This window comes from Telmatherina bonti, assembly GCF_933228915.1.
Source record: "Telmatherina bonti genome assembly, chromosome: 15".
NCBI classification, from domain to species: domain Eukaryota; kingdom Metazoa; phylum Chordata; class Actinopteri; order Atheriniformes; family Telmatherinidae; genus Telmatherina; species Telmatherina bonti.
The window spans coordinates 23,975,643-24,251,027 of NC_136613.1; the positions used below are offsets into that span (position 1 = coordinate 23,975,643).

The following is a 275,385-nucleotide window of genomic DNA, read 5'->3' on the forward strand; positions in this document are numbered from 1 at the left end:
GTCATTCAGATCTACAACATGTTACTTTAGTGTTCCCTTTATTTTTTTTTAGCGGTGTATATAACTTGTTAATCGGTGATTTTGCAAAAAATTGTTAAACCATGGAGAAGTGAAGCTTTTCTTCAGCAGGAGTTTGAAAAAAAGTAGAATTCACATCTTAACTTTCTTCCTCCTGTGAAAACTTTGGAAAGAAAACATAGCTACTTCACAAAAACAGCCTGCAGCTGTAATAAGCATCACATACTTGCAGACAAACACACACAAGCATACACACTTGCACAAACACACAAACATGCACACTCACTCTCAGGCATAAACCGAGCGTGTTCCCTGTAATGCCCTGAAGTTGTAATCTTAAAGTGGCACCCTGGAGCTGGAGGGTAGGAGGCAACTCGACTTGTGGAGCAGATTTACAGAAATGACAGAGTGTTTTACATAGCACACAGATAAACACACCCATCCACACACACAAACACAGGTGAATATAAAAAACTTTCCATGAGACACTGCATACTCATGCAGACACATGCACTTATAGTTCAGTATTAGAAATTGAAATTTCAAGATGCTCCTTAAATCTCTCATTTAACACACCTCTCTCTTAGGAAACAGCTTAAAGCATGGTTAATCTGCAATTAGTATGTGAACACTGAATAAGTTCAATCGTAGATATTAAGAAAACAGAGAGAAAATAAGTATTCCCGTCTTATACTGTACTACACATACTCACACATCTAGGTATGTGTGAGTACGTGCCTGTGTGGGTGTAGGACAGGAGTAAGTGCTGTGTTATCGTTGAGAGTATGGGTCTATATAATTAATTTATGATTATGACTAAATATATTCACATACATTTATGAACTTATGTGTGTGTCTGTGTGTGTATACATGTATATATTTGCAGTCATGTCACTAAGCTCTTTACTCACCCTGATAAGCACATTGGGGGAGGCGACGCAAGGTTCAAGGACACTTAGGCATGTACTCAGGTAAAGCCTGGAATCAATCCTTTAGCTTTCTGGTTGAAAGACAACGGTTATTTCTGCTGAGCTACATATAAATATATATATATCTCATATATATATATATATATATATATATATATATATATATATATATATATATATATATATATATATATATATATATATATATATGTGTATATATATGTGTATATATATATATATATATATATATATATATATATATATATATATATATATATATATATATATATATATAGAGAGAGAGAGAGAGAGAGAGAGAGAGAGAGAGAGAGAGAGATCAATATATCATTTGACTTCATCATACAGTAATTGCATATATATATATATATATATATATATACATATAAATGCTACTTTTACATAATGTTGATTATACAGTTAAATTATTTATTGTATTGTGCATGTTTATATTTAACTGCTAACATTAATAGGACGAGGAGATCCCACACAGATCTTCACCTGAAATCAAACTTGTATTACTGTGATGCAAGGACCTGCACCATAAACCACTTTCTGCTTTTTTTTTTAGGATAATGCATTTTTCTTGACTCAGACGTCTGTGAGGTCAGAGGCCAAGACAAAAGCAGAGAAAAAGCCTGGGCATCTTTAGCTCACTGTCCTCTTTATAGCTCTGTAACTGAAGCATCCATAAAATCTACTCAGGTAAAACCTGAGGCTGGCACAACAATAGCCTCATGAGACGAAGCAGTAAATGGAATTGAAAAGCAGAGAGGAGAAATGTATGCACCTTTCTCTGCTGAAGTGGAAACACTGACCTGGGTCTAAATCATTGACGAAAAGCGAGGGCACAGAATTTAAAGAGATACTCCCACCTGAATTCCAACTTATTTACATAATAATTACAGTATTTATGCCTTTTACTTAAACATGCAATCCAGTTATTCTTTCATGAAGAAAGAAAAATACAGAAACATGTTCTTATGTAATTTTTGTGTCGAAGCAATTAGTTTAAGAGGATTAGATTATTAAATAAAGATAATATTTTTTAAATATGTTGAAATTCAAATCAATACCTTAATTAAATTAAAGTCTGTTTTCCATCTTTTCCTCTTGCAGCTGTCTGGACTCACTCTTGCTAGCTTGTATCTATTATTAAAAAGGCAGAATAGAGTAGAAACACCTCACTGCAACACCACCAAAATGTATTAAAACTCTGAAATGCTTCATTGCTGTCCTTAAATGTAACTTTAAGAGATTGCAAATTGCTAAACTAAGCAGTCATTTTAATGGAGGTTTCATCAGGATGCACGCAACAGAATTTTTGTCAAAACAACACTAAAAACTTAGTGGAAAATTATGATGGTTAAAATAAACATCAGTTATAGTCATAGCACATCCCTGGATTTAGACTTCCAGTTCATAGCAAAATATATAAGGATTTTACATGTACTGATGACGTATTGTGACTTTAGAGAGTTTCTGTTACGATTTGAGGAAGGACTGAAGCTGCAGTGGGGTTCAATGGAACGAAGAGGAGTTCATGCACAAAGAGGTGTGGGTCAAAGGCAGCGACTCCTTTTGACTGGTAACCAGTTGGGGAGAGAGATCTGGCTTTTACTTGTACAGGTGATGAGCGACAGGTGTGTTTCATTTCCATCAGGCACAGCTGCAGGTGAAGAGGAAGAAGAAGCCAAGCGAAAACAGGAAGAGTGTGTGAAGCCAGGATGGTATAGGCTGTAGATTATCGGGCAGGGCTGTCAGTAACTTCTGAAAAATAATGTGAAATTTGATGATGAGAAAAACTAAACATGAAGATCTTTTGGGTTGGCGTTTCTGTGTTGCACCACTTCTGCTCCCTCCCTCCCTTCTTATACTGGCGCTTTATTAATAGTAGAAACTAAACATCTCTGTAAGTAATTCTTGTTCATGTCCATGGGCAAGTTTAAGAAAAAGAGAAAGATTGTCCAAGACAATAAGTCAATTATAAACTACTCTGAGACTGTCTTGATAATTCTTTTAAGCATCAACTGCAAAGAACCAAGTGGTAAAACTTACCAGCGATGCAATACTGCCGACTTTATGGTATTCCCATAGACATTCATTCCCCTTAATTAGGCCGACTCTCTGTGTGTCCACAAGGATTTGACATCAATTCTAATTTGTTGCACTGTGAAGTCTGATTAATTCACAATTACTGTGGGAAAGAAGAAGAAGAAGAAGAAGGCACGGGGGGCAGTGAGAATGAAGGGCTGTATAGAAAAGTTAAACAAAAGTGAACAGTGATAGAGTATTTCCCTGAATGCAGAGAAAGCTTCAAACGATTTTGGTTTCAGACGGCTGATAATGATCTTTTTCAAGGGCAGAAGCCAGCCAATGATATGGTATAACACCATCTGCAGAACGGTTGCTTCAATGCCAAAATAACATCTAGTTTGGTATTAATGCAACTCCAAACAAATCTTATTAATAAGAAATCCAATTTATGTTTCAGATTTGGAGGCTGTCTATTGACAACTAGTGCAGCTCAATAAAATTTTCAAGCACAGGGCGTTGGATCATGACTAGAGCACAATGACAGATAGAATATTGAAAAAAAAAATGAGAGAAACATTTTCAATACAGCTGTTGAAAAGGAGAAAATGACAGTGAAATTACAGATGGACCATGCTATTGTGCAGAAGATTTATTAAGTGACTTAGAAAGAAACACAGCACAAAGACATCTCTGCAAGGCAGTGAGGAACAGGAAAAAACTAGACGTTCAGACCGGGAGCTTAGAACTGAATGATGGGAATAGATAATATGTAAGAAAGTTCATCCTCTTAGCAATGACACTGGCAGCTCTGCATTCTCTCTGATAGAGGCTGACCTTTGCAGTGCACATCTTATCTCTTACATTAGAATCTGGCTTAGCTCTACTTGTCTGTCTGGGTTTGGAATGGGGTAAGGTACAAAATTATTGCTAATATATGTATATTTTAGGGCTTTATTATTAGCAGCAAGGGTCGTGTAGAAGTTGGCACATCATTTTACAACAAGAGGGTCTTTGATTTGAACCTGCTGGTTGGCTGTGTCCTTTCTGTCTGACGTTTGCATGTTCTCCCTGTGCCTGCGTGTCAAAAGACATGGGTGGTAGGTTATTATAAGCTGGCCGTAGGTGTGAGTGTGCAAGGCTGTCTGTCTCTTTGTGTTAACCCTGTTTGCCTTGCCTCTCACCCAGTGTCAACTGGGACAGGCTCCAGGCCTCAGGGATAGTCAGAAATAACCTGATACTGCTAATGGGGAATGACAGAATAATGGGCATGCAGAAGAAGTAATCCAGGTGAAAATTTGACACAAACAACTGTTTTGAACAATGGGACAGCCGAGTGCATTGTTGTACTACTGCTACTCGATATGTTTCATTGCATTCCTTGTACGCAGGGACAAATGTTTTTTTTTGTATTATCTTGGATGGACGGTGTGGGTTAACCTTGATATTTCTTAGATACTTTGAAGTCCCGGTTCTAACTCGTAGATTTCTGCAATATAAAATTTTAAAAAAGAACTATGAGAAAATTTCTTGGATTTTATTCTAATTGTATAAACTCCTGTGGTTTGCAGCTATATATTGAATTTAATAAACATCAGTAATAGCATATTGACTGGTTTAATTTCAAGGCCAGTGTCCCCATCGAGATCCATCCCCCCTTTAGCTTCCCATGGCCATCGTGATCGCCTTATCAATTATGACTAAGAAGTCTGACAATTTCAGGATTTACTTATCAAAAGGTAACAACAGAGCAATGTGAATTTTATTGCTGTGTGAATGTGGCTTCCTTCTAAACACATGGAAACAACATCCACTGGTAAATTTCCGTCCAAAAAGTTGGAGCATTATTATAATATTTTATTTAAATATGACGTGATTTATCAATCAGTCGTTTACACATAAATTTGCTTTCGATTCTTTAACCATTATAATGTTTTGGGGGGTTTTTTGTATGTGACAGTATTTGTTACTATTACTAATGTTTGTTGAGAATATAAATATGCAGAAAATATTTTTACAACGGCACATTTTTTCCTGTGTGGACAGCATTAAGATTCAGTGCTTCATCTTCATCAAACGTAAACAATTTCAAAAATAGTTTCTACAAATGAACTGTAAAACCTTTAAACTCAGTACTAAGGTTGAACATTGACAATATACAACTTTACTCTGCTCTACTGTGTGGGAATATTTTTACATTTCACTACTGCCACAGCTTAACTTGTCTAAGTATTTATCTAGTCTCCACCAAGGATTTGTCTTTTTTTTTTGTGATTTTATTTTTTAGCGAAGAAGTCTCGGTCTAATTTAGATTACTTTAAATTCTTGGAGTGATTTGAAAGGAACTGTGGACACAAGTGTTTCAACAGGATTCTTTACACTCTAGAATACATATATTTCATAATGTTATTATTACACAACCTTTATAATTATATATCCAATAAAAAACATTGAACTTAAAACATTTGAGAGTTATATTATACTTCTTGCATAAAATATAATAATATAAAGATAAATTCAGATATATTTTGGGTGACATAGAGAATAAATAACTAAACGATTGTTCTGAGGTACATCAAAATATGGGGCAAATTAAGCGGCTGGTAATATTTTAATTTAATTTAACTAAACTAAATAAATATCATGCTATTTTACAAATGTTGAAAAAAAGAGCTAGGCCTTGTGTAGCTGGTCTTTGTTTTAAATCTGCTATGCATAAGTTTTTAATATATTGATATTGTTTCTTATACAATTGAAATGAAAAAAGAAAGAGAACTGTGACAAGACTGATATGTTTTAAATATTATTTCAATATTTGCCTATATTTCAAATGCTAAAGGTATGTTTTGATAAGCAAAGAGACTAACGGTGTATATAAAATTAATATAAGACTATAACACAGGGAGGAAATTATGATATGGAAATGAGCTCTCCAATTGCTTTTCTAGTTCGAAAATTAAAATAAATTAAAATTAAAATAGATTTAAAATAAATTAATACTTCTGTACACAATCGAAGCAACCATATTTTTTAATTACATATACTGACATCACCATCATGCTCATCATTTTCCAGCTTGCCACACACACACGTAAACACAAGATGTTTATATGTGTAATTTCTTGATTGAATTCAGTCTTAACCACATTTTGTAAAGTGTTAAGCTAACAAACAACATTAGAACTGAAAAATGTTACATTGCAACCACAATCGCTATTAATGCTAATTTACCATTTATAATGCAAATACTCTCAACACAGTCGGTAGTAAAAACAGGAATCCAGCCCAATTAAGAAATACATTTCTATTATAATAATTTCTATTATTAGTTTGACATTGTCAAAAATTTGTTATTGCTAGTTTATGTTTATCATTAGGGTCACAGCCGATGGTGATGAGGTGTAGGGTAGTGTAATAGTTCATCATGCTTGCACTATTTTTAGCGTCTTTTCACTGAGACCGCTTGAAGGAGATGAAACATAAGAAAAACTTAGGAGATTTTCTCGCAACAAGTAACTGTGGAAAACAGTAACCTAGAAAGACAGTCAGAACACCAAAAGAAAAGTCCAAAGTAAAAGCCCACCTTCATACTCTCAACCATAACACTGCACTTACTTCTGTCCTCTCACTTGCCAAGTCTGAATTAGATCTTATAAATTGTTGTATAATAAACCACATAGACAGAACAGATTCTTATAGTTTCTGGTATTTTCTCTCAATCTAGTCCCTTTCTTATTTTCAGAAGGAAATTGAACATTCTTGTGATTTTTCATCAATATGAAATAAGATCAATACTGCAGGGTGAAGTTATGACATTTAAAAACAGTTAAATATAAAACAAAATTAAAATTGCAGTGTACAACCTGAGAAAATCCCAGGTTGTTGGATCTGAGTGGTAAAATCTCAAACCTCAAAGCACTCAAAGGAAAACGTATCTCCTCAAGTAACCTGCAGATCTCAAGGCTGGTATTACTCAGCTTTTTGTTGAGACTGTTCAGATAAAAACATTGTTCATGCAGTTAAATAAAACCTCAAAGTTTGCCTGCTTCAGATGCCACAAGATTTAATTTGTTGACCCAACACTGAGCAGTTGCACTAAAAGAATATGCCACACAGGGGAGCGTGTGAGCAAGGAAGTTGCCAATAAAATAATATAATCTATGTTCCTGCAATAATTTGTTATTTTACTATGGTTCACAGCATCTGTCACTTATAGCCTTAAAGTGTTCTGTATTGACAACTGTGTTTTGTGTATCAAATAATGTTCTCTAAGTTCTCCAAACAGGGGACACAACATGACTGGTTATGGGTATTGACATGTTGTAATTTGATAGTGAGGAATTAAGGTATTTTGGCTCTGAGCACTGTTTCAAGTGGTCAGTACTTTAAGCAATTAATTTACTTTTTTTGTAAGTTATTTTACTCCAGATTGTTCTTCTTCCATGTTTCATGTCATCACTGGCACTTTACCAGGTGATTTTTCTCTCTGTGGCTGGAATTCAGCATATTAGATAAGTTAAAGCAAGGTAAGTTTGGTTGTATACCACATTTCATGTATGAGACAAGTACTTTGCATAAAACAACATATGGTGTGAAGAAAACACAAAAGCCAGCAAGAAATAGCAAAATCACAGTAAAATCATACGTTAACATGATTAAAGCAAAATAAGTTAAAAGGTACAGTGCAGATTTTATGCATAGGTGCATGAGAAAAGAAATGATTTTAACCTGGAATTAAAACTGTTTACATTTAGTGAAAGTTTAGTCTCCACTGGCAGTTTGTTCTACATGTTTGCTGGATAACAGCTAAATGTTGCGTCTCCGTGTTTAGTCTGGACTCTGGTCTGGACTAGTTGACCTGAGACTTTGGATTTAAGAGCTCTGCTTGGTTTATATTCTCTGAACATATCACAAGTATATTCTGGGCCCAGTCTGCTGGGATTTGTAAACCACCATTAGGGTTTTAAAATGTATCCTGTGATTGACAAGAAACCAGTGGAAAGATTTTAAAACTGATGTGATCTGTTCACATCTCTTCGTCCTAATTAAAAGCTCTAGCTGTAGCATCTGGATGAGTTGTAGACGTTTAATCCTTTTTTATAGAAAGCCCTGATAAAATACCATTACAGTAATCCAGTCTACTGGAGATGAACGCATGGATGGGTTTCTGCTGGTCTTTCTGGGAGACTAAACTTTTAATTCTGTTGATGTTTCTGACCTGATTAAAAGCTTCTTAGTGAGAGTTTTGATATGGTTTTTGAAAGTCAGATCTTAGAATATCAATGACCCAGGGTTACAAATTTCAGTAACAGCCTGAGTCTCCAGGTGTTTACCAATGCTGATCTTCTTGTCAAAACAGAATAGTCTCAGTTTTATCTTGAGTTAATTATGATTTTTTTTCAACATGTGTTTACTTGCTCCAAACACTGACACAGTAAGTCTATTAGACTACTGTCAGCTGGTGACAAAGACACAAAGTTGTATATCGTCTGCATAACTGTGACAATTGATTTTAAGTTTTGTAGTATTTTAACCAAAGGGAGCACGAGTTGAACAGAAGAGGTCCAAGGACGGACCCCAGAGGGATTATGGTCACTCATTCAGATTTATAGCTGCCAATCGTAACAAAATAACAGCCTGTGCAACAGATTCTGTGATTTCTAGTATTACATGCAGTGCTGAGATCCAGCAGAACCAGAACTGATACTTGACCTGTCAGTATTTAACCTAATGCCATATAAGACTTTAACCAGAGCTGTTTCAGTGCTTTGATGAGTTTAGAAGCCTGACTTTCCACTTTCATTTAAAACGTCATTGAGCTGGTTGAAGCTCAATGACGTTTTAAACAATCATACAAGCATTGAGCTTGTATGATTTTTAAGTCAACTATATTAAAATGCGAGATATTTTAGGTTTTGGACAGATTACTTTCATTTTTATGTGGCATCACTATTTAGTCAAGTTGTTTCAGTTTTTTAACTTCAAAAGCTGGAAAATTCTTTGCATTTCTCAGTAGAAAGGATCTCTATGCTGAGCTGTTTAGGAGGATTTGTACATTTTTCAATCATACCAAACAGAGAGCAAAAACTGTTGACACTTTTGTTAATCATCTGAGATAATAAAAAAAAAAACAAAAAAAAACTCCTCTCTAGCTTTGCACAGCTCATTGTTATGTTTTCTCAGGTTTTGCTTGTACAGCTCATTATGAATTTCAAGTTTTACTCTCCTCCACTTCTATTCAGCTTTCTTGCTTTTCGCTTTTTAGATTTGTGATCATACTTGTATTTCGCCATGATGTCTCCTATTATCTTAAGGTGCTCTTGAGTTTTATCACTGGAACAGTATCCACTACATTTAAGATTTTCAGACTGAAATGTTTCAGGAGTCTGTCAACTGACTCTGCAGTCACTGTTGTTAACATATAGTTATGGTCCTGATAAACTCTACATGTTCTTTCTTTAATGTACTTCTTCCTAACCAAGAAGCAATAAATGCAAATATGTCATCTCCAGTTTTTATCCTGAGGGTGCTTTGTTTGCTTTGGGTTTTTTTTTGTACCTCAATCAATGTAATAGTATATGCACTTTTATGCAGCAGTACTTTTTATATGATCATTTTAAATAACTTCAGCGGAAACGCAATAAAATCAAAGAGAGGGAAAAAATGTGGTGAAAGTAAATTATGTCATTTTATTAAAGATCTCCAGCTTGGCATGAGTGGAAAAGTAATTAAACAGTTGAAGCAAACATTACAAAATACAGGTATAGAACAGACATGGAGGAAAAAATAAACACTACATGAATATAAGGACCAAAGCATCCAACTCAGTCTTGAGCCTGCATCATCACTTCCCACCATCAATGACGGTCACAGGAATTTCCACATCACAGCAACAGTAAGTCATGTCAAACTACCCATCAGAACTTTTTTCTCTTCTACTTCCATTTAACAGAAACAGAGAGTGATTACACACTTTAAAGAATTAAGTTTTACATCAAAGGAACTATAAAGGAAGTCAGACATTTGTACAGTTCAATGACTTGTGAAGGTGGCAGGAAAAAGGATGAGTCAGACATAACACCCTGCAACATCCTCATAACAGATCTAAACCTCGTTTTTCTTTTTACATGTGTATTTGATCATTTCATTCATTTCCAGTCATCCTCTGTTGTTAAATGTTTTTACATGTGTGTATTAATATGGTTTTACCAATTTAAACTGTATTTTTTTCACACATATGTGACATAAAGATTACTTTTTTGACCCAAGTTATCTAATTTGACTTAGTTGTCTAATTTACCACCAGTTCTAAATTTGATGGCACATTGTGCTCCACATTCCACAGACTACAATCAATTTTTTTAAATGATTTTATTTAAATTTCAATAGGAAAACATCAAGACGGCTGATGAAAAAGTTAGCAAAGTAAAACCATTTTTCAGTTGCGCATCATCAGCCTTGGTACACGATATTTATTTCTTTTTATCTCTCATGTCTCCTTGTGACCCAGAACAGCATCATAGATCTTGCCAGTTAGGCAGTGCTGGATGTTGGAGAAGCCAGCCGCAGCCAGCAGGGCAGCGTACTGAGCATCTGTCCTCTCTCTGCCCTCCGTCTGGACTAGCATGTTCAAGGAGTAGAGCTGCACTGTCAGAGGACCAGATCCGTCCTCATTGAGCAGTGCCTCCACCAGCAACACAGCGCCTCCTGCAGCAAGAACAGAAAGATCTTGTCTATTTCTTTATTCACATTTTAGGTAAATCTTATCTACCTTAACCCATTAGACCCACTAAACCCATGAAAAAATGTTAAGATGAGTCCTTTTTTTTTTTTTTTAATATGAGGTAATATTTATCCCTTTAACAAAATGTGAAAAACAAAAGTACTACTTTTGGGGGGGATAGCATTTATTACCATGTGATATTTCCAAAACTCCATATTGTAGTTTTCTGCTTTCTGGTGCCCATTAGGAAGACAAAAATCAGATTGTGTTTCACAGGATTTGGAACAAAATTTACACCATAAAGTGATGCCAAATGTCTCAGAATCTGTACGTATCATATTTATTTATTGAATTACCCTTGGGGAATTAATAAAGTATTTTTCATTCATTCATTTCATTAATCTAATAATAATATTAATTAGTTTATTAGGTATTACACTACTGCATATCAAAGTAGCCTGATATGTTCTACCCTCAATGGTCATTAACTAAAATTAGACAAGCTTAATAATTCACATTTTCGGATCTGTTATTTTCTACTGTCAGTTTAAATAACAGGATGTATTTGTAGCAAAGTTAGGAAACAGTGCATATGTGAACACCAGTTTTGTAAACCAACATGTGCAAAACTTGTAAGAAGTTGATGTAACAATTTTAACATTCATATAAAATGTTGTTGTGAAGAACAGCAGCTGTGACTTTACACCAGAGGTGTCCAGCTAAGGTCCTCTACGGCCATAATCCTGCAGGTTTTCCATGTATTTCTGCTCAAATACACTTGACTCCATTTAACCAGCTAATGTGCTGATGATAGGCTGTTGGATCCATTTAATTTGAGTAAGGTGTGTTGAAGCAGGAACACATCGTAAACCTGCAGGACAGCCACAGAATGTAGCCATGAAACCCACTGATGACTGAAGCATTGCAGTGACAAATGACAACTGGGCCAATTTTAATATTTTTACTTCCACTTGTGATTGTATACAAAAAGGCCCGTGGATTTTTTTCTTCTTCCCTTCTCCTATCTTTACCCTGCTGCGCCAGCTGAGTTAGTGTCTGTGTGTCTGACTTTGATCAAAGCCAGAAGGACAGATTTTTTCTGGGATCAGCTGCATTGTGGGATACAATCTGCCATCTCATTTCAAGCAGCAGGGGAAAAAAAAGTATTCCTTTCTCACTCAAAGACACGCTCTCACACACACACACGCACGCACACAGACCTGGTTTGCAGGCTTTATAGATTCTACAGAGTAGTTCTATGCAGCGTTCGTCTGTCCAGTCATGGAGGATTCTGGCAAGAATATAGAGGTCAGCTTCTGGCAGACAGTCTGTGAAGAAATCTCCTGGAAAAACATACAAAAATGCATCCAGTTCCTAGAATACTGAAAGAATATGCAATACTTATATTTCAATTCTGGTATATAGACTATTAGCAAGAAACAAGGTGTAATGATAACAACATAGATATAATATAATCTATTGATATATTATAACAATACAATGATATTGTCAGGCAAACTTAAGACAAACCTTTAGAAACTGATGCTGAAGGTGATGCACCTGAAGTGTTTTTGTGTTACAACACAAATGAAAAAGAAAACTAGGATTTGCCAGGTAGACAGCATCATTGTAAATGGGGAGACCCGTGCGTTGTTGTTTTGTTATTTTTCCTGTTCAGCATATATGGTTATTAAATGAAGTATTTTGGCTATTCTTACAATCCCAGTTCCAAATAAGTTAGAATGCTGTAAAGTACATAAAAAAGATAATGTGATAATTTTCAATCTCATGAACCAATATTTTATCATCAACACAATATAGAAAGTATATTGAATGATGAAAATTATATATTTTATAATTTCACAAAAAAAATAGATGATCCCAAAACATTTTTTATTTTGAAACAAAACAATTAAAAACAAGGTACATGGCTGTATTTACCACTGTGTCGCCATTCAGAAAATGGATGGATGGAATATGTCTGTCCAAAGAACAATTGTCTACTTCGCCTCAGCCCATTTTAAATGAGCTTTGACATGGAGAAGTTGGTACCACTTCTGCATCTTGTGTGCAAATGACAGAGGTTTAAACTGCATTTGTGGTTAATACATAGCACTATGTTCACAATCATGTTTTCACATACATTTTTTCTACAATGTTCCTAAGTCCACGCAGGGATTTCCATAAGTAGGCACTTAAATCTCCAGCTTTTGATGCTCCTTTCCCAACATTTTTAAGAAGTGTTACAGCCATAAAAAATCTAAACAAACTAAGAAGTTTCATGAAGCAGTAACGTGTTTTCCTTTCAGTATGTTCTTTATTCACTTTTATAATGTATTTTACCTTGTCTCAGTTGATTTAAAAAAAAAAAAAAAAAAAGTTTATTTTCTATGCAACAGTGGCTGGAAACAGTCCATTAGTCCATAAGTTAGCTATGTGTAAATGAGGAGGCCCATGAGCTGCCTCCTTGTTGGTTGTTAAAGGTGGCCAGATCCATCCCTGGTCCTCCCTTAACGTCATCAGTATTGTAAAAGCCTGAGCAAATATTAATTAGACTAATAATGATTTTGATGCATCACAGTGATTTAAGTGTGTTGCACAATTGTGTGAAGACTATGCAATATTAGTGTTTCTGAGGACTCTAGTTAGCCTGCCTAAACTGGTTTACAGGCGTCTCTTCATTTATGTGTTATTTCATATAATCATTAATTCTGCTGACAAGCCTTCAAGTAATAAGACATAACTCAATTGGAGGTTTACGCTCTTAAACATAATTAATAAAACATGGATGATGTTTGTTGAAAATGAATTACTCCAACCTACATTGATTACAGCAGTCTTTAAGCTGATGCTCAACACTTGCTCAACAGTGTGGTTACTGGGAGAAAGTCATGTTTTAGGGCTTGTTTAGCCAGCCAGTGCATTTTTAAATAAATAAAATCTAAGCTGAAATGAAATAATGCAATTTAAGGCTACAAAATGCCACGTGACAACACTTTTCATGTTCAGCAACACGTCTGTGAGAACAGCAGGAGAGGCAGGAACTGACTTTGGCCGCAGGATCTCAAGATTACCAGCTGCTGTGAAGCTTTTTTTCCCCACATTAGCTGCTGTAGTGTAGAAGCAACACAATAAAGGAAGTGTTGGGTACACACTGACAGATTTGTATACAATGATTTCAGTCCAACAGAAGCAGCTTAGTTTAACAGTAAGAGCTATGGCAGGCAGCACCTTGTGTCCTACTGTGTTTGTTCTTTAATAACAATGCAGGTATTTTAATTTGACTATACTAGAAATCCAGGTTAACAGTGACACGTTTTGTAGCCAAAGTCATTGTATTTATAACTGATATCTAAAACTTTTTGTTTCTTTAATCATGAGTCCTTTCCCCTTTGGATTTGATGAAAAACTCGGTTATATTGAGCAAAGAGGAGACTATTGCTGCAGGAAGATGTTCTCTAAATGCATACAGAAGAACCTGAAATCACTTCAGTGTGCGATGGAGGTTCACTCTAAATTCACCATAACTTTCCGTCACCTGTTGGTGTAGAGTTTCAGTCATACTGATCCTAATGGCTTTAATAAAAGAAAATATTGGACTGATTTATCTTGGCTCTTGAAGACATTTCACTTCTCATCTGAAAGTCTTGTTCAGTTCTGGCTTTTCATCTATGAGTTTCACAACAATTCCTAGGCTGGACCCGTGTGACCACAACGGTTGTGGTCACACAGGTAAACAACTCACAGTTGACAAAGACTTGTAGGAGCTATACAATGTACAGGTAAGTCAGTAGTGCCTATAACCTCAAAGACCCCTCACGTCTGAAGAGTTACACTTACCAGCCAGGTTAAACATCTTTCACAACCAATAAAAAGAAAAAGTTCAGTTGCTTTTATCCTCATTTCCCTCTCCAGGTAATTTGACTCCAAGCTGCCAGTTTAATTTCACTGGGAAATTAAACACTTTTCACGAGATTCAATCCATCTCTGTTTGTGTGTATTGATTGTGCTTTATTCTCTCATAGATCATGGCTCCCTGGAGAGATTTCAGTTTTTTCAACAATGTCTGTGCATCCAGAAAGCACTGCACTTGAACTGCCCTTAATCTGCAATAAATGTCAAATGATTTCACCCAGTTGTAATGATCTTACCCTCATGGAAGCTTATCCTGTGGTCAGCCTCGTTGACAAAGTGTTCCCGTGACATACGCACCACCTTGGGGAGGTCAAAGATCGTCACAGTGCATTCTGGGTAGACTGACGTGCATTGCTTGGCTAATGCCCCACTGCAGCCTGCAGAGAAGGAGAGAATTACTTTTAGTCATGGCACGGTGAACACATAACCTTCATTAACAAGGTAGCGCTTCTCTTACACACTTTGCACACAAATACTCACACAACACACAGCTACATGGGTGGAATAGATGCTTTCAGGTGTAACGCAATTATTTATTAGCTCGATTAGTATTCAGTTAAATATGGCAGCACTGGGAATATGGTTCATCTAACAATCCTAATAGAGAAGAGGGAATTAAACTGAATGTAGAGCAACAGAGAGACAGACGCTTTATGTGAAATTAGCAGCTAACTTCCAGTTTGATTAAAGCATCTCAATTTCAAAACATGAATATTTTATTGTAATTTTCCTGGTTTTTATCCATGTTAACTTTAAAGCTTTTAGGGTGGCAGTATTTTTCCATCATCATTTGAGACTGACATTAGTTGCAAAACTGATCAAATTCCAGGCAGCCTTAGATGTGCATAAGCTTTTAAATCGAACGTTAGGACCAGTTTCAAACTGCAGGCACAATGCATGAAATTTTAAATTAAGAGGTAAATTCACTGCTGCCTTACCTGTCTGTCAGTTCTCACCTAGTAGCGATATTACACCAAGAAACAACTGATTGATTCCATATGAACTGGATGCTGTCCAATCAGCAGATCTACTGTGTGTTAGGTGGACAAGCTGACAAAGTCAGGTAACATTTTAGTTTAGATGGTGAGACTGGGTCAAATGTGCAAATCTGTGTAATATGATAATTCATCTAGTCTTATCTTTGATTGATTGATTTTTAGTCATGGATTGACTAATTAAGTGGCATGTTTATCAGCCTTGTGAACCGACTCCAGTATCCATGTAAGGTAGTTGTTTTTCCATCACACCATTGTGTTAACATCTTGAATTCTTTGTACAGAAAACCATTTCTGGACAGTTATGGAGCTGTTTAGGATTGTCATAAATTTCAAATTATAATGCTTTCCCACTTGTTTGTATGTTTTATAATGTCAGAATACTGATCAAAAGAAGCTTCCTTCATCCTGGTCTTGCGGCCACTGTAAGCAAATTTTTACAACAACCTGCAACTTCTTTTACTACATGGAAGCTACATGGAACTGTGTGTGTGTACCTGTCAGTAATTACACAGTTATAGCCATAGACTAAACCTACTTTAATTCATGGGGACAATTCTTGTTCAACAGTATGTTACACAACTGAATGGAAACTAAAACACTGAAATACACACACATACACATGAGGGTGGAAACAGGGATTTAATATGAAAATATAAATCCTTCAAGTTGCTGCTTTGGCAGCATTATTATCATCTTTCATGCTTCATAAAGCCAACTGAATTTAATATGGAGGGAATGAAAGAGAAAGTGACACATAGTGATAGAGACAAAAGAGATGGATTGGGCAAAAGAAAGAGCTTTATGGAGATTTTTGGAAGGGGTGGAAAAAGGTTGTGATGCTGAATACAGCATCAAAGGATCTCACTTTGAGAAACGTACAAAGCCAGCAAGACTCCAGTCAGTGTATCTGTGTGCATGTGTGCTTGTATGTATATGGGTTAATGTGTACATATACAGGGCAAGCTTTCCTTCAAGCTATCTTCCAATGTGACCTGTTGCTACCATATCAGTCTGTATTTTTACAAAGCTTTGTCTGGCCCCCGCACCCACCCAACACACACACACACACACACACACACAGGGGTTACTATGTGGTTCACACATCAAACGGGGGTCAGCAGAGGGGAAAAAATCAAAGAGCAACAAGGAAGAGCAAAACCAAGAATCCACTACACTGTTCAAGACCGCAATCATACATGGCTGCCTGAATTTTTCTGAGTTTCACAGAACAAGTACTGATGCATTATTGCTATGGTTTGCTTACTTTAAAAAAAAAAAAAAAAAGTGTATGTTTTGTTTTCGCTCTTTTCACTTTTCTTTGTGTGTTAACTCTCTGTATGTGTTTATGTATTTTCCCCTGAGTGCAATCGTTTGCTGCTCACCCAAACACCTCAAAGCAGGGCATTTGCCACTGGAACTCAAGACATCAAATACTGCTGTGTGATTCCAGCAGTTAACTCAATTAAAAGAATGTGTACATATATATATATATATATATATATATATATATATATATATATATATATATATATATATATATATATATATATATATATATATATATATATGATCGAAAGTTTGGGCACCCCTGGTGAAAATTTATTTTAATGTTAAAAAAAGGAGCCAACAAAAGATTGGACATTCTTCTAACATGTCAAAAAAAGGTTTGATCTTATTTCCATCGTATAAACTTCCAAAATAATAGAAAACAAAAAATGGTGCCTGTAAAAGTTTGGGCACCCTGCAGAGTTAGTACCAGCTGAGCACTTGACAGTGTCCTGGATTGTTTACATTTAGTGTCTGGAAAGATCAGGTGATGTCAATCTCAAAGGTTGTAAATGCCCAGACTCATCTGACCTTGCCTCAACAATCGGCACCATGGGTTGCTCTAAGCAGCTGTCAAGAACACTGAAACTGAAAATAGTTGATGCTTGCAAAGCAGGAGAAGGGTGGCAGAAAATAGCAAAGTGTTTTCAGATGCTAATATCCTCTGTTCCGAATGTAATCATGAAATGGCAGTCATTGGGAACAGTGGAAGTTAAAGCAAGATCTGGAAGACCAAGAAAAATATCAGACAGAACAGCTCGCAAGAGTGTAAGAAAAGCAAGTCAAAACCCAAGTTTGACTGCACAATCCCTCCAGGAAGATCTGGCTGATACTGGAGTTACGGTACACCATTCCACTATAAAGAGGTACTCGTACAAATATGGCCTTCATGGAAGAGTCATCAGAAGGAAACTTCTTTTACGTCCTTACCACAAAAATCTGCATTTGAAGTTTGCAAAGGAACATATAAACAAGCCTGATGCATTTTGGAAACAAGTTCTGTGGACTGATGAGGTTAAAATTGAACTTTTTGGCTGGAATGAGCACAGGCACGTTTGGAGAAGAAAGGGCACAGAATTTAATGAAAAGAACCTCTATCCTACTGTTAAGCATGGGGGTGGATCAATTATGCTTTGGGGGCGTATTGCAGCCAGTGGCACAGGGAACATGTCATGAGTAGAAGGAAAAATGGTTTCAATGGGATTCCAGAAAATTTTGGATGCTAACGTAATGCCATCTGTGAAAAAGCTGCAGTTAAAGAGAGGATGGCTTCTACAAATAGATAATGATCCTAAAAACACCTCAAATCCACAGTGGATTACATCAAGAGGCATGAACTGAAGGTTTTGCCATGGCCTTCACAATCTCCTGACCTCAACATAATTGAAAGTCTATGGAGAGACCTTATAAGAGCAGTGCGTCACAGACGGTCCAGAATCTGAAAGATCTGGAAGACTTTTACAAGGAAGAATGGGTGAAGACACCTCAAACAAGATTTGAAAGACTATTGGCTGGCTATAAAAAACATTTACAAGCTGTCATAATTGCCAAAGGGGGGAGTACAAGGTACTAACTCTGCATGGTGCCCAAACTTTTGCAGATGCCATTTTTTGTGTTCTGTTTTTTTGAAAGGTTAAATGATGGAAATAAGATCTAACTTTTTTTGACATGCTAGAAGAATGTCTAATCTGTAATTTGATGCCTTTTGGGGACTTTCCATCTTTTGTTGGCTCCTTTTTTTTTTAACATTGACATATATATATATATATATATATATATATATATATATATATATATATATATATATATATATATATATATATATATATATATTTGATATTATATCAAATATATATATATATATATATATATATATATATATATATATATATATATATATATATATATATATATATATATATATATATATATATATATATATATATTTGATATTACATTTATTACAGCCAACTCTCCTTCTTGTTTTAAGTTATGTTAAGTTATGATATGTTATTATATCAACACAACCTGAAACCTTGATAAAGGAAATGTGCAAAAAAATGAGCAATAAAATAAGAATTCAAGAACAAATATCTAAGAACTCTATTTAAGTAAAGCGGCAAAATATTTTGTACTCTGTGTACAGGATGAGCGCTGAGAGCTAGTGTGAAGAAGTCACTCTTATCAGTACACACATAACACACACAAACATCCATCCGCCTTAAATGCTGCAGAGGATTTCACTTTGAGATTCTCAGGAGGTTTCGCAGTGTTGCTGTCTGGGTAATCTTCTCAAGAAGTTTGATGTCAGTGTTGAGGACTTTTGTGTCCTCACATGCAGCTTTACAGATCAACTCTCACAGAGCACCAAATGTTTGAATGATGCTCTTGGGCCCGGAGAAGATTCCAGATTAGCGAGGGGAAAGGAAAAAAATGCAAGTCGCCATCTTCATCCATTTTAAACAGAGTCTGAATCATGTTGCTGGATCCATAGGGGCTAAAAGTCATTATGTGTTTGCTAGATAGACATTGTCTCTCTAATATAGCTTTAATACTTCAGAGACCTAATCAGCTCATTGGTCTGACAGTTGGCAAGACACAGACAGGTCTTGAGCAGCAGGTGTGCAGAGCACAACAGATGTTGTGTAAGAGACAGGGTCGACATGGGACGCAACAGTCATACCCTTCAGGCTCCTGCTGTTCACATACACACACTTTTTGGTGATGCAGCTTCATGCATAAGCATGACCATACAGCTCCATGCCAAGAGAGTCACAGAACAGTGAGATAAGACACAGAGACAGACATTATGTGCTTTTAGTGGCTCCACAGCTCCCCTGTGTGGTCAGCTGAGGTGGCACACATCGCAGGTGGCCCACCTGTGGGGTGGCGGTGTGACACAGTAGTAGGGTCTGTTCAACGCCTGTCTCACTTAATCTAATCTGATTGTTGCAACATCTCATGACCATAAATGACGAGGTGTAATGGTAAATCATGTTATAAACTTGACAGTACATGAGCCGAAACAATGTTCATCTCCAAATGTAGAATGAGATAAAGTGAAAAGAAGCAATTCAGTATCTGTCAGACAAGGCTATTCTAGTTCTTGTTCCATCTTTCCTATTTAATTCTGCTCCACTGCTTGCTTGCATGTCTCACATTCATTGCAAACTGTGCCCTCCCATAGTTCATATTATGACTATTAAGTCTATTCTTCCATAACACGTTATTTTTCTCTCTATGTAAATTCCTTTTGTAAGGAATCTGCTCTTCGAAGCCGAATTTTTAATAAAAGAAATCTGAGGAAACAAAGAAGAACAAACAGAGTGATGAACAAAGCTTTCTTTTTACCCTCAGTTTGAGGGTAAAAAGGAGACTAACATCTTGTTTCAGATTCACACAGTTTTATGCAGATGCATTGTTTAATCAGTCTATTGAGTGGTAAATCTTTGTCCCCTATTTTCCCAATGAAACACACACTTCTTATTTGCCTGAAAACAAAAATATATCAAGTCATTTGGTAAAATCCCCAAACTAAACAAATCTGACACAAACTAGCTACACACTGAAGTCACATGTTTCAGGCATTATACTGAGAAAAAAAGAGCTGAATTCAACTGTCAGGCTTTATTTGTTTGGTGAGGCTCAGTCTTAGAAAAATATCCCTCTGCTCTGACTCTGTTAACTCTGAATTTTCCTTGTTGAGGAGCTTAAGTGTTCTTGACGAGAGCTTTCTGATTCAGCTTTCAAATGAACGTAAAAAAAAACACATTGATATTTTCTCTTTATTATATGTTAAATATTTAAGATTAGAAGTTAAAATCACTGAATATCAAAGAAAAAGCAGAATTTTCTGTTTTATCTAGAAAAATGGTATTCCAAATATGAAGTCAAAGTCTGTCTTGTGTCACACAGACATCTTTTAATTAAAGATGCTAACCAGCAAATGTCAGCCTTTATCGTCCTCTTGATCGATCTGATCTCGAGCTACTTTCATCAATGACGACAGAGAACCAATTGACAAGATTTTGTTCATTCATTCATTTTCTTAACCACTTAGTCCAATTAAGGGTCGCGGGAAGCTGGAGCCTATCCCAGCAAGCACTGGGTGAGAGGCAGAATACATCCTGGTTGGCAGTTCATCACTGTGACAAGATTTTAATTATCTGTTCATCTTTAAATCAAACAGGTCTTCAATTTTCTCACACAGTGATCATAATACATGGATCCTTGATCTGGATTTAAGATCTACATCCAAAGCGTATCATTTCTAATCGTATCATTATTTCTCACCTATTGTAGATTTTTTTAAAATACATATCTGTCCAGCATGCAAACTGGTAAGCAAACAAGTCATAAAACCTAAATGACCCACATATTGAATCTGTCAAAATGAGACATGAAGAAAGTTGCTTCAGTACTTCTGGATTATTTAACAGATTACGCTGCTGATTTGCTCACTGCATTGCACCTTTAACCCTGGATATTAGTTATTCAGCTTTCAAGCTTTTTGGTGTATCTGAGGAGTGGTGCAGACTAACTGTCTCTGTTATTTTAGTGTTTGCAACACTGGCCTTGAGAAATTTCTCAGACTTGTTCAGCATTTTTCATTCAAAAGCCAGATGCTAACAAAAAGAGACATCAGGAAATGTAAGTTTGATTTGCTCAATGGTTTTGCCACTAACCAGTGCTTCCTTTCACTGGTTTTATCAGGATGGAAATGCTTCTGAAACTGTGTCCCAACCACAGTGGGACAAATTAAAATCCCACTGAAACATAACAAGGCAATAATGTCAGGACTTTAAAACTTCAAGTCTTTGAGCTCCAGATAGAGGTGAATTTAAGATGTGCATGCTGTTAAGGTTAATTAATGTACTTAAAGTCATTCATTAAAAAAAAGCTGTGTGGGTGGGGCTCATAAAGGTCATCATTGATCATGTGTTATAAATATATGAGGCTGAGCCAGCTGTCGCTCGGTTAACACTCATACTGAATGTTCATTATTATGAACCCCCACCTTATGGAAATTTGATACGAGGACTCAATAAACATACAAATGAAGCACTTACCTCCAAGGTCACAGATGACCTTAAAACGTGAAAGATCAAAGGCCCTGATCACGTCTTTACCACAGATGTTCCAAATAGAGTTCATCAACTGCATGAATTTGACCATCTCCTCATCAGACCTACACAAACACACAGAGAAAATAACTTACTTTTATATGTGCCTCTTTCAGTTATGACTGAAGCTAAATCATCCATAGCTTTTTTTTTTTTTTTTTGTAAGCTGTCACCTAAGGGGGCAATGTGCTAAAAGATACACACACACACACATCCAGACTTTGCCCATGTACAAAGTTTCTCCCTGCGGCGACACCATGTATTATTGTGTGTGACAGACAGGGTGTGGCAGAACAGAAGAGCCTGTGGTGACTACTGCTGCTCTGAGGAATCTCCACCTCATCAAGCAGCATCACCATGAGGGCAACACACATCCAAACACACACATCCTCCTTCCTGTAGCACTACTTTTTTTAAATCCAAACTTTACTGTAGCAAAGTGTTCAGTCATCTGATACTCAAGCAAACTTCAGATGACACAATGACATCCAGAGGAACTTTGAAAGTGACTCATTGTTGGCTTTGGACTCTGACAGCATTGAATGTGAAAAGATAAAATGACTGTGAGGCCAAATACCAGACTGTCAGCTTGAATATTAAGCACTTTGCGCATGAGATATTAAATGCTCTTTAAGCACTATATAAAGTTTTTATATATGTATGTTTACTAGAGCTGAGCTCAGTTATTCCATCCTAACATACATCATTAAAAACTTTGATGCTCTGTCTTTCAATCTGCACAAATGCCATACATCCACAGCTTCCCTGCAGGGCCGTGTCATATTTCCACTGAGTTACAGTTGAATACTGTCATGTTACTCAGGCTTTGCCATCTTATCAGTGACAAAGATGGAAAAGGGAGACGAAACATGTTTAAATAATGATGACTGAATATTTGAAAGGCATCAACTTTCTCAGACTGACGGCTTGTTGATAATTGGATTATTCATAAATGCTAAATAACACTAAACATTCAACAAACTCCCATGTTTGTCATATATAAAGCCACGCTACACAGATGTGTCATGCAAATGTGTAATTTTTTTTAAATGCCAGCCACAGTGCAAACTTTTTATTTTTACAGATAAATCTCCACATTGCAGATGTGACTTTGTTAATAATGTATAAAATTACTATGCAAATGTACTGGTGATGGATACGAGTAAACAACAAAAAGAAGATTGGCATTTTATCACAATAGAATTCAATGTAATGAGTGGAAATGTCAGCACACATTAATAAATTTCATTACAGCTGTAATTAGCAGGGTAACAGGAGCAGATGTGTTTCAATTCTGGCATTTCCTCAGCGTGGTTGTACACGAGGGACTCAGAAAGCAAACAGAAAACAAAGTCAACTGATTTGTTTTCTGAAAGATGTCTAGTAGTGAATATGAGTAATCACAGGAAGTTACGTCATCTGTCAAACAGCACATCTTTATTAACACTGCCAGATAAAAAGCCTGCAAGAATCCAAGTCTAAAATGTTTGTGTATGTGGTGAATACAGTGGACCATATCTACTATTACCATAAACTTATATTTTCCCAGGCAGCAGGCAGCAATCTGGGGTTCTTGTGGAACAGCCATTCAGACGAGTACTTGGATAAGAAGTGACCTGCAGTCTGTAGACATTACATTTTTGCCTCGACTCAACTCAATTCAGTGGAACTCCAGCAAAGCAGGTGCTAAAAAAATAATGTACCTGGCCCCAGGTGCTACTTTCCAAGAGAAACCTCTAAATCAAGGGGGCCCAAGTTCAGTTGTCAAGATCTACATCCTGCCACGTTTAGATGCAAGCCTTGTTCAACTCTCCTGAGTCAAATGAAATGTCTTGTCACCAGGCCTCTGCAGAGGAGACTGATATGCAGAAGAGAGAATTCAGCCATTTGATTCAGGTATGTTGGAGAATAGATGCATCTAAAAGTTGCAGGATGGTAGATCTCGAGGACTGGACTTGGGAACCCCTGCTCTAAATACAGATTTGATTTGAGTTGAGTCAAGTCAGGCTCCAACTCACCTCCACCTCTGCCAAATCAGTAGAAAAAAAGTTTGTTTGTTTTTTTTATATTAAAAGATGTGCTGAATCTTGATTTGACCCCTCACCCCCCATTCCCCCAATTTCTCTCCAACTCTTTCTGTTTTCATTGGATTTAGAATTCAAGCTGAAGAAGTGACATGGCCGTAAGTCATTCAGGTGCAGCATGACTGGTTAAATGGTGATGAGCAAACAGGGGTCTGAGTCATCCAGCCGGCTTTGAATCATGCAGCTCCTGCTGCAGCGCTCCAAGAACGTGGTGAATGACTTAAGGGGTTGTTACCCTTTTTTAATTTACGTACACTATTCACAGGGGGAATCAAGAGGCACCAACAACTGCTTCTCAACATTAAATAAGCTGTGCAAAAGGTGCTGATATGAATCTTGTGGGGTATTTTAATTTTAAATAAATGCAAGTTGCAAATTCCTACCCAGAAGTATATTATAATTTGTGTTCATAGTTGAAATATTTACGTACATTTTGGAGCTATCTTTCATCATGAAGTCATTCCCATTGATACATCAGCTGTTTTTGTAAAGAATGTAAGATTAGAAAATATTTTGATACTGTATGAACTATAGTGATTTAATGAAAAGCCCAAATAACCAGTTACTGTAAAAAAAAAAAAAAAAAAAAAAAGAAAAAACATTGTTTAAAGTGGAGTAAACATAACAACTTAAGGAGTAAAATGCAACTGGTAAAAAGACGTAGGCTCAAGACTGATAAATTGAAACATGTTTATTTGTTCACATGTAAAATATAAACATAAATCGTCATGCTAGCTTCTTCTTCCTTCTCTATCAAAGAGCAGTGAGTTAGAAAATGGTGCCACAGATGTGGAAAGAAGGGAAGATGTTTTTAGCAGGTTATTCCTTCGTGTTTCGCTGTGGATGGATTTTTGTCCTTTGGGGTCTGGTAGTGTTTTAAAGCACATGGCCTGAGGCAGGCTTATCAAAATCTTTTAGCAAACAAAGTGTGAATTTTCGAGTGTGATGACCCCTGAAAACTGCTGACCAGCAGATCAGTGACGCGTGAAAACAGTGGGCACTAGATACTATAAACACAACAGACCTCAAGGACAATGGCAGATGCAATTCACTCTTTCCCATTCTCTCTCTCTCTCTCTCTCTTTAGCTCTCTCTCTGCCCCGAGCTTCCTCACATCACTGCCCATACCCTCTCTCTCTCTCTCTCTCTCTCTCTCTCTCTCTCTCTGTCTCCCTCCATCTCACTTTCCTGCCTTCTAATGAATCCCACCAGTAGGTTTTCTCTTTTCTTTCCTTTTTTTTGTAGGAGAGAAGAGTGAAATGGTGACAGACAGGCTTTAGATGGAGAGACGGGGATGGAATGTAAATGAACAAAAACAGGTTCCCTCTGTGTGTGTGTGTGTGTGTGTGTGTGTGTGTGTGTGTGTGTGTGTGTGTGTGTGTGTGTGTGTGTGTGTGTGTGTGTGTGTGTGTGTGTGTGTGTGTGTGTGACACTAAGACAGCTTCTTACCTGTAAAGAGCTTGAAACAGATCTTTTGAGCTGACTCCAAAAGCCTTTTCATACTGGTTTTTTCCTTCTCTGGAAAATATACAGACAGCCACATAATAAATGGTTGAAATAAATAAATAATAAATAAATAAACCTTTTTTTGTTTTTCTTTTTTCAAATTATTCCAGGAAGAATAAAGACATTCAGATCAAATCGCTTTTCAGCTCTTGATATCATCTGTACATGCACTGATTATTAGTTTTTGTCAATGCTTGATCACAATAAACACAGTCTAGAGCTGCCGGTGAGCTTCAACTTGATGAAAGAAAATGTTAAGACATAAATAGATCTAAATCCTCATTCACAAGGCTGGAAACCAAGCCTGTGGTTCTTAAGGCTAACCACTTATCTATGATGACATCACTCTCTCTCTCCTTTGCACTTTCACAAAACAATGTCCAAGTTTCCGAGACGCCCTTTCCCAGACTAAGCTATAAGCTGTAACTCAGTGTCCGTGCCTCAACTGCAGCCCCCTGCTCCTCATCTGTTTGGCACGGTGTCTTTGTTTTATAATCTACTCTGAATCCAGTGTAGCAAATCAGTCCAGCAGCACAGCTCTCCTCCAGCTGCAACAGCTCATTCCCACTCCCTACTTATCCCATACTGACATTTGAATGTCAAACCAACAAACTAAATATAGGCTAAGAAGTCCTTTAAGCATCACAATGTAAGGTTAAGGTGGCACCTGACATGTTATCCTGCTTGCTGAAAAATGGTATCCAAAGGGATTAGTTGCTTTTACATTTAACATTTTGCATTAGATCTCACCACTTTATGGAACTGAAGAGTGTATATAATAAACATTTAAATGAAAAAAGAAGAAAACTTAAAACAAATTTTTTAAAAAATGGGATAGCTTGGTATAGATTTAACTGACTAAACTGCAAAAATAATGGAGGATTTAGATAATGAAAAGCAACAGGCATTCAGGAAGTTACAGATCTGTTTGTAGATGACGTCACTAACTTTTGATCAACTTTGGATCAAATATTCACAATTTAAAAAACTACATTTTGTCCTAATCTGGATGGATTGTCTGTGTTCCACTATAAACAAAACTAGAGGAAGTCAGCTTTGATGTCTTCTTCTAAAGTTGTAGCGATGGATGAATCAGATGCCTGGAGAAGCGATACCCAAGAACACACATATAGATATAGATTGCTGTCAGACTTGTTGAAGGGGACAGAAACAAACCATGAACACACAGTCTAAAACACTGCAGTATACTGTAAGTGACTGTGTAATGTACCTGTGTAATACCTGCAGGTGCTGAACTCTGTATGTATAGAATTTACCGGGATTCACAAAAACACAGAAAAAGGTTATATTACTGGACTTTGGACTTCTTCAAGCCAGGAGAATAATTGCACTGTTGGAAGAGTATGCATGCTCTCTCTTTGAGACAGTGGATGAAGGAGCTTGCAGGCTGAATTAGTCTGGGAAGATGAATATATATAGCCAAAGGGAAACAAAAAGACTTTATAAATCTCCAGCAACCTGTGTATTAGCATTACAGTAAGTGCAAACATATGGCTCCTCCATGAATATGTTGGTTTTTTATCTTTTACCTGTTTTTCGCTCGTTCTGTTTTTATTTCCAAATGTTGTTTTTGCTTATTTGTAAAGTTGTGATGTTTGTGTTTATACAAAACAAAAACCAAATAACAACAGTGAATCTTTAAAAAAAAAGAAAAAGAAGTGACTAAACTTTACAGACCTGACTGCATCAGTGAGATAGTGCCAACAGAGGTAGATGGTTCTGGAGCTGTACTGGATGGACTGGTATAGGGACAAAGGACTGGAGCGAGTGAGGAAGACATTGGCCTGCTCTGTGTTGCTGTAAAACACTGAAACAGGTGGAGGAAGACCAGCGAATGAGTGCAGGTGTGAGTGCACAGCGTGACCTTTTACGTGTTAGACATCAGCAGACATAACAGATGTGAAGCAGAGTTGTGTGTGTGTGTGTGTGTGTGTGTGTGTGTGTGTGAGACATTGGCCAATAATGAATGTCGAACCTACAAAGACATGCAAGCCAATGAAGTACATCATCATCATCATCATCATCAGGACTACTGCTCTTTTTCCTTTATTTCTAGCAAACTGAATTCTTGTTGTCACATCACATTTGTGTTGTTTAATTCTAAATTAAAATAGAAAAAATTAACCGAAAAAAAAATCACTATTATTTGCAATCAGTATTACAGCACAAGAATAACCCTGAGAAGTTGGTAATTACTGTTTTATTTCTGAGAGTGTGTTCTGACCTTGTCCATTTTCATGGTGTGTGCTGAGCAGCTGCAGGCCTGTGCAGGCGGCCAGCAGCCTCTGTGTGCCATCCAGACTGGCACCCACCGCCTGACTGATCTCTTCTGCAGACAGAGGGCGCTCTGCACCCAGTAACACATCAAAAACACCCAGTTCGCAGGAGGTGAACACAGTCTGGGTCACAGGATGGAGACACAGTGGAAATAATAAATGAGAAGCAGAAGAGAGTGGAATACAATAAATCCAACATAGTTTATTGGTTGAAAAAAAAGAGGGACTAATACCAATCAAACAATTAAAAAACGCTTTTTTTCGTTCAAGTATATGACGGCATTATGATCTAAAGCAGATTTTTGTTTCTGTTTTGATATTAGATCTGTCAGAAGTTTGATCCTTACAGAGGCCAAGAGGTTCAGCAGGAGTCATGTGACTAATCAACCTGGAAGAAAAACTCCAATCATGTGTTTTGCTTGTTAAATGCAAAATACCAAAAGCAATTGAAAAAAAAACTAAACAAACAAAACAAGGTAATGAACTATTTTCTAACTGTCACGTGACCCGTATGGACTCCTGATCTCAACACAGCTAATAATAATAAAATATTAAATTACATATCACAAATTAAAGGTCAACATGATTTCAATCTCATGTCAATAACTTGCAGCATGAATATGTTACCTTGGAGATAAGGAAGCCTTCCATGTACTCCAGTATTTTTCTGGGATACAAGTCTGCAGCAGGTGCCCCTTCAGTGGAGCCCATCTCCTGACATGCAGCCATGGTGTGGACAGGACTCCTACTGGAATACTGGACGGGGAGTTTCTTCAGCCTCCTGTGCCTGTAAAGTGAACTTCCCTTTAAAGTCTCCTTTGTCTTGGAGTCACTTCAGCAGATGTTTGTATGAGTTGCGGTGAAGGTGGAACCAGGCTAAAACCAAAGTGCCCACCCAGCAGCAGCAGTGAGAGTAGCAGTGGGCTAAGCTGATTACAGCCAGATAACCCAGATTAGAGCATGGGCTCAGTCTGGCAGACAAAGAAACAACTCTGTGGAAACACTGCTGCCTTGTTCATTATCACTCAACCACTGCTGTCACATTCCAGACTGGCTTTCTGAAAAGATTCTTGGACTTGAAAATATGATCAATAAAGTGACATGATCAAACCTTTTCATAGCTCTGATACTGGAGGTAAGATTAAATCTACTGTAATGTGTCACATTGCATGATTTGATGAGACTGCACACACTATTCAGTCTAATTATTACAGTAGAAAAATGTGAAGTATTTGATTATTTTCATTCATGACCAAAAGATCAAGTATTGTCGGTTCTCTTTAGCTCAAGAAGCAGTTAAGTTATAATTTGTATTTGAACATAAAGATGCATGTTTTACATGAATTATGCAATGACGCCTTTTATTCAACACATTCTGATCTCCCTTTGACAAGCTTTTATCATTTTGAATAGTCTGCAAGAATAGTTCTTCAATAAAGTTGTGGTTTGGGTCTTAGGAGGACTCATCATTCCATAACATTTGATTTTTAAGTAATGTTTTTGTGTCATTACATCAGCCATTTCGCTCTGATCCTTTTTCTTAGTGGTTTTATAAAATGGCCCTCTGAAGAGGCTTTGGATAACAGCTGGATGAAATGTACAGCATTTTTCAGGTCTTATCACCTTTCAAGATTCCCTCCTCTCACTTAAAAGATATCACTTCAGACAATGTTCATTTGCTGCAACCCTCTTCTTTTGCTGTCTATTAGTTCAATTTCCTTAAATTATTTGAGGACACACTGCTCACCATGCTGAAATATGAGTGTTCAGCAAAAATCTCTTCAGAATCACTATGGTGGTGCACAAAGTTAATTTCATGTCTATGAAAGGGTGGTAATTTTCCATGTGTTTACAGAGACAAAGCAACAATGTTCATCAAGGAAAAACTAAGCTGTCAGCTTAGCATTTTTATTTTTACCAGTTTGTGCAACACATGCTCTAGCAGATCATGACCATACGCAGAACAGTTTTTGCCACAACAGGCACAAGTAACATTAAAGTGGAAGTGTCAACAGAACAAGGATCGACTTCCCAAAGCTGAGCTTCATGTACAACACCCCCCACCCCATCCCAAATAAAAAGAAATGTTTCTACCACAATATGTGTAAAATCAAGAAAAACACCTTTTACTTCATTCACTTTTTTTCATTATGTAAATGTTTCTTCAACTTTTATCACAGAAATAAAAAGAAAAAAGAATCCTAAAAGAAAATAAAGGCCTCAAATGCATCACTTGTGTTCTAAATTAAAATATTCACAAAGAAACTATTGGCTACATCAAGTCCAAACAAGTTTCCTTACAAAAGCATGAAGTTTGTGATTTCCTTCCTTTCTCTCTTTTTATTTTTTAAAGACTGTATCAGCAACAGAACTGATACCCTGGTACAAATAAGCGTGGCTGACACTTACTCATTTGTAATAAACCATTTAGTATTTGTTATGAACAGTTCTCATACAATTCTTTCTCAACTACAACAGATAGATTAAATTCAAGAAACTGCAGATGTTATTAACAGGCTCTGTATTTTAAGGTGTGTATCTGCCTAAATGAACTTGTAATTCTGGTGTTCCAATCAGTATTTAAGTTTCAATCTCAGAATATTCAGTCACTGAAAAGCTCGTTTTAATACCAGCTTTTGTTTACTTTCCACATTAATAAATACTGATGCAGAGTCTTTCACATATAAATTTTAGTTCAAGTCAAATCAAATAGTAAGTTGGTATTATTTGGCAGGAACCCAAAACCAGTACAGAATATTTGGACAATTAAAAACTGTCAGAAGTTTCTCATGGGCAAAAAATGGCTGAAAAACAAAAGTTGCTGAGTAAAAACTACTATAACAACTTGAATGATTCACATTCCTTACTAATTGTGTTGTTAGAAGTGAATTTGAAGTTTCGTAAGCTCCGATTTTTATTCTTTTAAAATTAGCTGGACTCCGAGTCGGAGTCCAAAAGGTTGGTTCATGCTACAATGTTCAGCGTCGTCTTGAGTGGCTTCCATCCCTACTGTTGTTATGTCTCTGGTGTCTTCGACTATGATGACTGTGACTCCTGTGCCCCCTACTTTTGTTGCTGCTTCTGGAGCAATGTCTGCTGTATCTGCGGCGACTATGCTTGTGGCTCCTCCCCCTGCTGTAGCTCCTCCCACTGCTGCTCCGGCTCCTCTCTCGACTGGAGCTTGTTCTGCTGCTGCTGCTGCAGTGGCTGCGCCGCCTGTGGCGACTGTAACTCCTTTGACGGCTTGGGCTCCTTCTTCTACTGTAACTGTGGAAGCGCCTCCTCCTTCCTTGGCTAAATGAGCTCCTGTCTCTGTGGGAGTGGCCCCTCGCTCTTTCTCTACTGTGTCTGTTCTGAATCAATTCTTCCTGACTGTCCTCCCTTCTTCTCCTCTCTTCTGATTTCTTCTTTCCTAAAACTTGGGGATGCACACCAGATAGCTGCTTTTCGTGGCGCTCAGCTGGCTTCATTCCATTCACCTGGTCCTGCGCTCCCAACATCTCACTCTCATTATCAGAGGCCTCTTCCCTTGTCAGAGGGCCGGCAGCTCCCGCAGTTTTCCTGCTGCTTTTCTTAATGAGGTTGGAAAGAAGTTTATCTCTCAGTTCCTTCTCTCGGCGCTGGAGCTCCAGCGCTCGGTGCTTCTCCACCTCTACCCTTCGCAGCTCTTCCTCCTGCTTGCGTCGAGAGGCCTCCAGTTGCTGAAGACGGGCCAGTTCTTCCTTTTGTCGAGCCTGCTCCTGCCTCTCCCGCTCCTCGCGCTCAGCCCTCTCTCTCTCCTGCTGCTCCTGCTTTAGAGTCTGAGGAGAAGGATCGCACACAGACAGGAAGAAGAAAAACAACTAGGATGAGAAATTATTTATAATAAAGCAACATGTATCTAGTGGAAGCTAGTTCAAGTTCCAAATATTCCAAATCTGGGTTAGACTAAACGGGGCACTGCTGACTCCTACCTACAGTGAAACCTCACGGTGTTATACAAATACCTCTAAAGTGTCATTTTTGCATGTATGATGAAAACAAAAGCTGTAAAACAGCCAACATTGTGATATGAATGTGTGTGAATGTGAAGAAAATCAACACTTCAGTGACTGCAGCGCTAACAAGAATCCAGCTGATGTGACTAAACTAGTGCAGTGATGTTGTGCAAATTTAGTACCTTAGCTCTTGCCAGCAGCTCCGCAATGAGCCGTATTGATTCCAGATTGCGCTGAGCCAGCAGTAGCCTCCTCTCCTCCATGGCAATCTTCATCTGCAGCTTCCTCTGCTCCTCCTCCTGCCGTCGCCTCACCTTCTTCAAATTCCTCCTCTCCTCTTTCTCCCGCAGCTTCTGCTCTCGTTTCCGTATCCTCTCCTCCTTCTTTCTCTCCCTTTCTTCCTCTTCCTGTTTTTTCTGTTTCCTGGAGAGATTATTTAATGTATCACAATACTGTACAAATTAACCAAACATGAATAGCTTCAGTTGTGACGCACTTATTAAACTAATGAAAATAGATCCCACAATACTCAATTATATAGTTTCACAAAACCAAGTCATTCACATCGAAAGATTTAAGGCAGCATGTCACAAATGTGAATGAAGTCTTTAGAAGTCAAAGGCAGAAGAAAAAGTAAAATATAGAAAATCCTTCTCTGGGCTCCAACAGGATTGAACATGGACTGAGATGAAATGGAAAACTGCACTTGAAATCATTTTTGGAAAATCTCCAGGCTAAAGAGGGACAGCTCAGCTTGTTGGTAGCACATAGTCTGTGATGACACAAGGGTGCAATACTGCTCATGGGATGGATCATTCCCATATCTGTGAAAGTACCAATAACACCAAGTTTTTGAAGTTATATGTGCTGCAATCAACAAAACGTCTGTTCTAGGGAGGGTAAAATCCCATTCTCCATATCGCAGAGCAGCATAGCTTTTCTGTAAGCGTGGAGGTGACAGACTAGTCTACATTTCTGAAATCCAACATTAAAGGGAAAAGTATATATTTTTTCTTGATATTAGATCTACAGCAACTCATGTCATAAGTTCCCACATACGTAGAAGAAGTGATGCAACACAGTTGATAACAAGCTGGTCTGACTTTTTCTTTTTTTTTCAACAGCTGTTGGTATTGAATTGAAAGATTACATGGATTATAATGACAAAACTTTTCTCTTCTAAAATAAAATATTTGTAATGCTTTTTAATTAATATGGAGTTTGTTGAGTTACATTTTATGCTCATTTCTGAGTCTAGCTTCTCCCCTCAGTAGTGTAGAGATCCTCTCCTTCGCAGCATACTTTAAACCTCCTTCCATATTCGATCCTTGTCAATCACACTTTGCTGAACATGAACTACCTCCACACACTTCCATCATACCTTTCCTCCTCCTTTCGTCGCTCCTCCTCTTCTTTCTCCCGTCGTTTCTGCTCCTCTCTCTGCTTTTCCAGCTCCTGTAGTTTCAGCCTCTCCAGGCTCCTTCTCTTAATGGCTACCTCTCCAAGGTGCTTGCTGGTGTCAAAGCTCACCTGCAAAACAAAAATATGACATGAATTATTCTAAAAGCTTTCATATTTAAATGCTGAGATAAGGAACTTTCATTTGCAGTGAAAAGCTGCTTTACTTTTTAAGCAACAAAACAACTTTGTTTCTCATAGTTTCCTATTAAGCATCACTATACACGCCATCATTTTCAGTTCTTGCCCTCATTTCGATTACACAGCTCAATTCTGTGGATTAAGAGACTTGGCTCCCCCAATGTTCATTATCTTAGGAACACTGACGATGCAGCTTCTATTCTCATTGCATTAAAAAGGTCTTAGAGCTTCTTTGTGGCTCAGACTACAATTCCATAGTTAAAATTGTACACATCTGCTGAACGACTGTGGGAGATGCATTTTTTCTGGCAACCTAAGACACATAACAGCAGCAGGCAGATCACAGATGTCCTTAATAATTCAGTCTGACTAATTCTATTCCCATCCACGGTGAACTTTTCTCTCGTATACTTGTGTTTGTTAAAGTCTGGAGAGCTTAAACCTTACACACAAATAAAATTTTGCTGTGCTGAAACTGTGTTCACACACTGCTTTGAGCAGAGCAAACCTTTGTGTTTTTAAGAGTCCTTGTGCAGTGTGTTGAAGGCTCACATACTTGTAAGCTGCAGAGTAAAAATAAAGGCTAATTCCTTTCTACATCGTCCAGACTTTAAAGGAAAAACAACAAAAAAATGTTTTACCTGTCTGTGTTACATTAAACCAATTCACACATATTAAAAAATATCTAAAGTTAATATGTTATCCACGTACATTCAACATATGTAGCACTTTTTCCAGTACAATCACACATCAATTAGAGACTGGTATCTTGCCAAAGAACAGTTTGAGAGGCAGTGGGCTGTGGATCAAACCAGAGACGTTCCAACTGGAAGGCTACCAATGTACCACCTGAACCACAGCCACCCTTAATACAGAGTATCTTTAAAAAAAAAAAAAAAAAAAAAAAAAAAAAAAAAAAAAAAAAAAAAATGTTGATGTGATGGTGTTGAATATCTACTATAATAACAGCTCGGTTTCTAGAGATGTTGAATTTTATAGGTTCCTCCACACCTCTCTGGCTCTTTTCTCCTGTCCGTCATCCTCCTCATCTCCCTTGCTGTGCCCACCAAACATTTGATGAAATATTATATGTTTGATGTCAGAAGATCATCAGTTTTTATTTTACATGAACTAATTTTACAAGTTATGTAATCATACACTGTTTTAAAATTGGTTTTGCTTTTGCTGACTACTACCCCCTGAACAACTATTGAACTACTGTCTTATTTAGTTATTTTAGCTTATTTAACTTTGCTTTATTAAACTACTTTTTGTTATTTATCGTTTAAATTTATCTGCTGGAACGCAACCATTTTCCAACCTAAAATGTTTTATTTTTATAAATAAATGTTACAATCCCCAGTTAGATCCCTGTTCATTATCAATGTCTTCATGAAGCAAGAACACTCTTATCTCATCTGTTGTAACAGACGAGACAAATAATCACCCCAATCAACACTGCAGTCAAACACCTACAAGTCTTCACGATGCACCAAAACTTTGCATAAAATGCCACATCCACTCAAGGTCTTGAAGTAAATCTGAAGGTTTAAAACAAATTGGGAGAGAAATATAATCTTAGCTATAAATAATAAGGTTTAAATGAATCTTAACAGCTAGTGCAGGCTGCAGTACCTTGATGTTGCATGCCACCGCCTTCCCATCCTCTCCTTTTAGCATCAGCTTCATGCCACGTAGCGTGTCCATGGCCTTTGTGAAGCCACAGTATTCCTGATACTGGACATAAGCCTCAAAGTTTAGGTGTCCACCGAAGCTGAAGGTACTGAAGTTCTTGTCCATCATCTCCTCTCTATACGGGTCCAGCATGGGGATATCGACATTACGCACCTAAATATCAACATATAATATGTATGTTTGAGTCTTTTTATAGTAATGCATGAATAAAAACACAGTATCAGTAAGAAACTAATATTTTTAGTGATTCAAATTTTCAATTTCTACATTCTCCATGTGAAAATATGTTAACGTCAATGTCAGGGTACTAAAATCTCAAACAACACTAAGAACTCTATAAGAACAGGCTTTCAGAAGCTTCCTGCTTACTTTATAGGCAGCACAATGTGCATTACATGAGTTGTTTCTGACAGCCTGTGTCTGAACTTATTCTTAAAGATGGTAAAAAAAACAACAAAACATTGATTTAAAAAAAAGAATAAACAACCTTGCCAAATGTCTGAAAAACAGCAGTAAGGACTTCTTCTGAGGGCCGGTCTGGGAACTGGCTATCTTTCTGGCTAAACCAGCGGCAAGGAAGTCCTTCCAGGTGGATCGTGTCAGGTCTCTCTCCTGGAAGAGTCTCATTCATGTCCTTGGCGTCACGGAAAAAAGAGTCCCAGTCATGCCGGGTGGGGAAGTCCACTTTATTTTCTACAGCGCGAACCTGAAGAAATAAAAGGCAAGTGAATCTAAACAGTGACCAGAATATTACATTGAACTAAGGAGGGATATTATAATAAATATTTATGTTTAGTCAAGACTTTTAGTTCTTGTTTAATTCTGAATTAGGCCAGTTCTCATTACAACTTAGTCAAATTACAGCACATTTTAGAATAGGTTGTCTCCCTTTAGTCTAACCTTGTCTGCAACATTAACAGCAGTTTTAAAGATCCCACACTGCATTAGTCTTACCTTCAGTACATCAGTAAATCCGCTAAGTTTGATGGTCTTTCCATCCAGACGGCCCAACAAGCTCTTGACCACTGTCTTGTTTTCTACCTCACCCTCAAAGCGAATAAAGTCCATGGTGCTCTTGGAGATCCGAAGAGCTGAAAACAGCTCGGGAGCTACCATGGCCTTTACCCTTTCCATTACCTCCCAGTTGGAGATGCTCTTGCCTGGTAACTTGAGCTGTGGCAAAGCCACACTGATGGACATCTTGGCAATGGGCTTGAGGTATAAGTTGTACTCTGTGGACAAGCTTACGGCCTCTGTAGTGTCATGGACGATGGTGGTCATGTTTGCAAACAGGCGGAGAATCTGCAAGCCGAATCAGTGTTATGATGAAAAAAAAGAGCCTCCACACCAAACACCAGCTAAACATGAATTATTATTATTGTTGTTATTACTATTATTAATACTATAATACCCACAACTGCCCGCTGGTTTTTAAGAACAAAAAACTGTGTGTAGGTAAAACCGGATGAAATTGATTCTCAAACCTTAAAGGTGCTAAGCTAACCACAATAAACCTAATATAAGCGACAAACATTAATAATGCTTTTTAGGAAAGTTGGATTTACAGCTGACAAAAAGCTATCTATCAATCGTCTTTAGCTGAAAACAAACGCTCAACTTAAGCTTACGTCAGCTTATGAAAGTAGGAGAAGTCGCGGGCCTTGAAATAAACCAAGAATTGAGTAGCTAACACGAACCATTAGTAAACAGATTCAGTTGTTAGGAACAGCTCCGTTAGCCGCTGTAGCTAAATGTCTAAAAGAGCAACATGCTAGTTAGCCTCCATTCCCATAACTCTGCCGCTGTAGCTGCATAACAACTATCTGTTTTTATACATAGGTATGCTAACGTCAGGTATTACATATATAACCGCAACTTACCAAACTTTAGTCAGCCTCCTGGTGAGCAAAACCCCTCCAGTCTTGCTGTTAAGTGCTCGCCAGAGCCAAACACAGACTAATTAACTCGTACGTCTACCCATTAAAGTCAAACCTCAACTACTGTGTGCTAATCATAGAGGAGCTAATCAATAATCAGTTTCCCATAAACTCAACTTTGACCCATAGACTGTAGCTTTGACCGCACAAAGAAACAACGTGCAACGACAGTCCACTGCCCGTAGTAAAATACAGCGACCCCGCGTGGCATTATGTGGGAATGCATAACTACGAATTACAGCATGTGCAACGATTTATTTACATTTTCATGGATGGTTGACTTAATAAGGCTCCCAACTCTGGACCCAAGGTAATAGGGTGGCCCTGGAATTGTCCCTGAAAAGTTATTCAGGGATAACACTCAGAAATTAAGGGCATCTGTGTTTATTTTTCTGTCTCCCCTATAATAATACAGGTTGATGTTTCTTTGAAGATTTCATTAAAAGCCTGATTAGTCACCTTTACAAGAAGGTATAACTTGTGAGAGGATGCTGATTCTTTTGCTCATTCAATAGAACCACCCCCAAACAAAAGACCCCTGCAATATTCTCTGGTTGGTGTTCATGAAAAACACACCATTGGCCTTTTGAAAATTTATTTTACATAGTCGGAGACCTCAGTTGCTGTAAGCAGGACTTGAAGGTCAACCTGCATGGTTGGGACTCACAGCAGACATTTCCATTCTCTCCACTCCCGAAATTCTGGAGGACTTCCTGGAGGATGAAGTTAGCAGTTTCTCGAGTTATGGGGTTACCACCAATGGTGTCAAATGTATTCACATTCATTACGCATTAGATACTCAGGTTTAAAAAGACTTCTGTAAGTTAAAGTACCAACTCAAATTTTCTACTTTAATAAAAGTGTAAAAGTAGTGATTTAAAAAAATACTTTACTTTAAAAAAATTTAAAGTATAAAAGTAAAAGTAATACAGATGTGGAAAAATACCATTAAAAAGGAATGTTTAAACTGTGGCACCAGAGCCTACTGAGCTCTCCCCAAAAAAACATTTTTGTAAAAGTTAAAATGACTAGGATGTTATATCAGAATGTTAATACTGAAAAAGCTGGGAAGCATTACACCTTTTCAGCCACGTAGATTCTGATGAAAAATTAACACGTTTGGGTGCAATGTAAATATTTTAAAGAACCATGTATGTGCATTAAGATGTGTTTAATGGCCTGGAAGATATGATGACTGTAAGCACTGTCATGTTGCAAAGAGTCCAACTTCAAAAGGCATGTCACCAACAACCTTTCTTGGAATATAAGTAAATATAAGCTTAGCTGCAGGAATCAGTGAGGGCAACACATTTGTATTAGGAGACAAACAAAAAAATGAAGCTATAGTTAATAAGAAAACAAAACTAATTAATTTTTGAAAAAAAAATTGTGTGTGTGGGTGTAATATATATATATATATATATATATATATATATATATATATATATATATATACATATATATATATATATACATATATATGCTGGAAAGATGTAGGAATACACTACTTTTATTTGTAATTTTAAATTGTAAGGAGTTGAAAGATAATCGCGCAAAAATGTAAGGAGTTGAAGTGGAAAATCATCTGAAAAATATTTACTCCAATAAAGTATATTCATTCATTCATTCATTTTCCGAACCGCTTATTCCAATTCAGGGTCGCGGGGAAGCTGGAGCCTATCCCAGCTGGCTTTGGGCGACAGGCAGGGTACACCCTGGACAGCTCGCCAGTGCATCGCAGGGCCCAATAAAGTATAGATACCCAAAATTTCTACTTGAGGTAACAAATTATTTGTACTTCGTTTCTTGACACCTCTGGTTACCACTGGCTCCAACATCTCATCCCAAATATGTCTGACTTCATGAATCACTTAATCAGATGTCATTGATACACATTCCAACACTTAAATCTTTAAATAGGAGTCAATACAGTTAGAATATTGCTTGTGATATTGACACATATTTGGGGGCACCACCCACACAGTTAGTCATGTTACTCATTTTACAGACACATCATCTTTACATGTTGTATCTCTCTGTATTGAGTGTTTCTTAATTCTGGTCCTCAGGACCCCCTGCCCTGTATGTTTTATAGGCAACCCTACTTTAACACACCTGAACGAAATAAAGGGCTCGTTAACAGGCTTCAAAGAACTTGATGAAGAAGTTCAATAATCTGACTCAGGTGCTTTGGATGAGGACCATGTCAAAAACATGCAGGGCTTGAAGACCAGAATTAAGAAACACTGCCATAAAGGGACTCATCAGATGTTGTTCACAAAGTATAATACCAACCAAACACAAACTCCCTTCTTCCCTTTTAGGTTAATGCAGGTTAATCCCTGAGAAAGACAAAACAGGCATAAAAAAATATATGGTAAGTGTAAAAACATGCGGAATGGCTTTAAAAACCTGCAAAACCACAGAAATTAAGACACAAAAAAAAGCAGAGAAGAAATACATGCATAAAATTAGATTAAAAAAAAAAAATAACCACAAGGAGATGCAAAATTATTAAAAACTGTCTAAAAAAAAAATGAAAATCTAAAAACCAACGAAAGAATTATGTAAAGGGATAAAAATGCAAAACCTGAAAAAATCTATCTATCTATCTATCTATCTATCTATCTATCTATCTATCTATCTATCTATCTATCTATCTATCTATCTATCTATCTATCTATCTATCTATCTATCTATCTATCTATCTATCTATCTATCTATCTATCTATCTATCTATCTATCTATAAATGAATGTATGTATGTATATTTGCACCTGCGGATGTTTGTAATATTCTCTTAAAGTGGGCCAACAATAAAAAAAAAGAAATAAAAATCACATAGAAAAAAGACTAGTTGATTGCATATTTGTTTCAAAAGCATGATGAGTGTTTGACACTGTTGGTGCCATTTTAAGCTTGGAATGACGGCCATCACTACCATGTTAACTCTTTTAGTTGGAAGCGAGAGAAGTGGATGGGCTGGACATGGATTTGTCCAACAGGGCCCCAGGCAAAAAAGTTGTCACAGTTTCCCTGAAAAGATGGCAGAGGAATTTACATAATAGGCATTACTCCCCTCAGTGTCTATGTAGGTCAGTGGCTGCAGTCAGACATGCTCTTCTGTCCTGATCAGCAGTCATTAAATAGATAGGCTTACCAAAAACTCTGGATTTCACAGACCCATAAAAAAAGCTCTTTGCAGCTCTTTTTTCTTTCTTGTAGATGATTTCAATATCAGGGCTCAACGAAACATCTACAGACTCTGACTTATGAGCATCCACAATAACATAAACAGCAAACTTATGATAAGCAGTGCCTGCTTAAGTGTAATCCTGCTTTTTGTGGGTGATTTGATGTGGTTAACATGGAAAACAGACCTAGACAAGCTGACAGAAGAACATGAAGAGGATTGTCAGAGCCGGAGTTATCTGTTCAGTCCCATGTATTGAGGACATTGGCTGGAAATGAATCATAATATCCTATTCCTGCTTGGGAGTGCTTTTGAATTTAAATTTATTCTCTTTTTTACATTTCATTTAATTTAATCCTCTGCAGCATACTGTGGCTAACAGGCTCAAATTTACACCAAAGAGGAGGAAAAACTCCGACATGTAGAAAAACTGGGATGGCTTATACTTTGAAACGCATATAAAACTAGATGGGTAAAGACTTTGGGTCAGTTCGCATAAAGTATATTTTTAAGGAGAACTCACTGTGAATATATCATGTGCTATATGTGTACAGGAAGTGGTGGTTTTGCTGTAAATGCTGCACCAAGCTGGGATGAGGGGTTGTCAGGTCATCAATTATTCAGCGCCACCAAACAAGGACAATCCCTGGGTGTCAGCAGGAACAGCCGATGAAGTGGTTTGCTTCATTTACTGCTGTTGTCCAATTACAAAAATGTCTCTGGAGGGTTTATTTATTTATTTTTAAATGAGGTCTTTTTTATTTTTGGCCAAACCTGGACTATGTAAGTTCATTATGTTGGCGACCACTGTTGTCACAGTAATGTAAAATAAGCGACGGCTGACAATGCAGTTTTAGTTTTATGCAAACAATTATTGCTTTATTTCACATTCACCAGTAAGACTTGATTAGAAAGACAAGAGTGGCTCATTAACAATGATTTCACACCACAGAATGACTTCACAGTATTTCACAAACAAGAATGGCACAATTATTTACAAAGAAACAAAAAGTAGTAACAAAATAACAGTGTACAGCTCTTACAATTCCCCTACACATGCACATTATTACAATTCTACATCAAAAGTGTCAAAAACACAATGACACAAACCCTATGATTTAAATACAAATGCTACAAAATACAAAGGGATCATTCATGGTATCTGTCATTGAGGATGTCTGGTTCACATGTCTGGGAAACCAGTAAGGAAGTCTGTTCAGTGCTGCTCAGCCAAACAAGATTAGATGCAACAGTTTGAGCCAATTGAGACTTTTGAATTTTGTGTCATATACTGTATGCATTTGATTACTTATTTAGTGTAAACTAATCAGTGATCTGCAGGCTTTTTAGGGCCATAACCTGAACTTTACTAATTCCCAATAGGATCTATAAACATCTGCTGATCTTTGAAAGCTCAAATTGTGAACAAATCAGTGAACCTGTGTTTCACTTAGACAAGCAAGAACCTCTGGAATGGACAAAAAGGTCAGCTGTATCGAATTGAATGAAAAGAAAACAATCTAAACTACAGACCCAAAATATACACACCAGGTGACTCACAACGAAAGGTGACGCAGTCTCATATAATATGATGTACAATATAGTTAGCAGAAAAAAAGAAATATAAACTATGTTATTCATGTACTTGACTCTGTAAATATGCTTCTTTATCACAACATGTTTCTGTACAAATAATCTGGGTCTGACTTTTTGGTACCATTTATCAATAAAGATAGATGAAAGGTTTGGAAAACAAGTACATGTCCTTATTTGTAATTTATCAGCATGGTTGATTCTACACATTTAAAATAAAGGCATGTCCAGAGACTAAAGGTTTTAGTTTATACAGTTGAATCCCAAAAATCCCCTACCATCTTCAAAGTGACAAAGTGCAAACAAGCTGACTGCACCAGCTTGATTGATAAAAGAATTCAGTTTGAATATTTAAATTTGCTACTTAGAAAATAATTGCATTTGTTCTCATTACAGACATGTACAAAAAGAAAAAAAAAACTCAACACCATCCAATTAAAGGAGGTAAAAATGTAAAAACTGAGTTCTATAAATATATTACTTTGTAAACAGATGTGGTTCTGGAGAGCAGTGTGGAAGCAATCCAAAGTTTGTTTGTTTTTTGTTTTTTTAAATTATGCTACTGTGACTCAAGTGACAGCAATCTGCAATGCTGGAAGTTGCTTTTGCATTATTCTAAGATATGTTACAAGGTTTAATATTTGTTAGCTGCTCCAAATCTTTCCTAAGAAATATGGAAAAATCCCAAACACAGATAAGTGGCTGAGTTTTCAGTCAGTGAATTCAAGTGACAAATAAAATGCTGTGTGTATTATGTCCTGCCCTGAAAAAAGTCTAACTGCTTTTAGAGCAAAAGTGAGTTAGAGTTTTAGAAAAACATCAATTTGCGGTGATTTATGTAAAATCATACTATAGAAAAACTCCATTTGTTATTTTAAGCACTATTCATTTCTGTTATAAAAATATCTGACCTGTCAGATTATAAAGGCAGGTACTCTGTGTATTAAATAATGTGATAAGCAAGTTTAAGTTCAGCCAAACAAGTTGGAAAGTGGCCTGGTTCGGATCGGACTGCTGGCTAGGTCCTCTCCTCTTCCCACCTCACCCGTGTCCCTGAAGGAAGCGCTGTGGATGATCTGAGCTCGGTGGCGCCCTCGGTGCAGCCGAGCATTTAGCCGGCTGAGGGATGACTTCCTTTGCAATCCGCCCTTGCTCTTCCCAGAACCTGGTGAGTCATCTGCTGTCTCTGCTGGTGAGTTCAGTAGCCGCAATGGGTTCAGGTTGCCCTGGAGGACTTTGGGCAACCTCCAGCCACGCCCTTTGCTGCTGCCATTTTCTGTGTCTGACTCCGCTCCTGGTGAGGTGACCACTCCCTCCTGCTGCAGGTCAGAGACCAACGGCGGGGGCAGATACTGGATGGCTCGTCTCCCGCTGTAATCTCGAGCTTCAGGGTTCGCTTCCCAGTCTGAGAGCAGCACACGAACCACCTGTAAAATCCCAGCACATCACATCCAAACTTCAGGGTCTGGAGTCTTGTTTCATAGTACTTTAGTGGATACAATATAAATGCTTAAAAATGTGAATATGATGTAAAAACACATGTCCAATTCCAGTACTCAAAGGCCACTCAGGGGTCTCTCTGCTGCTGCACATCTGATTGATATAACATCTAATGAATGATCAACTCGATAGTTTATCAAGTTCTGCGTGAGTCTGTTAATGATCCATTCATTTCAATCAAGTGTGTTGCAGCAGGGAAACATCTATAACATATAGGACAGTGGCTCTACAAGAGCCAGAATTTGGCATCCCTGATCTACAACCATAGCAACCCTGGAGAACTGGAATTGTACATCCCCAATATAATAAATCAAAACTGGAATAGTTACTTTTGCTATTGATTTTCAGTGACCTGATAAAAGACAAAACAACAATAAATAAGTAGCCTATAGCTTTTTTTTCCTATTGATTGTTTTCATGAGTTTATACTGAAAATTGGTGTTTGCTGGCTGGTATTTTACAATTCCACAGGAAACAGTAGTTATGTTCATTTCTTTTGTAAAAAGGCAGAATGAATAATTAATGAGTTTTAATATCTACAAGCTGCATCACTGAGCAGGTGCAACACATGACACCACATTCCCTGCAACCCACCTGTGTGTGTCCATGCATAGCAGCCAGGTGTAGCGGCGTGTATCCAGCACTTGATCTAACATTCACATTCACAGGTACAGTGTTCTCCTTGGCAAAGGCCAGCAGCTGGGAGAGGAGTTCGGCTTTGCCCTGTTTTGCCGCCCAGTGGAGACAGGTGAAGCCTGTCACAAAGTCTCTTTTGGTCACAAGACTCGGTTCCACTGAAAGCAGCGGCTGCAAACTCTCCCACAAGCCGTCCGAGGCGCAAAGCATCCACTCATGCTCTAATGGGTCCAGGGTTACAGAGGCACAGTCCTCATCTGTGTTGGAGGACAGCAGAGATGTTGAGTCACCCTCGCTCCTCACCGAGTCTCGGACGCGTGAGCCACGGCTGATCAAGGATCTTCGAACCTGCGAGGGGCAGAATATTTACAGAGGTTTACTCTTTTGAATGGTTTATAATGTCTATATTCAACTTACCAGTGTCTCCACAATTCCTACCTGAGGAGAACTACTCATCATCAACTCTATAAAGTTCCTGCGGCTTCCTTTGGGTGTGCTGATATCCCCTATAGACTCCAGTCCCTCCAAAGCACTGTCTTCAGATAGGCAACTGGTCAGCATGGCCCGCTGGGATCCTTTGGAAATCCTGCGTGCCCCTCTCACCTGCTGGTTGTGGGACCCAGTGGAGTGGGCTTGATCAAGATCTTGTATCCCAATAACTGGGGCAGATTCTCGCCTCCTCCTGTCCCTAAGCCTCACCTCCCCTCCTGCAGCGGTGGTAGGAGTCCCAGAGCTGGTCTTGCTCTGGAACGGGGCTGAAGGTTGTTCATTACCATTTGAGCATTTGTCATTGTCCAAGCTGGCACAGGGTGGATTTGGTGCACCTGAAGAATGGTCAAACATGTCACTGTAGTCAAGCACTGTAGTCAAGCTCGGTGGAGTTCATTGAAATGCAAAGATTGTTGCATAATGTTCACATACATGCCACTTTATCCTGGGTATATATTAACATTTTGGGTTACTATCCTGAAATACAGACTAGTTATGTTCTCTCTCTCTCTCTCTTAACATTTACTGCCAGCCTGCCTGAACAAATGAAATAATGGCCTTTAAGACCGGCAAAACCCAGACAATTCATTGTGTTACACAACTCAACAGACACAGGAACCCCATCCATTCACATAAATGGGGGGGGGGGGGAATCACGCATTGATTAAAATAATCACAATAGGCGCATTTCCCTCACCTGTTTGGTCTTCATTATCAGGATTGCCATTCAGATATTTATCGTCCAGCGCCTCTTGGATGTTACCGTTGCACTCCGCGTGATTGTGTCCATCTGTGTCCGTACGCATCGCTGATCCCACGCGATCTGCAGCTTCCAAACAAACAAATTTCACACCGTTCTCCACCTTCACGAAACCCACGCTGTCAACAATGCGCTTCAGCACGTCGTCATCCACGCCTTCGTTTGACTGGTCATTACACCCTCCGAGTGAAATGAAATGATCGATCAGCTCCATCTGTTGGACCCTCCCTCCTCTCTCCAGCAGAAACTCCTGCACGGCTTGTTCCGTGCACTGGGACGCCATCACGAACCAGAATTACTGGATTTAATAATATTATTAACTAGATTAGCGAGTAATCAGCATTTCGAAATACACTTATGGTCATGCTCATTCACTTAAGTCGGTTCATCGGCTGATGACAGCATCTTCTCCGGCCTCCTCCTCCTCCTCCTCTCCTCCATCAGGAAGACCTGTCTGTGTTGTGCTTTGGCAGATAGGGGGCGCGCGCGTCCTCTCTAAAGCCACCGCACAAAACTATTTACCCACATAGGAACCACGTTGCGTTTAGGTGCTCTAAAAAAAAACTCGGACAACCAAAACAACAAGTAATGCCCAATGTGTGTTGTGAAAAATAAACTTACGACATATTTTGATAAATATATGATAAAAAATAACTAAAGCTTCTCATATCCAACCGGAGTGACTAATTAAATGGCCAGCATGCACAATGCAAACACATTGAGAAAGTAGTCTGAGCTACAAAACTGAGTAAAAAAGGAACACAATGACATAAGCAAACTCCTCTACTTTAAGTTCTCACAAGTGATTCAGAAAATGCTGTAAACTTTCTTCCAATTTCCTTTTTTTCTTTGTTAAGATATTATGTGACAACATGTACGAACAGCTATTAGTTCCTCCACAAATAAAATTTCCCATTTTTCTGATGGTAAGCAATACAACACAAGAACAGGCAAAATTAACTCGGGCTGTACCATTATACAAAAAAGGGTGCTGAAATTGATCAAGACGGTAAACAGTCCGTTTTTGCTATTTTTTGAATAAATAAAGTATATACACTCTGAAAAAAGCTATATAGTAGTAAAGTATAGGTTGTTTTCATTGTTTATAAAAGTGTACCATCTAAGCAATTTTATGAACTAAATATTTACCCTCTTTCCCACAGTTTTTGAATGGGCTCGTCTGTCTAGTCGTCGACTGTGGAAGCAGAGGCGCTCCTGAGAGTAATTTCTAAAAGAACGCAAAGTTGTTCATTTTGTTTTTTTCTATTTAAATAATTCCGGAATTACTTGTAGTGTTTACTTCTGTCTAAAGTCATGGCTTCTTCGGATGTCGCACGGCAGCCGGTAGGCTTTTTTCTCTCTCTTGTGGTTACAAATGACAGTTGAGCAGGGAGTGTCCGCGGCTATCATTAGTTAGCCACCGCTAGCTCCATAACTCTTTTTCTCGTTTCATCAAAATCTGAAAGTAAAACCGATGCTTCGGGATGAGACTCTACAACATTGTAGCCATTCACTTGGACATATGTGCAGCTTTTTTCTTTCTTTCTTTTTTTTATTTTTATTTTTTATTTTTACTAGCTTTATATGAAGAAGAGAGTACTTACATGTTTTTAAAACCAAAGAACCCTAGCTTAACTTACATTAGCACAACATTAGCACTTTACTGTATTTGTTAATGAAAAGTATAATTTCATAAAACTAATTTGCACCAAGAAAAAGGGGGAAAAGAGATCAGCTAAGATTCAGGTTGGGCCGTCATCTGTTTTTGTTTTTTTTTTGTTTTTTTTCCCCAAAGGTCACATATATAAGATACATGTTAGCAGTTTCGTTTTCTTAAAATAAACTTGCCATTGATGCGTAATTCCACACAGTCGACTTTCCACATACATTTTTTTTTCTTTAGTTTTCCACACATCCCATCGTGTACATGATTGGAAAATTGAGCCTTGAGGAATTTCCTGAACGTCTGCAGTTTGTGTTGAAACATAGTAGGTGTATCTGATGTACTCCTGATGTTTGTATAGTTCAGGGTGGGACAGGTAAGAGGAGGATATGTGGACATTGAAGATGCACTAATCAGTTACTATTTGAAATGTTAATTTATCATTTTTACAAATAAAATCTAACAATCAATTAGGGTTTTTTCTTTTGTAGAAGCCACATATTTAAAAAAATATATTTGCACCATATATTACGTAAACAATTCCATAAGGATCACACTGATTATTTCTTAGTCAAAAAACATAACCGTATGTACAGGGCCAGATTAAAAGTGCACAGGCCCCTGGGCCCAGCGTTCCAGGGCCCCCTTTCCCAACGCAACATTGTGAAAATTGTGAGCTACACTGTAAAACAACGTTTCTTACATCTCTCAGCCAATGGTACCAATAGCAATATACTATTGGTAGTGGTGTAACTACCTGGCTTTTATGTACATTTTGTTTCATTTCCAAACTGCTGGTGTATGCCCTACGTCGGCCCCACTTGGGTGTGGGCCCCTGGGCCTGTGCCCATAATTCCCACTAGACAATCCGGCCTTGTGTATGTCTGACAAACAAACACCACCCATTTGCCTTGATTCAGTTTTGAACCCATGTTTAAGAAGGAGTCTGAAATAATATAGTTGCAACATTATAAGAGCAAACCTCAGCGTATTTAATGTATTTTACAGGATAAAGGAGTCCGGCCCTTGTCCCTGGCTGGTCACGTGGGCTTTGACAGTCTTCCAGATCAGCTTGTCAACAAGTCTATCTGCCAAGGCTTCTGCTTCAATATTCTATGCATTGGTACTTTTTTTTTTTTTTTTTTTTTTTAAATACACATATACATTACACGATTCCTTATTATTATTATTATGCTCATGTTGCCACACAACTAAATTTCATTTGTTACTTGTTTGGGTGAATGCATGCACATAGTTTTATTTTCTAACAGTATTTACCAGGCTCTACATCTGTTTTATACTGGATTGATTTAGTTTTGAGTTTTAAAGTTGTAGTCATGTTGTGACTAAAACAATAAAAAAAAATATAGTTTTAAAATGGACTAAAACGAGTTTTAATAAATTTACTGAAGAAACATTTATTGAATGTCTTATTTGTATGTAACTGGAAAAAAAGTCAATGCAAATTTTTTATTTTTGCTTCAGGTGAGACCGGTATTGGCAAGTCTACGCTAATGGACACTTTATTCAATACTAACTTTGAGAACTTTGAGTCATCCCACTTTGAGCCTCAGGTGAAGCTCCGGGCTCAAACCTATGACCTGCAGGAGAGTAATGTCAGACTACGACTTACTGTGGTAAACACTGTGGGCTTTGGAGACCAAATGAACAAACAAGAGAGGTACAGTTAATACATTTGTCAGCTGCTGTGACAGAAGTCACTAAGACCGAAGAAATATTACATTTTAAAATAAAATGATTTAATTGGTCATAAAGATCCCAAAGCACTGACCTGCACTGTCATGTCTGTTTCAGCTATCAACCAGTTGTGGACTACATCGACAAGCAGTTTGAGAGTTACCTACAGGAGGAGCTAAAGATCAAACGTTCTCTGCACAACTACCATGACTCACGAGTCCATGCCTGCCTTTACTTCATTTCCCCGTCTGGTCACTCACTAAAGTCCCTGGACCTGGTCACCATGAAGAAACTAGACAGCAAGGTACAAGATGTCTCACAGCATTGTGGCTCAGGCATTCTTAATGGTTTAAGTCATTAAAAAGTGTAGTGCAAGTTTTGTGTGGTAACTGTAATAGATTGAGTTGTTCACCCATTCAATGAGGTGTTTTTATCATTAAACATCAACATAATAGTTTAGTCCCTTGTAAGTCCTCAGTGTTACTTTTATTCTAACACATGCATCTGTGATTAATTGGTGCTACTCGGAATCATATTTGAGTTTGTGTGTAAGGGGCAGCTGCAACTCTCACGATCTCATACAAGCTGGATGGTTCACAGAAACAACAGGACCTGCTGTTGGTGAAAGACAGATACAAACTATCCAAAAATATGATTACGTTTGTTACTAAAGTGTTAACAACGCTCATGTTGAGAGACGGTACAAGTCCTCTGCATGACTCTGCATGTGCATAACTCTTGTGGAAGTGCATCTCATACTGGTGGTGAAGTACTGTTTACAGCTTCTGAAGTCATTGTTTGTCTCCTGTAGTCCTCAGTGTGTCATCACAGCAGGTTAGTGAGAATTTCAGACTTATCTAAATTATATAAACATGGACAAATGATTGAAGCAACTGTTAACTGCTGTTGTTTAGCCATGTATGCATTCAGCCTTAAATGAGCAGAGCATTATACCGGCAGTCGTTCAGAAAGGAACTGTAAGTTTCAGTATCGTCGGAGCATGAATGATGATGCATATATTGTATTTCTCAAATTTCAGCCGAACTTTGATTGAATGGTTTGTATTGAAAATGCCAGAACAAGCTCCTTCCTTCCTTCCTTCATTCTTTCCTTCCTTCCTTCCTTCATGTTTCTTAGGGCAGCACAGTTATGAACATTTATGAAAAATCTTATATTCAATATTTTCTCTAAAAGTGAAGAGCAAAGCGGTAGTGGCCGGTTGTCAGCACATTGGAGGTGGGGAAAATGGCTAAAAATAAATTTTTTAAAGGAAACATATTATGGAAAAAAATCACCTTTCTTTCCATGCTTGAGAGAAAATATGCGGGTGGTAGAGATCAATGCAAATTTAAAAAAAAATACAACTCTGAATGGCATTTTGTTTTCAGCCTCCTGTATCTGAAAATGTGACTTTCAGTGAATTTGTTAAAATTTTGCTGTATAAAGTTCCGTTAGTTCAAGAGATTATCGGGGCCCCCCTCCTTTACAGTTTCTTCCCTGGTTGAACTTTAGACACTGCTACATTTGCTATAACTTATAGGTGTAAAGTTAAAACTAATTTGTTATTTACATCAAATCTCATTATTAGTTATATAATTAGTTTAGCTTAAAAAATTGTGCAAGCTTATGAAAAAGTGAATAATATGAACTCTGTAAATTTGAACAGTACACTGTTGATTTCTGCTGCCAAATTTCTATTATTCCCCCCAAATAGAGATAAATGGTGAAAAAAAAATTCAAACACTGATGTGTTGTTAGTATAAACAACACTTAAAACCATTAAAGCGGATTTGCATACAAGGAAAAAGGTAAGACTTAGTGTATAATAAACACATGCTGGTTTTTATTTGCGACTGCTGGGACAATTTCACAGTCTGCCTTGCCCCCCACCTCCTCTTTCCCGCTTCCATAACTCTTGAAGTGGTCAGAAACTTTCCCATGCTCTCTGTGTGTAGTGACTTGTTTTTTGTGAGTTTGTGTGGTTTCACTGGCCTGGAGTAGCAGTAACCCTGGATTTGCATGTGAAAGGAGTAGAAGAAGCAGTGGAATGCTGTAATCACCTCTCACACACACACACACACTTGAGTTGTCCTTTTGTGTCACTGTACAGATACACACAGAAAGAGCCAATTGTGGTGACGGATAGTCACTCACTTACACAGCTGTTAGAACAGATCTCCTAGCATTGTTTTGTTTTCTCTGCTGGGATCAGTGTGTGTTCTGCATGTATCTACGGGTGTGTGGTCTGGCCCAGAAGCTTGCGTAGTGACATCTCATTCCAAGCCTGTATTTGGTACAACGAGATGACAGACAGGAATGTGGGACGACTTGGGCACCAGACTGAGCTGCTGGGCTAGAAATGGCATGGTTTATAAAACACTTTTTTTAAAACCAGTTTAGACATAAATATGTATAGATATATATATATATGGAAAGAAAATGTTCATTTATATTGCTTATTCCTTTGTGCATGTGTTTTTATATAGCCAAACACATTAACACATTTTTATTGCCTACATGTGCGACCAGCTACAGCATAACAACTATACTGGATATAGATTTTTTTTTTCTTTTGCACTGGTGCAACTGATGATTTCACTTTTAGTTATTTTAACAAGCTAATGCAGTAGCCACTGTCCCAGACATGTTAACTTCATATCAGGTGCTTCTTTCAGCAAGCGAGAGTGAATAGAAGTATTTATCGAGTGAATACTAGCTAATTCTCTTACATCGAGTTCTGCAACACCATCTTCTGGGATTTAGCTTAATCTTAATCCTTATCCACCATTTCCTGAAGTGGTGAAAAGTAGTCTAGGACAATGTGCTTTTCTCTCGATTGGATTTGTAACAATTTATTTTGGGTGCCGATTCAATTTAAATTGCGATTTCCTCAGTTTTGCCAATTTTTAGTTTGCTTTTTAAACACCAGACCATCTGAAAAAGTTGCACGATGACCAAGTTTACAGACTATTTCACAAGCCACATTTCCCAAATAAAAAAATCAACTGTGTGTCAGTTTTTAAAATTTATTCAGCATCAATAATTCTGAACCAGCTGTTTGAACTGATACTCCTGTTTCAAAAGCTTGGACTGCATATAAAAGTGCTGGTTTGAGAGTCTGTTAGCTTGCTGCTGCCGTTTGTTTGGCTAATAGCTCTACATTTACCTCAGGATTGTGTCTTGCTAGATACACAGTAACGTTAGTCGTGTTACAGGACTATGCGACATCTGCATGACAAAGTTTACAAAGCTTTTGACATGTCCAACTCTGCTTTTCCTTTCAAAGCAAAAAATCCAAAATATGTCCAAACTTTTGACTTAAAATGTGATGGTGGAGGATTTATCTCTGCATTTTTTTGCAGGTTGTCCATCATTCTTTGTCTTCTGTTTACGCGTTTTCCAAAACAAATATAACGTCATGTTAGACAGTCGAAGAGAAACGTTTTGCCAACTGTTGGAGAAATGTTGAAACTTTTTCACCTTCCAACCCCTAGTGACAAATGCAACATGGGAATGATGAACCATATCACTGGAACCTGTGTCGCATACAAGCATAGTGATTAGAGCCATGTGCCATTCTTCCAGAAATCAATGATATCAAATTTAGCCTCATTACACATGTTTTGCACATTTAACTATGTCTTCAAAGAATTTTTTCTGTCCTTTTTGTTTACGTTAATGCTTATTGCTTAATTTATAAACAGCACAACATTGTAATAGTGCCTTTAAGTTGATCTGAATAGGTGCAAAAATAATGTAAACATCTAGAAAAGTTTTTGCTGATCAATTGCAATAGCATATACTTTCTACTGAAAGAGAGTTGCTCTACTACTTCTGTTTGTGTGTTAAGATATTCTTTAAAATGTCACTATTAATATTTTAAGTACTAATTGTTAATAACAGATGTTCTTCACACATGGGTAATTGTGTTAATGGAGATGACTGTAAGAAGAAAGTATATGCTGAATTATAAAATTGTTATTTTCTTAAACAAGCTGCATAAGATGCAAAAAAGGTCCTGCAGATATTCAGAATGAGTAATGAAAGTAGATTAAGATGCTGTTTATTTCAAATACAAATCCCATCTCGTTGCAGGTGAACATCATCCCAGTCATTGCCAAAGCCGACACCATCAGTAAGAGCGAACTGCACAAGTTCAAGATCAAGATCATGAGTGAGCTGGTCAGTAATGGTGTCCAGATCTACCAGTTCCCTCTGGATGATGAGACTGTGGCCAAAGTCAACACTACAATGAACGTAAGGAAACACACAGGCATGCTTTCTGACAAGGGGTTTATAGTTTAGGCACACGTTTTCAGAGGTTTTGTAGTTAATTTGTTTGCCCTTTGTAGATCACTGTGACTGCAATATACAAATGTTGCAGACTGACATGTTCTTATTAGTACAAAGTTTTTATTGTTTTCCCATTAGTTGAAGTGAAGAATTAAACTGGAATTTATTTCTAGCATCAGATGAATTATACTTGCAGGCACACCTGGTGGAAGTGTTCATGCAGGTTTAATTTGTATGAGGAAGAATTGCTGAAAGTGTTTGTGTAAATGAAGCCTGTGATTTTATAAGTGTCCTGTTGTCCACATTCCAACAGCTCCAGCCTTTTATTTTAAAATGTTATATTAAACCTTTTTTAGGGTCATTTGCCATTTGCTGTAGTCGGCAGTACTGAGGAAGTTTGCGTTGGCAATAAGATGGTGAAAGCTCGCCAGTATCCATGGGGTGTTGTCCAAGGTATGATGGATCACTGTGTGTTTGTGTGTATTACAATACAACTCAGTGACACCTCAAGATTTTCATTTATTTATATATTTTCATTGAACAGCACAAAGTATAACACTGTAATTTGCTTGTTTGTCTGTCAGTGGAGAATGAGCATCACTGTGACTTCGTGAAGCTGAGAGAGATGCTCATTTGTGTCAATATGGAGGACTTGAGGGAGCAAACTCACACGCGGCATTATGAGCTTTACAGACGCTGCAAACTTGAAGAAATGGGATTCAAGGACACGGATCCAGAGTGCAAACCTGTCAGGTAGGCTGCCCACTCAGAAGTTCTGTTTTCATACAAAATGCACAGTTCACAGAGATGAAATGGAAGTGTGTGTGTGTGTGCATAGTTTGCAGCAGACTTATGAAGCCAAGCGTCAGGAGTTCCTGGTGGAGCTACAGAAGAGAGAGGATGAGATGAGACAAATTTTTGTGCAGAGGGTGAAGGAGAAGGAAGCTGAACTGAAGGAGGCTGAGAGAGAGGTATGAGAAGTGGGGCCAAAAAGCTGGTTCAACACCGTATAAATCACGATACTCTCAGAGTAAAACTCTTGTTTTGGGGTGTTTTTGTTTTAGCTGCAAGGTCGTTTTGAGCAGCTGAAGCGTCTCCACGCAGATGAGAAAGCAGCTCTGGAGGAGAAGAAGCGGCTCCTTGATGAAGACCAAAGTTCCTTCAGTAAGAGAAGAGCTGCCGCTCAGCTCCTGCAGGCCCAGAGCCTCACAGCCAATGGCAAGAAGGACAAAGACCGCAAGAAGTAAGAGGCCTTTTTGGACACTGTTTATTTGAAACACTCTGCTAATGTTCTCTGTTCTATGTATGCTGGCAGTGATGGTTACATTAGTTTGCTGAGTCATGTGTAATCTGCTGTTGTCAGTGGGTTTAGCAAACTGAGACGTGTGATACAATAAACATTACCATTCTGATCAATGAACATGTGGCAGCAACTGCTGAGATGACAGAGAAGCTTATTAAAATCAGACTTCCTAGAGACAAACTGCTGGTTTAAGTTAACATTGCTGTTCATTGACAAATGCTTACATAAAGTTTAGTCAATCACTAATTTTAAGCCATATCATTCGCTTTGTGTTTCAGCTCCGGCTTCATGTGAGGACCTTTTGGAAATATACTCCATTATGAATTGTTTAACCAGTGACAGTCTGTTCACGTCATCTTCAGCCAGTCTCAAACACTACCTGGGACATCACCACACGCCCTGCAGCATGTAAAAGTATGGTTTACCAAAGTTTAAAAACTGTTTCCAAAAGTCATTTTGTACACTTTAATTCTCGTTTTTAATCACTTTTGTAAGTTTTATGACATTTTGTGTATTGCCTTTTGTATTTATCCTTTTATTTCATATAAAAATGCCTTCATTTTCTATCCACCTCCACTTTTTAACTTCTGCCAGACGGAGTTATCCTCACCAGCTTCTGTTTACAGATGAAAGAACTTAGACAGGTACAATAATAGTGTGAGGCCTTTTCCATCATATACACTGCCATATGTTTCATAAGAGCTTCCTAATAATTTCATATAAAGCCCTTTTCTGATTACAGAAGGTGAAATAAGCCAGTTTTCCATAAATTAATTTAGTCAGATAATTGATGACACTAAACAAGGTTTCTATCATTCTTCAAGGAGTAATTGAATAAAAAGTTCATAATAAAGCAACAATATAAAGTTTTAGTATTACAAGTAAATAAAGGTCAAATTTAAAAATACTTTTTATAAAACCAGTTGAACCTTCAATAAATGTAACAATAAACTCAAATATAGATACATAACATCAGTATTTGTGGTCATATAGTGGTTAACTAGTTTTACTTCAATATGTTTGAAATCCTTGTTTAAAAAGGATTGAAATGGCATCAATTGCCATTTCTAAAAGTTAATCTGTTGCATACAGACTTGTTCAGAATCACTGTTTAAGGGCATTTTATTTCTCATTGCTTAAAACCTGCAGCAGCCACACTGGTTGTTGCAAAAGGAGGATGTTGTTTCTGAACATTTCTAATGCATTTACATTTACAGTGGGACACATTTCCAGCATGATGTGTGTTGGACTTGATTATGAATCAGAAACTTGTCTCTACATATCTGTATATTGTTGATTTTTTTTTCCTGTTGGCACAAACTGAAATAGGCCAAATCACTGAAAACAAACTATGCATCATATTATGTCAGTGTTTGTTTAGGAAGCAAATGAAGAAAAGGACAATATTTTTCTGTGTTACTCTATTTTTACATGTATGTATTCACTTCTTTGTACTGTAAAACTACACGATTTAAAGCAGACACTGTGGTGCTGGTTTTCAGAAAAGTGTGATTTAAAAGCCAAACATTAACTCACTGACAGTAGATTCTTACACTAATGTGTTGGTGCCTTAACTGTGTAAAACCTAAAGATACACTATCCACATACTGATCTACAGGAGAAAATCTCACACACATTTTTGCTATGTCTTTTAAGAATAAAACTTTATTATTTGGGATTTTTTTTCCTTTCTTTTTAAATAAACCTTTTGTATTTTTGCCATGACATGCTGTACTTGTCTGCTTCTTCAGACCTGAAAAATTTTGTTTCAATTTTGTCAAGATGAATTCCTCTCTTGCTTTGGAAAGGATGGATGGAAAGGGCAGTGGATGATTACATGTATCGCATTTGCTTTTAAATGCAGCAGCAGCAGCTTAACATCTTCCCCACCTACCACTTGCTTTATTTGGGCACACACTCACAAAGAGACCGTCTTGTTCCATCTGGTGGAGCTTTGTTACCCTGCAGTGTCTCACCCTCCAGCTCCATTGCCCTTCAAGTGACTCAAAAGCAGGTATGCAGACAGGTGGACAGACAGGTCTGGCGTAAAGCAGAGAAACGCTGATCGATTCCCTGCAGGAGTCTGTGGTACCTTGCTGGTAAAAAGCAGGAAAAAGGACACCCAGAGGAGACCCATTTCACCCAAGTAAAACACGGAGAGGGTGTGTTTATGGAGTGAGCAGACATGTTTAACCACTCTGGCTGATTTCACCCATATTCTGAAACATTATCTCACTACAGCAGATTCAAATATAGAAATAAATAAATTAGCTGCCTGCTCACCTCAAATATAGCAAAGTCAAGTTTTTCTGAATGGGTGTAAATCCAAGCTGTCAGACCTGTGCTGGCAAGCGCACATATTCCCATACACACACCCTCATCACTTTTTGCTAGTCACTCTAAATGCAAATGGAGGTGATGATTATAGACAGGCCTGACTCCTAGAGAAATGAGGTTGTCATTTAAGGGGGAGTGCCAACAATGCTCTGAAATTACCTATTACACACCTCATCCATGTCAGTGTTTGGCTTGAGCGCAGGAGGAAAAAGAGTGCAATGAGAAATGGGGATAAAAGGAAGGTAGAGGGAGGGATGAAATGGACATCCTTCACCAGCATGTCTATAATGAAGACAATAATACTCTGAGACATCAATACCTACGGTGGTACTCATAAGTCTTCATAAGCTCATAATGAACACATTGTCGGAGAAAGATAATTATAATTAGAGCAATATATTATTCTCGGGATGAATCCTCCAAAGGGCAACCATTAAAATCCAAATGGGCAATTCAGGTAATGTGTTTGTTTTGTAGCAACAGCACATAAATGAATATTGTTCTCAAACATTTTCTGTTTCACTTCAATTAATAAGCTATAAGCAGAGAGAAAAAAAAAAGAAAAAAAAATCTGGGAAATGTTTTAGAACAAAGGCTTTTATTGCGAAAAATGCACTTGACATGAAAAAACAATCATATCAACCACGGGTCATCAGTACAAGACGATGTATAATGATCACATGGCAGAGAGCGCTGGACGTGGCCAGCACAGAGCATGACCTCAGTGGCACAAAAGGCCTATAAATATTCTGCACAATATAGAATTATATTTATATATATAATATTCATTTATTCAGTTTCACTCACTGTACCAACTGTCTCCAACTCAACTCAGTCCTAGCGAGGCATGAGTGTCCATAAAATTCCTTTTTTTGTGTGTGTTTGTAAAGAGCTACATACAAAGGTCTTTTTCCAATAATTCTCTCTCCCTCTCACACACAGACTCACACATGCACTCACACAAACACACACACACAAATATCCACAAGATCAAATATGGCTGACATTAAATTGAAAATGGCAGAGTGAGAGCTCAGGCTTCCTGGGAGAAGGGTTAACAGCGCACAGGTAGCAAAAGTGGCTTGGCCTCAAAACCGCTAAAAGCTATCAGATTTGAAGAGGCAATTTGTGGCAAGAACTGTAATGGCAACCTTGGTGCATGCTGGTAGAACAGGACCAAGTATGCAGATACTTGTGCCTCAAATCACTCTGAATTAGTGGGAAACCTGGGGAATTCTGTTAAAGTCCAACTGAAAATTGAGCTTTCTACTGATGCGTTGCTGTGTTCATGCCCGCCACTGCTCTGAAAAGCTTGATTACATTCGTCGAGCTGTCACCGTGTACTTTCCAACCAGGAAGCTGAGGAGAATGACTGGCTTATGTAACTTCATTTAAACAGATAGAAATCTGAAAAACTGGCGCTTCAAGTTGTTTAATCTAAAACTACCACTGTGCAGTGGTTTGATTCCTGACGTTTTGACTGTTGTAAACTCTTTTTCCTCAGAGCGTCGAACCCCTCGAAATGAAAACACAAACCACAAACTGTGCTTAGGTTTCAGAAAAAGAAGAACTTTGTTCAGATCTGTTTTCTTTGTTCAGTACTGATCTGGGATCTGCTTGTTTTAGGCATCAGGTCAAGTTCAATGACAGCATCCAGCAGGCTCCATGTACCGACGTAACACAATGCAATGTCCAAAACAAATAGTATGAGCAAGTAGGTGTATGTGTTGACATTTGTAGGCACTAAGGTTTGACAAACCAGTTTTAGAGGAAAATGGGCATTTGTTTACATTTTAAGTTGTCATTGTTTTATATCCGAAATTTGCCACTCCATTTTATTTTTAATGAAAATAGTTCAGCTTGACTGAACCACAAAGCCCACTGAAACTTATGCAACTGTTAGGCCTATATCATAAAATAAAAAATTATATAAATGTAGAAAACAAATCAAACATTCAGTTTGTTAAAATCTCATAGACTTATGACACTAAATATGATGCTAAACTGAGAAACTGTTGCTTCGGTGGGCTCCAGTGACCATTTCAATCCCACCAAGGGGCCCACCTCGACAGATCTAAACGATCATAAAAATGGATAATTTTATCTGGCTTGCTTGTTTTTTTTAATGATTATTATTATAGGCCTCCTTTTCTTTTCTCTTTTGCTGTCACTTTCAAGTTGATACATCATCTGTGCTCTTTTTTTCCATCTTGTGCTAACTTTTAATGAATCTTTGAAGCTCCTGCTGGACAGTCTCATAATTGGCGGTTAATTCTGATGTAATATTATTTAAAGTGAGGAGTTTCTGAACTTCGATCTTACAATTTGATCAATTCTGATGTGCTTTTGATGATAAAATGAAAAGAAAAAACAAAACAAATAAAAACAGAAAACTAGGGCTGGTTTTCTGCCACCTTCCTTTTGCAGTATCGGTCCAGTTAGCCAATGAGCCTCAACGCTGCTTAACCATTAGCAGACACTGTTTACAATCAGGTTGGTATCAATATAATATTTGTGTTCCTGGACTTTGCTTGTGTCTCGGTCTATAACTGTTGCTGTGCTTTTGTTTCCAGAAAGAAACAAAAAAAAGTTTGTTGTCTTAAACAATGTAAACTCAGAAATCTGAAGGCTGGCAGTTGTACGATGGAATATTTGTGTCCTGCTCTCTGACTTACAGGTATCCATTCCCGTGCACTGTCAATAGTACATTCAGTCAAAAGCATTGGATGGTTGGATTGGTACGTTTGTTGGCACAGTTAGACAAAACCATTGACAGTTTTCCATGAAAGGATGTAGGAACATAATTTCCTGTTAAAAACCATTATAAAAAAATTAATTTCATCTCCAGTAATGACTCTTGTTCTGTCGCTTTAAGAAATCTTTATGTCATTAGCTTCACAGCATAATTGCCTAAGTCATGTTTCAAGGTTTTATAGTCAATGATGCTGTCAATGAGCAAGATACAGATGTGACAATTTAGCTAAAATATCCCTTGCGCAATTATGCTATGCAGCTAACAAGGCTCCAAATGAAAAGTATAAAGATTTAAGATTTTTTTTGTCTTGCCAGTTTGTGCCTTGCAAAAAATTCATGTTAAAATAAGGATTTAACAAGCAGTAGGGAAAATCCCTTAGTAAATGCATTTTTAAAATATTGTTTATGTAAATATAGAGGCAGGTTGTAACAATATTACCAAGTGCATTTCTTTTGTTTCAAATCTCATACCAAAGTTCAAAATCTTTATAAATACAAATAAATTCAGTAAATATATTTTGGTGTGACTTTCTGTTTTCTTCTTACATTCAACAAGCCAGTTATTTCAGTTTAAGCTTTAGGGATCTATGAAAGTCAAATTCAACATAAATTAAACATTGTAGACATTTATGTAAAGACATATAAATAGAAAAATGAATGACCTAATTGAGACTTAACAATTTGCACCATTGGTTTTAAATTAAGCTCCTTGTGACAGATCATCACATCAGGACAACACAAACACCCTAATACAACATAGAAAACAGAACAAAGAGAAAGTAAAAATGCTACATGCATTGTTTAACATATGTGGTTGAAAAGAAGCATGTGCTCATTGCCACATTAGACACACAAATGTGCTTACAATAATCCTGGAGTGTAAATTTACTTACTTCCCTCATCACCTGGCTGTAAAGTTTCACTTCTCATACAAAGAAAGCACCCGGATTCAAGTTCTGAGGTCTCAGTGAAAAAGCAGAGCTAATGCTTTTTGTGCTAGTGTTTGCTGGTGGATGATGCCAAGGAGAAAAACTGGGAGGCAGAGTTTATCTTTCTGTGGAGTCTGGGCCTTTAGTAGTCAATATCAGCTGTCTGCAACATGAGTGATAGGTTAAACCTATCCTGTTTTCTGGGTGGCTGGGCTGGTTGTTAGAATAAAATTAGCTTTCCTGTTTACTTTGTGTAGGTATATAAATTCGTTGGACTAACATGGATTCCTGAAGACTTTAACCAGAAAGGATGATTTAAATTTCTTTCAATGTAAAACTCCAGTGTGGCTTCAACACCACCACAAAACATTAATTCTTCACTGGAATTCAGAGAAGTTACTTTTTCAATGTTAGCAGCTTTAAGGCAGGTTTTGACTTGTATTTCCTTTATTTGATCTTTAATCCAGCAAAAAATCTGGGAAATCAATATCAGCCCAACTCTTTTCTGCATACCACCTGTGCTCATGTATCTTGTATATGCTTGTGTGCTGTTTAAGTCAAAAACAAGGACAACTTCTTCCGTCTGCTTTTTGAAGTTCAGAAGCTTTCAACAAAGCTGCCAGGAAACAGCCCAGTCTGACCCGTCCTCTGCAGGGTGCCTTTGTACCAACCATCCTCCCTCTTCTTATGAACAAATACGACATCTCCTTCCCGCAGTTCAATCTCTGCCTCACTCTGAGGTGGGTAGGGGACCACGACACGATACCTGACAGATAAAAAGGTATAATATGCATCAGGCTGTGAATGGCTTGGGTAAAATCACAAGCAGGTTTTAGATGGTGCATTTACTTTTACTTGAGTACAATTCTAGCAGAATAAAGATACTTTCAGCCCCCCCCCACACACACACAAAACAAAACAAACAAGAGCAAAACAACCCCTTCTCCAAGTATTTTAATTGTACTTTTCTCACACCATTACTCGCAGTCTCACAGATACAATTTGTTCTCATTTCTCTGTTTTATAACATTCTAGATAGAAGCACTTTGGAGTAAAAACTTTGGTGTAAAAATGTAATAATCCCAATTTTGCTGTGATTAAATTGTAGAATCTGACATTTTTGCCTGTTGACAACATTGTAAAATCTCAGCTGTAACCTGTGCATACATTTTAAACTCTTGACCAATTTTTTGATGTTGCCAATACTAAAATTTTAACTTTATAAATGTAGAAATAACTTTTGATCTTTGACTATTTAAATTATCCAGAATGTTGACATAATCTCAACTCCAATACGCAACTACATTCTACAATTTTGGAAACATATCAGAATGTCACCAAAAGTCAACAATTTTAATTTTAGTATGCAACTAAATTCTAGGATTTAGGCAATATTTTTGAATTTTTCCAATATTCTACAATTTTAACTTTAATCTGTAATTGCATTCTAGAATCTTGACATTTTGAATCTTGGCAACATTCTAAAATGTTAGCAATATTATAAAATCTTGACTTCAATCTGTGACTACATTCTGGAAATTTGTAGAATTTAGAATTTAATATGTAGAATTTAATAACATTTTGGAATTGCACCAAGTTTATAGAATTTCAACTTTAATATTCAACATTCTTGATAACATTCTAGAATGCTGACGTTATTCAATAATCTCAACTATGGTCTGAAACTACATTCTTGAAACTTGACATTCTAGAATTTTTCCAACATTTTCGAATGCTGACACCATTCTAGAATTCCATCTATGATCTGTAACTATATTCTAGAATCTTGACAACATTCTAGAATGTTGATGACATTCTAGAATCTAAATTATGACCTCTAACCATATTCTAGAATCTTTGCAACATTTCTGAATGCTAATGAAATTCTAGAAATTCAGCTATGATCTGTCACTACATTGTAAAACCTTGACATTCTAGATTGTGATCAACATTCTAAAATCTTGACTGTCTAGAATTTTAACTTTAATTTGCATGTACATTCTAGACAAAATCCTTGAATGTTGACATCCTAGAATTTCAACTATAATCTGTAACTACATTCTAGAATCACAACATTCTAGAATATTGGCAACAGTCCAAAATGCTGACAATATTTGAAAAGTTTGACTTCAATTTTTGACTGTTTTCAAGAATTTTGACATTCTAGAATGTGGTAACATTTTGGAGTTGACCAAGTTTCTAGAATGTCAACTTTGATCTTTAAATACAATCTGGAATTGTGACAAAATTAGAGAATGTTGATGACGTTCTAAAATCTGAACTGTGATCTGTAACTACATTCGAGAACCCTGACATTCTACAATCTTGGCAACATTTAGCTATTTCTGAAAGAATGGAAAATTTCTTCCGTAATCTGCAATAACATGCTAGAATCTTGACAACATTCTAGGATGTTGATGGCATTCTAAAATCTCAACTATGAACTGTAACTACATTGTTGAATCTTGACAACATTCCAGAAAGTTGATGATGTTTTAGTATCTCAACTATTATCCGTAACGACATTCTAGAATAAAAGCAACATTTTAAAATGTTGACAATATTTTAAAATCTTTTATTCAATCTGTGACTATATTCTACAACATTATCAACGTTAACTTATATTTACAAAATATTAAACACACTGGCCAACACTTGATACAAAGGCCATTATTCAACATTTAATCTTGTCAACAAACTAGAATCTTGACCAGATTGACAAGTAAAGTTTTTTTGTAAAGTTCTCACAGATATCTAGAATAATGTCTTAGGCTACATTCCAGAGTTTTCACAACATTCCAGGTAATTTTTTTTTTTTTATTGACAGCATTGTATAATTTTGGTTTTGAGCTATGTTTACATTGTAGATCTTGAAAACTAACAATATTCTAGAATTGGGTTTCAATCTAAATTTTTGGTATATACTGCCAGATAGGAACCTCAAGCTTTGGCATGGATCTTAAGTAAGAAATAATTGCTGTTAACTATGTCAAGTAAGGGATAATGCCCAACAAGGTGTCCATTGGACGCCGCAGAGGCATGAACTGTCCTCCGCTTTGCGTCGGATGGTTGCTTCCATAATGGACTTCCTTGAAGTCCATTAATTTCTGATAATGGACACCTTGGAGGGCATTATCCCGCTTATACCATGGTCACTCACCAAAGAAATATATAAGATCAATTACTAATGTTGTTTTTACTGTTAAAATAATGTTTTTAACAAGAAGCAGCGGAGTGGACTATTTAATGTCTCTTGTTGTGGCGTTGCCAAGGTAACCACCATTGGCAGCACCTGCAGCTCATTTGGCAGCAGATACTATTGCAACAAATCACCGATGATGGTGAAATATGATAGTGTTGCAGGTTGTGTGTGACTGTGTGGTCCAGGGAGCTCAGTGTGAATGAATGTGAGTGAGTGTGTGCCGCCCCCTCCCTTTAAAAGATTCCAACGAAAATATCGTAATTTTTTGGAAATGCATATTTCTTCACAATATGAAGGAAATCGGGGAGGACATACAATGGTTGGTTTTGATAATAGCATAAGAAAAATTTGGCCGTGGAAAAATCTAAATGCGAACAGCATGGACCTTTTTAATTCTTGAAGATCACTGTGAAATTGGCGTAACCGCTGGAGCATTAATGCAGAGAACCATAAGCACGGTCCACTGCACCACTGCAGGGTGACATCAGAGCCGCTCCGTCCCTCTTTGAGAGATCTGGAGCTTCATCACAAACTAGCTGATTAAATACTATTTAATACAGTTGAAACAATATAATAAATATTTTATCTGCAGTGACTGATTTCAACTAACGATTTGGGTAGAACATGAACATAATACAATAGTGACATGGGGAGGGATCGGGAGACTTTTTTTCATTTCTCCCTTTTCTACTCTGGTTATTGGTCAACCGATAGTCTAAATTTACCTGAAAAAATAAAATAAAAAAAAACCTGGCAGTTTAGATACATTCATTAGTAACCATGGGCTGCTGTTTGACATAGTCTAACATTTCTGTTGCCATGGTTACCAACTGCCGTTTGAGCCAGCGCAATGATTTAGAATTATTCGGCTATTTGACGGAACTTTTTTAAACTGGTGTCCATTATCACTTTTTAACGGACACCCTGCAACCAATCAGAATAGAGTATTCCCCCAGACCATGATATAAAATTATATAACCTCTGCTTTGCTCATGAACAGCAAAATATAAACTTTATTAAAATAGTAAAATGTCTTACTTTTACAGTTTTCTTCTTTTGTAAAATCATAATTAAAATTAACAAATAATAAAAAACAAATACTTAAAATTTTGGTTTATGTGATTCACAAGTTATTACAATCTTTTTGTTTCTTTAAATATATAGCAGTGTTCTACTGTAATCTGAAAGAGCACCATGTCTGTAATGACATGTTACTAAGTTCAATAACAGTATTATAGTGCTGACAGTGAGGATAAATGTTTTATTCAAGTCAATTTTGTGAAACTTTCTGAACTGCGTATAATCATGCTCCTGATTATTATTGTTTTTCCATACAAGGGCGGGTTAAACCATGTTTCAGTGTGTGAGTTTGTGTATATAAGAGAAATTAGGCCTTGTAGACTAAGTATTCCTATATTTAAAAAACACAGAGAATGATATATGATAATTTACATTAGTAAGTCTTGTTCTTTGTTAGTACTTAGGAAAAATATGGTAGATGACACCTTATATTCTAAAAACTTTATGTCAGGTCCTGTTGGAGCCACTACCAGTTGTATCCAACAGAAGTGAGTTATTGCTTATAGAAGCACCTTAGGGTGGCTTTAACAATGTTTTCACTCACTTTCTGCTTATGGTTTTGTTATGACTGACTCTCTAAGGGCTACTTTAAATCCTGATGCCAAATTCCTCTAACCCAAAATTCCACAACATTTTCAGAAAAATATTTCTCATTGTTTGCATATGTGAACTCATACATTCACGTGGCAGGTTAGTGTTATATCTCATTTTAGTATAACACAAATTTTATTCCACTACAATTATGCAATGCACTTCTCTTTGAGCCAGTGTTGTCCACAGTCTCTAAGTATGTGCAAGTATGTTTATTTTTCATATGTCTGAACCCACCTCTCTCTTGACAGGGGTTTGGGTTCAGGCCGGAGAATCATCAGAGCATTTCCAGAGCGTGTTGCCGGGGGTGACATAGGGAAATTGGTATCCAGGGATCCAGACTTCCTGTGCAAAGGCTCCAACCCTATTGCTCCTGCCATGTCACTCTCAATTGGACAGGAGCCAGCTCGTCCCTGTGATGCCATTGGACAGGAACCTGAACGTGCATGGTGGTGATGGTGGTGAGGATGGTGGACAAGGTCAGTGGGGATGGCACCTTGGCCAGCCAGTGAAGGGTCATGGGTGGGTGGAGACGAAGGAGGAGAGCGAGGTTTCTTCTTGGCTGCTGCGCCTGATAGGAGCTTTAGCAAACCTGCTGCTTTCCTCTCCTTCTGAGAATGGAGCAATGAAGAACGACATGGAAAGAAAATAACACAGAGAGAGGCGTGATAAAGCAACAAATAAACGAAGAGTTAGAAATTATACAATAAAAATAAAATCTTTAGAAACTTGCAATACAAAGGGATACCATAAATCTTAAACTCTGGTCATTGACATACACTGCAGAAGGTTTTATAAGTTTCCATTTTCCCCACTACACCCAATTCATATTAAATGAATCCAACACCTTGTTGGTAAGTTTTTCACAATCAGCCATAAATTTGAGTCTGGTGAGATTAAGCAGGAAACATCTAAATCCTACAGGACAGTGGTCTTTACTGTCGTAAAAAAAAAAAAATAAAGGGCTTAAAAAAACTCTTGTGTATAATAATTATGTACTGAAGTCAAGTAAAAAAGTCAAGTCTAGTCTTGAATAGTTGTACAATATTTCTAAAATATGAGTTGATGTCTTTAGTTTTCAAATGTTGCAAAAAAGAAAAAAGCTCCATGATTGTTAGCTTTCTGAATTAAGTCCCCTGTTATTCTAAATTATTTTAAAATAGAGAAAAAAAAATGGACTAGCTGACTATGTGAAGAGGTAAAAAGGTTGTTTTGAATTGAAGTAGTTCTTAATGACTGCTGCAATAGAAAACAAGTTATTATAACAAGAATTGTACAACACTGCCCTCTTGTTCAAACTTTTGCAATTTAATGTGTTTTTTTAATGCTCTCAATCATGACATGAATTACTACGAAGCTGGCCTGAGTGTGAGATAATTTGCAGAGTGTTTTTTTTATTTTTGCTACATCACATTGGCAGCGGAAGTCAGCAGACCACATTTCAACACAGGGCCCTTTCATTCTTTTGTTACTGATCTATGCATTACCTACTGTATAAATATGTTTGATCCACTGTTTCTGCATGTTCTAAAAAAGTGTGTAATATGTGTGTGTGGTACCCAGTCTATTAAATTTCCATAAATTCAATGTAACAAAGCATTTAAAGAATATGTATTTGGGTGAATGACTAATGCACAATTGAACCTGCAAATTCTGGCGCTAAATTAATAATATGTGCAGCCTTTTAGGGATGCACCACTAATAGTTCATTTGTACTCATTTTCTTTATTTCAGTTGAAATTACTTTAGAGGAACATCAGTCTTTTCCCGTGTGAACTAAACTCAACTAACTTGATAGGGTTTTTTATTGTGTTTATGCAGCTATATTTACATTCTAAAACTGTGATCCTCTTCTTTATCTCATTATTTACAGCTACATAGGGATACTTCCTCAATGAAATTCCCATTTCTATAACGAAAGAAAAGCTGGGGCACATGTAAATATCTAAACTGTGTCTACAAATGCAAAGCAGAACGTTTTCATGCTTTCTGGTGGAAATTTATGGAAGAAAATTTGCAAAAACAGTTTACATCAGTAAAACTGACAAATTGCTAATTTCTGGCATATTAATAGGTCATTTAGTTAAATGGCAACAATAATCAGTGAAATCATCTATCATGTAAATAACTGCCAGCTGTAGCACTCATCACCAGATAAATTTGGCTGTCAAACACTGAATAAACCCAAACTCAAACACATTGGCATTTCACACCAAATTGTGTAAGCACTGCTGCGCTTTTGACAACCTACATCAACATTCTTCCAGAATCCTTGTTTAACAAAGCAGCTGAGAGACCCACAAAAGGAAGAAGACTACAAAACATTCCTATTTCTGAAAAGCAGGGCTGGTACAGAGGACGGATGGAAGAGAAAGTGCTTAGGAAAGCAGTCACAGTGGCAGTATGAGCACTTTTACTCAGCAGAATGAGTACAAACAACCATCCTTTCTATGCTGTTATGTACCAAAAAACATATGTTTTTCCCTTAACATAGGAATATAAGTTCATGCTGTTGACAGAATTTTTCATGGCATATATTTATTTATTTATGGCAATTTTCTATTAAATATTAGACTAGTACTGCTAACAGTCTCAATGCACAACTGTCTTGAATGTATTTTGGCATGGGACTGAAATACATCACATAAAATGTTCAACAGCTTGGGTAACAGAATTTTTTTTTTTTAATTGAGTTTTTTTCCCCCATTTTTAATGTGCAAATATAGAGTAAATTTTAATTTGAAAATGAAAACAAAGTTGAAAGGGAAGCTCGGAGAGAGAAGGGGTAATGGTGGGAGGTTAGGAAACAGGAGGAAGAAAGGGGGGGGAGAAGGTGGAGACGGGGAGGAGAGAGTGGATGATAGAGAGAACAGAAGGATGTAAACGGGGAGATGGAGGAGAAGGGAGGCGAATTGTAAATGGCACAAAAAATGAATAATCACTTCCTCTCTTCTTTCATCTGCAGGCTTAAAGGCTTAATCTGCCTTCTGTGAGTGTGTGCACGTGTTACAGTATGTCATGCTGCCAGGGTTGTTCATAAACAAACCACCAGAGGGCAGCACACACTCAAAATGTAAAAGGAATAAATTGCAACTTCGAACTGATTTTGCATCATGTGTTTGTGTGCTATGGCTTTCTTTCACGCCTAGTTAAAGAAACGCAAACATGCATTTATATAGATTTCTATTTCTAGATTTCTTTTGGTAATTTCTCATTAAATGTGGAAAAATATTTTCACGCCATCTTTGAAAATTGTGTGGCTGCTAGGGCTGATACAAACAGTGGCATAAAAAGAAAGAAAATTCAGGAAAGGAATGGGAGAAAGACATATGCGAGCCCATGATATTTCCATGTACATATATTCAAATAAGTAAGGTCTCAGTCTCTAAGCTAAAATGTTAACTTTTTATTTTTAAAATGACTCAGACCATTTTTGCAGTTAAAAAGTAAAGAAAATTACTGTAAAGATGCTAAATACAGCAAAAGAAGAAACAATCTGTATTAAAAAAAATTGCAAACTCCAGATTAAAATGAGTGTTTTATGACATTTTTATACTTTTTCAACAGAAATACTGCAAGCAATCCCAACAGCATTTTCCTTGGCAGTTGCTCTCTGAGTTATGACTCTTTGGAAATGGTGTGCAATGCATGCGTGTCCAGAATCATATGGTCTGTAATGTGGGCTGGGATCCAGAATGTCAAACCCAGATTACCCGACACTGTGTCAGCCAGGCAGTAAACATGGCTGCTTTGTCATTTCCTCTGAAACAAAATGTGTCCATGTGAAGTCTCATTGCTAGCCTGACCTCATTGTTGCATTTTTCTATATCAAGCTTGTTATATTTTAAAATCACTTTTACTTAGCTGAAAAATTTGTGTAATGTAATCGTAATGTCATCAGTACGAGGGATATGAACCTTTATTACGTGTGATTCTCTGCCATCTTTGAGTCTGATGAGAAAAATGATGCCTCTGCTTGCTGTTCTGCAGCCAGCGAGTTGTTTGTCAGTTAGCCATGCAGTCAGATTACACGCCCCAAAGAGAGAAACCAGCAGTGAAACAAATGGAGCTGAGACAGATGTAAGCTTTCTGCACCATCCTTCACTGTAGGTGCCCTCAACAGTAATGCCAGACCCCAGATTAATGACTCTTACTGAGATAGAGGACGTCTGCTGGCAGTTAATATGCACACGCAGGGCTGAATACACACCCACAAACCTCTGAAAGGTGAAGGAAAATAAAAAAAAAAACCAAAAGAAAAAAAACCTTTTCTCACCTGAAATGGTGTTAAAAGAAAATGAATTCATAACAGAGAGAATTCACAGGGAGACTAAAAATATCTGGTGTCACTGGAGGGATTGGAAGAAGTAAGAAAAGCTGAAAGGAGAATTCGGAAGGTGAGGGGTGTGGTCGTCTGCTTAGAGTTGCAAATGAAAAACATGACTTTAACCCTAAGTCTTGAGACATTTTGGGTTTTTGAGCCTCACCTTTTCTGCTTTGGGTGCAAGGGCGCCCTGGGTGGTAACATGGGAAGGGCCCGGCGACGGCGGCTGCATTGGGCTTCCTGGCTCGCCATTGAGGAGCACGGCTGACACGTTCGGTGGAGTGAGGCAAGACAGAGGGGAGGAAAGGGGGAGGATTGGACGCGATGCTGGGGAGGAGAGGGGGGAGGGCCCTAAGCTGGATCCTGGAGAAACCATGGAGAGAGGACGACCTGACTGGCCGGAGCAACGCGACGGGGAGGAGCTTTGAGGACGCAGGGGGGAGATTACCACAGTGGGCCGCTCTGGACTTCCAGCAGGAGGACTGTGGACTAAAACACACAAAAACACGTGTCAGTAATGGAAACTGAATCCGCCTCTATCTTATTAATACAATCAGTGTCTAAAAATAATAAGTGTATTGAAAGATTTGCAGTTAGCATCATCATAAAACATATGGTACGATTCTTTCAGTAAACAACAAAACTCAAGAGATATTTTGCCTAAACATTTTGCTGTGAGGGGGTTCTGGTGCAACAAGCTGTGCCAAGGAAGCGAACAGTTGGTTAAAACTAAAACAAATTGGGAAGGTATTTCCAAATGTGCCATTTGGCAGGTTTAACATTCCAGCTGTAAATAGAAAAATCAAGATCAATTGCTTTCCATTGGTTTCCGATTTCCAAACAAAAACATGAGAAAACAGGAGAAAAAGATGTTTGACTTTAAACTAAACTGCCGAAACAACAACAGATCTGAGAACTGATCTCGGTCTTTCGTTTATTTAAGCACTTCTGATGCATGCAAAGATTAAAGTGCACATAAATAAACACCCACATAAACATACAGATATGCATGGGAATGCTCCCACATACACAAAGAGACACATACACTTATACACACACACACACACACACACACAAACACTTGGGGTTTCCAGCCACCTGCTCTACTATACCACAGGACTGAAGCAAAGTCCTCAGAGAGGTGTGCCGGTCATATTATAAAACCACTAAATGCCAGAACTATGCTCATACTTTATTTTGTAATCGAGACCAGATGTATGTGTGTGTGTGTGTGTGTGTGTGTGTGCGTGAGAGAGAGACAGAAAGCAAGCAATGGGAGAGCAGAGAAAGAAAGGGGAAAGAAGTGGGGAGAGAAGCGAGAAGCTCTGTCATTACGCCTCCATAAAACAAAAAGCACAATGGTGTCATTCAGCTGTGTGTTTGTCAGTTTGTGTGTTCACTCGTGTGTAGGTATGTACGTGGGAGTGCACGTCTGTATGTGTGTTTTTCTTGGCAGTCCTCTCCCAGTGTGTTCTCTCCAGTCTCCCTAAAGAGACCGTCATCATTTTCACAGAGGGAGAGAGAAAAGGATACAAAGGGAAGAAGAGAAAGGAGTATTGAAGTGATGAATAGACTGAGTGGAAAGCAAGGCTGATATGATCTAGACCTTGTATAGACACAAGTGTGTGTGTGTGTGTGTGTGTGTGTGTGTGTGTGTGTGTGTGTGTGTGTGCCCTTGTAACATAAGCAGTAACGCAGGCAGGATAAGAATCCATCGCCAACTGGTTTTTTTTTTTACTGCATTTGTGCACAGCTTGTATTTTTGAAAGCAGAGTAACACTGCAGCTCTGCTAAATTACCCATCCTAACAATGTTCTTTAACAGCTACACTGAACGGATCAGAAATAGCTTTGGGAGTTAATTCTACAATGTGAAGACACACAATGAAACCTGGTTTCTGTAGTAAAATGTTGCTGTGACACATTTCTTGATACCATGGATACCAGCAATCACTGCCACAAGTCTTGACTCATTGTTTTACAACGCATCTTTGTGAGAAACATTCAGGATCTTAAAATGTTGTAACTGACACCATGTTATATTTTCCCAAACCTAACCAGAAAATCAAGACATAAACCTAACATGGGCAACAAAGCAGTCTGATCAAATTGTTTTAGGTGAAAACAGGGAGGTCAACCTAAAATGAGCCAATTTTATTGCTGACGCCTACACTAGTAGCTTTGGTGTCTATATGACTAATGGAAATCTCAAGACAACTCAAGACAAATTCATAATGTTATGAGCAAACATTTTCTTGCCTGTAAATAACACAGGAATTCATGCTTGCTACAGATGTGTGTACTGAGTAAAACTGACATAATACTGTAAGCAACTGCACAGTTTCACGAAAGCTAAATTGTCAACGTCAGAAATGTTGAGATTCTGCATATTATTGATTATTTGTAACATAAATTTAATTGTGGTTACTAAATTAAAGTGAGGAGTCCACGAAGGAGGATGACACATATTTAAAAAGTCCACATTTAGTCTTATAAAGCCTTCAAATTACTCCTTTGACCTGAGATTTTACTAAATCTAATTACAATTAATTTAGTTATTTTGAACCTCTCCCTAAAACGGCTTGAGTTGTGATATGAAATGAAAAACTAATGGATGTCCACATTTTGCTGATATATATTTTTTTCTTACTTCATTTCTTTATTTCAGACCCAGAAGGATCCATATACCAATAATAACAATACGACAATACAATAAAAAAAAAACAAACAAAACAACACTAAGCACTCCACAATGGTCAGTTAACAACATATAGAGGTTCACCAGTGGTTCCACAATCTGGAAGAGAATCTGACAGCACTGAATACACCGTTCACCAACATAGCAATTATGTTATTTTCCGACTCAGGCACCTTATGCATAAATCTATGAGTCAGGCTGTGCAGGTTGCGCAAGACAGCAGGGCAGGTTGGTACCCCAACACAGACATCACCAATTTAACCATCCTAACTGAAACACTGGAAACAGAAATGATGGGGGTAGCATCCCATACATATTTTGAAAGGAGGTCAACAAACTGCCTTCCAGCCAAAATCTATCAGTGATGTGAGATAGTTTAGTACAGAGAATCTATATTAACAAATGTAGTCGCCATGTGTGAGCAGGTTCTGTTAACAAAATCTCCCCTGACTTCAGACAAATTCCACACATCTGAGATAAACTCAAACATGTAAAAAGTCTCCATACTTTCTAACTTCTGATCTTAAAGAATAAAATGCACCGACTTTTTTTTTATTTTTTATTTTTATTATGAGTTTTTATTCATTATGAGTTTTTATTTATTTATCTATTTTTATTGCACACTCATTTTTATCCATCTGTCTGAATGTTGTAGAAAAATTTGTGCATAAGTAAAGACTTTGAGGAAACTGGAAGCTAGAGAGGCCGGCTGCAGGGCTGCACAGAGTGTAGTAGCTACTTGAATTAATGACTGTTCAATATTTCATTATTCTGTAATCAGGGACTAAAGGGGCTGAAATGCAGCAAGGTCCCAGATGATCTGGACTCTGCTCCTGGAAGCCCATAGGACAAGCAGTAACAGTGCAAAGGATGATACTGGAAAGACATCAGAGACAAACACATCTCTGGATGATCTTTTTATTTTTTTTGTCAACTTGGGAAACATTTCTTTGGAGGGAAGATTTACCCTTCTTTTGAAGGCTGTAATGCAGCGGTGCCCAGAGTCCGCTGTCCTGCAGGCATCCTGATGTATCCCTGTTCCAAAACACATAGTTTCTACAGGATCTAACAGCCAATGAAGTTCTGCACAATGACTGATTAGTTTGAGTCAGGTGGTGTTGGAAATGGGATACATGCAGAACCTGCAGGATTGTGGCCCTCGCAGACTGGAACTGGGCACCTCTGATGTAATGTGTCTGCTTCTGTTGCATAACAACATCTGTATCTGAGCTCATGAATAAACATGTTCAAATTTCACATTTTCTAATGTGTCAAGAAGATTAGGGATCCTTTACCCGACATCTGTACCATTTCGTTAAGATTATGATCATCACAAAGCATGTGACTAAGATTCATCATCAATTTGAGAAAGCAAGATAATTTTAATGCTTGATAACAAACGTAATGAGCACTTGTGTGCAAAAGTTTGGCTTACCCAGCTGCATTGAGGTACGTGCCTGGCAATGCTGGCTGGAACGCAGGCAGTTCTTCAGATGGGCGGCGGCAGTCTGTGGCGAGGAGGCGGGGCTGGTACTATTTGAGTTTGCTGAAGTCACAAGTGGGGTAGAGGGACGGGACAAAGAGGGGCCAGGTGATCCTGGGGATGAAGGGTCGGAGATTTTGCCCACAAACTGACTGCACCCGTTTCCTCCTCCACCAACGGGACTGGACAAACCCCGAGAAGCACCAACTCCAAATGGAGCCCTTCAAAAGAAGAGAAGAGTTTTTGAGGTGTTTTAATTGTATTTTTTAAAAATAAATATTATGAGACCTTTTCACTTTTGTCATGTCTTCTTGTTATCACCTTATAATTGTTATTTATTTAACAAAATGACTAGACAGCATAAAACAATAAAACAATACCGAAAGAAATGTGCATCTCCTGATAACATTTACAGTAACCCTAAATTAGCAACAGCCAGAAATAGTAAGTACAGCAGTTCCTTAATTGTGTCTCCCATCGCTTGTTATGGTGAAACACAGCCAGCACCATGTACTGTTCCTAAGATAGCTCCGCACTAATTATATCAACATACAGGCTAATCCACTGAGCTTTTGCAGCTGTATGTGGAGGCTTCCAAAGTACAGCCAGCAACTTCCTGGCAGCAGCGATGCCTGTTGAGGGAATATCTTCACTGAACAGAAAGGCACAAACTGGATGAAAAGATTGCATAACTACATCCAGATTACATTAAAATTTAGCTGAATTGACTAATTTTTCATACATGTGTATACAGCATCGCTGAGCAGCCAGCATGGCTGGAGACATTTAGGTTTGTTAAGAACAAAATGTGTATGATAACCCACTGTTTGATTCATTTACAAGCTCTATCAAAGTGAGTAAAATCGGTATTATTATCTGTCTGCTGGACAACACAGTGCATCATATATGGTGCTGCAGGCTGCTCGTGCTTCTATCTGCAGAGTGCTGAATGGCAGAATAGTGAACTGAACGTTATTGACGCAGCGGTATTCACACTCTTATGGCTGCCCATCGACTTCCCGTCAGACACATACAGAGTTATGGCTTTCTGTGTGTGTGTTCCCTCCAAAAAGACACTGCAAAGTTATTTTGCAGTTCTTTGATTTGAAGTTCTCTGTGGAGATCACTTATACATTACATTTCATTGCTTTCTGCTCATGCTGGGCTCCAAGCATGGGCTGGCAAAGCCCTCCTGTAGACATTTCTGGCTGCAGTTTGAAGCTTTAAAGACTTCATAAAGGGAGACTCATCATTTAGCTGCATTCAGCTGTTTTTTCTTTTCTTATCTTTGTTTTTTTTTGTTTTTTTAATCAGGGTAACATCTTGTAGTACAATGAGCCAAAAGCTTTATATGAATTCTTTTTTTAAATTAGCTCTTAAAATGTAAAAAAAGCCATAAGTCCTGTATCACTGTAAATAATGCCTCTGTGTGTGTTTGTCTGTGTGTGTGTGTGTGTGTGCATCTTTGGAAGCCTTTCATTATCATATAGAGAAATTTCTAAGCTGCACTGCAGACAAAGGAGGGGGAGCAGTAAGAGGGGAAGGGTGAGTGAGAAGGAGAGTATGCTTGTGTAAAAATAACAAATTGCCTCTCATTTGATTACGTGCCCATCCTGCCTTTCTCTCTTTCTCTCTGAGTGCAGAATGTAAAACAGCCATTCATATCAACTGGAGGAGGACACCTGCTGCTTTTGCGAGCGTTTCATCTCATTGTATCATTTCCTCTTGTTCAGTTGCTTTCCCTTCCTTCTTCTCTCATTCTCCTCGCTGTCCCTTTTTCTGCCGTCTATATTCCATTTAAATCTCCCCACATAATTCTCTCCATTCCTCACTTTCTCCCCTCTCAACCCCATTCCATCCTCCACCTCTTTCCTCCTCTCATATTTAATTTTCTTTCAAACTGTGTTTATCCCACGCTACCTCATCATGGCTTTGTCATCTTTGCTTTCTGTCTCATGTTTTTTTACTGTCTCTCTCTTACTTTCATCCTTTCAACTCTTTTCTGCGACACCGCTTCATGTGGCAGAATACAGATAGGATGAATAGTTGCAGCTCATTTTTCTTGGACTGGAAAAATGAAAGTAATTAAAATTGCAAAACATTTTTCCTTGTTCTGTTTCATCTGATGAGTTATTTTGAATATGCTTTTCTTGTATTTATGACCTCTCAATTTATACTTCATATGCATGCATAATGATATGTCTGGGTACCCTGAGTAAATACAATGTGCCCAATGGCAGTGTGTGCATGGTGGCATAGTTGTTTGCACTGTGGCCTCACTGGTTTGAGCCTTGGCTGGGAGGGGCTTTAAAACAGTGGCCTTTCTGTGTGGAGTTTGCACATTCTCCTCCCACCTTCTAAAGACATGTGTCTCAGGTTAATTGATTAATCCAAGGTCACCTTAGGAAAGGATGCGAGCATGAATGGTTGTTTGTCTGTTTTGGCCCTACAATGACCTGGCAACCTGTCCAGGTCTTCATTTGCTTTACAGGTGATGGCATAACCACTGGACTCTCCAACCTCACCTTTGCCAAGCTTGAGCTAACTGACCTGGAGACAGGAGTGACATAGTTTCCTGGGAAGACACCAGAGGCGGCAGTTCTGAGTGAAGTCCCTTTGAACCATCCGTCCTGACATTTTTCTGTCACCCGGTACATCTCCCCTTTCCTGAGCTCCAGCTCATCAGCCTTCTGGGGCTTGTAGGCGTACAGGGCCAAATATCTGGGGAGCAAAGAAAGAAAATGTAGAAGTGTGATAGAAACATTAAAATTATCTCCCTCCTTGGGATCTTCATAAAGAATTCATGCATGTGGTTTGACAGTAGTGACTTAATCCCTACACAACCAGAAGAGGCAGCGTTGGAAAAGGAGGGAGAAACAAATTTTCTTGACTTGCCATTACAGACTCTACACAACGTTCAGATTTATTTGTAAAAACAAACAAACAAACAAACAAAAAAAAAATCATATATTCAAACTAGTTCTGTCTTTTTGTTGACGTAAACAGAGTATTTAAAAAATTTTTTTTAAAAAACCCCAAAAAACTCACATTCAAATTACTAGGGCTGTGACGATATGTTTTTGTCCCGATTCAATTCAATTCTGATTTTTTAGGTGCTGATTCGATTTAAATTGCGATTCTCACAATTTTTCAATATTGCTGATTTTGGTAGATTAAAAACAAAAAAATGTATAAAACTTTTTTTTTGCTTGTTATTTTTCCTAATTTCAATGAGGAAAAAAGACAACACAGTAGCCTGAACATCATTCTGCTGCTATAATGCCCAAGAAGACAAGTAAAAAGATCAATAAAAACAATAAAAATGACAAAAATTTTATGATGGATTATTTATATTTTTTTTACAAAATCGATTTTAAAATTGCGAAGCAAAAAATCCTGATATTCGATTTTTCGATTTGATTTTCCCACCCCTACACCCCCAGCAATGTGTTCACAAGAGGATGAGTCTCTGTGAACAGAGACAAACCGGCTTCATCAATCCAGTATTTTGAATCCGCTTTTCAAAAGTACTTTTATGCCAGCAACTTTAAGAAAAAAATAAGAAAAATAAAAATATGACTTTAAATACTATATATATATCTTGTTAAATTTCGGTCACTGCAGCCTTGTGACATTGTAAAATCCAGATTTATAAAACAGCAGATCAGTGGCTTTCAGTGACACTACAAGTAAAAGTTCCCAAGTGTTTTTTTTTTTTGTTTTTTTTATAAATAAAATAAACATTTGTGTTGTGATTCTCTGAATAATCACTATGACCACTTGAGGCTGATAGATTTTTCCTCCTGAATGGTGCTGCATGATGTAAAGGGATGCTTAATCAATACATCTTTGTTTACCAGCTTACACACAGAATGTAGTATTTATCATTGTACTCAATGTGTGTGTGAGTGTGTGTATTTTACCTGTGTGATTAAAAATAAGCATCTGGTTCAGTCACTGGGACACATTCACAGTACGTAGCACCAGAACCCGACAGAAGACGGTATGACCACTGAGTAAACAAGCGCTATATGTGCTGCCTCCCCGTTACCATGGTAACAGATGTGGGGACTGTCTCCCTTTTCCCCATGACAACAGGAATAGTTGCCAGGTCAAGATGAAAACGTCGGACCTCATCAGTGGGACAAACCCATTCTAGGTTGGTAACTGTGTGTGTGTGTGTGGGTGGGTGTGTGTGTTTGTGCTGTCTGTCTTTGTGCCCATGAACTACTTGCAAGGAGATATTATTAAAAATGACAATGCTGTTGTATTTGTTTCACATCCTGCCAGAGGAACAGTGCTTAACAGTAAACACCTTTGAAGATGAGAATTTTTTGAGGACCTGGACAAAGTTGGAACTACACATAATGATGGACACCAGAAAGCACACACACCTTGAAGATTAAGGAAGTTTCTTCCTTGTAATTACTTGATAAAAAAAATACCGTGAAGCCCTTTAGGTCAGCGTTGGCGTGAAGCTAGCCACTTGGATGTGGATATGCATTTACATGAAATTTCATTTACTTTTTAGGAAGTGTGTGTAAGGTGTTTATTTGGTTTCCAGTTCAGCCAAACTATGCAAGTGTGATAGCTTCCAAGTCTATTGTATATTTTGTCCGAGTTGTGCCATCTTTCTTATATCTCTGTGTATTATCTGATTTTTTATTTTTCATAGTTAATTGAAATAGAAAAAAAGCTTTGTTGTTACATTTCCGGATGTTTTAATACTTTGGGGTTGTAAGACTTGTTATGAAACCCAAGCCCCACACAAGTGAGTGAATGGTGTGTAGCTGGATTTTTCTCTTCTGAGGGGGATTTCATCCTTGACTGGTGGAGGAGTAAATGTGGTTGCAAAGGTGGGGGAACATGGCCAATATCTCTGGGCACAGAAGAGCAAATATTTTTAAAGCTGTCAGGAGGTTTCCGAAATCTCGCTTGGATCTCAGGCACATATTGACTCTGCTGATAAACAGAATGGGAAGAATGAAGGAGGGACAAAAAAAGGCAAAAAAAAAATAATAACGACGAATAATGACCGCGCTTAGGGAAAACTCACATGTTGAGTGGCAGCTGCACCTTGGCATGGGCCAGCAGCTCAGAGGTTAGAGATGCCACTTTAGGGGGCAGCGGCACCCCTGCTAAAGAGGGAGAGGGACCCGGTGGGGACGCATCCTAAAGGAGACACAGAAAAGAAGTGGTTTGCATTTACATAAAGCATCATTTAAAAGATGTGCCTGCAGCCTTTTCAGCATTGTGGCAGCAAAAACACATTGAAGCAGGTATGAATGGAACCAGAGGAAAAAAAATACAAAACAGTATTCTGTCTCCAGCTGAAAGTGATCAAAAAGAGAAATGATGTTATTTGCATTGGACTAGCAAGAGAATGTGATCAAAGACGGCAAAATCTAGAGGAAACAGAGTGAATGAAGTCAACCCTGAGCAGCCCTACACAGAAGTAGAGTTTGTGAAACATTTAATCTTTCACATATTCAAAATATAGATTCAATGATTACGGTGGGATTTTGAGGATCATAGTGTGTGCCAGCACCTGGATCCGTGCAGCAGCTCTGGGGTCAGAGGAGCTGATGAGGACCGGATGGGAGATCTCCATGCTGTGTCTGTTATTGAGATGGGCAGCCCTTTGGCTGACAGATAGGGCAGAAAATGAATGCCGTTTCTTGGCGTTTTTCTTTCCCTCGCCTCTCCGATGGCCAGAGCCGTTTCCATTAGACGGGGAGGCGCTGGGGGAGGGTCCGGGGCTGCAGGGACCCAAGGGGGCTGGCTCAGAACTGGGACCTGGTGCATTAGCTGGCATTGGCTTGTCGATCTCCATCAGCTGCTTTGCTGTTTCATTTAACTGAGAGGAGAGGAGAGCAGAAGGTGGGGGAGGTGGTAAGACAAGGCAAGGCAAGGCAAGTTCATTTGTATAGCACCTTTCATGTACAAGACAATTCAAAGTGCTTTACATGAAACATTAAAAGCTCTACAGCATAAAAGAAATCACAAAAATCACAGCAAAATCACAAAAAAAAATCATAAATCATATTAAAATAATTAAGACCAGAATTAATTAAAAGGTACTGTGCATAGGAGCATGAGAAAAGAAATGGTTTTAACCTGGATTTAAAAGTTTCTACATTTGGTGAGACTTTAATCTCCACTGGCAGCTTGTTCCACATGTTTGCTGGGTGACAGCTAACGGCTGCTACTCCATGTTTACAGTGTGTTCAGTTCAAAAGCGTTTTGAGCATCAAAAACGCTACGTTCGACGCTGGTCACTAAACTGCCACTTTTGTGTCCAATGGCCAAAACGCTCCTGACGTTTGTCTGGAGCGAGCGGCAAACGCTGCAGAAAAGAGAGGAGGGAAAGGCGGAAATTTTCTTCCGGTCAGTTTGAATGATGGCGGTGCAGTAGAGAGAGCGGCATGGCTTTGTTTAATAAATAACGCTAGAGAATGTTGTCATAGTGCAGTGATAGCCACTGTTAATGTAACAAGAGCTCAGCAGAGAGCTGAGCAAGGGATGGTTATCCTAAATATTGCACGGAGTAATGGCATTCTTATGCAACAGTATATGGTGAAAATACAATAATGCCTCCAGAATGTGGGTGTTTCTTTTTCAATATATATACGGAGCTACCGACGGAGCAGCTCTTTGGTGGAGTTTGGTGCAGCTGAAATCACCCAAAACTGGCAACTCTGACAGGGTCAGTTAGGGCCGTTATGACAGCAAAGTTTCTGCAAGCAGCCTGCAGCTTGTTTGTGGAGAGAACTGCAACGTTGAGGATCATTATGAATTGTTTAGATAGCATTTTCAGAAAGCCAGTGGCTGCTTGACACGAGCCGCAAGTCAATAGTCAGTGAGCCGCATGCATAAACATTATCTAAGGACATCTCAACCTTGTGTTTGGGTTCACCACAGAAATCCTCCAGGAGCTGCGAGCTGATCGCTTTGATTGGTTGACGCTCCGCATCAAGCGGCCAAATTTCAGATTTTCCATCTCTGGCTTTTGACGCACGGAACGCTGATGCTCAAAACGCGACGTGAGAAAGCTCGACGCCCCCTTGCCGTGCCTCCACATAGACTTTATATGGAAACCTGCCGCTCAAAACGTGTTTGGTCCGAACACACCGTTAGTTTGGACTCTGGTCTGGACTAGTTGACCCAAGTCTTTGGGTTGAAGAGCTCTGCTTGGTTTATATTCCCTGAACATATTACAGATTTATTCTGGTCCAGAACCATTCTGGGATTTGTAAACAATCAGCAGGGTTTTGAAATCTATCCTGTGATTGACTGGAAGCCAGTGTAAGGATGTGAAAATGGGTGTGATGTGTTCAGACCTCTTCAAGCTAGTTAAAGCTCTAGCAGCAGCATCTGGAAGAGTTGCAGATGATCAATGTTCTTTTTATGAAGTCCTGTTAAAAGACTGTTACAGTAATCCAGTCTACTAGAGATGAATGCGTGGAGGAGTTTCTCCTGGTCTTTCTGGTAGACTAACTTTTAATCCTATTGATGTTTCTGAGTTGGTAAAAAGCTGTCTTAGTAACAGCTTTTATGTGGCTGCTGAAAGTCAGATCTGAGTCAATCAACACTCCAAGGTTACAGACTTGATTGGTAGTTTTTAGACCTAGAGTCTCCAGATGTTTACCAATACTGACCCTCTTCTTTTTGCTACCAAACTGAATAATCTCAGTTTTGTCTTCATTTAATTGAAGGAAGTTATCTCCTATCCAGTTGTTTACTTGCTCCGAACACTGGCAGAGTAAAACTATTGGACTGTGGTCATCTGGTGACAAAGACACATAAAGCTGTGTGTCATCTGCATAGCTGTGATAATTATGTTAACGTTCTGTATTATTTGACCCAAAGGGAGCATATATGAGTTGAACAGAAGAGGTCCAAGGACTGACCCCTGAGGTACTCCACAAGTCATGGCCACTTGCTCAGATTCATAGCTGTCAATTGTAACAAAATAACTCCAGCCTTCTAAATAGGACCTGAACCAGTTAAGGATCACTCCAGAAAGTCCAATCCAGTTTTCCAGGCTGTCCAACAGAATTCTGTGATCTACAGTATCAAATGCAGCACTGAGATCCACTGAAATTAATTCAGAACTGACACTTGACCAGAATCCATATTCAACCTAATATAATTTAAGACTTTGACCAGAGCTGTTTCAGTGCTGTGATGAGGTCGAAAGCCTGACTGGATTTTTATCAAGATTTCCACTTTTATTTAAGAAATCATTAAGTGGATTGAACACAATTTTCTCAGTTATCTTGGATATAAAAGAGTGGTTAGAGACAGGTCTATAGTTGTTCATTACAGAGGCATCTAGAGTCATTTTCTTTAGAAGTGGCTTAATAGCAGCTATCTTTAGAAACTTGGGAAAAATACCTGGTACCAGTGAGCTGTTGACAATAAGCAGGAGATCGCTTTCTACAGAGGTAGAAACTACTTTTAAGAAGTCGGATGGTATCATGTCCAAAGAGCATGTTGCTGATTTCAGATGCCAAACCGTTTCTTGTAAAATTTTTAAATCAATCATATCTAATTCTAACATAACATCAGTTATTTCTAAGTTTTGAAAATAGACTAGTTTTCTTGTTTGAATATGTGACATTAATATTTTGTCAAATTGTTTTAATTTTTTTTATTAAAAAAGTCGGCAAATTTATTACATTTCCCAGTGGAGAGGAGGTCTGGGCTGAACTCTTTAGGAGGATTTGTAAGATTTTCTATCATAGCAAACAGAGTATGGGAATTGTTGACATTCTTGTTAATCATATGAGATAGATACCGCTCTCTGGCCCTGCACAATTTATTGTTACAACTTTGCAGGATTTGTTTGTACAGATCATAATGGATCTGAAGTTTTGTTTTCCTCTACTTACGTTCTGCTTTTCTGCTTTCTCTTTTTATGTTTACAACCAAACTGGTATTCCGTCATGGTGCCTTCTTTTTGTTGCTTTTGGTTCTTATCAGTGCAGAACAAGAACAAGACACAAGAAAGAATTAGGTGCCAAATGTTGAACCTGTGTAGTTCACGCACATCTCCAATGTACATGGCCATTAGTCTGGTTTTTCCTGACTTGTTCAAATCAGCAGCAAAACAATGAATACTGGTCTTGTGAGACCCTTTGTAAAACACTTACTGTGCCAAAGACATAAACGTAAGCACCACAACCAGAACTCACGGCTTTTTATTCTCGATCTGTGTGATTTTGCAGTTTGATTTACAGTGGATTAGGGTAGCTAGTATACTTTTCATTATACCATAATTTATTGCCCAAAAACAGGTGAGTTTATGAATGACAGCGGTGTAATAGTTGCTGGAAGAGGAGACGCGTTAGGGACAGAGAGCAAATGGTCAAAAGGAAAGACTTCCCTTGTGTAAATTTGTCCAAAATGACAGTTTTTGTTTGTTGCAGGGTAGTTTTACAAAACAGATATAAAACATTGTTGAGGATGATCTAAACCAAAACTGCCTCCGCTGTTTTGTAAAAGATGTAGGTGGGACACCCACTTTTTACCTACATTGTGTCTTGTTCTGAAGTTCTTCATGCTAACGTGCAGCCTGAGGTTGACTTGTTCACAGACCCTTTATTTTATGGGATAAAAGGTATTTTCAGAATCTGGAGCTATGCTGATCAGATAAGTCCGAATGTTTCTTAATCTTTGACATTAAGCTTTAATGACCACAGAGTCTGTGATGTTCACAGTCTTGAAATTTAAATTACTTTAAACTAAAGACTACAGTCCGAGTGCACCATAATAACGTAATAAGGTAAACTTCCTTCTCCACCTGAGCCAACCAGCCCATCTCAAATATTTCAAACAACCTAACAAGTGGCATGAAGAGCCACTCAGACTGATGGAACACTGTCTGAGTGACAAACAAGTAGCGCCTGCTGTGTTAGCGAATTACCATTTTAGTCAACAACAGGTCTGCGTGCATGACGAGCTTATTTGTGCTCCTCTTAGTAAAAAGTGCCTGATAGAAAATAAGATGAAGCACACCTCCAAACAGGAAATACATAACCTCATGGTTTTACATATTTTTCATAAATCAAACAGTTTAACTGATCAAATGTATCACATAAACAAACACAGCTTCATGCTGTATTTATCTTTAATAATTTACTAAGAATCTAATTTTTCTGTATTTTTGTGACAGTGTGAGTGTATGTGTGTGGGGTACGGATAGTCCTTCCCCGTTCACTGACAGTGATGCTCCATTTCCATAATAATAGATATGCTAATCAAAGCCAAATCATATGCTAATGAGCACGAAGGATTAATGCTGCAGCTATAACTTAGTTATAACTCGCATGAGGCTAAGAGGACATAGGTGCACACACACACACAGACGGGTTGTAAGGGCATGCATGATCCTACTCAGTCACTCATACACACACATCCAACAAATGCATCTACAATTGCACGTGACACGCTGAAACAAGTGCACTGACTCACACTTGTCACCGTTGTGTCAGTTTTTCTATTACTACTACTAACACGCCTGGTAATGCTTCAAAGCACACCAGTGTACACAGGCATGTGTGTGTATGTGTGAAAGACAGTTCTTCACTTGGTGCTTTCTGTTGAATGAACTATCCAAGGTCATCTGTTACTCTGTATGGAGAAAAAATGCTCCTGTTTTTGGGGTTGAGCGTTATCTCAAGGTAACACAGGGACTCAAACAAGGTGATTTGTGCACGATGAGAAGGTAAGTCTGTAAATTCACACAGACACCCTCTTACTGCAACTAAAAATAAAGATAAACAAGGGGATATATGACAGGCATTTTAATCACAAATGACTCATATTCATGTCACAGGTAGCCATAACAAAGCAAATAAAAACAGTTTTGTCCCCAAATAACCTCAAATAAGCATGAATCAAACTCAGATCTGCCTCAAAGCTACACACTGAATATAAATCCACCTACACTGACCTCACATCTTCATAGTGCTGATAGACTTATGCAACACAATCCATCCCACTCGGTACACCCACCCAAATTTCAAGTCTGGCACAGCGTATCCACTCCAGGTGTATGTGAACGCAACAGATGCAGCTTTACATGAAGACTATTGACCTAAAATACTCAATGAATCCAACAACTTAATCATGCTAAATGACTGATTCCTTATGGTGTTTTCTTCTACTGTTAATGTTTACAGTTTAGGTTAAGATAGACAGCTGTTGCGATTTCTTTCAGAAGCTGAAAAAGTTTTTCATAGTTTGGTTTTATCTACAGCGTGCTGATTCACCATGAAAAGTATAGTTAAGGCAAAGTACAGTTTTAGCATTGGTCTTTAAACGCATGCATAATTTTGAGATGAAAGCAAAGTTATATTACCACCCAGATCTGCAACTAAGTGAGGCTTCATGCAGCTTAATCCCAGTAAAGATGTTCAGCAGCGACATGTCAAAAACTGCACTGTTTTATAATTCATTTCAGCGTGACAACTGTGTTTTGATGCACCAAAGCTGACGGAATTTTATCCAAAAATAGGTGCAAAAATGAACCAAATGTGCATCTTGCCGGGCTGACACATGACAGGAAAAGCCAACATCTAAAAGATCACTTTGCAAGATCAAGGCACTCGAGAAATCAAAAAACATGATTCTCACCGAGCCTTTAACCTGGATAGTGTTAAAGGCTCGGTGAGAATCATGTTTTTTGATTTCTCGAGTGCCTTTAACACTATTCAGCCTGTTTTGATGAGTGACAAGCTGCTCGGGATGGGTGTCAGCTCCTCCACTGTCTCCTGGATTGCTGACTACCTGTCTGGCAGGCCTCAGTATGTGCGGCTGGGGAACACCCTGTCTGATACTGTGGTCAGTAATGTAGGAGCTCCGCAGGGCACTGTCCTGTCTCCTTTCCTGTTCACTCTGTACACCTCTGATTTCCAGTACAGCTCCGGGTCCTGCCACCTGCAGAAGTTCTCTGATGACTCTGCGGTGGTGGGGTGTATCGGGGATGGACAGGAGATGGAGTACAGGACACTGATTGCAGACTTTGTGAAGTGGTCCCAGGCTAACCATCTGCTCCTGAATGTGGACAAGACAAAGGAGCTGGTCATCGACTTCAGGAGAAAGAGGACACCAGTGGAGCCCATCACCATCCAGGGCTCAGAGGTGGAGATAGTGGACTGCTACAAATATCTCGGAGTCCATGTGAACAGCAGACTAGACTGGAGGGACCACTGTAATGCTGTTTACAAGAAGGGCATGAGCAGACTGTACTTCCTGAGGAAGCTCAGGTCTTTCAATGTGTGCAGTAAACTGCTGGAGATCTTTTACCAGTCTGTGGTCTCCAGCGCCCTGTACTTCGCTGTGGCCTGCTGGGGCAGCAGTACATCCAAAAGGGACATCTCTCGGATTGACAAACTGATCCGCAAAGCTGGACAGGTGGTTGGCTGTCAACTGGAGACATTTGTGACAGTGAGGGACAGGGGGACTCTGGACAAACTGCTCTCTATTATGGACAATCCTGCTCATCCACTCCACCGGACTGTAGAGGGGCAAAGGAGCTCCTTCTCCAATAGACTTTTACAGCTGCGCTGTCACAGTGAGCGCTACAAGAACACATTCTTACCATTCTCTATACAGATGTACAATAACTCCCCACTTTGTGACAGATAACTAACATTCATTTCAAAGCCTCTGTGTAAACTGGCACTGCATTTAGTCACATGTTGTATATATTGTAAATTTCTAAATTTCCATATTCTATATTGCCAATTTTACTTGATAGTTTTATTTATCTTTGTAAAAGTGTACATATTCCAGATTGCTTTATGGATAGTACCTATTCTATTTTATTATTATTATTTACTTTTTTTTCTCTTACCTACTATTGCTGTTTCTATTTCTTCCTCTATTGCTGTTCTGAGCTACTGTGACAACAGAATTTCCCTTGTGGATGAATAAAGTCTGTCTAAGTCTAAGTCTAAGTCTAAGTCAACAGTATGTGGAAACTTGTAATTCTAGCTTCTCTTGTGTGTTTGTTTGATTTTTTTACCCATTACTGTGAACAGACTGACGCAGGTCAGCATAAAATCTTCAAATAGCCATGCACTGCACTAAATTAAATGCCCTTTTCTCCAAGACTCCAGATGTTACAGTGTTAACAAGGTGCTTTGTATTTAGTGAAACATGCAAACACACATATAGATCAGTAGAGGTTTCAGCTAGGCCCCCTAATTAGCATCTCACTACACACGAACACACACATCTTCAAACCCCTGCACCCCTGCTGTGTCAAAGTGATCTGATGGAGAGGCCTAAATTATTGAAGCATTTCTATCTAAGAGGAGCCCCAGTATGACTGTGTGTTTGTCCCAATGCTGCTCCGTCTACATATACACACACACACACACACACACACACACACATATACATACATATATACATGTATATATATATATATATATATATATATATATATATATATATACACATGTATATATATATATATATATATATATATATATATATATATATATATATATATATATATATATATATATATATATATATATATATATATATATATATATATATATATATATATATTTATAACACATTTGGTAAAATCTAAAAACAAAACAAAGGCTCAATGCAGATCTTCCAGCAATACAGATAAAGCAGGTGTTTGTCAGCTGAAGGACATGAGGCTCTGAGGACTAACTGAGGGCTGAAGCTCACTGATTGCTTCTCAGTTAGAAGTTGTGAAACTAATCAGTGAGCTTCAGCCTCTTTTATTCCTTGGAAGAGTGCAAAATTCACTCTGATAAATTCAAGTATCTATTACGCAGTGCTGAGTGTGAGGATGTAAGAATAAAGAGAGGCTGCTTTTTTTTTAGGTCTTCTCCAGCAAAGAGCACTAATACTGATGAAGTTACACATATTGATACCAGAGTTGTGACTTTGCAGACTTGTTTGGCATTTTGCTAAGACCTGGCACTTGTTCTTACACCACTCTCACATTACAGATGAGATAAATAAACTGGCTGAGCTAGAGGTTCATAACCAGCAGAAATGAACTCAAAGCACAACATGTGTTTCTGTGTGTGGTTCTGTGCACGAGAACAGAAACGAAGACCCAGTTTCTGTTTCCAATCTAAATAAATTCCTCTAAGCTTTAACACATTAATTCACAGACACCTCGTACACAGAAACTGACCAACCACACACTGCAATCACACGAAAATAGCTCTGAAAGCTTCATTACTTGTTTTTGACAGAGCCGAGAAAGAATGACTGTGTTTAATCATTTACATTGATGGGAAGAGAAAAGAAGAAAACACATTTTTCACCACTGACATGTTGGTATGTTCTAAAAGCCTTAAATATGATCCAACTTAAACTGTGCATGATATTTCTTCAGATGCGCAGGGATTAAAGTAAACTGCATTTCACTCTTGACAGGCCTGGCATGATGAATGAAGGTAAAATGTTTGGTGCGTTATAGGCGTTTATCCATTTACTGAGGAGACATCATTTACGAAAAGCTCCATTCCAGCACACAGCCAAACAGCTTGGATAATGCTGATTGTGTTTGGCTGTGTATTCATCAAATGTGCGATCAACTCAAGACTCCACAATGTCACATACTGAAAATGAAGCATCATGAGGAACTTCATGGCAGTTTAGTCATGAACACACAATATACCTACCGACAGTGTAGAATAACAACTTCAGCTTGAAATCATCAAAAATATGAAACATTTTACTGTTATTTGTTCAAATAAAGAATGAAGCAGATGTAATAATGTCCTTTTTACAGCAACCCATGCTGAAATCTCACATTTCTGTCACTGTTTTGATGGTACAAAAATGGGAAACACTTAAAAAAAACAAAAAAAAAAACGAGAAAGTCTTTATACCGTTTCATAGAAACAGTTTTATGTCTCTTCTCTCAAAAGTATCAGCAGGATAAGTAATGATAAAATGTACTGTAAAACAGTGTGATTTTTCACAGCTTTGTGTGTCAGTTTACCTCTACGTAGAGGATGGGAAAGATGCCAATCTTATCTCCCAGCATGCCTTCTGCCCAGTTCTCATCTACTCGCCTGATTACTGTCAGTACCTCATCCTGAGGGAGAGGAAATGAATAAAGTCACACAAATACACATGTAAAAACACTTTACTACACTGTAGGTGCAAACAAAAGATGTGCCTTTGATTTAAAAACAATGCAAGAAAATGCCTTTGTGATTTAAATTTGAGTAATTTACGAATAAATTAATTCAGGATTGACCAGGTTTGATGCAGGATCAGTTAAAAGCACTGGAAGTTCATTCATTCATTCATTTTCAGAAACCGCTTAGTCCAATGAAGGGTCGCGGGGAAGCTGGAGCCTATCCCAGCAGTCTTTGGGTGAAAGGCAGTGTACACCCTGAGCAGGTCGCCAGTCCATCGCAGAGCACTGGAAGTTAATTTTTTTTAGGTCAGTTTTCCAATTTGTTTAAGTTATTATCTGCAATGATTTAAATGAAACCTTTACAATCAGTATGTTAGAACATTTTTATGTGTATATGTTGGAACCAGCTAATGACTGCCAGATAAAACACAGGAATTCCTGGATGCCAGAAATAATTAAATTCAACTTGTGAAACATTTTAAAACACACATCTTTCAAATAAATGAAGAAGACACCCTTCTTCATTTTTTTATTTATTGCCATTCTAACAACCATTTTATCTACTTTGCGCTAAGTGGGTGTATTGCGGCACCCAGTGACTTATATTATTAACTATGTGTTGTTTAACAGTTAGCCTTATTTTAGGACCTGAAACATCATCAAAGATACCATGACCTCAGACATGATGTCACAGTTAAGGTTTGGTACCGAACTCCTATTGGACATCAGAATGATTTTACCTGCTTGGATAGCTTGCCTGTGATTGCAACTACTCATCATGTAATAGTAATGACCAAGGGAGGAAGATTGGTTTCAGATCATTTAATTATCTTATGTCAAATTCTAATGCTCTGGGAACTCTTCAATAAATGATTCAGATTTTCATCTTAAAAAACTCTTCTGCAATTAAGACATGAGAAGATGCAGTTAGCATCCTGATGTCTATTCTCGTAAAAATGTCTGCACTGTGTACTTTTCTTATAGTTTACTTTCTTTAGTTTTCAGACAATAGGTTATATTGGACATTCAAGCACTTAGAAAACTAGAAAGAAAAGTCTGCCTTAGTCTGAGCTCGTCAGTGAAATGAACACCTGGCTGAGGCAAGACTTTTTTGCAAAATATCAGCCACATGCATGGGCACTTGGGAGAGGGCACATTGGTCACATGTGTTACCCAGAGAAAGGGACACAGTCTACTGACTTATACATGGGTTTTAGATTTACCTAAATCATGGCAGATTAAAATGCTAAATGAAAAATTCTTTAATCTGTTTGGGTTTTGTGACAGTTGTGGAGAGGGTTGGTGGAAAAAAAGAAAAATAAAAGGCTTTTGGTCTGTTAAATAAAACCCTGGAAAGAAAAAATGAATGTAGGAATGTAGGGATAAAATTATGTATTCTTTTTGCCCCTTTAAAAGCAACCCAGCAAAAAACAGAACAGTTTGTGCCATTAACAAAGAGTTTGCCAGTTCCGGGCTTCAGGACCTACTGTCCTGCATGTTTTAGAGGCAGTCCTACTTTAACACACCTGAATGAAATGTATCGCTTGTTAAACATTACAAACATGGTAGTCAGGGTAATAACGCTGAAAATGTGACCAGCTGGAACAGCGGTAAGCTAAAATCACCTATGAAAAAAAAAAAAAATAAAAAAATTGAATCAAGCCATCCTTTCACAGACTATTTTTCTGTTATGACAGTGAAATTAAACTGAAATACATTTTCATGTCATCATGTAATTAAAAAACAAAATATGTTCGATATTAAAAAATTAAAGATGTTGTTAATTAGGATCAGAATATTAATTATGATTAGCAAATAAATCAACAAAGTATACCATCATGTCTGTCTGAATCACATGCGGTCTTTAAAGAAATATTAGCATCTTATTGGTCAAATTCAATCATCATACAATGTGGATTTATTTCCACGTTTTTTTTTAGCTTGAACCTAGTTGGTAGACAGGTCTCAACCAAAGCAAACCCTCTTGTCCAGAACTCAGTCTCTCAATGGCTAACAGCTGAAGAATATTTATCAATACCCAAATACATGATGCCCTCAAAGCAGCTTTGTTTGTACATTACAACCCGTAACCATGGAAACCACGCTTTAAGTGAGGGACACAATTGGCTTCATTTTCAAAGCTATATATTATCGCCATTTGCTGGAATTTACATTCCTGATATCTGATGAAGCATAAAACAGTAAACAGAATATTTGATGTGGATTTTCTACGTTATTTGGATAAAGACTTATGAGTCTACGCAATCCAGTATGAATACTGTGTAACGTCTAAACATGCAAGCTATGCGTTAGCATGTCTATGTGCTTCCTTCAGCTCTTGCACTGTGTGGATGATAAAATGTTGCAACCCATACATGGGAATTTATTGTCTTTGTTGCTCACAACTGACACGCACATACTTCTTGTTATGGAGTAGTTTTCCCTCTGCTGCTTCTCTCCTCACACTGAGGTCTTGGTTAGGCCATTACAGGATAGCAACGATAATGCTGGTAAATGGCTGTGTATTAGTCATACTGAGTAATTACCTCTCATACTGAGAAAACAATATCACACTCACTGGTTCTGCATGGTAACACACATATAGCATGCCATGTGTCTCAGTGTGAGTTTATGGCTTAATGTAATCTTCAGTCATAATCCTGTTGATTAGCTTAACCCTAATATACAAAATAATGTGAACTATTGATGTCCTATCATTATCTGTTCATCTGGATCCGGCTCTTCTTAGGACGCCTACAGTGGAGCGAACGGCGCACTGTAATTTAATAACCTCTCTCTTTTTTTTATCTCTGCAGAAAACATTCAGAGTGCAGAAACAGAGTGGAGGTGTCGAGTGTTCAGTCCGGTACAAATGAGTCTGTGTAGCAGCGGGAACAAAATGATAAGCCTGGAGGAACACAATAGTACAGAGAATACAAATTACTGTTTACAACAAACTGAGCTGGATTGACTTTTTTTTGAGAGGCTGGATGTCTTCTTTGGTTCTGTCTCTGTACTTTTATCATCTTACATGTAAAAGGTATAATTTCCCTGTATAAATGGGGACCAATTTTAAACATCACCCGCTGCTATTAAATTACAAAGTTTTCTTAGTTTTGAGGCAGAAAATAAATGCAATTTTAATAAGAGAATTAAATAAAAACAACAGCAACAACTTGAAAATCTGATAAGAATTGTTGTCTGACAGTGATCAGTCCCAATCCACATGGAGATGACGTAACATATTCCAGAAGAGAGAGATGCCATCACTAGCAGCACCTAGATGCAGCAACAACCAATGCTGCTGTGGTCAAAAGAGCATTTTAAAATTGACTTTGTTGCACTTTTTAGTGCATCTTTTTGTATTTCTATCCTGCAGCAATGATGATGATGAAAATTGTAGTTTATAAGGATAAAAATAACAAAAGAAGAAACAATATGTTTCACTTGGCCCCCGGGTTGGGGTGTGATTAACCAGAACAGGCTGTTAGTTTTACTTTTACTTTTATTTCCACCCAGAAAAGCCAAAGTGGTGTGAAGAAGGTTTTAATCTCCAGGTCTTCTAACAGTTCTCAGATAAAAAGATTGCATTTGACAAAAACTGAAACAGGAGGAAAAAAACAACAATAATAAAAAGGGAAAAAAAAAGTGTGATTATTCAGTAATTGAGACTCACTGAGGTGTGAATTATGTCTTGGCATAAAAATAGTTGAGTACTTGAATACAAGCAGAGAGAGCATCGGCTGCCAGAATTTCCTTCCAAAAATATCAGTGTCTGTCTAAAAAATCTGCCTCAGCCAAATCCTTATAGAGAGTGGTAATGAGCAGCTGCCTGCAACAGATCAAGCACTCACAACGCTGAAATATTCTCTTTTACACTGTTACACTGGTATGAAGAATCTTCAAACAAGTCAACATCATAAAACTTTACGAGTACGAGTATGGTTAATACATATCTGATCAATGCCGATCACATGATGTTTTGGTAATACCTAATTACTAATTCAGCTAAGTTGAGATATATAGTGCGTGCAGATCCGTTGTTTGCTAAGGATGGAGATTGTTTACCCTTTCTGGAGATGTCCCAGTTTACATCCAGAGAACTGATATGAAAACTGGAGCTGGTCCTAAAAAATTTCTTGTGTCCCTTTAAATAAACACCATGCATTTCATCTACGAATGTATTCGCAATGTTGAACAGCCTGTCCATGTCTTTGGATGTTTATGTTGTGTTTGATAAAATATCAGCATCATCAGATGAGTGGAAGCATGTTCACACACACACACGTGTGTGTGTGTGTTACCTTGCTGAAGGCTAGACAGTCTTTATCCTGGTCTTTGTCTTTGACCTCAAAGTCATACAGTGCTTTGCCCTGGGGTGGAGTTTGACTCAGGGGGCGCAGTAGCTGGATGTAACTAGCGGGCAAGAAACCATGGGAACCATTGAGCTCCCCATGGTACCAGTTGTCATCCACCTTCCGTCGAAGGATGATGATGTCACCCTTGGAAAACTGAAGATCACCCGGTTCCTTGCCATCATAGGAGTAGAGTGCTTTACCGCAAGGCAGTGCTGGGATGTTCTGTAAAACAAACACACACACACACACACATATGCACAACAATCAATTATTGCAATCACAACACAACTGTATGTACACATGCTCATACAATTGTTTGAACAGAGGCCAACACAAAGCAGCAGGTGTGTCTTTTTGCCCATCAGGATAGGGTCAGCATGTTACTCCATAATGTTACATCTTCTTACAAGAGAAGTTGTGAATATACCATGTTTTACTGCACAACCACAACAGGAAATACTGCATGCAGGGAAAAAAATCCAGTTTACATAGTTCTAATGAGCTTCTTGAGGACTTTCCAAAGCTTTTCTTTGGATGTTGGCTGCCTTTTGTTTTGTTCTGTGTCAAGAATAATACCATACTGCTTTGATATTGTTGAGATTTGAGTTGTGTGGAGGATTCGTCATTCTGCAAGACCTTTTGTCCCTAATTTTTGCTCCAGTTCTTGTGTCACTTGCCTTACTTTGGCCTCTTCCCCCAACTTCTTTAAGAAGTAACTCTTGACAGCTATTTTCTTGTGGAGACCTTTTTCTTTTGTTTTAGGTCTTACACCCCTTTTTCCACTATTTATCAAGTTTCCTCTTTATATAGCTCACTGTGCTGAGATATGTCAAGTTTTCTGCTAATAGCTTCTTGGGAATCACTTTATTAGTGGAAATGTTTCATATGTCAAACTTAAGTTGTTTTTAAGATTTCTGGAGATGCAACTAAAAAAATGTATCTCTGTGACAGGCTTACTGTCTAGAAAAGTTTCTTTTCTAACTTATCTATAGTATTTCATACTTGAATTACTTACAGGTTAGCGTTAAGATGACAACATACCAAAATTAGCACATTCTTCTGATAAAAGAGAATGCACAAGGACTGGACAGAATATTGTTGAAAAAAATGCGAAAGTCCAAAGAAATACTTTAAAACTATCTTCAGAAAGCCTGAGACATATTGCCCAGACACTTCTGGCTTCATTGAGGTAAAATAAAAAGAAATAATGCTGTCCCTTAATGAATAATTCTAATCTAAAGTCATTTTTACACCCCATCCTCAATCTCTCACATGTTGCTATTTTGGAACCATTTGTATTCAGCGCTTCATATTTTAGCTTAAAACATGCTCTTCATGATTATTTGCATTATTGTAATGCAGTTCCACAAAGTTATTAGCATAACCTGTTAGGGGATGTAAACGTCTCTCTAAGAGCAGCATTATGTACATTTTAAAACCTCTGCAGCTGTTCAAAAGCTTCTATGTCTATCATGAGTGCTACCTTATTGACATGATGAGATATAACTACCCCTCACAAGCTGAATGTTTATGCTCAACTGTGGTTTCATGAGATATAAAAAAAAAAAAAGTTTGCCTTCGCGCTGTGCACAGAGTAGTTAGAGATGCACATGGCTTGTTACGTACTCCAGGAGAAGCAAGAACTTTGTTCTTGCTCTCGAGGCTGCAAGAACAAGAAAAAAAAAGATTTTTCGTCAGGTTCATTCAAACTCCACAAGGAGCTTCGTCTGCAGCAGGTAGGGATCACTGCTGGTGGCGATGTCCGCTTTTATGTGCATTGAACCTGGTTGTTTCATATTTAACGAGCAACTTTGTCCGCGGTAGAGCGGGTTGTGCATGCAGCTGCATCCGCGTGTTTTAGTGCCACATGTTTTCAAAATGTTTGTACTTTTTTCACCACCTATATCAGCTGTTTTATCAAAACAATCCATTTTACCTGCAAAAAGGAAAATATGGAAGCAGCAACTGTCCGCTTCATGCATTTATGTGTTAACCACACCCACCTCAAACATCCAACCAATCACACGATACTTCTCAGAGCCCCACAAGAAAAAACTTCTGCCAGCCCGATGTGTCAAGAACTGTCTTCAAACATGTCTGCGAGCACAAAATGAAGCCATTTTCTTCTCTGGGCCTTGAGAGCAAGAACAAAGTTCTCGCTTCTCATGGAGTATGTAACAAGCTTAAGCTTTGACTTTCATTTGTTATACATTACAAGGGGTAAATGGGGTAGTGACTTCTGTTATTAGTAAATTAACAGACAAAAAGCCTGGGAGAAGACGGGTTTTAAAGCAACTCAAAACAGTAGCAAATGCAATATGTTGCAAACTGTTGGCCCTGGAGACTAATTTTTAGAGCATGGACAGTTGGATATATGCTCCAAGGTTCATTTTATTCCCCTCAGAGGTATATGAGATATGACTGGTTATTAAAATGTTTGCCAGGTAATTGCTGCTCTTACCTTGGGCCTTACATAGTAATTTTGAAAATGCCAGAGCAGTATGAAGCATGACTCCCTGGAGTTTCATCCAAATCAGGTCTGTGGTGTCTCACTTATCAAATGTCCAGGACAGACATGCACTGCTTCATTTGCCCAATTCCAACAGATATATGATGCCCCGTGTGTAAAATGACCAAATGTTGCACTTAATTCATGTTGAAGTTCTACATTCACCAAGCCACTCCCTGAAAACCAGATGCTCAATTTTAGCTGATGTTTTCTTTTAAAGGAAAACATTTTCCATCTGGATTAGTTATTCAGCATTTTCAATATATTTTCAGTCCATATGGACATGTTTGGACACACATATCACATGATACCTCATATAAAATGGGCATGTGAATGCCAACATAAAGAGGAAAAACTGAGCTAGCTGAGCTGAGATAAAAGCTGCTAAGCAACAAACCGAAAACAATAAGGTTTATGTTGCTACATCATGCATGGAAGGAATATTTGGAATAAACTAAAACAAAACTTAAGATAAGAAACCATTTTCTCTTTAGTATAAGCATAAAAGCATTTACAGAAATGTTGGAAGTTAGTAGAAAGCGTAGCAGTAGAAGTACAAGTAGTGAAGGTAGGGATAGAAATAATATTAGAAATAAAAATACAAGTAAAAGTAAAGTCAAATGAGAAGTAAAAGGACAAGACGAAGTGGGAGAAGAAAATTAAATAAGAAGTAGAAGAGGAAAGAGTAAGTGTAAGAAAGAGGAAAAAATAAGATTTATTTATGATGGACTTGGTGCTTCTTCGGTTATATCTTTGGCATATTTCCCCACTATGAAAACTGTCCTCTTGAAAAACCTCTCTTTAAAGGGACATTCATTTTTCTTGAAATGTGGTTGTTTGGAGAAACATAGTTGACAGCTGTCAGATCATCACTCTTACAGGTGAGCTAAAGCTAAAACCCAGAGGGCAGGAGGCTCAATATATATTGTAGGTTTTTAGCTGTTTTAACCAATGTATATTGTTTTTGCACTATGCTTTTTTTTTTTTTTTTAATCTAACACCTATATTACACCTAAATTCAGACCTTTTTTATTACTTTGTTTTATCTTATTCATATAATTGTTTAAGATGAAATGTTATGTTTTGGCCCTGCGATGGACTGGCGAGCTGTCCAGGATGTACCCTGCCTTTTGCCCAAAGACTGCTGGGATAGGCTCCAGCTTCCCTAAGCGGACTAAGCAGTTAGGATAATGAATGAATTAATGAATGTTATGTTTTGGTATTTTTAATATACTACAATATTTTACATTTAGCCAAGTTAAAGATTGTGTAGAAAAAGGCTTGAAGACTCTGTGCCACACTGGAGGCTAAAAAAAATCAAGTTAAATTTAAGCATCTGCGCATTTCTGTCCCATTATTTTCAGAATTTCAGTACTGACTGTATTAAACACTTACGATGACGCAGCCATGTCATAATTCTAAAATCAGGAATGCAAATGTGAAACGAGGTGCTGCACATGAAACTTAGTCACACAAGGTCACATGCATGCCTGAATCTGTAGTGGTCTTCTCAAAGGTCTGAATCTCATCATGCAGATAAAAGGCATCAGAATTTCATCAGGGATGATCACAAGCTCTACATTTGTTGACTCTTCTGCGTCTTTGAGCACAAGCAGAAGACACTCTGGGAACAAAAACGAGTGAAAATGATGATTTTTCTAAGACAGGCAGCTTTCAGATTATAAGTCAGCTTCTGTTTGCAGTTGTATGAAATCAGGGACTCATTGTTTGAAAAATGCTTTGAATTTGAGAGGTAAATCTGCTGTCACTGTTTACAGCACAACAAAAGGCCAACACTGACTAGCATAACAATTGCAAGTATGCTTAGTTTAGAGTCAGGCTGTAATGGGTTTGAATGAAGATAAATTCAGTCGATCAAGTTGGACAGTATTTAATTTTGGAAAGAAATTTCATAAATTCAAGAGGCTAATATAGTTTTCATCCTGCAGATGAAAAAAAAACCAGTTTAATATATACACCCATCAAAATACACACATATCAACATTCTCAACCACACACACAATGACATCGCTGCATTCAGCATACACTTCATACATACAGTATATTGAGCATGTTCTTGACGGTAACCAGTGCTGAAAAGGAGTTCATTAAAAAAAGAAAAAAGAACCAGGCTTTAAAACAAAATAGAAAAGCAACTTCTCTTACACACTTATACACATTCCTTTTAATATGCTCACATATAGACTGATTCTCCCCAGACGCTACATTGAAGAGAACTGCCTGAGGTTGTGCTGCCTAAATAAGATCAGTACTGACGCAACGAGGGGAAATCGACACACAGACATAACAAAAAACTGGATTAATCTCGTTTATGCATTATGACCACATTGCTAAGCTGAGACTCTTACACATTACAGAACATGTCTGCCATGTCAGACCGCACAGCCAAATACTAACACAAATACCGTTAACTCATCCATCATTGCAGCTTCCACTCCTTTGTTTTCAGGTTGGGGTCAGGCGCTCATGCAAGGCAGTAAAGGTCACTGGATAAAGATAACGGCTCCATACACCTATTCAGTTTTTTTTCCAAGCAAAATTATAAAGAATCATTTCAAGAGAGACATCTCGCTGCTCAGGAGGGCATTCATGTCATGCTGAAAGAGGACAGAGATTTTTCTTAGCTGCTGCAACAAATTGCTGGAAGTGTTGTGAGTAGGACAGCGCAAGGTGCATTCAGGTGCAGGAGCTGTGTGTTGCTCATGTCGTAGAGTGGACACAAAACCCACAAACATTAAAGGTAGAAAATAAACAAGTGAAATGCAGAAAAATCTGTTATTTGAGGGTTTGTTTGTTTTTTAACATGAGATGGTCATCTGAGAGAATCGTCTGAAATGTTTCACTTTGTCAGCACTTAGCCCTTCAAAACGCTAGTGAGAGACACATGCAGCACTCTAAAACCTCAGGTTACCAACAAAACAACTGCCAACTTTGAAGTATTCAGGGCACAGATGATTTCACAGTGCACTTTGATGCGGTTGCCTAGCAACAGGTTTCGACTTAGGCTAACCTAATCTTGACCTACAGAGCAGAAGATGACCACCAAAAATGAGGCCAGCTCTCACAGGAACAACTTCTCGTCCCCCTCAACATCTTGACTTACAGCAAGCATCCACGGTTGACTCTGAGCCGGGATCAATCTGGACAGGTAAAGGTGAAAAGCCGCGGCCATGACTTTGTTGACAGCAAAACTGATTTCTTTAGGGAAGCTGAAAGTGAAAGAAAGAGTTCATGTCTAAAGTGTCTGAATGTGGTAGTGATGATGGAGAAGATGAGGATGACAGGAAAAGAACAACCGTGTTATCCATACCTTCCTCAGCTTCCTTTTCTTTCTGCACACCTCAAGTCTTTCCTGCATCTTCTCGCCTTCTTGCTTTCACCTTACTCTCCTTTCACTCTAAGCCTCTTATCTTTTCTCATTCTCCTGCTATTTTTCACCTTGCTATTCCACCCTCACTCACTCCTTTTATTCCCCTCCATTTTTTCTTTAGTTCGTCTCCCTTGGGCTACTACTGGAGAGGAAGAGGCTCCTGGAGGGCCTCATCAGGGGACTGCTCTGTTTGCTGCTTGATTCTGGGAAGAAGAAGATCGCTGTGCTCTCTCCGCAGTGAGAATCATCTAAAACTATATACAGGCTGCTGTGTTTCTTTATACAGAGCCCGAGGCAGGAGGGTTATGCTGCATGGAAGAGTTCTATATTTTACAAAAGGAAAGATCCCACCTGAGTCTAAGCAGTGCAGCATTTCTGTGTTATTGAATTATTCCAGTTATTCTCATTGATAGCTTCCTCAATCTGTCAGTGACAGTGGAAAAAAACCTAAACTTTGAAATAAAGATATAATCCAGACTGAAACCAGTCTTCATCACAGCTATTTTTTTTCAGGGAGAAAAGGTGAAAGTAGAGGACAAAAACAACCAGACTGGAAATCTACCAGTAAAAGGGTTTACAAAAAGGGACAGAGAAGTATTCTTGAGAAAGCTAAAGGTCCATCAGTGTTTGCAGCACACAATATTACATACCTTTCATAAGTCTGATGGAGAGTGTCATCTGCTTTGCAGCCACCTGTTGTGGTAGCAGCTTCAAAGCCAGAGACTTAAACTGAACAAACTGATAAAGAGGGTTGGCTCTGTGCTGGGGACAACTCTGGAGCCCCTGAAGAAGATTATGCAAAGCGTACGGCTGCTAAACATAACGGACAGTATTGGATACCCTTTTACACACCTGACACAACTGTGACTAAATGGTGTATTGTGCTTAGACAGATGTTTCTCCAGGTTGACTGGAATAAAACATGGTACAGGATGTCATTACTGCCCACAGGAACAATGACACAAGGACTGTATTTAACTGAGTAATTGGTGCTCAATGTGTCATTAAACTGTGCTTATTGTTTAATAAAATATTTTCCAACTATCCGTGAGTTTCAAAGAACTTCAACCATACAAGTCTTAGTGATATATCTATTTTATCAATTTATTTATTTAAATTTGCCTTATATGATGATTTATTTGGATAGAAATCTGGATTTTTGTCTCCCCCACTAAATATGGCAGCTAGCAGTGTGTTCAGCCGTACACATGTGCATTCACATTTCTCCAGAAAAACTCCTCTGTGGACACACATAACGATTTAATGGGCATTTTGACAGGTTTCTTTAAGGAATAGGGATTTTCCAAAGCTTTTCTTTGGATTTTGGCTGGACCCAAACATGTACAGCACTCTTCGTGTGCTTTGGCCTGTAAGCAGTAGAAGAAGCTGGTACATAGAATAAGAAACAGGTCAATTTGTAAGCAGTTACTAGCAAACATTGGAAAAAAAAAATGTTCACCAGCAGTGGTGGACTTCTGCAATTTTCAAAGCCTGTTAAATGTACTGAATCTGTTTATTTATTCAAATAAATAAACAGGTTTAAATTTATTCAAATAAATAATATTAATTTAACTTTGCATTTTAAACACATAACCAGTTAAATAGGCCAATTTGCCACATTTTATATATTTACTTTGCTGTGAAGCGCTATTGTCAAGCGAGACCAATCTTTCCAGCCAGCAGGAATGTATGCATCTTTTAAACTCACATTACCATTTGTCATATATGACAGGCCTACATTTAGTTACACACGTTACTGTATCTATTAGCATGTCATAGTATAATTACAAAGGCCCACAAGTTTTTGTTTAACTTTTACAATTTGCCAAAAAAAGAAAAAAAATACTATAAAGCATTACAAATATCATGAAAAATACTTCCCTTTAAACAATTATATAAAAAAAAAAAATTTAATTCAGTAGTGTAATGCTGAAACTATGAGTTTTTGGCACCTTACTGCACAAAGCCAGTATTGCAGAGAATAACCGTGACCTGACTTTGCTCAGTACGCCAACTGCTGCTCATCAACATGGTGAATCTTCATGAACAGCGCACCGTTTTACTTGTATCCATCTGGGATAACATGGGGATTGTCATGAGTACAACAACGTGCTGCGAACAGGGTGTTTCAATGATCTGACATGAAAAACCCAACCTGAGCAGCTGAACTGAAAACATTTTGGAACAAACACAGAACATCTCAGTATGACAAAACATGCTGAATAAATCTGCAAACATCCCGAAGATCAGACTTCAGAGCGTGACAACAACTGCACACCAAAGCAGACAAACAGAACAGATGCCACTTTGTTAGCAGTTTGCCACCTTTTCTTTCTATTACTTAGACTGAAAGTTTATGCTTGTATGTGTGCTGGACAGGCGCTCATAAATAACAGCTCCTTGCTGCTATTGGGTCGCTGATGCCATTAAATCTTCATTTATATGCAAAGGATGCATATTTAAAAGTAATTGTACAGTAAGGTAATGCTGTAAATCTGTAGTTATTTTACAGTCGTTTAATAGTACATCTTGAGGATACATTACTATCTTGGTAAACCAATTGGTAATTCATTATCACCTCTGTGTACACACTGTTGACTTGTCATGCAGCTAATTCTTAGTGCACGGTAAGCCTGTATCGGTGTTGCTGCTGTGAAGCTTGAGGGTATCATATGTCTACATCACAGTGAGCAAAACAAAAGTGAATTAGTCTCAGACTAGAGGCTCTAAATGTTTGAAATGTTAAATCATAGCATACTTTTTGTTTTGTACTGACCTTTCTTATCTCTAACCCTGATTATATATATATATATATATATATATATATATATATATATATATATATATATATATATATATATATATATATATATATATATATATGTATATTCTAACTTATTAGCAGACAAGTGAAATGTCAAAATCTTTTTTTTTTTGTAGGGAATAAGATCCTGCCCCAACCAGAGCAGTTTAAGTATATTGGAGTCCTTTTCATGAGTGTGGAAAGAATAATGCAGTGGATTGGCAGGTGGATCAGAGTAGAGTCTGCAGTGATGAGGTTTCTGCATCTGTTTAGGCAAAAAAAGACAAAGCTTTCATTTTAATAGTTGTTTTACCCTGTTATTTACACTAGCAAGTATGTCAAGACTATGTAATATCACAATTAACCATGGTATTAAATGTGATTATTATTTAATCCTAAAGATCCTTGAATATCATCATTTTCCATAAAGGACCAGGACCAAACAATAAAGGCAGATGGAAAGAAAACAAAGTTGCACAACATCCACAAGTTACCGCTTGTGTTGTTGTTTCCATTCCATGTGCAAGTTGTAGAAGAAGCTTGTCAGAGTGAAAAATATGGCAGAACAGGAGTTATTTCTTCCATACAAATGGATTAAATCATCGATGTCAGATTTTTTGATGCTTTATAGAAAAAAATGTCGTGGTGGACAATGGATTGCAGCCTGTACAGGGTGTCATAAAAAGCTGCAGTAAAAGGAGGAAATTGTTAAATATGTTTTACCATAGCCCAGTAATGGACTGGCAATCTGTCCAGGTGTACCCTGCAACTCACTTAGATGCCATTGGGCAACATAGGCTCATCCCCCATCTGGTAGCCTTTTTCCACCCATTTTCTCTGAGATATATCAGCAGTTAAAATGTAGTGTTTATTGTGTATTCCTGTGGTACATTCATGTATTTGGCACAGCTGATTTGTTTATTAGCAATTTGAGAGAAAAGTTATGGATGAATTTTGACAACATTTTCATGAAATCTCAGAAAAGTCAATTATCAAATTTAATTATATAGCAGATTTTAAAACAGTTGATCAAAGTCCTTCACAATTGCATCAGAAGTCTTAAACTGATCAAGATATGGGATCAGAAACAAGCGACGAGATTTTTTGGGGGGATCCAGATGATCACCTGGATTAAGTAATATTTAAAAGATTCTTGGAGATAGGGATAATTTTGCCACAAGAGCTTTTAACTCAAAAATAATGCCCACAATTACTGGCATAAAAGAAATAACAATAACTTGCCAGAGGTTTGGGCTCTCTGAATTCTTCTAGTTTATTGTTTACAGAGCCGAGGGGAAGTAGCTGGAAAGGAACTTTTTGGTTACTTTACTTAGTTGGTATATTATATTGTTGTCTTGTCATGAATAAAATAAAGAAGTAAAATTAAGAGAATTTAAGGAGTGTTTATGGTATTATACACACAATTGTGATAATAGTAAAATAGAGATAATTGTTGGATATTATACAGTATAAATGTATAATATGAATATAAATATATATATAGTATATATAGTATGAATATTTAATTGTTCTAAGAATATGCATAAATTTGACATCCCAACCAATGAGCTGAGTAGTTACCAAAAGAACAAGACTGCAAACACAAGCGGCTGAATTTAGTTTTGTTTTAAAGCTGCCCTGGATTTCCTGGAGGCGGCTCAAACATCTGATTAGGATGCTCCCTGGTGAAGTGTTATAGCCTCGTCCCTCTCAGGATGAAACTAGACTATGTTGCTTTACTGGCCTCAGAAGACTTTGGGTTCATCCCAGACAAGCTGGATGAGATGGTCTGAGAGAGTCTGGGCTTAATCTACTGCACAGTCAGGATCATTTCAACTGGGGGACATGGAGAGCAGATGGTGCCAATCTGTACTAAAATGACCATTTTGGAGACCTCCTGTGAACTGTCTGAACTGAAGTTTCTAATTTTGTTCCAATTCACATCATCATCCCAAAGGCATATTCATATTCATCCTAAAAGGGCTTGTTTTTATTTGAGTGAGCCTGAAACTTTTTCCATTTGTGCCATGTGCCAACTTCATCTAGTCTTCAAAGAACACAAACACTGTTAATGATTATACATCCTAACAAAACTCTGCCTGACAACAAGCCGATTGCAGGCAGCAGGCAAGAATTAGAGCATTAACTTTGCAATGTGACGTGAACATGACAATCTTACAGAGAAAAATGCACCTCATATATATGAACACAAAGAAAAATGCTGGACTGAATGATGATTTTATTTCCAAAGTTTCCCAATTAAAAGGTTTCGGAATATCAGGGTTATGAGGACTCTGTGGCCTGCTGAAAAACAACAAAAAACACATGCTTGCTTTTGGACTGTTAGAGGAAGCTGGGGCCCCCAGAGAAACCATACATATTTAGGGATAACAAACAAACCACACAGCCCAAACTTGGAGTCTGATCTGTCAAATCTGGTGTAAAACTGACATGATCTGCATGTTATTTCACGCTGTGATGAAGGCCACCAGGTGGAAACATTAACACACTTGCTAACAAGGCTGGAAAACTGACAGGCATTGACCTTATCCTGCAGCTGTGTGTCTGCTTCTCATTTAGCAATAAGCATCTAATGTTGGAATCTAGTTTAGAACCACATTATATTGGGAATGCCTTTTAACTATTTAATGGTACAGCAGATTATTCATTTAACTTGCTGATAGATCACCATTACTAATATCACCATAATGCACACAACGAGACTCAGGACTGACTTATTCGTCAGACAGATCTCAATGTTCCTCCTGGCACAAAAGTCAAATATTATTCTTACTTTAGTACAGTAATGGTTCATGAAATAATTACTAAAATAATACACTATTAAACTTAATACATGGGTAAAATGATAATTTTAACACTCTCGACCTTCTCTGTCCGTCTGCATCCTGCAGTGCTGCTTGTGTGACTTAAACCATTACGGTGGGTTTTTCATGCCTCTGCTGTGCTGCAAAATCCATTTGATACATCAGCCGCTCTGTATCATTTGCCAGTAATAGGTAATGTTTCTGTAACTCTCCCTTTACAGTCCAAATGGGAACTAAAACACTGGTACATACTTCACTCACAAGTAATAATATCTCAGCACAGACATACAGTTCCCTGAATGTGCACATAGTACACAGATATTTGTTCAAATGTTGATGTGTCTCTTTGTAAAAAAAAAAAGCATAATAATTACAGTTTTATATGCATAAATAATAGGGCTGTGACAATATGCTTTTGTCCCGATTCGATTTGATTCTGATTTTTTGGATGCCGATTCGATTTAAATTGCGATTCTCACAATTATCCGATATTGCTGATTTTCTAGATTAAAAACAAAAACAAATGTATAAAACATTTTTTTGCCCATCTTTTTTTTTCTTTTCAATGAGGAAAAAAACAACACAGTAGTCAATTTTTTAAGAAAAAAATTTATTTTAAAATGGTGAAGAAAAAAATCCTGATTTCCGATTTTTCGATTCGATTTTCCCACCCCTAATAAATACGCACAAATACAAAACAAACAATTCCATAATAAATTTTGTTGGTGGTTATTTTAGATGGTATACTCATGAATATGTTTGTAGAAGGTCAGGGGATAAAAAAAAATCTCAGCAATCCACTTCAGAAAATTGTGTTCACCATAAAAACACAATCTCGGTTTGTGGCATTTACTTAAATTCTAACAATACGACAGTCCAGGAAAACTGCTTTACCTGCAAGAGTAGCAGCAAACAAGGACTGTGGGTATGAGATAAACCAAGAATTTCATTACTTCTGTTTCTAACTGTTCATCCTTTGCCAGTTCGCTTGGAGTTGCTTTGGTGTGTGTGTTATTTTTTATTTTTTTTGTTGATGTTTTTGTTTTTTTCATCCATCTCTTCAGTGTTCTCTGGGAGTGCCACCACTGGTGGAGTGAAGATGACTTTTCCCAGAGCATGTCATTGATTTGATGTGTGAAAAAAGTAAAAGAGTGTGATCACAAAAAAAAAAAAAGCCAGGATTGCTGGATCTCATGTCTCACACCTCAAGTGTTAGCTTTTTTTTTTTCCCAGTGTGTGTGACCAGAAAGCAGCACAATATCATTAGTCAAAGCGCACACACAGACACACTGACACTCCCTTCTGCCCATTATAAAAATCAACAAACAGTAATTACTACACCACAGGGGTAAGGGAGGATTCTGAACGTCTGTGTGTGTGTGTGTGTGTGTGTGTGTGTGTGTGTGCGTGTGTGTGTGTGATGCCCTTGGGGAAATAATATAAATGCACAAGTCCCTCCATCAACCGCTGCTGAGAGTCCCATCTGTCAAGTCTCTCAGTGTGTCTTCAGTAGCCATAAGGTTCAGGGAGGTGACTTGCCCAACACGAGACAAACTGCCTCATTCAATAAGGTCCCAGTGGGACCCAGTCAGACATCCACACAACAGGAAAAACATGCATTGTTTATGAATCAATGTGTTCTCTTTCCTCCTTTTCCAGACTTAACCCTGTAATTATGTACTTTTGGTTTTCTGCTGTAAACGTAAAAGCCTTTCTCACAAGAAATGAAACATATTTGAACATTGTTGAGATTCAGTTAACAACGGAGGAGGTAAATAGTCCCAAATGGCAGCAGCTAAATTCGGACTTAAATCACAGACTGTCCGATTAAATAGTCAACATGTTAATTCAGACTAAACTGCCTTGTCTGTCTCTGATATCAGCCTGCAGCATAAAACATAAACACAATACACTGTCTGCATGTTGAGGCTGCAATAATGTTGATTCCTTTTGTCTTTGATTTGTGAGCTTTTCATTTGAGATGGAAAAAATGACAGAAGTTTACTTTGAAACATCAGTATGTATACTGTGACTTGCAAATGAGAATGGATGTGACACACAGAAATATGAAATCATTGATTAACAGCCAACCTCAGCCATGTATAGGTGTCTGTACAAAGCGGAGCTACGTGCTTGAACATAATGATACAACATTCACTACTCGTATCCTTGTCAGTTCATTGACTTAATCTATTAATCTATAACAACAGATCAGCAAAAAGAGGAAACTTAAGAGCTCCTTTAGATACTGTTCTGGCCATTAAAAAAGATGTGTGAGTAAACGTACTGTGAGTTTCATTGTGGTTATTTATTATTACTGAAACAAAGTTAATAAAATGCAAAAAAAAAAAAAAAAAAAAGGGAAATAAGAGCAAATCAATAAACCCAAATACAAGGGGTTAAAAATGTCAATAAAAGTATAATCAGGAAATAACTCAGACTAAGGTCATTTCTTTTCTTTCAACCTCGAACACAACCACAATAAAAGTAAAAAAAATGTAACATGTTTTAAATGTTTGCTTTTGCTACTTTCTGTAGTCTGTATTTGCCTGTGTAATGACTCTGCATAAATCCAATATAAATAACATTTTATGGTAACATAATAAGTGAGCAGAAATTCTGATGTTCTGATGCATATTTTCCTGTTGACATAAGGATTTCGTGGCTCATCTTTGTTTAAATGTCAGCTGTGTAATTAAAAGAAAAAAGGAAGAGAAATCTTAATAATCAGGCTCTCATGAGGAGGCTTCCTTGCCTGAATAAATCAACCACAACAGATAAAAGCAATCATGGCGTTAGAAAAAAAAAATGTTAGGAAGTAAATTCAGCATTAGCAGACACAACTGCCAGGTTTGCAGTAACGTTTAGAAAGAGTTAATATTGTTATGGACGACAGCTACAATCTCTCTGCAGCCACTAAACATCCCATGGGACTCCTATCATACAGATAATACAGTTTGTTTACCAAATAGTCCAATTAGATTTCTTTTTTAAATATCAGTTCACATTTGGCTGTGCAAATAACAAAAACTATAAATGTTTTTTCTGTCTGTATTAGAATACATGAGTAGATTAAAGCATCTATGACACTAAAGAACATTTTATACAACACACGGACATGTAGTGCATTAAACCTCCTTGAAATACTGTTGCTGGTGATGCACTACACTTTGGGAAGAGTAAATAATGTCGCCCATGAGAGCCACAAGCTTTATGCTGCTTCCCTTAACACCCAGATTGTAAAGAAAACAGCTCTGATGCATGGATTCTGCTGAACTTTTATTACTCTGAGACATTAAGTCAAGCCCCATACTTTATAAAATGTGGCTTTAAAGGAGCAGTGACACTACAGGCTTAAAAAGCTGGATGCTTGACAACAAAACAAAAGAAGAAAAAATGGATCTAAAGATAAAAAGCAAGCGGCAGCGGTGCAACAAAACACAGCAGTTACCTTCAAAGATTGTGACAGATCAGCTTTGTCAGGCTCACATTGTGCCTTGCTGTGTGACCACGGTGAAGGAAGAAAGCAAAGGTTTTCCTGGATTAGAAGTTCCCTGACTCACACAGAGTACAGTTTTTTTTTTTTACCTCTCCTAAAACAGCAAACTGCTGCAAACCATGAATAAAAGTTTGTAATGATCGCCGGCTTAAACTAATTGATCAAACAATCAGCCACGAATTGTATTGAAACAACAATCCATGACAAAACAGCATGAAATGAAATGCACTGAAATGCATGTAAACATGTCTGGCAGTGGAAATCCATTTTCTCATTTGCGAGGACCAAAGCAGCAAAGTGTAACTTGTAAATATAAAAAGTCATCAAGTGTGGAATAGATGTACCTGATGTTGAATTTGAGACAATATTGGAAGAAATTGAATTTTTTGTTAGACCATAGCAAATGGGTGACTAGTAAGAAACTTCCTTTTTGTGAACCCCCCCTCCCCCACATCAATGAAAAAAATGTCTGAAGTCACAGCTTTTGCATTTTATTTTTATGTAATGCAGTAAATTACCTTCTAATTTAATTCTTCTTTTTTTTTGTTTAAAATTTCAGTCAATTTCTTATGATCATATTTAGGTTTGATTCTGTAGTAAATAAAACAGAGACAGCAGCAAAGCCGTTCTGATAAACCATGATGAGGTAGATTTGATATCAAAGCTGGCAACAAGAGCATGAAACAGTGCACTCCAAACTGCTGTTGTTGCCTCTGGAGGTTGTCAGCAGTTATTTGAGTGTCGTGCACTGAACTAGCATCAGACTTCTATAACTGGAAACTGCCTCGTCGTTGGGGTTGTTCCTCAGAGGAAAAGCACAACATATCTGATGACAGATGAGGCTGCTGCAGTGAACCAGGTGGATTTTACTTTGAAGTCAACACCAAATCATGTTTCACTTCATCTACAAGTAGCCAGTACAAATATTTGTTATAATGAAATAAAGTTTATTCTATTCTATTCTCATTTTGCAGATGCTTTTATCCAAAGCAACAACATCTGAGAGTGAGAGCAACACAAGCAAGAAATCAAACAAAGAGGACATCGTAGACAAGTGCTGGTCAGGACGACTGCAAGTCCAGTTGGACGCAGGTGTTGCCATGTCGTGCTGTAGCCTGCATTCTTTTTTTTCCCCCTTGCCTCCTTGCAATGGTGCATTTCTTAAAATATGAGAGGAAATAGAAAAGATGCCGTTATCCACATGCAACTTAACGCTTTTCTTATTATTTATTGTGAAATGACTAAAGGCATATGTTGTTGACACGATCAGAGGCTCTGACTAAGAGCACTGAAGCTGCTGACTTGTTTTTACTGTGTGACCAACAGTTTCAAAAGGCCTTTATCAGGGACTAAGGAACACTAAGGAACAGTAGGTGAACACCGTTACACAGGAAACTGGATAAATCTTCCACCGGCTAACACATTAACAATAGTATCAACATCCATTCTTGGCACAAGCTCACCAGTTCTGACTCATCAATGATGAAAACAGATGACACATTGTTGGATTTCGGTGCTGCTTTTCACACACATGACCGTGACATCCTTTTAGAAAAGATTGTTAGAAACTGTTATATGCAGAGAAGGATAAATACAACATCATGAGTATACATATTAGATGGTAGTGCACCATCAGGAAAAATATGATGACACACTTTGTGCGCTTTTTAGAGTCACAAGAGTAACATCCTGATCAGATGACATCATCTTTCAGGTGACAAATCAAAGAAGTTGAACCAACGTCATCTGTAGATTTGACAAGGAGGTCAAAGATGTCATACTGTATTGGTGGATGTTGCTAAGAGACAGAAGAGACCTAAGCTACAGACTAAGCCTAACCCAAAGAGCAAGGCAAAAATAACTCCTAACAAACGACTCCACTGGAAATGTAACTGGGTTTGTGTTATGTACTTGTATAACTTCCTACCCATTTTAGTAGTGAATATTCTATTAGTTGTACTTTTTTGTTTTCCCTCCACTTGTCTTACAAATTGTACTAGAAATGATCTGTAAACTTGCCATTGCCTTTAGGAACCATGGCCTTCTGTAAAACTGATTGTTCTGACAGGACAAATGTTGCTATACGGCACTGTGCGACATGCCAGCAATGAGATATCAACACACTAGCTGTTTTGGAAATATACCATTTATTGATTTGTACACTTTCAATTGCAATTTTTTTTTCCCTGGATTGGTAAAGTTTTTCTTTGTTCATAATTTTATCTTCATATCATGGCTGATTCAGCAAAGAAACTCTTAAGTAGGGGTGCCCAAGTCCAGTCCTGGAGAGTTAGTACCCTGGAACTTTTCAATACATCCCTTTTCCAACACACATTAATCAGAATAATGGCTTGTTACCAGGCCTCTGCAGAGCTGGAAGACATGTTAATGAGGGAATTCAGCCATTTGAGTCAGGTGTGTTGCAGAAGGGATACATCTAAAAGTTGCAGAATGGTAGCTCATGAGGACTGGTCTTGAGCATTCCTGCCCAGGAGAACCATAGAGAACATTATTGGAGGAAGTGAGACAAAAAAAAGAGAAAATGTGACAGTGCGAGAGATAAGAGTCCCCATTGGACTGGCTTTTATTTGCTGGAAAAAAGGGGACAGGATGAGAGACTATGTTGAATTAGGGGGTGCTAATGTGCAACATCTATCAAAAATCAGCAGTGTTACTTTAAAACCCTGCTGTACTTTCCATCCATTTCTAATGATTTTACAAAGTTACACACATGGAAGGTTTAGCAGCTGTTATTCAATGCTCACTGTACAATTCTGAATTGTGTGTGGTGGAAATAGAAAAATAGCACAACAATATGATAACAATAGCAAGAGTGCAGAAAAACATAAACATATATGCTGACTTTGATATTAAAATTGTGTGCTTCTACACACTTGCATTCGTCCATCTTATGGCCATAATTCTTCAGGGGTAGTCCTTCAGAACTGTCTTTAAATTTTATTTATCATTTCAGTACCTTGCATAAGAGTCGAACTAACAACTGAATTGCATTAAATAAAGGTAAAAAAAAACACAAGCTATAGCATTTTATAATATAGCATGACTGTTTCATGCGAACTAAGACTCCATATTTGAAGTTCCACTTTGGTCAGAAACATTTGCATACTGCATATGTGGAGAAACTTCAGGTTACATAAGCCTTTCAAAAGTAATGTGAAATTAAAAGAAGTAAATGCTCTTCTTTAGAGTCGTCGAGCACATTCTGGATTCTGTCATTTGTCTCCTCTATTGCTCAGCAACACCAACGTTTCCACAGCAAGCCGGTGTGCGAGTGATTTTGAAGGATGGTAGATAGAACAGGATGTTCCACGCTGCTCGTATCCTCATCCATTTTTTCAGCACCAAGCCATTCTGCGTCCCATCTTGTACATTTATTCACCTCCCTACACACACACCCACCTAAACACACACACACACACACACACACACACACTATTTAACTGTGATTACTTTGCTTAGTCTTCTCGTGCTTACCATTCCTTGGAGGGGCACTGGCCCATTACAAGTCAGTGTATGTGGGTAAGTGCATGTAAGAGATATTCTGTGTGTGTGCGTACGTGTGTGTGTGTGCGTGTGTGCAGCATAGCAAATCTGCAAAGGGTCTTTTTCCACTCATCTGTGAGTGCAGCTTCCGATCTTGTGGTGGTGTTTTATTGGAGGAGACATTCAAGCACAGCGCAAACACACATTCATCCACAGATGAAAAGGGATTACCAGCATGTTTAAAGGTTCATTTACAGAAACTAAAAAGGTCCACATTCTCACAAACAGCTAAAAAACAACAACAAACAAACCCAGAGATAGTGCAGGGGAATTGACAAGTAAACAATATGGTGGATTTATTCTTAAGCAGTACAACATTTTCCAAAACAACTCACACCAACATGAAGCCACGTTCATGAAAACATCAGCAAGTAAACACACGTAGACAGATATTTATATAAAAAAAATATGTCTCACTACTTCGGCGCACTATTGATTTACTTTCCATTTATAATTCATGACATAAACCACACCTCAGGTTAAGTGGAGACACACATACAAACCGGTAGTTTCTCAGCAGGAAGAAGGAGAAACAAAACACCACTTACTGTGCATGAACTTGGATGTAAACACACACACAGAAACACACAAAAACAGGAGATACACACAAGTCTAGCCACATGGAGCAACTAGAAGTTCATTCATCTCAACCTTGTCCTCACCTCCCCAACACTCCTTCATTCCTTCTCCGCTATGTCTCCTCTTTCTGTGCTCTCTCTCACGTAACTCATGGGTGCATCTTAACTTCCCTTCACTTCTCTTCCCACTCCGTTCTCTGAGAAAAAAACGCTCCAACTCATATACTGTAATACAGTAATGGATGACACAGGTTCTCAACTTTGTTTTTGTCATGCAGGCATCCAACATTAACCACAACCTCTGGTGTCTGCTTAGTTGAAGTAATATTATTCCTCCATGTAGGAAAAAGCTGATGTGGATGTGGCTGGTTGTTGCCATTTACTGTATTTGTCCATTTGTTCACAATATTGCCAAAAAAAAATAAAAAAATACCAAGCTTAGTAAAGTGTTGGAGCAAAGGTAAAGGAACAAAATCCTTTAAATCTAAGTGCCAATCAGGAATGTTTTTATTGATAAAATACAGCATTGGTTTTGGTAGAGGGTATGCTCTCTTTTTTTTTATTATTAGGTTATGTTTATCTGCTTGTTTGTGTTCAATATGACTCAAAAAGTTCTGGACAGTTGTTGGAAATGTGAAAAGGAAGAACTGATTTAACTTTTTTATAATGATCTGAATCACCGTTTGGATCCAGGAACTTTTTAAAGGCCTTGGCGGAGGTTTGCGCTCTCCGAGTGCTTTTCAAGTTAATTATTTGTTTAAAATCATGAACCGTTGTATACGATCCAGGAAGTAACACAGACAACTGCAACTGTTCAATCCTCACACAGTTAGATAACTGTTCTCACACATGCACAAACCCTTGAAACACAGCCGTCGTCAGTGTATCCTCAGGCGTTTGTACAAGGTCATATAAACGCTCATCTCCACATTGAATATTCTTTGTGAGTGTCATCTTTGACTTTCAGTCAGAGTCCTATGTGGAGGTATTTTGATTGAGTGAATGACTGAGAAAGAAGCAGTGGCAGAAAAGAGAAGCAAAGCTGAAGATGGGAAGAGGAAGAGACAGTAAGGTTTAATACAGAGCTCAGGGACTGCATGCATATTCATAAGACTCATTTCCATCTGAGCAGTAAGAGAAAAAGACGCCATCTAAGAGAACACATGCACTCACAGCAGAACCTCTTATATATGCAAGCTGTGCGGCTTCCAGTGGATTTGTAAAGTGGATGGATGTCTTACCTGATTGAGTACCCGAAGTGTAGCAGTTAGAGATATCAAGGAAGGCAGCGAGGAATTCAGAACAGAGAGAAGGGAATTACTTTATTATTTGATGAATAAATCAGTCTATTACAGTAGAAATTGAATTGAATATAACTACTCAACAGATGCTTACAGGTGCAAAACCACTCAGTGGCTTCAATGAAATGCCAAAACTACCTTCAGTTACCTTTGATGCCAATCATTTCTTAAGCTTTACACAAGTAAGTAAGTAAGTAAGCAAATGCTAATTAAAAAAAAAAAAAAAACTAGATAAAAAATCACAAAGTGCTTCACACTGAAACACAAAACATACTAAGTGGACATATACAACTTCATTTTAATGTAGTGATTCATAATATTAATCTTAAATAGGTCACCCAAACTTTGGAGGGCAAAATGTTCAATAAATTAATGTACTTAAGGTAAATCAGTGTAATCAAGGAAGGGGTTTCCCATAATGTTGTTCTCTTCTGTTCGCAGCACATTAGGGGAAGTTTAATGTACGAAACCTTGCACTTTTTCTTTGGCAGCTTAGTAATGGTAAAAAAAAACTGTAAATGAGCCACTACTGAAAGAGTGTTTTGTTTTTATAGTACTTATTTGATTGAGCAATAACCCAAAAGGCACAAAAATGTTTTGACTGATTTCAACAAAAAGATTAAAAATCAAACTATAAGTTCATTTTCCAACCAGTTCTCGGCCTAAAAGCAACAGAACATTTTTTGGGCAACATGCTAACCTCACTTGTGCAATAATCTGCCTTTCAGCAGAGTTTCAATGTACAAACAACAAGATCTAGATATAAAAACACAGACAACCTATCATATTATTGATTGAGGATCAAAATGAATGAGTTAATTTTGGTAGTGTTGTGAGACTGCTTCGGGGGGTTACTGGGCATCCCTGTTTTTAAAAACAGTTATCTTAACAGCTGCTGCACCGTGACAGAGATATTGGTGGTCTGATATTAGTTTTAGTAAAAACTAAAAAAAAAAAACACTCACACCAACTTTCTGATGCAAACAAGAAAGAATTTTAATTTCATCACTTACTTTAAGCAAGGTGAACTTGAAAGTATCTCTTTCAAGTTCTAATTTATCTGAAATGGATCACATCCAGCATGCATCAAAGCTGGCATGAACATATTGTTACATGAACCTTTTACATCAAGTAGCGAATCCTGCTGCTGACAGACTGATCTGATTTCTGTAAAGTACAACCTTTTTTATTCACTATTGATTTAACAACAGCATCATGATCAACTATATTTTATTGGATTCTATGAAGCAAAATGAATTTCTGAGTTGCTGTTTTCACGTAAAGCCCACCAGAGATGTAGACAAATTATGGAGAATATTACATTTTAAATATGTGCACAAAATAATGTGACACTGCTGTTTGATTTTACTGCTTTGATCAAAGCAGTTTTATTTTATTGTTGTTCCAAACCTCATTTTAATTGTTTCTCTGTGCACTGAACTAATTTCCACTTGTCCACCTTTGTCACTGATCACATGATACCTCAATAAAAGACAATTGTTTTAAATTTAGCATGAATTTCCAAAGCCCAGCCACCTCTAAATCTGTGGCATTTCAGTGTGTCTACAGCTTGTAAACTTACTCTGACATCTGACATTTCAACACAATAGAGTTCAGCCTGCAGGGTCACAGGTGCAGCAGGAAGATGTGGTTAACAACCTTGTTAGCATCCTCTGTCATTAGCACCTGAGGCTCCTGTTGTGCTCTGTCATAATGAAGCTGCTCTTTTCTTCAACTGCCCTCACACTTGAGAGCTGACTCACGCGTTGGGAGCAAGAAAGTTAAAAAGCGTGTGCTCGCAGATGAATTTCTGAAAGGCCAATAACATCACTGCAGCCCTACATTCAGCCCGTCTGAAAGAGCAATGGAGAAAAATTAGCTGCGGGGGAGAGATAGATATGACGGGGTTAGGTGAGGTTGCTAGGGGTGACAGGTTGTTATGGATGTCTCCGTTGTATTGGCTCCCTCCCCTCTCTATTCCCCCTGTTACTGTGGCGACAGGGGGCCGTGAGTGACAGATGGTTGCTGAGGCGTGTCTGCGGTTGTTAAGAGCACTAAATGTGTCAATCACAGGCACAGATATAGGAAGCTGAATGGATGAAGTCCAGGCCAAGAAAACTGCACCAAGTCAAAATGCAGAATGCATCTTATAAATGTTCAAGGTTCTGGTCGTCTAAAGTAAGAAATTGCAAGGAGAAATTTTGGCCCTCCTCATTAAAATGTTTGCTGTTGGGAGAAGCTAAATAAGCAGAGGGTGGACTGATACTGAAGATTTTCTTTCTGCATTTAGAGCAGATTTAGCAGGTCTTTTTGAATGAGTAAAATTTAAAAGAGACAAGAGAAAATAAAAATGTTTGAGCACAGTGACACATTATAAAGATGATGAGATATGGAGGACAAATAAAAAAGGAAACACAACAGTCACTGTTTGACCAAAGCAGGCTCTGAAGACTTGATAGATTCGGTGGTGGTGCACTGTTCTCCACCTGTGCACACATGATCTTCAACTATGACAAAATATAGCATTATAACTTATAAGCAGATAAATTTCTAAACAAGTCTGTTGCATTTTCCAAATAAAGGCTGTGAACTGATGATTGAAGAAACAAATACTGTGTTGAATGAACAAAAAAACTGCTCAGCACAAGGGCAGGCTGTTGTGGTGAACCCTGCAGCACTGGCAATAGTTAAGTGAGAGGGAAGAAGGGATTAATTTAGATTACAGCTAATTCTAGAGGTAAACATGAAACTACAAGTGGAAAAACTAAAGATGAAAAACGATGGCAGATGAATAACCTGGAGGACGCTTCAAAATCTGAGGTGAACAATCTCAAAAGATGCAAGCTGAATTTGTTTCCTATAATCTTTGAAGCAAATCCACCTTAACGTAATTTGAAAAATGTAGATAGACCTTAAAATGTTGTGCGTAGAAACTGCCCAAAACCTACTTTGATGACAAGAAGCATCTGTATGAGAGCGAGCAAATATCTAAATCAAAGAAGAAGCTCGCTACAAAAAAACCCCTATTTACAAGCTTTGATATTCACAACAGGTTTTCATTAGCAAGACCAATGGTTTGCTAGAGGACCTCTTCCTTTTTCTTTACTAAGCTCTTTTTTTAAAACAGTAAAATTTGGAAAATAAAAAAGTAAATTTTGCTTTAAATGTTAAAAAAAAACATGGGATTTCTTCAGATGTGAAATCAACTCATCTTTTATTTACACTGCTTTTCACAGTGATATGACCCTGCAACTCCAGCATAAAGAGCAGCTTGTTATTACATGGATGGATGTGAAGAAATAATGAATAATTTAGCAACAAAGGACTAATTAAACTTGTTCAACTCTTCATGTCAAGGAGCACACCCTTCATAATTAAGCAAGAAACTTAAAAAAAAAAAAAAAAAAAAGCATGCAAAGCGAGACCATCTCATAATAAAAGAAATTCTTTCATATTTTCATACTTGTATATCTTATCTTAGAGCTGCACAGATCAGTGAGATATTGTTGATGTTTCTTAAGGAAACTAGGGCAGCAGTTTGTTTCTCCAGTTATACCACTAAGAGGTACTGGCATAAAAGAATTTGGCACAACGTGTTGGTACGATTGTGTTTGGTTGATTAATTCTCCACTTTTATAATACAAAGTGATGTTGAATTTTATATTTTTGATAAGCCTGACTATTTACCTTTAATTTCAGTCTAAGTTTGATTAGTGGAAGTTTTATTTACAGCTAAACAGGATTAAGTCAGTGTGTGCAGTAATATGGGTAAATGCTGACATTTTCATGATGATCTCAATTAGGACACATTTCTACATTAACATTAATATTATGACGTTTCAAATCTAAACAACCAACCAACTAATTGCTTGGATTTCCAGAGATTACTTCAGGATACACATGCATATTAATAATGCCTCTGTCTGTTGATACTCTCAAAATTCTCAGCTAAGCCAGAGGGACAGTGAGACATACCAGATGGGAACACATCCGCCTCAGATAAAGTTAAAATAGACTTATATTTATATCAAATAAACAGTCTTGACACATGACAGATGAACAGAACAGAACAGATGAGGATGATGTGAACCAGAGGCCTGAACATTACCGTCTAATGTTTGAGTGTTATCTAGAGGTCTGCATGTCAAGAGGAACACTGAACTGGCCGGCAGATGAGAGATTAACAGAGGCTCACAATGTGGTGTGAACAGAGAGAAAGAAACAGATTGGTATATTTCTGCACTCTGTGTTCAATTTTTACCCCTTTTACATACACACACACACACACGCTCTGGGAAAGCATGTTCATACATGCAAAGAACTCAGGTCAAAGGTAACACACACTCAGACTCTTCCCTCGAGCTCTGCACTGAATACTTATTAAAGACGAGATTTCTCCACCATGATGTCAGTCCTTTAAATGCTTAAACACACATACAGCTTCACAACAAAGATAACTGGAGGGAAGCTTTCAGCATTCACCAATCAGGTTGCAGTGATCTGTGATGACTACTGTAGCCCTTATCTGTTCTTCTTTCAAACACCTCCCCTCTGTGCTGTATGTCCATATCTTTACATCAACCACCTCCTTACATCTCCACCTGGCATGTTCTTTATCACTTGTAACAGTGTTTCCTCTGCCTGCCTCCCCCTATCTTACTCCTTTTCTCCTCTACCTCATCCTGGCGCTCCAGGGTATTATGTTTACCCTCTGATTTATCCTTATCTGTTTCTCTGTTTTCCGATTAGGGTTGTTATGCATTTGAAAACTCCATATAAAACATAATTTGCACTTTCCCATCTAACAGAAATTGAAGAGCTGGTCAGTGAGGGTACATGTGCTGAAAATGTGTTATATTTTTTTGTTACTTATAGGTTTATAAAACCTATTCAATTTGATGAATCAGTTTTATTTTTTATTTTTTCTTCAGATATTGCTGATGTTCGGGGACTTTCACACATAAATGACTCTCAGATTGACAGAGACTGGTGAGAAATAGAGAAAATATCAAGTGAGCAGCAGAAGTCTGAATGAGGGCATATTCTCAAGTGCCATCGGCATAGTCCATCAGATTTGAGCAAAATCTCTAAAAAATATTTCCAACATCTTGCTATATCTATGCCATGATGAATTAAGACAGTTCTGAAAGTGAAAAGGGGTCAAACCAAGTGCTAGGTGGTCCAAATGAAGTGATTGAGTGTATACTGTACGTGGTTGCTAATTCTGCATTGATGCATTTATATACCATAAACATACATCCAAAAAAAGACTGGTTCCTCCTGGCCAGAAGGAGCCATCGACAAAGCCGGTGGCTTATAGCTGACAAAGTCTTACCCAAATAACAAAGATGCTTCAAAATCAAGATGTAAAATCTGGATGCATATTGCCAAGTAATGGTTAACACTGTTGAGCAATGGTGAAAGTAGAAGGGAAAATATAATGTCCAGAACACATTCCCAAAATGAGGTTGGTTTGTTTCATACAGACATCCGGGAAGCCTTTAGTTTAATGTGGTTGGAAAACAACAAGCACAAACAAAAGGAGAAAAAAAAGACTCTTTTTGTAATCAAAGTCAAGAAAAAACTTCAACCAATCAGTTAAACTAAGTGGAGCCAGTTGGTGAGTAGACATAAGTGTTGATTATTATTATTATTTTTATTAATAATAACTGAAACCCACCTGTAGTTACCAATGTAGGCCTCTGGCTGGTGAGAACATCACAGACAAACAACAACCAACAAACAAAAGATTATTTTGTTTCTTCAAGCTGGTTTAAAGCAGATACCTGCTATCTGGTTCTGTTGGAGGCTTTTTTTTTTTTCCCATCTGCCACCAAGAAGACTTATCTCTATATTAAAGTGCCCTAAGATGCCCTTTGTTCTAATTTGCCATAATATATTATAGATCAGATCTAACTGAATAAAAGCTTGTAACATACCAGATTAGTGGAGGTGACGGACTTTGAGGCGGCTTTGGTATTATAATAACTCAGAGGTTAAAAGGGGCGAGTAAATCCACTTTAGCAGCACAAAAGAAGACAGGTTCTGAGACTTTAGTGCAGGCCTGAGTCTTTTATCACTGAGGACGTACAGAGAGACTGAAAAGATATCTGTCCTGTTTAAATTAAACCTGAGGTACATGTTAAGATGTAACAAATTACATCACCAGTCGGCTTTGCATCATTGGCTTTTGCTGCAGTCATCTTCAGCTAGAGTGTGTGCATTGTCCTTTGTCTACTTCACGTCTTTACTGTCTTTGGTGGCTTTGAACAAACGTTGGGAAGTTTTTTCCTGCTAAATGACAAAATATTCAGTGAGTTTGAACAGAATCTGGGCATATGGAGTATTTCTCTATAAAACTGCTTTCCTCCTGTCGCTGATGAAGTCATCATCAGATACCATTATGTCTGCTCCACTAGCAGCCATAACAGACCAGACAGTTTTTCGTTATTCTTAGTGCCATCAGCGGCATCTTTTAAACAACACTTTCCAGCATTTCTGTATTTTCTCAGAGATACTGCTTGTCGTTACATCAGCCCATCATCTCCAGAACCAAGCCAGTCTCACTTGGTATGTTTCTATAAACTGCAACTGTGTAAGTGACTCCTCAGATGTTAAGCCCATCAATTCTCTGCTGACCTTCTTTGTTAATTAACTAAATAAAGGACAAATTCCCCAGAAAAAGGACATATATGCAGATCTCCAGTGAATTCTGGACTCTTTAAAAGAAAACTTTGCAGACAAAATCTGAGACAAAGAGAATCTGTCGTTTAATTCCCCAGTAAATGTGCTGTAAGAGTCTGAGGGATGAAACCTGTGCAAGATATTGTCTGCAAAGTAAAGACACACTTCTTATGCTTTGTATATTTGATAAATTAATACATTTCCTATAAAGTTTGCCTGAAATTGTTAATTTACCACTTCATTACAGCTCGTCAGGAGGACATGCTGAGAGAACTGGGTAATTAATGCAGCTAATGGAAATGTTTATTCCACAGTACTCTTTTTTGCACAGGAACAGATATGAGAAATGTTAAAGAAAGCACAGCTTTGCGAAGGGAAGCAATCTTTTTGCTGGCTGAGGCACACTGGTGTCTATAACATTCACTGGTAAACTGATTTACTGTCATGTCAAATCACAAATTAACATCTTGTTGATTTAGAACGCATCTCCTGTAAGGCTGCCTCGGATCTTTTTCAGCTGGTGAATTTCTCATACACAGATAAGAAGTCTAAACACACAAAAAATACTTTTACATTAATTGGATTTTAAAGACCATATTTCCTCTCTGTTTCCTGAAAAACATCCATTCATTTGATAATTCAGGTCTGCCTGATATTCTTCCCTACTAAGTCAATATCAACGAGATAAAGATCACAAGATAGTGCACATTGCCACGTTTCCAGCTTCATGGTTGAGGCCAACAGATAATTTGGATCAATCAGCCCATCCTCAATTGTCAGCCGGGTGGGAATCTTGTTTAGCATTGTGTGCCTGCAACTCTTAGTTTAGCTGCTAATAATGCTAGTATACCGATTAACCAATGGGGGCCTTTTTCAGATTTTTAAAAAAAACCTTTTCCTCTTAACAGCTTCACAAGCTTTTGATTCACCAACAATAGCATGATGAGAAAAATGGCAAAAGTTCTGTTCCGTGTCTTTAATATCCTTAGTCTTGGACTAAGCAGTATAAGTCATGTATTAAAGACTTTATATCATTCATATCACACTTGCAGAGGTGTATAATCCAAACGCCATAAAGTAAAAGTCCTGCCATGTTTTTGGATGTACCTGTGCATTTAGAACAGGTAGTTTTACTAACAGTGTCATTTACCTTGCAGTGGAGCTGAGCTAATTAACTTCAGCTGCTTTAGTGACTGGTTGGAACAGCTGCCGGAGAGGACTTTTACTTTATGGCTCCTGGATTATGCACCTCTCTCCACACTTGTCACTATAGTATGGAAATAGAAGCTTTGCTCATGCATGGAAATGTCAGATCAACCACCGCTGCCCACCATGAAAGCTAAGTCTGCTACACAACTCTTAGTTTGACCATTTTCACATGAAATTGCATAATATTCTTAATTATAATGATGTAATTTATTAGTATATAAACTGTACTTTCTTCGTTTTTTTAACAGAAAAATTTAATGAAAACTGATGAATAATAAGAGACGCAACATTTGAAATTCTGTGCATATACATGGCTGCAACTTGTGCATTAATTTATTTTAGCTTGTTTTGCTTTGCTCAACTGATTTCTCCGAAAACAACCAAGGTCTCAGGCCATTCCCAAAAACACATCAATTATGGCTTAAATTCCAAAGAAAATATCGAAAAACCCATTGGATAAATAAATCAAACACGATCATCAACATATGATCTGCAAAAGTCTGCAGACATTCAGATAATATGACTGCTTTTTTTAATTGTTGGTTTAACACAACTCCCAGTGAAGAATTACTGGAAATGAGTGAAGGATGCTGCTAATGACAAAAAAAACTGCAGGATAGGACTAAAAAGCTAACAAATGAAGGAGATTTTATTATATTTTTTCTTTTTATTTTCCCAGAGCTGTAAGAGGCAATTAGAACTGAAATGTCACTTATAATAAGAAATTTGGCCATAAATGATTCCTAACACAACAAATTAAAACAGAAATAGAACCAAGTCTTCTTCAGTGAGTGAGTGAGTGAATGAGTGAGTGGAAATGACAAAGACCATTTCAAATCTTCTTTTTCCCAGAAAAGTAAACAGTATTTTACAGTCTTTATGCAAATCTCCATTTCAAAGTGCACAAAATGCATAATTTTGTGCTTCCGTGCACCTTGTTACTTTGAAATGCTAATGACTGGTGTGGCTCATGCTTTCAGAGTTTGCATGTATGTGTGTGTGTGTGTGTGTGTGTGTGTGGTAGTTTCTGGTTTGTATAGCATTCCTGTAGAATGAACAGCATCTTCACTTCTCATGTCTGCCATTTGCTCCCATTTGTCACACATACATTCAATTCAAAATTTCATAGAATAAATAATGTTCACACACACACACACACACAGACATGCAAAAGGCTTTTGTCAGTGCAGTTACAGGGGAAAAGGTCATGACCCATGTAGGTTGCATTAATCATGCATGAATTGCTGAGATTAGTGTGTTCACATTTAACAAGGGGCGGAGATTGACCTTTGAAAGGTGTGTGTGTGTGTGTGTGTGTGTGTGTGTATGTGCGTGCGTGTGTGTGTATGTGGGGAGGGTTAGGGGGAGGGCCAACATTTAAGGCCTTTAACAGAAAGGGTGTGTTTTTGTGCGTTACATGTTATGTGCATATAATGATGAAGTAAGTATTTAAGGGAAAATAGACTAATTAAAAGGAACAGCATCTAAAAATGAAAACAGTTTAAGATTGTTTTAGAAATACTGCTTTAATCAGGTCATTTCCTCATAACAGATAAAGCCAAGACATCTGGTCTTTGTTGTCTCTTTAGCCTTTTACGAGGTTTGAATACACACTAACAGAAGCAAAAGCAAACAGAAAGCTAATTTCTTGTTGAATAGCTAATTGCTTTGGAATTGTGTATTGGCTATATGTTCTACATCTCCTGCATTTAACACACTGTTCATCTACATAAAGCCTGGCCAAACATGATTTACAAACCAGATAGCTTCCAGTATATAAAAGAAACATCAAATAACTTTGCTTACAGGTTCTATATATGAGTATGCAGGTGTCTGTTTTGGAGATGAAGGAGAATGTAGCATCTTTGTTTTTTTTCTGTTAAGTAAGGACTTTTTCCTCCTAGTGTAATGATCTGATGGTTATCAAGCTGCTCTTCTCATCTAATCTGTCTCATTGTAACATCTCCTTTGTCACCCTGAGTTTCTTTTTCTTTCCTCTATATGCTGTTCTTTGTGTAATCATTCATACTTTGGGTTTAAGGACTTTTTAGGGTTGTGTTTGGTTGTGGGTATGTGTGCATTGGGGAACTCTCTAGGCATGCAGATGAAGGAGAGTGCCACAGGAGATGACAGTGAATAGTAAAAGAGTGGAGGAAGGATAGATGTAGCAGTTTGGAAAACATGGCAGTTTTTCTGCAGAATATGCATCCTCAGGGGAAGAGATTTTTAAGCTGCAAAGACAAAATCTGACTGACAAGTGATCTCTAGGAAATGCAGTGGAAAAACTGAAGTAATGAGAGTAAATGTCAAACCGGGAAAAGAAAAGCAGAAGTCCCTTTTTACACACCAACATGCATAACATTCAGTCTGAGCTGAAGTTGGGTTTTAGCAGGTTTACAAAGAGCATGAGCGTGACTGGGTAAAGGGAAAACAAGGAGCTTTTCTTATTAAGCTTTCTGCCACGTTTCAATTCCATCAACATTAAATGACTAATTACATAATAATTACACTTGCCCTGGCCTAATCAGTGTTTCTATGTTTTCTTTCTGAAATCAGATAAAATGAGATGCAGCTAATGAAGTGTGTTGGTGTGTTTTACGCAAGAAAAAAACCCAGATTCTTTTGCCTTCTTATTTCTTTCTACGTGTGAAGCACAGATTAGATGTTGACACTATAAAAAAAAGTCAAGTAACCTCAGATTTTATTTCTACAAACACGCTTTCATTTTTTACAGTCATCAGATGAAGTGAATGAGTAAACACAGCTGGCAATACACACCAGACCACAGGTGGATTAGTAGACTAGTGTTGCTCGACAACCTCTATTAGCATAAAATCAACATTCTTACAAGTTCCTATAGAGAAACACATAACAATAAAAAATGTTTTTTATTTGCTACTCTTTGCTGTATTTCCTGTGATATAACTGGGAAGAGTCAGGAGATGTCATGGAGGGGGGGGGGGGGGAGATGTTGAGAAAAAGCAACTGGAGAAAGTTTTTAGAGGCGAACTGGTGGTCACACTCTGATACCTGATCATCCTCAATTGGGAGTCGTTGGGATACTTGACAGAAGAAGAACAGTTAAACTTTGTGGTTAGCTCTAATGACCCGAGGCTCGAACTGATCAGCTAAGATGTAAATCACAGAAGTTGTGCTGTCTGGAGTTCAAGCATAAAATGGTCTGTTTTACAAGTTTTCTCCTAAATGGCGATATTAATTTAAAAAGAAAAGAAAAGAGGATGAGTTGCAGATGGCTGCACATAGGGGCAATATGAAGTTCCAATTTGGAGGACGGCTTTCTTAGATGTGAAGAAGATTGTAACTCCTACAGTTGGAGAAAGCCGCTGTCCACGTTTTAACACAGTTTCATTCAGGTTTGATGAACATTGATGTAATAAACATGATGTTTGTACAGTTTCAGCTTAAATGTAGAGAAATATAAATAATGCCAACTATAAAGTGGCAAGCTTTTTGCTTGTCATAGTGCCGTTTTGTTAGCATGTCTGGTTAGTAGCTGCTAAGAGAACTATAATGTGTTGCACATGTGTGAATCTGAGCTGCAATGTATCTAATAGCCATGATTAAATGTATGAAAACAGAAATTTTGGAATGACTACCTCCATCAAATTCTTATCCTAATTTGCTGTGGGTACGTCGCATATTTGAGGTTGTCTGTGTGTGAGTGAGTGTGTGTATATGTATGGTTTGTGAGCCTGTACTGGTCTGAGACCTCAGAGAACTGAAAGGGAGACGTTGAGGGATTGGGTAACAGTGTGTAATGGCTTTGGGGTAGAGGGGTGGGCTGGATCAGGTGACACATTAGGTGGGTGGGCCACTGCTGTGCTGTGAACACATACATGCTCTCATAACAACAAGTGCTTGCAGATCAACAATATGCAGAAATGTGTCCCATCTGACAAAAAGCGAGAGCATGCTGCCCGACATGCTCTGCCTCTTCAGGTAATCATATAGTTTAAAAAAAAAAAAAAGAAAGGTTTTCTTCCACACCTCCTGACTCATCTTGACCCGATATTAACCCTAACTATTAGCACACTGTGTGAGTGTGTGTGTGTCCACACTTATCCTCAGCTGTTCTGCTCATTCACTTCTCCCCAGTGCTTTGTTGCTTGACTGAGTTGAGTGTCTTTGCAGCTTTATCACAGCCTCATTCACTAGGTCGGTCTTCTTCAGACCGCAATTTATGTAACCATTAATCACCCACTAATCACACTCATTATTGACATTTCTAAACAACTAGTACTACTTTGCTGTGAATAAATACAATACCAATTATTTGTAATGAATTCTCAGAGTACTGATTACTTCCGTCATAAGTCATAAGCAACGCTGTAACTTTGAATATGGATTGTTTACATTTATACACTCAAATGACCCATTACTACTACTTTATTTATTTTCCTCCGTGAACTCGTATACAGCGGAGGCTGTCAATCAGTTGTCGGAGATGAGAGCAGGCTATCAGTAACAAAGACAAATATCCACAAACTCCCACCAGACAATGCATAATTTATTACACGAGGATTTGAATTATATATATTGATCATCAATTATTTAGAGTATTTGCCTTTTTTTCCAAGAACGAGAACTGGATGTAGTCTTTCTCTGCCTTGGCTCAGTGTGATGGAGGAAGGAGAAAAAGAGACATGATGTCATGGGATTTTTCTTTCACAGGGATGCAGCAAAGGATAAAAGACAAAAAAAAAGTGGGATTTATATGTTTTCCTTTTCCATGTACTCATAAATAAATCTTTAAGTTGTGTTATTACATCTTGATTTACATCTTTTCTTTATGTTTTTACACTTAGCTTATCCTTTTCTCTTATTACATGGAGACCAGATTGTGCCAGTTGGTTTAGCTTCACAAAACCACTAAACAGACTGGTGGCAAATTCAAATCTGATAATATAGGATGAGGGTGTTACTGACGGGGGGTTAAAGCTTAGTAAGATGTCTCACATACATGCTCATTTGGCATTAAGCCTGCTGAAGCATCAGACAGATACAGTCAATCCTTTCAGATTTCCAACCAAAAGATGCAGGCAGGCAAAATAACATAAAACATGCTGTATAACAATATACTTCAGTCAAATCCCTCATGCCCTATATCAACAAGCTTTCAGAAGATTTACAGTGTTCCAGAAGATAAGATGTTTATTTTTACTCACCTCTGCTAAAATTGCTCAAATAAATAAAGTATTTATTCATCCAAATAAATGGATTTTGTGAGAAAACAGCGCAGATTAACTCTGTATGCAAGTGGCTGTGTTAGATTTTTTTTTTTTGTTGTTTGGAGATTAAATCTTTATTTTGGCAAAATGTCTTACTCAGAAATGATCCTTCTTACATACACACATGTTCCACAGGAGTGGGATTGGGAAGTGGGCCAGCTAAGAGGGATGTAGGAAAGTCACCTCCTGGGGAGCGAGAGAGATGGAGCAAATAAGCCAAATGTAGCGGGCCATAGTGGGTCAGATAACGCTTTACTGATGAAGAGAGACAGAAAGAAATCGGATCCTCTTTAGCTCCTTTTCCCCTGTCTCTCTTTCTGTGTCGAGGTCCCTTCCTCTCTTCGAGCAGTCACTGAGTCTCGTAGTTGACTGTGCAGCTGTCAACCGCCCTCTTGTAGCAACACACAACCCCTCCATCACAAAGGAAATCATCCTGCATATTAGGGGGCACATATTCACTTCAGCGTGTTCAAAGCCAGTCAGATCCCACTCTATTTTCACATTTTTCACAGCAAGTCACTTTAAGCCCCGGAGGTCTAACTATTATTGGTTGGAGCAACTCTCCCCGTGTAGTCGATAACGTCTACTCAAATGGAGCTTGTGCATTTTGAGACAGAGCCGGCACGAAGACGAGCAGATGCGCACATGACAGTACACCACAGCAAGGCCCGAGCCCTGAGGGCTGAAGGCTGCAGATCTGTGATATACTATATCTTTCATTTATTCCTGGAAGGGACCAACAAAACTTGATAAGAGCCATGGTTAATAATAACAAAAACAGATGATAAGAGACTGCAATACAGAAATGTGATTAGCTACAAAGAAGAAATGACATAGAATATAAAAAGGAACTAGATAAGAGGTATTAATAGATTATAATGCACCAAGATGATTAAACTGTGGATGGTGGGATGCGGGTGCAGTTGTGTCAGTTCAGTCCTCCACATAAATGTACTGAAACTGTCTCTGGAGAAGTTACTGGGTGCTGCTCTGTTTGCGTTATACACACAATCATTGCTGAAACCCATAACCTCAACTACTCAAGCTGACGAGTTATTTTGCATAAGTGCTTTACTTATACACACAATCATTGCTGAAACCCATAACCTCAACTACTCAAGCTGACGAGTTATTTTGCATAAGTGCTTCACTGTTATCCACTAATCTGTGTCAAAACAACTAGATGAAACAGAGAGAAATGTCATATTAGTGTTGCAATCTTTTAATATCACTAGTTTATTTGAACTATGTCCGCCATATACTGTCTATATGAGGGTGACAGAGGGTGACAGAGCCATCAAGGAGTCACAAACTAGATTATTACCCACTGAAAAGGGTGAAACTGGAGATTAAAACAAAACACCGGATTGGATAAAGCATAAAAGTATTCTCATTTGAAGCCTAACATAAATTAATTATGCTATGAGTTAGCATTCGCAGTTTCTTTGTTGGTTTAGAGAGTGAGTTTTTTTTTTTATTACGAGTTCAAATACTAATCAGTTGTGAGGTTTAGACCAGTGGCATAAAATGAATTTAAAAAGATAAAGAATAATTATTCCAAATTATTAGTATGACCTTTATTCATCAGTTAAAATGCCATGATAGTGTGAGCTTTATGCACATTTGCATATTCAATACACATGAACTGGTGTCACATGTCACTCAACAGGTAGATTTCATGAATATGCGAATATGATGGAAATCAAATGAAACAATGAAAATATAATATACTCCAAGTACCACTAGCATGCTAAATTAGTTGATGGGAACAGAACTGACATGAAAAAAAATTGTAATTTCAAATGAAAAAATGTCACATCATAGCAAAACCATCTTCGATGGAGGTTGACAGGGCTTACTTCATAAAATATTTCACAAAAAGAAATGTACACTGGGGCTAAGAACCTCTTTCATCCTCCATTACCTCAGTAATGCCCAAAAATGAGCTAATGAGAAAATGTTCTTCTCCATGGGAAACTAAAGTTAAATTCATCTGGTATGAAATGAAAGTGACAATGAAAACAACACCTCATGCTACATTTCATCTGCAGGGCAACGTCCAAATATTTTACAGAAAATAAAAAGAAACTACAGATCGAGTGGGAAGATTTCAAGATAAAAAGGGGGGAGTGGGAGGTACACATGGGGGAATGAAGTCTACTTAAAAAAGGAACAGGAAGGGGAGGGAGTCAGATGGAAAAGCAGATGGTTGAAGGAGACCATTCCAATCAGCCTGGTGAGGGAGGATGCTTTGAGATTAAATCCTGAGAAATCCGTACGATCAAAACATACACATAACCTCAATGGAGACCAGCCTAAAGTTAAAGCACCGCCTCCTCCTAAACTAAAAATGTTAAAAAAAATGTGCTAAGCTTATGTTTTTCTGTTACCTATTTTGGAGCCTTTATGTTGCCTTCAGAACGAGGCAATACTTAGTGAAGAGCAAGAAGGAAGAGCTGACTGGAGTGGAGGGGTGCCTTCACTGACCTAAAAAATTCTGCCGGATATGGAGGCTGCAGATTGAGCAACTACCAATGGAAATCTATCACTTTCATTTAGTGGTAGAAGCTGTTTACTCAGACGTTCAGCAGTGCTTTTAACGCTTACAGATAACTAGGACAATAAAACAATCCTTTAAAATGAGCTCATAATTAACTTTACATTGGATTCCATAATAAGGGTTTTCATTTGATACTTCGCTGCATAGAACAATCCAGTCCACTCGTCCACTAATAAACCTTTAAACTGCAAAAAAAAAACAATAAGGAAAGTAAGAAAACAAGCTATCCAATAAAGGAAAAATAAGCAATGACACACCGGTGGAGCAAATGGAGGGAAGTCGTATCATCGAACACTTTACGTGCCAGTATGAAGCCATGACGGTACAACCTTGAGCAAAAATATCATGGTTTTAGGGTCAGCTGTGATATTACGACAGGTTTAACGATGCCTTCGCCAACCAACCCCCTCAGCCATCTTTGCGACTCACACACCACGGGGGAGCAGCCATACACCTGCTCATAATACTGGGTAAATCTGACTTGCACACTTTAACTCCCTGTGATTTAAAAGACAGGAAGCAGTTCATTCCGCAAGGACGTTATCTTGAAAAATATAATGGCATTCACACCGCGACCTTTTTCATACCACGGTAAACACTGAAACCAGAAACTGGCACATTCTTAATTCTAGATTCTTAAATTCCACATTTAATTCACTAAACACAAAACAAAACGGCAACAGCTTCAACATAAAAAAAAAAAAAGGCATCAAAAGCCAAACAAAATAAGATACAAATGTCATCACTACATTAATAAACACCTTCCAGCTCTTTCTGGATGTTTCTGGTACCATCTTTCTGTTATTTTTGGAATTTTTTCCTTTATAAATAGAAAATGTAGGTTCTTGATAGATTTACAAAAACTCCCAGTTTGAACAACTACAGACATCAGTGAAAAAAGGATCTCCTGTTTTCCTTTTTTATCTTTTTTGCTACAGCAGCAAATTAGAATGAAATATATCTGGAAATCTTCCATTTGCTTGAATTGGGACAATTGTGGTTTTTCTGGTACATCAGCAGCTCCTGGACATGTCTACTCTCCAGAGACATTAACAGCTGATTGATCAGTCACATCAGTAAAACTATAATCATCCTATGTTTGTCTTATTCACAATTTCTTGGTGTACCTTTGTTTCACCTTTGTCCTTACTTTGTCCGTCTCCCCTGCTTGTATGCTTTATATATTCATCTTTCTCATTAAAATTTACTTTTTTCATCTTTTCTTCCCCCAGCTTCAAGAGATTATACTTATCCTCTAAACCTTTAAGTTCCTTTACTGACTTCTTGGCATTACCTACCTACCACAATTTTGTATTCGCTTCATGTTTGAGATTGAAGTTCAGCATAAAAAACATGCATTTAAATGTCTGTGACATCCACAGTAAGACATTGTTTTAAATTAGTTTTAACTTCCTGCCATTTTTGCATGTGGAACACCCAAATATAAGTATATTTGTAATTTTCTTTTTCATTAATAGCTCATGTAATCAATAAGTGGTCATTTTGAGAATAATTTTTCTCCACAAGGACTTTGTTTTTACTGAGTATAGTGTTTGTAACTTTGTACTGGAACTGTAAATACGTCCTCAGTGACCATCACATTTTTTTCATTTGTGTATAAATATAAACCATACATTTTTCCATAGCTGCAATTCAAAGCTGTTTTGAAGGTGATTTATTTAAATGATCTGCTATGTCTTTGTTAAGAGCCGCTGTATAACAGTCAGCTGATCAAATCTCCAAAGTGTTAATTTCTCTAAGTTGATAATACAAAGATGATTACCTGAGATATCCCCACGAACTACTGGCAAGATTATGTGTGTCGGCAGTGGTTTGTGTCTTCATGTTTAATATCTTGCCTCTTTCATCTCATCAACAAATAAAAACTAAAGTTATTGCAAAAAATGTTATTCAAAATGTCAGTAAATATTACAATTAGGAGTTCATGAATCCTGCATGGAATCCATTGGTAATGTTTTATTTTAGATTTACAAGCTAAAATATTTGTGAACAATTAGCTGTAGTTTAGCACCATGTAACAAAAGCGCCTGCCTGCATGTATTATGTAGTGAAGTAAATATGTCAGTAGTGTCCAAGAGTGAAGTGCAAGTAGAAAAATGAGAAATACTTGGGTGCAGTACTTGGGTGTATACTTACATTCCAGCCCTGATGAGCAGTGGCTTGTGTGTGGACTCCATCTGCTTTTCATGTGTATGTTAAACACCACAAAAATCTTTCCTGGTTACAGTTCTTCATACAAAAAGGGAGACATATGCTGGAACTGCATGATGTCATGGCTCTCAATGTTGATCGCCTTTGACAATGTCACTACTCTGATATATTCCAAGTTTGTTAAGGACTCATAACATTGAAATCTATTTCACAATAAGCTCCTCCAGGAGCTACAGGCTGATCATAGCAAAACGAGGAACTGTTTTATACACTTTGTGCACAAGATGGCCCCAAGGATAACATTCATTCATTCATTCATTCATTTTCTAAACCGCTTAATCCAATTCAAGGTCGCGGGGAAGCTGGAGCCTATCCCAGCTGGCTTTGGGTGACAGGCAGGGTACACCCTGGACAGCTTGCCAGTCCATCGCAGGGCCCCAAGGATAACAATAATGTTTCAAACTGACCCATAAGGCAAATTTTTCCTTTCCAACATCATGGTATCTGTGGGATAAAAAAAAAAGCCCTGTGGACCTGCTCACAGCTGACTTTACCCTGAGGGTCTCCTCCTAAAAAGAAGGGCTGGGATTCTGTGAATAATTATAATAAAATATCTGCAGATGATGATTTAGTGGTTTGTGGTGTGGTTATTGTAAGAGAAGAAAAAAAAGCCACTTCATAGTAGGTCCAAAAAGGAAGCCTGAGAAAATGATAAAGCTTCAGAGGAAAGAGGCAATAGACAGTAAGACACAGAAACCAGAGTCCATTGTGTCCTTAAAAATCTTTTTTTTATATCATAACAGGATATAAAGCCTCTGTCATTATTTGTTAGTGTGACCATGAGTGGAAGAAGTTCTTACCATCTCTTAATGATTGCGTTACATCTCTCAGAGGGAATTTATCACAGTGTAGCAGTCAGACTCCATCTGTGAAAAATACAATGTGGTGCTTGTGTGTATGACTGAAAGGAACGTTTCAAGCAACATACAGTGCAATAATGTGATTTCTAGATGAAACCCATAAGTGTTAGCTTAAACTGACCCCTCTGGTTAAAAGAAACAACAGGACTGACAAACATTAGCGCATGTGAGTGGGTGTGTGTGTTAGTGTGTTTCTTGTTGAGGGTGGGTTGTCAGTGTTGTCAGTGGACTGCAGCTGCTTGTTGACATCATGATAGCAGGACAGCTGAGAGCAGCTGCAAGGCCCCAGAGACAGAGGGAAGTTTAGGTCATTGAACCAAAACGCCAAGTCCTTCCACCTCTATTGGTTGCTTGTGTCCCTCTCTGGCTTTGTTGCCCTCCGTCCCGTCCTCCCCGTGGTGACAACAACCTTTTTCTGAACAAACACACAAAAAGCCTAAGAAGCTCAACTTTTAGGGCCTCATACTTTGACCATCATAAACAGAGAAGTAGGAGGTGAACTTAAGCAAAAGAGGTGATTTTACACTCTATCTCACCTAGACACACAAGAGCACATGACGTGCTGTATATTTACAATTCACATGCACACAGAACAATATAGTTAAGAAGAATATGTGTGTGTTTTTCATGATGTGAGCATAAAGTGATTCATGCTGTGGATTGGGTAAGGCTCCAGGAAATTAATGCTAGTGTGTTCAAAAAGATGGCAACATACATGACTGTGTGCTTGTGTGTGTGTGTGTGTGCGTGAACGAGAGATTTGTCTGGCCAAAACCACAAGGCCAGAGGAACCTACTGCTGGTACAGACGGACACATGCAGGCATACACCTTCCTCCATCTGTCTACTTGGTGGGTCAATCATAACCTCATTCATCCCCTTCAAGAAAGAAGGGGAGAAAGGATCAAGCTCCAACTGAGACTAAACACATTCACATTCACAATCTGTGTGAACTGAGCGGCTCTGAACCAGATTATACTGGTCTGAAATGGGATTATATTATACTGAACTGGATGATGAGGCTCTAAAAAACTGCTTAGACTGAATTAGTAGACTATTTGGAACTGGATTAAACTGAGCAGATGAAGATTACAGAGGAAGGAGGAGGATTGAATGCATCTAAATGAATCAGATCAGACTACAGTGAACCCAATTTCTCTGCAAAGGCATCAATTACAGGCAAGACGCTGGTAGTGTGACAGAGGGTTGAAAAGGACTAGTTCAGATTGGTAGAAGCATATAACCTTAATGTCAAGTACGTGTCAACATGCCTGTCTTTTTTGTTCACTTTTGTGTGATCATGTTTTTTCTAACTTAAACAATGCGTCATGTTGATTTTATTGTCATAAATAGAGACAAAAAATATTTTCCATTTAGAAAAACAGGCTAAAAAAGGTAACATAAGGAAAAAGAGACTAAAATTATTGACTAATAAAAAACAAACGATGGTCACGCATAGAATATGAATTCCAATCTGTCTCTTCTAGGGATGCGACGTACCCGTCACCGATAGTATGGTCTATACTTCTGTTTTTTGGGTGACAATTTTTCTACGATTTTAGTACTTCGGTTTTATTTTTGGTTTGTTTTTTATTTTAAATCCCAAATTTAGATAATTTTTTTTGTCAGCAAAACCAGATTTTTGTCGTAACACATTATGTCACTGTAATCAATAAATTAACACTTGAATATAGGATTTAGGGCTAGATGATATGACCAAAATCTCATAACCTAATATAGCTCATTGGATATCGCCATAATAATATACATAACAATATAAAATTGTAATTTTATTGTAATGTAATTTTGTGTGAGTCATCATTTATTTGTCAGACATGCTTGGCAACGACACCAGTGATCTTCTATCTGCTGGAACTATAGCCGCATGACGTTTCACGGGTAAATGCCTGTTGCAGCGTTTGCATCTGGAGTTTATTATGAGCACTTTTGCCACTACCTGATGCTGCTTTTGCAGCTATTGCTCATTGACTCTTCTTTATTCTGTTTTCTTTATCCTAATTGTTGCGCAGGTGATAAAATGAGTTAGTTGTGTTGGAGTCCATTGTTGGGACTGCAAGCTAGAATGTTGTCTGTTCCACATCGGTCTTTTTATATCCAAACCGCATCCATGCGACAGAAATTTCCCCTCTTTTAGGAACAGGCTTATCAGTTTGGGTAGGTTAATCATCTTTTAGTGAATTACCCAGCTCTGAAACGTGTCTGCAACCATCTTTCTCCATGTTTGGTTACATATTGCAGCGTGCATGCCGTAAAGCACATCTTCACATAAAATACTACAGTAAAGCACCTTGGCGTGGTGAAAAAAATAGAGCTTCATATGAAACAATAGACATTTTCTATCATCCAAACAATATAGATGGTCATATCGCCCAGCCCTAATAGGAGTATAAAATATGTATAAAATCTCATCCTCTTACTTGAAGAAGCCTGGTAGATCTGTTCAGACAGGTGTTCAGGAAGCATCATATCTGGATGCTTTTGCTGTAGATGCCCGACATATTGCATATTTCCTTTTGTACACAGGATATGTTTCAAAACACCTTTGCTGACTGTGAAATGTCTACCTAAAACTCTGGTCATTGTATTCAACAACAAAACCTAAATTATCCCACACTAAAGATTTAAATGAAGCCAGTCTGCTACAGCTAGTCATTTTCACATCTCTGTGTGTTAGCCAAAACCAAGTCCCAGTGAGAGGTATGAGTGAGGGGAGAGACAGCAGTGACTGGACATTGACTAGCAGGGGCGAGCTTTTGCCTGCATGGAAAGGTGCAAACATTCAGTAGCCTGTAAAGCAGTAAACAAAGCACCAGCGCAAAGTCTAATGCAAAACCAAAAACTCGCAAGACAGAAGGATGGATTTTCCCATGCACAACAGCCTAATTGGTTTGGTATTTTACCATGTCAAGTTGCATCCTTACTCACTTCCACCCTCTGACTTTGCATCACCTTGTACCAAACCAGTTCTAGTTGAATACATGTTGTTTCAAATGATCACCTACAGTTTATATTCTTAATACAAGTACAGAGCCTGAACTCTAACCTGTCTCTATGTTGTGAAAACACCAAAACTGGCAAAGAATCCGAATCATTCACATACTTAAAGCCTCATACATCCCTTCTGTCTGAGCTGAAAACACATATTTATCTACCTTGCAGGAGACGTGTCCAGGCGCAAGACTATAAACCAGATTTTTCTATCTCTGACCACCAGAAAACCCAGAAACCCCTCACAGGGATCAACAATGTGGATAGTTATCTTCTGATGTTAATTCCTTCATGGCGTTACATTTCACTGTGCTCTGTGTGTGTAGTTCTGTGAAAGACCTCACTCATATGATCAAACGGAGATGACCAAGGAGACACACGTCAAGCTTGTCATACACAGACATGGCTCAGATACCAAATATAGAAAGCCTCAGCTCTAAAAGCAAAGAGTAGACCGGCTCCATACGTCTCTCACTTTCACATCCATACACACATACAAACACGTGTGCACAAATGTCTGTATACTACCAGCAAGGCACCAGATTGCCCCATCTGTCCACTTATGGACCACCAGCAGCTAATGGATCAGTGTTTGTCGGTGAGCATTGCACCAAAAAAAGTGAAGACACTGGAAACTAGAGCACAATCCTCTTTCATCTCAGTGTGTGTGAATGTGTCGCTGTGCCTCGTGAGCCACAGGCCAGTCATAAGATTCAATTATGAAAAACAAGAGATCTTTATTCACGATTGACAACAGCGACATGGGGACATCTGGAGGGCTTACAGCCATCTGTTGTTACAGACTGCTCAACCAGCCCGGTGTGTGAGTGTGAATGTCACATACCTCCTAGTTAAACCATTGTCTTCTGAATGCATGTGCGAGGATTTCTGACTGTGTGCTCTTTCAGGCAGGACATTTAGCCTATTTGTCACAAATAATGTCAGTCAGCAGAAATTCAGAGGTAAACAGAACATTTGATCAAAAAGTATCAGACAACATGACCTTTCTCTATAACTAAATGTATTTTACAGTGTTTTTTTTAAAGCACTTATGACAGCACTTACAATAAAAGTCTTTAAAAGAAACAACACATGTATGAAGATTTTAACCTGACTAGTCTTAATGACTGAGTTGCTGCTCTCCATCTTTTTCTTTTTCCCCTTCAGCTGTCTCTTTAACAAAATGCCTGAATATGCTAAAATAAATCTACTCGTGTATTTCCTTGGAACATCTTACATAGCCAAAAATTAGTAGTGGATGTGTTGTGTTACATCAGTGATTAGTTGCTTTCCAGCTCAAAAGGGACATAAACATTACATATGGAAAAATTCTAATATAGGAATAAAAAAAAAAATCCAGTCAGCATACATCAGCTATTAGTAATTGCCAACAAAGAATACAGTTTGTGTGCATGACTGAATAAGCATGTCTTTGTATACATGCACAGGAAGGACATGAGTGACTTATCTGGGACAAGGACATCACAGGGAAAAAAAAAGAAGAAAAAAAACAGCGGCAGAAATTCAATTTTCTGGTGGCGATAGAAGAGGGATAGCAAGAGCGCGACTAAATAGGTGTGACTGCTGAGGGTTCCCTTTAATGCATCCAAGATCATAAGGCGCACAGAAGAACAGGCTGCCAGGAAAAACCTTCCTGCTGACATTGTTATGTCTTAAAAAGTGTGTGGGAATATGTGTACGTGTAAAGCCGCTGCAGCTGAACTCAGCAGATATAAAGGAGCACAAGAGTGTCACTCAAAACCACAAGAAAAGGAAAGAGAGAGCAACAAGAGTAGATCAAACAGGAAACATAAAAATGGAAGAGTGGGCATTGACCGGTTGGGCAGCAGCTGTATTATTTATTGTAAATATACATAAACTATGAGAGATGGAATCTAAAAAATAAATAAACAAACAATAATAAAATAAAAATAATAACAAAACAAAGCAAACAAAATAAAACCTTTTCTTTTCAGTAATCTGTATTTTATTGCATAAAATAAGAATTTTATTTAATAGAGAATAGAACACTTACTACTTAAGATTTGTTTGCACTCAAAGAGGGGCAGATCTTTTCTGTAGTTCTTGACCAGGTTGTAGCCCACTCCTCCTCACAGATCTTCTCCAGATCCTCCAGATTTAAGAAGGGCTGTTGCCAAGCAACAGGGATTACCAGCTCCCTCCAATGATTTTTCAGCGACTTCAGGTCTAAAGACTGGCTAGGCCACTACAGGACCTTGTTACAGAACCCCCCCACCCTGTTGTCATAGATGTGGGATTTAGATCACTGTTGTGCTGGAATACTCAGCCATGACCCATCTTAAATGCTCTTACTGACAAGGAAGTTATTGCTGAAAATCTTAAGAATCATGGCCCTGTCCAACCTCGCCTCAATACAGTGTACTGTCACCTTTGCAGAAAAGCACCACCCAAGCAAAATGTTTCCACTCCCATGCTTCATGATTGGAATAATGCTCTTGGGATTGTACTCGTTCTTCTTCTTCCTTCCAAAAACGGCAAGGTGAGTTTATATCAAAGAGTTTTGTTCTCATCTGACGTCATGGCCTTTCTCCCATGCCTCTTCTGGATCATCCAAACGGTTATAAATCGTGCATGGACCCACAGTCCATGGGAAATTGACAGTAATCTCTAGTTTTTTCAATTTTTCTAATAATTGCGCCAACAGTTGCTGGGCTCTCACCAAGCCGCTTGCCTTTTTCCCTGTAGTTCATCCCAGCTTTGTGAAGGTCTATGGTTTTGTCCCTGGTGTACTGGTGTATATGGTGACAGCCCTTTATCCTTGCCCATGGTGGAAAGGTTGGAGTGATGATTGATTGAGTTTGTGAAGAGGTGTCTTTTATAAAGGGTAACGAGTTCAAACAGATGCATTTAATACATGTAACGATGGGAGGATAGAAGGGCTTCCAAGAGGAACTAACAGGTTTATAGCTCTGTGATAGCCAAAATTCTAACTAGTTTATTTATTTTATGTATTTGTATAACTTAAAAATATATATATTTTTTTAGATTCTGTCTCCCACAAATGATGTGAACCTACGATGAAAATTACAGACTGCTTCATCCTTTGTAAATTTATTCCCACAGTAAAAGATATCAAAATTAATGCAAGACTGCTCATGAAAGGGTGAAATTGGCTAAAGTCCAACCACTACAATCAGCAATCACATCAGCACAAGAGCTGCTTGACACTTACATATGTTAGGAGAGCTGCGCAAGACTATAGATGGCAGACCTGCCATTCTATGGAGCCTGACTGAAAATCTGTAGAAGAATTATTGTAAGTCCATGATGACAGCTGTATGTCACTTCTCCAGCCATCCTCACCAGCAGAAGAGAAGAGTACTCAGAACTGAGCTGTTATTTATATAACTGCACATGCATAGAGATGTAACCTGAGGAAGAAAAGTGAACTGATTTTCATTCTTCTTTTGGGGAAAGTTCCCCAGTTTTTTTTTTCTTTTTTTTATTAAATGTGAGTGTGGCTTATTTACATTGCTTTTGTGAATGTTATACCAATGACTTTGATGGACTGCTCATGTTCAGTACAGCATTGGCTTTCAGGCAGTTACTAGGGGTTTACCATCATGATGCACTCTTTAACAGCTGAAACATTACCAAGCCGTGCTGCTAAATCAAACCCAGCAGCAGCACTGGGAGGACTGGGGAAAATAAACCAGCAAGGGTATAAAAGAGGGTGAGAAAAAAACAGAGCAATAATAGGAAGAGAAACAGGGTTAATGCTTGAAAGAATGTGTTTTCGATGAGGAAAAGGGAACGCCATGGCTGCAGGGTCTGACACTGCCCCAGTTTTACTACAGTACAAGCATCTCCTGTGGCTTCCCAGCACATTTCCACCCAGTTGATTAATGCTGCCATCACAACCATAGCCAGTCTCTTTGAAGACTGGAAAAAAAAGAATTAAAGAGGGGGAACAGGGATGATCCACATAAAATTTCAGTTTATCATCGCCCTCAGTTTTAGCCTAGTTTTAGACCCGATTGCCTGAGATAAAAAGTTCTGGGACATGACAATGTGTTAGGTAGAACCGGGCAGGAAGAGACACTGCCCAGTCAACCAACAGCAGGACTGAGAAGGTTTCGTAAAAGCTTGAGTCGTCACATTTTGTCTTGTCGTTTTTTTATGAGAATTATTGAAAACTGATAAAAGCAGCAAAAAAGTTAAATCATTTTACTGCTAGGCTGTTGTGCATTCTGCCTGTAGACCAAAACAAAGAGCGCAACACTTCCCTCTACTTCTTTTCCCACTGGTCTCTTTTGCAAACCAACATGCACAGTCCAAAAACACTTAGCAAAACTATATTACCACTTTGTGGCAAATGGAAGTAACTTCTAACATTTATGAAATAACTTACAGTTAGAGAGACCTAATTGTTGGCTAATAATGACATTAAAATGCAATGTCAGAAATCATCTATATTGTTTTTTACTTTTTTAAAGACATGCACAACATACACAACATGCACATATTATAGGGCTACACGATTCTGGATAAAATGAGAATCACAGTTTTTTTGCTGAGAATTGAGATCACAATTCTCTCACAATTTTTTTCCAATATAAATATTTATTGCACGTATTACCAGCACATCAACTTAGCAAAAGCTGACACTGAACATAAAAACAATAAATCTCTCTCTTGTCTTCTCTTACACACACAACCTAAGAATAATTTTAATGGTAACATTTTTTAACAATATTTTTTCTGTGCATAAGATTTATGAGAGGTATGTATGTTTCTTAAAATATAAACAACAGGAGGGTTGGACATGAAGCTAGAATTTTCCCACAACAGTCCTTTGGTTAAATTTGATATTCTGACATTTAACAATGGAGGACAAAAGTGATTTATGCAATGTGGGTCTAAAGGTATTCAAAATCTACTTTTTTTAAATTGACTGCCTATTTCAATGGCAAAATTTAAAAAAAAAAAAAACCTTTTTAAAAAAAAAAAACCCAACAGAAAAGAGTTTATTCATAGTACTAACCATATTTAGGGTGGTTTTGACACATCTTTTGTTTCTTCCACAACATTATTCCTCTCTCCTACAACGTCCATTACATTATACGCAAATGGTCACTTATGTAAATTAGGCGATGATGTCATTCAGTGACTTCTAGCAACTTTTAGAAAGGCCAATAGCTACTTTCTTTACTTTGGACCAGCAAAGTGACCCAAAAGAAACACTTTGGCAGAGTTACTTTGTTTTGTTGTTTGTTTTTTTTCCTTACTTTTGATTTGTTTTTAGTCAAAGTAAAACATGAACATATGTTAGCAAAAACATAACTTTTTAAACTACTTAGTGGACAGAGAGTTTAAACTGGACATTAACAATCTAAATGGACCACACAGAGACAATAGAAATGATGTTAGTTTACATCCCACTCTGTAAGCCAGGGTGGGATCAGCGGTGGATTTGCACATGCACTATTCATTTTGACTGTGCACGTGGACTTGTGCGGGTGTCCTCTGCTCCTCTGACCGGCTGTGAGTGCTTTATGACAGGGAGAGACTCCCGCTGCTCATTAGTGACAGTAACTGCGAAACAATACGTGCTTTCAAGTCAGTCGCCAAAACACCAGAAACGTCTCCAATAACTCCGGTAACAGTCGCTAGATTTGTCGCTAGTCGCTTTTAACAAACAAAAGTCGCCAAGGGGGTTTGGAAAGTTGTCATATTTAGCGAGAAAGTCGCAAAGTTTTTTCCTACCAGCCGGCATCTGCATTACATGGTATAAGAACCTGCCGTTGTCATTTGTTGAGGTAGAAAGAGGGAACACTCTTTTTTATGCAGGTGATGTCCCAGTTCGAAGTGCGGTACATTCGTGGTCTTCGTTTTAAATCGTCGTCATTTGAAAATGAGATTGTATACGAGTATGAATCGAGATCGCAATTTCTTAACAATTAATTGTGCAGCTCTAACACATCACATATCAAACTCTTCAGCTAAACCTCCTCTAACTCAAAATGACAAAAGATATGAGATGACATGTATAGTTTTGTCGATATTTTTTTTGGCACAACTCACTCCAAAAATATCAGTAACAGTAGATATCAGTATGGGAAATTAAGAGTTGGACAAAAATGATATATCGGACATTGGTAAAACAAACAAACAAAAAAGCCTATATTGAACATTCCTACTTACAGCAGAATAAGTGCTAGCTTCAAGTCAAACTGTAGCCCCTGTAGCCCCTCTCTCAGTGCTCTCCACTTTGGAAATACAAGGCCTCTGTCCCTTTCTTTATCCGACACTTTCTTTGCCAACTACTGTAGTTGTTTTAGAGGTAATGCTATTTCCTGGTCATAAAAAAAAACACTTTCGTTGTGTTCTTGCTGCAGCTTTTTATAGATAGGGAGGGCTGAGATCTCCGAGAGGAGGAGTAAGCAGTAATTCACGTAAACACATGAATGCACGACTGGACCATCTGGTAAACACGGAACAAAGATCAACACAGAGGAATGTGACATCATGCTATTCTCTAGATGAAATTATACCTATATTTTTTTAATCTCTTGAATCCAGAGATGATAAATCTTCTGCTCCTTGCCCCTTTAAATGGCAACAGAATATGTTTTCCTTGTAAGTGTGTACTGTTATTTCTTTTCAGCAGAGGATTTTCTTCCAAGCACAGCTTATGTAAAGCACATTTCTGTCATATGCTTTGCAACTCAGAAATGATTATGCACTTTGATAGCAACCACTCTATTGAAGCGCACATTGAATAAGTCCATTTCCTCATCGTTATGTTAAAGACAGCAATTTCTAGAAACATATTTGGTTATTTCAAACATTCACAAAAGTACTGCAAAGTAACACTCAGCATGCCTCCTTTAATAAATCTACTGTCCAACCTGCGTTCTGCTCATTGTCTGCCCTGGAGTTTTTATTTTCTTTTTACTTCTAACAAAACCATTTCAGATTTTTCCAAATTATCACATTAAACCTCAGTGCTGAGTGAAACCCCATGACAAGCTATACACAGCCATGTAGGGTGAAACTAGAAACAATCTTAGATGGGAGAGAAAAGCAGGAGAATGTAACATCAAACACAACCAAGTTTTAGTTGACAAACTGAATCATGACCTTAAATCATTGTCATCAGAAATGCTTGTAGGAAAAAAATAAGATCAGATGAAGAATAAATATAAAAAACAATTACAAGCATCATAATTGCTTTTTCAGTGCACGAACAAGGTCACAAAAATTACACATAAGAGAAACTTTGTTAAACGTCAAATCAAATTTAATTTTCTTACAATTGAAATTATACTGTGTTAAAGGCTGCTTTACAAACACAAGATTGATATTGGATATTGGCTTACTAAGTGATTCCTGATGGCAGCAATGTGCAACTTTTTGCCAGAGAGTCACATGATGACCTATTTATTGTGTTTTAATAAAGCTTGGCAGGCTTGAGCATTGGAAGCCAGAGATGAACATGGACTTTGGCCAACTCTCTTAGGAAAAATGAAGAGAATAAATAGAGAGCTGTGTGGAGAAGTGGCTGCAATCATTCTCTGGAAGTCCCTCTTTGAGTGGGTAAACATCAGTCAAAGACAAAGATTAGAGTAATGAAAGAGTGAGCGCAGAGAGAGGTGCAAAAGAGACATTGGTGAAATGACGGCGATAAACAGAGGCATGACACCGAGCCACGGCAAACTGAAAGAATGGTAACTTTCAGTGTAAATATTGTCAATATCTGTCCCAAAGTGGTACATAAACACTTTTTCTAAAAGAGAACAAAAGAATATTTAGTACAATATCATTTTTAACTGAAATTGTAAGTAATGATATAAATTCCTTAGTTATTCAAAGCAACAGAATCTTTTGACAACTGAGACTTTAAAGTAGCACAATGCAACTTTCCTACCATAGAAATAGGCATATTTGACAGTACAGTGATATTTAATACATAACACTCCTTTAGCTGTCATTGCCCCGCAGCATCCTGAGGTTGAAAAATGGCACTTTACAGAAGCATTTCACACAGCGGCAACTGGATATCTACACACTGGCTGTTTTGAACGCTTTGCTGATTCAGTAAAGTAATGCAAGCAGAACAAACTGGAGTAAATAAAACGCAAAAGATTAGGAGATAAGTGAAGACCCACCACTGGATTGACTGAGCGCTAAATCAAATTAATTGGATGTAACTGCCTGTCAAGTTCTGCAGTGGCTCTTTCATTTGAGTCAGGTGTGTTTGAGGAGGGATCTATAGAAAACTTGTTGGACTGGGACTCTCGTAGAACCTTATTTAAGGTCTATCCAGAGTGTATCAAACAAGAGTTGCACTTCCGGACTAGAGGTGTGCTGAAAAGATCAATTCAGCAATACTGACTCGATTATCATATTAATTCCTGAAGATTGATCCATAAGTCCAACATTAAATGTTTTTAAAGAAAATTTTCCCATGTGAACTTTAACCTTTTTCCACATCATTGAATTTACGCATGCGCGCAGTGTGTGACGACTTTAAAACAGTGAACATGTCATCAGGCACTAGCACTGTTAGCCAAGCCCTGCTTTGAAAACGGCTGAAACATTTAAGGCTGAGATGTGGAAAACTTTTCGGATTCAGAAAATACAAACAGAAAGACAAACTCGACGAAAGCAAAGCGATTTGCAAGACATGCCGACAAACATGTCGACAAACCTGAGAAACCACATGTTGGGACATCACCAAGATCTCGTGTCTAAGCTGTCCACCAGGCCGCAACAGATGAAACTCAAGCTAACTTTACTACTACCAGCCAATTCTGCACGTTCTCAAAACAACTGAGCCGAATGTGAGGTTCGTTTGCAAGGATATGCGCCCATATTACGTTGTTGAAAAGGAGGGCTTCAGGCAGCTAATGAAAGAAGCAGAATCGCACGATGATGTCTCACAAACATCTCTGAAGAGAAACATGTATCAGTCGGTAAAAGAAAATTCGGTCAGCAGAGAGGATGGGTATTACATGTGATACCTAGACATCCGTGGCTACAGAGTCTTACATGAGTGTGACAACACACTCCATGACTGCCCTGGATCTGTTTGATAATTCTGCTCCACATCATGTTTGTGAAGGCAATTAAATCAACATTCTGGGAAGGGGACTGCCCCTTACAGCCATCTTTAACTTCCAATACTTCATTAATTTGTTGTTGAATGTTAATATAATACTAGCATTAATATGTTGCATATAACAACACAGTCATGTAACTGTAAAAAACCTTCTAATAATACTGACCTAAAACCATATTAGATCAGAACAAATCAGATCCAATTGTGATAATCCATTCTAAATTCTCAGAATCTGAATCAAATCGATTCTTGAAATTGGAAGGACTTAGAACTATTTCAATTGATATTGTCCAAGTTGACAGTTAAATAAAAAATAAATATCAATATTTTATGAGCTCACTATGATTCTTTTTAATTAGTTTCTTCATTTGTCTGATCACGCTCACCATTTTCTGTGCATCTCCATTTTATATTGTCTCCTCTACTCGTTTTTAGATTTTTGGTCTCTGCTCATTGTCTGCCACATTTATTATCCTTCAGTCTTAGTCATCATATTTCATTTGATACAGACAGTCATGAGCAGGAGAGAAGATAAGGGTGAAGGTCCACATTCTGTGGGCAGACAGCACCAACAGAAGTTATGCAGAATTCAATCAGCAACTTCTTGTCTGCTGTGAGCGCTTCATATGCTTTGTCCTTATACACCCCAGTAGTATGAATTCAAGCATTTCTTTTCTATTCAAACACTTATGCTTTAATTATGCTACATAAAATCAGTTTTATCCCTAGTTATTATGTGCTGTGTCCATTCGCTGCCTTTAATGATTTAATCAACAAAAGCTGATGTTCATACTAATAAAAGTTTAATGGCTGATGCAGCTCTTGAGTATCTTTTATGTATCCCATCAAACATCTCAGATGGCCCTCAATTGGCTTTGCTTTAGATTTTTTCATAAATTATATTAATGTATTTTAAATACTAATTATGTTCTTTTAATACTGTTTTAGTAACATTTCAGTAAGGATCATCTTATTCAGCTTAATTATTTTTATTCATGCTTTATTCTTCCTGAAGAAAGACAGATATTAAATTTAATTCATTAATTTTGCACATGCAGTTATAGCTGCTGGACTTACACACACTATCTGAAACTGATTTTTAAGATACTACTATATTTGAGGTGTTTTACTGAAAACATTTCAATTGCCAAGTTCTCAATACCAATCGACCAGTTCAGCTTCCTCTGCAGCTGGTAATAGTTGTCCTTGTTCTGCTCTACAGACTATTCGCGGTTAAGGTCTCCATTATAGTGTGTTTGCAGGCAGCAGGTTATCTCCAAGAAAGCAGGACTAAGACTACCAGCTGATGTAGTTAATTTAATTTGTATATTCATAGGAATACCAAAAACCCCCAAGATACCATAACTAAATTTAGAAAAAAACATAAAATATCATAAACTCAGACATGCAGTTACAGGTCATTTCTGTGTTCAGTCTACATGAATTTACTATTTCAAAGTACACAGACATCATTAAGGTTTATTCCAGCTGTTTATATGGAGTGCTCTAAACAAGCATCAACAATCTTTTTGCAGATCAAAATGACTTAACTGATTTCCTGTTTAAGTAATTTGGTAAAAAAAAAAAAAAAAAAAAAAAAAAAAGTTTTATCTTAGGTTAAAAGACAAATGCCAAAACATCTATTTACTCACAATGTGGGAGCCTTTTTAAATGAATAGCTTGAGTCACATCAGGACCACTGCTGACTCATGGAGAATGATTGAATTGAGCCTCTTTGTGTTGAAATTAGTCATGTCTGTAGCTAACGAAACCATGAAAACCTAAAAATGTGTCTTCACTGTCGGTTTTCACACAAACTAATGTCACATCTGGGCTGGGGGACATGGCTGAAATCAATATCACAATAAAAATGACTGTTTAATAAATACAGCATAAAATGCAACAAGATGATTCAGCATGAAAAAAGCTGAGATGCTTGCAGCTAAATGAGATGATATAAAGGCTGTTTTTTTTTGGTTTTTTTTAGACCAGAACCAATAGAAACCTGCCACAGTACAATAAAGTGTGTTAGTTGCTCTGTTATGTCTTTATGAGGGGGTGGGACTTCAACAAGTTAATTACTATTAATTAATTGCAAATAAAATTAACGGGTTAAAAAATTTAACAGATTATATCACAGTTTGGAGTCTAAAGAATGCAGTTGTCAGCGCACGATTCTCTGGTACACCAATTACACTGATGCACACATCAGAGCTAGCTAACAACTTAGCTCAGCTCAACTCACAATTTATTTATATAGCACATTTAAAACAGCCCCTGCTGACCAAAGTGCTTCACAAAACAGAAAATACTGATAAAATTGTTACAAGTATACAATAAATAAATAGATTAAAACATTTTTTAAACTTATTATGATTAAACAATAAAACCTATGAATAAGACAACAATAAAATAAAATACAAGTAAAAATAGTAAAAATACAAAATATGAAACAGTACAAAATAGTATAAAAAAGCCATAGCAACTTACATTTCACAAATTTTTTGACCCCTCTCGTTACTATTTTTAAAAACTGACTCGTGGCAAATTTAGCTACTTTTGGTGTTATTGGAGATTTTTGGAGGGTGACGTGATAGCATGTATAGTTTACTCTTCTCCAGCAGCGGGTGCTGCCCACCTTTGTACAAAAGCCCTTACAAAAGGCTCGCTCTTCACAACATCAGTCCCAGCTGCATTCAGAGCAGGAGATGATCCTCTCTGCTCCATGACCAAATCAAACGATCAAATTTGCCACTGGCTGATCCCGTCCTGGCTTGCCATCAGATATTAATGCTTTTTTGTAAAGAGTGTGGATGAAATCATCTAAATAGTTAAAAATACAACAACTGTATTAGAGGAAAAAGACGGAGATCTTAGTTAAAGTACTTAAAATGGCAGTTTAACTTTAGGTTTGTTACGTTTTGGCGAAAAAAAAAGTTTCCATTTTTAGTTTTCTCCTGTTTTGAATTTAAATCCAATTAAATGCATATTTTTATTACACTAAAATTACTAGAGTTTGAGTTTTTACTATCCACTTAAATTAAAACATTTAGCGTTTTTGAGCAACTATTGACACATGCTTTAAAGGCAATTAATCACCATTAAATACCTCAACAGTGTCCAGCGTGATGCATTTGATACTTACAGTTTGAGACATTTCATGCTGAACACAATCTGATACTTGTCTTCTGCCCTCTAACAGATACCAGAAAGCTCAAGACTTCACCATGTTGTTGTTGTTCTCCTTTCAGCTTTTATCCACTGAAGGGGTCCCCACAGCCAACTGCCAGCTTTCAACTACCAAGCAGGTACAGAAGCCCCATTCGCGCTGTTGTACTTTGGCACATTTTCTACACTGGATGCCCTTCCTGACGCAATCCTTTGAATTTATCCAGGCTTGGGGTCAACTCACAAAGAACACTTGTGTCCCCCTCAGGTGCCACTCGAACTGCTGACCTTCGAATCATAGGGCAACTGGCTCAACCACCTCAAACCCCGAAGACTACACTATAATTCAATATATTTTGCGACATTTCGTTTAAGGGCCAAATAAAGAAAAAATTGACTTTTTTTTAAAAAATGGGTTTTACATTAAATGGGTTAATAACAAATCTTCTAATCAACTTGAAATTTTTTTAAGAGTCCCACCCCTAGTTTGTACTAATAAAACCCACAATACCTCACAACAACTCACAATAACACACTATAAAATCTTACATGCAGGTGGATTTCATTGAGTCACAGTATGAGCCATCTCCTCATTCTGAGCTACTTCTAAGCTCTTCTTGACGAAACATATTTCTATACACTCCTTTGTCCTGGTACAGTTAGGAACTTAACGACTCCCACAGAAAATAAATGCCAAGCTGAGTCTGGACAAGAAGCCCACAGCAACTGTTACATGTAATCATTTATAGTTCTATTGTTGCTGCTGTGCTTGAAATCATTGTTTAGTTGTGTGGTCTAATTTGAGGCATGTTTTAGCCATTGGACAGATGGCCTCAGATTTGACCCAAGAATGCTTTGGTAATATAAAGGAGTTTATGGTTATCTCAACCACCACTGTGTGTCATTTAATTGTAAAACACACCCAAATCATCAGACTTCCACTATCATATTTGAAAGTTGGTGTGAGTTGTATGTAATGACATGCTGTTTTGGGATTTTAACAAATGTGGCACTAGGCATTGGAGCCAAAAGTTTGGTCTTGTGGTTTATTTAGATAAAACCTAAGAAACCCAAAATGTGCTAGCATTTTCTTTTTAGTTGGAGGATAATCTTCTCTTCCTGTCAGCTTTTTTGTTTTGTCAACAAATCCAAGACGGAAGAATGGATTGCGTTAACAACCAGAAAAGACTGTTAATTTCTCAAGTCAGTATGATTCGAGCAGTGTGCCCCCCACTGGCTACATGTGGAACTGTCATAACAGGCAAATAAACAGGGAAAACGCATAAAACCCCTTTATAGAAAACATATACAGACAAAATAATAAAACAAATTGAACATTCTACTTTTGCTTTCTTGATTAAATCTGTGCATCATATGTATCATATGTTCTGACCTTGAGGTTAACTTGCTGGAATATCCACTCATGGCAAGAGTGACTTTTGAATAATCTTTTTCATTTCAGAAACGAAAAAGATGAGCATTTGTACAAGTTGCCACTCATGTTGAAAATCAGTCTAACAATTCTTTTTTCTAATTGGCCTTTTAATTCCAACTGAATTAGTAAATTGGCACTTAGTTTCCCACACACCCTCTAATCATTTTGTTAAATACCGCTAAACATGATTTGGTGTGAGAAGTCATGTTTTGTTGTTAATCTGAGGTTGCCTTGACCCATTTTTAGGCTCTGGTAAGGAAGCAACAGGGGATCTTTTTTTTTTTTTTCTTACTACTTCCTTTCCCCACAAACAAAATAGTTTAACTCATAGGCCTTTAGCAGAACAACAGCCTTTACCTTGCGTTTTTAGAGGAAAAATCATACAAATTTTTGTTTGCGAGGGGTCTTTGCACGTTGCCATGGTAACATCTCTGTTAGTATGTCTCATTTTTCAAATTCCTCATAACTGTTTCTTTGTCACTGACATTTCATAGCAAGAATATGCTAAAATATGAGATGTATGACTGTACAATAACAGCAGCAACAACGACAGCAAGAAAAATGTTTTCGTCACTGAAAAAATAAACTGTAACAAATGTTTTTTTTTTTCTTTTTAAATATTCAAGGAGCACTTCGTTCTTACCACTGCTTCCATTGTTCCCAGTCTGCGAGCACAGCCGCAGGGAAATGAAAATTTGACCTCACATGTCTCTGCAGCTTATATAATAAATCCTGAAGGGAAAAAACTGCCACATCCCTCTGACACACAAACACACACTGAACACCCAAAGCCAAAAAAGCGCTACACAAAATGCATCTGAGATGTCATGACATCCTTCCAACTTTCCCCCCACACACACACAACCCCATTGCTTCCCTTGACAAGCTACACACCTGTGCATGGGCACATAGAGTTCAGCACTAGGAAAGTCAGAGAGATTGACACACATGAATCAAAATAATTTACGCACATCTTAATAAACACATTCATTTGCTGGAATTCCCCCAAAAACCACGAAAAAGCCACACATCCACATGTATTTGCCAATTCAAACATGCACAAATAGTATTTATGTTTACACAAAACACACAAGCACAGAAGCCCACGTCATCGCGGAAAGCTGATCATAGCTGTACGGCAGCCATGAACACTGGATCAGTGTGTCCTGAAATAACCGCAGATGTTTTTATATGACCCTCATAACTGATATGCATGCAGCACACATTTGAGGAGAATCTCACCACTGATTCTCGGTGAAGAAAAGAAATTGAAATTAGAAGTTAATATAACTCTAGTCCCTACACTAATCCTGTTATATGGCTGGTATTTTAAATCATCACTGTATTACACTGTGATTAATTATATAATATGCAATTAATCTCTAATGTATAGTATCAATAATTCAGTAGCTTGCAGATAAATCTAAATTGATTTGGAATTAGTTTGGTGGCTTTTTCTTTTTTTCAATGAAAAAACTTTTTTTTTCTTTAGGAAAAAAAAGAAAAAAAGAAAGAGAGATAGTGGAGAAATTATTTCATATGATTCACTCACAGAAACTGAAGTCCAGAGCTAGGCGAGTGAACAGCAGGTCGGTGAAAAAGAAGACCTGTGTTCACTGCCATGTTTCCAAATTCCCTTCAGATGTGTCTAGGGTGTGTGTGTGTGCGTGCATACATCGATATCTACTGCAGCCAAGAGTCTCTTTCCTGCCAAATCTAAAGTGGGTGGTGGGTGCATTTCGACATCTCTCCAAAGCAGAGAAAGATGGGAAAGAGGTATTTTTGCAATCAAACGAGAAGAAAATGAAATATTACAAATAAAACATATAGGTGTGTACAAATATGCACACAGACACAAAACAACCCCCACACAAATCATTGCATTTTCTGACAAGTACCGTGGTTTTCCTTAAATCTCTTTGCCCCTGAGAAAAAAGAAACTGTTCCGCTTTTTCTAACACATCACCAGGCTCATTACACACACAATACAAGCTTCAGGAGTCAGGAGAGTGATTACGCCAATGTAAAACTGCACACAGTCAAAAACTGTGACTCATAACACTTTTCCGACATTGTAAAAGACATTTTTAAACTGCTGTCGGTAGTTTTACACATTGACAGTCGTGGATAGCAGCAGGAGGAAACTGATTTGGTTTTATCATTGCCAATTTTATGAGCCAGAAGCCATGTAATGTGATGCCAGCAGAGTCAGTATTTCTCCAACCAGGGAGAAGCACATAAAGGTCCACCAGCATCACACAGGGTTCTGGATGGGAATAGCTCATGTAACTGATGATGTTGTTGCAACACAAAGCACAAGAACAAGCTTGTTCATCCACTGCACTTACTTAGCTATACCTGAAGGAGTGGATGTTTCAGTGCACCACTTTCACTGAATTTAACACATCATTTAAGTAATGATAATTGAGTACCTTTGCTCAAGGCAAGTTAGTATGGCCCACTCCTACAGACAGAAAAATGAGTTACTGTACTGTGTTCACCATTTGGGATTGGATTGGTTGTCAGTACTCAGTTTATTTACCAGTGTGTATTTTGAGGAGTTCATGGCTGTCCCGCTGACCACAAGGCACTCTGAAATCCAAGGCTGAAATCCAAAAACATCACGTTTACACCACCGTGCTTCACAACTGGTGTGAGGCGGTAAAGTTGGTACCTATTATAGCATCTGGCCTACAGTTTGAGCTTAGTTAGAGTCCAAACAACAATGTTCTCGAGGTCTCGTGGTTAGTTCAAATGAATCTCTGTAAACCTAACCTGTGCTGCCATCTTAATTTCAGAGAGAATAAGTTTCCCATTGTCAATACGTCCAAGTAAGTCACACTTGCAAAATGCCATGTTATTATGAACGTTAACGTTTAACAATTAACTGACGGGCTACATAGTGGTGCAGTGGATAACAACGTGATCTCACAGGAGGAAAGACCCTGATCAGCAGAAGCTTTATAATGTCAAGCTTGAACATTCGACCCATGCCAATGTGGTTTCTGGTCGAGTACTCCAAATTGTGCCCACAGTGGGCTTAATTTATCATTTAAAAATGGATACAAGGTGGGGAGCTGAATGGTAGGTAGTCTTGTTCACCTCTGTATAGACCCTGGGATGGACTGGCAACCTGCCTCTTGCCTGATGGTAGCTAAAGACTGCAGAGAATGAATGCTAGCTGAGGCTGCAGACTGACATGTTGTTCTTGAATTTTTTGCAATTCCTCCTTTCATCTTGTGGTCCGACCCTGCAATGCACTGCTGTCTTGAATGTTTTGCTCTTGTAAATCATTTTTCCCACTGTAAAAAATATTATTTGGAAATGGCTTATAATCCCTTTTCGACTAATGGGTAGTAAAGATTCCTTTTCTAAGAATCATGCCCTCGCCTTCCCTTCTTTGCATGAAATACACACCTGAATGCTCAAGAGCAGCAAATAAAACTCTATTAATGATCATTTAATCACATGATTTTGATTAGCAGCCCATGGCTGCTACTTACTCTCATTGTTCCTATGGAATGAATAAAAAGGTGACATTTGTTTTTCTCACAGTTTTCTTCACTTTGGACACTTTTGTTACACACATAACAATAAAGCAACATGCAGTGTGTTATCAATCTGAGGCTGCAGTTATGTAATCTTGGAGCCTCTTAAGTATCCAGATTATTTATACTGATACGTAAAACCTCAGGGGGTTAACTTTCTTTTTTAATATGACTATAATAAATCATGTCGACAAGTTAAGCATTTAGTTAAAAAAGTACATTTTCATTTGCATATGGACATTAAAACAATGAGTTATTTATTTGTACTGGCTCATCCACTGGCTTCTCACCTCCTCTATTGCCATAGAAACCAAAAGTCCAGGAGTAAGGGGGTTAACCCTTAACCTAACGTGTACGTGTGTATTTGTGCAAGTGGGTACACCCGTGGGAATAGCAGTCAAGCTTGAAAGCTTGTTTAGGCTTTAACACCCATTATCCACCAACCCCCAAGACTGAACACACACGCACACACCAAGTCATTACACCTTCTCCAAGGCTATGAACGGCCCTTATCTACCATCCTGCCTCCATTAATCAATTCTTTATCTGATCCACCTCTGTCCAGCTTCATATCTGTTAGCTGTACGATGCATGAAAGATGAACTCACACAGATTCAGGGCAGTAAGAACACAAGTAATGAGAACAACATGGTTAAACAGACACTACAAAATGTGGAAAAAACAAAGTTCATCCCTGTATAGATTGTGATCACAGCACATCATAATAGTTAAAGCTGTTTTATGTCCTAAAATTAAGCTGTTGATCATTAAGCCAATTTGATGCTGACCTTACAAGGTTCTCATAGTTTTACAGCAAGTTTATGTCAGATATGCAGATCACTAAAAGAATCTACTTCTTGAATCAACTGAAAATCAGATTTCATTATTCTTCTTTTATAACAATCTTGTTGCTGCACAGCTTGATTCAGAACCATTAAAAATGCAACTGCACAAGACTGATAAACAAACACGTAATGTGGGAATGCATACAGCATAAACACTTCTGCAAAGTTGTGCATGCAAAGAAGAAAACAGAATAATTCATGGATGAAGAGGTTTTTAAATGGCAGTGCATGTTCAAATGAGTATATACGTGTGTGTGTGTGTGTGCGTGTGTATGTGTTTTTAGAGGGGGGGGGAGACTCATTATGTGGTAATAGTGAAATTAAAAAAAAATTCTCTTCACATGGGAAAGTGAGTGGAACTTAGGAAAAAAAATGAGTTAAGACAAACAGAAGACAAGGATATGTTTGTGCAAGTGGGTCCTCAAATAACAAATCTGTTTGTACAGACACACACAGAGAGAGAGAGACAGAAATGTGTCTTAAGAGATAAACTCTGGAAGATGAATTGTGTTTGTCAGTATAGCTGTGCATGTCCATACTGTATGTGTGTGTTCAGTACACATGAAGTGAAGGGATAATATGAAGTAATGAGTAGAAGCTTGTTGTTTCCTTTGTTTTTTCTTCTGCTTGTTGTTTTCTGCAGGGATCGGCTTGTTTGTGACACTAATGAAAGTAAAGGAATGTGCATGCATGGTCATGTATAACAATGTGTATGTATGTGCATGTGGCTGCAAAACAGGAAATGTGGTCGCTGTGCAACTGGGGGGAGGCTGTTTTGTTTTGTTATGTTTAATTTTCTTTAAATTTTTGCATTTGAGAAACTGGATTTTAAATGTTGCTGGGATTTCAGGAAGGTGCAACTTTATTTCATCAAATGGCAGACTTGGACAGACTTGGTCAGAGAATTAAGCTTGTGTTGAGGTTCGGTCTTGTGTGTGGTTATGTCATGTTTACTGTAATACAAAAGACACAGATACAAAGGATTATTACAGGGAATGGCAGCAGACTATTTCCGCTTTGGAGCCCCTGTCTAATCCTCGAGAATGACAGGGCAAAGCGATGTCTCATTCTGAAGATGAAAGCAGGTAGTGTCACCGCTGCAGCATGCTGTCATGGTAACCTTGGGCGTTGCCATATCAACTCCAGGTAAATACAGGTATGGGAGTAGATCAAGGAGATGGGAACTTTGTGACAAACTGCTTTGATGGCAACTGAACAAGCAGAAAGAAACCATTTTAAACCAAGCAGCACTATTTTTTTTAGAAGTGTTTAGTGATCAGATCTTGATAAAAATCTGCCTGTAATCCAGGAGCCAATCAATTTATGTTACACTCTGAAATGATGATTATCCTGCCATCTTTACTTGAATCCATATGAGATATTTGTGAAGTTCTACTTTCTATGTAAAGCTCTAAAAACAAACTAATCTTTTCTGTCAGACCCCAGATGGCACATGGCCCGTATCTGATGAGAATATAATTCTGGGGAATGCACCAGATCTTTGATCACATCAAATGCTGAAAACATAAAATGTTTAATACTTCACAGCACAGTCCTCCCAGGCAAAATCTATCGTTGACAGATGGGCAAATAGATGAGCTTTCTGAATACCAAACAGGGATTGAGGATAGTTGCTGAAGTGTAAAAGATGCGCTTCCTAATCTATAAGCCTCCCACACTCTTAAAAACAATACATTTCCATGAGAACATACTTGAGCCACCTGTCTTTGCTGGTGTCGGTTCAACAACGTTTAAACTCCTGAATTAAATGCAATCAGAAAGAAAATTGCCTGTTTTCTAACTTGATTCAACCTTATAAAACAGACTTTTATACCAGCATGATCGGCAGATGGAAATATACTTAGTCACATTATGGACATTCGTGACAACATATTCTACAATAAGCTCTGACGGAGCGTGCACGGTGAGAAAATTAGATCATTACTATGCAAAGCATTTCTATAAATGTATTGCTTTGTATCGGCTCCATTTGTCCAAGGCTAATGTCCTGAAATCGCACACAGCACATAGACCCCTGACATAAACAGGACGACATCTCCGTTTGAAGTGGTTTCTTGTGGCCACAGAAAAAGAAACATGAATTTGAAAACTGGTTGAATGTTACTACTTAGGTGGCATGAGCATGAAAACGTTCAATGCAAATGATTATAAGAAAAGGCATCTATTAAAATCAGATTTCAGTGACTTGGAACAAGGTCAATATGCAAAAGCTGAAAAGCAGAAAAGTCTAAATAGATCTAAATTTTATCACCAGTTTCTGTCTTTATACTCAAGCAAATGAAAAATGAATCTAGTGGCAAATTTTGGGGTTATTTGGCTAACAGGCAACCAAACAAACCCACTGGAATCCAGAACTAAGCCTTATCAGGTGCTGTTATGCTACCGAAGCCTGAGGCAATAATGCAAGTTGTAAAATAACCTGAGACAGACTGATGATTTGGAATTGGTGCTGTAATCTTTAATGCATCTGACTTGAGAGGGTTGTTCTCATTCCTGGAGATGACCAACAAATACATCTGCTACATAATTCTCACATCACCCTACATCATTCTGGTGATTTTAACCCAGAGGAAAGCCCTTTGTAGGCCGATGACACCCGTGCGAGTGCGTGTGTGTGTGTCTATCTTTAGATAGTCACTTGGCTGGCCAGACAGCATCCATCCTCTTCAGCCAGTAACTGCTCATTTCAGTTGCATTAGCAGGTGCTGTGATTGCCTTCTTCTGGGACTGCTCTCTGACTCTTATTTCAGCCAGAAGCCTCACAGGGGAACACAGCTCCTGCAACCCAACCTCAACTGGATGTGCATTTAATTTCCAGCCACACTTTCAGCTGCATGGTTTCTGTCTTTTCTGCTCAGCGGCTGACTCCCAGGTAACGGCATATGATATGTCTACGCCCTTTGCTTTCAACATTTCCCATTTACTGTCCTGTTCACATGAGAATCATCCAAATGAGGATTGCATAAAAAATTGCAATTGATAATAAAAAATATTCACTTAACCGTGTATTGAATATAATGTCAAACAGCCCAGTTTTGTTTGCAATCAAAATAAAATTGGATTTTTTTATCTAAAGAACATATTTTGCCATTCGCAGAAAACAATCGTTTGTACAAAAATGTTTTCCAGTCCCACTCAGTTCGAATCGCATTGTTACACTGTTAAAACACAACAGCATCAAGGAGAAAGAAAGCTGTTTTGTTTTGATGCCATGTGGGAGAAGAACTGTTGAGTCACTTCTACGGTAGAACAACTGAAGGACAATGAAGCTGCCAAAGATTTCAGATGCAAATGAGAAAATTATTCCCACTTTCAAGTCAGAGCAAAAACTATGCTTTAGACAAGCAAAGCAGCACTTTGATATCTGACTGAGCACATCAAATACACCAACAGACTTAGTTTAAATGCACCTTTAAGGGTGGACGCTCTTGCTTGTTTACAGACTCTTAGAAGGATTTCCTTCTCAGACTATTTGTAATTTCAGACACTTTGCATGAATGAAATGATCCGAACTGACAAAACTGTAACTGGCCAAAGGACAAAGTCCGCAACAGAGACTAAAAGAGTACAGTGTGGGATGGAGGGTGGGGGTAGCTGGGCTGGCTGCTGACTCAGCGTGCCTGCCTCTTCTTCCCTTTCCATGGCAACACATTCATTCTCATCTCCAACTTGATACAGGGTATTCTGTTTCACCTGCATGGTGTGCTTCACTCAAGTACAGATTAAACTCCATATCACCCCCCCCCCCCCCCCCCCCCCCACAACCCTCAGTCATCTATATCATGTGTGCTGAGTTAAGTACCCAATTGCATACATACATACGCATGCACAAAAAGCCCTCCAACAGTTAGAAGATTAATTCACACTTTTATCATGCAGCCTTGGTCCCACGAGTGCCTGGAGCAGGAGACTGAGATGGGGGGGTTATAGGAGGGGTCTGATAGGTTATAAGCATGTGTCTATACTTGTGTGTGAGGATGGGTAGCAATAAAAGCAAAGTACACAGTGAAGAGGTCTCCCAACAGGGCCCTAAAACAAATACAGACAGGCAGCAACTTAAACATGACAGTTTTTTCTGATGCACGTGACTGTTGCGGCTTTGCTCTTTATTTAAAACATTTTTAGAAATACTGGAATAATTGATTAGGTAAACAGTTATTTAGTTAAACTGTGGCTTTCTGACTGCATAACTTCAAATACAAGCAAGCTGAAAACATAGGAATGACGTAAATGGCTAATCTACTGTTTTAAAAATCATCACTCCTATGTCTGCCAACATGTCCTCTTCATTTGGCATTTTGTGCTTCTTTTCTTTGTTGCTGGAGTTGTCAATCGGAGTTGGGATTTCCATTCGCTACCATGAATGAATGGTTGCTCATGGTTCCCGTACCTCATCACACCAAAACACTCCACTGACTCAGTCAATGCATAACTAATAAGACAAGTACTGAGCCATCATAGGGGAGGTGTGTATTTATAAAGAAAAGCCTTCATTTGCTCAAATAATATTAGAATTCCTCTAACTGGACTCAGAAAAAAAAACAACACAATAAGCAAGCTCACTATTAAATCTATGAAACTACAATATCTTCTCTGTTATGATTGCCAGATGTTTTTAATTCCAGTTGAAGGCAAAACAGCAATCAACATTTTTGCAGCTAAGCGCTGATGATATCACATTGTGCTGTCTCACTGCCACATTACAGACACATTCTTTCACACACCACAGCCACAAGACAATTGGATGCACAGGAAGTAAACAAGACTCCATTCTACTCCCACTGAATGTGGGATATGAAACCTCACACTGCTGCAGCCTGCAGAGCAACTGGACTTAAACAAGAGGAGCCCTGCCGCTTACACTATGTCTTCACAGCACGTTACTGTTCTTATTGTGTTGCCTAAATGGTACATCTATACTATAATATCAAATTAAACCCTTATTCTTACATTCAGTGCAGCCAAGAAACATTCTAAACGAGCCAATGGGATGTCCAGATCATCTGCATGGGAGAACAACTGAAAAGCATTTCGACTTTTCCTTTCACTTCATTTTTTCTTTCACCAATGGATGTTTGTTAAAGAAAGGGCTGCATTTCTCTTCAATCCTCTTGATAAATAGATCACAATACAACTGCTGTCCGTGTAAATGTGTAGAACATTGCCTATACTGCAGCAGCTGGATGAGCAATGTAAACATCCTTGCAGAGAGGAATCTGTCTGCTGCTCCTCCAAAGCCTCTTGAGCTGCAGAGTCCAGTGGGAAGCAATCATAAAGTTATGTTTTATGAATTGCAGACTTGAGAACGATCTAAGCATCCAGAATATGTCGTATTTCAAAGAGTGTATGGGGGTTAAAAACACCACAGATACACTGAAGCATGTGGAGGAAGCGAAAGTAACCAACCTTAACCGGGGAGCTCCTGGTGGAAACGGGTAGCTCTCTGGTCGCAGTGCCCGGAAGGGAAGCGGATATCCCGGCTGCGTACCCCTGCAGAGAACCCCCAGCTAGGGACTGCCTGCCGCCGGCTCCCACACCTCCACCTCCGCTGCCTCGCTGCGGCCGCTGCTTGATACCGTCCAGGAGGCGAACCAGGAGGATGTTGGCCGGCAGGTCGTCCACCCCGCAGTCCACGAGGATGCGGCACTCTGGGCAGCGGAGCTCGTTCCGAGAGCTCACAATGTTCTCCAGGCAGCGGCGGCAGAAGGTGTGCTGGCACGGCAGCACCTTGGCCGTGGTGTCCAGGCGCTCCAGGCACACCGAGCACTCCAGTAGATCCAACAGCGACGAAGAGTCGTCCATGTCGGCAGAGAGGGTGAGCATCTGGACTTCAGTGTCCGTGGAGACGCCGCAGCGACTTTTTCTTGTACCGTGGAAACACACCGGGGACACAGAACATTCTGGGAGGCAAACCGGGCAAAAAAAAAAAAAAGGGGGGGGGGAGCCCACAGAAGCCCCCCACGACGGTGTGCCCGCTCGTGCGAAGCAATTACCTCTGTGTTGTGACTGTTTCCCGCTGGTGTGGACCGCTCAGCGTGTCTCCCTAAACGTGTTTCTGTTTCTCGCTTGGCTCTCCGTATGTCCCCCCCCCCCTCCTCCTCTCCTCTCCTCTCCAGCAGCTGTGCAGAGAGCGGTGAGGTCACGCTCTCATCATCATCTTCCGCGCGCAGATCACCATTGCAGCGCGCTCTCAAGCACGAGAGAGAGAGAGAGAGAAAGAGAGAGAACCATGCAACCACACAGGAGCGAACCAGACCTTTCATTAATTTACACCAAGCAGTTTTCACACCTGCACACTGACTTAAAAAAAAACCCGAGTCTGTTTCACACCTGTCATGCACGGCTTCTTGTCACCTCACCTGCTCGCTACAGCAAGCTGCTCCAAGTCTTTAGACTTCTCGTCTCCATTTAACATTAATCCGAAAGTGGAGAGAAGTTGATTTAACTATTGTTTGCATTCTTTTTAGTTGAGTTTCCATTCATTTTAAGCAAGCTGTGAGCATAAAAAGGTACCATGAAAAGGATTTAGTGTCAATTTATATGCTGTCTTTCATGTGCGTGACAGAGGCAGACATCCGTCTGATTATCTTAGTAACCATGTCCAGCTGATGTTTTGCGGAAAATGTGGTTTGTGGCGACACCTAGTGGGCACAATGAATAAAGTTAAACAAAACATAACACCGATTATTTTTTTTACCACAAGGCATTCTATTGGAATGTTCCGATTAAACGAAATTATGTAGAATTATAAAGTTGAATCAAGTGCATTAGAACAGGAAAATAACATTTGACTAAACCCTGAGTTTTTACTTAAACTTAATTTACTTTTTGAAATTGATGTTTTGGTCAACAGTACATACAATATCGATTTAGACCTTAAGGTTTTGTGAACTTTTTAATGATTCGAATAAGAAATCATTACATTTAAGGTGTGAGTTGGTGTCTTCCTCGTGCCCTTTAAACTTGAAACTTGAAAAGGTCATCAGACAGTCTAAGAGTTTGAACTCCATTGATTAATGATGATACAGAGTGTGTACAAATAGAGTAATTATAATTTCATCTCAATAATTACATTAACTATTGGCAGTAGATTAACAGATCAATCCAAGAGCAGAATGCACAGTGATATGAGGGTAACTTCTAAGCAACTAAAATCCTCTCCTGCTAGGGCCTATGTAAACGTTAATAAGTCAGCTATCAGGATAATACTATGTCTGGGTTGGGAGGACAAAATACCCTTATTCTGTCCATAAATAGCAGTGGTAGGTATATGGACCTGCTTTGTCTTGGCTAAGATGGCTGTCACTATAGGAACATCAAATTCAATGTTTGAGTTCAATGAGAATATGTCAGGACACGTGTCAGTGAATTGAATCTCAAGCAAAAGAAGTTTTGCAGCATGGTAGTGACCCAGAGCACACAAGGGGTACTTTTAAAGGAGGGATAAAGATGTCTTTTATTTACTTTGTGGAATGAGCAGGTGGCCTATCTCATTGAAATGGAAGAACCTGGGATGAGCAGTGAGGGGAGGAAACCCACCAGCATCCAGAGTTAAAGATGTTCTGTATGAATGAAAGGGCTAATATGCCCTCAATATATTATCCTGAACTGGTAAAAAGTTGAATATGTCATTTAATATAAAACAGCTCTGCAGATCATATGTGCATCCATTTTCAACTCAGAGGTGATTTTTTTTTTTTTTTTTTTTTTTTACGGAATATAAGAATTAAACCTGCACAGTGAAGATGTTTGCTGTTGTTTGCCATCTGTTAGACACAACATGGATAAAGGATGGAGAAATGAGCCTGTCTACATGTATGTGCTTGTATCAGCTTTGTTGTGGGGATATAAATCTTTATAAAGAGGCACACAGTAAAACCACATAAGTTAAAGTATTACATTTTACAGTAAAGGTTTGGGGCTGCTGAGTTCAGATTAGACAAGTCTTGTTGGCAAATGGTTTGAGTGACAGTGAGTTGATGTAATGTCCTCTAAAGTGTTTGGAACGTGACTGTGTGTGTGTGTGTGTGTGTGTGTGTGTGTGTGTGTGTGTGTGTGTTGTTTTTCAGCCATGACTGTAGCTTTGTTTGGCTCATCCACCTGTTAAGACCTGCTCTGCACATTCAGGAGGGGCAGGGAGGGAATCAGGCAAGTGTGTGTGTGTGTGTGACTGAAGTGACGCCTTCCTGGTTTAGGGGTGGGCCCACTGTTTACCACCCACGATGACAAGCATGGGACGGACTACAGAGGAATAGTGAGATTGAAAAAGAGTGTGTCTACGTGTTAATTATGTACTTAAACTGTAAATAATCATTTTTTTGAAGTCGATAGGTATGTTTTGTTAATTTAAGCTGACTGACTCATGCTATTATCATACATACACATATTTTGTGTACACATGTTTATGTGAGAACACTGAATGAAAGCTTCGGTGAAGATGAGGCATAATTAAAACATTCATAACACAGTAATGAGGCAGAATTGAGAAAAAAAGCACAATTTCATTAATATTTTTAAGTGGTTGTACTCAGTGGCATGTGCTGCACAAATCACAGTACAGAAAACAAAAGGCCACAATCAAAGCACGGATCTAGAGAAAACAATTGAAGCTTTTTCTTATAATTGGAGTGAAAAACAAAAGTGAAGACAAATCAGCGTGAGGTGTTTTTTATTGGTGGTGGGAGAGCTTGAATGTTCTCCTGATGGCTGCAGAACATTGCAATGCCACCACAATCCAGCTGCTAAAAAAAGCCCCACACGGGTTGTTGTTGTAGTCAAGCCCTGATTTTGAGAGCCTCACTGGTGCAGTGGCCCACAAGTACTGGCAATAAGCGCACATTCATTGTGCATGTCTCTCTGTCTTTTACTCTCTATCAGACCCACTTGAGTCTTACGCCCAACTTGTTTTATCTGCTTAACACAATTCTCCACAGCCAGTGATTTAGAATTAAAGCGGAACTATGGAGAGAAGTGAACAAAAATGATTACTGTATGAAAATCCCCTCAATCCATTTAAGCAGGATAGCCAGGACTTCCTGTGGGATGCTGCACTGTCAATACCAGACAAAGTTTTAGTGACGTTTTAGTGGCACATGGCTTCTAGGGCTCTTTCAAATATCAATAAGACTGAAATTAGATTAAGAGATTGTATTAATGCAAACACATGCTCCGTATGCTTTAGATGATGTTCAGTCTCGATTCAGTTCAGATCACATCTGTGCAGTAACGCGGCATTATTACATTTAAATCTGTGTCTGAGAACCATATGTGCTGACTTAAGCAAAAAAAAATTTGCAATATGTGTTTATTTGCCCGTTTAAGGCTAAAGCATCACTGAGTGGCAACCAGATTTCTCACAGCTTACAGTCTCATGACTTTTTAGAGTTTTGCTACAAATTTTGCTCCAATGTGTACTGGAGCGAAACCATTGTTTTTTTAGAAGTGTGGGGTAATTTCAGGAATTAATGTGATCTTTGATCAACCAGAAGTGACTTGTCCTGTCTCTGCAGCTTTATTCATTTTCAAATCCTCTCTTGTGTTTTTCTTCAATGCTTTATTCTGCTTTATCCAATTTATGCAAACTGTTCATAAAATGTTTCATCATCTTGTATCATCTTAAGCTCAGCCAGCCTGAACTAATCATGACTATGTTATATGTGTGTGTTCATATGAAGAGAGGGCTGATGTTTCATCTCCAGGTAGCTATACTATGCACCTCTCCCTCTCTTTCATCAGCCAATGTCTTTTGTTCATGCAAAAGTAGGTTAGCTGACACGACAGTTTCTATGGCAACTGGTTCTTTGCTTCCACATTGAAGGGTAGTTAGAAGCAGTGTATGCATGTGTGTGTGCGTGCGTTTCCACAGGCGTATATGTGTGGCGGAGACTTGCAGAGGTAATAACAAGGTCATGGAGTCTGTGGGAGGAAGGTTCACTTGTGTAATGTCTGTGTTCTGATCTGAAATTGTGTAAGGAAATGGCTGCTGAACTAAAAAGACTAAATACCTGCCAGTTATCTGAAATATTTGTTTGGTTTGAGGATGTTGTTGTGCATAAGATTAGGCTTGACTCAGCTCTTCTGGTGGCTCTGATAAACAGGGTTACACCATGTTCAAATGTGTTTACACTGTCAATGGAAAATTGTATGTGTGTTTATAATCTCTTCAGCATTTAGGCTACTCCCAGCAGTTCAAGCTTTCAAAGGCACAAAATTAAAATGTATTCATTTATTTATCTACTTATTTGGGGTTTTTCTTTTATTAATTAGTTGTAAATAAGTTCATAAGTCCTGCATTCATAAAAACAAGCAGATAATTAGAAAAGTAGACCTTCACTGCGTGCTGTCCAGTCTGAGCTGCAGCATTTAAATTAGACTTGATGGAGTTATAAACAGATCAGTGGCAGATGTTTTATTCATCATTATTCAAAACTTCTCATCTCTGCAGCAGTTTTTGATGATCTTAAGACTTAGCAAAAAACTTTGAATGTTGTCCATAGAATTGTAAAATGAGGTTTTGTTTTTAGGAATACATCGCCATCTGTGAGGGTAATATGTTGAGAAAGGAAGAAACCCTTAAGTTACATTTAAGACGAGGGAAGTTCCTGAGTGTTTGCCTGCAGCAAGAAAGACACATCATCCCCTTGGGTGACTACCAAGAGTTGGACACCTGTCTGGCTGCAGTGGAAATGTAATGTCTAATTTTGAGGCCAGAGCCTTTTAGTCTATGAAGTCTCAACACTTTAGAGCTTTCAGCAAAAACAAAACAGTTACCTATAAATAAAAAAATGTATGGATACCCATGCTGGAGGTGTGCAGTAATACCATAAGTGCTTTGAGTCTATAAGGTGTTAATTGATGTGAGGAGAGGATAGTGGAGGGGAAACTGTGGCAGGACACTGGTGAACTGGAGTAATGTGGAAGAGCTGGCCTGCTGGCAGCATCACAATTTGTTATGGCATGGCACAGAGTAACAACAGAAAATGGTTGATCTGGGAAGTGTGAGACAAGAGAAAACTTCTTCTGCACTCCATCACTGCCACTTCTGTCGGTTGAATAAAATTATTTAGAAAGGGCTGTTGAACAGCTACCATCGCTTGGCAGGACCACCTCGTATGGTCTGTTAGAAGAAAAGAAGACCAAGAGCTGAAAGTAGGAAAGCAACCAAAGTTCACAGGACTTGCTACCATATTAACCTAAGGCCAGATGTGGTGCTGATCACGGAAACTTCCGAGCAGATTATTGCCTAACAACTGGTTGTTCACTGGCAGGACCACATCAAGGAAACTAATGAGGAGAACTGGGCTTTGTGCATTGAGGCTGTGGAATAATGCCAAAACAAATGAGAGCAAATTAAATGTGAACTAATTAAAGTGGGATGAGAGGTCCACAAAACTGTCCCACTGCAGGGGCACTAACCAGGTGGGAATCACAGGGGCAGAAAAAATGGCCAGATAGATAGAGTAATATCGGGAACTCGACCTGCCTGGGTGAAGCTATCTGATGGCAATTACTTGAATGGATTTAGCAGAGCAATGCAACAGAAGAGCAGTTAGATTGCACAGCAGATCCATTACAACACAAACATGGGTTAATTTTTCTAAAGAACTGTGTCATTCCTTCAAAGACCCAATGCACTCTGATTCAAGATAACAAAACTCATAACGTTGGCCAGGGTATCAACTCAACTCAACTTTTATTATGCAAGACTTTTCAAGTAAAGTCGGCTGGAAGTGCTTTCTTGTGGTATCATCTATATAAACAGGTTTTTGCTTAATAGGTGTTTTTGTCCGGTGTGTGATAGAAGTGCCATCATTCTCTCAGCAGAACATATCACTCTTGTTCTTATCCTCTTTTCAGCCTCTCTTTATCTTGTCTTATCATCCGATCTCCTCTCATCCCCCCCTCTTTCTCTCAGTCAGTCAGGAAGCCCTGGATCGACATCAGTGAGGCTCTACAGGAGGAGGAAAGACTGAAAGATGGAGAGGAGAAAAAAAAACGAGAAGAGGATGGCATTAGAAGAACAAGCCAAATACGGAACAGAGAAAGTATAAAATGAGAAGGTAAGAATAACAAGAAAAGAGTTAATGATAAAAAAAAAATTGGGGTGAAGGGATAAAAAGGAAGAGAGAGAGAGAGAGAGAGAGAGAGAGAGACAGAGACAGAAAGGAGAGTAAGTAATTACAGGACTCTTAGTGTTTTCAAAGCCCCTCTTTTATCTTATTCTTCCTGTGGCTGAGAAAAGAGGAAGCAGCGGAAAGAGAGGAGGAGGAGGAGGAGAAAGACGAAAGTCCACGCTTTAGTCCAATTCAGACACAGGCACCAGTCAGCTGCATCACAGACTCACTCAAACTAATTGATGTCCTCTGTTTCAAACACACTCATCATCTGAAAGTAAGTGTTTGTGTGTACATGAGAGAGGAGTTCATGTAAAGCACTTCAATATTTCTGCAGTCTGAGAATATTTAAGGTTACCGTGTAATGTTAAAAACACGTGTCGATTCTCACAAAGGGCTTTATGTGTGTTAAGACAAGGATTACTAAAAGAAGAAGAAATAGTAATAACAGGTAATTAAAGAGTTTAAGATGAATTCTCAATCAAATGATTTGGCTTGTGAACTGTCTGGTTCAATAATGATCTAATCAGAGTGTAACTAGATGTTTAGTAACATAATGCACAAAAAATGTTCGAACCGTTCATCAGCCGACTCATTTTCTGAGAAATGATATGATTATGGTTGGCAAAGTTTAGTTGTAAGGGTAAATGTTAAATCTTCTAGAGAGAGTCAAATGTTCTAGAAACCGTGTTGCCAGAACAAACCAACACAAACACTTTTTATTTAAGTCATTCCACTTCTTGTTTGGAGGTTTTGTTTAAAGCCTGTACAATGACGTGGTGGTTAGAGGCATTGACTCACAGCAAGAAGGTTTCTGGGCCTTTAGTGTGAAGCTGGCGCGTTCTCTCCGTGCACGCATGAGTTCCCTTTGGCTACTCTGGTTTCCTCCCACAGTCCAAAAACAAGCAAGTTTTGGTTAATTGGTGTCTTAATTTTTCCAGTTGTATGAGTGTAAATGTGTGGATGAGTATTTCTTTTTGTGTTGGCCTGTTGAGAAACTGGCAACCTGTCCAAGGTATACTCTGCCTACCGCCTGATAGCCACAGGGCTTCCTCCAGCAGCCCTGTCAATGGATGGATGGATGTTTCACTAAATCTAAGTCCCTGGAACTGCAACAGTGTGGCATATTACTTTAAATTGGAACTTTTAGTCTTTTTCTTATGGTGCTGACATTGACGTTTTGCCCTGCCAGGGGATTGCAGGAGTAGCTTAGCCCGGGGCTAACTCTGGTACAATGCATCAAATGGAAGCATTTGTGAAACTGTACATGGTCCCTGATAAATAAAATAGAATCATTTTGAAAAATTGAAGCTGCCTAAAGAATAATTGATTTCAGTCTTTAATTCTTGTTTCATTGACAGGATTCGTTCTGACTTGTTTTATTAAAAAAAATCTTAAAATCAAGTCAAATAAAATTATTTGGGGGCCAGCGTCAAGAGCGAATTTAACAAAGTGGTAAGGGAAAGCTGGATGTGTGATTGGTTCCAGACAGGTTTGAGGCTGTGGTGGAGAGGAGGCCTGTGGACAACCTGCTATCTATCCTCGAGAACCAACCATTCTCTCCACCACATAATGGACAGACAGGATCTCCTCCTAGAGACTCATCCAGCTCTGCTGTCACAAATACCGTTACCTGAGATGGTTCCTCCCTCAGGCAAAAGCACTTTACAGCCTTTCTTCTGTGCCAGAAAGAGACTCCGGATTCATTACTGGTTAACCCCACTTCACCTTATGCTCACATTTTGAACCCCGTATTTTCGATATCTCCCCTTTTCCTTTGCTCACCTGCATATCTATTTTTAATTTGTAGTTATATGTACATGGCATTTTTTCCTTTTTCTTTTCTATTTTTGAACTTAATATTTGTTAAGTGCTTATTAGATGTAGAATTATTTTTATTTTATTTTCATTCTTTTTCTAAATTTGATATGCTGCTGTAGCAAAACAATTTCCCAGTCTTGTGTCAATTTCTCAAGATAGCTTTACTTCCATGATAAGTATTTAAAACCCAAAAAACATAATATCTTAAATGATTTGTAAGTATTATATGGTCTAAATATTAATTAGCTACTTTTAAAATGAGCATTTACTATTATTTATATTTATTTGTTATTGTTTTGTAGATGACAATCTCGTTCATCGTCATCTTCGCCACTACACGTCTATGAACACCAGATGGCGCAAACGAGTCGCAGTCTGCAGCTTGTTAATAGTCCTTATGACAGTCAGCCCACCTGAGATACTTTAATCGGTTCTTTTTCAGGGCGGAGAAAGCCACAAACTTACTTTTTTTCTCATTAAGGAGGAGCCTGAAAACACACCGACATGCACCAAAGTGGAGGCTGGGACACAAGTCAGGCTGAGCTCAGTAAAACCTCTTCAGACAGCCAGTCTGTTGGCGATGCCCACCTAACGCCTCGCTAAAGATTGATCACCGATCGCAAGGACTGATCGACCGTCAGCTGATCCCGCAGAGTAGCCGGAAAAACCAAACCAGTGTTTGATAAATCTCCCAGGTAAGAGCTGTGCTCTCAAGAATGCAAGGACAGATTGCTGCAAGACTTGGGGGGGGGAATTCCTGAGCAACACCTTTTTTTTTTTTTTTTTTTTTTTTTTTTTAAATGCCAGACAAACATGTGCTATCCTATATTACCTCACAGAAAAAAAAAGCATGGATTCTTATAACCTTTATTTTGAGGGGGCATGACTTATGGGAGAAATGCTGTTTAAACACAAAATCCAATTCCAGTCAAATGATTACAGTGGGTCAAAATACATTAGTATCTGAAAGTATCAAAAACATTTAAACTAGTTTTTTTTTTTGTTTTTTTTTTAACATAATTTAACATCTGGTGGTTGAATTCTGACTGGTTTCTGTGCATTTAAAAGATGGAGAAAGGAATGTTGTGAATTCCTTAAATTATTGTGTTTTAATTTACATTATCATTTATGAGAAGTGAATGTGAAGTGAGCATCCTCGAATAATTCTGAAGTATGTGAAGGGTACTTTGTGTGTTGGTGCAAAGTTTTTAGCCCAAGGTGGTACACTAATTTTCACATCGCTTGCTTTATAGTTTTGGCCTCACTAACTTTGTGACAAGGCTGAATTAGGGTCCTACACATGCAAAAGGAAGACACTGACTTTTTTGGTGGCATTTTTGTCTGGAAAAGGACAGAAAGTTTGAGTTGTTAAAATCTTAATGGTGAGTAATGATAATGCTCAAGTTATAATAAGCCACATCAGACTTATTGTATGAGTCAGTCTATGACAGTTTATTTGCCACATGTGTTTGTAAGAATGCACATTTGTGACCCTTGCATGCCTTTCTCCTCTGTCTGCGTAATTGTTTTCTTGGTGCCGCCTGACTGTCCCGGGCCCCGGGGCCCCCAGGGGAAGTCCTGCCCGCAGACAGGCAGCTGAGCCCGGCTGGGAACATGCCGGGTCCTGCAGCACCTCTGAAGTCTGTTGGCTGGCTTTGAACTGGAGCTGCTGGAGGTGGAAATCAATCCGTCTCTATCCACTGTCTCTCTGACTCCCCCTGCAGCCCCCAGCTCAGCCCATCACCGCTGCGTTAGAATCTTTCATGTTTACAGGTAGAAAGGCAGAGCAGACACAGGAGAAGAAACAGGAGGGAGTGTAACTCATCTTCAAAAGACGTTAATATGGTTTCTGAGGATTAAAGGGATGAAGACAGGAAAACTAACAAAGCCAGTGCCTGTAGTCATGATCATCCTCCACTAGACTGAAGCGAACAGATAATTTGTTTACTTACTCGCCGCTCTGTCACTTAACGCTGCTCGGTACTGAAATTCACACTCTATTCTTGAGTGAGAAAGGAAGAAGGAATTCTTGTGTTTTTCTTGTGAAAGTTAATGTGGAGATTTATGTTGGATCACAGCTGCATTTAATCCATCATGGTGTGCCCATTTACCCCTGTGGAGAAATTTATAGAGCTCAGGGGACTTTCAGCTGTTGAAAGTTTTGTAATACTTCACACATCTAAGAGGAAATTTCATCTTAACACATCATACAGAGTTTACTCATGGAAGTTGAGTTATTTAAAACCATTATGTTGTTCCACGGGATAATTTATTGCTACTGTTGCTGCTTGGTGCAAGGCTTGTGCCACACGGCCTGACTACCACAAGGAGCATAATGCAAGAGCTGCTGCAGTCGCTTCGCATTCTGTGTACTGGTTAGCATTAAATATAAACTTTGCAGATTTATAGGGAAAAGCTGGAAGATATTTTTAAGTATGCTAAAATTTAAATGTCAGCTTTATTCCCACAGTGATAATAATGCTGAAGTTTTATTACATTTTAAAAAAGAAAATGTAGACTTTCATCTTGTTCAAGTTTCAATTTTAAACTATTTGAAAAAAAAAAAGGTCAGATGCTGCAATGTGCACTATAATTTTCTGCAGAAAATAACATGAGCTGTTCTTGCTGTAGAGTAAAATGCAGCCAGAGTTCCAAATAATGTGCATGCTTCACCCAAAAAAGTTTTAATGTGATATTTGAATTGAGTTACGTTGAACTAATACAAACCGGTCTTTGTCGATTAATACTGTTTTTGTTAAAGTAAAAAAAACTATCTTATTGAATATGAACTTTGCTTAAACGTACAGTAGCTGTACCTCTTCCTCATTTATTATACATGTAGAACTGACTGTGCAAGTCAGCAACTCTTTCTCCGCTGCTCATCTGGAATCTGTTACTCATCCTTGACTTTCCTCAAAGACTCAATGCTTCAGCTTTACTAAGTTATCAATCAGTTTATAATGCATTTAAGCGTGTGTCCAGTCACGAGTTCTAAGAACCCTTATGCTGCTGTTCGATGAGATCAGCTCTTTAAATTTGTTACATATGAAACCTGGGCTTTCTGAGAAGCCTTCGTGTTGACTGTCTTCTGGCAAATGAAATGTTACAATACTGACATTAATGAGGTTAAAACCTCGCTGAGATATTTGGCTTTGGAAAAGAAGCAATCCAGCAGCCAGAGGATTTGTAGAATCTCAAGGTTTCTCAGTTTGCAATTTTATGGTTCCTGAAGGCCTTCTGGCAGTGTAGGAACGCATGAACTGTGCAAACATGCATTTAGTGATTAGTATGGCTTCAGTGGTATAATTCATTGGACCTCTTTCAGGGAGACCTTCACTTCACCTGCAGTATGAGACCACTGACCTGGGGCCACCTAGCCAATGACTGGCCACTGGGAACATCTGAGTGAATGTCTGACTTTCTTGTCTTTTCAGTGTCTGTTACAACAAATGCATGACTAGAACCCGTCACCATTTTTATTTCTTTTCACCAGCCAATTCAGTGGTGCCTCATGACCATTTCTGTCCTCCATCGACTTCTGCCAATGTCAGATAATATCTCCTCTTCTCAGTTTAGTATTTTCTTCTTTTTTTATTCACTTTCCCTTTCTATCTGTCCAATAGGTTGCCAGCGCCCTTTTTGCAACAAAATTCTCTCAAGTTAAATTCATAAAACCAAACATAAAACTTTTGTTTTCACATTGAGTAAACTACAAGAAAATAGTGTGTTCTGCACTTGTGACTCAATGTATTCAAGTCATTTTTCTTCCTTTTGCCTCAGACTCAGATAAGAGGTCTAGTCGGGTGCCCATTGTCGTTACCATCCTTAGCATTGATTTGCTATGAAAACCCAAAATCAAGGCAACAATCTGCCACGGAACACATCGAGAGCATTGGTGAACGTGTGTTTCTCCTTTATTTTGCGTGTGAGTACCCCATTAGCACCATCAGATTCTGGTGGTTTTTTGCTGTTTCAAGCCCTGTGATTGACCCCATAACCTGTCCAGGATGTACTGTACTGCTTGCCTAAGTAGCAGCTGGAAAGGATGGATGGATGGATGGATGGATGGATGGATATCTGTGATGTGAGTATACCAAGCAGGAGTCACTGGCTCCTAACATTGTTTTTGACTGAATGCTGTAGACAGCTAGTGAATAAGAAGCTCCTCAACGGATCCCTTTTACCAATCAGCAGAGTGCCAGTTGCAGTTCCCTTTCAGTTCACCTGTGTCCAGCTGTGTAAGGCTGAGACTTCAGCTGTACAGTCAGTAATAAGGACTGAATCTTTTCAGAAAGTCATTCTTGTCTGAAAATGTGGTCTACCTAATCTCTACAATCCCTTCGTATTGTGGCTTCATGGTTCTCTTGGAGGAGAAAATTATAGTTACATGTAGTTACCCAAGTTTTAAAAGTGTCCTTAGAGAACTGTGCTGCAACAAGCATCAGGAATAAAGTGATTGCATTAAATTGTGCTATATTACATAATAATAAACTGAAAAACTGAATGAGTGTTGGGAATATGTATGACAAGGAAGTTCTTGCCTGAGGACAAACAGCCATGTACTGGTTGGCATTGAGGTGAGACAGTTTGTGGGTGGGAAGTTGATGAGGGATCAAGACTCTGTAGATCTCAGCTGGGGCACCTGCAGGATTTGGGATATTAGTTTGATCCATTTTATATCTCTTCAATGAAGCTCTTGGTGGCAGGTGAAACTAGACTGGCAGGCATGGATTTCTGGATGGTTTGCAATGACCTCAGAGTTAGTATTTAAACTCTTCATGCTTTACTTTCTAAATGGGTCGACTTTGAAGATTTTCCTTCCTTTCCAGCTGCTTCATCTATCATGACTAGTTGATGCTCAGATATTTTAAATTACCCCCCTGTGACAAGAACTAAAGGGGGGGAAAACAGCCCAGATTGGTTTTAAGAAGTATGAAATGCACACCTGTGGGATTTTATTATCAACTTGGCAAGTGGAAATAAACAGATTCAAAGCTGAATCATTTTATTCAGTGTTTTTTTCTGGTCACTTACAATGAACAACCACTGATCCAAAGATACGGTAAAAGGTAAATGATAAAACCTCACAATCATATATGTTTTTCAGTTGAGAGAGCCGCTGCACCCCTACTTCACATTGTCATAGGTGTCAGCTACAGAAAAGGACTAATATATACAGATGAATTCCAGGTTGCTGATTAGCCTTCCCACATAGTCAAAGCAAAATAAACAGAGACAGACGCAGAGACAGGGAGAGAGACGTTATGCCCCAGCAGAACTAAGGAGGGGAACGAGGGATCAAGGAAAGGAGACGATGAAAGACAGATTCACTGGCAGACAGAGAATCAAAGAAGCTGCTGACTGACTGGAACCGCCATAGGTGTGTGATGCGAAAGAGCAAGAAAATGTGTGTGTGTGTGTGTGTGTGTGTGTGTGTGTTGGCATTTGCAAGTTCTTTTCATGTGCCCTAAGAGTTTGTTTTTCCTGCGCACCGTGTGGGAAGCTGACAGTAAGTCTGTAATTAAAGCAATCAAAAGATGAAGAGAAGAGAAAAAAAAAAGATCACAGACTCATGCAAAAAAAAAAAAAACAACAACTTTTCATTTAGAACACAGAAAGTATTTACACTATTTCTTTTTTGTTAAAACTTCTGCACATTATTTGAGGTAAAAGAGAAAAGTGTTTCTATTTACAGGAAGTCTCAGTGTGTGAGCCGTATTTTCTTTCTCTCTCTTTTTTCTTTGATTGTTGTTGGTGGAATTTCAAGTTGCACCAAAGCATGTTTTGACACTCCTGTAAATCTACGGTTCGCTTTGATAAATCGTGGTGATTCAGTTGGATGGATTTGGGAGGAAATCAATATTCAGCCAGGAGACGAGGGCCAGCTGTTGTCTGAGGTTTGGGTCTGTCTCCAAAGTTGGAAATCTTTTTAATTATGGGTTTATTTTCCCATCAAACTTAGACAGTAATCATGTTGCAAATCAGATGTATTTATTTCTAGCTCATTTACTTCCTCATAAGTGAGCCTTGGTGGCTACTTTGTTCAGTGAGTTGGACTTCCTGTGGGACTGATAGAGATTTTTAAAAGCAAAGGGGATCATTGCGGTAACATACACAGCCCTGTGTCTCTTCAGATCCTGTTCCAATCAGGAAGCCCCATTAGGATGTTTTGGAGGCACGCTTGTGGTCTGACTGCACTGAAGGTGAAAGTGGTTGGTCTGATGTGACTGACAGGCTTGTCGCCATCACCACCCACTTTATTTACTTTCCAGCTGCCTGCAAATTACAGAAGAGAGACAAAGTGCCAGCAGCACGTTCCTTCACATCAGAAGTGAGAAAAACCCAAATAAATAAAATCAGCCAGGCCAATTAGAGTGACAGCAGATTGACCAAATTCCTATAATTGTTGGGATGTTGTAATATTTTTTCTTTAAGATCTGTAAAGTATTCAGGAGGATGGGGGGATAATTATGGCAATTTCTCAGGTAATAGTATAGTGTTAAATTGCTTAATAGTACTGTGTCAATGCCTACATTACTCACCTGGTGACTATAGTTGCTGTATATTAAGTCTTTATCATGAATCCAGCCCTGCTTTTTTCTATTTTATCAGACAGAAAACAGAGGCCCTATTGTCTGAGTTGACAATAATGGAACAACAACAAAAAGCTTCAATATGTCATGTTAGGGTGAGTTGTTAATCAGAACTGGTGGAGGTTGCGATGACAAATCAGAGATTCTTAATTTGAGGGGAAATTTAGAAAATTTTACAATGGGAATAAGACACATTATAATGACAAAAACAGCCTTATTTATTATCATGTGACATTTCCAAACTTCATCACAGACCATTTTCCCATGAAATACCAAAAGGTGTTGATAAAAAAAAACAAACAAGAAGCACTCAGCACAGAAAGCAGTTAAAATGTTTAAATGTCCTCATGAAGACTGTTTCATTCAGTTGAATGAGTCGAAAAGTTCTTCAAGTTCTGATCTCAGATAACATGTTGACTTTGCTCAAACCTACAAAGAATAGCTATTGAACTAGCTATAAGCTAGTTATAAGTATAAGTATGATACTTATATACTTATAAGTATTTAAGTATATGGGTCCATATTGACAATAGATGCAGTGTGTTGGCATGATGGGTTCGGAGTTCTTGGCTTAAACCCAGAGCAGGAGACATACTTTGTATGCTTATTGCTAGGGTTCGACTGTTTCCAGCTTCACCTGAGGGTGATTAGAGTGATGTGATGCATCTTCTCCTCCCAGTTCACCAATGAGTGTGTTTTGTGCAAGCTGACTGGCCAAGGCCATAATGGATTTTCAATTATCCAATTGGGATATAATCATCAAATGTATGGCTTTCTAGAGGTTTCTGACCACTAAGCTGACCTTTTTATCTAGTATGAAAGTACTCTTAATAATCACCCAGAGCCTTTAATGATGGGATAGCCAGATGTTATTTGAGTGCCATCAATGCGTTTTCCTCTGATTTTAAGCTTACATAAATCTGCAATGACAAAGCCATGATATGAAATACCATGCTTTTTAAATTTCAGCCACAAGGGCAACATACAAGGAGAATAGCAGAGGGCTGAAAGTGGATCCTTGTTGGACCCCGCTACTGAGAGGAGCAGCTGCAGAGAAGGCAAATTGGTTAGATAAGACCACAAAATGTGTAAAACAGTGTCTCTTTAGCCGACACACTGCTCCAACTGGAGCAAGGATCTACAGTATCAGTATACAGTACTGGTCTAAAGTATCAAATGCTGCCATGAGCTCTAAAGGGACCAAGACTGCAGACATCCAGAATCAAGATTTAAAAGAAGGTAAAAAAAAAAAAAAAAGTAATAATGTTATATTGAAATACAGCTCAAAATAAATTTGCATGACCTTGTTGTGGGGACGGTGGCTTTCGTTGGGGACAGGGTGCCCCCCTCCCCAGTATTGTACCAAGGGAAAGACTGCTTCATATTTTATCTACATACCTGCTCCACTGAAGTTTTATCATCAATGGAAATTTAGATAATTAAATGCTGTAATATCCTACGAGTGTTGTTTGCATCTCAAGCTGTTACAGCTCGTGAGGGTTCGGTTTAAGGAAACAGGAAGAGACGAACGTGCACTGATGATAATGACATCTTTTCTTCTGTCAAGGGCTCAAAGATAATTAGTTTAATATGAATATCTATTTGGTTAAATTTGGGCACACACAAGCAGCCACACACACAGACACATATATAAACAGAGTTTCAAGGTCGTCAGACTTTATTACATGTGTTTGAGATCTTGCTCAGATTTGGCATGTTGAGTCCTGGACTGTAAAAGGATAAAGTAATTTCACTTTTAGGCTTAACAGAGCTCTGATTAACTTTGGAACTCATTTATGGCCTGGAATGGATTATGTTTGGAAGTGTGCAAGAGTGTGTTTATGGCGAGGATAGAGTCATAGCTTGGCCTGCTAAAAACTAACATTTTTCCTTTATTGGCCATCAAGTTGACAGTCCTGGTCCTTGAGTAAGCTGGATCTAGTTTGCTTAATTGATTTGCTTTCATCTTTACTGTATACTAGGAAGAAAACCTGAACTTGAATTTTATTATTTTTTTTATTATTTATGAGGACAACTCTCTTTGTTTTTAACTCTATATACAAACCATGTTTTTTATCTATAAATTTATGACATGCAATGATGAAGTATATTGATATGAACTGTATATTACATGAAGTGATCAGCTAGTTGCAGTTATTATATGCATTTTATTTAATGCCTCATATAACCAATACATTATAATTATAGGTCTTTTTTTATGGCAGATGTGAGAAAAAGAAAGTCGAACAGTTGAAAGGCAAAAGTAGGAGAAAAGCATGTTTTAAATGGAAAACATACTTTTCTTTTCAGTCATACCGAAATCCAGACTGACAAATATCTTTGAATCTGAATGTTGCTAATGTGATTGTCATCAGAAATTAAGGGTTTTTAAAGAAACCACAAACCATCCTCTAACCACAGCTTTCATTGTCTGCATTTCTTTGCTCTTTGGCTTTGTTCCCTTGCTCAAGCAGTCATTATCAGACACTGTAATAAATATCCATTACGGAGTTAAATGGTGATGGTGAAAAGCCATTTCCCACACAATTCATTTGAAACAGTATGTAATAATATGGAAGAATAAAGACAAAATACCTGTTTTCTTTTAAAAAGATGAATGGAAATAAGTTAGTGAACAGTAAAAAAGAAAAAAAAAAGGCTGAAAAAATGCATTGCTGTTCAGATTGACGGGACTCTTTAATTTGTTGGACAGAATTTTTAATACTTTTAGAATGAATGTCATTTAATCTATACAGTAAAATCCAAAAATGTGAATGAAATATCTTAAGTTGTTAAATGAACAAGCAGAAGAAGGACACACACAGTAAGATATATAAATTTGAGCATCTACATTGCCCACTTTCACTTTGGGCTCATGGGTATGCGTAGATCTGCTGGGTGTACCATCTGTTGCAGAAATTTATTTTCCTTATGATTCAGAAAATAGTTATTTATGACAAAAGTTGTATATGTTATAAGTTGTTGTCGTATCAAATTTGGAACCAGTCAGGGATCCCTGATGCTAGGACATTAGATCTGCTAATCTAATATTTTAAAAGACTGATATAGAAATATTTTACTATTTAACATTAGCCATTTCTTGGTCTGTAGTAAATGCAATTTACTGGATCCCTTGAAATAAACTTTTCACTTTTTTGTATCTAATGATGTTTAGCTTCGAGTATCACATGACAATCATTGGCAATAATGAGAGAAAGTGCTCAAGCAGGAGGAGCATAGACACATAGAGAAGACAGTCCCTGCTGATGTATGGGAATTTCCATAAACTCAACCCCACCTTTAACCTGCAGGTGAACATTGTATTTTGGTGCTTTCAACAGAAACACAGGCTCAAGTCTGTTTTGAAGCTCTGCATCAGATGCTTAACAACATTAAGATGCATTACAGCATTACAGCTGTCACGACAGGCCAAGGAGCTTTGACAAAAGATTAGCCTTTCTTGGGTCTTGTTGATTTGTGTAGTGGAAATATTCTGAGGTCAATGGGTTCGGTGTGCATTTTTCGTGATGAAAAAGAATAGATTCTCTTCCCATTGCTGTGTGGCATTTCATATCTTATTTCTTCTCTAACAGGAAGAAACAATCATATGCAACTAAATGAAAAACAGATATAAAACCAGAGTTAATGAGGAGAAGGAGACTGTTCAGTTGTCCGAATGTAGCTACATAAAAAATGTAAAGAAACAAGAAAAAATGAACTATTCCGAGCTTCTTATTGTGTTCTTCTGATACTGTTACAAACAATATATTCTGCTTGATAAAGACACAGCTAAAGACAGACGGGTTAATTATCAGCGATTATATGATCGTCAGAAGATTAATACCCCTGGGGGGGCAGGGGGTAAAGGCTCAGGCTGACTTTCATCTCAGACCTGCCTGAACAGAGAGAGTTAAGTTTGGAAAGACAGAGTTGAAAGAGGCAAAGGAGGCTTGTCAGAAGTCACCAAGAGTTTTCAAACGCAGCCGTACTAGTACATGTGTGTTTGTGTGTGTATCACTTTAACCCCATAATGAGAAGCCTTGAGGGAGTTCATAGCCATTTGGCAGCTTTTCATTTCCTCATTTAAAAAAAAACAAACAAAACAAAATAAAACACCACCTACTCTTTTTTTTTTTTATCGTTTCAGCATTGGCACAAACACTTATGTGCTCACACACATAATGCATACCGGTTGTGGCTTCACCACAAGCCTTTGTACAATTAAACTCATTTTTCTCTCAGAAGTAAATGTGCACTTTTATACACTTTAGATAAACGTATTAATTTGTGTGCCCATGCATGTGTGTTTGTGCGGATGTTGTAATTAACCAAGATCAAACCCTGGGGCTTGAAACATTAACTATCACTGAAGATCAGAAGATTTTCTCTCATTTTTTTTTTTTCTTTAACAGAAGTATGTGACATGGAAGAGTGAAATCCAAGGTTTGGAGCCAGACAGACAGATTTTAACCTCAGATTGAAGATAATTGTGGCATCTTCCTTTTTCTGTCTCAAACACACGTTCTTTAATGTTCTCAACGACTTCAGCTTGATTTAGCGTAATGAACTTATTTGACCTCATGGCAGATCAATGAAAACAATACCAGATTTTTGTACTACTTTTTTTTTTTTTTTTTTTTTTGGGCAAATTACAATATTTTGTGAAGATAAAGAGAAATTAGATTGGTGGCTGATAAGTACTGGTGCTGGTGTTATTAAGGACACTGTTGTTCATTTCCATGATGACAAGCCAGCTAAACTTGTCCACGCTTCAAAGAGTGCCGTTAAACACAGTGAGCTGATTTTGATGAGTGATTTTAATGAAATCAGTCTCTAGTTTTTGGAACTTTTGCTTTGATTAATGTTGGACATTTTCATAGGATTCAAACCAGGAATCTGAATTTTATTTACTTTCCCTAAACAGAAATATTAGATGTGAACTGTACAGAGTTAAGTATTATCAGCAAAAGTCTTTGTTAGACTGAACATTTATTTTAAAATATAATGGTACAGACTGAGAAGTTGTCTGTGGTGTATTGTTACGTAACAAGTTGGCCTGATGCTTGCAACTGTGACTGAAGTTGTTGTAAAAATCATGCAATTGGTCAGGAGTGTGATTGGTTGGTGCCTTCACTACCTCTTGAAAAAGTTAAGCTGTTCTCAACTTTCCAATGCAGATTGTGCTAGCAAATCAAAGCAATAAATTCATTTCAGCAGCATAAGATATCTACTCCACCAAAGTGAATGAAAAGTAAGCTCTGTGATGCTAAAATGCTTTTGCTAATCCAGCCTAATGCTGCATGCTTGCCTCTCACCTTTCCACCCATTTACATCCTCATTTCAAGACCCCAGTTACAATTTGTAATGTTGTGGTGATTGCTTTCATCATTAACATCCTCTATAAGCCAGAAACACAATCAATCACAGGATTCCACACTGTTTATTAGTCACATATCTAGTTGACTATCACAGTCACACTTCACTCATGGTCCTAAAATAACCTCAAAATAACTTAATAATTATTCTTTTTTTGGTCCTTTTTGCCTAAATTAGAAACTACTAATATAATAAATAAAATGTAGCCTGTACCACATCAATCTGACAGGCGTATGATTAAATATCATTAAATGATATCACCAACTATGATAAAAGCAGAGGTTAGCCAGCGGTGACATGTGTGCATAATATTGAGTAAGGAAAAACGCCATGGGCTGTTTTACAGCTATTACCTGTTTGTTGGCGATGACGTGATGCTAACAGGACACCAGACGCATTAGGGCCACACACAGACATCATTCCCACTGACAACGCTACCGTTGGCAGGAATGCTTAGCTTCCTGACTTCACTCATTTTAGTTTAGCACTTGAGGCTGCATGCTGAAAAGGTTTACATGTATTTATACAAGATGTCAGTTTTCATTGTGCATCCTTGTGCTCTCCTAGGAAAAAGAAGCCAAAATGTCAGAGGGGAAGGGCCAGAAGAAGTCCATCTTGCTGTCGTTATTGGTAAGTTTTCTTTACCAGCCTAACTTACAATTCTTTTCACTTAGCTGTTCTCCAACAACAATCAGCACCTTCCCATGTCACCACCTTTCCTTCACTACTCTACCCACATTTATCTTCAACTTGTCCTTTATTCACCTCCTCCTTATGTTCTCCCTTTCATGGCCTTTCTCAGATTAGCTGTCAGAAACCCAGATTAATCCAGCCACATGGCTCACGGCCACAGTTGACTCCATAGTTGGCACTGCATTATCCAGACTTTTTGGTGCATTGTGCCAGCAACTTGCACAACTCTCCAGCACTTGTACCAATTAGTCAGCCTCAGAATTTTGCAAAGAGTTTATATCTTTTTAATCTGAGTTTTTCCATTTGTTTTGATGTTAAACTTGCTGGCAGTGTTCCTGACAGGCCCCCACTCCTTACCTTCCCTGTCTACCTCTATTTTGTTTCTTGTTGAAGGTTAACATCGGAGATCTTGCTCAAAAAGCAAGAAATGTCTGGATTGTGGAGTAAAATGCACAAGATGTGTTGCTCATACGCAGAAATGTATGCAGCATTTTATGGTGCCTAAATGATTATCTTTCCAAAGCATTGTTACACAACTGGCTGTATACAGTTAGTGTGGTGAATTGGAATGACAGGAAGTTTGTTTTCCAGCTGTGGAAAATAGAAAGAAGACAGCTTGACAAGTAAAGTAAGCACCATGTAAACATTAATTGCCTGTAAGTACTTACTTAATTTCCAAATGGACCCATAAATGTGCTAACACATGTAGCGGAATAGCCTCTACAAATTATGAATTTATTAATTACCTCGGAGCACCACTCATCACCTTTAATTAACTTAAAATTCAGGCGGATGAGACACCTGAAATAAACTCAATTCAATAAACAGTCTCACTTCCAAGGATTAAATCCTAAGAACGAATGAACCAGAAATCGTGTATTCAGAAATTATGACAATAACGGATGAATTGATTATACATATTTATTTACAATGATGGTAAACATACAGCAGTGAAAATGAGCAATGATGGAGAGATGTTATTGGTGAGATGGTATGATGAATTTGTCAACATGGAATTTCATTTATAACATTAATAAAGAACGCTGAGATTAATTAAATGAGATGGAGCAGGAAGAAACTGGTTGGAATTAAGCAAATAAATCGGGATGATTATCTTACTTAAATCTTTGACAAGAACGTGTTCAATAATTCTAAATTTGGATAAGAATTCGAATTTAATTAGAATTTGATGTACTGGTTTGGGACATCACAAATGTCAGAGCGCTATCAGATCCTACTTTGAACGCTGAATCCGGAGTGTGGGTCGAAGCGGGTGGTTGGTCCCCTATTCGGCGCGTTTCCGGGGGAATTGGATCCCTGGAGCGTCAGAAGATGTAGGTCTACGCAGCTACTCTGGCCTTCTGGATCCGTTCAGCGGAGTTCCAGAGCGGTGTGATGATGATCCAGATTGTCCCAAAAATAGATAGTTCCAGATTTTACGTGTAAAGACGTAATGGAAAATGTTGGAGCTACGGTTCTAGTTAATTACTGATCTCGGGAAAAATACTGGTTACAAATAAACACTTGTTGTACTTTCTCCCGTTCGGTAGAACGGAGAGGTAAAAACTTATAATGAAATAACAAAAGAAAAGAAGACGAAAGGCTAAAGAACTAAACAGAGGACAAAAGAAAAGCAGAAACTTTAAGAGGAGATGAAAAAGTAAAGAAAACTCAGGAGGAGAAAAAGCTCAGGAAGTTGGTCTGCCAGTCTAATTTAAACAGACCCGCCTTTCGAACTTCCAGCCAATCATGAGTTGCTTCTGTCAGAAGCTGACCAACCTTATCCAATCAGGTCAGCTCTAGTTCCTTCCCTCTGCATCTCATTAATGTGAACAGGATACTTTCAACTCCTTGATTTGTCTGCCGCAATACACATCAAATCACATTCTTTCAGAGTTATGCAGATTCCTCGTTTGCTGGCGAAGGAAAGCATTTTATAGTATTACTTTCACACATGAAAAGATTGGCTACATGTAATTTTTATTAAAGGTGGATTAATTAATTGTCATGACTCGTCCTCATTGGGTGATCCTAAAAAAGAAAACTCACATTTTATTAATTCATATTAGTAGCTTAAGAGAAGTCTGAAGCTTGGAAAACATACTCAACAATTATTTACTGCAGTGTTCATGATTAATGTGTGTGTGTGATCAGTTCAAAGAATTACATTACATATCAAGATAAAATAATTGAAAATAAGAGATTCAACCAAAACAATTAACCACAGTCTTTTAGACTAAGTTAGATCAGTTCCTTCAATTGGGGAAAGAAGTTTGGATTCCTTCTGTCTCCTTCTCCGTCAGGGGAGGGGTTGTTCTGGTGCCCTGGAGTCTCGTCTTTTGGCTTAGAAGTGTCATTTCTGACAAGAACCAGGGTTTGGTCAGATGCGACTCTCGGCATTTCCCCCGACCTGCGACCATAAATTGTTAGATGTGCTTTAATCCTTCGTGTTGACACAGCTGCATTCTGTAGGGAGTAAAGGTGTAAATCTCGGGGTGTCACCCCTCCTCTTGGGTCAAATGGTCACTCTCTACTCGTCCTGTGTGGATCAGTCTTACTGCAGAGAAAGAAATAACAACTATTGTTTAATCCAGTTGAATGTTTTTAATCCTGGGAGGCCAAGATCGCTACACACACCAACAGTGAAGAATGGCAGATGTTGTTACTTTCCTCTTTCAGTGGGAATACAGTATTTCAATATCCAAACAAAGAAAAAAACTAAACTGGATCTTCTTTTAATTGCAAGCAGAAGGAATCCAAAGAATAAAAAATGCACGAAGTTGACCTTCTCACAGGACAAAAAGTTAGGATAGTTTTCTAGATCACTTTGTCTATTTCGTCTTTGTTTGTTAGTCAGTATCAGCTGAAACAGACAGGAAATGTAGCAAAGAAGGAGCTGCTAAGTGAACCAGTCACTGCTGATGGCGTCCACACTCTGGCAGTCTGGCAATTTGGGCAATACGACATAAGCCGAAAGGCCACCACATGGGTCACCTGTAGTGGAACAGCCAACTTGACTGAAGGATTTATTGTCCTATGTAGGTACAGAGAACACTGTTGTTGCCTCTCTCTATTCTTTAAAGTAGATCTCTGACAGAAATTAAGAGGAAATCATTAACTTCTAAGTAACCTTGAAATAGGTTAATATGTTTAAGTTTAACCAATGAAAAAGCAGCATCACCCTTGCTAATCAAAACGCTGTTCCTGTGATAACTTTAATTAGAACAGCTATCACCCTCAAAGAGGTCCAGCGAAGAGGTCAGGTAGAAGTCTATTCTTGTGCAAAGTTTCTTCTGAGATCAATAGGCATGTTCTCCTTATGCGTCCTGTGTTGTCCATCCCCTAAACATTGGAAAAAACACATTGCTGCTTTCTGAAAGGTGGAAATTTAAGTGTAATGATTGTGTTATCACACTCTCATTTTTCCTAAGACCCACCTGTGTTTCTACAACAACAGTAGCGCAATCCAACTTGACAGCCTTTAGTATTCTTCATTGCTACCGACGTTTTTAACAGTGTCTCATAGCACAGATGTTCTGGAAGTTGTAGGTAATTTGCAACCCTGGCTTCAAGCACGTGGTATGTACTCTAACCACCCAGCTATATATTTTTCCCCATTCACAATTATTATTAATGTAATTTCAGATATAATCCTGAGACCACAACTAAACTGCTTAAGGAGTTATTTACATTATCAAGTTTCTTTAAAAGAGACCAGTTTATAAAAACTAAGTTGATAGACCCAACTGTTTATGGATGTAGCTGTGCTGTAGACATACAGAAAAAATAGTTTGAACCGACATTAAAGGGAACATTGGTAGGTTGTCACCACCAAATAACAACTATAAGTCAAGATTTAGACTTCAAGGGAAGTGAGTTCAAATGTTAAGTGCAGAAATGTAATATTAAGCTCATAATTAGTTTGTGACTGATACATGACTTGAAAAAGAAAATGATTGTGATTTTTGTTAGTGAGTCTCTTTTACCCCAAAATACATTAGTTTATACTTGACTTTATTTTTGACTGCCACAGGTAGATTATTGCAATTTTTTTTACAATTTCACAGCCTGTATTTTCCTCCCATCTCTTGAAGCTGGCTGCAGTTTGCAATCTCTTCACTAGATGTCACTAAATCCCACACACTGTACATTCATTTTATTGATTGTTAGTTGGATTGCACCACACTGTAAACCAAGAGAGTGTAAACCAAGGGTCAGTCTGTTTTGGATCTAACTTATATTATTAGTTGGTTAACTGAAACAGGAAAATGGGGGTCATGTATTTAATGTATAAGTGTTCAAACAGCGTTTTGTGTTTTCTGACAGAGGAAAAGAAAAGAGAAAGAAGGAGATATTATTAAAACAACAGAGAGACGATGGAGAGACTTAGTCATGCCCCCATTTCTTTTCCCTTCATCATTTTCTGGACTGCAGATGATTGTTAAAAGTCAGTTAGTTTGTTTGGAGAAGGACAAAGTACGATGGTAAAGCTATAAATAACAGCTGCTACTTATTACATTGAGCCACAATGCCACACTACACATACACACACACGCACTCAAACAGACACATGCTCAGTCACGTTTTCATCACTTCAGGGGATATTTCATTAATTCAAGTTTCCTGAAAACATGCTCCAAGTCTAACCAAAACCCCATCTCATTTTAAGTAAATGTGACCACAGTCTTAACATACACTTTTAATCCAGTCTTCACATGAAAATTAAGGATTGTTGTTATGAGGACTTTCTGTTCCTGGATGGGATGCATACATCTACACTGTGTGTAAACACAGCGAGCTCTTTGTGATTTGAGTTAAACAAGAACACAAACTCGATATCCATCCTGTTAATCAAAGATGAGACCTTAATTTAGTGTCAATTTTGTATCTAAAAGACAGTTTTGTCCATCTTCTGACACAGACAAAGCAAACTTTATTAAAAACGTTGGCCTTCTACATTAATTTTATCGCAAGAAAAAAATTCTTTTGAGAAATTTAATTATATCAGAAGTGGATGCAAAAGAAGGTCTTGTTGATTTTTTTGGTTTTGGCTCTTCAATAAAAGTGATTATATCTTTATTAAATATTAACACATTGCCTTTACGAATGTTAAACTTATAGTATAATGCAAAAAAATACTTTTGCCACTGTGAAGCAGTCAGAATACAGAGTATAGATTATCAGTATCTTCTAATGAGCAAACCTATCTAAGTAATAATCCATTTAGCAGATGTATCTCATTTTACTGCTTTAGTCAGAATAGACAGAGGTCTTTTTTTTATTTTTAGTTGGTTAAATTACATTGTTGCAGTGACTGAAATGTGCCTGTATTGGTAGCGGCCTGTAGGGTTGCTGGTGCTTAAGGATCTGCAGTTTTCACCCAATCTCCATCAACACCATCAAGACCAGGCTGAATGTAGTCATGATTTCTTGCATGTTAACATTTTTTTGTTTAAAATGAAGCTGCTGAATTAAATGTCTGATGGAGTGAAAAATGTTGCATATTGTTTCAAAATCTAGAAATAACACTTCATAGCAGTGTATTCAATGTTACATTAGAATACTGAACATCTGTTTCAGAAAACATCCCAAACTCAAAAAGATTATATTTATGTTTTAAATGGAGTGTAGTTAGACTTGTAAAAGACCAATAAAAGAGGCTGATCTCATCAGAAGTTATTGGAATTGCTTTTCAGCATGTGTATAGACATCAATCCAGACTAAAGTTAAGCTTGTCAGTTGAAAAGAAAGGAGACTTCTTGTACTGTGAGTCTGTCAGCAGTGCACCAACAGCGTGATTGCGTTAGCATGAAAATGTCAGTTTAGTTTCCACAATTGTTGTTTGGCAGTCATACCTTTGTCTGCATCTCCAGCTCTCTGTCTCTCTGTATCCCTCCAGGTATGTTGTATGTTTGCGAGTGCAGAGGATTCCGATTGTGGAGAGTATGAGTTCTTCAACAAGACCATCAACAGCTGCCAGGCCTGCCCCCAGTGCCAGCCAGGACAAGAACCACATATGGTTGGTGCATGGTCAAACATTCATTAAAAATATTCAATTTAGGTCTTAATCTTGCTTGTTTTTGCAATCCAGTAGTTTTCTTTCAATGTGTGCACACTAGCACGCAAATGCATGTGTACATTTAGAGTATTAAAACAACATTAAGGTAAAAAGTTCTAAGATGACCATTCAAACCTAAATAATTGCATGAGAAATACACATTAAATCTTTCACAGACCACCCACACACTCGCACACACATGTAAAAACACATAGCTGCACAGTGAAGGGTGCCTTAATTCAAATGAGCAATTTCTCTATGGTTTATTGCTCTCATTGACTTCAATGTGAAGGCATGCATTACAGTGAATGACTTGCAGTAGTCACACAGTGATTTAGAGTCCGTCAGTCAGTCTGCAGACAGCCAAAGTAAACACGGTACGGGTAAATGCTTCAGTGGATACCCCTGGGGGGGGTGGGGCACACCTTCCTAAGATGAGAGAGACATGTGCAGTCAAGGTAAATATAGGGAATTACAGCTGTTTGGGTACTTCAATATTTTCACATTTTGATTTTAGTCAGTCAGGTGTTGTATGATACACCAAAGAGCAGATTCTCTAGGCTCTGTCTGCTGCATGTAAAGCTCTAGAAAAAATAGCCATGGATCAAACTATAGTGAGAAATTATTTTCAGGTCAACCACCCAAGTTTTCTGCTTTTTATTTTAAAATTTTCCGGATAAGCTCAATGCATCTTATAACAGCAGCAACATATCAGAGCTTCAGCTATAAGCCACGCCAGGAGGCCAAACTTTGCTAACTGACTACATGTACTTGATGCCTTGTCCCAAATAAATAAGCAGATTGCCCAGTTTTCACCACTCAGCCAGCTAGTTGTGTTTACTTGTTCTTCCTTTCTTGCTTTCCTTCTTCCTGATTTGGACCTGTTTTTATTTTTTTGACAAATGTGCTAAATTTGAACCTATAAATTGATGTTTTTCCTGATTAGAACCAATAGAGGCCGAGTCTGCTGATCTCTCATGAAGAATAATGTAGCAAAACTGTGAAAAAGAAAAAAAAACATCAGTAATCTCATTTGCACTTTCGTCAGCTAGCCTGACCCTTTAAGGGCCACAGCCTGTAATTCCATGTTCTTCTGTTTCCCTGAGGTTTTCTTGCATGTGGGTGAGCATGTGTTTTGACATGCTTTTAATCAAGGGATAACTATGAGGTTTTTTTTTTTTACAACACAGACTGTAGACAGCACATGCACACACACACACACACACACACTGAGACAGATATATCGTACAAACAAAGTAGCTGTTTTATCCAGATTCCCATGTTTGTTGACATGAATGTAAACTCATTTAAGTCAGACTTATGTCTCTAGTTTTCCAACTTTCATTAAAGCTCCGCTCCCATTTAACCTGTTTGTTTCAGACGCAGCTTCAGCCACAGTATGATCCAGCTCAGGACGATTTATACTAGTCATTTCACACTTTGTCTCTTTCTGCATTGCCTTTACATTACATTCCTAAAAAGTCACTTTTAAAAGAAAAGGTAACATTTTTCCAAGAGAGTTTCTGCTCATTAGACACACCTACCTTCCTACACTGGCTTTATCATAACGCTAGATTCAAAAAGGTGAGAATTCGCTTTGAAAAGGAAGAAGCTTTCAATCACTCTGGAACTGGTTTGAGGCAAGGAACAGAAGCAGAGTCGCATTAAGCCAACGTACAAAAGATCCAAGGCAGGCTTTAACCAAGACTGACATGATCCTGAGGATATCTCAGTGCACTTTTCTATCAAACGATCACACCGAGACTTGCGGCCGTCAAACAGAAGGGCGAGAAGATTAGGTTTCTTTAAGAGCCAGTCTACTGTAGCCCAAAGCGAAGAGGCACAGGCCGGTTTAATAGACAGATGAAAGCAGGAGGGAAATTAAAGATGAAAGAGGAAGCAAAAAAGGGAGAAAAAGTATGTTTTTGTATGTGTGGGCATGTGTTTTTGTGTGTGGCCTGCTCAGCCTCCCCACAAAGAGGAAGCATCATGTGGGGAAGATCGATGCTAGTAAATAGAATGATGAGTTGGTCATCTTAAACACTACCAGCCACAGAAAACAAAAATGCAAACACACTCACACACTGTACACACACAGAACCTCTGTGACCAATCAGATTTCTTTTTTTTTTTTGTCATCTCTGAATAGTAAAACCAGACTTTTGCGAAAGACATGCCTAGAAACAGATGAGTATTTTTAAATGTGCAAAGTATGTTTTGGAATTTGTGTCCACATGATGGTACCAAGTCCCCTTGATTTAGGAAGATTGTTTCGATTAATTTATCTGTACATTATTAAATGAAGTTGATCGTGTCTAAATGAATTTATATGTGTTTGTGTGTGATGTGCAGAGCTGTGGTTACGGTTCCAAGGACGAAGACTTTGCCTGCATACCATGCCCTCAGGGAAAATACTCCAAAGGAAAGTATGAGATCTGCAGACGCCATAAAGATTGTCATGCCCTCTACAAAGCTGCCGTTCTTGTGGCAGGGACCCCAGAGAGTGATGCAGAGTGTGGACCTTGTTTGCCAGGGTAAAGGCACACTAACACAAGAATGATTAGAAACTGCAAATGATTGCACCAGAATTACTTAAGCAATTCACTTCACAGTTCAAACCTGCAGGTCAGAGTCGAGATCTTGACAACATAATATTTACTTGGGACATCTCCACCAGAAAAAAGCTGTTAGTATCAGCTATAATTTTTAGTCAGAGTGACAAAATGAAGTAAAGGGCCTGAATCATATACAAGGTGGATGACTCTATCATTACTTAGTAACACTCCCTTTGGAGAGCACCCAACTTGTTAGCAGGGGTCATAGCAATATGTCCATTGGGATGCTGAGGTAGGTGTGTTCTGATCATTACTTGCCATCATTCTTCCATCTGGAGTATATTCACACACAACCTGATGCTTGATTCCCATATTTGCTTGTACTCTCTGTGCTCCCCCAAGTCTCTGTGGGCAACTCAAGCCCACAGCATGATTTATCCACCATTGTGTTTAACATTTGGGGGATTGTTACTTGCATTATGTGCTTTCTTTTTGAAAAAAACACCACTTGTTGTGGTTGAAATGTTCCATTTTAATTTCAGACCTCAGTATTTGTTTCCTAAAGTTTAGATGTTTCTTTGCAAATATTTAATGTTTTATGTTCACCGGCTAATTCAGAAAAGATTTCTCGACTCATTTGTGACCCCACATTCGGGCAGGTGTGACTCCACTCCAGATTCTTCTGAACTGTTTTTGCAGACAAACAGGATTTTTTTAATTTGTTTTTATTCATTTATTTATTTATTTATGTTTATAAATCCCTTCAGCAGTTCTCATGGAATGTTTCAATAATCGGTCATATGATATCTGCCTTAATCACCAAGGAAACAGGAGCCTTTTCATTGTCCGCTTTCTGGAAACTAATTATTTAATATTTTCAAATGTCGAGGCACTTTTTGAGGTGTTATATTATTTGTAGGGCTTTGAAACTTTTTTCATTATAATAATGTGCAAACAGTAACCTAAGAACCTCTTGAGTAAAAAACATATTTACATATAGCAAATATTTGAAAGTCTGTGATAGTTTCTTGAAGTAAAACAGTATGAGAACAGATGTGGATTTGTCAGTCACTTGTATTTCATTTCCATTTTCATTTTATTGTGTACTTACTGGACCAATTTCTTAACTTCTTAACAACATCTGCAGTGTTTTATTGTGTTGTTTTCATTTTCATGGCTCCTGTTGATCATTGGAATTCTGTAAAACTGCTGGAACAAATTTGCATAAAAACACCCATGTGATCACAAGACACTGACCAGTGTTCAGTCTCCACAGAGCTCCTTTTAAGAATTTTCCAGCTTTACATTTTCTTTCTTAAAACATACTGGAATGAGCGTGGCATAAAGTACCACATAAAGCGTTCTGATCACCTGCTTCACAAAAAGCCATCAACAGGATGGGTTCTGACCTGCACACCAGCAGCAGCGAATTCTGCAGAAGTCATGGCACCTGCCTTGATGCAGAATCTTCCATAATCTTCTCCCTTAGGCATGAAGTTAAGGGGCGCTTGATTTATGAATTCTGAAAATTAAGTAAAGACTGATATGTTTATACTGGTTATATATACATTTTTAAAATAAACTTGTGAAGATATCTAAGTAGACATTGCATTTTAAAAATGTAAGTGGAGCATCCTTCTTCAAGGATTTTGACTTTAACATTGGTAGGCATTGTGGAAATGTATAATAAAGTAGGTGTTAAAGGGTTAGCTTGATAATTAAATAGTCACATCCTGGTATATTGGTGAAATTTCCGTTTGTCCGTATTCAGGATGCTCTTCTGCTGCTTTCCCATTTTCTTGGCTGGGATACTCCTCTCACAGGATATTGTTGTTTTTTTTTCCTCCTTCTGGTTAGTGTAATCGTGACAGAAGTGAGTGTGCAGACACTGAGTTGGGTCATATCCGTATCTCTGTACTGTAAACGTTGTTCTGAGTGCCGTGCGGTGCAACAAGCAGAGTCCATGCAAGTCTTCTGCCAAACAGAACAGGCCTGAACAGCTACTTTAAGGTTGAGTTTAAGCTTGTAGCCAAACATAGGAGAAGACTTGCAGGAATATGTGAATAATTTCCTGTGTTTTGTTATGCTACAGTTCTCCTCTGCTTTAACTACAGGATATATTGTGCAAAGTTTTCCGAATCTGCTTTTGTTGTTCAGGGCCAGTAATACAAAAAAAAAAAAAATTCTCTGTTGTTCTTCAAATGCCCGTGGCCGTCTGCCAGGATGTTATTGGTGGATCTTCATTTCTTTTTATGCAGAGCATTTTTCCATTTGCCAGGCTCATTTATTTGACCATGCAGTCTTTGTTATATTTTTCCACTAAGTAGTTTTGGTTCTGTTTGTGCTCCCAGAATTAAGACCACAAACCAAAGGACTGGCTACTTATTCTTCTGCTTCATTTCTCAATGTGTGCTTTAAATTAACATTTATTGTGATTGCGCTTCTTGTATATTGTCCTTATTTCCCAATCTAGTAACTGTGGTTGAAATTGTGTGTTTAAATGTAAACACTAATTTAAGATTATCGACATCCAGTCACAGCTAAAGAGGAAAGTAGAATTGAGACATGTACATGTGGACTATTTCACACAAAAAGTCTGATTAAAAGAAAATATTTGCATGTTTCTAACTTTGTTTTGGAGACAGATACATAAACAGACTTTTAGACATCAGTCTACAGGACATTTTTAATGTTGGACCTACATGGACTGTATCCATCTTCATGTCTGCATATGTGTCAAATAAGGCTGGGCGATATGACCAAAATCTCATATCCTGATATAGCTCATTTTATATCCCCATAACGATAAATATAACAATATAAGATTATTTGTGCAATTTTTTGTCAGTCATTAGTTATGTGTCAGATGTGCTTGGCAACGGCAGCGGTGATCTCCTTCCGTCTGCAGGAACTATGGCTGTATGACGTTTAATGGGTAAATACTTGTTGCAGAGTTTGCGTCTGGAGTTTATTATGAGCGCTTTCGCCACCACTTGATGCTGCTTTTGCAGCTTTTGCTCATTGACTCTATTCTATATTCTGTATTTTTTTTATCCTGATTCTTGCGCAGGTGAATAAAATGAGTTAGTTGTGTCGGAGTCCGTTGTCGGGACTGTGAGCTAGTCTGTTGTCGGTTCCACGTCAGTCTTTTTATATCCAAACCGAGTCCATGAGACAGAAATTTCCCCTCTTTTAGGAACAAGCTCATCAGTTTTGGTTGGCTGGTCATCTTTTAGTGACTTATCCTGCTCTGAAATGCGTCTGCTACTGTCTTCCTCCATGTTTATTTATGTACTGCAGCGTGCATGCCGTAAAGAGCATCTTGACGTAAAATAATTCAGTAAAGCACCTTATTGTGGTGTAAACAAGAGAGCCTTGTATGAAATGATAGACATATTCTTCCATCCAAACGACATATATATAGTCATATCGCCCAGCCCTCGTGTCAAACAATTTAGATCAGCTAGTGTTACATACCAAAACACCCTGAGATAATGATTCTCAGAGAAACATACTGTTGTCCAGCATGATGTTGTTTCTGGAAGAAAATGACCTGGCCAAAGCACATCACCTGATTTAAATTCAGTTGGGCATCTTTGGCCTTGTGATGAGATGGCTACTGGTCCAGCCTGTACCCTGCCTCATGCCCCATGATTGCTGGGATAAGTTCCAGCTTCCCCACTACCCTTAACTGGAACAAGGTTTTGAGAAAACGAATAAATAAAAGAATGAATATCTTTGGGGTGGTTTAATGGAATAAACAACCTTCCAACAAAATGCAGCTGAACAGTCGATAGAACAGGAAACTTATCATGCATGACTGTTCATTTGAGAGGGCAAGGCAATCACTGTAAGGTGTTTTAGTTTGAACTGTTCGTGAAGTGAGACTACAGAAGGGTGTGTTCTGTGCACACTGTAGGAAAGTAACCACTGATTAGCTGCAGGCAGTGTGAATTCTATGCAAGTTTATAAATTTGATCCTCATACCCCGAAGTCCTGAGTTATTCAATACTTTTTAGTTATTCACAGCCTTGGAACCTTTTTACCTCCCTCCATCCCTCCTCACCCCCTCCCCTTTTCCTCTCATATACACTTCATGACTGAGGGCGATATCTGTACCAAGCTGTGTTCAGTGCCTGCAGGGCATTAATTATACACACTTTTTCACAAAGTCAAACTTTTCACCTCAGCTTCTTCCCCATACTTAAGCACAGTGTACGTGCAGAGTGTAGGGAGGTCACATTCTGCACACACCTGCTGGAGGACTTGCTTGTTAGTGTTAAAACTGTTATCATTAGAAAATTTTTGTTGGTCTGGTACTAAATGATGATTGACATGGTAAATGCAAAGCTGCGAATCAAGCTCCCTCCCACTTTAGGTTTTTCAAGTTACAGTGTCTAACAAGTGGTTTGTTTAAAACTGTATTTGTATGTTTTGTAGGTATTACATGTTGAAGAACAGACCGAAAAACCTCTATGGGATGGTTTGCCACTCTTGCCAGAATGCGCCACACAACACCAAAGAATGTAAGGCCAACTTTTTGTACTTCTGTTCATTTTCTCATTTTCCTTCCATTCCTTCCATTTTTCCCACCCACACTCTTTTCTCTAACATTGTCTTTTTAGTGTCAATTTCTTCTTCACAGCTCTGTTCAAACACACCTGATTTCTGCTACATTAAAAGACACTGAACATGAAAGTTGTGTTTTTGAATGAGGAAAATAAAAGGCGACAAGTTGTGCAAAAGCAGATGTTGAAAACCTGGACCTAGTTTGAGGGAACAGTTGGAGGTCACAGCTTGCTCTGAGTTCTCCCAGACTTCTCTGGTCAATGCCTTCCTCATATGTGGGCCTCCCTGATGATTCCAAAGATGTTGTACACTGGTTACACCTGTCTTTGTCAGAACATTACCTTTTTTTTTTTTAACTCCACTTACTGTTTGGTTTCTCAACAATAACACTAGAAGCTCACTGATCCTCTTACATACCTGACACTTATCTGTCATGTGAGTGTGGGCACATGCAAACACTACACTAAGTGTTGCTGCACTTGTAGTTTGTTTGACTTTCATATAACAGTCATTTGCAAATTGAATTTCCCAGGGTTTTAGTTGCATCTCAGTCTCCTTCTTTCTACTAAGTTTTTGATCCTTTATTTGGGTTCGATGATGATAATACACAATATTGAAAGCATATGACGTTATGGAAGGAAGTTTTGAGCTGCACTGTGTCCCACTTTCTTTTTTTCCCACTCACCAGTTGTGTTTTCATCAGTTAGAGCTCTACAGACACACACACAAAGCTCATTTAAATTCAAACTTATGTGTTCCTATGTGGAAAATAACCTACAATATGATTTCACAATTCAAGTACTAAGTTCTGGATGTATGTTAAAAGCCTCTGAGGTGCAGATGCTGACAAATCTAAAAAAACAAAATGAAAATTTTCAGACCGTATACTGAGGATTAACATTACAATGAAGTGTGGTTTCACATATTTTCTGTTTCCCAGTGTTCTTTCTGTGGGTTTGCCCAATTGTGACAGATATACGATTCTGAAAAGGAAGCATCTATGGGATCTAACTCCACTTTTTCATCCTGCTATGGGAAGGATATTTATGGGCCCATAGTTGTTCAAAATCCCCTCTGAGAATTATTGAAGCATCCGGAAACTAATGTAATTGTTATTGTGTCAAATTTAATGAGGCTGTTTTGAAAGCTGAAAACCCCAAACAGCCGCCTGGGCCTGCAGAGGAAAGGGTGTGAAGTACGTGCAGTTGCATATATCTATGCTTTATGTTTGTGTGTCTGTGTGAGGAAAACATAATCTTCAATAGTATCCCAATATTCCTTTCTGGAAATAACGAAAAAGATATATATATATATTAAATTAAATTCAATAAAATGCAAAATTGCTGTAATTACACATAAACACATGAAGGCATGTTAATCAAACAAATGTATGGAACAGTTCATTTATAAAACAATAACTTTTATTAAAAACTTAAAACTTAGTCTTTCTTGTTTAAATCTTATCATTCCTACCCTAGCTGCAATGCCCCACAGCATGAGAAAGGTAGAAAAAAATGAATTACCTTTTTTTTTTTTTTTAAAGAGAAAATCCTTTTGAATGACATGAAAATGCCAAACAAGCTCAAAACTTGTAAAACTACTTTATTGTTAGAGCTGCAGAAACATTGCAACATTGCCAAAATTTTTGCAACATATTTTTCAGTTGTGTAATACTGTTACAAATGCAATATTTCACAACTGCTGTATGTTCAAAAACACTTTAATCTAAAGTACACTTGGTTATGCTTGAATGAATAAATATTGACTGTGTGCTTGCTTATGCAAAATTACCATAATATGTTATCGTCCTCATAGTTTCTGCACCATGTTTCAGAAACACAAACAAATGTTCTATGACATGTACTTTTTTGAGAGGTCAGGCATTTGAGAAACGACATTTCTGTTTACATGCAGCTGCTCTGCAGTTAAGCCTCAAATTTACTCTGTTAAAGTAAAAAGTGTCAACAATTCCAGCTTTAATACACATTTAAGCTAGCTCTTTGAAGTCCTTTTTTACCATTTGAAATCCACAAAACAGGAACTTTAAAATAAAGCCCCTCGACAGTAAATGGAATTAAGCTGCTGAAAGCTGGGAGTTCTACTTGTTATGGGTGAAGGCAGGCTGACACTTGCCATGTAATCTGTAAATTACCTCGGCTCCTGCCTAGCTCAGTGTGTGTGCGTGTGATAATTAAAACTTTGGCAGGTATGAGAAAGACAGATGATTAGCATGTTTGTGCTTGCGCTGATGCTACTCTTTGGCAGGCTGTGATATGAACCGGTAGACATTTGCTCAGTTTCTAATGTTTCCTCGATTCACTTTTCTGGCAGTTTCTGCAAATGCAGCTCGATGCTAAAATTGATGTGATTTTTAACATCAACACAGTTCATCTAAGATCATGACAACCTATTTCTGAAAACAAATCTATCTCCCATACAAGCTCACTGATATCACGTTCTCGGCTTATACCACGTCTCTAAACACGGCTGTGCTGCGCAATTCGGTTTCTTTCGGTTCTTCGGACCACATTTGCCCTGCAGTGTTGTCATTGTGTACTGTGGGCTCAGCCTGTGAGACATGATTAACAGATTAAACCACAAGATGCTAAACAGAATTCCAGTTCAAGCTCATGTCCTCATCCAGAGAAGTGTAAACACATCCCCAAGTTAATGTCTGCAGCCACAGGGTGTGTGTGTCTGTGTGTACGTGATGACACGAGGCTCTGGGACCACGGGAAGCGGTAGGGCACATGCCAAAGAGGTCTACAGCATATCAACGAGCCAAGATGAAAGACTGATTAAAAGAGTTGATTTATGAGCTGCCACAAGTTTACAGCTCCATTAGGAAAGAGGAAAAAGAGTACAACAAAATGGGGGGGGGCAGTAGAAAAACAGCTGAGAGAAATGTGGACAGTGTTTGCTGTTTTGGGTCCACACAATAAAACAGCTTGTTTATTGTGGCAGCAGACAGTCAGAGTGAGACCGAGTTTAACTGCTGTCAGTTCAGATAATTTGCCTTTGTGAGATGTTATTGCTTGCAAAATGATGTCAGGCAATGATTGGGAAAAATGTCAATAACATTCAAAGCCAAAGCTAACAAACCATCATCAGTGCATTCTGTCACGTGATCTTCGGAGTTTGTGGATGGAATTGATGATGCAATATTCAGAATAGTTAAACCTTTTAGGCAAAACAAAACACTTGTTATTTATATTTCAGTTTGTGCCTCTAAGAATGAGTAACATCTTATCAGACAAAGCATTCAGGGCTTGTTTGAACACAGTGTGTTATTATGAAACTGTAGGGTTTTGCAAGAACTGGTTTGTAATCAGAAAATGATTAAAATTATAAAACATTATGACAATGCCAAATGTTTTATATATAGCACAAGGCAAAGGAAAATATTAAATTAGGTATCTACATTTCACAAGGTTATGGCCAGTGTAATATTTCCTACTTATCAGAACTCATGACTGAGCATCATTTATAGATCATTGCCAACAGCAGTCAGTTTGTCATTTCCCTTTGCAATGCTGCATCTTCATGTACCAAAGCAAACAAGTGCTTATCAATTTGATTGCAAATAGATTTATAAATACTGGCCGGTGATATATAACATTTCACAAGCTTTATATATGCAGTTGCAAATGCTGCCTGTAAACACAGCGAAAAACAGAGCTTGTTGAAGGACTTTTTGTGGTTCTTCAGGCAGCATGAGCAAACATGGTCAGTTCCTAACCACATTTAGGAATGAGAAAAAAGGAAATTGGGGGAAAAAAAGGTTATCATTGTGACTTATGATGAAGACAGAGTATCCACCCATCATTGTAGTCTTTATAGAAGTTCTGAATGAGTTTAAACAAGAAATTATGCTTTTCTGAAAAAATAAAAGTGAGACTTAATGTAAACTGCTGTCTGCCTCATCAAAAGATGACAGTAAATCAGTGCATTAAATCAGTGCAGCAGTGTAAGACCCATGAGGTTACTGCTCAATGTATTGTTCCTGTTCATCATCTCCAGATGTCATTTATTAGCCAGTGTTTGAGAAACCTGTTAGCTGGGCTGAATGGCGTTGATGTAAGTCATTGCAAACACGGCCTTATTAATGTCATTGTAAACATGATTTATAAACACCAGCTGGTGATTATTTTAAAACACCACTTTGCGTTTCTAAAGGCGGCTGCAAAATGGAGACAGAGTTTGCAGTTGGGTGTGGTCTGGGCATTGGGAAGCCCAAAACCCCTCACCACACCATGCTCCTGTCAAACATTATAATAATTCTTCCACCAATGTGGGCACAGTTGTGGATGTTATTCAGCATGATTATAATGACCAGCAGCGGCTGTGCTGGAGAATCTGTTACGAGCACGCTTTATTTATGTATTTTAATATTTTTTGCAACATGCATTTATCTGATGGTAACACACACATTTATTTGTAGTAATAGCATAGCTGGTCTGTACATTTACTGTATATACTATATATAAAGCAGGTGTAATAACTAGAAGTAAAACTTGAATGTGTGTATACATGTGTGTGTTTTTCAGGCATGAAAACCAACAAGCCAGATACAAAAGTTTCACCTGATACTGGCAGCACAACCATCTTACCTCATCCAAGTAAAGGTATAAACAAACACACCTATTCTGTCCCCATCCATCACCATCCTCTGTTCTTGGTTGTGTCTCCCATATTCACCCATTGTTTTACACCATGGTCCCCATTTTTCAGAGTCCCTGGGACAGGGTCACCTAGCAACAGCGCTTATTATCGCCATGTCAACCATTTTCATCATGGCCATTGCCATCGTTCTCATCATTATGTTTTATATCCTGAAGGCCAAACCGAGTGGCCAGGGTGAGGCATATGCAAAAATACACACATGCACAATTTCAGATAAAAGGGTGGCATTTGTGCTTGATAAAGTTCTCTCTCTGTGTGTGTGTGTGTGTGTGTGTGTGTGTGTGTGTGTGTGTGTGTGTGTGTGTGTGTGTGTGTGTGTGTGTGTGTGTGTGTGTGTATGCAGCATGTTGTTCTGGACAAGTTGCAAAAGCAGTGGAGGCTCAGACCAACAAACAGGAAGACAAGAAAGACATCCCTGGTAAGGCAGAATGCACATACACACACAAACACACTTAAGAATGAATATTACACTGTTTATATGTTTATTTTTATTTCTATTTTCTACTGTCATTATTGGAGGTTTTTAGTAGTTAAATAAAAAATACTTTGCCTATGCATACTGGTTTTGTGGTTAAAAGCCTCATACTGGTTTTGATTAAACTTTATTATGTTTACATGACAAAAATATTTCTGTTAAGTAATCCACTTATTTATTTGTGTACGTGATTCTAACTTTATCCAGACAACTTCCTGGTTTCTCAAAGCTTAATTAGGCTTTTTAATTCACAATCCGAACAATAACTACCACAGATTAACAAAGAAATCCCTCTCTTCCTGTGTGACCTTTTTCTTTTTTTTAAAACAGCCAAGCACATGCTCTTCTTCACATTTGCTGAGGATCAAAGTGTTGAGGTCAAGTTCTCAGTGGGTACACATGGGAGAGCTAGTGTTGCTAAGCAACAATAATGAGGACATGTTCAGCCCTTTTTTCACAAATTGGAACAACTTCCTGAGGTCCTGCTGAAATGTCTTTGGTTAAAATACCACAGAAAATTATTATGTGAAAAGGGATACAGTAAATTAGAGTTACCAACAGCACACAGAGCAAACCAAGCTCAAACAATGCCCCATTACAGTAATGGAAAAACACTTCCCTTGGAAATTTATTAAAAAGATAATAACTCAAACATTTCCTTGGCTATAGCTTGGGCATGGGCAGTTGGCATTTGTAAATATTTTAGGCACAATATTGTCATAAGTCATACATTAAGCTGGCCAATAGACACATTGATCCCATAAAACATGGACTTCATGGCCGGTTTATTCCTCTGTGTTTTAGTTTTTAAAATCTAAAGTTAAAGCTGCTGATTAGACGGATTGAACTATGGAGAGTCGGTGCTGATGCATGCAGTGACAGAAGGGAAATTTAAATGTCAAACTTCCAACTCGTGAGAGTCTGATCTCATAGACAGAATAGAAATATTCACATATAACTTGCAAGACTCACATGAGCAATAGCAATGAAAAGTTGCTGATGTTAGTAAAGAAAATCACAACAACATAAGAAATTTTTCTTCCCATGGCCGAGGTATTATCAGTGCAGCAAGATTTTAACTTGAAGGTGGGTTTGGAGGCAAAGGCAGGATATTTCCTTAGTTCTACTGCAAATATTTGTGTCTGAAGAAGATATTTCCAGACATATGACAGCCCCAAAATGTCATAGGTATGGCTTTTCTTGAGTTTTTGAGTTCATAGTTCCATTCATTTCAGGAACCCAAATATATGCTCTTGATGCCATATGTCTCCCCAGATAAGAGGTAGAAAAGGGATGGATGGATGCCATGCTTATAAATATCAAAGCATCAAATATAAACTGGTTTGATACTTTACTTTCACATATCAACTTTAGGTTTGAACACAAGTAGATGAAAACTGAATTGTTTGAAGTTGTTTTGCAACTCATGTAGGGCCTGATATGAACTGATAGGTCGGAAACATTGACTTGTCTGTTAATCATCCTGTTTCATAACTCCTCAGTCAATATTTGAGCTTCAAATCAAGTGAGGCAAAATTTGTCTGTAATTCCTGTGAATACCAAATGTAAAATAATTTAGTCATTCAACCAAGCTGTGATAAATATCTTGCAGACAACATACTATAAGTTAAATTATGTTTGCACTTTAAAACCATATCAAGATTTATTAAATGAGTTAACCTGGAGAAACAAAAGCAAATTGCAGGAATAAAATGTATGCAGATATGAATTATACGGGTTGTTTCTTTACTGAAAATCTCTCAAAGTTCTTATATCTGCAAAAACAGAAAAGGTGATGCCCTCGCTGTTCATTGCTGTGTTTCCACCAACTTTGTTTGCATGATGCATAGCTTTAAATTCTGAGCACACTAAAGATATTGCACACTAAAACCCAATTTCATTCTCATATATACACTACAAATAGTACAAAGATAAACGAAGACAACATAAACAGCTATAATTAGTTTATTCCTGAATCCAAAATGACTGACACATTTATACTATGTAACAAAAGCTAAAGCTGCCAGCAGTTTTTAACAGAATATATATATATATATAATTTTTACTAATTCCTGCTTCACAAGCCTTTCAACCCCGTATTTACAAAACTTAATGATTGTTATGTTTTTCTTTTTGGGCTCTGTGGATGAGCTTATGTCCACAATTTACAGCTTCCCGATGAGCTTTGTGCTCAGCTGATATCTGTTTTCCCTTTTACTGGAAGTTACAAATGTATTGTTTTATACTCGCTACACAGTGAAAAACCTGTTTCCTTCAGAATTTACCACCGCAAATTATGGGACTTGTTAAGATCTGCCCCATACACCCAAAGCAATGCTAATCAAGTCTACATTAACAGTGTTATTAAACAAGCTCTATCACCTTATCAAATCTGACTGAATCACATTCAACGTTAACGCAGCTTTGCCTCCACATGTATTTAAGAGTAGATTTTTTGCATAATATATGCAAATGTGTGTGCTTATGCATTGTTCGTGTATGTGTAGCCTCACAGACAGGCAAAGTGATGAGTGTATCGTGGTGGAATGTGAAGTTTCCATAGCTAAAGCCATACGTTGCTTTAGGCGCCATTTCTCCTGACAATGATGCTCTGTTCAATTTTACTCCCAGACTGACTGACTAACCACTTACATGTGGTGTGAATGAGAACACACACATCCACGCTAATTACTGTAGCTGCAGCCACACACACATTATGACTTAAAAATGTATTAACTGAAAAAAAAAATAGAGCGGTTGGAGTTTTATTTGAGCTGAATGTCCACAATGTTAGTTAATGTTGAGTTATTATAAATGGCTGCACAGATGTGTGTTGATGAGTGTGTGCATGTGCAAATGCACTTTGGATGACTGGTGTGTGGACATGGGAGAGCAGCCCATTGCTCGGAGCTCTACCGGAGCTAGCTGCCACTCATGTAGACACTGTCTTAATAAAACCGTGAGATGAAAGAGTCAGGTGTTTTAACTCAAAGTAACACATGTACACAGAGCTTTGTTTCACATAGGTATTCACTCATTAGGCTGTCCTCTCACATAATACTCCCCATAATCATTTTAAACATCCTTCAAACTAAATTGCTCTATTTAACAAACCTTTATGTCTCAGGAATGTTTTAACCTTTGTGATCTCTGACTGTCAATGAAGTTGGAGATGTCATGTGTCCCACTTGGATGAATTAGTATAATGTTAAGTTTGAACCTTTTTTTTTTCATTTGGCTTCACAGACAGTGTGGTGATCTTCTCAGAAAAAGACGAGTACGACAAACTGAAAGCTCCTCCTCAGAAGACGGTGAAAAGGTGAGACTCCTTCAGTTTGGATCAGTTCTGATCCTTCTGATTGGGTACACAAAGTGGATGAACGGGAAATAAAATTCCAGATGATTTTTGTTGAAATCCAGGCAACTTAAAGTTCTAAATGGCAGAAAACGAACCCGCTTTGTGACAAGAACTGAAATGCACCATGTGTTTTTTTGTTAGCTCAGCAAAAGGATGTCTTATTTATCCTGACAAGCAGATAGGTTACAGATGCTAATGGAAGCAGTATTGATAAAATCCATCATGGTATTAGTGTGAAAAGTCAAAACATTTCCTCCTGTTTTGAAGCTTCATCATCAGTTTTGATTCAGTTTGATAGAAGAACACTTTTCAAAAGCAAAAATCTGGATTACAACTTTAGTAAAACTTGGGCTCAAGTTACCTCCTGGTGCAGCTAGATTTTCACAGAATCACAAGTTAGGAATCGATTATGCCACCAACAATGCAGACAGCTATTGTATCAATTATGCCCAAACCAGGAAAAGATCCTTAAGATGAGAAAAACTACAGACCTATAAGCCTGCTTAATAATGATTATTAAATGTTTGCTAAAATGTTATGACTTTTTCAAATCATGCAAAGGGCAGACCCTCAGCATCCGGTGGTAGGCATATCACTGAATGCTGAGAAAGAGGCTTTTGTTTTAATCTTTTTTATTTGAAACTCTTTACAGATATGGTTTTGGTCCAAGGTGTTTACAGTGGATCAGAGGATTGTATAAAAATCCTGTTTCAGCAATTAAGAGTAATGGCATGATTTCAGCTCTTTTTTGCCTTGAGCGTTCTACTAGACAAGGTGGCCCTCTATCCCCTTTACTCTTTATTTTAACATTAGAACTGCTGTCATGTGCTATCCGACAGGACAAAAGTATCAAAGGTATTACAATTATTAATCATGATTTTAAATTAAATATGTGTGCGGATGATATTCTTTTAACTTTGTCTAAACCTTCATAATCCATACCGAGAGTTTTAAAAATAATTAATTTGGTAGTTTTTCAGGTTATAGAATGAACTGGACTAAAAGTGAAGCAATACCTCTGAACATGTGTACACATGGTGCAGATCTTGGATCTGCTCGCTTTGTCTGGAAACTGGAAGGCATGAGATATCTGGGAATTAAAATCTCCTGTTAATGAAATATTTGATTTGACTGCTAAACCCTTTGTGGATAATATGAAGGAATACCTCAAAAGATGGTCGATTTTACCTTTATCCTTATGGGGTCGGGGAGACACTAAAGATGAATCTCCTTCCAAGTTTGAACTTTTTAGTGTCCTCTATCCCACTGTTTATTCAGAAATCTTGGTTTGACAATATCAAGAGACAGTTTTCTTCGTTTTTATGAAAAAACAAAAAATCTGGAATTAGCTGAAAAAACTATCACTTCCAAGAGACAAAGGGGGTTTTGGAATTCCAGATGTTTATTTATATTATCTTGCATTTAATGCCAAATATTCTCTCATTTGGGGCTATAAAAAGATTAGAGAGAAAGGGAGCTGGGATTGGCTGGATGAATTCTTGGTAAAAGAAAATAATAAATTTGAGTCACTGGCTTTACTCTGGTACACTGCCACTCCACCCAAAAACATTGGCAATTATATTATTAAATTTTCTTGTGTCATAAGTAAGGAAATTCATAAAAGAACAGCTATTGCAAAATCACGTCTTCCATCGTCCTTGATATGGTTTAATAATGCTTTTAAAGATGCAGAGATACTACTAGATAATCAAAATGTCACACTCAGTCAAATTGTAGATAGTGGAGAGATCCTCCCTTTTGAAGAACTTAGAAAAAGGCATTATTGAACCAAGAATAATTTTTTACAATATTATCAATTAAAGTTAGTTGTTTCCAAACTCTCAAAAATAAAATACTTTGATTGTAATTTTGAGACTGATAAAAATTTAGATTTCTAGCCTCAAAGAGATGTGCAGTTTTGGGTTTATATAAGATGTTACTTCATTCTTCTTTAAATCTAAACTTAAAAACAGAGTCACAATGGGAATTTGACTTAGGGGTCCAACTCACATCAACAAAGTGGAAAACATTTGGCGTGATATTAAAACAATCTCTAAGTCAGAGGAATAATACTAAAAATCCTTCACAGAGCATACAATACTCCCTCCAAACTTAAAAAAATAGACACAAGGATGTCATGTATGTTGGCATAAATGTGGACAAGTATGTAATCTATTTCATAAGCTATAGCTCTGCCAAGCAATCAAATGATTTTAGACAGAAGTCTGTAGTTTAACCTCAGTGCTCACCAATACAAACATAACTGTCGTGTCCGTCCTTATGGCTGTTAGATCATAGGGCCATGAATTTTAAAACAAGATTGGAAAAGAAAACATTGGGCTTAGCATTTTTTGGTTGCCAAAACAATAAATTTACTAAATAGGAAAATTCACAAGCCAAAATGCTTCTCCATGGAAACACGGTTATTGAAATTTCAAAATCTTATAAGCATGGAAAGAATAATGGATATACTAAATGACACTAAACCTAACTCTGAAACTATCTGGAAGCTGGTATGGGGACACATGGGAGTACAAATGAGTATGTAATGTAAAGTAAGATGTATTTCATTCAAGATAATTGCAGAGAGATTTATATGTATATATATATATATATGTGTGTGTGTATGTATGTGCGTGTATACGTGAATACATGTGTATGTATGTATGTATGTATGTATTTATTTATATCTGGGTGGATGTATATATTGACATATAACCCACCCGCCCTTCTAATACGGCTTCTCATCTAAATATCTTATGGACGACTATGAGCATGCACAACACCCCATATTTTTTTCTGACAAAGCTTAAGCTTCACCAAGTCTTTCCTTTAACTTCTTCTTTAAGTCAAACATTATATATAAACATATGTACATTTAAACTGTACTGTTACAACACATGCTAAAATTATTGGTGCTACTCTATGCATCTAGCCTATGATTATGGATGTGTATTTGTACATGACTGCAGTTTCACAGAAACTCCTCGCAACAGTTAATAATTTTGTTATTATTTGCCCATTATTAAGTCACCACAGAACAAGTCAATGCAGTGAGTATCTTTGCTGCCGGCTGTTTTTTTTTTTTTTTTAATAAATAAGAAAGGCTATTATGTGGCTTTGGAGCAGACAGAGGTGGTTTTGGAGGGACATGCGGTAAGGGAGCACATTATGAGCCCCGAAGACTAAAACACTGAGAGTCAGACAGTGGGGGTAGTTGTAGGAATGGATAGGGGTATTTATTCCAAGCTTCACTTAAAACCGCCACCAGGTGAAAGCATGTCCTAGCAGACAACAAAAGACTGATGGTTTTCTCACCTTCCTCTGTGCATATTACCCAGCCCTCATGTGAAGACAATGAGGCTTTATAAACAGTGGTGAAGGTGCTGAGGGGACGTGAGAACATGCTGCACAAAAACATGCAGTTGAACACTGCGCAAGTCTTAGATCACTTGTAGTGGGAATATTTTAAATGGCACTTTTTTTACAACTCTTAGAGGGAAAGCAAATGAAAGAACTGATGAGACACAGGTGCATGTTCACAGGCAAAGACACACTCCATAGCAACAATAGCAGTCAATAGTGCAGTAAAGCAGCATGCCAGAGGATGTGATAACTCACTGTGTTTGCTGCCAGAGTGGGTGTTAGGTGTCTGGAAAACAATGGCATTTTGTGTATGCGTGTGCCCGTTAGGGAATAGAGTGTGTGATTTGGAAACAATACCGTTCTGTGTGCATCTCTACCGACAAGGTGCTTTTGCGAGAAAACCCAGAGCAGACTGAAAAAGGGGAGATGATGTGTGATAAAGTGACATTACCCTGTATCATGTTGTAAAAAACACAGGGTTGCTGCAGTCAATCACATCAAAAGCCATGGCAACAAAACATCATATTCTCTACATTTGCCAGTTCTTAGTAAGTCTAGAAAAACACAAGTCATTTTGTGTATGGCTGGCACATTTTATATGCTGTTCTGAGAACTAATGGTCATGCATATTTATTAGCTTTGATATATACGAATGCAAGTTTAAAAAATGAACAACATAGCTACTGTTGATTTTGCTCATTTAGCTAATGACCCATCTGGTTGAAAACAACATAGCCCTGATATAACATTTGATATTCTTTTACAGAGGTCTGAAGACGTTCGTAGGGTACGTAGAGACTGAAAATGGGCAAACAGCCAGAATAAACTTGTCCAAAGGGAACAAAATTAATCAGGCAGAACCACTTAAGCTCACAGCAGTCACCGCACCTGACCAGGAAATAGTCTGGGAACTCAACCTCCTTTGGAACCATAAATTTTTACACCTTAGTTTTGGTATGTCTTTAAAAAATAATACTAAAAGTATTAATTACTATGTTATAAAGAAGGTGGTAGGCTAATAAACTGCTGAGTCAACCCAAGCTTTCCTGGCAGAAAAACGCTAATGATCGCATAGTTCTGTATATAATGTACTTGTATGCAGAAATTAGAAGTTGGTTTGGAACATTTATGTTGTGAGTGCTGCATCAGAGCAGAGACTCTGTGAATTTGAAGACTGACATCGACAAGCCTTTGAACTAGATACAATTTCCTGATACTGACAATACACAAATGTACAATACATCCATTCATTCATTATCCTAACTGCTTTATCCAAGGAAGGATCGCTGGGAAGCTGGAGCCTATCCCAGCAGTCTTTGGGTGAAAAGCAGGGTACACCCTGGACAGCTCACCATTCCATCACAGGGCACATACAATACACAAACAAACAAATACATGAAATAGGAGTTTAAAGAAACTTACATCCACATCTTAAATAACTGCCAATACTTTTACTAATGATTTAGTATGGATGTGTTTGTATTTGCAGTGAAAATGATGCCTCTTCAGAGAATGAGCAGCTGCTGAGCCCTAGCATTGACAGCGATGAGGAACCCACATCAGATAAACAGGGATTGGCGGACACCGCAAACCCCAATTCCAACCTGTGTCTTGTCAACCTTGGCAACAAACCTGACCTCTGCCTGCTCTCTCTGGGACTCTTGGACCGCGGCCGTGCCTGCAACGGCACCCCCACCGCTGCAGCCAGTCAGGCCAATAACATCCCAAACCCCAACCACATCAGCAATGTCAACCACATAGCCAGCAGCAACCACATCAGCAATGTCAACCACATAGCCAGCAGCAACCACATCAGCAGTGTGAATGCACACAACAACAACAATAAAACTCCAGGGGTAAGAGGATGGAGCTTTGAAAAACTGCACCATATTTAGAATATGATTGATTAAGCATTATATGAAAGTCAAATAACGCTGTTTGGTTTCTTTTGTAAACCATACAGATGCTACAGAGTCGAAGAAAGAAGATACTGGATCTGTATGCCAGAACCTGCAATGTTACTGAAGGTACGTTTCTAAATAAAACTGCAAAAAATATCCATCCACTAAATAAATCCTACCAATCCTAAATTCCTGTGCTCTCTCCAGGCCTAAGTCCCACAGAGCTCCCCTTCGACTGCCTGGAGAAGGCCAGCCGCATGCTGAGCTCCTCCTACAGCAGCGAGGCGGCTGTGGTGAAGACGTGGAGGCACCTTGCTGAGAGTTTTGGGCTGAAGCGTGATGAGATTGGCGGCATGAGCGATGGTCTTCAGCTCTTTGAGAGAGTGAGCACAGCCGGCTACAGCATCCCTGACCTCTTAACTCGCCTGGTGCAAATTGAGAGGCTGGACGCTGTGGAATCGCTCTGCGCAGACGTCCTGGGAAGCAGTGAGGTTGCCGCAGCAGCCAGACGGCAGAGCATCAACAGCTTTCACAGCCAGTTGGTCTGCCCTTCCCTGTGCACATCTCCATCTCAGCGCTGTGCCAGTGTCTAAATTTTCAGCAGAGCAGAGACTTCAGAGACTTAAAAGTACATGTATGTAAGGACTAATTCTGATCTGAGAAGGACAGCACATATACAGTGTACTTACCCCATCGCATGAAGAATGTCAGTGGATTCCTGTCCACAATCTTTTTTTTTTCTGATAAGAAGCTAACAGACCAAAATACTTCCAAATGCTTAATTTTTTTATTTTTTTTTAATCGAAGTGTTAAAATTCTCAAGAGAGATGGACAAAAGTGAAAGACCTCAGATTGAAATGATCCTCTTGTTTGCTATCAGTTAGAATCTATTCTGTATGAATATTATGAGCAATAATCAGAATTTGTTTTCCATTATATTAACATGTTTTTCTCCTTAAAATGCTTCAGGATTTTGCGGACAAAAATAGCTCAAAGGCCTGTGCGCTGGACGCAACACAATAAGAACATTTTTCCAAACCTATTATATGAAATTGGGTATAAAACTGATTATAAAAATGTGCTGGAGAGCCACTCTGTTGCATTTCCAGCTGGCATCCTGGCCAGGTGAAAACACCAAAACTGGGGAACCTCATCATAGCACTGGAAAGGCTTCGGCTTTGAAAATGAAGCCTGAAGGTTCCCTTTACTTGTTCTCCAGCAGCCCTCGTTGCTCTATTCTGATGAGCTTCTACCCAGCAGAGAACACTCCAAAAAGAGTAAGACCTAAGGCGAAAAGTGTTTGGACTGGGCCCTTGTTGTACTCTTACTGAACCTATGGATCAGGACCAAAACCTTATGCTTTTTCCTGCGGTTGATGTACCCAGATGTTTGAGCCTGTATGAAGAAAGCAACCTGGTTTGACCGCAGCATTAGTTAACATTCATAACTGCTCCTTTAACTGTGCTGTCATCACTCAGAGTGAAGGAAGATATCAGCTCCCTACTTAGAATGCAATCCTCTTCGCCAGCTGGAAATGCTAAAGCATCAGCTTTCATCTGCTAAACTCACTTGTGAACTTGTGGCATTTTTCATGCACCAGTGTCTCCTGCTGAATCTTAACACAACCAGAAAACACATGCAAGGAGACGAGAGCAGATCAGGATATGATCATTTTAATGCAACTGCATGGATCAAATAACTCTTGCATCTGGCCAATGAATTCTTAACTTTACCACTTTGATGCAACCATCGATTACCATACAATCTGCGAAGATAGGAAAAACTAATGATTTGCAGATACACTGTGAAGAAAGGTTCAAACACTCACTTTACAAAACGCAAATCCCCAAAACCCATAGATTCATTTTAGGTAGTGTGTTCAGTGTTCAAACAATAATCCAATAAACTGGATGAGCACAGTGCTCTGCCAGCGACCACATGTCTACAATCCACTGTCTACAACTTTAAGACAGATTCACATACTCTCCTACTGCAGCTACTTCCTAAGCAGTGACCCAGCCTGTGACCCATCACTATAACTCTGCCTGTTTCTCAGCTTTTACCCCCAATCCTGCGGTCTACTGCTGCCGCCAGCCCTAATTATTTGGCGTGTGGCTCCCCATGCTCCTAACAGGCTAAAGTGTTGTGGTTTACAGAGCGGGTGCAAAGTGCCTGTGATTTCCAGCACCTAATTAAGCATTTAGGGCCACTTAACTACTGAGGGCCCAGTGGAAAAGCTATAAAAACCCAGCATTAAAAAGAGCAATGCCAGGACAGATGAATTACTAACTGCCCCCGGGGTTGCTGCACTGTGCACGGTGAAAGATTGCTGCTGGTCGTGGCGGAGCTAGCACTACAGTTGTTGTACGTCTGCTCTCATTCAGCTCTTGTGGTTGGCTCAGTCATGCTCAGACAGGATTTACTCCCCCCCACCCCCACCCCCCACTTCCTCTCCCCTATGGGACCAATAGACTAAACAAGAACAATATGCAGTTGTATGAGTTCTGAAAGGCAGATGAAGCAAGTGAGGTGTTGCATGCAGGATTTAGAAATATCAGCTCTGATAAGCATCAGACTAAACCTTAGAGGAGCATTGTGTAAATGTCCAGGTTAACTCTATTAACAGTGATGCTGAGAGTTAAGAGGCTGTAGATCAGGTCTGCTAATTTGCATTTACAGTTAAATGTGACAACTAAGCAGTGAGCTCTCAAGTCCGAGCAATGCAAGGAGCTGCTTTGATCTCTTTTCTCTGGAAGATGCCTTGATCTGACGCCTAATACTGCCTGCATAATATTCCATAACTGCTCAGCACCAAAATTTTCTTCATATCTTGCATTGCAATCTGGGGCCGGACTCCAGCACTCTAAATCAATGCGCATGATTATCACCAGCATATCTATCTTTTGTGTGTGTGTGTGCTTTATCTTAAGCTCCAATATCAAAATATTGCTCTCTATGAACAGTGTTGTGAACAAATGCATTTACATTTAAAACACATGAACATTTATAGAAAATGTTTAAAAACATGAACTGTTGGATCGAACTGAAATGGAACAACTTATTTTCAGATAAAAAAAATATTTGGTCTGACATATTTTATGTTGATATAATACGCAGAAGCCAAACATAAATTACTTACCTCAGTAGCACATGCATTAATATAGTACATGTTGAGATATACAAACTCTTCACCGAACCAAAGTGTAACTGTATATATAAGTTATTATTGTACATATTGTATGCTTTAATAAAGATGTGTGATGGAGAATGCATTGTTTCTTACCAAAGATTTAAACAGCAGACTGGTGATGAGCAATTCTTTGTTAAGCCTTGGTTGTCTGGTGAGAGGGGTCTACCTAAAGTCTTAAGAACATCATAAGAAAGATATGCCATTTATAAACCTGGTTTATGGTGGTATTTGCTTTATACAGTTTGTGCTGGTATTTAAAATGTCAACTACAGTCCAGTAGGCAAGTGTTCTTTAAAAAAATATATATAATCATGATCAAATCTTGATAAAATGCAATCAAACAGCACTGAATGCAAAAGGGATTCACAGTCTGAATAACTCACACGCCTATCATTGATGTTTGACAGTCATTATTGCTGAGTCTGACAGGGTTGGTTAGTAGCTTGGAAACAGAGTGGAAAATCTTCAAACATTTAATTAAAGGTCATTAAATGTGACAAAATATCTAGATGGTTAGTAAAAAAAAAAAAAAGATGATTTAATTGGAAAAAGGCTGTAGGACAAGATTAGAAGAGCAGACTTGGTGATTAGACCTTCCTTTCAAATGTTCTTTTATTTCTTTGACCAGCTTAAGTCATATAGGAAACCACACTTCTTCTTCATAATAACTGAATTGAGTCACTCTGAAGAGGCACTGATTATACAGCAAATGGACTGTTTATACTTTTCATTGTTACCAAAATGATTATAACAAAGAAAGCTTTTATTAATTTGATACCAACCTTAAGCAATCCTCTTTTAAACATCCTTTATATAAGACCAGTCTCCTGCAGCCAGTTACCTTTTGACTGAAGACTTATTTCCCATCATAATTTCATTTCATCTTATTTCCCATAATCTCCTGCAGTGGCACCTCTCTGTCATCCAGCGTTCACTTTTCTGTTCGGGTTTGTAATTGTGCCAGGATTCCAAAGGTCTTAGCTAAATGATGAGGTGTGTGTCTGTGCTGGCTGCGGATCTTAAGGCTGCCTCAGAACAGGTTTGTTTGGCAGTGGACACATATATTGATGCTGCTGTGAGGCATGGGAGCAGCTGAAGGTCCTTGCTGCATCATATTTCAAACAGTCAAAATTGCCCACAAGTTCTCCTTCTCACTGGAAAAGCCTCTTACACCCCTGTGCACACACATTGGGTAGGTACATGCATGTCTTCAGGGTCTGTTTTTTTGCTTCTTAAGAAATTGGAGTGGCTTTTTTTCTTCTTCTTTTTCTTTTTTTTCTTTTTATAAAGTATAAACCACAGACTGTCTCTTCAGGGCAAGGAGTGCCAACCAGAAGACTAATTAAACCCCTGCCAGTTAGCTTTATCCTGAGCACCTACACGCACACACTCATCCTTGTCAGTCACATCAAACAGCAGACTGCATGTAGTGTCCAAACTTCAGTCAGTTGTATTCTCAAAAACCACTTTAGATCCCAACATCCATCTGTTTAAAGTGAAAATCTCTAATTTATTTTCTTTCCATAGTTGAATGTGCTGACATCAAAATCACACAAAAATGATCAATGAAAATCAAATGTATCAACCCATGGAGGTCTGGATTTGGAGTTATACTCAAAATAAAGTGGAAAAACACACTACAGGCTGATCCAACTTTGATGTAATGTCCTTTAAACAAGTCAAAATGAAGCTCAGTAGTGTGTGTGTGGCCTCCACGTGCTCCTGATGAGGCAGTGGGTGTTCCGCTGAGGGATCTCCTCCTAGACCTGGACTAAAGCATCCGCCAACTCCTGGACAGTCTGTGGTGAAACTTGGCGTTGGTGGATGGAGCGAGACATGATGTCCCAGATGTGCTCAATTGGATTCAGGTCTGGGGGACGGGCGGGACAGTCCATAACATCAATGCCTTCATGTTGCAGGAACTGCTGACACACTCCAGCCACATGAGGTCTAGCATTGTCTTGCATTAGGAGGAACCCAGGACCAACCGCACCAGCATATGGTCCCACAAGGGGTCTGAGGATCTCATCTTGGTACCTAATGGCAGTCAGGCTACCTCTGGCGAGCACATGGAGGGCTGTGCGGCCCTCCAAAGAAAAGCCACCCCACACCATTACTGACTAACTCATGCTGGAGGATGTTGCAGGCAGCAGAACATTCTCCATGGCTTTCCAGACTCTGTCACGTCTGTCACGTGTGCTCAGTGTGAACCTGCTTTCATCTGTGAAGAGCACAGGGCGCCAGTGGTGAATTTGCCAATCTTGGTGTTCTCTGGCAAATGCCAAACGTCCTGCATGGTGTTGGGCTGTAAGCACAACCACCCACCCAGGCCCTCATATCACCCTAATGAAGTCTCTTTCTGACTGTTTGAGCAGACACATGCACATTTGTGGCCTGCTGGAGCTCATTTTGTAGGGCTCTGGCAGTGCTCCTCCTCTCCTTGCACAAAGAAGGAGGTAGCAGTCCTGCTGCTGGGTTGTTGCCCTCCCACAGCCTCCTCCACATCTCCTGATGTACTGGCCTGTCTCCTGGTAGTGCCTCCATGCTCTGGACACTACGCTGACAGACACAGCAAACCTTGCCACAGCTTGCATTGATGTGCCATCCTGGATGAGCTGCACTACCTGAGACACTTGTGTGGGTTGTAGACTCCGTCTCATGCTACTACTAGAGTGAAAGCACCGGCAGCATTCAAAAGTGACAAAAACATCGGCCAAAAAGCACTGGAACTGAGAAGTGGTCTGTGGTCACCACCTGCAGAACCACTCTTTTATTGGGTGTGTTTTGCCTATTGCCTATAATTTCCACCTGTTGTCTATTCCATTTGCACAACAGCATGGGAAATTGATTGTCAATCAGTGTTGCTTCCTAAGTGGACAGTTCGATTTCACAGAAGTGTGGTTGACTTGGAGTTACATTGTGTTGTTTAAGTGTTCCCTTTATTTTTGAGCAGTGTATTTTTGAATAGTTTCTAAAAAAAAGGATTAAAGTCAAACAATTTACAATTCATGAGATTACAGACTGGCATTTTTCCTATCAATAAAATTGAACGAATGAACGAGACATATTGGGAAATAATGATGCACATCAAGCAGAGTACAGAATAAGAAAATTCCCAGATTTTGACCAAGATTGACACTTGAACTGACACAAATCAGCAACACAGAAACAAGAATAAAAACAAACTTAAAAGTTTGGAAACTGATGGAGGGATCCCAGTCTGTCTACCATAGAAAACCCCCTGACAGCTGGTTCCACTCAACTCTATCACACAATTGCCCATTTACAGCCAGGTATTTTACCAGAATCTCCTCTACACGTTTTTTTTTTGCATACTCAAGCAGTGTATTTGTGCATATTGCGGCTGGTGAAAATAATACACATTCGGTGGTCTGCCGCACAGAATTGCTGATTGACTCAACTTTATGGTTTTGCTGAACTGGAACCGCTGTTTCCCTCAGTCAGCCGCCTCCCTTTTACTAAATAACATTTTAATAAGGTTTACCAGCCAGACCAGAGAGGGGCGACTGTTTAGGGTAATTATCCGAATTTTTGGTTGACTGAAATAACCCAAATATAAATCAAGATCAGCATATCACGTAGTGTGGTGCTGGTGATACAGTAGAGTGGATTGGCAGTGATAAGCCCAGTAGGAAACACAAACCAGACATCTGTATGCAGACGGCAGGCTGGACACAACTTAAAACATAAAAGTAGTTAAATAAATTGGCCAATATCATTTCCTGAAATGGACACAGGATAGTTACAAATTAAGAAAAGAAAAAGGAAAGAAAGAAAAGAAGAAGAAAAAAGAAGTTACAAATAAAGACAAGTTTGTCATGGAGACCTGAAATGTTCTAACTTACTCCACTAGCAGTGTAAGAAAGATAAAAAAAAAAAAAATTTGGGGGACAAATAAAGGACCCACTTTACAAGGTATTTTTTAAGTTAATAAGTGATTAAATATGCATTATTAAAATTGAGTAATTACAATAATTACTACAATGGTTTTCCAGGGTCCTGAGTCTTTAGACCCATCAATAAATGACCCCTGCTCTGCTGTTAAAATAAAAAAAACTAAAACATTGGTCATATGAAATACTGGGTCCCTCATAGATGCCCTTCTCCCATGTCTTAGTTTTTCTACGAGTAGACCTTCTGTCCTATGCTGGCAAAATCAGCTTTAACTCTGGCAAGGTTCCAGGGATTCAAGACATCATTGTACAGGTACTAAAAAAAGTTTTCCTCAACCCTGTGGTTCTTTCAAATTTCAGGCCAATTTCAAAACTGTAAATACCTCAAAAACATTGTAGACAAAACACAAATTTGTTTTTATCCTATTAAGTACATTTTAAAAAGAAATGACCCCTACATGTCACTAAAACCGCTTTGTAGAGATTTAATTTCAAGTATTTAGCTAGAAAGTGTTTTTTGTGCTTTCAGATTTGACTGCCACTTTTTGATACTGTCAACCACAGTATTTCTGTTTTTTTGGCTGAAACGCCGGGTGGGCATTAAATTTTCAATTCTGGACTCAGATATGTTTATGTGTTAGCATAGCTGCTACTGTGCCTCTCTCCTGTGGTGTGCTACAACTCTTGGCTTGTTTCCATTTTCTCTAATCTCCTTCCATTGGGCTCTGTTACAAGGAAACATGGAATGTTTTGCGGTTATGCCAATGACTGGCAGATTTATGTGTTCCCACAAATTAAATAACACAAACACTATCAAATTTGTATCAGTATGCTATATTGACATCAACTGGTGGTTGTCCCCAAAAATCTAATGTTTTAAAGTGAAGAAAAAGTGAAGTTTGGAACAAGTCTGTTTGGTCCAACCAGCACCAATGCTAAGACAAAGCTCCAGACCAGTGTCCATTTATGGTGGCAAAGGAAAGCATCATTTTCAGGTCATCTTGAAACTTTTGAATTGGGATTCATTTTATGGGGAACATTGGTCACTGAACATTGTTAAGATATGATGCGAGATACTTGCTCTGGCACAGGCAGTTTCAGAAAAAAGAAATGGTGAAACTCTCACAGGCTGCATGTGTTACCACTCAGCGCATTATTTTCAAAACGCTGCTTTGCCAAAGGAGCAGATGTGTTGCTGGAGGCTCATACTGACGAGTGGCTTCACACTTGTCACTTTCTGCTTCAAAATGGTCTGCCATTAATATAGTATATTCTAGTTTATTTCACCACTAAAAATCACTTTCAGACACATTTGTGAAGAACCATTGTACCATTTCAGACATATACATCATTAATTCACCAGTAAAAAGTGTGGGGTTCAACATTAGGCCCGAAGCATGTTAGTATGCGGACAGGAGGAACCAAAGGCCATAGATACCAGTACCAGTTTGATTGGAAGACAAGCATTTCTTCACCTGGACTACGGCTGTCCAATCTGGGCCTTAGCTTCGTAGCTGACACATTCTGTTAGAGACGAGGTTAATAGTGATAACATGAAGATCTTGCTGTAACCAACCACTTGAAGTAATACACCATTTATGAACAAGTATACTTTGTGAGGCCAAATGAATAACTTTTAGCTACCACTGCTGATAGTTTGGTGGACTTATCACCATCTGTCAAGAGGAGCAAATTGGTGAATAAATATCGCTTCGACTTATGCACAAAATGTTACCATGTACAACAATTTCCAAAGTTTCTCATGAAGCCGTACATTTAGTTTTGATATCCTCCAGTGGCATTTGGAAGAATCTCCAAAAGTTCCTCCATTTCAGATTTAATCAACTCTGTTCTTTATAGTTGGTGAAGCAGTAAAACTGAATGAGCCAAGAATTGAAAGTAGCTTGAGACAATATCTATCAAATTTACTCAGTGGGATGGACAGCGATTTTTCCTACTCCCATCTTCTCCAGCAATTTAGACTTGCCTTTTAGATATAAAGATCATACCACATATTTACAACAGTGCAATTTTTCCTGAAAGGGCACTAAAACTAAAATGTTTCCCAGGAACTGTATTTATAAATAGAGCTTGAAGCATTGTTCTTCCACATATTTTGGTGCCTGCCACAAAACAGAAGTGGCTATAAACCAAAGTTATGTGGGGTAACAGGATTCTTTATCATTAAATTGGTTAAAATAAGATGCAGCTTATGGGCAGCGTGATCAAAAGGAAAATAAAAAGTCTCTTTAAATTATGCTACAGTAAATAACATAAGTGTACTGTAGTGGTTCTTTTCTAAATTATTGTGCGACACTATAAACTAAAAAACACAGCAAGGTCTCATTTTTTTCCCATGAAACCTTGTTTGCATTTGCAGAGTTTCCAAGAGTTTGCCTTTACTCAAGAAAGGCCTATAAGTCAAATATACAGAACAGGTTTCATTTTTTTTGGCTAAACTTTTTAAGTTTTATGCATTTTTTCCCCACAAGCAGCTAGTTTGAAGATGCCAGAAGATATTCTTTTGTTCTATTACATCCAAAAAAAGTAAAATAAAAAATATGAACATTTAGAGCAAATTTCCAGATGAACCTTTAATACAGTTGGTCCTATATCAAACATACAAGCCTCATTAACAAAATAAAGCTACTCCTCAATACAACATCAATAAATGTTTAATCAGCTAAAAATAAAGCTTTGTCTCTTTGTTCTATAAAACTACAGAAACAATGCATTTACAGCTGTTTAATCGCATTTAATCATTCACATTTGATGAGTTGTACTCTTGCAGTTTATGCATGAATCAGGGGTGTTAAGCAGTCTCAATATCTGAACAGTGAGAAATGGCAGATATCTAGGAAAGGCTAATCCACAACAAAAATTAATACATCACACTTAATTTTAAATATATTTTCTTGAAAGACAAATGTTTTTTTAAATCAACATCTAATACACAGGAAACTTCCTTTTATGGTTTTCTTTTCATTTGAACTAACAAAGTACATCCATTTCAAAAGCAGTAAGGAAACCAAGTGCCAATCTTAAAAACTTGTTTAGAACACAGATAAAAATATCAAATGTTCAAAGTGAGGTATGCTCCCATTCCATACATATAAGCCCATTTAAATCAATGGTAGCAATACATGTAAGAGTTGGGGTAAGGGAAACCAATAAATTTATTGAGGAAGATGCTGCAACAACATATGTTAGCAAAAAATCAGAGTTTAAAAAGTCAGACAAAATAAAAAATAAAAAAAAAGAAGCACCATCTTAGAGAGACAGTGTCAGAAGTAAAGATGTGAAGAGAAATCAGCAAAACAAACAAACAAAAAATAAAAACAAAATACATGTCTGCATGGAGCAATCATAAATCATCCAGAATAGGGATTCTCAATTTGATCCAACAAATGATGAACTGTGTTCACCGTCTGTGAACACAGTTGACTGTGCCATTAACAAATGCAGGTTGAAACTATCATGTAAAGAAAAGGCCACATGTTTACATAATCCAGAAATATGGCAGTTTTTACTCAGCCAAAAGCTATTTAAGATGGACAGAGGCAGAGTGGAAAACCGTTCTGTAGTTACAAAAAATGTAAATAAAGATAATTTTTTAAAACTGTGTTAAGTAAAATCCTCCAAACTAAAGAAGAGGCTTGTTGGGCTTTTTATCAGCACTCAAAAGGCCTCAATCTCTGATAGGGGGGTGCTTTAGTGCACATAACACTGGCTATTTGCATAACTGAAAATACACTATTGATGCTGAAGGATACAGAATTCAGATCAACATTCAGACTTTTATCAGGGACGGTCTTGAATATTTTGGCAAAACGATGCCAAACCACATACTGCATCTTTTACACCAGTATTGCTGTGAAGAAGAGGAGTCTGGGTGGTGCACTGGCCTACATGCACTCATCTAGTAATCCAGTGCAAAACAAATGCTAAAAAAACACACTTGTCAAATAAAAAAAACAACAAAAAATCTTTAGCAACAACAGCTCATGCAAGCAGATTTTTTTTTTTTTTTTTTAGGTAAAACTGCCACCCTTGCATTTTGTTGCGAAGAGTTGTGAATTAGAAGTTACTGTCATCTTCCACAAATAAAAGTAAGTTTTAACATGCACTCAGAGACAAAAGAAACACGAATGTTATTTCAAGTTGTAAAGGATGGCTCTGAGGTTGAGGCAGAGGAACGTGTGTGCTGGGTCAGTTTTATCATGCAGGTCCTGTATCTGGAGGTGGATGGACGAGCGCTCAAACAGATGACGGTTTTGTCTGCATGAGTTGTATAAACAACACAAACACCATCAGTCAGGACATATTTTCAGTAAAACCTTTACAAAACTGTCTCACATACAGAATATGAGCAAGAGGAGAAGAAAGAAACATCTCATGGTCTATACATTAGTGGATGAGAAAACCAGAAGAGAAGTTGGTAACAACTTGAATTAAGATACTTTTTCAGTCTTAATAACAAATACCCAAATCATGATCAGTCTGTGTTCTTTAAATAAGTTATTAAATTGATGTTTTGGGTACTTAAAATAGCATAAGGAGTGCATAAATCTAATTTAAATTATATATTTTCACCCACTATATGAATGCCTTCATGCTAACTGTAGTTTTATTTTTGTTTAAATGCAAAGATCACTGCAGATTTCACTGACACTACCTTATGCTGGAGAGCTTCTGCAGAAGGATAGAGAGCTTCTCAAGCGATGCCAGCTCCAGACAAGGGTTTCTGAGGAGCTGAGAAATTGTCCTGAAAAACTCCTCACAGCTACAAGCCTCTAGAAATGGATTTAAGTAGCCTACAAGCAGAGCAAAGAGAGCAGGATATGATTAAAATAATTACAATAATCAACAACACATTTTTCAGTTACAACCCAAGAGGATATATAAATGACCAGATTTACTCTGCCATACTTTTTAGATTTTCAGAATGAAAACTGTGTGAATGCTAAATGAATGATAAAAAGATTAACGATCAAACCGAGTGAAGCAGAAAGGCAGATGCTGGTCAAAGTGGTTTTGTGACGATGGGATTTAGAAGAAGTTCCCTGCTATCATTTCTAGCTTTGACCTTCCCATCATCAAACCACAAACTCAACCGCATGCACACACACGGAGATGAAACGGAGAGGACATCATCATCAATGCAAACAGATGGTACATGCACATTTTTTAAATCAATAACAGGAAAAGATGACCTTCTGAAGTCCTAAAATAAACTTGGTTACTGGTAAACAAACATTTGTTTCTGCTAAAGTCACATTCCTACCCTTCAAAATCGGACTCTTTTCTGTCTTAAAGCACACACAACTATTGGAACAATGGAGGGACTTTTCTGGCTGGTACTGATATCAAATCACAACAGAAGATCGGCATTTGGAGTTCAGATAAGGAGTAGAACATGGATAGAATCTGACAATATTCTCCTTTCCAGTAACAGATTAAATAACGTGGCCTTTTAAGGTTTAACATTTAAAACAGATTTTCTTTTACATTTTTAAAACTCTAGGAGTCTATCCCAGATGCTGTCAAGCGAGAGGCAGGTCCGATGCTGGACAGGTCACCAGTTCATCTCGAGGCAAAACTGAGACGAACAAGACAAACCACCAATTCCTGCTAGGATGAAGTTTCCCAACCTTGAATTCAACACAATTTCAAAATAAAAAAAATTTTAAAAAATTTTTAAAAAAAGCAACTGTCACGAACAGCAGAAATGTTTGTTCTTCATTTTACATAACGGTACACAAAATACTTTTTGAGCTCTTGTACTGCCTTTGTTTATTCAGGTAAGTACACAAAATGTCTGCTTTGAGCAAAAGAACAGAAAAGGAAGACAGACAGCCTGGCAGTGTCTCTGCTTTTTTTCCTTTCTTACAACTTCCATCAAACTCAACAACAGAGACTTTACTGTAACATCGTCTGTGAGGTTCCCGTACATTTGATCATGTTACATAGCAACAGGAACGATTTAATGTCTGCTCTAACTCTAAAATCACATTTTAGGAGAAGTCATTGTCCTCTAAGTCAATGCTGCATTTAATCTGTGTTCTACATTTTACAAGTCTATGCATATTGAAATAATTTTCCTCACAATCACAGTAAAACAAACACACTGCGTGGAAGTGACAGCTGATAAAATAAGATATTGTGGGACATGAAATAGAAGAAAAAACTAATTAAAAGTTAGGGAAGAGTCCACACAAATCTAAACCAAACAAATATGTCTGAACTGTTACAATCATAACAAATCAAATCCCCACAAACAGGCACATTTTTGATGAAGATGGAGGTCAAACACACTGCATGAAACAGTTTCATAGTTAATGTACCTACTTTCAACCACAAATCAGCCAATGCTATGATGACTTTTTATTTTGTCAACTGCCTTTTTACTGATGTATGTATTATTTAGACATATTGTGGAAACTGGTATGTGACCAAACTTTATACAAGCAGTCAGAGATCCAATGTATGCATTCTTGTGTTCTGTGTACAAGAACACTTCTGTTTTGTTTTATTGGAGAACTTCATGTGTAAACCTCTGTCCCCCGTTACTCAAGCTTTTTCCATCTCCCCTCATTACTGCGGGTAAAACACAGTAATTAGCAAGTCCTGTTTAGCCTCCAGTTCCCGTGAAACACAGTTCAAGCCCTAGTTGCTTCTGGCGTATGGTTCTGCTTTGTATTAGCAAACAGCAGTTAAAATGATACGGTTAATAACCCAGGCAAACTCCCCCTTTCCATGAAAACACACTGCAGCTGTTATCTCAACCTTATCCACCTCCATCAAGTCTTTTGTCTTGCCATAAAACAGCCAGGAGGAGGTAGAGGTCCAAGGTTTTATGACAGCGCCTTCCAAATCTTATTGCCTGACCAGTGCTTGTGATTGATGTTAACAGGCCCACCATTACTTTTCACATGCGGTTATCATGTGGGGATGATATGGAGTGAGACAGCAAGGGGGCTGGTATTAATCAAAGTAAATACTGATAGTTGTGACAGTCTATAAATCTGACTTGCAAAAAATGAACACGACAGCTATGTCAATCAGAAACCAATTTTCCATTCACAGTGAGTTACACAACATGAACTCAATCACAAATGAACTGGGGAAAAAAAACGACTTGTTCTATTGGTGGACATCAATTAAAAGGGGTTACACGTCTGTTACTATAATTGAGGCCTTATTTGTGAAGAATTCTGCAGTGTCTGAGACATCAGTTGCAGTAATCTCTCACCAGCACCACATGCAGCAGCATTACAAGAACCAGTGGGCTTAAACTAAATAAGGTCTTTAAATCATCTAAATCATTTAGGACCAGTTTCAAGTGCAGGTGGACATGTATGCCCTGTCTGTATGATGTTATTTCCCTGCTTTTTTTTTGCTGTTTGAGACATTTCTGGTTTGGGCTTTGTGGGAACTAAATGTGCTGATGAAGTTAAAAGGACACTGTAAACATAAATGAATGTCGATTTTACAAACATCGCAATTCTTGAAAATTCAACCTTAAAACCCATGAGCAGTGTTTGGCTCTCAGGATGAACATCACAGACAAAACTATTATGTCTAATGGAGGTTAAATGGTCAAATAAGCAGTCGCCCTCTTACTCGTCATAGATGGATGCTCTGGATGCAGTGATGGCTCATCATTGGTCAGAGCAGTTGTTGGCATTAGCAGGGGTAAAGCTTGCTGCTACGGCTACAGTATATACAAAACATGTTTACTTACGGGACTGTTCAGTGAGTTGCATTAGGATGTCTATAGGTCGGTGCAGCCCCACGTGACCAGACCTAAGCATGGACAGCAGCATGCACACTCCTCCATACTGGATGAACAGACATCGACTCTCCTCACATTTGAGATCTGCACGCAGTCTGTCAAACGCCTGGACCAATACATCAGCTGCAGACAGGGGAGAACTATACGTTGTCAAAAATATTTCACACCTGGAACCAGATTTCTGGAGGGTGTCTCCTGTTCTGGGTGTTAGTTTTTATCAACTCTGTTATAAACCAATATCAAAGGCAAAGTGACAACCATGACATGAACTTACACCGTATTAAATGTCCAGCGTATGATGAAAGCAGTTTCATGTTGGTCCGAGGTTAGCTTCCTATCAAACGGTAGGTTAGGAAAACCCGACAAAAACCTTTCTAATTACGATTAATTTGACTGTCCATCAATGTCGAGGAGGACAAAAAGGAAACATGGAAAGCAAACTTAGAGAAAATAGTTTGTGTAGACCAGGGGGCACCATCTTGGGTCCTTGAGGGCCAGTGTACTGCAGGTATTAAATGTCTCCCTCAGACAACACAGGTGATTCAAATAAAATGACAATCCAACAGCTTTTTGCCAAGTTTTGCACCAGTCTGACTCATTCATTTAAATCTGGTGTGTTGCTGCAGGGAAACATCCAATAGCTGCAGGAAACCAGTGCTTGAGGGCCAGAGTTGGATATTGCCAGTGTGGACCAATGATATTCCAATCAGATACAAGAGCATTTCATTTCATAAAATGTACCAGATTATGCAGGTTGAACCAAGTCCGAGCACAGAGATTTAAAAGCAGGGTGGAATAAGGCCTGGATGAATGTGTTTACCACGGTGACGTTCATGGTTAAGCTTTGTTTAGAAACCCATCTGTACATATTTCATGGCAACCGTAAAGTTGAAACTGGATCATTCAGCAAAATGACTGACGGCGTCATTTTGTGTGACCACTTAGCCACACAAGATCAAATTTTGGTCCTAAATAGCTGTGCATATTGACACTCTGAAAACCACACCACAAAAGGTCAACATATGACAGACTGAAGCACGAACATGTCAACATAATACAGCATATTTCAGATTTGGTCAGCTCTGTTTAGTAATCCAATGATCAGGAAGTGGAAAAAAGCCACATGTAAGTCTTACGCTGGCTTGTAAAGTTTTATGTCAAATCCAACTTCTACACTTTGTTTTTAGTCCTACGAACTAACCTATTACCGAACCAATTTTCAATTCAAATTTCTTAGGAAGTGCAAATATAGGTTGAAAAAGAATCAATGGTTTGAAACATTTTATTTTCTTGTACAAAGTATTGTGGTTCACTACAACATTCTTTGGTATTCTGCTGAAATATGATCACCACATTAAATCAGTCTCCTTTTCTTTAGCCAATGCCAACTAATACATTCAGCTATGTTTATCTTATGGAGTCATTTACAATGGTTTTTATGAAGTCAATATAATAATGAAAAAGATGTGTGTTTCAGTTTAACAACTTATTTATAACATTTTGGACAGATATGGTCAGCATGTGGTTAGGAGCCTCGGATAAGGGCCGAAAAGCTGTTCCAGCAGGTTGATCATTGAACACCAATCCTTAAGCTCAAACTCAGGATTTGTAAATAATATAAACACCCTCAGAGCAAAGGGTTAATACAACTGGCTGTCTGTACAAGCTGACAATGGCTCTCAGCTGAACATAGTAAATAATGTTTGGATGGAGTTTTTAACCGTCACAGATTTGTTTAAGCCATCTGGAAAAGACATCGTTCTACAAGATGTTCAGGATTTTTGCTGAATCGATTGAGAAAAGATTTATGTGACAAACAAATGAGAATGTTTGAATGAAATAATTTTATTTTTGCTCTCCACGTTTTATTGCTGGGAAGAGTTTGGAAGATTTGGTCATCCCGCAGGCTGCTGCAGTGCTTTATGACCTTTTGTCTATAGCATGTTTAGCCTTTGTGTAATAACAGATTACACTTAAACAGCCCATTATAATACTGCTAGCCATGTGCATGCATGCAACAGGAGCCAAACATTCAGTTGTTTGTGAAGTCGACTTTTGAGACCCTGAATTAAGACTTAATTGATTTGACTGATTGTTAGCAAAGTTCATTTCAAGCAACAATACAATAACTGTCACTTATCAAGTTTCCATTTGAAGAAGGAGGACAATAATCATATTTATATAGATGGTACTGTTGCAATTACTACTAAAATTACTACTTATGTTACATATGTACTTATGTGCTAATGTGACACCTATTAGCCAGAAAATGACTTCTGTTCATAGTAACACTACTGCTACATCATCAAGTAGCTATAAATGCTGCCTACACTATTGTACTTGACCATAAATACCTGCTGTGCTTTTCAAATACAATTCTTAATGAACTTGTTTAATATGTTCCATCACTGATACCTTGTGTTACGGTGCGAAGGATGATGAGGTTGGCAAGAATATGTGTGTGAGGACAATGGTTCTGGAAAAGGAGCCAACTTCTGAGGGGTCCAGTGGCTTTGGGCAGGTCTGGATCTTTGGACTGGAACATGGTTGACTGGGCTGCAGGCCTTGATAACAGTTTTCCAATACGCCGTAATGTTGCAGTCTCCTTTTCTTTAGCCAATGCCAACTAATACATTCAGCTATGTTTATCTTATGGAGTCATTTACAATGGTTTTTATGAAGTCAATATAATAATGAAAAAGATGTGTGTTTCAGTTTAACAACTTATTTATAACATTTTGGACAGATATGGTCAGCATGTGGTTAGGAGCCTCGGATAAGGGCCGAAAAGCTGTTCCAGCAGGTTGATCATTGAACACCAATCCTTAAGCTCAAACTCAGGATTTGTAAATAATATAAACACCCTCAGAGCAAAGGGTTAATACAACTGGCTGTCTGTACAAGCTGACAATGGCTCTCAGCTGAACATAGTAAATAATGTTTGGATGGAGTTTTTAACCGTCACAGATTTGTTTAAGCCATCTGGAAAAGACATCGTTCTACAAGATGTTCAGGATTTTTGCTGAATCGATTGAGAAAAGATTTATGTGACAAACAAATGAGAATGTTTGAATGAAATAATTTTATTTTTGCTCTCCACGTTTTATTGCTGGGAAGAGTTTGGAAGATTTGGTCATCCCGCAGGCTGCTGCAGTGCTTTATGACCTTTTGTCTATAGCATGTTTAGCCTTTGTGTAATAACAGATTACACTTAAACAGCCCATTATAATACTGCTAGCCATGTGCATGCATGCAACAGGAGCCAAACATTCAGTTGTTTGTGAAGTCGACTTTTGAGACCCTGAATTAAGACTTAATTGATTTGACTGATTGTTAGCAAAGTTCATTTCAAGCAACAATACAATAACTGTCACTTATCAAGTTTCCATTTGAAGAAGGAGGACAATAATCATATTTATATAGATGGTACTGTTGCAATTACTACTAAAATTACTACTTATGTTACATATGTACTTATGTGCTAATGTGACACCTATTAGCCAGAAAATGACTTCTGTTCATAGTAACACTACTGCTACATCATCAAGTAGCTATAAATGCTGCCTACACTATTGTACTTGACCATAAATACCTGCTGTGCTTTTCAAATACAATTCTTAATGAACTTGTTTAATATGTTCCATCACTGATACCTTGTGTTACGGTGCGAAGGATGATGAGGTTGGCAAGAATATGTGTGTGAGGACAATGGTTCTGGAAAAGGAGCCAACTTCTGAGGGGTCCAGTGGCTTTGGGCAGGTCTGGATCTTTGGACTGGAACATGGTTGACTGGGCTGCAGGCCTTGATAACAGTTTTCCAATACGCCGTAATGTTGCAGTGAGAGTTACGTGCTGTGAAAGGTAAAAAGAAAAATACATCTAAATACACTGAGTTGGTTTTGTTATAAAACTGTTAACAATGGAAATGAGACGCCGACACTCATCTTATACTGCAGCATTGGACACAATGCAAAGTCAGGTGATGGGAAGTCAGCATGTCTTCACTAAATCTCTGACAGAGCCAATAACACAGTGTAGTAAACCACAGTTACTATTCAAGAGATATGTATTTTAACTCTGATGGAGTCAGCAGTTTTCAGACTAACTCAATCCCACTTTTAACCCCCCTCCCCATTTCCTTCCCTCCCCTTGACCTTAAATCATCTTCCTAACTCCATTCATGCACTGTGGCCCATTACTGGTTGGATTTCTTCTTGAAAACAGGCACATATTGCAGTAATAAGTGGGCATATGATTCTAGTTCAACATCAAGCATGTCACGTTGCTGATATGACATAAATTGAAAAACAAACATGATGCAGCTAAGCTCCCTGCAGCGGAACGGTTGAAGACGACCAAAGCATGGAAGAAGCAGGCTGTGGCGAGGGCCAGTGGATGAAGGCTGGGCTGTAATTCATGCCAGGAAGTGGGACATTAAGACAACAAGCACAGGACTTGAGGACTGGAGGCTGACATTTGGTCTTCATATAAGTACGTAGACTACAGAGTAAGTCCATAAACAGTAATAGGTTAACAGTATAAAGATGACTCAACCATCACCTCTTCAACCAGTAATTGCTGATGCATGGTGTTTGTTATAAGGCCAGGGTCTCGGGGGGCTTGTGGCCACATTGCAGGAAAATACAGGACACATATTTATCAAAGCTACAAAAACAGGAACAGTCTGTTTAAGACTGAACTTAACAAGACATCCGCACACAAATTCCTCCCCTGCTATGAGAAGGGGTATACAAAATGTATACTTTGATATGTCATTATGAGATGAGGACACCAATTTGTTTCTAATATATAATGAAGCCTATATATATATATATATATATATATATATATATATATATATATATATATATATATATATATATATATGAATGCATTAAGAACTATTTTTCTCTTCATTGCAGAAGTGAGAGCTGAACTTTTCCAGCAAGACCAGATCAGTTGGGTTTTATCTTTTTGCAATAGACTGGAGTTGCCAAGCATTGTGAGGTAGTTATTGTATATTTCAGCATTGCTGCTCAGTCAGATGTGATTTGCCTGCAATGACTACGATACACCCTGTAAAGACTTATAAGACAGAACTTTAGTGTAATGATTTCAAACAGATATGCAGGTTACATCTGGCAGTCATTTCTTTCAAGAAAGGAAATGCTTATAAAACTAGCAGGGACATTTTCTAAACACAAAACAATTTAACTGTTGCTTTTGGTTAAATCTGAGGGAAAAACATGCTCTACTGTCAATATCACACGCCAAATTCTGGCAACTGAAATATACTTGCTCCAACAAGATCAAATTGAACAAAAACGAAAATAACTTGATGTTACCTGAATGCTCTTGTCCAAGTGTCTCAAAGCAGAGTAAATGAGGCGGAGAAGGTTTAGGAGAAGGTTGGCCTCTGATTGAGGAGTGTGATGAAGCTGATCAGCTAATAATGGCAGCACCTAAGAAAACAAAGATAAATATGATTACAACTCCAGAAACTTTGTTTCTTTCTCATCATCTGTTGTGCTTTGGCTTTGAAGTAAACTGAGCTGGAATACAGATGCAAGGAGATCCAAAGGTCAGAGTGAAGCTGGGTCGAACACACCACCTTGACACATCTCTCATTCAGCAGAAACTCTGGGGACGAACACTGGCCAACACCTCTCCCTTCATTTCCTGCTACTAATGGCAGCATCTGTCCATCGAGGACCCATTCCAGCAGAAGTACTAAGAGCCTGATTTGGATGGGACTTGAGTCGCCCTGAAAGAAGCACAGGATAAAAAATAGGCCCAACAATACAACTAAAGTCAGCATCTGTAAGTTGTAGCCATTCTCCCCTTAAAAATATCTTTTCCACTAAGTAATGAAAACAAAAAAAAGACATAAACATGAGTCACAAGTGTGTGTGTGTGCTTTATATAAGTTCAACTGAAAGACATATTCACATATACAACAGACACTGGTGGTTCTTAGGAAAAATGGCCTAAATTTTCCCTCACAGACAGAAACAGCAAAGTGCATTCATCTTCATCAACAACATGATGATAACTTAACAAAATCATAAACTGTGATTTATCCTGCCAGTTGGCAGCATCAGTGTGGTTTGTGGTTAAGCACTGTTGTACTCTTCCAGCCTGGATGTGTAAATCAGTGTGTTAGTGTTTGTCTAACCATTTTAAATGAGCTTTTTTTTTTTAACATAGTAAACATTTTAATGACAAAGTATTGTAGCTGAAGTTTGAGCAAACCCTGCTGATTGGTAGTTTGTTAGACTGGAACAAAAATAAACGTGTACAGAGACTTGATGCTATACCTTGTCACCGGGTTTTCCAGAGGCAGCGGTTTTCTCCTTTAGGCACGGTTTAATACACTCTTTACTGCTTACACTACACTTCTGACAGGCTCTTGTGCAGTGCTCAAGTTTTCTCTAAAGAAATTAATTTTAAAAATGTAAATATATGAGTTACACATTTACCAAACTCAATGTATACTGGATATCTACAAAATGTATAAAGTTAACCATAAATGAATCATATCAAATGGGATGGTATGACAAAGTATTCACATCATCACTGGATGTTAAAAACGACAAATCCTAACTGAACTATCAATAATCCATGCAGAACTGATGTGCATTGTAAAGAACAAAGAAACAAAAGGTAAGATTCGTCTTTACCTGTAGGTTCTCAAACCGTGCTTGCAGCCTCTTGGACTGGCTCTCCAGCTTTGTATTTTGTTCATTGAGCTCATCCAACTGTTGATTGTAAAAACAGTGAATATCAGACATGGAAAACTAAAATCCTCCTATTCATGCAGTAAATCTGTCACTGAGTTCTGCTTTTAAAAGCTGCAACAGATTAATTCAGAGGAAGGTAAACCTCTTAAAGTTCCCCACGGGCACATAAACCAACAAGCACATCCTAATTTATTGCTATACTGACGGTACATATGAAACATTTTGGGACCCTTTAAGGTTTTCCACATTTTAAATGTCAGACTCAACTTAAAATGAATTGAATTCATTTTTTCATGAAAGGATGTATGGCCAGAGATGAGAAAGATCAGAGGCTTCAAGGAGGAAAGGGATTAGACTGACAGAGCCAATAAGCTGAACATTTCAATAGATTTAAGCTCAAAACAACACTCGGCATGCTCTTCAACTGCCTCCAGCAACTCCAACTTTCCATTTCTGGACCCACAGCTTCCCTGCGACACCTCCATGACATCAAAATGCACCTCAGTCATGAACTCATCAAAATCTGCACACATCAGGAAACACTCAGTCTTCCTATGCCGCTTCCTCCAGCATGCCTGTTTCCAGAAGTCCATTGAAGAAGCAAGCTGAAGAGACCGAATCAGAACAAAGATGCAAGTCCAGATTGCGTGAGTCCCAGGGTCCTGAAAAACTGTACAGACCAGCTATGTGAGATTCAACAATCTCACCTCTTTAACTTCAGCTTGAGTCAAAAGAAAGTTCTTGTGATGTAAAAGCTACTTTGCCTTTTTCTGCTATCTTACAAAATATAACCGCTATGCTTCGTGACTGCAGGCCAGTTTCCCCAACATGCGACATCATGAAAGTCCAGGACAGACTGTTACTGGCTCACCTCATTAACCAGATGGCCCAGTACAGTTTGTTTATTGAGATTGGGATTGAGATGGCGTCATCTTGCTTCAGTAAATTTATTCTCATCTGGAAAATCTCGTACCCTTGTCAGGATCCTGGTCTTTCATTTCGCTACTGTTTTTAATAAATATACCAGTACGGGCTGCATGCCAATGTTTGATATTTTTAGCTTGGCACATTTCTTTGATGAAGTTATTCTTTTTGACAAAATAATTCAAGCTCGGCCAAGTTGGATGTGGAGCATCATTGCACAGACGTTTTCAGGTCTCTCCAGAGACGCTTTACTGGGTTCAGTCCAGAGGTCTGACTGGTTAACTACAGGTCTTTTACAGGGTTTTCCTCAGACACATGCCTTTAGACATTAGCTTGTTGAGATGTTACCTTTGACCTGAATTGAGATCCTGGTCATTCTTGAAAAGGTTTTCACTTATCAATGCTTTAATATGTTTCAGCATTTATCTTCCCTCTATTATGTATTTATCTATTTTTTTTTATAATAATTATATATTAATAAAACTTGCAGCTTCTTTTGCACAAAACAGAAGAAATATGCACACAAAAATTGACACTGCCATCATCCTGTTATGTTAGTATTTAAAATTGTGTTAAAGGGCAATGTAAGTCTATCTGAATAGCACAATTTAACAACAGGATGATTAAAAAAACAATATTTTTTATTTTATCTGATATTTTTTCTATTTTATTGGCAACTTGGAATTCTAATTTTGTAGTGGTTTGCATTTCATCAGAGCAATATGTCTTCCACACAGGCATAAAGTATTCTTAATTTAGAAAGGAGGACAAAAAACTTGTCAATTACAAGTAATGACCTCCCTACAGAGTCAATACTTTGTGGAAGATCCAACATCTTCTTTTACAGCAATAAGAGATTAAATTTTCATTAGTTATGTCCATTTAAACTTGGGAGATCTAGTCAATAACATTTCTGCTCCAACCCCGAGGTGAAGCAGCTCCCGCTCCTTAAAGTTGACCGAGCTCCACTGGTGTACAATAATATGCAAGTCATGCAGCACACTTTTGATGGCTGAACTTTGACAAGGCAGTCTCAAGACATTTCAGTATTTCTCTTCAAATTACTTCAGGGCTGCTTGAGGAGTACACTGATGGTTACTGCCCAACTGGAAGAAGAACATTTGTCCCAGTGTAAATTCCCTAAAAGACTAAAACAACCATACATCTTACCCTAAAGTCTGAACAATTTCCTAGTCTGGGGTAATCAGTTAATGATATTACCTCACTTTAAGGATGGTGTTTGTAGGGTGCTACCAGAGGATTTGGAAAAAAAAAAAGGAAAGAATCTGACCTCTCTTCCAATAAAGCCCAATTTTACTGAGTATATGACAGCTCAGTCCACAGTGATGCTGTGGACCTGAACTCCAATTCCTTCTATTTATAGTAGATATAAAATGTATGCGCATCCTTTTGAAAATGTAAGGTTTTTGTAATGTTTTGAATTGAAAGCATAATAAATCATTAAAAAAAACTTTCGTGCCCAATGCTATAAAACACATGACGTGTACAATTAAACTGAAGGTTAGGAGTGTATCAGCATGGCACATCTTGAACTGACAACATTTATTCACTTATCCTTGCAAACAGACTCTGAATGTACCAGATTGCCAGGGCATTTCTTGTCCTGTTCAGGTCACTGGATAGATTTTCTATTAAATTAAGGTCTATGACAATGGCAAATCTTTCCTTTTCTTCTGGTAAGGCCATTCTTTTGTTGATAGTGTATGCTTGGGGCTACTGCCATGGCAAAAGATAAAAATCCTCTTAAGCTTCAGCTTTCTAGCAGATATTTTCTAGCAGAAAGTTACTTGCATTTGGTACTGTTTTAAATGATTTCCACCATGACAAAAGTCCCAGTGCCAGCTGAAGTAAAGCTATCTGAAAGCATGATACCACCACCACCATGCTTTATCATACATATGGTGATCTTTTGGTGAGGCAAAGTATTTTTGTTTTTCTGGCCCCAATATATATAGATATATATATATAGATATATATATCTATATATATATCTATATATCTATATATATATATATCTATATATATATCTATATATCTATATATATATATATATATATATATCTATATATCTATATATATATATATATATCTATCTATCTATCTATCTATCTATCTATCTATCTATATATATATATATATATATATATATATATATATATATATATATATATATATATATATATATATATATAGATATATATATATATATTTATATGTGTGTGTGTGTGTGTGTGTGTGTGTGTGTGTGTGTGTGTATTTTAACTTTTGCTGTAGATCAGCTAAATGGGAAAAAGCAACCTACAAAGATGGATACTGCCACACGGAATACATGGAACTCAATACAGAGATCTCACATAGATTTTCGAACTACACAGCACTTTAAAAAAAAAAAAAAAGAAAGCATGGAAAGAGGCTCTAATGGAATATAGTTTTTGTTTAATCCATTATAGATGGTTTGGAAACTTTAAATATGGCATTTCCTTGCCTGCTTCAAATACACAACTATGGAGTTGTACTGCCCTCTTGTGGACAAAGATAGTAACTGCTTTGATACGACACCCACGAAGAAATGAAAAATTGGTATTCCTCTTTGACTTGAAAAGGAAATTCAGCTGATGTGCAACACGTATGAGTTACCATACCTATTTTGAACTGATGTGTCAAGACTAATTATCATTTCATGAGTACAAAACAGCCTTGCAAGTTTAGACCCAAAGCACACACACTCTTCCTCTAACCTGTTTCCTCATGTTGTCATTTTGTTCCTTAATGGTGGCAAAACTGGATTTAAGCCTCTTGTTCTCTCTGTTCTTCTCTTGGATGAAATCTTGCAGCCTGCTCAGTTCTTTCTGGTGTTTCTGGTAAAATTCACATAAAATAAAAATAGACAGAAAACAATGTTTGTGAATTAATAAATCACTGTACTAAATAAAGTTTGTATTTATATTCTGTCAAAAATCTGCGATGAAAGAATTATTACAAATGAGCTTGTAATAATGTTTTGGTTTGGTTTCTGTAATCATTTAACTATTTTATTGAAAATTTCTGAGGAATGAAGAATAAAACCATTGTTAAAAAGAGCTTTGCCCCCCCCCCCCTTTTCACTGTCACATTGTGCATGCTCGGCATGGTGGGCTGGATCAAAGTCAAGATCCAATGCAGTCAATGGGTTTTCCTTAACTAGTTTATTTATTGTGAATGAGCTCAAACTGATACATCTGTAAAATGCCCTTAGATGACATTGTTGTTAAGTGATGCCATACAAATAAAGCTAAATTTAATTTAATTAAAAAGGTGAAAAGAGACTACCTGACAATGTGGCTGGATTCTCGTGAGATTTTATCAAGCCGCTGGTAGAATCTGAGTTGTTAAAGCTAGTCTGTGGTAAAAATAAAAAACTTGTTTGACCCTGATTAGCTGATTTGTATCTGACCTCCTCTGCAGCCAGAATGTGAGTGTGGATAGTCCCTTCCTGTCCAGCTAGTCTCTTGAAGGTCTCTTCTTGTTGTTTCAGCCTCCTTTCTCGCTTGTGCAACTCCCTCTCCCACTGCTGCTGGCTCTGCCTCTCTGCCTGTACACAGAGAAACATGTTTTAAGAGATTATCTTCCCTATCATCATTCCAAAGTTACTGAACACATTTAATAAAAGTGGAAGACAAGGCAAACCCCAAACCTGACACCTTTTTTTTTGGTACCTTTGTCTTAATCCACCTAGAATCTTTTGCAAATTGCAAGAACTACAACATACAGCTTTCACATTTTACATCTCTTACTTTTAGCTGCTTGTAGATGGTAATCATTTCTTGGTAAATCTTTACTAGTTCCAATGAAGATGAGCCATGGGAATCGCGGAATTGGCTAGCCGACTGTAACTCTTTGTCAACTTCCTGAAAGCCACAACTGCCATCCAGATAGGAAGGTAAAGTCACATCTGGACAAAAAGAAGCACAGAAAATACCCAAGATAGTTAATGATCAAATGTTTCTCTAACAGGTGTTAATGGGTCAAAACATTTCAGCAATAAACAGTGAGCAAGTACATTTCTAAGAAATTAATATCTTAGGACTTAATGGTGAGAAGTAAAGATTACAAAAAGGATGTAGCAACCATTAAAAGATTTCAGCAGCTATTCCTTTGACTATACTTAAAAGTGGTCCAGTCTTCTCTCCAAAAAAGCAAAAACACAGCTGAATGGTTTACTCATCCTACACACAAATACATACCAGTTTCTGTCAACAGCACCCGAGAGTTCTGAGCTGAGACTTCTGGAGAGTCCAAACTTGGGTCATCATCACTGCCACAAAGACTGGGATCACTACTAAACCTATTAAAGACAGCAATGTGTCTGACCAAGATATAGAACACATAGCAAACATGGAAACTGCACACAACTTTACTGGTCACTTACTGGTCAGGCTGGTTTGTAACTGCTTTAAACAGTTCATGTAAAGCCTCACTGTAGCATTTAAAGTCTTTGTTCTGCTGTCTGGGATTGTGGGCTAAAGCCAGCCTTTGTACAACTTAGAAACAACAACAACAAAAAGACCATTAAGATATGTTTCCTCAATAATTTAATTAATTAAGTCTCATTTAAAGCGTGTTGCTGTATTCACAGCGTGTTGCTGTGAATCCGTTTTATTTGATCATGCAGTATAAAAACATACAGAAACACACAACGCACAACAAATGAAATGAGGGTTGTGGTTTATTTTTCACGAAATTTAGTACACTTTACCATCAGTGGCCCCAGAAGGCAGCACCTACAAAAAGAGTAAAGAAAATCCTGTTTTAAAACAACCTATTGAACTTACTGACAACTTTTACTCAACATGTCACAATTATGTTCAGTTATTGATCAAATCACTTCTTTCTTTTTGCAGCAACTCGTACTTATTCCAGATAACAGACTAAAACTGGTCTTCTGTTCATTTTAACAGAGCAGCTACATAAACAGGCTAGGTTAGCATAACATTAGCATACTATCACTGTTGGGCCACAGACAGAAAAAAAATATTGTACATTTATAAGCAAGGGTTTGCTTTATTTTATTTAGTTAAAATGTTTATGGCACTGCAGCAGACACAATGAACTGGCTGAAGTTGATTTAAGTCGTTGAACTCAAACCTGGCTCCTTTTCTCAAAGTACTTCTGCTTAGGTTTTTCCACCTTTTCTGTTGCTACATCAATATTCCCCAGTTGCTGGTTCATCACCGTCACAGATGTAAAAACCGACTAATTTGTGCTTCTATTCCTTGTACTTTCACTTTACAACACCGTTCAGCAGCTACACACAAATAAACCAAAGTTCCGGTCCAAACTTTCAAAAGGGAATCTCATTTCCGGAGGAGCTCATCAGCTGTAGTAGACTGAAGGAAACGACGTAGACGAGATACATTAAAAATAAATAAATAAATTAGTTGCATTTCCTATAATACTTTTAATGAAAGATGTGACATGTAACCAACAAATATGAACATTTGTCATTTATTTAGTGAAGAAACAAAATACAATCAAATCTTCGCGGATTGATGATCATGTGAGGAGTTAGCTTCCTGTCTGCAGCGCCCATTAGCGGTGAAGAACCGCATCTTCCAGCCGATAACGCTCCTCACATGTCTGATGTGACGAGAAAGCGGAAGTCTAAGTAATCACAATTTACTGTCATACTTTTTAAATTGGGTAAATTTGATTTGAATTTAAGTTTTAAGCATTTTTATTTATCTCTGTATAGTGTGTTGCCTCCATAGACCATTAACCATAGGCCTCTCACTCTGTACTGCACTTCCATCAATAAGCCACGGGGTGGCAGTGTTTCATCAAATACCGATGGGGGTCTAGGTTAAAACTGCATGTACCGGTAGTTTGGTTTGTAAAATAATGACACAAAAACCAAAACAAAACAAAAACAATTAACCAAAATTTTCACCTATCCAAACAAGTTAGATCAATTGACAATTACCATTTAGCAAATCAATTGCTTGATCTGAAAAAAGAAAGGATCTGTAAAGTTTTGTTGTGTATAAAAAAAGGACTGTTTTTTTCTGCTTCAGAAAGCTGTCACGTTTTAATATTGACAAAACAATGCTCTCTCTTTTACAGATCTTTTATTGAATCAATTTTTTCATTTTCCCTGGTAGCCTGGTTTGGTAATTTGGCTCTGAAAGACAGAAATAAAGTCAGTTAGATTATTTAACAGTCCAGAAGGCTGATTGGTGAGGCAAGTCTTGAGGCCCTGTACACCAGGCAGGAACAGCGTATAGCCTCTAATATTGTGAGGTTTGACTCCCATCCTTTATATGTGGAGTTTCACCTCCTACCATCAGGACACAGGTTCCAGGTGCCAGGCTGTAGGACAAAACATTAAAAGAACAGGTTTGTTTAATCTTCAGCAGTCCTCCTTAATAATTTTTAGGATTTTAAATTGGTTTTATCTATTAATAAAACTATTTGTTGATTTTTGACTTTGCGAGCCATTGTGAATGTCAGGATGTCTGTTTATGTGTCTATTTTGTTACTGTCTTCTTTGATACCAAACCTGAAATTGCTGTACAACAAATCTACCTACGGGTACAAAACAAAGTCAACTCAACTGAACTGAAGTGGTAAACTATTACTACTTCAGTTTTAACTAGTAGATGGCACTACTAGCTGTAACATATTGGTTTTGTCGGTGATTTATTTTTGATCCAATTTTACTATACTGTAATTATTAAAGGTTAAAGGTATAAAATGCTCCATAAAATACGTGAAAAACTGAAAAAAATTAATCACAAGTTATTAAAATTCTCACAACTTTAATTGTTTTTTCTCAGGTAACAATTGTAAGCAGAAAGAACAGCTTAAAGTACAAATAAAAAAAACACTGGAGAAAAAAGAGAACTAGATTATAAAGAAGCATAAAAAAAAGTCTAAAGAAATTACAAATATATATACATAGAGCACAATTTATGAGGCATGAGGTACAAAAAAAGAAGCAACATAGTTTGAGCAAAGCACCTTACATAGTCTGAAGCTCCACGGGGCTAAAATAAACATATTAGCGTAAGCCTTTTGAGAATATATCCACAGATTAACCTTGTGGCATTCGGAGTTTCTCTCTGACCCACAACTTAATATTTATCCATTAGGGCTCACAAGCAGTGCCAAGTTAACTCTATACTTGGTTAGCCTACAACTGGCATTTGAGATTAATGCCTCCTTTCTCAGTTCTGCTAATTAGCAGCCACTGCCATTAATACATATTGTCAAGATTCAATCATTTTGTCCCTGCAGGCTTTTACTTGACATTTAGAGAAATTAGCCAGTAAATATAACAACACAGATCTTCATTAGGGAACTCTTTGTAGACTCTTTGTCCACTTTGTATGGAAATTATTGCTTTGTTATGGTAATCTTTGTAAAAATTTCTCATTCAGAGCCATTCTGTGCATTAGGGTGAAAGAAAGATACAGTGTTGGACAATTAGCTGTGTGAAGTATTTCGGTCCCTGGATTTAAAGGAAACAAGGTAGAAGCTTGGATTAATAGCCATGAAATCAGTGGAAAACCTCAGTCATCCAGTAACATCCAAATGATCATGAAATGTAAAGGAATCTACTATAATGTGCATTACACTGACACATATTGCGTATAAAATTGCAATTGAAAACAGAAATGTTTTGCACTCTTTTTTTAAAAGAGAAGTTGACATTCTTACCAAGTCTGCTTTTCTCCTCAGTATATTCTGAAAAAAGCAATCTAAGCAAAATAAGCTAATTATGTCTGATTGTCACTAAACAGTGGGGTATTTATGTGAAGTGCAGTCTGCTCTTTATTGTTGCAGCTTATGAGTCCTCAAGGCCCTTGTTTTTAGCATGCAGCTAAAATGATTATTGTGGTACAGATTCATCTGCAAGCTGTCTGTGTATGTGTTTTATGTTTGTTAGTGTGTGTCTGTATAAAACAAACAGCAAAACAAAACTGCCTAATAGATACAGCATTAGCAGTACAAGGGAGGGGGGCTGTAGTTACTGTCTGCGCCTACTATTTTCTGACAAACAACACACACACACACACACACACACACACACACACACACACACACACACACATACACACACACACACACACACACACATACACACACACACACACACACACACACACACACACACACACACACGCATGTTGTTGCCCATGGGATACAACTAGACAATAGTAATCAGCTCCAATCATTGAATTAACAACATATTGCGGTGTTGTGTTGCACAACCAATTATCTCCTGTCTCATAATACAAAGCCACTCACATACACATTCAAGAGCTCTCTCACTCAATTAAAGTGGTGATGGCAGTGCTCTGCTGTGAAAATGATTGCTTTTCAATTGGCATGACTCTCTGAGTCCACAGAGCAGTATTATGTATGCTAATGCAAGCTGTAAAGATGGATTTGCAGTTCAGGGGGTGGACCCAGAGCAATTACAATGCCTCTGATATAGCGTCCCTGGACATGCAGAGCAGTTTTACGAGTTCCTTTATAATAAAAAAAAAAAAATATTTTCAAGCCAAGAAAAGAATGAAGCCAAACCTGAGAGTTTGAATCATGCATGTGGACAACAATATTGAGATGAATTAAGAATAAGCTTTGGTTTATTGATTAAATAATAATCTACAATTAAACAGATCTTTAAGGAGAAAGAAAGACAGGAAACTGGGCAACTCTGTGCAATTCAGTCTTTTCTGGGTTGGCTTCCAAATCTGGACTTGACTGATGATCTTCAAAAGGAAGCTCATAATGGGAGATCATTATGACACTTCTTATGGCAGACATAGCAGTTCTCATGCCAGTCCATCCATCCATCCGGTAAACTTCCCTGGTGTTCTTCCAAATGTCACAGAATGAGGGGCAGCATACACATTGGACGAATCACAAGTTTCAGGGTTCATTAAGAGTGCTTTTGAGAAATGCTGATGTTGCAGGAAATAAACATGGGGAGAACATGCAAACTCCATATACAAAGATTCCAGCTGAGATATGAATCAGGACCTTTTTAGCCGTGATTCTACTGTGCTAACCACCACACCACCATGCTGAAACTGCCACAGCAACCCTTTACAAATGAGAAAAGATAAATGAAGGTTCAAAAGGTTTATCAACAGAATCAAGATTTTAAAAAAAAAGGAAAGAAAAAACCCAAAAAACAATCTTAACAACATTTAGAACAAAAATGAAAGAAGTTAAAGATTTCTGAATGTTTTAATGCATTAAATGACAGACCGATAAATCAATACATTTCTCATACTTCGGTCCACCTTTAAAGATTTACATCATTCAAACTCACAACGTGCATTGCCACCAGAGCCCTGAAGGATTTATCCTCATAATAACTCCTACTGCTTAAGAGCCTGTAATAGCCATGTCGGGTTATATTTATTAGATTAATTTCTTCTGATTTAATTGATACATGAATATTTTAATGTTTACCTCCTATCCACTCTAAAAGGCTCTTGGTGCTCTGGGAACCTGGGAGAACTGGAAGTAAAGTAAATGCACTTTAGGGAAAGCCCTTTGAAATCCACTTTTTTTGGTAATGGAAATGTATGAAAATGTTTAAATTATTCAGTAGACTCATTGTTAATTCAGACTTCTGGATTTGTCTAATTATTATGGTGCTGAAACATAAATGGGATTTAGTGATTATAAGACTGTGGGTGAGAATAATACTGGATTATCTGTAATAGAGCATTAAAGAAGTATTATTCTCGTGGTAATACTCATCAGGCAGGTGCTTGATTTTCATTCCCCCTTTCTCTCTCTCTGTTTCTGCCTTATCCTCTTGGCCTAATTACCTTTCTTTTCCCAGATATTATCTGCATATTTCATTCATTTACATTTACAGTATAACTGGGTGAATCATGTCGATGGCTAAATGTGTTCTGTAAATTGGTTAATTATTCAAACAGTATTTAATTTAAATAAAATATTTTCTTTTTACATCCATATACAAATAATCCACTTTTCCTCTTTTGATTCGCAGCATTGTCTGAAACAAAAATGTTTTGCGTCTATACCTGTAATACAAACACAGTTCTTCAGTATGAGTCAAACAGTTTATTAGCTTTGTCTTGTTATGGTAGTTTGAATAAAAAGAAACCCCTGACCCCAAACTGATGCATGTGCATCTGCACAAGACAAACTGGACGTCACTAGAAGGTAATTGGACCTGTTAAAATCGAAATGGTCACTTAAGTTGCGTCAAAGACCCCATTTTTAATGCAAGTGGTCGTATTTGCTGGCAGGATGAATTGATCTACTGTTGAACAGATTGCCGCCATGGTCAGCCGCTTTTAGGAGCTGAATACAGTGACACAAGCCGTGATAGTGAAGTTTGACCTCAACTCCCACTCAGCGTACACACAATGTTCCTTTAGTGTTTGTGTGTGTGTGCATGTGTATGTGTGTATGGGTGTGCACTCACCAGAGAGTTTTTCATGACCTGATAAATCACATTTAAGTTTTGTGGTGCTGATTCCAGATAACTAAGTTTTCATACTGAAGGCTCAGCCTTATCATTATTCAGTGTATTTTGTTATTAGAATCCGTTAAGTTATGTGATTTTGAACAAGAAAAATAGCAACTAAATGTATATTTGTAGATGCTATGAGATCATGTTTTATGAAACACCATCTTATTGAGGTGTTTTCGCCAATATGTTCTTTTACTATACATTGACGTATAACATTGTAACTACAATTACAAGAAAGATGTGATGCTGTAACTTGTATAACGTGTAAACGAAAACACAATGCGACAATTTGGAACCGACACTTTTTATCAATAGAGCATTAAAACAGCAACTCCCAACTTTTACATTGTGAAACAATGTTGTTATACCAAATATATCGTGTGACGTAGCATAATCTCACTGAAATATGCAAGAATCTCTTTGAAGGACACATCTGGACAGGATGCATATGTTACTTTAAAACATTTATAGACCTTTTAGCATTGATGGTGTCTTTCCAGATGAGCAAGTTGCCAGTTCTGTAGGTATTAATGCACCTCTATGAAAGGCTTTGGAGCTACACAGACTAATATTATAAGCCAGGGGATTCCTTTTCTTCTTCTTAAGTGCAAATTTCAGGCATATATCTGTTTGCATAACTGTTCGTGCATAAGTCCATGCAAAAAAGCTCTTATACATCTCTTCAAAACTTTAACAATGCATTACCAACAGAACTGACACAATGGATTGATTGAATGTTGACCATTTGATTCTAATAAAGTGACAGAAAGTTAGACTAGGCTGGGAAATTTTGATTCTTGACCAATTTGATTTCAAATAGGATATAGCACCAGAAATCATCCCCTGTCTCGCAGGTTTAGCTGTTTCCATGCAGCTGATCCCTGCAGGGAAACATGCAAAACTTGCAGAACAATAGCTCATACAGAAGCAGATTTTAGATCCTTGTTTTCAGGTATTTGGTTAATATGGTGTACTCTCTTCACAAAACACAAACTTCTTTTATATCAGGGCAGAAAGCAACAACAAGAAACCTAGTTTCACATATGTTTCAAGCAGTTTCATATTTTGTGGCAGTGTGGCAGTGGAGAGTTAAAACAGACAGAGAGCACTGAGTAATAGTAGCACCATTTTAATTTGAAGACCCTCTGACCTTTTAACATTGATTGATGGACAACACATGCAAAATGGCCATTTGACTAATTCTGACAGAGTTGAATGTTTATCAATGTGTACTGTTTATTCTAAATACATCATTAACTGAATAAATAAATAAATAAAATAAGCTTTTCTGAATCTTTTTTACATATGACTTCTTTGCATGACAAAGCTTAAACGTACTTATTTACTTTAAATTACAGTGTATGTGGAAGATGCCCTAACATCTTCTATCCAACTGCTGCGTTGGATAAAGCAAAGCCTTTATCCTTCCTTAAGTAGGCTTGGATGATGAATAAGGATGGGAAAATGTACCCTATATGCAAATTAAGAAAACTATTCAGTTTAAATTTGCACATTATGCTCATCTTTCTTGCTGTATTATTGACAGATAGATTCGGCTCACATATCCTTGCGCTATCCCAGTGTTGTTGAATTCCAACAGATTGTCTAATATATATGAAGGCATGATAAAACAGAGCCAGAAGGACAGAAACAGAGAGGAGAGACAGATATTACTGGAGAGGGACTACATCTATGAGAGGACCTTCATCAGCGACCCTGGTGGTGCAGTAATTCCTGCAATGTTGAGTCATGTGGGATGTCTCTGGGTAGTCTCAGGGCCCAGCAGCCCTTTTTTGGGAATGTCATGTTTTAACAACTCCAATGCCTTTTAATTCCTGCTTCTGAAAGTCTGTCTGGAAGTAATGGAATGTGTGTGAGGCAGCAAGCCAGACGCTAGTATTTGGAAATAAATGCTCTGTCGGATCTGATTGGCCTTATTCTCAGGGACGTGGGAGCAGCCAGTCTGCCAATATGTAACACACTCTCACAGGCATGCACAAGCATGGACAGGGCACATTTCCAAACACACCTTACAGAAGTATTCTCATTTGCCTTTGCAATACAAAACATGCATACACGGTCTACTTGGACACACATGCAGTAGAGTAGAAAAGCCTGGATCATGCTGAATACAGCACTTACTGCTCAAACACAAACTGAACATATGGCTATAATAGAAAAGCATGATTATTATGAATGAAAGTGAAAACTCTCTTCTGAGCTGAGGGCAGGCATGTTTCTATGTGTGTGTGTGTGTAGACAAACAAAGAGCCTTATGGAAAAACTATTTCTTTTTTTGTTAAGATTATTCCCACAAAGCATCTGATGGGTCTGATGGAGAGGATGAACTGAGGAAAGCTCATGGGATGCTGGAAGAGTTAATGGACCATGTGTGTTCAGATCTTTAGTCTCAAAGGGAGGAGCAGTGGAGGAGTGTGATGAAATAAGCTACAACAAAATCTAAAACATAAAAAGGAATATGATTGTTCCCTAAAGGCATAGTGTTGGAAAAAGTGACAATTTTAACTTAACCTCCCACATTGGCACAAAACATTGGTTAACTGGTGTTTTAACATTTCATTAAACAATGAATGGGGAGAGAAAAAGTGTTTGGAAAAAAAAAAAACAAGCAAAAAAGAAAACTATGTGTAAAAAGATATTTTCAGTCTGACATGGAATTATCTGCAAGACTGGAAATAAAACTTTGTGAGCTGTCAAGTAAAATACACACTAGTATAGTCACTTTAGTCACGTTTTAACTCATATACTGACTTCAAAATCAGACAGGAGCAGGGATACAGTTCCTATTTATACTCTGTAGAGTGAGAAGTAAAAAAAAAAACATAAACACTGATATTATGATATTAAAAGACATGTGATTGCTGGAAGTAAAAAAAACATCCTCTACAGAATAAAAATGAGTTCACCATGAAAGGATAGATATTGAGTCAGAATTAAGTTGAATTAATTACCATTTATTCAGAAATTTTATGAAAGAGAGAGAGAGAGAGAGAGAGAGATTGTTCGCAATTTTTAGTTTTGGTTAAATAAGACAGTAACGCATGCTTATAAAAAAAGCAAATGGTCTACAAAAATTAGAGTCCCACTGGAATTTGTGCAAGAAGTTTTAAAAAGCCTTCATTTTTACAAGATAAATTGACATAAATTCATGATCATTGTTTGCTGTGGTTCACACTTCTATGATCATTTCACAAAGGAGCTCACTAACAAACCGGCCCTCAGTGTAAGCTACTGGTCTGCAATTTGCTGTAAATGACAACAAAACATGGATTCATGCTCCCTTGTTAGTGGTGAGGAATATTTTCTTGGTATTTTGAAGGTTGTTAAAACACCACAATCATCTCAATCTACTATCTTGAACATGACAATGGTCGCCTGGAAGTTTAATTATGCACATGATATGAGATAAGAAACTGAAAACTATATGAATACCCCCCAAAAAACAACAACAACACAAAAAACAATCTTAAAATAATACATATTTTGACTTTATCAGTTGAGATGAAACTGTGATATTATCTTTCATGTGTTATTAAATTAATGTCAGTTCTTAACTGGTTTTACCTCAAGATTGTTTTCCACAGCAGTATTCTGCAAGCCCAAAGTTCAGAGGACCACTTTCTGTCTTGTAACACCTACAAACAACACAAACTGTTGCAGCCCTTTATCTGTTTAGATGCCCTCGGGTTTAATTATATAATTTAAGTCTTCATGCCACACAATTAAACTGTTTTTGGGTTTTACTTATGGCAGCTTGGCAAAAAATGACACACCACTAAAAAAAATCCTTCAGTCCTCTAGATACTCTATTTTAAATGTTCTAAACCTCACTGGATTAGTACAAACTAGGCTCAGTTTATATTTTTGAGAAAAATGTGAAATAAAAATGAACTCAACATGTAACAAAGATCCTGATTTAGAATGACAATACCAAGACCAATTGCCCAATCCTACTTAAAAGTATTGCTGTAGTGCTGATGCCAAGCTTCAACAAGGCCCATCAAAGCTCATGTATACACATCAAACATAAAAACACACCCTGGCATTGAAAATACCCAGATACAGCTGCATGTATGGTAAGCAATGTGCATGTGTGCGTGTTTGTGTGTTCATGAGTTCATGTGCACAGAATTCCTTATTATTGCACATGTGGGCACCATACTCGAGTCAAGTTTGGGGTTCAGGCTACTTGGCAACCGCTATGCTAGCGTGAGAGCTGGAGGGAGCTGTATGATTGCAAAGAGAAGATAGAGTTTTCCAGCAACTCACTGGTTTGCAGACTGGCTGTGAGATAAACAGAATGATGAGAGAGAGAGGAAGATTAGAAGATGGAAAACAAGGGAAGAAAGCATGAACTCTGTTTTAGGCTTGCACAGTCAGTGCGAGTCCAGGCTCTACACAGATGTAAGTTTCAGTTTGTTTCCTGTTCTTTAATCAAATGTTTAGTTTTTTTTAGGAAAGGGGAAAGGAGGACAAAAAAGATACCACTAGATTAAGATCAAGATCAAGAAGATCTTTACTCTCATCATGCAAAGCACAATTAAACTTTGTTCAGTAGCTCTATATACCACATATTGTCGCATGCTGGAGTCCAACCCGGACATTAAATATTCCAGGAGGGGGAGAGAACTTCCCACAATCCCCTGTGCCATTTTTACTACCTGGTCCTTCCTGTCTTGTGCAGTGCAATCCCCACACCACGCTTTTGCTCACAGACAGAGTATGCTTTCTGCTGTGGCTTTGTAGAAGTTCGTCAGAAGCTGAGGAGTGAGTTCAGTCCTTTTGAGCTTCTTCAGGAAAAATAACTTTTGTTGGGCCTTCTTCATCTGGTGATATGTATGCATTGACCAAGGTGGGCAGATGCAATGTGATGCCTAGGAACTTGATGTTGTTCACCTGGTTCACCTCCTCGCCTTAAATGAGGAGAAGGGTGTGTTTCAACCTCATGGATGTCCTTGAAATCCACAATGACCTCATTGTTCTTGCTGGTGTTCAGTGCAAGGTTGTTGTCTGAACGCAACCTTGCCAGGTGCTGGATCACCTGTCTGTAGTGAGTCTCATTGTTGTCCAATCTGAGACCCATTTCTGTGGTGTCATCTGCAAACTCCACTACCATGTTTGTGTCATGCAGTCATCATGACGTGATCAAGGTGAAAAGAATTGGGCTAAGTACATACCCCTGTGGTGTGCCTGTCCTTAGGATCAGTGTGGATGATGTGCAGTCCCTAATTCTCACCACCTGAGACCTGTTGGTGAGAAAGTCTCTGATCCTGATAGACAAAGAAGACGACAGTCCAAGGTTGTAGAGTTTAAGTGTCAGCTTGTCTGAGATCATAGCATTGAAAGCTGAACTAAAGTCTGCGAATAACATCCTGACATAAATGTTTGGATGCTCCAAGCGACTTAGGACTGTGTGCAGTGCTAATATCTCATTAGCATCCTCTGTTGCTCGGTTCTCCCTGTAGGCAAACTGATGTCTGTCCAGAGTTGTAGGGATGCCGTCCTGAATGTGACTTTGAACAATCCTCTCCAAGCGTTTCAAGATTACCAGTGTAATGGCGACATGAGGGTAATTGTTAAGGCAAGTGACAGCAGACCTTTTCAGCACAGGCATGATGATAGAGGGCTTGAGACATACAGAACCTGAAGCAAGCTGCATGAACACATAGAAAATGGCCAGAAAAACTCCAGTCAGCTGAGTCAGAGCTTAAGAACCCAGCCTGACATCTTATCTGGTCCTGTGGCTTTGTTGTTGTTGACCCACCTCAGGGAGGGGCTGCAAGATGAAAGGCTGGGGCTGCTCCTTGAGCTCTGGAAGATGAACAGCCTTTCTGTTGCCAGGTGTGTCAAAGTGTGCAAAGAAACTGTTTAAGGTGTCTGGCAGAGTGGGGTCGTGGCTGATCTGATGCTGATCCTGTAGTCTGGTATGGTTCTGATGCATCTCCACATTTCCTGTTGGTTGTTGTCAGCAAAGAGCTCCTCAGTGTCCTGTCTGTACTTGTGCTTGGCCCCTCCTCAGTTCTGTCTGGGCCCTGCAGGCCAACCTGTCACCTGACATAACTGTCAAGACAGAACTGTCCTGTTGCACCATGGTTTCTGGTTTGGAAACACCTTGATGGAATTTGTGGATAGAGCAGCATCAGTGCAGAACTGCGCATGACTAAGACTTCAAGCTTGCGCTACCAGAGATAACTTATGTAGCCATGTAGTTGTTTATGAGTAAAGATAACATGTATTCGTGTCAAATGCACATCCGGGACATCATTCTACATCATTCATATGAGATATGAAAAAATTGAGAATTGTGTGTGGCATCCAATAAGTGGTCCAAAAACATACCTGGTAAAATGTTATATGGTGATAAGAAACCTGGTTCAAATCTGTATTCTGTATCTATTCATTTTAAGGCCTAACATGTTACTTTTTTATCACAAACCTTTAACCATATGAGTTTTTTTGGATAATCCTTATACACTGAAACAATTGTGAAATGTAATTGATTGCGTGCTTACACATTTTGGTATGAGACAGCATTAGGATGCTTCTGTGACACACACGACCAACATTAATGCAGCTACACACCACTTACACCCCTTAGTGGTAATGATGTAACAACAACCTCTTCTAGCAGGAATCTTCAGGAAACTGACAGGTGTGCACAGGAAAAGATTTGGGAATATGATGTGTAGTTGAAATAATTGCATGGTTTCCACATTCTCAAGATTTGAATCCAGGGGTGCATCTGTCAGATGAGCTGGAAAAAACATCTAGATAGAGTTGTTTTGGAGGAATGATGTCTATTATATGTCTATTATATCCCTTTAATGCATCGTGTGCACTACAGTGGACACCAATTTAAAGGGTTTTTTCTGGTATATTCATAAGTGAGGATGGTATTTTTGCAATTTTTCCACTTCGGTGGACATTAGGAGAGTCACCCAACACACTGCCACTCACTGAAGAATAAACAAATATAGTATAAAATTTCACATATACACATTGGTATGATTACCAACTTTGGCTCAGTGATAATCAGGACAACAAAATAATACTAGTCCATTTTTACAGGAATATTTACATCATATAAACATGACAATTAATGATATTATAAATATTTCCATAGAATAGGTAAAATAAACTAAATAAAAAACTCAAATAATATTAAACACAAAGAAAAGTGTCTCTGTACATGTCTGTAGAGGTGAAATATTGCATGTGAAAAAAATGCCGCATTGTTTTTTACTAATTCATGCATCAGAGGGATATGACGAATATAAAGATGATTTTAATGTCATGGCTTCTTCATATAGCTAAAAGTGTTTGGTTTGGATTCTGAATCTTGCCATTCACCTGTAATCATCTAATCGTGTTGTAGATGCAAAACGTTGCCTTGAACTCATTTAGATTTGCGTTGCTGACAATTTGACCGTGTGTATGATATGGATGTGATCATTACCGCAATTTTCTAAAAAAAAGAAAGATTGTCGTCATAGTAATCATTAAACTTACAAAAATAGTTTAATTTAAGATCATTGTTTTATTTATTAAATTAAATCCTTGTTCTCCACCTACTTGACACTGTTTGAAAATCCTGCAGCTAAATTGGTCCACATGTGGCGGGATATGCAGCCAAACAGAGGTCTGTTCTCCTCGGCTGCTCATTAGCATTTTCCTTGGTGTTAGCCACTCTGAATCACAAACTCTTCCCCTCAGTTACACATACTGGCGCATACACACAGATGAAGGGTGTGCGTGGGTAGATAGAAAGCAGAGGAATCCCTGATAAGCCAGTGGCCTGGCGGACGAAACAGAGAAAGGAATGGCAACTATGTCGGGCATTCACAACAGTGTGTGGTGTCACCAAACAAAGCCTTCCCTTCTCCCGCCTGTCAAAGACACCATTGTGCCATGAGGAGAGAGCCTTTATGTCACACACACATTCCACTCATGCTGTTTTTCACATACACACACACATTGAAATACAAAAAATGCAAACCTGGATCTAAATGTAAATATATATGAGTATATTTCAAACTTGTATATTTGAGCTCTGTGTTTCATCCACGGCATCAACAACACTGAATGAGGACTTGCCAAAATACACACAAAGGACATAAAAATGAATAAACTGGCCAAATTACACCATGAACATGCATATATGCAAACAGTACCTTCACTTATTTAAGATAAAATTACATTTACAAACATTTGTGTTCTTTTAGCTCCATTCTTCTGGCCTGTAAACATCTGTGTTGACAGGATGGATGCTCTTGCCGAGAAGTAGAAGTTTCCATGCATGGGGCTCCTAGTGTGAGTCACCTGTGTGGGGGTGGGAACAACGGGAAGCAAGCTGACCCACCGGAAGTTAACAACAGCTGTGACAGTGAGAGTGTTTTAGAGTTGTTTGTGTAAGGGAGAGGAAAGTGGTCTGAGAGAGTGTGTTAGCCTCTTCCTGTTGCTCTGACAAGCTCCTGACTGCTCCTGCCACCTCCACCTCATCCACAAAGGAGTCATGGGAAGGTGGACATGACAGGAGGGTGGGACTCCCATATGTCCCATGTCCTACTTTCCAGTGGCTCTACAAACACCTGTCAATCACTGTCAGGGAGGAATGAGAGCTACAGTACAGCTGGAATGTGCTTGCTTGTATGTTTGAGGGTGATAAAGAAAAATAAAGACCAAGATTAGGATTCTACAGTTTAAAATTTGGGGTGTGTGTATATAGTTAAGTGTGCGATGTGGAGGTAAGGAAGAAAACTGGGAGTGTTTTAACATCAAGAAAAGGGAGGCATTTCTATTAATAGCTTAGAAGGTGTGTGCTGAAAGGGGTGGCTGGGCTGCTGATGCTGACAGGTTGAAACTATTTGGGGCCGGCACTCCTGTCAGCCATGTGGAGAGCTTCCCAGCATGGGGGTCACCATGACAGAGGAAGTTCCCAACTTCACTTCCCCATCTTACAGTGACAGAGCACGCTGGGTTTCTGAGCCTGGACAAGAGGCCCTGCTGAGTGACTTTTTGTCTACAGGATGCCTGGTCACATTGGTGGATAAAGACCCAGACAGTAGGGGCAGTGGTAGAGTGCATGGACAATAAAGAAACAGTAGAGGGCCAGTAGGGGGGGAGAGAATTACCTGCCAATTAGGCAAAGTTAATGTGAAGAATGATGGGTGTCAACCTGTCAGAACCCGGGGAGGTGAGGGATCAGCTGGATAAGCACCATGTTATCCCTCAGATTACACTATCTACTGACATGATCACACACACTGGCACACACACAGCTGCTCATGCATGCAATTTAAACATTGTGGGTGTATGGTAACTGTATACCACACGATCAGCATGACTGATTCCAACTATAAATAACTCAAGTAATAAACTTTGGAGTGAAACCAAAGGAAACAAAAGTTTGTATTATTGTGTTGTTATTATTATTATTATTATTATTATTATTGTTATTATTGTTGTTATTATTATTATGTATTCTTTAACACTTCGAGAACTATAAAAGCACTCGGAGAGTGCAAACCTCTGCCAAGGCCTTTTTTTAAAAATAAATTCCTGGATCCAAACAGTAATCTGGATCACCATTAAAATTAAATCAGTTCTTCCTTTTCACATTTCCAACAACTCCTGAAAATTTTATGAAAATCCATCAATAACTTTTTGAGTTATCTTGAACACAAACAATAAAAGCCGGTAAACATAACCTCCTTGGCGGAGGTAATTATTACTCTTAAAACAGAGTTAAAGTTCCTTCTTGCATGTTATCCTTAATGCAAACCTCTCAGTTCTTACTTATTGAGTGTTAAGTGACCAATGTAACTTATTCCTTTCACATGTTCTCATGCAATACATCCATTTTCAGCATAAACAGCTTTGCAACCAGTAAGCCTGTGGTGTAACAAGAGGAGACTAACAGTACTATTTTTACCAACTTTATTTTTGTTGACAAATACATTTAAGGCACATTTCTTTTTAAATGAGTGACTACTGACAAATCAAGTGATTTCCGTGTGTTTTGGTTATACTTTAAGGAAGGTGTCGTGCTACGATGGTGTCATGCTGTTACGTATCTGAGTTGTCTGTCACTAACCGGCTGATCCTCCATCATTCAGGTGAGGCTATGATTGGTGCAGGAACACAACGAGATTACAGTTTACAGACCATATCTCCACCCTACCCGTCTTGTCCTCATCCGCACCCGAAGATGGAAATGAGGCTTTTAAGGACACACATCTCCGGAACTACCACAGATGACAAGATCTCTCACTACCCCTACTTTGCTCTGTTAAAGGCAGCAATGCCTATGAACCGCTGCGGGGGTGCACCAGTTGTTCTTGTAGGTTGCATTCAAGAACTCTTGTTCTCATTTGATGTTGTTTTTGTGAAAAAATGTAAGACTTGTTTTATTATGTGACAAAAATAATTTGAAAATATAGGAATTAGACAATAGCTTCAGAAATGTTGGCTGTGCCAATGTGCAGTAGCAAGAAGTAGCAAACAGATTTTCAAAACTGAACGAGAGTGAACGTGTGACACCAGACGGCATTTGCTTGCTAAACAGAAACCTACAGAATCCTGACTGTTACTGTAGTATAGTGCACAGATGGTTAAAATAGCACGTTTGTTTACATACACCAATAACACTGCACTGCTTTTGGTTCTACAATCCCTTCAGGACACCACCAGTTAGCCGTTTGTCAATGAAAACATGTTCTTGTGACAGCAATGAAGATAAAAAAGAAAAAGAAGAAAAACGAATAATCAGGGTCACTGGACCAGGAATGCCCCTCTGTGGCTCTGGTATGCATGGTATGATCTTTATGGGCAGCTTGGGACAGTAGCAGCAGGTAGGGTCACATAACAGAGGCTGGGAAGATTGACAAGCAGGTGGCTGAACAGGGAATTCCTTAGTGCTGAGTAACTGCCTGTTTTCAGCCACTTTTCCAAAGATATGGCCAAAAAAGTTCTTATGAGACATGATCACTGGCTTACATTATATTACTGAATTGTTTGCGGCATGTTCATTTTGTGTTATAACTTGGCAGTCTGCATTAAAACATTCCTGGATACTTTTAATACACATATTGTGTCTAGTTTTATTTGTTACATTTAACATGGTTAACTGATCATTTTTCTCATGGAAGTCTCTTTGTGCTGCCATCTGTCAAATGACTGTAGAACCTACCATTTCTGTTAAATTTTAACACCTTGGTAAAATATAACCAAATAAAACTTGATAAAATACTTCAAAAGAGACAATTATTATAAAATTATATTTAAAGAGAAAAGATTATTATTGACAGTGTAGATAAAAAAAAAGACTAACTTGACGTAAAAGTGGCAGATGGAATTAATTAGGAAACTGGCGGGACAATAAAACATCACACTAATTGTGAAAAGTTAACTGAATACCAAAACCAAGGACATAGAAGTTTCTTTGCTCATATGGCAATGATGAACCTAGCCAAGATAATGCGTGTAGTGACTTTGCCGAAAGGATTTTCTTTTGATGATTACATCTAAATGTACATTTCAGAATAAATAAGAATTCATAAAAGAGCAATCCAACAACATGGGCCCTTGTCCCAACACTCTCAGTTGCGGACCAGATCCAACCAGACCTTGTGTTTGTGGGACAGTTTCAGAATGATGTCACTTTTCACTGAAAATCCCCCCAAATGAACTGAATCCCAGGCTAACACCGACCTCTGACTTTGCTGGTTTAAAAGGAAAATTTCAGGCTACTAAAGTAAGCAATTATTAAGGTTTGACCATTTTGGAGGAGAATAAACAAGCTGGAAGAATTCAGTAGTGATCACTGGTGTTATTTCCTTTCCTTCAGCCAATAAAAGAAAAAAAAAGTAATTAAATCAAATGGAAAAAAAATCATTGTAGATAGAGATCTCAACCAAAGACAGACTTTAACTTCCCTATAGGAAGGAATATTGTGGTAATTCCTCGCACTTACAAAGTCCTCCCACATCCACTGTGTTTCCCTGTTTCTTTAACTCATTAGCATGCTGTTTTGTTATCTCGTCAACGTTAATATCATTCTTGAAATTAATATTCTATAACTAAGTTCAGTAAAAATAGTTCCTTGGCAGCACAGTATCTGAATACTGGAAGTAAAAAAAAGTCTAAAGTACTGAATCTCCACTGTTCTAGATGTAGGCTAACACTGACGCTGTAGTGGAGCAGCCTACGGTGGAGACTGAGCAGGGGAAACAGGTGTTTGTAGCTAAATGTGCTTTCAGCGAGCAGAGGAATGACAGCTATGTACTGGCCTCCGTGGTTACTGGCACATTACCCAGACTGGAGCTGATAGAAACAACCCATTGCTGCTGTAGCCACTCCAACCTTTATGAATGAAGGACCTCAACCTCTGATGAAAGAATCATTTTTGTTAAGAAGACTTGGCAACTTAATGGCTCGATAATATCTACATGAACATTAGTAGACACACAAACTTCTTAGCTTTCTAATTTCCTTTTGCAGTTGTAGTTTGTGTGATAACAAAGGGGCCTGTTGCAGTCTCATTCTTTGGAAGTGCTGCATATTAGAGCTTTGTGTTTGCCAGCAGCTACTTCAGCACGCATTTGGTCTTAGTTTTTCTGATAATGTTTGCTTTTTATGTTAAGATTTGGCAGACTATAAAGGAAAATGTGATATATCCTGTCTGCACTGTGTGTGGGCAAGCAGTGGAATGTAGCAGGCCTGTACTGTGGGTGGAGGTTCTTGCTGTATGTTGTAAACAGCCAAAATGTTGCTCTTTTCCTGTGGTATTACTGTGTATTGATTTTTTATTTTACAGCTTTTCCTCAGCGGTCTGAGCTCAAACCAAGCCTCTCACATGCATTTTTTAAGTTTATGGACCTGTGCAACTATTCCCTCCACTGTGCCACAGGAGACCACATATGTAAATACCACATATGTTGAATCTCTTATCTCTTTCAGGCGTCTACTTTTTTGGATTGGGTTCTCACTAAAATCCTGAAGATATAAGAAAGTATGAGAAAGTCTTCTGTTAGAAAACACATGTGCTGATGACTTAAAGTTGTTAAGTAAAACTTTTTTAAATGAGTTTGCTCAGTGTTATTTTTGTACAAAAAGAAATATAATTAAAATATTAGAAATCTAAATCAAGTTCCCTTGGGGACAATGCTGTGATTTGCATCCCAGCTCTGACCTTAAAGACATGGAGCATGTCCATAAATTTGCATTATGTAAGAAGAAAATGGCTGGGATACAGGTAGAGGTGGCAGAGCAAGCCAAGCTGGCATGGCTAATGAGTTGGGAAGTTTTCAACGGGGCTCTGCAGGAGGATGGTGGAACAGAAATCTCTCAGTAGGCCAGACTTATGGGAGACTGGATCTCTGGCACACAACCCTACTGTGTCACCAGCGATGAAAATTACCACTTTTCAATAATACTATGGTACTGAAAGTAGGAAATTCTTCCTTTGTGTTCATTTGCTGTTTAGTTTTTTCTGAATCACTGCTGAATCACTTTGTTTAGATTTGTTTATAAGGTGAGTAGTGAACTATGGTTTTGTACCATGAATTTTAGGCATCCTCGTGTTTCTGAGTTTTCTACCTTGTCCTTCATGTTTCATCATTTTGCATGTTAGTTTATCTTACCTCCTCTTTAATTGTGAAAATGAGCTCCATGTGGACTTTAGATAGCTTTTTTTTCTACTTTCAGTTTACCGGTACCCTTTACAATTAATTCCCTCTGCACGTGGATGCTCTCTAAAGTTTGCTTGTCACTGGCTCCATGGTCACTCTGTTTCTGTCTTGTTCACCTGCAGTTTAGGGATTTTCTGTTTCACGGCACTTTCTTCATTGTAAGGAATTTGCCTCTCAACTTTCTGCTTTCCCCTGTGGGTTACTTTTATATCCCTACCTTCTTTTCACTCAACTAAACTCTGATCCTCTTTTTGGCTATTGGCAAAATAAAAGAACAAAATGACAATGTGTATGACTTGGCTGTAATAGTGCAAAAAAGTGTCAAATGCCCTTCAATATTTATAAAATTATTACTAGCAAAAATTTTCAGCTACAACAGCTTAAAAATGTATGAGAATGAAGTATTTTCTAAAGACAACATTGCAGTGAGGGTGTTTACATGAACTCTCGGTTAGATATTCCAATCATATTATGCATGTTAAAGAGCCATTTAGGGACATAATGTCCCTACATTATGTCCTCCTGTGGGTTTGCACACATACTAAAGTATTTATTATACTGACATCTATCAAAGCACATGGCTTTCTTCTTCACCTCTAAATTTTACCTGGAGCCATCATTTTCTGCAGTCTTTTGAATCAGATTAGTCATGCATTGTAAAGCAGCAGTGTGTTTCACAAAATGCCATAAAAACTCCACAGAGGAGCAATTGTTTGATCTGCATCTCCTTAATGGATAGTCTACATTGTTTAACTGTTTCTTTCTCCGAACATGACCTTTTTGGAATTAAGGTCAGCTTACACATCTGTGAAGGCATCATGAATGGAAAAAAAAAAGAGGTTTTAGAGCAACTATCCAGCAAGGCAGTTACAGGAAAGCTCTTTAATATGTCATATTGCCTCCATCATGATGATAAGGATTCAAAGAAGAAAAGTCTGAGTCCTGAGCTGCTCTTCCTGTAGTTTTAATCCTTCACCAATGGAAAACATTTGATGCGCCATTCAATTCAGCTTTATTTGTAAAACATCACTTAACAACAATGTCATCTCAGGGCACTTTGAAGACACATCAATTCCAGTCAGTTCATTACAAATAACCTAGTAAAGGAAAACCAACAGGTTGCATTGAATCTTGATTTTAACCCAGTTCCCCATCCTGAGTGTGTGTGAGGTGACAGTGGAAAGTAAAAAGTTCCCTTTTAACAGGAAAGAAAAACCTCTGGCAGAACCTGACTTAAGAAGGGCAGTCATCTGCCAAGACCAGATGGGGTAGAGAGGACAGGAAAGAGAGACCAACATGCACTGCAGCTTTTATTCAGAATGACCTACAGAAAGAGAAGAAAGAGTTTAAGGATGACAACACTGTCACTTTTTGTTTTTTAAAAAAAAGGAAGATGAGCAGAGATGCAAAGAATGTGCTCAGTGCATCATATCAACGACCCTCAGCAGTCTTAAGCCAAACCATGATACAAAAATCTGGCAGCGAAGGCCTGGGACAGTTGGGCAGCTGGAATCTTGCATCAGACAAGAATAGGACATGTATATGAATGTCTGGTGTTGGTAGGAGGGCCTGCTGCTGCAGAGTGGCTGCCGTGTTTCTGACACACTAGCTGTGGCTACACAAGTAGCTGACCACCATGCATGAATGTGGATTGAATAAACAATGAATTCAATAAAAAGAACTATGAAAATTTAATCAGTTAACATTGATCTTTAACAGATTTCGGCAATTGATTCCCTGACCTTCCTGTCACTTAACAGAAACATCACTTTTCCATGTATTTAATGCTGCTATGAAATTCGAAATGAGCTAATACTTTCCATGAAATGGTAAAATGTCTCAGTTTCAGTATTTGATATATTGTTTCTGTTCTTCTGGTATCAAATAACTCAGATAACAAATACCCAGAGGCATTCTGTTTTATGTATTTATTTTACCTAAACAATGAAATCTACAATATGTTTGAAGGTTACCTTTAGGTTTGCCTATGACTGTTGTCTCTTTAGTGTAGCTCTTTTCAGCACTTTCTTCATGACCTCAGGATGACTAAACTGCTGCTACACTTTTTCTTGTGTGTTTCCCTCTTCTTTCATTGAATCATATTTTTTTTAATGTCATCTAAACAAAGTAACATGAAACAACAATCTTATCTACACATGATCAGAAACTTATTAGAGTTTTAACTACTGATCTGGTCAAACCACTTGGTACTACCTGCAGCGTTACGTGAATAAAAGTGCAAAAGGATTAAAATGAATTTCCCTTCATCTGCAAAGTGTGAAAAAGGAAAGAAGTGCTTCTACAGCACATCACATTTTACTGTTCAGGAAAAATGTAACGTTTGATCATGTCTTCTGCTCACTGGGTGTCCTTAGTTGTTTATGACAGAGGAGTCGGGTATCACTTACAATGCAGATGATTTGGTGTATTAAACACAATTAGCAGGACAAGTGTTCTGTGACAGTCCCAGCACGCTTCATTAGGCTGCCCTGTTGACACAAACATAGTGGTGAAAGCTGAGACTCTCACTAATACCCCTAACACTTTTAATACTTGTACAAAGAGGTCAAATTAGCTTTGATTACAGCAGGGATTTGTAGGCGATGGGAAGAAGTTAAAAAAATATGTTTGAATGATAAAAGAGCAATAAAAAAAAAAGTGATCAGGGATTGTAGCTACCACATGTATCCTTTTCTTACCTGTATATATATTTATATCTGTTCTATCCATCCTGATCTCTGTATTTATGTAGTTTTCTGACCTGACAGCTGGTGTTGTGTTGCTGATTGAAAGACTAATCATTTGCTCAATTACTCAGGAATGTGTACCTAGACCATGTTATGACTGATCAGCTTTCTCCCGTTTGCTTTTTCTTTTCATCTCTTTTTCTAAACTCTGACTTTCTGGTGTGCTGCCCCACCATATGTTTCCCATCTCCCTCTCTCTCACTGTTTCTTCAGCATTCACTTGAATTCAGTTCAGTTCAGCTAGGCTCCATTCATTTTGATTCAATTCATTCAAATTTGGTTGAGTTAACAATGCAGGCTTGTATAATGTAGTTCCATGGTTGCAATGTGGCATGACCTTTACTTATTTTAAAGGAATGATCCTTTTACTGCCTACATTTTTGTTTTTTTATTGCTGAATACTAATTTATGAAATTGATTCCTATGCACTGAAATCACAGAATTTAGTAACACGCGCCAAAAACACTGGTAAATGAAATCAACAACCAGATTGAGGTTTTTAGGCCAGCTTCAACAAGGACTTCAGTCTGAGCTAGCATTAAAAAAAAATCCAGGATGGAGAACGGGAGGTTGGTCGCAGATGGAAATTCCAAAAACATAAAAAGAAGATATTTCCTGTCATCTTTGAAAATGCATAGAATTGTGTGTTGTGGAAAGGACATAAGGCTGGTCACAGAAGAGGCAATCATAGTATCAAGTAGATGAGAGTCCTCAAATTGGGTATGGGTTTATCCTGTTTTCATTTAGTATCTTTTGTGCAGGTCCAGTGCAATATTGTTGAGTGTGCTTGTGTCTGTTATGTCTAGTTTATAATTGGTTTTGTCTGACGCAAGTGTACTTTTAAATTTGATTGCAAATAGAATACAAAAAATGAAGTAAATGGATCAGTTTAGAAAATATATTAAAAAAATTGTAACATCAATTACACATGAAGTCATTATTTCATTCTATCTTTTTATCACATCTGTGATATTATACAGACAAAACATGCTTACAGAAACGTTCTATCAGCACAAATCATCTGCTATCTGAACTAGTTCAAATTTTAAGCTCCTACACAGACAACTTTCTAAAATCTTTAATTACCCCTTTGGCCATTTTATAATTACATTAATCTACTTTTTTCCCTCTTACAAGATTGTGATTGTGAATGTTGCATTTCTTACTGCAGTGGAAGGTCATGTGGAGATTCTGCAAAGGCTACCAGTGGGATGCTGGTTAGCATGTTAGTACACTACATGCTGATGCAAAAGCTACATACTGATGCTAATGAGGATCCTACTACAAAAGTACAACCTTTCATTTATTACTGAAAATAAGATATAAAAGAAAGAAAACTAAGGGACATAACAGATTAACACAATTTAATGATGTTTTAGAAATGCAACCTTTTGCATTAATAGACATGTAAATACAACATATTTAAATGGGATAATTTTATTTCATTCGTTTCTAAATAAAAAAGAAAAGGTTGGGTGGGATTTTACAAATCAACTTTATACTATGTAATTAAATTCAATGCAAATGCAACATAATTCATCCCAATGTGCCACTGATTCACAATTGCATCAGAAAGAGATTTGAACTGTATTTTTTCTCATACTGGGAGTATTGAATGAAATGAATGAAGAATAAATTGAGTTTTTGTGCCACCTGTGCTTCCTCTTTTTCAGCCGCCCCTTGCAGTCCAGTCTAATCAGCATGTTTTTTTCTTTATTCAGAGTTTCCATCTCAGAAAATAACAAAAGTATTTCAGTGAAACTAACCAACAACAGTAATATTTGACCACATATAAATTATGACAGATAAGATTTTAATGGACAGCTTTAATAAATAATTGGCATGAGAAATTATTATCAACCATTCTCATCTTGCCTGTGCGACATCGATAACTTCCCTGACGCTTGTCTGGTGTCATATGTCTGACAGTGAAGCAAAATCTAACTTGAAATCTTGATGACAAAAGGATATTATCATTTGTACTTCTATTAGTAATTGGTTCTCTTTCTATTCATGTCTTTTTCCTGTTCTAGTTATTTGTTTCCCTTCAGTGCATCATGATTTGTTCACTCTCTGGCTGGACACGCAGCTGCTGTGCTCCAGATTTAAAGTCCTGCTGTTTAGTCAAGATGGAGAATGAGATATGTGGGAGCAGAGACTGGAATGTTTGTGGGCTGGTACTGCTGATCATACCACCTGGTCAGACCACTCATGACAAACACACACACACACACATACTTACGCAGTTGTGTTTCTATCTGTTCTGCAGACAGTACATAACTTACATGTGTTTCTTGGCACAGAAGACTTATTCTCAACTTAGACATGTTCTATTTTACACTACATTTGTGTTATTTATTTATTTTATCTTGTATAAGTTAATCCCCTGTTATTGATACACAAGCGCAGTGAGATTTGGATTGCGTCAAACCAATAAAATGTGTCCCCAGCTGCCAATAAGGACTTTACAGAGTCCCATCATTATATGAAACTTCAAATCAATGTGCATGGTGATTGATCACTCAATGTTTTAAGAACCTCGCTCATTTTATTTTGATACAGTAAAGAAGCTAAAACCCAAGACACACTAGTGGTGATAACTAAAATCTGTCTGTATGTGTGTGACGAGTCTGCCACAGCCTCACAAACTTCCTGTCCAGACAGGAAATGCATTCTTTTGTGTGTCTTTGTCAGTCTGGGAGTGTGTGTATTTTCAGTGTGCATGTTTGTGTGGAAAACATATCATGGTGTCCTATAAAAGCTGCCTGTGGAATGCAGCAAGCTCCCCTTGGTACTACAAGGGGAGTTGTCAGTAATAAAGTGATTCTTTCCGATATTTCCAGAGATTTTATCAGTGCAGCATAACAGAACGAAAATGTAAGTATAGCTTATTTTACATATTTCTACATGTTATTTGCAACTAAAAATACATCTAGGGGACATAAAAAAAAAATAAATCAAAATATTCATTTTCACAAACTGTTTAATAAATTTATTACTTCAACATCCAGTACAAATATTTACACTAAACATTCCCCAAAAGCTAAAAGGCAACATTTAGGCAACAATTTTAGCTGAATTTGTTCAGCAACAGATGGGAATTTATCAGAAAAAAGCAGTATATATATATATATATACATATACTTTTATGTATATATATATATATATATATATACATATACATATATATATATATATATATATATATATATATATATATATATATATATATATATATATATATATATGAACACACACGCACAACAAGCAAGTTACAGCTGTCAACAAACATTTATTGTACAAAGAAAATGTGGATCAAAATCGAGTTCTTGAAACAGAACTGCTTGGTCTCACAATTCATGTAAAAGAAACAGTTTTGTGCCGACAAATAAAAAGGTTTCTATCCTTAAAGCTAGTAGTCTTTTTTAATTTACTTTTTGTATTTTCTATCATTCATAGATGGTCTTGAGAAGGAGCTAAATCATCACTCTCATTCAAGTCCAAGCCTGAGTTCATCTCCATGATGATTGTGAGAACAGTGTGGGACGCAGAGACCAAGCAGCAGTGAACATCCTATATCTACATTTTACATTACATCGCTGCTGTTGCAGCCATACATTGTTATGTTAAAGCTGTATGCTGTAGGTCATCTTTCTTCTTTCATTTTTGGTGTGAGCTGGTATAAAGAGTTCATCAGTTAGAACCAAACGGATGTCTTTGCTTTGGTCTGCTCAAGAGCTGTAGGGAAAAAAACAAAACAAAAACCAAGGTCAATTTTACCACTTATTGCCCACATTAGTAAACACTATGTTTAACAAATGCTTGTCAAGCTTATATTTCTGCCATACCTGAATCATACACCTCCAAAGATCCATGAAGGGCAGAGGGGGACCAGGCAACCGAGGTTGCAGAGACAGGACTGTTGTTTCTGGGGTCCATCTCTGTCTTCCCCCCCTCGCTGTGTGGGGAGCTACCTGTGCTGGTGGTTGGCTGGCTTTGGCTCCTCACACCAGGCAGCAGCAGCGTGTTGAATCTGGGATCCAGTGCTGGGCTGTGAGCTGGATATGTGTGGAGCATGGAGTGATGGTGTCTGGTGTGGATGTGGGAGCGGGGGCGGGGATGAGGATGGTAGACATCATGAACATTGGGGTAGCTGCTTGTGCTCTGAGGGCTCAGAGTATAGGTCCAGCTGTCAGAGAGGGTGGCTGCAGACGGGAGGCTGGCCGGGGAGAGCATGTGGCCAGCCCACAACGCTCCATCCGGGTGGTTAAAGGGAATTGGGCTGGAGGAAAAGTCTGGGTGCACTGAGACAGAGACAGAGGGGAGGCAGGAGTTGGATTGTGGTGGGAAAGTGCTGTTCCATGTCGAGGTACTCTGACTCTCCTGAAGGGAACTTCCATCTGAAACGACCACAACACAAAGTTTCAAAACATTACAGCAAACTAACACAAAAATTATGTAGTAACTAAATCAAATCAGTAGGTTCTTCAAGTTAGTTGCTCTCCTACCTTTCCATAAATTAGTGGTGGCTGAGGCAGATGGCTGAGTCACTCTGATGGGCTTGGTCTCATCGTTGAAGGTGCTGGACTGACTGAGAGCACGGGAGAAGTGTTCATCCACCACATCCCCAATGTCACCTTGAAAGTAGGTGAACAGCACACATCTGGAGCTCAAGTACTCTGCTTCTGCAGGCTGAATACCATCCTTCATTTCTGAATCTGATGAGGATCTGCGGCCCGATTCAACGCCTGCTGCTGCAGGAAGCCGCTGGAGGCTCTGGTCCCTGGATAGCATCCCTCTTCCTCCGACTTGTTGCTGCTGCTCCATACACTCTTGCATTTTACTGTAAACACTCAGCCTCCTCTGGAGGAGAACACAAATTGATTACTGACAGATCCAAGTATATGCAATATAAAAAAAAAAATTGAAATTTCTTTTATATATACATATATATATATATATATATATATATATATATATATATATATATATATATATATATATATATATATATATATAAATTCCTCAATATGCATAATTTAATACATGTGGTGTTGTGAATTCAAGTCAAAATAAAGTGATTGTTCCAGAGAGCCCCCACACAATTTTTTAAAAAATGTTCTAAATGGTAGATTTCCACAAAAATACCATCAGGACACTACCTTTGAGAAGCTAAATGTGGGAATCGTGTGAAAATGACTTTCTTTATCTCCATTCTGCTTTCCAACTTTGTAAAGCCCTTCATTCCTTTGATTGACTGGTTGTCATTGCATCAGCATATGAGCACAGGATTAATAGCTTCGTGTCATTACGCGTGACCTCAGATGAATACCCGAGCCCCAGACAGGAATTTAATCATTCTAAAAGTAAACTGGAGGTAACGTTAAAGTTTGTTTGTCGTAATAATAGTATGAGGTGATGCCAAGACAATCATTTGCCGTTTCTCCCGATTGTGCCATGAAACTTAGTCTTTAAAACTTTTGTTAGAATCCAATCGATGAACAGGCTGCTATGCTTTGAAATATCCTAAAACGCACATTTACCACTGGAGTTCTTGGTGGAAATCATTCCTCAATCTCTTTTTACGGATAAAAAGGATCTGCGTAGAAGTGTGAGCGCTCATATGCTGCAACAAAACCTGAACTACGAGAGTCTCACCTGTTGCTGCTGATGGTGGTTGTAGTACGTCGACTTGTACGCCGCTGCAGGGAGGTAGTGCGCTCCATAGCTTTGATGATACATCACATCCAGGCAACTCATATCGAAGGAGTAAATCAACTACGAAGGGGGGGGGGGGGAGTGTAAACGCAGAGAAATTGAAAAAAAAAAGAACCGAAAATGACACTCCTTGAGACTTCAGACGGGCTGTGTCCTCCGGGCCAGCAGTGGCTCCATATATGCCCAAATGCATACAATGGCCATGTCGTCCAGTTTGCATACAAACAATGCGCCTCCCGCTGTGCGCTCCACCAGCAGCCACCCGCGGCCACAAAATGAATCAAAACGCTATAAGACACACTGTTGATCCGGGAACATTTCTTTCATGGCAAGTTTTCAGATTGTTTTTAATTGAGTAAGAATCCCTTTCTCCCTTTTCTCTCTGTCTGTTTTGGAGGGGAGTTATATTTAGAGAGGGCTGTGGCTGTTACGCACGCCCACCAGGGTATGGCCTGCATGGCACAGTGGAGTTCAGGAAGGCTCTGCCGAAGGGGTCTGTTCCCACTTTCGGCGTTCATTTAACAGCTTTATTGTCAAAAAGATTGTTTGTTTTTTTTCCAAAGTCACGGTTTAAGTCAGGAGCCCACATCATCCCAAGTCACGTTTATTTATTGAAGCAATATATTTTCTACATTAGTGGATTGAGATAGGAAAAAAATGGGTGTGTAGACGGGTGTCTTTAATTTTATCTTTTGACTTCGGTATCTCTGTTGGTAATTTCTTTCCCTCAAACTACTATCATAACATTACATTCCTTGCTTTCACTACTGATTTGTTTCATTTGCTGGATGACAAAGACAATGAGATAAAATTGTCTGAATTACCTTGCCAAGTACTCTCCAAAGACCTCTAAAACGATCAAACATTGGATTTTACTGATCCCCCGTTAGATTGAACAATTAAGAAAATATCTATAAAAGAGCAGATTGTAAAAGAAATGTATGAGCTCACGTGCCTTCTTTGGCTTGTACATAATCTGTTAAAATTAGATTTGACTTTTTTATTTGAATATTTTCTTCATCTTTCAAAAGCATAGAAAGCCCCACTTTCTTTGAACTGGAACACCGTGTGTCTATCTATCTATCTATCTATCTATCTATGAGTTATATTGCTGATCGTTACTGAGTTCTAAATTGCTCCCACATGGAACAAAATTCATTGATTGATTTAAACTGTTTGCTGCCATCTATTGACAGGACAAGTGACATGACATGCTCATCACTTTGATTTAATCTGAAGAGTTTTTCAGAGATTTTGCTATAATGCAGATGATCTAAGTGTGAATTTAGATGACTAATGAAAAAAGAGCATCATAAAAGTACAATATATCAATGGTAATGTGCAACAAACAAACAAAGAAACAAGTAAATAAATAAATAAACACACAAATAAAATCATCTGAAGATGGAAAAATGAAATCAGTATAACATTTACAAGTGATTTATGATCATAACTTTTCAGTTGTTTAAGCCATGCAGATTAACTTTTTTACAGTGGTTGTAGAGTTCAGTGCAGCATGAAATGCATGTCCTGGTCATTTCAGGGCATGCATATAATCAAATTCCCAAATCAGAAAAAAAGAGAAAAGCTTGAGCAAACAAACATTAATAAAAAGCACAAGATGTACATTACATGTTGCTTTAAGGATACATAAAAATAATTTCTAAAATAACTTTTTAACTATCAGCTGAAGGAAAGTGATTACACATTTTATAAAACAGTTCATTGCTGATTAAATTTTAATTTAGGGAAAAAAATCTGAATTGAAGATTAAAAAAATTTAAAAGCTGTTTGTTTGACTTTGTCTGTCCCCTTACCTTACTTATCTCTGTCTTCCCTCAGCTATTTTGTTCTTGTGTTTGAAACTTTACTTTGCTGTCAGTTCAGATAAGACATCCATAACAGCATGATACATGTACAACTTTACAAAGAATTTTAGAGACTCTTGGAGGATGTGAATTTCATATAAATGTTGCTTTAATATCATTAAGAAAGCGGACACATATGCAGAAAAAAAAATGCAACACAGGGATGGGTTGGGATCATGATAATAAAGGGCTTAACCACACAAAATTAAAAAATGAACACATTACTTAAATATCTTCTCAGTTAATAAGGTTGAATAAAAACTCTCTTTATACATCTCCATGGGGAGTTTAGTCTGATAAACAATAAACAAATAGATAAAAAAAAAATATAAATATCATTAGTGATCACAAGAGCAGCTGTGTGTGAATTGAACAATAGCATTCACAAAGGCAAGTAAAATAAAAAAAAGAAATAAGAACATTCTTTAACTTTCACAGTAATTATTTACTAACCCTGAATAAATAACTTTGTTGGCTAAACTCAACTTGGAAGTGAGAAAATGTATAGGGTAAAATGTCCCATTAAGCGCTTCGTAATGAAAAGCCAGATGCCATGTTGGTTTTTGAGTAAGCATTATTAGAAATCACTGTAGACGACTTCACCACCCAACCAGCCCCTATATGGCTCTTTCTGAGGATTATATCACATCTTACAAAAAATGCAGAATAACAACTACCATTATGTAGAAACATCTATTTTAGACATATTTCTTTTCTGGGACTTCAGGGGTCAGTAGGGCTACTTGATGGGATGTGATTCTGGGACATATCTTTAAGGGTATGAACAAATGACCAATATGACGGTTTCAACTGAAAGTATTTTTGAATGCACTCAGTCGTGTTAAACAAATTATAGGGAGTGGGAACATTGTTAAAGGGGTTGGTAGATGGGGGTTGGGGAGCAGTGAACAGTTAACCAAGATTACATTGAAACTTATAGTTTATTTGAGTTTTAAACCATAAAGTAATGTCCATCCATCTATTTTCTTAACTGTTCCAGTTAAGGGTCGTGTAGAAGCTGGACTCTGTACCAGCAATCATTGGGGAAGAGGAAGGATACACCCTGGACTGGTCAACAGTCCATCACAGAGTTCTTAAAGTAATACAAATGAGTAATTGTGGAACAATCTATATATTATCGTCACTCATGTTAGTGTTTTTGGTGTAAATTTATGTGTTACCTCTGAACAACAATATTGAATATCTGTTGAAATCTCTGGACAACAAGTCTGTTAAAACTAGCAAAGAGACTCAATTGTTGGTTTGGCTAGCTTAGATGTGGAACTTTTAGCTGTATTTAAATAACCAAATAACTAAAAACTGACTGGGAGATCAGACAGATTATGTGGATCTTTGATAATGTGGGTGTTTCAAAGATGTTTTTTTTCCCCCCTTAGCTGACATTTTCTGGACAGGAATGTGGGTGGGGAGAAGCTACTGTTTATGTACTCTGACCAGAAAATAACCATTGAGTTCTTTTGTTGAAATTGTCTTTTACTTTTCCTGTACATTTACCTGTCTGTTACATTTTGTAGCTGACATTCCTGTTCCTACTGTATTAAAAATGCTGCTGATAGAAACTTGTCTTTCTGTTATGTGAATTATATGCAGAGGTGTTCAGTGTATACTCTAATGAAAGGTGATAAAATTACATTAACAATAATGATGATAATAAATATATTGGAAATCTGACTTCACATAATCTGAGTCATTTTAAAGGTGAAAGATTCATTTAGTCCTCTCACTTCCATTCAGAAACAAAACATAATGTGTGATGTAACTATTCTTTCTCATACTCACAACTAGGAGAGAGGCAGAAAGAAATTGACCACTAGTTGTCGTTCCAAAGACTTTGCCATTATACTTGTCAGTAAGCCAACCTGCATGATAAAAGGTTGGAACTGAATTTGACTGTAATGGATTACTCTTTAGCTTGATCAAATAACTTGTTTCCTTCTCGTCCTACCCACACATTTAATCAGTGGGAAAAATCCTGCTGTATAAATCCCTAATAATCACTGTACTCACAAGCCAATATGCCCCTATTTAAATGCAGTTGTGCATTGAAGAAAAAAAAGAGAAAGAAGTGCTTCATGTCTGCAGTACAAACATTTGTTTCCTGTCACCTTACTTTTCATTTACATTTTATTATCACACATTTCACCCACCGTGGGGACCTGGAGAGAGATAAATGTTCAAGAAACACAACAGAAAGATTTATTATTGATTTTCTGCATCAGCGATGCAACTTGCTAGTTGCCACATCTGACATTTGGGTTAGCAGATATGATGACACTTCAGGGACTGTGGCACATGAGTAACAGACCCATCAATTTGACTCATGTTTCATTCACTTTGATGACACAAAGAGAGCATGAATTATTCAAGCACAAACTGCGGAAGCTGAAGTGGGGGAATGTTGTGGAGGAAAACCACAACATTCCTCACTGTGTTTGGAGTTTTGGTTATTTCACACCAACAAAGCTGTTCCTATGTCCCATCATGTTGATATAAGTTTAAAAAAAAAAAGCAGCAGCAAGGGTGTGTTTTTGGGTTGCTTTTTATTGTCTTGTCATTGTAAAACTTATTTGCAACAAGGAAAGGCATTTAAAAGATACAAACAACAGTGAATGCAAGGACAACTGACTGATCAGTTTTGTAATAAATAACAGGTAACATAATAAAAAGCTGGAAGTATAACCAGGGCAGTGTGGAAAAATGATCTGTCATGCCACCAGACTGTTTTGACAAGACACACTGCTCAGCCTGACAGCAGGAGCAGACACAGAGACTGATTACAAAGTAGTGTATTGTAGCGGACTTTTTTTGCATCTCCATCTAGTGTTCTCGTCGAGGAAATCTCACCCTTGACTGTTTTAAGTTGCTTTGGAAGTAGGGCAGTGGAGCACTCACAGTGATGCTACGAGACACTGCAGGAAGTATCAGATTCATGAGCGCGTTACAACAGCCAGAAATGCACAAACTGTCTAATACAAGACTCTGGACCTCCAGGGTTTGTCATCAAACATCTGGAGCAGCTAGTGCCTCTAATACTTTCCTCCTTAATGAGGCACAGAGATGATTATTACTGGATGCTTTAGAGAGAAAGGCTGGGGAGAGGGGAAGGGACTGGAATTAACATGGAGAATTGTTTGCTTTTCCTTTCAAAGAAAAATAGAGCCCCAGTGCTTTAGATCTGAAGAAAAGTCAAAAGTCCTAACAAACTTGCACTATGTTAGATCACAGAAACTTTCCTGAGAAATAGAATGGTTAAGGGGAAAAATCCCAAGAAACCAAAAGAGAAGTCTCAAGGGTCTTGTCCTAGATGATGTGAGTCTCACAGGTAATAAAAAGAACGTTAGGCTACATGTGTTTAGCTTTGAAATGGTCACAGATAAAAATATTGTTAAGATGAACATATAATGCATTCAGAAAAAAAAGTCAATAAAAGGTGCTTTCTAAAGGAAATCAGCCTTTTCCCACTTCACAGCAGGTGTGAGAGAACGCTGAGCTCTGATAATTTCACTTCACATTAGGCAGACTGCAGCATCAGGAATTTTGTGCCGTGATTGCTTTCACTCTTTTGCCCTGGAGAGTGTTTAGAATCGTGCACCTGCCCGGGCCCAGCACTCCACATGACTTCAAGATGATGATGATGACAATTATGATGATGCTGTTGTGTGGTCTATATATTACCAAAGCAATATCTTGTTGCAATGTGCAAACATTGTGGTTAAATATTTAAAAATATCATCAAAATTGACAATGAAAAGATGAAATTCTTACATGTTCAAATCAAAAGCCTGGATCCCCCATACTGTAGCGCAATAAATATTTCTCAGTTTAACAAGACTCAACCTTTTTAATGTTGTTGTATGGCCCTTTTTTTCTTTAGAATAATTGCTTGACAACACCTTCTTACAATTATATAATCATGATGTGAAACTTCAACGTATGATAAAAAAAATAATTTTAACTACAATTTTTTAAGGATATACAATTTCATATACTACCAAAAGTTTGGATACAATTTTCCATTAAATCCAGTTGGAAAGTGTGTCCAAACTTTCAACTGGTAGTGTATACTGACACTTTCTCTAACAAATAAGATGCCTGCCATTTGCATTTCTCAAAACGGTCAAAAAAGTGAAATTTCACAGGTCTAAGACGTAAAAAACACCGAGTTACACATTGCACTGTCAGGCCAGAAAACCCAGTACCTGCCCAGTTTGATTCAAAACGGTTTACTTTCTTGTTTCATGGGTTGGAATCACATAACAATGGGGTCATAGAGACAGAAGGCAATGATGGATTAGAGTCCAAGAGATTCAGCCTTTGTACATTGGCCACCAGCTCAACCTGCTGAGAGAGCTTTTACCCCGACCTCACCATTTCTCTACTGTGTTTTGAAGATGTTGACGAATGTACAGATTCTCCTGTGACACTAGACTGGAAAATTTAGAATTAAACCTAAAATGTGGTCATTAACTTTGTGTTTTAATGCATTGCTTTTTCATAGCAAATATTTCTGGGACTGACTGTTTATGTTTGTTTGTCTCTGAGATGACTGTCATTGTGAGAAAGTGCTATACAAACAAACTAATCTGAATTAACAATGAACAGAAGTAAGGTGTGTTATTCTCTGGTCCAAACTCAAAATTTTAAGTTAATTTACATTTAGCAAGGGGTTGCAGAGGTCTAGAAAGATCACTCAATTCATATTATTTTCACATAATTAATTCCACATTAAAAGATCCACAGTCACATGAAAGACAAGAACTAGATGTGTGGAATAACCAGGGTTTCCCATTAAGATGACATTGATGCCCAATTAACTTATATAATCAATTTATCAAACATTGTAATAACATCACACAGAATCCTGCAGTAAATACATATGCTTGTAAATATAAGGTGGATATTCTGTGGTATCTAGTGCGTCGTTCATGTTGCATTCTCTAATTAGATGTGCTGTCTTCATACTGTGTGGCTGAAGTGGGGGAGGAGAGGAATTCTCCTAATTCTAATTAAAGAACCATTAATGCATTTGCAGTTACTGGAAATGGATGTAATGTAAGTGGATTTTTATTTATTTCTGATGAAGTTTGAAGAAGAAAATCTCTTACTGATTTCATAATAAATTTTCCTCCTGTTCTAAAGTTTGAAGATGAATTTTGACCTTGTTTAGTTTATGCAAGATACAAAACAACTTAGTGAAATCTTTTGCTCTTTGGAACCCCACTAATGAACAACACAGTCATTTGTAAGTTAATGGAAATGAATTTTACATGTTAAGTCGAACGGGAAAAAAAAGGCACTTACAATGGATTCATTATCTCAGTAATCACAGGAATTGGGTTTTATTGTTCTTGCTATTTTTGCAGACTTTTTAAAGTGAAATTAGACTTTTAATTGGAAGCAGTGGACAAAGAGATGCTCTTCCTTGGTGCTGCATTTGCACCCTTCCAGTGTGCCTGTAACAAAGCGACCAGTGGACGCTGGGTTCAGAGTCAGCATGCTGACCTTGCTTAAAAAGCACATAATTACTCAGTCCATCCTTCAGCTTTAACTCACTTTCTGCATGTGCAAAGATAATGGGAGATGCCTGGGCTGGCTAGCAGAAGTTAATGAGATGATGGAGACTCAAAGGCAGGGTCGTAGTGGAGGAGAATTCACTTGACTGATGTGGCTCTCCTTTAGAGGGTCACACTCAGGAAAAGTTTCCTTTCCAACAAAATGAACACGAGTTTAAAATTTAAATGTAAGAATCCAAATTTGCATTAATAAGAGAGTATTGTTTATATAGGACATTTGGGTTTGAACACTTGATATGTGTGAAATTAAGGCTAGAAATCGTGTATGGCTACAACTTCAGGGTGAAATTTTAATATTTTTCATTTTCAAACAATTGCACAGTGCAAAATATTTTCATATTATCTTTAAATATTCCCCAGCAGATGTAATGTAGATGAAATAATATAGGAAGAAAAGACTGGAATCTTCATTTATTTGTGGTGGCCCTACAGACAATGAAGCCTTTATTAGACTTTTCTCATCCTAAATATATATATATATATATATATATATATATATATATATATATATATATATATATATATATATATATATATATATATATATATATATATATATATATATATATATGTATATATTTTTCCTCAACAGTTTGATACACTACAGAATCTGTTAGTTTCAAGCACTTTTTAGGACATTGTGTTCAATATCAATACAATGCCCCTGATCTGAATGTGTGAAAACTACAAATATATTGTACTTTGAAGTGAATACTCCTTCATCAACTATCTTCTTCATGTGATCTTTTCACCTTCTCCAGAAAACTGAACAAAACCTCATCTTTTTTTCTGCAGAGTGAAGGACTCGTCCTCCATTGCCCTTCCAGTCGTAATGACTCTAATTCCCTCATGCTAATGGCTCTTCTGAGCCTCAGCCCCTGCTGGGACCACCAGCCCACTTCTTGTGGTCGCAGCCTGGCTCCAGGGCAAGAAGGACCACGGACCGAAAAGAGGGAGGAGAGACTAAAAAAAAAGAGGGGCAAAGGCGGGTTCTGGTTTGATGCATGTAGGGCCTCGTCAGACAGATTGGCATCCCCAGGCAAAAAAGACCTGTGGATAAAAGAGGGTGTCATTGAACTGCATGAAAGTGTGTGTGGCTCACTGAGTAGGAAATCCAAAATAGGCGCCAGCAGCAGAGTTAAACAATAATATCTTTCTGTTTGACCTCACTCACAGTCCCAGCAAGTCCGTAGGATGTGTGTGTGTATGTGCGTGTGTACCTGTTTGCATGTATTTAATGCAACTACTTATACGTAACACTATACATGCGTCCAAGCACTACTTCTTCCAGCTTGTGTGTAGTTTTGTGTGTGATTTGAGGGTGTCTGAGGTCGGGGGTAGCAATGATGATGAGCAAACACTACAGGGGGAAATAATCTCTCATTACCCACAATTCCCTGATGCTGTGCTGCGCCGGTGAGCGCGGCTAGATTTGTCCCACAGGCAAAAAAAAAAGTGGAGTCACTCACTCGATTTATTAGACCATCCCAAACTCCCCTGCCCTCTGCTTCCCCTGCTGCTCCCACCTTGTCTCCCTGCTTCGTACCCTCCCTCCGTCTCTCTCAGACACCTGCTGTCTTCCATATGTCCTCTTTTCTCTCCACTATTTTGTTTGAGATCTGATGAAAATTTCTGTTTTTTATCATTTAACTTAAAAGTCTCCCATAGACTGTCTTGTTAACCTCATTAGCTGTTATCATATTCACTTGCTTATCACTGCCACTTCATTTTAATCATGAAGCTTCTGCAAAGCTTTCTCAGTTGCATTTTGAATTATAATATTGATTAAAAAAGACACAATTTTACATTTTACAAGTGTTTAAATTAACACTTTTCATTTAAAACATGCTTGTATTACTTGGTGAATTTTGCACATTACCAACAATCTACAATCTCAAAAAGTAATTAATAGACAGGGGTTTGCAAACATAATACAAAGTAGAAAATATTCTGTTGTTTTATGCACAAGAGGTAATAACAAACCTCCCTAATCCCATGACGTCTGTGGACAGTTTCAGTTTTATTCCTATCTGATTACTGAGGCAATAAAATGTGATGCATATCTTATTGTGCATGTAGATAATCCTTGGGTGACATGTCCAGAATGCACGGGGTATGACTGATGTTATAAACTTTAGTTAATCAATTTGTATCTTTTTCTCTTTCCTAGATTCTTTTTTCCCCTATATTCTCCAAACACACCACAAGCCTCCTCCTAATATCTGTCTGTTGCTCCAAAAAGGTTGCAGCCATTCATTGTTCATCTATCAAAGTGAAGAAAAGCGTCTGAAATCCTACATCTCCCATCATAGGCTCTTGTCTCTGTGTTTGCAAGTAAACATATTTCAGCCCACAGTTACTTGTCAGGGATGAAGGGAAGAATGCAGCCTGTGTTCATATCAAATATCCATTTATGATTCAGGATTTATTATGCTGATATACTTGCAGAATATGGGAATGAGAAACACAGCCTGAGGATGCCTGAGGGAGATTTGTTGAAATTCTATTGCATATGATGTATCATAAAATATAAGGGCAACCATGATCCTGCTGATATAAAGTATGTAACTGCAGTAAAAAAATAAGACTTCTTTGAGTTAGGATTGCTTCCCCATGTAAGATTTGACATTGATAAATATGATTTTTGTCAATTATTTTTCTTTTATTCTTTGCACAAGAGTTGCGTTCCTTCTGCCATGTTTCAAAATAATAGCCTGCAAAACAAACAAACAAAAAAAAAAAAAACATGGTGGGACACATTTTTCAGTTTTTTATTTAGTTTTTTTTTTTTTTTTTTTTTTTTTTAGTACACAATAGCTTTTACGTCTGGATTTCCTTGAAAGGGTGATCTGTGGAAAGAAAAAAAACACACACAGTTGTTAGAGCTCTGCAACAACTCCACAGTCATTAAGTGAAGATATTTGTGCAATTTGTTCGATGATACCTCAAAAGCTGAAAAGCTTAGGGTGCTTTATGGCTGCAACTCCCACTGATAGTGGAGAGATCTTATTTCACACATGATTGTCTCTTTCCCTCTGTTAGGTGTGTGTGGATGTGGGTGTTTATGTGGATGTGTGAATGTTGATACACTCCATGGTGAGTGCCTTAACATTACTAGTCTGCTTGCTCGGGGCTAGATCACAGGCTGAAGGGAGAGGATGGGACAGACAGATTAGTGAAGAAAGTGTAGAAAGTAGGAGACAAATCGTTGATGAGTAGTAGAGAACATTAAAAAGAAGAACAGTTCTCCATTTTCTTTTCTGTCTTTTGTTCCATTTTTGTTATTTTTACCCAGCCATGGAGGTTTTGTTTTACTGGCGTTTATCTGTTTATTTGTGTTGAAGATAACTCAAAAAATTATGGACGGTTTTTCATTAAATTTTCAGGTGTTGTTGGAAACGTGAAAAGGAAGAACAGATTTAATTTTGGTAGTGATCCGGATAATTGTTTGGACTCAGGAATTTGTCAAAGGATTCTCCAACATTGTGCTTGGCGGAGGTTTGCGCTCTCTGAGTGCTTTTCTAGTTGTTTAATGATTTCGCCTGATTATGTTTTGCAACAGCGAGTGGATTGTTCTGTCATTCAGTCCTTAGCATGAGTTGCAAGTGAAAATCAATGTAGCATGGGTGAAAATCACCCAACCTTAGTGTTCCAGTGTTAAAGAAGGATACAAACTTGAACACTATTTTGCATAATGTGGGTGTTATAGTTAATAATAACTGATAACTAAACGGCCTTCTTCCTAATGGTAATACATCTATCACTGGAAGAAAAAACAAATCCCACACATGATTCTAAGCACTGGTTTACATGCCATTGCTTTGTTGCAACAAAGTCAAAGACAAGCTTAGCGCCAGCAGGTCCTCTGTATGCTTGGGGCTAGATATATCACCACCAGGACCCTCTGATGATGAGGCCGTTTAGTGGGGGTCCCTATAGTCCTCTACTGATTAGTGCCAAACATCTTCTCTAATAACCTTAACAAGAGCAATGCCTCAGGATGACACACCAGTGCATACGGGTAACTGTGCACTCACACACCTCCTTAGAGATGAAGAAAAGAGCTAAGGGCTACCCATCCTCCTTTCCCACTCTTCAAAGTCACCCCTCTCTTTTGCTACAGCTGTAACTTGGGATCTTATCATTTCTAGGATGAAACTCCCCCATCGCACATCATCTCATCTGCCTCCTGCACCCTATTCAGACAAATGCGCAAAATTGAGTTGGTTATGGTTCAAGAGTCCCAGCACCCAACAGAAAGTTCCTTTCAGCAGTAATATTAGATAAGAAAATAGGGATATATGAATACAAACATGAGTGGATGGAATTACTCTCTTCGGGGTATGAAATGGCAAGAAATTAAATTTATATTATGTCTGGTGCCGTAAGAACCTGTGGTGGTGCTTTTATAGACCATCAATGTAGATTATTCTTGACTGCATGTATTTTCTCTGTTATGACAAGTGTCTCACGTGGATCATGTCCTGGTGCAAAGCAGGTATGAAATGGCTGGACAACTAGGACAACATGAGCCAGTTAAGATGATCAAACGATAATCAATGGGAAAACATAAAAGTGATTAATGATAATATCAATATCGTATCATAATGATGATATTAATTTTGTGCAGTTGTTGCTTATATTTGTCACACAACATAAAAGATGTACTTATGCCAATAAACATTTTACTACTTTCTAGCCTGTGTGTTACATTCATGGGATAATTTACTGAACATGAAGCAGCCACAAACATACTTACATTAAACTCATTCATTTGTAGTTTGCTTTTCCACTGCTATTTCAGAAAAAAAAAAAAAAAAAAGTTTTAGTTTGTTATAAGATAGAAAGTAGCTGGTGTAGAGCTGGATGTATATATATATATATATATATATATATATATATATATATATATATATATATATATATATATATATATATATATATATATATATATATATATATATATATATATATATATATATTACAAATATATATATATATATATTTGTTATATATATATAAATAAATATATATATATATATATATATATATATATATATATATATATATATATATATATATATATATATATATATATATATATATATATATATATATATATATATATATATACCGGGATGGTAGAGGATGACAGCTCTACGCTTCCGTAATAAATATATATATTTGTATGTATATATATATATATATATATATATATATATATATATATATATATATATATATATATATATATATATATATATATATATATATATATATATATATATATATATATATATGTATATATATGTATATATACCGGGATATATATATATATATATATATATATATATATATATATATATATATATATATATATATATATATATATATGTATATATTATATATTATATATATATATATATATATATATATATATATATATATATATATATATATATATATATATATATATATATATACCGG

At 37.9% G+C, this 275,385-nt stretch overlaps 8 protein-coding genes across 10 annotated transcripts; 2 read left to right on the plus strand and 6 right to left on the minus strand.

Annotated features, from left to right (window-relative positions):
* Positions 1-10,488: 10,488 nt before the first annotated feature.
* asmt (acetylserotonin O-methyltransferase) lies at positions 10,489-28,700 on the minus strand (the record flags this gene model as incomplete). The annotated part of the gene is made up of 8 exons (XM_079254435.1): positions 10,489-10,706; positions 11,943-12,065; positions 14,874-15,014; positions 22,031-22,149; positions 25,618-25,686; positions 27,373-27,502; positions 27,920-28,094; positions 28,599-28,700. The coding sequence occupies 8 exons, from the start codon at positions 28,698-28,700 to the stop codon at positions 10,489-10,491; spliced, it is 1,077 nt and encodes a 358-aa protein (XP_079110561.1).
* Positions 28,701-30,014: 1,314 nt separating this feature from the next.
* Positions 30,015-37,251, minus strand: akap17a (A kinase (PRKA) anchor protein 17A). The gene is made up of 7 exons (XM_079254059.1): positions 37,123-37,251; positions 36,197-36,544; positions 35,730-35,948; positions 35,183-35,395; positions 33,330-33,478; positions 32,131-32,371; positions 30,015-31,771 (listed from the first exon to the last, which is right to left on the minus strand). Exons 2-7 carry the CDS (start codon positions 36,521-36,523, stop codon positions 30,950-30,952), a joined length of 1,971 nt encoding a protein of 656 aa, XP_079110185.1. The 5' UTR covers positions 36,524-36,544; positions 37,123-37,251; the 3' UTR covers positions 30,015-30,949.
* Positions 37,252-42,935: 5,684 nt separating this feature from the next.
* Positions 42,936-45,632, minus strand: sowahca (sosondowah ankyrin repeat domain family Ca; the record flags this gene model as incomplete). Its single annotated transcript, XM_079254407.1, has 4 exons — positions 42,936-43,391; positions 44,059-44,448; positions 44,539-44,924; positions 45,287-45,632. The coding sequence occupies 4 exons, from the start codon at positions 45,630-45,632 to the stop codon at positions 42,936-42,938; spliced, it is 1,578 nt and encodes a 525-aa protein (XP_079110533.1).
* A 907-nt stretch (positions 45,633-46,539) lies between these two features.
* On the plus strand, positions 46,540-56,021 carry septin10 (septin 10). Its single transcript, XM_079254876.1, has 10 exons — positions 46,540-46,693; positions 48,021-48,135; positions 48,498-48,693; positions 48,828-49,014; positions 52,806-52,967; positions 53,360-53,456; positions 53,588-53,756; positions 53,842-53,974; positions 54,068-54,246; positions 54,585-56,021. Exons 1-10 carry the CDS (start codon positions 46,664-46,666, stop codon positions 54,598-54,600), a joined length of 1,284 nt encoding a protein of 427 aa, XP_079111002.1. The 5' UTR covers positions 46,540-46,663; the 3' UTR covers positions 54,601-56,021.
* Positions 56,022-57,243: 1,222 nt separating this feature from the next.
* LOC306766407 (E3 ubiquitin-protein ligase SH3RF3-like) lies at positions 57,244-159,516 on the minus strand. Of its 3 annotated transcripts, none has more exons than XM_079254160.1 (10): positions 159,020-159,516; positions 93,165-93,440; positions 88,717-88,812; positions 79,252-79,560; positions 78,760-78,875; positions 76,254-76,424; positions 73,656-73,924; positions 69,687-70,012; positions 65,437-65,810; positions 57,244-61,092 (listed from the first exon to the last, which is right to left on the minus strand). In XM_079254160.1, exons 1-10 carry the CDS (start codon positions 159,434-159,436, stop codon positions 60,924-60,926), a joined length of 2,523 nt encoding a protein of 840 aa, XP_079110286.1. In that variant the 5' UTR covers positions 159,437-159,516; the 3' UTR covers positions 57,244-60,923. The 3 variants fall into 3 exon arrangements, with proteins under 3 accessions (XP_079110286.1, XP_079110287.1, XP_079110288.1); XM_079254161.1 differs by lacking the exon at positions 159,020-159,516 and adding an exon at positions 149,843-149,967; XM_079254162.1 differs by lacking the exon at positions 159,020-159,516 and adding an exon at positions 132,423-132,460.
* A 20,582-nt stretch (positions 159,517-180,098) lies between these two features.
* edar (ectodysplasin A receptor) lies at positions 180,099-207,767 on the plus strand (the record flags this gene model as incomplete). Its single annotated transcript, XM_079254591.1, has 11 exons — positions 180,099-180,146; positions 186,109-186,228; positions 188,620-188,801; positions 193,263-193,348; positions 197,939-198,016; positions 198,123-198,248; positions 198,418-198,492; positions 201,796-201,868; positions 206,763-207,129; positions 207,237-207,300; positions 207,382-207,767. The coding sequence occupies 11 exons, from the start codon at positions 180,099-180,101 to the stop codon at positions 207,765-207,767; spliced, it is 1,605 nt and encodes a 534-aa protein (XP_079110717.1).
* A 10,662-nt stretch (positions 207,768-218,429) lies between these two features.
* On the minus strand, positions 218,430-234,243 carry ccdc138 (coiled-coil domain containing 138; the record flags this gene model as incomplete). The annotated part of the gene is made up of 14 exons (XM_079254728.1): positions 234,167-234,243; positions 233,982-234,082; positions 233,532-233,689; positions 233,192-233,329; positions 232,497-232,616; positions 228,754-228,831; positions 228,391-228,504; positions 227,685-227,837; positions 227,419-227,535; positions 225,727-225,925; positions 224,489-224,629; positions 222,023-222,196; positions 218,954-219,092; positions 218,430-218,556 (listed from the first exon to the last, which is right to left on the minus strand). Exons 3-14 carry the CDS (start codon positions 233,556-233,558, stop codon positions 218,430-218,432), a joined length of 1,527 nt encoding a protein of 508 aa, XP_079110854.1. The 5' UTR covers positions 233,559-233,689; positions 233,982-234,082; positions 234,167-234,243.
* A 25,737-nt stretch (positions 234,244-259,980) lies between these two features.
* Positions 259,981-262,797, minus strand: vgll3 (vestigial-like family member 3). Its single transcript, XM_079254432.1, has 4 exons — positions 262,377-262,797; positions 261,227-261,581; positions 260,567-261,118; positions 259,981-260,456 (listed from the first exon to the last, which is right to left on the minus strand). The coding sequence occupies exons 1-4, from the start codon at positions 262,476-262,478 to the stop codon at positions 260,416-260,418; spliced, it is 1,050 nt and encodes a 349-aa protein (XP_079110558.1). The 5' UTR covers positions 262,479-262,797; the 3' UTR covers positions 259,981-260,415.
* Positions 262,798-275,385: the final 12,588 nt, after the last annotated feature.

Excerpts from the sequence above, each read along its gene's own strand:
- akap17a (XM_079254059.1), bottom strand. The coding sequence starts at position 36,523 with ATGACCACCATCGTCCATGACACTACAGAGGCCGTAAGCTTGTCCACA. Across the intron at positions 35,396-35,729 it reads TTTTTCAGACATTTGGCAAG|GTGCGTAATGTCGATATCCC; the intron begins GTTGTTTATTCT and ends GTTGATATTTAG. Across the intron at positions 33,479-35,182 it reads CGGTGGCATGCAACATCAAG|GTGAGCTTTGACACCAGCAA; the intron begins GTACTGCAGCCT and ends TTTGTTTTGCAG.
- LOC306766407 (XM_079254160.1), bottom strand. The coding sequence starts at position 159,436 with ATGCTCACCCTCTCTGCCGACATGGACGACTCTTCGTCGCTGTTGGAT. Across the intron at positions 88,813-93,164 it reads ACTGTCTAGCCTTCAGCAAG|GATGAGGTACTGACAGTAAT; the intron begins GTAACACACACA and ends CCTCTCCCTCAG. Across the intron at positions 65,811-69,686 it reads TTGCACCCAAAGCAGAAAAG|AAGGAGAGGAAAGCAGCAGG; the intron begins GTGAGGCTCAAA and ends CTCCATTCTCAG.
- septin10 (XM_079254876.1), top strand. The coding sequence starts at position 46,664 with ATGGCTTCTTCGGATGTCGCACGGCAGCCG. Across the intron at positions 48,694-48,827 it reads CAAATGAACAAACAAGAGAG|CTATCAACCAGTTGTGGACT; the intron begins GTACAGTTAATA and ends TGTCTGTTTCAG. Across the intron at positions 53,457-53,587 it reads TCCATGGGGTGTTGTCCAAG|TGGAGAATGAGCATCACTGT; the intron begins GTATGATGGATC and ends TTTGTCTGTCAG.
- vgll3 (XM_079254432.1), bottom strand. The coding sequence starts at position 262,478 with ATGAGTTGCCTGGATGTGATGTATCATCAAAGCTATGGAGCGCACTAC. Across the intron at positions 261,582-262,376 it reads ACCACCATCAGCAGCAACAG|AGGAGGCTGAGTGTTTACAG; the intron begins GTGAGACTCTCG and ends GTTCTCCTCCAG. Across the intron at positions 260,457-260,566 it reads TTTGGAGGTGTATGATTCAG|CTCTTGAGCAGACCAAAGCA; the intron begins GTATGGCAGAAA and ends TTTTCCCTACAG.